Source organism: Sander lucioperca, chromosome 20 (genome assembly GCF_008315115.2).
Source record: "Sander lucioperca isolate FBNREF2018 chromosome 20, SLUC_FBN_1.2, whole genome shotgun sequence".
Lineage (NCBI taxonomy): Eukaryota > Metazoa > Chordata > Actinopteri > Perciformes > Percidae > Sander > Sander lucioperca.
The window spans coordinates 27,033,079-27,321,436 of NC_050192.1; the positions used below are offsets into that span (position 1 = coordinate 27,033,079).

The window sequence follows — 288,358 nt, forward strand, 5'->3', positions numbered from 1 at the left end:
GTTCATTTCAATGATACACATATTTCAAACTAAAACTGCAAAACATAACAGTCAAAGATGTATTCCTCTCAAAGACGTAAGCACGCAGAACTTTAGGTTTGACAAAACTAATCTGCGTTACAAATTAATAGGAAACATATAATATAAAACCACCCGAGCAAAACCAGACCACACTGCAGCAGCTGCTGGTATTTGGGATTCAATGTGTAGACCCTGTTGAGTAAATGGGTTGAGGAATGGGACCCGAGGCTGATGATCCATTTCACTACAATATTAGGCTGAATTCACTGAGCTCAGGCTTCCAACTCTCTCCATTACCCATACATCACACATGTGAACCCTAACAAGCAGCTGGCTGGACGACTCCATGCCAATTTGCACCAGATTGTTTTCTTGCCATATTGTTTGCATGCTGCTTGCCAGGTAATATCAAATCACATCACGCTGTAGAAGGGAATATGAAGCGGTTTCATTCCCTCTCAAACTGAGGGGGCATTTGATAAAGAACACCTCTCAGATATAAACAGGTTTATTTCCCATCCATTCTTTTCATCTGTAATGATTCATATTGTGTAATGTATAATCTTATACAAAGAAAAATGGATTTTAAAATGCATCTACTGCCAAGCTGGTAATAACTGTAACATGTGTGCCCTCTAGCCTACTGTTTGTATTGTGTCTATGTTTATGTAATTCCCAAGATTTTGGAATGCGACACCACTGAATATGAATGCTAACAACGTTTTTATGCATCCACAGGCTATGGGCCAGGACTGTGCCTAAATAAATTAGGATGGACAGTCACATACATCTCTAAATATATAGCTAAACTGAGGTGATTTGAAGAAAACTCAAGTTTCCGTTTGTCAGTCACAGTGTGGTTGGAAGTAATAGCTTTATTATCCACCATATTGGCCTGAATGTAAGACAACCCTGAATAGTAGACCCCCCCCATTTTTCATGACTCATTTTTGACAGCTTTTTAAAGAGCAAATGTTAGTATCTAGTAGCCTAGTATTATTTTATTTTGAAAATATGATTATAGGACATTGAACAAAATAATGTTGGTATAATGTTTTTAGATTTCCAAAGCCATCTATATGTCAGCTCGAAGGAATGCAGCACGTAACGTGAAGATACCTATGAAACCGGATTTTAGGTGACAACACACAGAGACGCCCCTGCTTTGACGGACTACAGTGTGTGTGTGTGTGTGTGTGTGTGTGTGTGTGTGTGTGTGTGTGTGTGTGTGTGTGTGTGTATCATATTGGATAACAAATTAAACTGCTAAATAAAATAATGATAAGAGTAATATCCGCGGCCCCGTGGTTAATCTAATGTTACAGATCCGGCCGGTATGATCATGGAAATTTACATTCTGATTAATAGCGGGTGGGTGAAATTATACACAATTAACGAGGTAAATATAATTAACGTTCTCTAAAATGTGACCATAGAGCTGTTGACGGACAGACAGCTTCATTTGTAAGTGCGTCTGGAGAGACGTTCGAGAAACAGCTGCTTAACTTCATTAGGATTATTTCACAAGCTAAAGGTCTAGTCCTTTTTCTTCTGTCAAGTTTAACTACAGGAGTAAAAACTACAACTAGATAAGGCAGTTTATCCCTGCAAAGTCCATTTGGAAGCAATTTTACATGGCCATGATGAAATGATCCACACTTACTTAATTGACTTTAGTATTGAATGCGTACGAGCACTTTCCATTTCACCTAACCAATTCTCCGACAGACCCCATTACAGCAAACCCCATGGTTGGTAATAGAAACCTATTTTGTATTGGCATTGCCCTTGGGAGGTTTCAATTCATTTTATTGCATTTCAGTTAAAACTTTGTCACGAATTGATTTACTTTAAAGTGCTCATATTATGTTTCTTGGCTTTTTCCCTTTCCTTTATCAGATTATATATCTTTTTGTGCATGTTATAGGTTTACAAAGTGAAAAAGCCCAAAGTCCACCCCAAAGGGACTTACCATCTCCAACAGAAAACACTGTTCACAAACTGCTCCAAACAGCTCTATTGTAGTCCAGCCTTTACTTCAGAGACAAACGTGGCCACTTTGTAACACACGTTGTAATGCTCGCCTAACTGCTAGCATGGCTGGCTGGCACTCCCTCGTGCTCTGCAACTGACAAGCTAGCAGTACTTACTGCGCATGTGCGACTCCCAACAAAGATGGAACAGAAGTGAGATGTCTCACTCTGTAGCTAAAACGCAGAGCTCAACACTCAGGGTGAAAAGAGGAGCTGCAGCAATGTGCAGTACAACATAAATATGGTGTTTTCTGAAAATTAAACCACATAAACCTATTCTGGTACAACCTCTAAATACAAGTATGAACCTGAAAATGAGCATAATATGAGCACTTTAATATTTCACTCAGATTTATGATACAATCCCATAGATAATGTTTCTGCAGATGCACTTTGTACTTTGTTGATACATTGCAGCTGCCACTGCTAATGTTAACTACCTAGTTTTGTTTTTCTTCCATCAAAGCCTGTGTGAAATGGAAATAGATGAACGTCCCATTGATCAATACTTCAGAGACCCGATGACTGAATGAGTTACACCGAAACAGCAGAAGGGAAGGGAGGAGAAGAAATGGGAGGAAAGAGCTGCTCTCCTCATTTATATGACAACGGTGAAATAACATTTCAAGGTGATATTCACCACGTATCCATCTTTGAGTAATCTAAATAAGAAGACATCAAAACACCATCAGACTTCTAAGTGCTATTGATCTTCTGTCTGCTTATGAGAGAATGCTTTGGAGAGGAAGAAACAGCAAAAGGGGTGGAGGGGACAGAAGAGGCATGCTGGTAAGTGTGCTATTAATCAAGAGGAGACTTAGGAGGAGGGTAATCAAAGATTTACTCACTTTGATTCACTCACTTGCCTAACCTGTTGAAAGGAATACAACTTCTGTTAAAAAACTAACAAAGAGGAAATGTAACATAGAAAAGACAATCTTGGAACCTGTAGAATTATTTATTAATTTTTGAGGACTATGGTTAACTGCTCCTCAGATCTCTGCAGTGTAAATCCAGACAGCTAGCTAGACTATCTGTCCAATCTGAGTTTTCTGTTGCACGATTAAAACAACTTTTGAATGTACACATGTTCCACCAAAACAAGTTCCTTCCTGAGGCTATTTTGCAGAAGCGCTGTTGCTCTGTCCGATGCTTTGCACCGCCCATGACAATTGTGATTGGTTTAAAGAAATGCCAATAAACCAGAGCATGTTTTTCTCCCACCCCGGAATGCTGTGGGGACAAGCCAGACCCTCATCCGCAGCGCTGTGGAGGAAGGTCTGGCAAAGCGAGACTAGGGTGATGCAGACGGCGCATGGATGCCGCAAACCGCCTGGTCATTCATATTGATTGTGGTCAAAGCAATCAGAGCAGCGGCCAGGGAGGCTCCAAGAATGGACTTTCTTCTGTAGCCAATTATTGCAACGCAGTGCCCGCGTTGTTACGAAATCTTGGAGGTGCACAGCTCGGCGCTCAGACCCATTGAACCCCTACAGTACATCATCGCCCAGGCCGCAGTTGCATGATATCGCCACACCGCGCTGACCGTGTTGACCGCAAGAAGCATAAAACGGTTTAGTCTCCTGTGGCAGCAACCTTCAACTGCCTGAAGTAGGGGTGGGAAAAACATTATTTCGACGATTTTTTTAAATCTATTATTTTCCCCAGAATCAATTTTTTATTTTATTTTTTTTTTTTTACAAATGATTCACCTAAATGTTTTCTGTTTATACGGTACCGCCGCCGATGACTACATCATATGTTTCCAGCAAAACAGAGTGAAAGCAGAAAATGCAGAAAATCCATGTTATGTACTTCTTCACAAATTAAATAAATGTCAGACTGACTGACTGACATGTGATGTGCATTCTTCTTAGAAAACAATTAGTTTTTAGAAATGTCTCATGATATATTGTCTCTAGAAAGGTATAATTCAACTTTTGATTTTGTTAAAAGGAAAAGAAAATCGCAATACTCGATACTATCGAATCACAATACTTCTAGAATTGCAATAAATGAAAATCGCAATACAAATCAAATCGGCATCCATGTATCATGAAAGAATCAAATCGGGACAAAAGCATATGGTCCCAGCCCTAGCCCGAAGTGTTCTTGAGCAACACACTGAATCCTTAGTAACCCTCAGGGTGCAGAACCATACCTGACCCTGACCTAGGTCGGGCAACAACTAACAAAGATGCACTGGAGCTACATTCATAAACTTACATTATTATGACCTTTGACCTTTAGACCAAATGCAGTTACTGCCGTCCACCTTTGTGTGGCGGTGTTGTGTTAATGTTCATGCCTCGTTTCCCTGACAGGGATAACAAAAGTCAACTATGACCTATCACCTCAAAACAATTCATATAAATGTTTCTGAGAAATTAAGCCTAACGTTGCACTCATAGTAAGCTGCTCTAGATGAATGCATAAAACAAATGTAAATACAGGAATGGATATATAAGGAGCATTTTACAGGGTTGGAAAAGATTCTTAAATCATTTAATATCAATACCACACTGGAAAACTCAACTATTAAAAGTAGATAACTACAGGTCTTAAAAATATTATTTGTTTCAAAATAGACTTACAAGCTCTTGGCAAAAATGTGTTTAGCATCCATGGTTATGCTGTAGCTAAGCTGCAAAAAACCCAGTGTGATTGCTGTTCATTTCTTAAAGTGCAATTCAAGTTTTTGTGCTTTGAATTACTGTAGGACTGTAACTAACAATTGTTTTCATCATTGATTACATTGCGGATTATTACAGTGCTACTTCTGCTACTTGGGTGGAGTGATATGCTTTGCAGCACCTGAGAAGCCCCGAGCAGATCAGCAATATTCTGAGAATATAGTTCCCAGTTTGTTTACGGTTAGAAAATGGCTGTGTCTCATGTGACCTTGTTATTTGTACACCCTGTGACTATACAAATCACAACATGTAAATAGAAAATGTTGGTGTTATTTTATCACTTATTCGGAGCAGTAGGCTAGTTGGAACCGATTACCTCCAGGATCTGAGCTAGGCTAATGGCGCTAATGGCTACAGTTTAGCCAGCTGTGTTTTTTTTTTTGCTGCCTCCAGCTTCTTCTGAAACAAAATGTGTCTTCTGGCAACAACAACACACCTTCGATGTTCTGTGTGTATCGCGTTAGGTCACGGCAGTTTACTGCGGCGCCGCTTGTTTCAGTTCTGCGGAGGCTCCAGGCAGAGCTTTCACCGTATCCTACGTACACACACACATGCTGGCTTGACGCACACACCAGCTGACAAATGTATACATCAGGCCACATATTACATAGGCTACGGTGAAAGCTCTGCGTGGAGCCTCCACAGAACTGTAAAACAAGCTCAAGTGGCCTGAGGTTTATACTTGTGCGCTGGTGTGTGCGTCGAACCGGCAAGACGACCAGCCACGCTGAGGCGGTACTAAAATCTGCAATGGAAAACGGACGCACAGTGTGCTGAGTCGAGTCGTGGCGAGAAGAGTCGAGGCGAGTCGAGCAGGTACCATGTAATGGAAAAACGCCATAAGCTACCGGTGGAACCGTCGGACAGAGTTACAACACGCACGGAGATGAGAAGGGTACGTATGGAGTTATCTAACTCTGGGGGATACGGTGAATAAGCTAAAGTCCCAATAAGTCGGCGTGTTCCTTTAAGGCTTGAGTGTCGTTGGCACCGTTTTCAGATTGGTATCTTAGGACTCACAAAGCCTTCACCGGCCAATCAGAGTTGAGTATTGTCATTCAAATGCTATTAGAGACCAGTGAAGAGTCACAATTTGCTGTTGGCAAACAGCTTCAGCTGACTCCCTGACAACATGATAAGAGCAAGTCACAGCCTGCCCGGCTGAGAGCACACCAGCTGAAATAATCAGTCTCAGTGCATGTTATATTTCAATCAACACATCATGACTTTGTCATTTCATGCTAGACTTTGTTAATTGTCCTTAGTTTGGCACTTCCATTTATTATTTATGGCATTTATTATTAAATGCTGTTTGTCTCATGGGGTTCAATCCCACTCCTTAAATTCAGATTGTGATTTGTTTCTTATTTTCTCATGTATTAGTGCGTTCCATTTACCTTGGAACTCGGAAGCCGGAGCAGGGAATGACGTCACACCAGAGTTGAATGCGTTGCAATTACAACTCAGATTTTACCTTGTGGGGTTAGCTCTAGCCAGGTTAGCCATTGTTAACAATACCAGTTGATAACAACGCATTACGCTGTTTTTTTTGTGCATACAAACAGCGTAGCAACATGTCCACAGATAGAAGTTTGACAGGACCGTGTGTACGACACAGAAGTGCTAATAAACTGTATGTTACTACAGCTCTAACAACTGTTGATGCAAGGGGGCAGCCATGTTGGATTTTGAACTCGGGGTACTGTGAGGTTGTCCAAGTTCCGAGCTCGGAAATCCGAGGTCAGGGGGCGCGTTTCCCACTTTGACCTCAGAAAATCCAACTTCAGAGTACAAATGGAACGCACTATCAATCTGAACCAATTGAGGGCTTCCCATGCTTTTGTTAGCCTGCTCGGTTTAAATAAAGTAGGCCTAAAGCAAAGACGGTGGTCACTATCAAGATTGCCCTTTCTGTGTTCTCACTTTGTATTTTACTGTATTGTTCCACTATATGATGCTATCCAGACTGCAATACTTCAAAACTACTGTTTAATTCAAACATTATGCGAAACACATTTTGGATTTGGATATCGATATTTGTAGGATATGTAATGTTTATAAACTGATATGCTTGATTGTGTCTCTTTTCTCAGTTTTTATTTCCTATTCCTGTTCCTGTCACATCTGGATAAGAACATTACCTAAATGCCTGGAAAGGCACTTTTAGAGTTGCACTAATGCATCATCCTTTTGTTAGAATGATTGTATTTGAAAGGCTGCTGGGCTTTTAGCCAATATGGCCGACATAAATTGACATTTGATGGGCCAGTTCTGCTTTGTTTATCACGAGTCACAGTGGAACAGTCCTCTGCTGCCGTATTACTCAAATAAATCTGATATTGCTACTGAAAATAACAACTTGTGTAGGATGTTTTTCTGCATCAATCTGATCAAATTAAAATGTAAGGATGTATTCACATCCATGTAAAGTATGTTTTAAAAGAATTGGTGGGACAAATTTAGCATTGGGAAGTATTTATACTAAGTACATTTATACTTAGAATAACATTGCTCTTGTATTCAAGTAAAACTTTAATAAAGTAAAGTTCAATATTTACCCATCTTGCAGATATTGGAAGGCATCATGCAAATTTCAATAGCAGCTTTAAGTTCTCCTTTACTATTACAATAATATCCACCCCAATTATTACACACTGATGACAGATGTGCTGCTGCTACATCCTGGTCCTCAGCAGACATGCACACACTTGCTCTACTTTTATGAAGCACCTCATTAAAGGTTTTGGCACCATCTGGTCGGTGGGGGATAAACACACAAGGGCACCATAAGTTGGGGTTATGATGATGGAGGGGATGCTTACCTGCTGTAGCTCAAAGGGACACCAGTGCGGCGGAAAATACAGTGAGGGACCGTCTACAAGTCACTACATTTTCTTTGCATTTTATAGATTCTATAAGATTAATTTGTTAGATCTCTTAATGTATGATGATGCCCCCCCCGTGCATTAATTACCTACCTAATTACTTGCACTTTGATTTTGTTTTGATGTGACCAATGTACTTTTTCTTGGAGTTGCAGGCCTTCCGCTTTCTGCCTGAGACCACCGTGTAAAAGTCAATCAAGAGTCAACCTGAACTGATTTATGTGACTTTTGAAAGATCAGATAAAGCAAACAAAATCGGTCAAATGAGTCATATCAACAAGAATATATGACAGGAAAGTGCAAAGATGCACTGTGATGGAGGGCAGCCCACACCTGGGAAGCTAAGTTCAGATTGTGTCCGAAGCATTTGCTAAATGCCAGTGTCAGATGGTGTAAAATGTCTGCACTGAGCTCATGGTGAATCAGAACACTTCTCCAGGGGAGCAGTTTGACAAAAAGGTCAGTATGCAATACAGAACCGCCAAACAGAGACAAGAAAAACTACATCATCTGTGTTGGAGTCATTAAAGTTCAGAGGGAAGTGAGAAGGGCAGGGAAAGAAAGGCAGGTGGAGAGCAGCAAAGGCAGAATTTAGCAAGATGCAGCTTTGAGCATTCAAGGAAATGTATGCTCTTTATTGAACTGATATATCATTCTGATGATGAATGCATTCCCAAACTTAACTTGTGTCCATTCTATAGACCCAATCACAATGTTTGTTTACGATAACTTCCAGGTAAAAAAAACTCCTGCGTCTGGTACATACAATTTAAAAAAGGCGCTGAGCAAATGGGGCTGAGGAACAACTGGATATACTCTCATCTCATTCATCTAAAATGCATGTTTGATGCTTTCATGTCTTAAAACTTTCATTGACATTAGGTTGGAGACCTAATTTGCCTGTTGGACCACAGACTGAAAAAAAATGACACCGCCCAAAGTCTGACAGGCGGTGAGATGTCGCTGTTCGCAAAGCAACACAGTACAGAAAATAAGCAGCACAGAAACCTCAGATGGGTCGAATTGCCGATTTCCCAGCTCTCATTCTTCCCATCTATTGAAATGAACTGCCATTTGTATACCCAGAAGTGATTTTTGTGTTAGCGCAGAGTCACGGTGATTTAGTCTGGCCTGTTGGCTGTTTTAATCAGTGATATTTAACATTGCCCAGAATGCCTTGCATCAATAAACCCTAGGGAACATGCCTGAACTTGTTGCATTAGGCTGGGGGTAGCCCACTCAAGATAACCATCAACAGTGCTGAGTTAGCACAGAAACAAGTCAAGCAGGGACAGCTAAAACTTTCAGGTATAAATCAAAATCTTGGCTGGACAATATTTTACATTTGCTTAGGCTTCATTTTCACTGTTCTGATTTTAAACTTTGTCCTAATTCTGGCTCAGAAATCAGCTGTTTCAAATGAGGATATGCATGACACATAGGCTACCTTTATCAGAGCATCAGTGCCCATTAAAATAGTATTTGTATAGTAGTAGTAGTAGTAGTAGTAGTAGTAGTAGTAGTAATAGTTTGGAGGGTCAATACTTGTACATGCTTTTTGTAAACCAGGTTAACTACAGTAGTGTCTAGAGCAGCACACAGAACATAAAAAAGGGACAATGTGCTAAAAACCAAAGACATTGTCAGACTGAGCTTTGAAGGAGCAAAGAGCTGTCGTAACAGAGCAATAAGAGCATCAACCAGCTCAAAACAAAAGTTTAAATGCAATACTTTTTGAAATGTAAACCAGAAGGAGCATCCATGTCAAGTCCATACTCTGGACAACAAACAAATCTGTAACACTTCATTCAGTTACGAGCTATCTTTTGATTGTGGCTGGTAAACCTCTTGATGTGGTTAGTTTGGGACCCCAGCTTTTTATTACATGCAAACTCAAACAAAGAATGTAATTTGAATGGGGAGCGTAATGACATAAGCCTTGTGGGCTTAAATGCAGAAAATCAATACTCACGCAAAGATGATCAGCAGCTATTAACGTAGCCCTAATCAGTGTTTCACAAGTGTTGACAGCCAGAGCTGCCATCTGCAATTCAATATCCCCTTCCTTAAATTATAACCTCTATACAAAAAGCTCTGTAAACAGAATACCTGTACTGAATCACAACACAGAACATTATTATAACAGTAGGCTATAGTGGCTACTTCTTTCCAAATGAAGCTACTGTAACCAAGTTAGTGGTTCTGTTGGCTGTATTCTGGTACCAAAGGACCAAAAATTATCATTCACTGGTTGGTATAAAGCTGCCAGATGTGGAAAGGTTTTAGGGTGCTGACCTAGGCTGAGAATAAGCTTGTCACAAGTCTAGCCTTGGCATGAGTCTTGGAACCTGGCATGTCGAATTTGGCTTCTGTTAAGTAAATTCTTAGTTACAACTTGGACTTCAGTAAGGAAATCGGATGACTTAAATTTCATAATCTGGTAGTGTCAATTTAAAAAATAACCCAAAAACGTGCCACTCCTGGCTTTAACACATAGCCCAAAGACACTTCCATTTGTTTGACGAATAGAAGCACTATCCAGGAAAATGTTCTATATGGAATCAGTTTTACAGGTGTACTTAGGCTATATCATGAAGTAGTAGCTACTCAGAAGTGCAGTAATGAAAAAGGTATAAATTAGAGTAAATTCAGTGACCCCTTACATTTTTTCGAGACCCCTTGATGGGTCCCAGCCCCCATGCTAGAACTGTCACAAAACCATTTTAAAACTATTTTGTAACACTTGAAGTGAAAAAGAATGGATCCAGTTTAACATTCTTGTAGTCTAATGTGTAATAATAGTTTGGGACTGACCGTGAACTATAGAATCTTTCTAAAAATGTATCACATTTATTGCACTTATAGCCTAAAGGTTTCCCTCCTTCTTCACTGGCCCAGATTTGAATAGCGTTTGGCGGCAGATTGTGTATTGGGGGTATTATGTAGGCACTTGGGGCTGGTCCTCAAACTGCCTATTTGCATGCAGAGCGGGACCCTGTCTGCTAAAAAGTGAGTTTTCTCCACCACAGCTTTTCGCGCGGTGGCCCAGGTAATATTAGCGCCACTCGTTTCGTCCCCCACGCCTCCCTTCCCGGCCTCCCATCTGTCTGTTTCAACCGCAGAGCTAATTACTGTCAGACAAAAGCCTGGGTGATTAGGTTAAAAGGTATTAATAATGGGTTTGTAGGTGCTGGGGGTTCAGTAGACGCCCGGTATCCGTGGGAGAAGCAGGGGGAAGCCAAACCTCTCAGCTGAAAGTCAAAGATCGTCTACAAATACGACGAAACACTTGTTTGCAACAAAATAATCTGTGTACGAAGAACTAAACTCAGACCAGACGTCATATATTACATATATCTATGCCGTTTCAAATAATAGTTTGCTTTTCGCGTTATTCACAAATATACATTTGTTTTCACTCATCTAAAAGTAAACATGAATTGAAATGTCTGCAGTTGTTAAACTATTTAGCACATTACTATGATCTGTCAAATATTGTTCAATTGTCTTTGGCACATTCCTGTCTCCCTTGCTTGCTAATCACCCAGAAAGAAAAAGCACTGGACATTATTTTAGACCTCTGAATTCCCCATTGCACTGGAAAGGGGTTAGGTTAAAAAAAAAAAAAAAAAAAGTAAGTAAGTTTCTCGCGTCCATTCTAACTCCTGATTCTATCAATGAGTGAGAGAGTTGCAGAGTGAGACCTCGCTTCTTTATTTTCAAATCCCCTCAGACTTTGACACAGCGCGCCGGTTGCCCCGCCAACATAACCATGGAGGCGTGGTCGTTGTCCACGCCCACTGGTCGAAGCTGATGCACGTTTCCGAGCACAACAACGCTGACTGGCTGGAGATGAATGACGCACGTATTCACCTGGGCGCTGATTGGCTGAAGTGAGCCAGATGTATGAGAGCGCCAGAAAACAAGCTTAAGCGGGTGATGCTGGAGTCTCCCCGGGACAGTGCACAGTTTCCGCTAATAGGACAGGAGTTAGAGGACAGTAGGAACAAGCTGAGGAAGATTGCCCGCTAATTTTGAAGAGGGAAATTAGCGGATATGTTAGTCTGAAGAAACTACGCACTGACAAGTCTGTAAAACTGGACACAGAGCCACATTGGATTATTTCATTCATTCAGCAGCTGAGAAAGGTGAGAATGATGTTTTCCCTCCAGCGGTTTCCTTCTTGCTATAACACTAGCTACGTTATGGTATGCTGGTCAGCTGACCTAGTAATGTTAGCCAAGTAAGTTAACGTCAGCTAATTCAAGTCAAATTGGCCTTTATGACTATAAATAAATCACAGTAATAGTTATTTACAGGCTCTGCCACACCTAAATGTATGGACTAATTTGATTAAATGTACCCTTTACTAATGTTTTACGAATGTTAAGGCTACATCTTATGTTACAACTTAGACTCATCTTTAACGTAATTTATTAATGTCATGTAATAATACATTCAGCTCTCGACTTTATCAGCTATCTACAGACTGGCTTTACGTCATGTTAGCAATAAACCACACTGTTAACGGACGGGGCTGATAGTTATGTTATAGCTGTTAGCTTGCTAAGGGCTAGTTAGCTAATTAGCTGATGTTTGCGCCAAATTCAGCTGACCACTCTTCTGAGTTTTCTGTAACGTTAGTAGTTGGACATTCCTTAACTTTAACCCCGCGACGATATTAGTCGTGTTAACCATTTCTGATTTTCTATATCCATCTGAACTTTTTTTTGGGGGACAGCAGTTTTCCCAGATGGAAGTTGAATGTCTAACACTGAAAGACCTCACAAGTCCCAGGAAAAGTTTCTCTGTGGAGCCGGAGGAGGATGGGGGCCAAAGTGAACAAAAGGTAAGGTGGCCCACTGCTTGATCTTAGGCGTGGTGTAAGCAGTGTAGCAGGTTCGGTGTTGGAACTTAGGGAGAGCTACAGAATCGGGCTAATCAGAGACAGATGTTTGGAGTAATGTGGTGGCATCTAAACAGTGACATAAGGTTATGAGATATGGGCTAGGCTAGGGTGGCTTTTGGATTTAGACAGCTAGGTTTCCATGAGAGAAAGTGGGAAAGCATTTTTTGAATTGGCGGAGAAAAAACAGCAAACAAGGCCTTTAAGTGTTTCAAAATCAGTGGATTGGCCAGGTCACTCTGTCCTTGTGTCAACATTTGACCTAAATAAAATCCCTGGATGAAGATTTGGGTTTATACAGCAGCAGGGGAAATATTTCAAGTGTCGTAATGGTGCTTTAGAATGTCCCGTTTTGCTAAAAAATTATCAATGTTGGAAATTCCTGCAGTATAAGCAACGTTTGAAACCTTAACAAAACATTTATAACAATTGTCTACGTTATAGGAAAACATCTGCACAGAAAGGAGAAGATCCACGCCACTAAAGTCTGCAGAGTCCACCATCCCTGCTTTGCTGATAAACAGAAAGGGTGCCACCCCTGACCTGGCCCACATCACCCCCATCAAACACACCACCCTGGCCGAGCCCTGGACGCCCACGGCCAATCTTAAGATGCTGATCAGTGCCGCGAGCCCAGACATCCGGGACAGAGAGATGAAAAAGGTGCTGTTTAGACCCATAGAGAATGAGAAGGACCAGTCAGCAAGTCCAGACACTGTGGCCGAGGATACAGAGGTGGAAGACTCTTGTCAGGTATGTGAAATGGGAGATTTTAGCACCTGCCAAAGAGGCTAAGAGCTAAACTATATAACTAAAAACAGTCTCTAGTCAATGAGGCATTTAATAAGGTCTCAGTTGAGGTCTTCTAAAAATGTCCTATTCTTTATGGCATTTGGGGAGGAATTGGTTAGACTGCAGTTATTACTTATTAGTTTGATTAGGGAAATGCTCTCAGAGAAACACAGAATTAAACCGTCTAAAAAGTCCAGGGGCTAAACACTTTTTCTCACTCAACTAACTTTAGCAGCTGAACTCTCAAGATAGGGCATTTTCAAAAGCGCAAATACAGTCATTAACTTATGCCTAATAGAAAAAGTCATATTGTATATTAGTGGGCAGTGGGAGCCTAAATCGCTTTGCTTTTTTAATATGATTATTTCTTAAATATGACGTGTGAAGGTTTTGCCAGCTTTATTGGGATTGCAGGATTGAATTGTTTTCTAAAATGTGTCCCCAAAGAAGCAGTTTGACTCTGAACTAGAGCTGGGCAATATATCGCCATAACGATATCGTGATATGAGACTAGATATCGTCTTAGATTTTGGATATCGTAATATGGCATAAGTGTTGTCTTTTCCTGGTTTTAAAGACTGCATTACAGTAACGTTATGTCATTTTCTGAACTTACCAGACTGTTGTAACTGTTCTATTATTTGCCTTTACCCACTTAGTCATTATATCCACATTACTGATTATGTATCAAAAATCTCATTGTGTAAATATTTTGTGAAAGCACCAATAGTCAACACTACAATATCGTTGCGGTATCGATATTGAGGTATTTGGTCAAAAATATCGTGATATTTGATTTTCTCCATATCGCCCAGCCCTACTCTGAACTGACGTGTGTTAATGTGTATGCCACATAACCCAAAAGGATCACACTATAACTCTAGAGGATGATGATGCCAACAGTAGCAGCAAAGTCCTCTTAGCCGGTGTCAAATTCTCTAAATAAGTGGCAAAACACAAGACTGAAAAATATGCGTTATCATTTATCTCTATGTGTTATCTGTCTGTCCAGTTTGAAGCTGTGGAGGAAGAGGAAGATGCCGACAAAAAGCCGAGCAGGAAGCAGAAAAGTCTGGGTCTGCTGTGCCAGAAGTTCCTGGCACTCTATCCTGATTACCCACCACTACACAGCCCTATCTGGATCTCTCTGGATGAGGTGGCGACTAGTCTTGGTAAGGGGGGGGGGGGATGGAGACAATGGAAGCATCTGATGTCTGTTCAATGAGCATTATAAAGTTTTTATGTTATTGGATTTAGAGATGGTTGCTATGGAGACTTTTCCCTACAAAACAGCTGCATTTGGAGAAAGGCTCTTTTTTTTATAACTTTCATTCTTTTTAATCACAACACTGACCTTTTGGTGAGTTTTTATTAAAATGTAAACATATTTTTTCCCCCTCTACTCTCGCACTGAAATTGTCAGGAGTGGAGCGGCGGCGTATCTATGACATCGTCAACGTGCTCGAGTCTCTCATGATTGTGGGTCGGATAGCCAAAAACAGCTACACCTGGTACGGGCGGCGGCGGCTGGAGGCAACGCTGGAGGAGCTGCAGCGGAGGGGGCGGCAGCAAGGCTACCACCTCCAAATGGAGCTGGCCACTGAAGCCAGGGAGGCTGCAGCGGGGCGCAAGGACGATGGAGTGGAAGGAGACGCTAGCAACTGTAATGAACTAAAAGATCATTCTTTGAATTGAAGTTTCTCAAAGTTGAATGCAGCACATGTAGAAATACAAGTGTAGATTTAATCTCAGGAGCAGCTTCCACCAAATTAACACTACCACTTAAAGTCATTCCCTTCAAACCCAATAGGATTGAATGCAAGCCTGGTTTCCATAGTGATCCTCATACAAGCACAGGCGCTTATTAAGAGGGCGTGTATGTGTTGACTTGGCAGTGTGGCAGGATAATAATAGCACTCTTGACAAAGAATAGGCACACAATGTCCATTTATTGGTTAATGTCCGCCAGTTTTGTTGTGACTGCCGAGCAACAAAACACCTACAACTGAAATAGTGTCGTTAAGGCATCAACTGCACATTTAAGCATCTATAATCTCATGGTTTATGATCACATCATTGTTCCTTGCTGCTGCACAATGACCCAATTTAAGCTGTTGATTATAAAAGGTCCTCTTAATTCATATGTAGTGTCCTGTGACTGCAGTAGTCTGACATTCTCAGATGTTTCTATGTTATTTTCAGCTGGTGGCAACAGGAAAGACAAATCCCTGCGCATTATGAGCCAGAAGTTTGTCATGCTGTTCCTGGTGTCCAAAACTCAGACCGTTACCCTGGACGCAGCAGCAAAGATCCTCATCGAGGAGAGTCAGGACTCATCCAGTCACAGCAAGTATAAAAGTAAGAGACAAAGTACAAAAGAGTATGTCCTACCGTAATACAAAATCCTGTTTCTAAACTAAACGCCATCTCTGTATCTTCAGCTAAGGTGCGGCGACTATACGACATCGCAAATGTGCTGACCAGCCTGGGCCTCATAAAGAAGGTCCATGTCCGGGAGGAGAGGGGCAGGAAGCCGGCCTTCAAGTGGCATGGCCCTGTTGAATTCAAAAGCTCTGGAAATGCTGGTAAGAATTAAAGAGAAATCTAAAGTAGTTCTTCTCAAAGAATTGCGAAGAACCCCTTTCAAAAGACATCTGGTGACAGTGATTTTGTTTTAAAAAAACAAATGGAAGATTTATTGCTAACAAACGGCATTTTTCATTATTGCCCTTATGCTAACTCAATCCTTATCCACTTCACTATTATCAGCTGGAGGAAATACTGTGAATGTGTCAGCTGTCACTCTGCCCGAGGACTTTAGAAAAGCCAAGATGGCACGGCACGCCTCATTCAACATTGCACCTAATTCTGTGGCCATACAGCGGCTGGTCAACTCTGCACCCAGCAGTCCACGACGAGACCTTATGGGTAAGACACTTTTTTTGTTGTCTCTGCCACTGTTTAGTCAGTCAACCAATAATTTATTGCAGTAGAATGTTTTTATATTGTCTGATAAATTGTGCCCCCCCCCCCCTTGCAGGTCAGCTTAACCAGCCTGTGGATTTCTCCAAAAAGACTACAAGCAACCATGCAGTGTGCCTGCAGTTTGGAAACAGCACTGAGTGAGTTCTCTCACACACACACACACACACACACACAGCACTGTAATCACCCATGCATTCTCTTGCCGTAGATTTATCTGAAGTCATCCACCACAGATTTACTGCCAAACAATTTACTGCACACAGTGGCTCTTTTTGCTAACCTTTGCCAGGACAGTCTATCAGTATTACTGTGGAGAATCCACATCAGCTGCCTGTGACAAGGACAAAGGGTCCTGTAGCTGTTAGAAGCTGAAGATAAAGTTAATATTATGAACTGTTCCGATCTTTAAATTAAGTCTGCTTTCAGATTGAAGCTACACAATTGCATCTGAATGGATAAACTCAGTGTTTATTGCCACACTAGGCATTTAAACCTATAATAAACCTAGTGCTAAGATGCCAAGGCTCCATTCACTGAAGCGGTCTCTCATACAGAATATTTCACACACTCACTGCCAGTGTTTGCATTGGCTAATGTGGCTGTAGCTTCAGGCTACATGTAACATGCCACTGTGGATATGAATAGTTTTGGTCTCCTATGAATGCATGCGTTGGCTCCATAGATACAGTACACAGTGGTTTATGTTATTTTTTATGCTTTGCCTGCTTGTGGCCAAACCACAGCTGCCTCAGGACTGTGGCTGTTAAGTGCTTTTGGAGGGAGCGAAATAATAGGGAAGAGAAGTGTGTGTGTTGAAAATGAAATATTTTAGACATGAAGTTGGGTAAAAATGCATCAGAGGCATTGGTTACCCACGGGATAAGAGTTGGGGGTTCATAGCTGGGGTTTGCTGGACGAAGCATGCAGGGCCGAACCCCCAACTGCTCGGGGCGCCTGTCCATCAACAGCTGCAGCCCCCTCACTCTGACATCTCTCCATTAGTGCATGTATAGGTACTCAGGGCTGTGTGTAATGTGTGTTCTAACAACAGAGTGAAAACATTGTAATTCCCGACTTTCTGACTATGAATACAAAAAGCCTGTGAAAAGGTTAAGTGCAGGTTTTGATTCTTGCATCGCACAAAGAAGGACAACGATATATTGCCGTATCAATATTTTGTCCCACCCCTAATTCTAATGGCTCATCATTTCTCGCTTCTTTTTCGTTTCCCTGCAGTAACCGTCCCATCTGCCGCAGCAGCACGCTGGCTCCGTCCTCCACCCACCCCACCCTGCTGGCACCTTCTCTCCACCCAGAGCACCCCCACTGCTTGGCCTACCTGCCCAGCCTGTCTCAGCCCTCGGTGGTCATGCTGTACAGGGCGCCAGACAAGCCTGACCAGATACCTGAAGGTCCAAGATCGCCCAGGCTGGAGTCTGAGGAGGGGAGGAAGAGAAGGAGGGAAGAGGAGGTGACGGTGTTGAAGAAGAAGGGAAGGTCTGGGTTAGAGGAGTGTGACCAGGTGTGGTGCTGTTGTTTTAGCATGATGATACAGTATGTATGACATTTTGCACAGAGAAAAATAAATGTAATTAATGTTATTGATGGTGGTTCTCTTCTTGGTTAAGCTTGATGGGGAACAATATAATTATTTTTGGTTCAGTGCAGTTTTGCGCCTACAATCACAAGATCCTGTTAGTAAGTCTGGATAGCAGACCGTTAAATTGAAAATATGAAATAATACACACTTGCTAATGAAGATAACTCATTCCTGGTGTAATTAAAGACTTATATTAGTAATGTATAGGAAATTTGATAATTGGAAAACCTAGTCATGAATCAGGCTGCACAATCCTAGTAATTGGAAAAGCCCCATTTTTCATAGTAAGATGGTTCTTTATGAGAATTACTTGGTTGGTCCAATGGTAGGAGGGGAGAGTGTTAATCAGTGCATTGTTACATGTCATGATGTAAAATGTTCATTCAAGATGGATTGTAGACTTCAACTCGTTTGAGGACTAGTGTCTTGCACTGCATCCGATGCACAGCTAGAAACTTGTGGTTCCTTTATTTAAACCATGTCCATCAGCTGGTCCACGTTCATTTATACCCATTGTTTATTTTCCTGCCAGATGGGAGCTGAAGCTCACAGTGAAGCAGCAGAGTGTTCACAGACGGCTAACGCTAGGACTTCCCCAAATCGCCCAGCAGGCCTCTCCACAGAGCGGACGCTGAATGAGTGTCTACGCAGCAACAGCAGCAGTGAGCCGGCCCAACCATCACACTACCTCTATGTACCCAACAATGCAGGTATATACACTACTAGATCCACTACACAATACTCTCTACAATCAAGAACTGTCACCTCCCTTAGTGGGCATTCACACAGCCTGCATCGGCCATTTAGACTGCGGCACGGTTTGCTCAACTTTTGGTGAAACGCAACCCGACGTCACGCTGCGGTGACCAGTCATGACTTGTCCGTGTGTTTGAGGAGGTGTGAGAGTCCCGTTCAGTAAACGGGAGACATCACTGCCTCTATCGCTGCCACAAGAACGTTTTTAAACACTGCCCAGTACAGTCAATCTGTCTCGCTTGTCTCTTTTCTTTCTCCGTGAAGCTGCCTTCAAGTGCGGCCGTAAACGTCGAGATCTTTAAACGACCTGACGAAAAACAGTAACTGAAATATAAAGTCTACTTGTGCTACATTGGGGGATTCAAGAACACAACAGGACGTCACACATAAATGGGCCGGTTCATTGACCCTCCCCCTGCAGCACAACCCTGTGGAAAACTGCCGGATCGCCTTTCCCTGTCTGAACGCAGCCTTAGGCTGTTCTCTCAAGTGAACTGTATGCACGGTAAACACTTGATTCGGGCGCTCTGTGAAGATTATTTATTCCCATTGATTTATCAGAAATTGGTCACAGGTACGAACACAACCGCCACTCGGTCCGGGCCGTGATCTGCCATTTGGTGATGCCCAGGGCAGTCCAATTTATATAAAAAAAAAAAAAAAAAAAAAAAAAAAACCTCTTACCATTTTCTCGTGATGTTTCTTCTTCTCCAGGTCTAAATAGCCTCAACTTCCTCCTCTCTGGCGGCCAGCCACCAGCCAGCCTAGCACTTCCTCCCAGTAGTGTTCCCGCCCTGGCGCTGCCCTACGTCCTGGTTCCCTCTGCAGCCCTCTCCCACTACCCCCTGGTGGCCAGCGCTCTACGACAGCAAGGCTCCGAGGCCCATAACAACCTGAGCTTTAGCCTGCCTGCTGTGATGTCACCTGCCCACTTTATGGTGGAGGCGGTGCCGTACGGCCTGGCAGCAGCATCAGAGATCAGCACGTCACCCGTTCCATCACCGTCCACTCCGGAACAGAGCCGGCTGTACGGATCAGCAGGCGCTCCACATTCTCCCTCAGCGCCACGTCAGACAGTCAGCATCACCACACCAGAACCACTGGTAAGAACTGTTGTAGACACACACGCACGTTTCACTCTTTGTGGGGACCCGTCATTGACGTAATGCATTCCCTAGCCCCTTACCCTAACCTTAACCATCACAACTAAATGCCTAACCTTAACCCTTACCATAACCTAATTCTAACCCTAACCCTAAAACCAAGTCTTAACCCTCAAACAGCCCTTTAAACTTGTGGGGTCCAGCATTTTGGCCCCACAAAGCTGTCCGGACCCCACAAGTATACTGTAGTCTCGGTTTTTGGACCCCACGAATATAGTTACACACACACACACACACACGTCTCTGCTGTGGCAACGTATTAACTCAGACATCATTTGCCTTCATAATGATACATGACCTTTCTGGTACCAGGCACTTGCAAAATGCCACAACCCAGCTTGACATGAGAGCATATGCGGCATCTGTTTTGTGGAAGGTTTCTCCTCATTTACTCATTTAGACGCTTACTCATTTAGCGGTTCAATTTGATTAATCTCCAAGTTGTTGAATAGGGATTAATGTTCTTGTCTGCAAAGCCTAACACAATCTGCTGGCATTGCTATTCTCAAATAGAGTCGTTTTTAGACAACCTGCTGAGGCGGATTGCTGGAAGGCTAATTAATGCAGCATTAGAAACAATGTGACGAGTCAATGGCCGTGTTATAATGAGGCATAAATCAGGGGTGGCCTGTCTTCCCCCCCCCACACTTTCACTTTTAATATGGGCAGAGTGGTACCTTCATGAAAAGGTCCAGGTGTTAGATACTAGTAGGGCTGGGTTTTAGAAAATCAATTTTTTTTTTTTATTCTAATTGAACACGGGCATCTATTCTAGTATTGTCTAGTCATGTTATGGTGGTCTGGCAACAGTTGTGAGCCGGGATCACATTTGCCCATTTGGAGCATTCAGAGAAGCTCAAAGTTTTGAGATTTGATAGTCAAATGATGAACAACAACCTTTTTAACAAAACAAACCTAATTCACAACTTCTTCACGTCATCTGCAGGTTTGGTCCATAATTGGTTATTTTTTCAAGTCATCCGTAAAAAGAGCTTTTTTTTTTTTAAAGCCCGAGACACACCAAGCCGATAATCAGCCATTGGACAGTCTGGCGAGGTCAGTGACTCGAGTCTGTTCAGTGTGTTGCGTACCGTCGTCCGTCCGAGGGGCCGTCGTCCTTCATTTTGGCCGATTTGACATGTATAATCGGCGGGGCGGGCACTGCCGGCAGTCAGACTCAAATGACCCATCTGATTGGTGGAGAGCTAATCTGAAATGAAGACAAATTCAGCAACTGTATGGTCTATTTCTCGCTTAAAATGTTTTCAGAACCACGTTTCGGTGAACTATTTTAGTACAATATGAGATTGTATTCTGAACTAGCCCCCATGACAGTCTGTCTTTGAATTTCTGGAGAAACAAGACCCACGTGACGCGTTCGTCCAATCAGCTGCCGGTTTTCATTTTTGGGCGACAATACAGATTAGCGCCGCCTGCTGTTATGGAGACGTATTACGTCTCGTCTCTTTGGTGTGTTCCGAGGCACTTTTTTGACCAACTCAGGGAGACTGATCAGTCCAACTGCCTTTTCTGCCGACGGTCGGCCATCTGGTTGGTGTGTCTGCAGCTTAACATCGGAGAGTCTCCTCCAAAAAAACTAATCCCTACAGGGTGTGGCCATGAATTAGTTACTAACTGGAGCAGGATTCTGTGTAAATGTTCTTCAATCTTACATCCCTCTCTACCATCACAGACTCCGCACTCTCCGAAGGAAACCACACCCTCTGCCTCTAAGGCTTTCTTCCAGACCCCGGGTACACTGGGAAGTGTAGTCAGCGCTGCGCCAGCAGGCCGAAGAAGAGGCTCGGCACAGAGGAGACTGGACATCGGCCACCCGCCAACCAGTTAGACATGCAAGGAGATGGAATAGGTGGCTAACGTGCTGTTTGAACACTCATGTGTTGATCCTAAAAGTGAAAAAATGGTTTCAAACCATTGGTGCTTTGTTAGTTTATTTAATTGATGACAGATTTTCCTTCCAAAATGCAGCAATAAAAAGGTTTTTAGCAAAACACTGGCCTAAAGTTACCTATTTCCTAAAATACAAAACATTTGTTTTTGGAATGCAAAGATTATAAGATTTGACATTTTGCTAAATGATAATTATTACCAATTGGTGGGTACCTCATTCTTCAATGAAACGCTTTTGTTATTGGTCATTATGTTCGGTCCAAATGTGCCTCATGGTTCAATTATGGGACACCAGATTTCAGAGTGAATGAGTGAAGCCGTATTGCCAATGCCACAGTGCCCTCCTGTGGTGGGAGTCGGCCACTGCTGTATTTTGTATTTGAGCCTTAATTTCCCCTCCCAGACATGATCACGCTACCTAATTTCCCACACCTTGTGTATTAAAGCCCAATTGCTATTTATATTTTAGCTAATATATGTTGATTACAGGGACTGTAATGGAACATTAACTTTTTTTTTTTAGCACTAAGTATCTGACGGAATGTCTGTCTAATTTTGAAGTGATTGTCGTTAGTTGGCCCCTTCAGGTTTTGTTACATTATCAAGGTGTAAAAGGAAATCTATTAGCACCGATTCACATTAGCACAGTAGCAGACAATCCTCTCGGCTCATTTTGGACAATACTGTAAGGAGAAAATCACTAAAGCCTTAAAATGTTTACAGCCAGCCAAGAATTTCAAGGAACAGTTCTTGGACTTCTTGATGCACAGCAGAGGCATTCATGTACTGGTGCTATGTATGTTTTCACTGTATATCTGCAACCATGGTGCCCTTTAGACAATGCGGTGTGACAATGCTCTCAGGTACTTGAATACTTGGATTTTGGAGAAATGTCAGAGTACTGTAAAGCTTTTTTTTTTTTATCCTTATTATATCAGGGAAAAGTAGACTGAACTATCATTTATACAGTCGGACACATTTGGGAGACTCCCAGTATGACGGTGCAGTTGGGGGTTAAGTAGTCTCGCTTTGCCAGACCCTCCTCCAAAGCGCGCTGAAGGGGGGGTCTGGCTACTCCATATAGCATTCAGGGATGGGAGGAAAACATGCTCTGGTTCAATGGCATTTCTTTAAACCAATCACAGTCGTCATGGACGGTGCTAAACTGCGTGCGACAGAAAACTCAGATTGGACAGATAGTCTAGCTAGCTGTCTGGATTTACCCTGCAGAGATCTGAGGAGCAGTTAACCATGGTCCTCAGAAATCCACCGGATTTGAAATCTAACACAAAGAAAGATGAAGGAAACATAAAAGACATGCATCCAGCGGAATTTCCTGCAGCACCGGAGCAATCCTGGAAGTGGAACACAAAAGGATGTAGACTAGGGGTTAAGCGCCTTACTTAAAAGGCACCTTGCTGAGAGAACATAGTTGTTGCCTCAGTACAGACTTTCTCAGGTTGGCCAGGGATTTGTATCAACAGCCATTGAGTCGTTAGCCCACTAACTTGCCTCCAGACAACCCACCCAAAATATTGGTGCTTTGTACGGAAATCAGTTAAGCTCAGCTATGTCACACCAAAGGGTGCACAAAGATTCCACTTTGACCAGTGGATATGTGTTCATTAATGTACAGTTGTATGTCTAATTATTTTTGTACATTGTATTCATAGGGTCATTCATACTTGCACGTGCAGAATGTAAAGGCTGCTTTAATGCATTTCAAATAATGATTATTGCACTGCTATTTTTAGTAGTTGTGTATGCTGATCTAACTTTTACAAAACATGGAGCTGTTGCTTCACTGTAGCTCTGCTCTCTCTGTAGTTATGGGCCAAACTCTTCTCTTCTGTATGACTTCAAAAAAATTTATAAAAAAAAAAAAAAAGTATGACACTGACCAGCTTCGTCATGTGTGTGAATTTGGGACTGTATTTTCATTTATTTATTTATTTATTTTTTTAAAGGAATATAATCCTAGTTTTTCTTTTAAAGATTTGTGGGGCTTTTTCCCTTCATTTGTACTGACAGTGGATAGACAGGAAAGGTGGGAGAGAGATGGGGGGACGACAAGCAGCAAAGGGCCGCAGGTCAGATAGGAACCCGGGCCTCTGCAAAGGACTCAGTCTACGTAGCGGTCACCCCATTATCCTGTTTGTTTTTTTTTTAATGATAAAATAGCCTCCCTGTTTTAAGTTGAGCCGAAATAAAAAAAAAAAGAAGAAAATAATTGTATTTAGGATTAATTATGCTATTAAGTTTTACTCTACAATGGGGTAGAAAAAAAACACTAAATGGCAACCATAATGTTGACAGATTTACAGATGGCTTCAGTTTACCGATTTACAAATGTACAGATGCCACCAATAATTCAGTCCAATTCAGAATGGCCCAGCAGATGGAAGCAAGCCATGCTAATGTGGTCAGATGACACTCTTTATCTATAACAATTCCTGTCGCTGGGAACTGGGCGATGTTGTACACATTAAAACACTAAAATTGGACCTAATGGTCTGAGTGAAGCCACAGCGTTAAGAGTGAAAAAGCAGAAAGGTGGTTGAAATTCAAATTACACATGCAGCAAATGCATCAGTGCACTGAGGTTAAATTTGTACTTATTACGAATTAAATTCCATTAGGGAGAAACGCATTCAACACGTCAAGTGTGATCTCCGGGTCAGATCAGGCTGATTGAGTCACACTTAAAATACACAAACACCATCTAATCTAAGCTTTTATATCAGCACTAAAACTGAGCTGAGGGAGCTGCCAATAGATGTGTTTGGCATTTCTGACACTAAATCTTAGCAGATGGGACAATTAACTTTTTATAGACAGATAGTTTAGCCAAGTATCAGCGGTGGCCAAACACACTTCAATGAAAACACAATGTTCCTGAGACAAACCAGACCAATTCACTTTCAACTATACACCACTACTACTGGTATTCCCTCCACTGTGATACTGCTACTGTGTCTACTACTATAACAAGTTACAGCTTATTACAACATACTATGTTCCTATACAATGTACAGTGGGCCACATCTGAAAAGCTTGTCATTTTGTGTCCCCACTATACTTTAGCCGTGGTTCTCAACGTGGGGGTCGGGACCACCAAGGGGGTTGTGAGATAATTTCTTGGGGTCGCCAGATGGTTGGGGAGTAAAAAAAAATTAAATTGCATATTCTAGACTGGGGAATGGCTTTTTACATCACTGTGTGAGTTTGGTACATTTCATGTGTTATATGCAGAGCTTGAATTGTAAATCAGGAGGTCCTGGAACACAGAATAGGGTCTGAAGGCAGTTCAGGGGGAGAGACAAAATCACAAACGCATCAAAAATCCACAGAGCCTGGAGCACATTGGACAAGGCTGGGTGCTGGCTGCTAAAACTAAAACTAAACTGTCATTAAAGCAAAGCATTGTTTGTTTACATGTACAGTATTAATCAGAGCATTCACAAAATTTCTTGTTGTTGAGGGGGGCGTGGCTGTCGCGAACACCAACCTCATTCTTCTAGGGGGGTTGCAACTAGAGATATTCCGATACCAGTATTGTTAAAAAGCCTCCAATACTGCCTAAAATGCTGGTATTGGTATCGACAAGTACTCTAGTTTAAGCACCGATCCAATACCACGTAATTTAGACCCGAAGGAAATATACTTTAAAGTACTTTATGTTCTTTTTCAGTTGTGATTGACTGTCAAACTGGATAATAAAATAAAGTTCTACAGCATGTATTGTTTGCGTTTGTTCATGTTTCACAAAAACCAAGCCGACAAAAACAATAGCAGTCATATCACATCCATACAGGGATAGCAGTATATTGCTGTATCGGCCGATACGCAAGTTCAGGTATCGGGAAGCAAAAAATTGTATCGGACCATTTCTAGTCGCGACTCGAAAAGATTAAGAACCACTGCTGAGACGGATTATGGTACTCTCATAATCTGTCCCATTATTATTTTACAAAAGCAACCACTTTTGTTTTCCCTCTAAATGCTCTACATTTTATTTAGCCGTGGCTCTACTTTGGGATTTCCTCACCTCAAGTCGTCGTGTTCATATCAGGGCGAGAGGAGCTGCAGCTCTACCTGCTTATAGCCGTTCTTTTATTATAGTTTCTGCTCTTAGCAGGCCCAAGGTGGATTGCCAGATTTGTAAAATGTTGCCTTTTAGTCAAAAACCAGTTAAAGTTCTTTTGCCTGATTTCTTCTCCAGTATTAATTCACATGTACAATTAACAACAATTTATAAATCTATCATTATGGATTAAATCATTGGGAATTGGCTAAACATTAAATGAAAACATGTTCAAATCAAATTCAAACAATAGCCTAAAACTGCCCCTATTTGGAATCATTCAGATAACATTAATTATAACCAGATATATTGTGTACAATTATTCTAAAGTCTAAAACATCTTATCTCAGAAGGTTTGTGTCGCTTTCTGCAGTGCAGTCATAGGATCTAAGACACCTCTGCATAAGAAACTGGATCAATAGTTTGTATTCTTAAGTTTACAAGTAGGAGTAAAAATTAAAGATGTTTACTTGTATCTTGCACAAGTTAAACTGTCACTTTTAGCAATTTGATAAATAAAGTTCCAGGTCCTTCACCCTAGATATAACCGGACCCTGGTCCATGGTTCATGGTAATGAAAAAGTTTGACAAGTTTGTTCATAGATCATAGTCCATATAGCCTGAGGGAACATTCAGATTCTTTTTTTGGGAAATGTATCACAAGCCAATAGTTCCTTTGGTTACTAGTAGCGCCCAACTTCCTGTTATCCCACAAAACCCATTTTAGCCCAGTCTCTTTCTTATTGTGGTCATGAACACTGACCTTAACTGAAGCTTGAGAGGCCTGCACTTCTTTAAATGTTCTTCTGGGCTGTGCTGAGACTTCCTTGAGTTGTCTCTGCATCCTTGGAGAACTCCCGGGAATATTCCCTACTATTGAGAGATTTCCCCTTTAGCTCATAACAGCTCTCACTGTGATTCCGTGAACTGTCCGACCTTTAGAAATGGCTTTGTAACCATTTCTAGATTGATATAAAACATATTCCTTTCTCATTTCCTTTGGAATTTCTTCTGATGGAGTCATTCTTTGACTGTAGGAACTTTGTGGGGACTGCTTCACTGTGGGAGGGGAAAGGGGAAAATGGTTCAGACTCAACATGGCTGGCTGCAATCAAGCCCTGGCTGTGTTCAATCAGCTGAATGTAATCAGCAATCAAATTAGGTTAATTGGCTGATGGAGAAAGGGGAAAGGCCCTTTTTACATGAGTGATGTAGGTTTTAAACTTAACCCTTGTGTTGTCCTCCCGGGTCAAAATGAACACTTTTTTTAGACACTGTTTTTAAAAACAATTCCACATTTTGTGTGCTTATTTCAACATTTTTGCGCGCTCTATAGTGTTTTAAGCCTCCAACATCGCCTTCCAGGCAGCTGACCCTAACTTTAACCCTAAATATAACCATTGCCGCGCTGCCTGGAAGGCGACGTTGGGGGCTTAAAACACCAAACACCTTTTTGCTCCTTTTTCCACTACCATTAGTACATTCACCACTAGAACCAAGTTATTTACACTAGTTTTACACTTATTTTGGGAATTCATGGTCAATAAACCTCATTTATATGAAATTAAAATAAAATTTGTGTGTTAGAAAACAGCAGAAACTATGAACGATTTTGACTAATAGTTAAGATCAGAGGAATGAAGGTAATGGATAATCCCAGACATGTCAAAGTTTAGTCAGAATAATGCTATAAAATTGAATAAAACACCCACAATTCAATGAAAGTAGAGATCTGATCCTTAATTTCACACAATTTGGTTGAAAGAAACCCAAATTTCTGATATAGAAACTTTGAAAACGGGTCATATTTGTCACGAGGACAACAGAAGGGTTAAAACTTAAATAAAATGAGATAACAAGATTCCCTTCGTCTAATGCACTTTTTGTCAATATAGCTAATACTATTCATTGTGAAAAATATACAGTACAATAGAGAAAACAGTGTGTATTCATATGACTTGATTTCATGGCCAACAATTACCATCTCATATATTTCCCAGCTATTGTAATTAGTAAGTTAAGTCATAACCATTGGCGTTCCTTGTCATCATCCATTTGAAAAAGAATAATGCTGAAATGAACAGTCTGAAGATGAACATGAAGCTGATTTAATAGTCTTCTATCAAGCGCTCTATTGTTTAAAAACAAACAGCATCACTAAAAAAAATAATGAAGCTGAGGTTAGTTGGCAACAGTGCAGATATTCTAACAGTAGGAGACTTGGATCAATGACACATGTTGGTTTCACTGAAAGTTTGATTTACTGCGTCTCTGTGTACATTAATGTCTTTAATTAGGCATAACTCAAGCCAACCCTCCTTAAAGGGGATCATTTTATGGTTTAACCTTTTAATTAAAATTGAATTAATCGTGTTCTCCGTCTGCTCCCAGTGTCGCCATGCAGTTCCAGTGTGGTGAGACTGGCAGGGATGCCATGAGAAAAGGCCATGTAACTAAAGGTCACAGGTTTCATAACCAGCAGAGTTTAGTATATGATATGGGATGTTGTTTGAATTGTGTAAGGACTTGTGGTCTGAATACTATCTAAAGCTGTCAGACAAGTGTAGTGGAGTTAAAAAGTACACTATTTCCCTCTGATATGTAGTGGAGAAGAAGTATGAAGTTGCATAAAATGGAAATACCCAAGTAAAGTACACGTAGTATAGTTATAATGTCAATCCTAACCCCTCTTTTTTGGCTTTTTCTGTACTACAAACATTTCTCCTGCTTGCAAGCAAACTCATAAAGCCCTCATTTATTACATAGTGTGTCCAGCAGGGAGCAGGATAACTGCAGGTTTGGACAGGCTGATACAGCAGTGATGTTTTTTTAAAAAGCATTAAGTATTTCTAATATGCATTTCTATACATATACATATAGATACACACTGCTGCCCAAGAACAGAAAAGTGTAAACACAGGTGGGCTATTTGTATGAGTCTACTGTCTCCACCTCACCTCCTGTAATCCTGACAGGACAGACAAGTCCCCTTTCCCTGGAGAAATCCACAACAGCTTCTTGAGTTGTATACACATTAAGCACAAGAAAGATGCACTCACTCCACGCCACCCAATCAGTGCTCCTGTACTCTCCATCAGCTCGAGCACCATCAGAAGGTGAGTCCTCCATTGTCCTTGAGTTTGGAGCAGAGTCTTTTAGGCTGGCCTGCCAAAACTCTAAAATGCTTTAAGTGCTATAAAGGCAATCTTCTTTCATTACATTTGAAGTCAAAGCCATTGGTCCAAAATCTTCATCCTTTGTATTACAGGAGTAATACACCATATGATCATTATAGGTTTTGTGTTACCTATATCAGGGATTCCCAAACTTTTTACCATCAAAGACCCCTTAACTGAAACAAATTAGACCACGGACCCCCGTTTGATAAGATTTAGTCCCAGGGTTCCCATTTGATAGGATTTTTGCTTTTAGATGACCAAAATAGTCATACATCTGGCATTGTGTTACTTATGAATAGAATTATAGTGAAAATAAATGTTTCTCCTTTTTGCTAGGGACCCCCTGGAACTCCCCCAAGTACACCTGGGTGTCCCCGGACCCCATTTTGGTAACCACTGACCTATTTAATTCCCCAGCACAGTGTAGACAGAAGACTAATTCAACACTCCTCACATGATCTGCCCATATAACTCTTTACAACCATCAAGGCTGCTACTGTACACGTTTCTATGGCAATGTGAATGTATTTGTAAATTTGCAAGTTAAAAATGTAATTCTCAGGTGGAAAAAATGCCATCAAAACAAGGCCATATTTTAATGCGAGTATCAAACTAACTTATAAAACTAAACTTTTTTTTCTGATTTGAGATTCTAACAAAAGCATCATTATTTCCCCTTTGTGTATGATATGAAGCAAGGATTCATGGCCCTTCATTATTCATAATTTCAGACAGTACCTGAAGGCAGCATTGTTGAGTTCATGCCCCTTTAAACCCCTCCTTCTACCGAAACAGTAAATAGGTGGAGTATGTGGCATTGCAGCGTCAGTGTACTAGCTAGTAAAGTCTGCTGAGGAGCTGGAGAGCTGTCTGGATACACAGTGAACACTTTCAGCTGGAGCCGAGTCATTTTAGCATCTAGACCTTACCTGCTTTTTAAAAATCTACGTTAAGGTAATTTTTTTTTCTAACACATTTTGCCAAAACCAACTGCTTTTCAGGTTGGTTTACTGACAAGCACTTTGGTACTTTTAATCAACGTTATATAAAAATATAGCCTATATATAAAATGTGTTCGTTAAAGAGCAAATAATGTATCTTATATATTTTTAATTAACGTGAACATTTAGCTGCAGGTTCTGAGTGAATCTTTTTACGTTTGCATTGTCTCAGTCACGTTAATAATTTGGATAAACTGTTGTTAATGGCATTTATAGCCGAGATAAATAAAGTTGATAAGGGCAGCAGTTAGCTTAACGTTACTTAGCTAATAACGTTACAGAACTCTGCACTTCACATAAAAACTAGTTTTTTCATTAACTGACGTTACTTAAAAACATAGAAAGTCAAAAAGTAAGAAACTAAAGGATAACGTTAGCATAAAACCATGCTTGCCTAAATACATTTATATTTACAATGTTATAACTCATTAGTAATAATAGGTTCATTTACGCTACTTTGGGTTTTTAATCCTGATTTTATATGGGACGTCGCGGCGAAATGTAGGCTACATTAGCTAACGTTAGTTAACTGTTTGAGAACGAAAACTCAACTGTAACGTTACCCTTTGACATGTTGGACACTGAGCGATAGGACAGCAGTATTGAACCCTATCGACATTTAGTCACATTCCTAAACAATTATCATACATTTTGATAACTTCGTCCAGCTTGTCCAGCTGCTACTTTGGTTCAACATGGTTCCAAGGGTCAGAGGTTACACACACATGTGTATTGACAATTATTCTGAAAAGTTACGTAACAAGTGCCAGGAATAAATTAGCTACACTTCAATTAAAAATGTAATGGGCAGTAATGTATTCCAGAGTTTCCACAGGGTTCGGTGAATCACCCTTACGTCAAGAGTTCAACAATATTAAAATTCCGTTAGTCTTGGTTCAGTGGAACATTTAGTGTCCAGCATTGATCTCAAAACTGTTTCAGACTATTTTCCCAGGTGGACTGAATAAAATTTGCCAAGTTTGAAGACACTTAATATTATCACAAATTATTGTCTTTGGCAACTTCAATCTAAAAGTATTCACATAATAATAACTTAACACATCTATCAAAGCACACCTCAGCTGACTTGTTGGCCTGTACACTTCAGCACTGACCTTATCACACCCAACCCCTGAGGGAACTTTGAGGGTAATATTAATGGTCTTTAGATCCGCTGTCATGCTCTGACCTGTTCTACAGTCTGTAATCTAGCTGGGAGGAGGACTTAGCCACCCACAAGATTAATACTTTCTACTGCTCTGGGTTTTCTTTTCAATTAGGAATAACAGCGCTTTTGAATTTTAGTCTCCCATGTGTGATATCACAGCAGGCTTGCTTTGCGTTGATACACAAGGATAGTGTTCAAATGTTAAATTTGTCCCTTCTGGAAGCTCGTCACACATTTTTTAAAGGGGACTGAGTCTGTAATTACAGGCCGATGCACATGTGAGTCAGGGAGTGAATGGGTGCATCATGTGGGCTCCGGAGGTGTGGTAACAACAGTGTTTATTCCATGCTCACACTCCTTTGCTGTTTGTGTTTGTATCCTGCAGTCACGGCCCATCAGACAACAAAAAAAGCCCTAGGGCATGGCTTGACATTAACTTTTTGAGGCACTTGTCCTTTGGACAAGTACATTTATGTTTCACTTGTCCATGCACAAAAGTCACTTGTCCGGGTAAAGATTTATCATTTTATACTTTCTTTTGTGTGGACTTTGCCGTTGTTAGTGTTAACTTTTTTTTTTCTCTCTACAATTTCACTTTCTGCCCGGCAGAGGCAGATTTACCAAGGGATCCTTTAAAAGGTGTAGCTACTTTACAGTTGAATATTAGCTGATTAAAAATGTATGTTTATACTGCGGGCGATTATTACTTGGACCGATTCCTGATTGGTCAATCAAAGCATTCTGAGTTGGACGCTGGTTCGACGGATTGTGGGGAAAAAAATGTATTCGTTTCAAATCGGTAAAATAAAATCGGTAAAATAGACGTAATGAGTGGCACTTAACGTGAAGTAACATGGCATTTTATTTTGTTTGAGTTTTAACTTGTCCAGTGGGGAAAGTAAATTTCTCTTCCACTTGCCCTACAAAAAAATCCACTTGTCCTGGACAAGCTGACAAGCCTTAATGTCGAGCCCTGCCTAGGGCACGGCGGCCCCGGAATATTCCTTTGGATATTAGTCTGCCCTGGTGTTTAGGCCGACCTCTTTTGCATTATTATTTTTTTTTCTCAGGGTGGCAGTGGTGGCCTGGAGCAGTGGTTTCAGTTTAAATTCAATTCAACCATATGCAACATTAGAAATCCAGCAATACAGGTTCTCAAAGGCAGATGTAGTTACTACAATATGGACACGTACCGGAGACCGTGAGGTGCTGGTCGTTTCAGAGGCCGTTGCATTTGAGTTTAGCCAACAAAAGGTGACTCTGAGTCGGGTACAGGGCACCGCGAGGTGACAGTCCTTTCAGGGGCCGTTGCAGTTGAGTTTAGCCGAGACAAAGGTTACCATCATGCTAGTTAAGGGGCACCCTGGTAGCCCACCTTGTAGAGCGTGTGCCCCATGTACTAAGGCTCAGTCCTTACCGCAGCAGCCCAGGGTTAGATTTCAACCTGTGGCCCTTCGCTGCATGTCTTCCACCTCTCTCTCCCTCATTTCCTGTCTACAACTGTCCTATCAATTAAAGGCCAAAATGCCCAAAATATAATCTTTAAAAAAACCAGACTAGTTTAGATTAGAAAAAAAGATCATGGTTTGGATTACAACACCGGTCTCCTTAAGTAGTACTCCTGGGACATGAACACATATTTTCCTGGGTGAAAGTCTTGTGTTTTCCCCAGGACACAAACTTGGCATTTAATGCCTTGTGTTTTATGACCCACCCATCAACACTGACTTCCTCCCTATGGAGACCAGAGTGGTCTTATACAGCAGCAGTCAGTGTGGTGCATACAGCAGTAAATACGTGAAATACATACTAATTTAAGTGCATTATTTTTCAGAGCTATGTTCTCGGTAGAGTGTATCAGGTGCTATGGTTATGGTTACACACATTTCCACTTGGCCCATCCTCCAGGTGAATGTGTGTGAGAGTGAATGAGTGAAGGGCATTGCTGAAAAACATGAATGCTCAATTTCATGGTCATCTTTTCTTTGTTTGGCCTAAAAAAATAGTTTCCATAGTTCAGATGTGGACATAATCGGAGCGTGTGGAAGAGTTACAGACAAAGTTACCCTGCCTCAGATGCTTCAGCCTCTCATATCTCCATCTCTCTTCTTAGGACCACACACAATGCCAAACTGGGGAGGAGGCAACAAGTGTGGAGCATGCCGTGGGACAGTGTACCACGCTGAGGAAGTGCAGTGTGACGGGAAGAGTTTCCACAAATGCTGTTTTCTCTGCAGTAAGTACAGCTGTAACACATATACTTCTGACACTTAAAGGACCATTGCTGTGTTTTGCATGTTTTAACCCATGAAGTAGAGATAGAATATATGTTATGTCACTGCTGACCAAGTGTACAACATATTCTTTCATTGATTTCCCCCCAAGATCAGTTCACTTACTATAGGGAGTACTACTCATACAGTTGGATGATGTCTTATGGAGCTGTCTAACATTTGAAAAAAATACTACACATTTTTAACATGAAGCCTGTGTTACAAACTGGGGACAGGGGGTTTGAAGACATGGGCATTTATGAGGCATGGATGGTCCAAAATAGGCTATTGAGTTGCATTATGGGAAGTGTAGGATGCTGCGATTTTGGCGCTTGCCCCATGTTCGGGACTAAAAGTCAGGATATCTCGTATTTAACATGAGTCCCCCAAACAATGAGAGTGCAATACTAAATCCCCGGAGTTCCCTTTTATTATTGTGTTCTTGTCACATTGAGTGAAACTGTTATGAAGTCTCTTCTTGAAGTAGGCTTTGCAATTTAAGATTTGAGAACTGAAAAGCATCTAATTCACAAGCTATGGCTTCAAAAACTGAAACCTGGCAGACAAACATTGAGATAAACTGTGAGAAGTCTTGTGAAAAGGGTAATGGTGAAATTCTTGAATTAAAAAAGGTCCCTTAAAGTTAATACATGAGCTAACTCTTAGGTCTCAGATGTGTGAGTTTTCCTATTAGCATGTACACAAACACATTTGTGAATTTCAGTTTATTTGCTTTGAAGAAAAAGTCTCAGAAAAGCTCAGGCATTTTTGTAGCTGTTGCCTAACCTTGCCAAAAGTCTTAAATGTAATTAACATAAGACCTGTCAAAAGGGGATATTGCATCAACCTGCACATATTGTTTATATTTATAATACTGTACAGTAGGGCTGGTGGAAAAAAAATCGAAATTTGTATGTATCCTGATTTTTTTTTTTTTTGTGTCAACTCTTAAAATCAGTCAGCAAAACAGAAAATGCAGAAAATCCATGTTATGTACTTCTTTACAAATGAAATGGTCTATATCCACGATGTTCCACTTCCGGGATTACTCCGTTGCCGATGGTTTAAAGAAATGCCAATAAACCAGAGCACGTTTCTCTCCTACCCCAGAATGTTGTGTGGACTAGCCAGACCGTCCTCCGCAGCGCTGTGGAGGAAGGTCTGGCAATGGGAGACTACAAATGAAATAAATTTATCAGACTGACTGACATGAAAGGAGACAGACTGGTAAACTTAGTTTCACCTCTCCACTGCCCATCAAAGGGAGCTCGTCCTGACATTTCTCTCACTGGTCATCGGTTGTTGATTTCACACTGCATTATTGTCAGTTTGTTGGACGGTTCAACGGTTTGTACTGCTCCTGAACCGTACTTCAAATGCCAGTGAAGATGTTCCAGCAAAGACCTCGCACAGAGACCAGGATTAAACTAATGCTTTCATTTAGCTGCTATCAGGAGAAGAGCAAAGCAATCAGTGCCTCAAAAGATGAGTTTATTTTTTCCAGCAGCAGTTCCATACAACAGCAGCTTTGTCAGTGACACTCCTACTGAGGACGATGATGAGCGAGGGGACTTGGTGTCCTTGGCTCTCCTTTGCCCTTTCCTCCAGTTTCTCAGTTTGACATTCCCCACTTTTCATTTCTGTGTATGAAAGGCAGCTACAGTATACACTGACAGAAATGTCACACAGTTGCAAACAGAGCCTCATATGACTCTTTGTACACTTACTGGGGCTTTCTCTTTGATTGGCTCGTACTCATGAATGCATGATCTAACTGTAGCCGAGAAAAACTGAAATACTTGTGACAAAAAGAGAAACCATAACAATTACAACAAAGATGGTTATGGAAATGTGAGGGTTTAAGTGCAGTTTGATCAGACATGTTCTAACAAGCCTGTTGCGAGATCAGAGAGACGTGAGTGGAGACATTTTCCCAGCCAGTTGTGTGAAATGTTAAACCTGTATCAGACAGGCACAAAGTGAGTGTGTGAAGAATCACAACTAAGAACTAATCCCAACAGTCCGTGTGCATGCTTAAGCCACCGCAATGCTTTTGTTTTATTCAAACAATGCATTCATTATTTTGAACACACCTGCCAACTACTGATTTCTCCAACAGCTACGGTAGCGTTTGAATCTAATAAATCCTGTACTGACATCAGAAAAAATAGTTATGTATGAAAATCTGGATATACATTAAACATGAAGCCCCACTTCTGAATGCCTTTTCCCACTCTGTATATTAATACTTTTACTTTATAAGTTGAACTTACTTGTATCACTTAGAGAGAAAAGAGTAGACGACAAATACTTAAAGATTATACTTTGTGTTTTTCCGGTTGTGCTTACCTTAAGTTCATCTTCTTTCAGCTCTTCCATTTTAACTGCTATGTCCAATATTATGCTTATTTTCAGGTTCATACTTGTATTTTGGGTTTCTACTAGAACATGTTTACATGCTTTAATGTTCAAAAAACACATTTTTCTCATACTGTCTGTCTGAATATACCTGTATTCACCCTCTGTCTAAAACGCTCCGTTTTAGCGCCTGTCTCTTTAAGCCCCCCTTCCCAAAAAAAGCCCAGTCTGCTCTGATTGGTCAGCGTTTCTGGGTCTTCTGCATTTGCCGGGGAATGACTGTAACGGCACTGTAGCAGCACATTCTACCTACTGTATATATGGTATAGTTGTGACATCACAACCGTATAGACGGCTCGTTTAAAGGCAAAGTTTCTGAATGCAGGCTGTGTGCATTTCTCTGTGGATTGAGCGTTTTGATACTTTCACAGAATTTATATAGCACCTCAACCTACTTTACAGTATAATAAAAAAAGACATGGAAATCTCACTTCTTACAATATGTTTTCTTTTGACTTCTTTCAGTATTTCAAATGTGTTCCACGTACAGTAAATCTAGCCTTTTCTACAAGTCATTTTTTCCTCTGAGAACATTTCAGATCACAAGAAGATACTGTATTTCTTAGGCGCATAGTGACACCATTCCACTTCCATAACTCCTTCTCTCTGTGTGTGTGTCCTCAGTGGTCTGCAGGAAAGGCTTAGACAGCACCACACTGGCTATCCATGACCAGGAGATCTACTGCAAGTCATGCTACGGGAAGAAGTACGGCCCTAAAGGCTACGGCTACGGTCAGGGGGCGGGGACGCTCAACATGGACCGAGGAGAGCGGCTGGGAATCAAACACGAAGAGTAAGTCAGGCTGCTGATTACTATGATAATAACCATGATCAAGATGATTATTTCAGCCAACATGGAACCAAAGTCATCTTCTAAAGTATGCTGTGTCGTCGTAGTCGTATGTTGTAAATTGTATTACACGGCGTTGTGCAGCATGACGCTGTGTGCAGTGATCTAATCATTGTTGTCATGCGATCCATCCTTACTGTATATTCTGTAGGTCAGAGTTGTGTTGTGCGTCTGTCTTCCTGTTTGTTACTAAAGCGTGATTTAGGGTTCTGCGGAGGCTCCACGCAGAGCTTTTGCCGTAGCCTATGTAAGTTGCCTGAAGTTTATACTTGTGCGTTGGTGTCTGCATATCTTTAAGAGTATAGCAGAGCCGGTATGTGTGTGTGCATGGGGAGTGTGTTGTAAAGCGAGTGAGAGAGTGACGGGTTTAGCGCCGGAGCGATTGGGAGGCATAGTGGGAGAATCGGAGAAAGTGTCTATCTTGTGCTTTCTGACGGCAGTCGGAAACCTGTAGCAGGAGAAGTTAACCCTCTCCTTGATTTCATGTTGTTTAGGGAGGAGAACCAGGAAATGAGTCGGGGGAAATGCAACGCTACAAAGCCATGGCTGAGCGATGTGCGCCGCCGCGACGTGTAGTTAAATATTTTGGAAGGTGCACATCAGGCTACGCCATAGGGTCCAGCGTAGGGTCCAGTGTACCTACGTACGTACCCACGGCGTCGACTTAATGCAGAAGCCTAAATTGGCCTTTACTGTGCTTTGTCAGAGCTGTGTTGACCACTCCAGCTCTGCAATGTTTCCATCTGATGGGATTATAAAACGCATCTTAAGATGTACAAATGTAGATACAATTTGACAGTAAAAGCCTTTCACTGCTGCCAGTAGCGACGGCATTTTTAAATATGACTCTGTTTTGCAAGTTTACAGATTCACTACAAAACAAATGGCATCTTAAAATGTCTACATAAAGGATCATCCATCACACTTTATTGCACAAGTGGTAGCTGTGAGGTTGATAAGGTCAGTGAGTTCAGTGGCGCACTGCGTGTAATGATGTTTAACAGCTGTGGCTGCAGGCTGACGATGCCATTGTCCCCAAACAGCATGCAGTCATTGTGCTGAACTCAAAATAGTTCCGAAATACATAAACTTTAAAAAAACGTACTTCACATAGAATTCATGAAAGCTGATTGCCAAATACAGACATGGGGGAAAATGCCTGTAAAAAAAAAGGATTTTATATTTGCCCTTATTGCTCTTCACTAGTCTAGCAGCTTTCCAAGTTAACCAGTCAGTGGGGATTGCTAGATGAGTGGGTAGATGTCAGTGAGAGCCACTGCTGGGTGGCCTGTTAATTAGAGAGATCATCCAGGAACTCGAAGCTAACATGCTTTGGTTCTTGAACAAGACAGTAAACACCTACCAGATGAAAACAAACTTTTGAGAAAGGGAAAAAAGACTATTGGAATAAAGTCTGCCTCTTTCTCAAATCCACCTTGGCTGCAGCAGTTCCCAGCTGGGTTGGGGAAGGGTGTAGATCCAAGAAGAGAAAAGTCAAAGCTGAAGTCTGAAATTCAGAGTAATGATCTATCTAAAAGGTTAATACTGTACATTTTCTAATAGGTGTGCAGCTGAGGCACCGGAATGGGACGGGTATACTATCTGGGTACTCATACTGCAAAATGTACAACTACTTCTGAGAGAAGAGTGTTAGACTTAGGGCTGCTCGATTATTTTGGTCAATACTGAAATCACGATTATTTAACATGATTACTCTTTGTTTTTAGGTAAGATGTTGCAATTGTTGAACTTAAAAAAAGAAATGTGAAATGGTTACACAAATCAACAGTGAAAACACCTTGAACTATGACATATTTTTCCATTTAGAACACAACACGATTACTATGTTTTTGTGATCATTAGGAGCCAAAATCGTAATTGCAATTAAAATGTTGATTTAATTGCACAGCCCTAGTTCGACTGTGTATTCTTATGTACACATGATGTGAAAGCACTAAAACAAACAGGAAAACTCAGAGCCACACACTCCCACCCTGAGTGTTTACTCCTGCCTCGGGCATCAGGTGATGACTGTTATGAAAGAGTTTATTATGTAACCAGAAGGATCCCGCTTTCCCTCCTCTCCGTCCTCTGCCACAAAGGGCTTCATTCAGGGGCCGCTGGGCCTGGCAGTCACCCTCCGATAAGCACCGCTACAGGGGCCCATGGGCCCAGGGTGCCCTGCTCACTTTCCCACCACTGGCCCAGGACAGAGCAGAGTCCGACAGCTTTATTTCTGCTCTTTTTGTCTTCTAAATGTTATTGCAATCATTTAGAAAGTTGTCTTAAACAGATGTTAATCCATTTAAGAATGAATGTTTAACTGATACATCACTTCATAAGGTTAGTTACCAAGGTATTAATGCAGTCAATGTTTTGAGTCATACTTGGTTCACTATTAGTAAATGAGTAAATGTTTTCACAAGAAAAGAGGAGGTTCTGGTACAGGACATGTTTTACAGAATGATCTGTAAAAAAAAAAAAAAAACATTTTCTTGTTTCTTCTTTCTACATGAATTACTTTTTAAAGGATCAACTTCAGCTTCTAGCTGACACAATAACGATATATTTTCGATGTACTGAATGATGGTGATTTTGGGATTCATGTGTTTTTTAAACAATTTGTCATAGCTTCATGTGTTTTTTCCCCCCAGGACACAGACTCACAGACCAACCACCAACCCCAACCCATCCAAATTTGCCCAGAAGTTTGGAGGTTCAGACAAATGTGCCCGGTGTGGAGACTCTGTCTATGCAGCGGAGAAGATCATGGGGGCAGGCAAGGTGAGAGCTTTATCTAAAGCGTCTTCTACTCTCTGTTTACACCACAGACCTAAGGTGGTGCCTTCATATTGCTTGTTTTGTCTGACTACTTCAATAATCCAAAGCCTGAACATGTTATTTTTGTACAAACATTCATGGAATAGCTTTGGTGATCCCCTGAGGTCGACATTTGTAGTTTTCTATAAATTGTCTCAACATTTATTAATTACATGGATTGCCTTGACATTTGGTACAGACATTCATGTTCCCCTCAGGATGAAGTGTAATCACTTGAGGGAACCACTGACTTGTCATCTAGCTGATGTTCATCATGCTAAAATGCTAACCTAAGATGTGTAACGGGTAAACATTGTCTGTTAAACATCAGCATGATTATAAGCTCGATGGTGTTTTAAGCCCCTAATGTTGACTTCAAGGCAGTGCTGTGACCGTCGACTTCAAGGCACCTAACCCTAACCATTGCCTAATCCTAGTGCCTTCCAGGCAGCGCTGCCTGGAAGACGACGTTGGGGGCTTAAAACACCAAACACCTGATTATAATGTCCTTTTGATCGTGTTAGTATGCTGACTTCAGCATGTAGCTCAAGTCACCAATGTGCCGAGGTACAGCCACACAGAGCTGCTAGCATGGCTGTTTTCCAGGTCCCCAGGAAGTGCGCCAGTCTTTGAAGCCAATCGAACATAGTGGCCAAACGGTGGAATTGCAACGCCTATAAATTAGTGGATACATTTTTCCGAGCGTCACAACCCCCACGAAATTCTCGTTTTACTGTCAGAATTTGATCGATTTGGTCCGATAACTTTTGGAAAGTCTAGAAGAGCCGCACAATTATACCATTTAATCCCCATTCAAGTTAGCAAGGCCTTAAACCGGAATTAGCTGTCTCGGCCGGCAGAAGTTTCTAGTGTGCCTGCTCTATGGGCCGCACAGTGCTGAAGCAGTGCCGATCATCCGGGTCATTTTTGCCTCCATGATGGCTTCATGCGCCTCACAGGAATGAACGGGGCTTTGCCTTGAATGCTGTATCCAGTTCTTATAATACATCCATGCTGTAAAGTCATGTAGACACTATTTTGGATCAATGTTCATCTCTATATCTAAGATATAAGAACGATGTGTTTGCAGAATAAGAAACACCCTTTGGATACAATATGCACTGTCAGGCTTTATTTGTCGTCATGACAACACTGACTGAGAGTGTACAACCGATACCACAGACTTTAGGGATGTGCAACTCTGTTCTGGTATTTCTTGTTCACGCTAATGACTAGAGGTACAACGATGAATCGATTAATCGATTAGTTGTCAACTATTAAATTAATCGCCAACTATTTTGATAATCGATTAATCATTTGAGTCATTTTTTTAATTAAAAAACAGCTTGTTAAATGTGAATATCTTCTAGTTTCTTCTCTCCTCTGTGACGGTAAACTGAATATCTTTGAGTTGTGGACAAAACAAGACATTTGAGGACGTCATCTTAGGCTTTGGGAAACACTGATCGACATTTTTCCACCATGTTTTGACATTTTTATAGATCAAACAACTAATCGATTAATCGAGAAAATAATCGATAGATTAATCGACTATGAAAATAACCGTTAGTTGCAGCCCTACTAATGACAAAACTTCGCAGAAATGAATCTGCGGTGTGAACTTCAAAGGCTTATAATGACTATTCAAATGTTTTGTGTGTATTAAAGCTTTAGGTCGTAACTTTTTGATATTAATGAACGTCCGTTAATTCAAGCCATTGCCAAATGAGTTGCTATAAAGCTAATTAAGACTATCAGCTCCACACAACTCTCTCTGTATTTCTCAGTATGACTATGTTCAGAAGATTGTGGCGTCCGGTGATTTTCCGGCACAGAAGCTCAAGTGAAGATAATGACCTCTTCTGAAGAGTCCATCATGTTGTGGAGGAGGAGTGGGGGTGGTACGCGGTCACAGAAGGCTTGTATGATGTAGACGCGCCGACAGTGTTGTTGTCATTACTTAGAATTCTTCATGGGGGGCGGCAGAAAATACGCACTATAGCTTTACAAGCTTTATAAGTTTACAGTTAATGATCATTACATACAGTTTTAGCATGAACAGCCCCCAACAGAAATCCAACCTCTAACCCAGAGCAATGGTGTTTCCCTGAACTCCACAGGAACACAAGCTACAGTCACAAACCACAGGGGTGCAACTTGTTGGACTGGATTGAACGCACATGTTTCTTACAGCACTGAACCACACGCAGGAGGTTTGGTGTGGTCTCTCCTAATGAGAGAACACAAATCCTGTTTTTCTGATTAAAGCCATTCCATAAGGTTTGGATGGGAGCTTCCCAACAGCTGGCGTTAACCGTGCGAGGCTGTCCGGACACTGTGGTCCTGGGACATTTACAGCCGATGAAGTCATAAGAGTCTAGAGATGTATTGGCCGCATGTTTAGTTCTGAGGAAGAGAATCAATAAGTCTCAGAGTAGGGAGTAGAGCGTTTCCTGCCGCTAATCGCATGCGGATTCATACTTGAGCTGTTTTATAGCAGGTGATGTCATCGGGCGGAGAGCTGTTAATGTGTTTCCTAATGGGAGGAAATGTACAAGGCTCCACTCATTGGCTAAAGCATAACCTGTAATTTTCTGGGTAATGAAGACATTCAGAAAGGCCCCCCAGGCTGGGAGAGCTGCTTTGATGGGATTTGACGAAAGGAAATGATGACATACGCTCCAAGGAACATCTGCTAACATTACCTTTTTTTCTTTTTGGTCTGACAGTTTGAGGTAGATTTAGCATAAAAAGCATGAAGACAGACTTGAACAGCTGCCATCGTACAATTAAAATGATGTCTTTCTCTTTGTAGCCGTGGCATAAGAACTGCTTCCGCTGTGCAAAATGTGGCAAAAGCCTGGAGTCGACCACGCAGACTGAGAAAGACGGAGAAATCTACTGCAAAGGTGAGCTAAAACATCTGACATGGAACAAAATGTGTGTAGGATTTCATTAGAGCACTATGACAGATTGTTTCTGTTGAGTTTTAACAGAGCCAGGAATAATAGAAGGTGATCTACACATTTGCATTGGCCAACACATGGCATGAAAAGTTCACTTTGAGGTTTTTTAACATTAATATGAGTTCCCCCAGCCTGCCTATGGTCCCCCAGTGATTAGAAATGGAGATAGGTGTAAACCGAGCCCTGGGTATCCTACTCTGACTTTGAGAAAATGAAAGCTCAGATGGGCCAATCTGGAATCTTCCCTTTATGACGTCATAAGGGGAAAGGTTACCTCCCCTTTCTCTGCTTTGCCCGCCCAGAGAATTTGGCCTGCCCATGAGGAAATAGAGCTACAACCGTGGCCGCAAGCTGGTCAAGGCCACACCCCCACCCTCCACCTTGCCCCCCCCCCTCTCCTCCTCAATAGCATTTAAAGCTACAGACACAGAAATGGCACATACTAAGGAAAGCTCATTGTGGGACTGGCTCTAGTGGCTGTAATTCTGCACCAAGGCTGAATTTAGGGAAAGAGACTTCAGATACAGTATTGGGGGACCACTAAGGTCTATATAAAAGAGACTTCAGATACAGTATTAGGGGACCACTAAGGTCTATATAAAAGAGACTTCAGATACAGTATTAGGGGACCACTAAGGTCTATATAAAAGAGACTTCAGATACAGTATTAGGGGACCACTAAGGCCTATATAAAAGAGACTTCAGATACAGTATTAGGGGACCACTAAGGCCTATATAAAAGAGACTTCAGATACAGTATTAGGGGACCACTAAGGTCTATATAAAAGAGACTTCAGATACAGTATTAGGGGACCACTAAGGTCTATATAAAAGAGACTTCAGATACAGTATTAGGGGACCACTAAGGTCTATATAAAAGAGACTTCAGATACAGTATTAGGGGACCACTAAGGTCTATATAAAAGAGACTTCAGATACAGTATTAGGGGACCACTAAGGTCTATATAAAAGAGACTTCAGATACAGTATTAGGGGACCACTAAGGTCTATATAAAAGCATCCAAAACGCAGCATGTCATAGGACCTTTAATCTACAGCGTCATACAGAGCACCCTGAGTCACTACTGTCAGCTGATGTGATCGTATCAGCAAAAACAGAGCTGGACAGACTGGCTCTTATGTAACCCAAAACACACACACACACACACACACACACACACACACACACACACACACACACACACACACACACACACACACACACACACACACACACACACACACACACACACACACACACAGCCGCTTGTATTCACTCGTCCGTCGTCCCAGATGAGTGTTTTCACATTTGGAGTGTTGGTTTGGCCGGATCCTGCTGGCCTCGTCATGCTAACAGAGCTGCTCACTGTCCACTATACTTTAGTGGGCAGAAACATCTGCAGTCTGACCTCCACAGAGAGTTCTCCCTACTCATCAGCTCAGCGAGATGGGATGGTTTGGTTAAACAGAAGACATAGATTTAGACAGAAACACGCACACAGATGTCAGCAGATGGATGTTTGCTGAATGTCATAATGAAACCTTGTACTGATGAGGAGGAATGTTGCATCTCCGCTCTGAACCCAAACAGGCCAGACGCTGCTGCTGCTGCTGCTGCTATCAGCCAGTGGTGTGGAGACATCCTGACTGCTGGATAGTGTTGCTCTAATCACAAACAATTTCAAGACATGTAGACAGCAGACCTGATATGTCACATTTGCAAAAAAAGAAAACAAAAGAAAGAAAAGTAATTTCCAAACACTTTGTTGACATTTTGTTGAAGACAATCGGGGAGTGGTTTCAGTAAATGTTTAAAAAGTCAGAAATTCTGCACCTCAGTGTTTGGCCACAACCTGAATGGTGAGCTTATTTTAAACCTCATCACGTTGATGTGAGGTAAACAAGCTCTGAGTGTGAGAGCTGGGAAACAGCAATGTCAAAACACACACACACACACACACACACACACACAAACACAGTGTGATTTTAGTATGGAAACCACCAGCTGTGGCTCATCTCCAATACACTGGAACCCAGCGGTAACCGGTTTGTGGTGCTCCAAGATCAAATCAAAATTCGAGTGAAATCTCAACAGCAACGTCTTTTTCCAAATAGCGTGACACAATCATTCCTAATAATGTAAGATATGTGTAGCTCAGTGATAGTTCAGCAACTTGATATGGAAGAAAGCAGGCTGACTTGAACGATTTTTATTTGGGATTTTTTTTTTTTTTTTTAAAGGATCATGTTCAAAAAAACGTGTGCACTTTTCTTTTTAAGTTAACAGATTAACATTTGTTTGTCAAGAGAAACTGTTAATGACATAAACCCAAACTGTGTACATTTAGGATGCTGAGATTATATTGTTGGTCTGTAATTTATCTAAGAAGCAACGTCTGTGTTTAAGCTGGACTGTATGGAAGAAGAGAAGCAGATTTTTGAGATGATATATAGCGATGACTTGTAATCCCATGAGGGATAGGCCACCCGTTTGACAACTAAACAACATAGTTCACACACTGGGGAGGTTCATTCCCTTGCTGTGGAAGCTTGACTCAGCAACATGAACTCATTTTCTTCCTCTTTTAGCATGATAAAGCAGCCTGATAGCAACGCACTTACACATCACCTTACAAAGTTTTTAAATGATGTTTTTTTAGGTCAGTAATGTAAGGATGGAGTTTTGGAACAATACAATCTGCAGCTTATTAATGTTTCTTCTTTCCTCTCTTTCCCTCGGCAGCGTGTTACGCTAAGAACTTTGGGCCCAAAGGGTTTGGTTACGGCCAAGGAGCCGGCGCTCTGGTTCACGCTCAGTGATGGCTCAACTGGATCCATCACACCTTTTTATACTTCTATTATATTCCTCTGTCCAGCATCAACCAGCCCTTCTCTTGTGTTTTCTCCCTCATGTGCTTTCATGTTGAAGTAGGTGCTCTCGATTCAAATAAAAACATTAACAAAACCACTTGTTCACATTTGACTATTTTATTATTAAAGCCATTAAAACTGAACCATGCCCATATGTTTACATCTTAAGCGGAGTTACAGTGATGTCTGAAGGTGGGCAGAGAGGCACTGGAGATGATTATGTGCTTTATTTTTATTTTTTTTAACTTTAATTTTATGATCCCACATGGCGAGGTGAGAGGGGGAGACAGAACAGAAACGTTTCAGGCTGCTGGAAGAACTAGTGAGGACTGAAATGGCTTTGAATTCATGTCCTGGATGAGCAGAACTCTGCCCTAGAAAAACAAAAAACACCAGCCTGCATTGACCTCCTGTCACCTAAAAGGCATGATTAGAACACAAGTGGTTAGTTACTGGTACTGATATGAAATCAACCTTTGGCCTTTAAAGCACACCAAAAGTAGCTGCTGTGTGTTGTCTTCGTAGGGCAGAAATGACATCAGTGGTTGGTTTTGCAGGATGGGGGGTGGGGGGGGAGTGAAACATGGACTATGTTGACATAACCGCCCCCTTCTGATGATGCAAACATGAGGCCCAAACGTTCCAGAGGCCTTAATGTAATATAACCTCCCTCTTTGCTTAAAACTATTGCATGATCACATTTCAGCTTTTAGAAAAAAAAAAAAAAATTGGCGTCTGCCTTAGTTCTCTAGTGTCTTTGCTTTACAATTTGTACATCCAGTGGTATAACAAACCCAGCGATATATGACATAGAAGTAAAAAATAAAAACCGTTAGGATGACTACAGAGTCCACAAGCATGGAACATTCAAATATATTACACACTTGCACAGGAGGGCCTGATTGGTAATCTGGCGACCTGAAAGAAAACTTCCACTAAACACACTGGATTTGTGAGAAAGAAAATAAAAGAAAAGACTGACAAATGAACAGCAATGCAGAAAAGTACTGGCAAATACTTAACATTCACTATATACAGACACGTGGCTTGCCTGGCTGTCACCATGGTGATGACTATGGGGTTGGGGGCGACGGCGAGAGCCCAGTTGTCCCAAGCATTGTACATGCAGTGGAGTTTCTTGGCGGGGGGGAAATTTAAGGTATTTAGGGGTTAAAATGCCTATAGACAGCAGTGTCGGACATCACTAAAAGCTACAGTCATACACTTTGGAGTATAGTCACTTGATTTTCTTCTTTCCGTTTGGTTGGAAGAAATCCCCCAAACTTAAAAAATAAAATAAAATAAATCCAGGAGCACCTTCAACTAACACAGACAAGAAAAGAAAATAGTTACAGAGAAAGATATTGTATATGTACAGGTGCACATTCTTTACACTTCAGTCCATCCTGCTGCTGCTGCCTGCGGGGGGAGGGGGGGGGGGCCAGACAGGAAGTGATGGGAGTTGGCCCCTCCTCCTCCTCCTCCTCTCTGTAAACAATGGAAGCGTCGGTGTGAAGCGGCGCTGCCCGTGTGTTCAGTAACGGCCAAAAACAAATGACTCAAAACAAATGATCAGTGCAATGTTGTAGGCAGACACAAACAAAAAAAAATAAGACTTTACAGCTTTTTGAGAAAAAAAAACAAAACATGGAATGAACCTTTCTTGTAAACTCATCTGTCCTCCTGCTGCATTCTTTTTCTTATACTCAACTCTGCTGTTCATAAATACGCTCGCTGTACCTGTCTACATAGAGTTTTATGGTAAAGTTCCCGGGCTTCCATGTCAAACTGCTACAGGTACTTGTTAAATCACTTTTATTTCCTCATAAAAACCTACTCAGCTAAAAATGATGTGAAATGTTAAAATGATGGCGCTAGAACATAGTAACTTTGTCTATAAATAGTTTTTAAATAAATATACCTGTATCACATTGTCTGTAGGATATTTTCTGTCACGTCTAAAGTGGTCGCCGCTGAAGGAGTGCACTTAATCCTGCGTTCCTACTGCACAACAACGGTTTCCAGGTTATTACTTTGAGTAAAAAAAACACTTGGGATATCCTCTTAAAATTCCGCCTTGCAGCTTTATTTCAGCAGGTGAGAAGTTGGGACTCCTACAGCGGCTCCACCTGTAACACACTTCCCCCTCTGATGAGTTCAACTATGTTGGCAAATCCTCATCAGCTTCGACTCCAAAAAATAATCACGGTGCAAAATCGAGACCTTAAAAAGACATTCCCTTATCTCTATTCATGGTTAAAAAAAAAAAAATTATAAAAAACAACAACTTTCCTTCAGCTTTCCTGGCCACCACAGTTCATTATCACAGGAACAGCAGAGTTCCTGAACCATTCAAAAACAAAAAAAAAGATACACACAGGGCACATCAACAGGGACACCATAAATAAGGATATAAAGTGGGAAGGGTAGAGAGCTATACTGCCACTTTATGGCGCTGCCGTCTCTGCAGCGTCACATCTCCGGTACAAACAGAAGAGCTTTTATCTTGGAATTCCTCTGGTCCGTCGGCCTCTCTCCTCTCCGTTGGTGCCTGGCAGCAACGCAACCGTCCAAAGGGCTCAGGAGAAGAGACGAGGTGGAGGGGGGGGGTTAGGGTAGGGAATGTGGAGGTACAGTCTGATGTTGTAGAATAGTAGTAGTAGTAGTAATAGTAATAAAGGGTGGTGGTGAGGGCGGAGGGAGAGGCCTTGCCCCGTTACAGCATGCTGGTCCTGGCTGATTTTTTTCTAAGTCTTTTTGATCGGTGAGGGAGAGATGGTCCAAAAAAAAAAAAAAAGCAAGCACTCCCGAGAACAGCATCGCTCCGACTTGAGCGCCGGGAGGGGGGGTGGTGAGGGGACGGGACAGTAATCATTCTGAAACTTACTTCCACTCCCCCCCTTTCTTCCTCCTCTACACCAGCTGGTAGCCCGAGCCAGACGTCTGGTCGTATTCTATTGTGTACTGCGTGGTCCAGTCCACGGCCACGGGCCGGATCAGACCGCAGCAGCGGATCTCAAAGAAATCTATCAGGTTTCTGAAGCAGCCGTGGCTGCAGAGAGAGAGAGAGAGAGAGAGAGAGAGAGAGAGAGAGAGAGAGAGAGAGAGAGAGAGAGAGAGAGAGAGACACACACAGAGGAACATGAGTGGCATCAGTGTGAGGAAAGCACCATTCCAATTGTGCTGGAAGAGTAATAACTACCTATTATATTGATACAGGGTACAGTCACACATTTCTTCACCAATTTAGCATTACACTCTTCAAAACCTAGCACCTGTTGTAACCCCTAGATTCCACCATGCGCGTGTGCGCAAATGCACTTGCTATTTTATCTCATCACTGGCCCCCTCTCATGTGCAATTCTTATTTATTTATTTATTTAAATATTACACGCCTGAATGTATGTGATGTCTCGTTTTGTTTTTATTTTCTTTCTCTTTCATTGAACAGAAGAGCTCTTCAAATTCTGTTGTATGTTACCATGTACAATAACAATAAAGGCCATCTAAAACTGACAGTTGAAAACCAGAAATAGTCCCCACCCCTTACTTTAGATAATGTACAGAAAACACTGTAAACTGTTTTCCTAGGGTCTATTTCTTTGTTAGAGAGTAGGTCTTGGGTAGTGAGGCTTGTGGGTTGTCCTGAGTAACGGGGACATTGTTACTGGATGCTACGAGCATCACAAATGAAAATCCATTCTCTTCAGTTGCATTAGAGAGGAAGCTGGTACAAAACCCAAACTATCTGCATGGTTAGAGAAGTAAGTGAGATTTGGGTGAACCAACCCTTAAATGCTTTTACTGAAACGATGACATTCAGCTCTCTGTATAAGCAAATAAGTAAGAGATCACTTACTTGAAGGGGCTTTCGATGGACGTGGCTGTGACTTTAAAGTGCTTGTATCTCCGAGCGTTCATCCTCTCATTGGTGGTGATTCCCAGAGCAGCGATCTAAGAGAGGTAAACGCTAAGAGGTCAGCCAACCTTTCACAGAGTAACAGACATAAATAACATCTACTGGAATTCAAGCGCAATTGCAAATCCTAGTTTTCAATGTGTCAAGGTGTCCAAACGGGTGTACAAAACGTAAATCCAGACCTGGTAGAGCTGACACATGATGAGCACGGCCACCCACATGAAGTGGAAGATGCTGTTGAGGAACATCCAGAACATCCAGGGAGAGCAGGAGGCGATCTGGGTTAGATAAAGCCAGAAACCATCCTTGGCGTAACTGGTGGCACAGTGGAGCCTCCAGTCTGAGGGAGAAGACGCACAAGTCAAGGAGTTAGCAGAGAGATACAACCAGGGAAAGAAACGTAAAAGTGGGTTTCCTACTCACAGGAAATGCAGCCGTATATCATCCAGCAGATCATGCAGAGCAGGAAGAACAGATAACCCATGAAGTAGCGGTGATTCCCACTTCCTATAGAGGAGAAACCAGCACATCATGTTCCATTCTCATCACCTTAGTTAGTTGCTTTGGTTGCCAATGGAAGGAAGGTCAAGGGAAAGAAAAAGCCTGGACAGGCCCAGAAGTGATTAAGGGAGCTTTCACACCTATAGTTGGGTGGACTCGAAGCGTTTCGGGGGGTGAAGTCGCAACTTTGTGGCATTTTTCATTTGGTTCAGTTTGCTTTCACACTGCACACTTTGTCAAACGCACCAAACACTGTAAACACACGTCACGCGATCCAAACGGTTGCTTGTTTATTGGACAGAACATCCGAAACTCGCTGACACTTCTGCTCTCAGAAATAATGGATAACACCAAATGTATTGAACGTCTTGGGTTTTCTGGTTCTGCTTCAGTGTTTCTAGTATTTCCGAAGGCGGCGAACAATGAGCAGCTGACAGACAGCGAGTGAAGGAGAGAGAGATGATGATGTCACATAGACGACCAGTGACGTGTGCTCAGAACAGCTTATGGATCTGAAAGTTATTGTCCCTTAAATCATATACAAGTCCGTAAATTGTTTACAATGTTGAAATTGCAGGCTAGTAAGTGCTCCGTCTTTGGTTCACTTCCTGTATTTGGGTCGGATCACGTTCATTCAGACCAAACGAGGCAGGTGTGAAAGCAACCTGAGATACGCAGAGCAATTTACACACACACAGACAGACACAGACACAGACACAGACACACACACACACACAAACACTTTTATTTTTAAAGGTCAGTTATTTCATGGATCCAGAATAGCTGGTTTGATTTGCATTGATATGGATCTTATCTCAGTTAGCTATTAGGCTAACTGAAATAAAACCATGCCAATCTCTAGGTATGGTGAAGGGTGTGTGATGATGTGGGGCTACTTTAATTCCAAAGGCCAAGGGAACTTTATCAGGATGCATAGTATCCTGGATCCATGAAGTAACTGGCCTTTAAAAATAAAAATCTGCCTTCCTCTATGGGAATTTAACATAGGGGTATGTATAATGTATTTTAAGGAAGAACATTTATTTATTTACAATACATTATTCATTCACAAAACAAATTGGTGTCCTTAAAAGGTCGGATTTTTCCTCATTCTTTTAATTAAGGCATTAAGATCAATTTCCAAACGATGATTTTTTAATTCCTTTTTTTAGTCAACTTTAGCATGGGTATGAATACTTATGAGCAGCACTGTATATATATATATACACACACACACACACACACACACACACACATATACATACATATATACAGTGAGGAAAATAAGTATTTGAACACCCTGCTATTTTGCAAGTTCTTAGAAATCATGGAGGGGTCTGAAATTGTCATCGTAGGAGCATGTCCACTGTGAGAGACGTAATCTAAAAAAAAAAATCCAGAAATCACAATGTATGATTTTTTAACTATTTATTTGTATGATACAGCTGCAAATAAGTATTTGAACACCTGAGAAAATCAATGTTAATATTTGGTACAGTAGCCTTTGTTTGCAATTACAGAGGTCAAACGTTTCCTGTAGTTTTTCACCAGGTTTGCACACACTGCAGGAGGGATTTTGGCCCACTCCTCCACACAGATCTTCTCTAGATCAGTCAGGTTTCTGGGCTGTCACTGAGAAACACGGAGTTTGAGCTCCCTCCAAAGATTCTCTATTGGGTTTAGGTCTGGAGACTGGCTAGGCCACGCCAGAACCTTGATATGCTTCTTACAGAGCCACTCCTTGGTTATCCTGGCTGTGTGCTTCGGGTCATTGTCATGTTGGAAGACCCAGCCTCGACCCATCTTCAATGCTCTAACTGAGGGAAGGAGGTCGTTCCCCAAAATCTCGCAATACATGGCCCCGGTCATCCTCTCCTTAATACAGTGCAGTCGCCCTGTCCCATGTGCAGAAAAACACCCCCAAAGCATGATGCTACCACCCCCATGCTTCACAGTAAGGATGGTGTTCTTGGGATGGTACTCATCATTCTTCTTCCTCCAAACACGGTTAGTGGAATTATGACCAAAAAGTTCTATTTTGGTCTCATCTGACCACATGACTTTCTCCCATGACTCCTCTGGATCATCCAAATGGTCATTGGCGAACTTAAGACGGGCCTTGACATGTGCTGGTTTAAGCAGGGGAACCTTCCGTGCCATGCATGATTTCAAACCATGACGTCTTAGTGTATTACCAACAGTAACCTTGGAAACGGTGGTCCCAGCTCTTTTCAGGTCATTGACCAGCTCCTCCCGTGTAGTTCTGGGCTGATTTCTCACCTTTCTTAGGATCATTGAGACCCCACGAGGTGAGATCTTGCATGGAGCCCCAGTCCGAGGGAGACTGACAGTCATGTTTAGCCGTAAATTTCCCCGTAGCCCTTTCCAGCCTTGTGGAGGTGTACAATTTTGTCTCTAGTGTCTTTGGACAGCTCTTTGGTCTTGGCCATGTTAGTAGTTGGATTCTTACTGATTGTATGGGGTGGACAGGTGTCTTTATGCAGATAACGACCTCAAACAGGTGCATCTAATTTAGGATAATAAATGGAGTGGAGGTGGACATTTTAAAGGCAGACTAACAGGTCTTTGAGGGTCAGAATTCTAGCTGATAGACAGGTGTTCAAATACTTATTTGCAGCTGTATCATACAAATAAATAGTTAAAAAATCATATATTGTGATTTCTGGATTTTATATATATATAAAATCCAGAAATCACAATATATGATTTTATATATATATATATATATATATATATATATATATATATATATAGATAGATAGATAGATAGATAGATAGATAGATAGATAGATAGATAGATAGATAGATAGATAGATAGATAGATAGATAGAGAGAGAGAGAGAGAGAGAGAGAGAGAGAGAGAGAGAGAGAAAATGGACAGCAAGAGGAGTAGGTTTGTGAGGCTGCACTTACACAGTGCTGCTTTGAGACAAATGCTAACGTCAGCATGCAGCATTTAATACATGTTCTCATGTGTTGTTCTTAACTAAGACTATAGATGTGTAAGAAATAGGCTACGGCAAATTAATCCAGGGGACATCCATGAGGGGGTCCTCGGTATATTCTCAATCTTGTAAGGGGTCGTTGACAAAAAAAAACAACAACATTGCTGTAAAAGATGACAGATAATTAGCCTGGAACTCCAGTCACAAATCTGAAAGATTAAGGGTCTGGCACTGAGTAATGAAAATGGCCCAACTCGAGGGGCGGCACCAAGCATGCATTTGAAAATCTCACTGCACGCAATTGGATAACACTACGACCAATCACAACAATACACAGGGTGACGTATCCAGAGCCCCATATGCTTAGCTACCAGCAGAGCTAACTGGTAGATTAAACTGTCGTCATCTGTTTAGCTCGCCTCTGGCCCGCCTATATCAGATACACAGATGTGATTGGTGCAGCTCGGCTACAAGGGCATAGTTAATGAGCATCATTACTGAATGCCAGAGTGACTCGCTGAGCAAATTAAAACGGTGCTCTCGTGAGAACTCTGGACTTCCAGGGTAACAGATAATACAAAGAAACCCATAACTACATAAAGAACTATTGTGTTTGATATTTCAAAACTTCTTAAGAGCTTTTAAAATCCTTTTCCAGGCCCCTGATCCCAGTAGTCGTGTAGCCGGGCGTGTTGTTTGTTCAGGCGGTTTCCACACGTTTAAAGCTTCTTCCTGACCACCTGCTTTTCAAACCAGAAATGCTACAAGCCCCCGGCACTCCTTCCTTCCCTAACTGTCTCCGGTCTGCTCCACGGACGCCATCTGACACAATCCTTACAACTTACAACTTTATTTTGCCTGCTTCATTTCCTGCATCTTGTCATTAAAGCCTTCTGCACTGTGTTGTGTTTTGTTGTGTTTCGATTATGTTTTATTGTCGATTATTTTCCTCGATCAGTTGATTAGCTGTTTGGTCTATAAAATGTCCGAAAATTGTGAAAAATGTGGATCAGTGTTTCCCAAAGCCCAAGAGGACGTCCTCAAATGTCTTATTAGATAGATTAGTTATATAAGATATTCAGTTTACTGTCACAGAGGAGAGAAGAAACTACAACAATGTTCACATTCAAGAAGCTGGAATCGAAGAATTTTGACTTTTTTCATAAACTTAAACCGGGGCGGCCTCTAGCTCACCCAATAAGAGCATTCGCCCCATGTAGGCTGAGTCCTTTGCTGCGGCACGGGTTCGAATCCGACCTGCTGCCCTTTGCTTCGTGTCATCCCCCATCTCTCTCCCCCTTTCCTGTCTATCCACTGTCATTGTCTAATAAAGGGAAAAGCCCCCAAAAAATTCTAAAAAAATAAATAAAAAGTTAAACCGATTAATGAAAATAGTTGGCGATTAATTTAATAGGTGACAACTAATCGATTCATCTTTGCGGCTCTAGTTGAGTTTTATGAAATGAATGTTTTATCACTGAACACATGAATTGAAACTAACCTAAACAGGTCTACTCTGTCTAGACAGCAGCAGAGAAGACAGGCAGCTTGGCCAACAGATGATAAAATGAGTTAAATCATTTGAAATGCAGTAAAAAAAAATTTTTTCAGACTAAATCTGACGTTATTTGGAAAGACGATATCCCAGCATTTCCTTCAACATGTTTTTCTGTTGTGTACCAGACCCAGAATAACTTGAGAGCAGAGGGCTCAGTCAGGACACATGTTGCTTCTTAAAGTGGAATAAGGAGCTGATATCACACAATAAAGTGCCACAACGCTTGAGTCTAGGGAAGAAAATGACGAGTAGCTGATTGTTTGGAAGTGTGTGTGTGTGTGTGTGTGTGTGTGTGTCTGCGGTGTTGTTGACATACCGACACAGTTCCCTACCCAGGGACAGTGGTGGTCGAACTTGGCGATGCAGCGGTTGCACACGGCGCAGTGTTTGGACCTGATGGGCTTTCGTATCTATAGGAAACGGTCATAAAAGAAGTAAAAGGTTGTTGCTATTTTCCTCTGGATGTGTCATCTTGCAAGAGAGGAGGCAGAATTTACCAAGCAGGTGCTGCAGAATATGCTCAGATCCAGGCTGCCTGTCTCTGCCAGCTCCACAATTGTCTGGAGGAAGGAAACAAGAAACAAAAGCAGGATTTAAAAAAAATATGGACAGAGACACAGCAACAAAAGGACCTAATGACAGCGTACAAGCCGAGGCTGGGATTTCCAGCTCAACGATCACACTGGAAGCTTGGCTCATTCACGGTAAACTGGGACAAAAGCCATTCAGTCCGTGTGTTTCATGTTTTTTTTAAGACAAACTGCGTGGATTGTTTTTTATCTAATCTGCACATATAGGTTTCTTTCCTCTTCTGTGTTTTTATCAGTTTGCTTTTACTGAGCAAATAAACTAAAGATAGGAAGACAAGAGGTGGAAGGGGGGTCCTCTGCAGGGAAAGAAAAGCTTTGAAGCCTTTGACCCAGTGGAGTCCTGCCCTGTTTATTTAGCTCTTCATCAATCACAGGGCCTGGTACAAAGCAGAGCCCCTGTTGTCCCCCATTAGAGAGCGATAATGAGGGACAGAGAGGCCAGAGGATGAGCCGCAAAAAGCAGCCGGGATCTCTCGCTCGCGTTAAAACAAATGATGAAATGATTATTTACAACATTAACACTTAGTAGGGTAAACCAAACCATTCAAAAACATACAAGGAAACATCTTGAAGTAGGGATTCAAACATTTCTTTCAAAGACTGCTTGCTTGATTCTTTCCTGTATCTTTACCTTTTTCTTCTGCTCCTCTGATGCTTTGATAATTCCTGGGTCAGACTTCCAGGATTTGCCAAAGTTGTAGAAGAGAGCCAGCGTGTTTATCAGGAAGGGCATATGAACAGTGGCAAAGGGGAGATGTGCAGCGAAGGTTAAGGAAGACGGACCAACAGCTTCTTCTGCATCGTTTTTCTTTGGTATTGGTAAAGACAGATTAGTGTCAACTGCTGGGTTTTCACCACAATCAAACCCCATTCTGTTTAACCACAGTACTACTGCCAGAGGACGGACGACCTCAACCTCAGTTCAATTCCTGCCACCTGAGCTGGACCCAAACAGAACTTAGTGCACAGCATTTAAAGCTGTAGTGTGAACATGTAAACACATTTCACTGTCACAAGTCAGTATATTTAAAAATAAAGACTAAGACACACATTAAAAGAAACGGTTTGAAATTTTGGGAAACATGCTTATTCAATTTCTTGCTGAGAGTTAGATAAAAAGATAGTGTTCTTATGTCTGTATGGTGAATATGCAAGCAGAACCAGGAGACTAACTCATTGAAAAAAGGCACTGGTTATAACTCCAGAACTTGCCTGCCATTTATCACGTTTTAGGTCAATATTTAAATAAAACTATTTCCTTGTATTTTAATGACAATGACGTCAATCTGAGTCAGATTCTCACTTTATAGTAACTCCACTAACCGGCAGACTGCGATGCAAACAGCAGCTGTCTCATCTCGACTCACCCACTGAAGGAGAGATCATGTCAGTCTGTCACCACAGCTCATCATGACTTCCTTCCATGTACGTATACATACGAAGGAGACAAAAGTCTGTTCATTTCTGTAGATTCTTTGTGACACAACAGAACAGCACAGACTGGCTCGGTCTGTGTGTCGGTGTTTCTCACGAAGTGTGTAAATGTAGGAGAAAAAAAAAAGAGCATGCATGCTCACATTACTGGGCTGAGACCTGGACCCAAAGGGCACTGGTGTACAGATTCTGCAGTCTTGTGTATAACCATGGAGAGATAAGGGTGTATTCTGTGACAGCTGTGGACTGATTAGTAGCAGAGTCAGTCACCCAGGTGTGCATGAGTCAGCTGAATCCCACAGGAAACCAGCCAAGTGACACAGAGAGGCCCAGACTGGGAAAGCCTCAACACTATGTGCTAATGTGTGACAGAAGAAAAACAAACTGTGATAGAATCGTCAGTTTGGAATAGACACCGAAACAACACAAACAAAGAATATTCTGTTTGAACTACGGGAAAATTCGGCATCATTACTCTACTGCAAGGTGACACATTCCAATGGGAGGCATCATGCTTAACATACAACTGCACACAAAGCTGTCCTTTTTTGCCCACACAGTCAACATTATGTTACATGTAGCCATTTTAAAATACCCTATTCAAAAGGTTGCTATGCTAACTCTTTTGGGATAAAATATTTATAGTTTCACACAAGCTATAACAAAGCTGTGAGAATTCATCCTGAGGGGAACATAAATGTCTCCTTTCTCCTCCTCTATCCATCAAATAGTCGAGACATTTCACTCAAAACCACAAATATCAACCTCATGGTGGCGATAACGGAAAGTCAGATGGTCACCAAAGTCAGTTCCATGACTGTCAGTTAAAATGTTGTGCCAATCCATCCAATAGTTGATGTTTTAGTCTAGCCCAAAGTGGTGGACCGACTGACCAACACTGCCACCCAGGGTACAGGTTTTTTTGTTCACCAGCCAAATGGCTATTGAATGTTCAAATTTTAACCAACCACTCAATAGGAAATCATTGTGTTTTGGCTGGTGGGTGAAGCAAAACATCCACCAGCATTTGGCTGGTGGATGGTGCTAATTTTGTACCCTGTTGCCACTCCTACGGCCACGCCACTAGAGTGGCTAAAAAAATAGGCCTGTCTCAGCTGTGTGATGGACATCCAAACCTAAGGGACCGCTGCTTTCACTGGTCCATCAAAAACTATTTATTTTATTATCGCCAATCAAACTTGATCATCCTCTAACCATACAGTCGGGTAGGTATAACAAGTAGGGATGTCCAGATCTGATCACGTGATCGGAAATCGGGCCCGATCACGTGGTTTCAGACTCCATCGGAATCGGACGTTACCTCCCGATCAGGACTCGGATATATATGTATTAGGGCTGTCAATCGATTAAAAAATTAATCTAATTAATTACAGACTCTGTGATTAATTAATCAAAATTAATCGCATACATAATTAACAGTGCCTGAACCGATACTTTTTAAGAAGGTAAAAAAAGAAAACAAAACAAAGGGTACTAAACAACAGTTGGTGACATTAAAGAACGGCTTGTTTATTGCTAAGGCCATATGGTCAAAATTAAATTATTTAATAATAATGTATAACAATAACAATAACTTACTTCACTAGTAAATTGCTGTTGAACGACAAAAACAACCACCAAGGACATTTACAATAACTTCAAATGCACCACGAAGCTGTAGTTTACCAGTTTCATTGAACGCACCGTCTGTGTTGTTTTTCTGATGGCAGCTCGCCAGCTGCAGATTGTTACATCCCGCTGTTGAGTCACAGTCCTCTACAGTAAAACACAGTCACACTTTACACCGTTCAGGGTTAGCTGTCAGCATTGTAACCGTGTTTAATCCAGCTACTAGCTAGCGGTAGGCTAACGTTAGCTGCTGTCGAGTATAGTGTTAACTAGCTAGCGGTAGGCTAACGTTAGCTGCTGTCGAGTATAGTGTTAACTAGCGTCACGTGCAGCGGTGTTTGTGTTGCCTGTATCATCTTCAGAGCATCAGAGAGAAGAGCAGACATATCAGTGGCACCAGATTTCGGTAGCCAGGGTTGGCAGGAAGAAGATTTTTACAAGTAAATGTTCCAATTAATGATCCAGGCAGCACATTCTTGTCTCCCTCCTTCATTTTACAGTCCAATGGTGGCTAGAACGGCTCTGGGTCAAACGTCAATATGGAATGGATTAATCTGCGTTATTTTTTTAACGCGTTATTTTTTTAACGCGTTATTTTTTCTCAGATTAATTAATCGAAATGAACGCGTTATTTTGACAGCCCTAATATATATATATTCTCATTATTTTTTAACACATCTATAGTTATGCGGTGGCACAGAGTTAGACCCTTTTGACTCCACACAGAAACAGCAACGCGTGCGGCATGACATCACTTTGTTGCAGAGACGCTATTGGTTAAATGCCGGCCAAGTAGAACACGGAAGCAGCTTGAAGCTTGAAGCGGAAAGCGCGAGTATGTCTGCAGTCTGGAGGTATTATAAAGTTGAATTATTACAGAAGTATCGGATCGGGACTCGGTATCGGTAGATACTCAAAATCAAATGACTCGGACTCAAGGGCAAAAAAACCTGATCGGGACATCCCTAATAACAAGGCCCGTTAGTTCAGTTTGAATGCTTTGATTCAAGCTAAACACTTGGATCTGTATTGTCTAAACACACTTTGTGTGAACACCAGCCACGAAAAGTTAAACCAAATCCACCATAACAGATCATACTAAAACCCTCTGAAGCATTGACAAGGGTTTGTAGCCACAGAGGTCTGTTGAGAAAGTAGCGAGGGACACACACCATAAGCACAGAAATAACATGCCACAACAACTACTTTCGTTTGTAGGTAAGGAAGAGCCAATAGCTCTTGTGGTCATCCCTTTGGCACAGTTATGACTTCACTGATGAGCACTTTGCTAGCACCGACAAAGTTAGAAAGCCCTCTACAAGTCCCTACAGACCACATGAAGCCATTGATCTTCATAAATATCCCTATAAAAGAACTGGGTGTTGACATGATCCGCTACTGAAATGGCCTAATAAGTAAAACACTCTCCAGAGCTCCTCATTGGTCTACTACCTCAGGGAACCAGTGGATGTGTGGAGAAGGTGCCAGTGATCAATGCAACTCTCATAAAATGGGTCCAATGCTTCCTCAGTGAGAGATCACCCATCTGTTAGCACCCATTTATCTTTTAAAAGGCTGAGGGGTGAGGTATATTTTAGAAGGTTTCCCTAACAAACAGCAAGAGGGTTCACAGAAGACTTGCAATGACGTGCAGACAAAGTGAAATGAATGCTACATCAGTACAGTACAAAACTCCAGGGCATCATTAACTCTGTGATTTTTAGTTCACCTGCTGGAAATGCATTTATGAGTAAAGTCTATAGAGGAAAATATGACCCGAGTCTGGGATAGAGAAAAAGGTACTGTCTTTCTGCTCCACTTTTGTCATTTGATCTGATTTCAACCACAGGCCTGAGGAGGATAATGAGCTAACAATGGCTGAAACTGGGTCAGAACTGGTGGATAAAAAGTCTCAACCCAGAAGGTGGAACAACGTGTGTGCAAGATACTGGGCTGCAGAACTACACCGAACTAATAGAGACGTGGTGAGGAATGTGCTACATCAAAATCAAACCTGTAATCTTCCCCCTTCCCGCTTACCTTTTTGTTCATAAGTAGTTGAATAAAAAGGTCACAGTTAGAAGTGAAATGGAAATGTCTTTTATCTGATATGATAATCAGGACACTTTAAACCAGATGTTGGAATCATTTAGCCCATGACACAAACGAAAACTTTATATTCTCATCCTCAAATCCAAGTTCAATAGTAAAACTGCAGGCTCGTATAAAATGCTGGGCCTCAGTCCTTGGTTTATGTAAGCAGACTCTGAAGGGTCAGAGAGAGTAATCTGATGCCTCCCCTGATAGCTCGATGGTGTTTTAAGCCCCCAACGTCTCTATCAAGGCAGTGCTGCGACCGTTGACTTCATGGCACCTAACCCTAATCTTAACCCACCTGCCTTTAATATCTGGCCTTCTTTTAAACAGCTTTTACATAACCGAACTTGGTTTTTTACGGAGGTTTTTAAGTGTTTTATTCACACCAGTGGTCCCCTTGTGCCTGTGCCCCTCGCAGCGCCCATCCCGGGCGTTGCGTTTTAACCCAAACCTAACCATAACCATTGCCTAATCAGCGCTGCCTGGAAGGAGACATTGGGGGCTTAAAACACAGATAAACCCCCTGACACAACACACTAGGTGTGTGCAAAAAAAATCGATTCGAATTTGAATCGAGATTCAAGCTCTACCCGATTCAAAATCGATTCATAGAATTCCAAAAATTGATTCATATTTGTTTTTCTTCTCGTTTTTACACTATTGTCCTGAAATGAAATTGCCCATAGATGGCGCTGCTGCAAATTCACACTGACGCCTGGGCACTCTTGTCATAATCAGAAGAGAGAATCCAGAAAATCAGCAAAAGAAAATGCTAATTAACATGCGTTTCCACAACTTATGCTTATGTTGTGTTTAATATTAGGAGTTGGTGGCAGTTGTTGAACCCCCTCTCTATATAGTAATGGCCGGCTTTTCACCCTGCCTCCAAGTGTGACCGTTTGAAACAGCTATAAACACTTTTGCCTTCAGACCCGTTCTTCGGACGAAATGTTGCACAAACTAATTTATTTCGAGCATAACCCAACCTCAACTATGGTGGCCATCGGGCAATTTTGCTTGTGGGTAGCAGCGTGAACAGTTTCACTCATAAGTTAGCTTTGAATTTAACATTAACTTCTAGATAAAACAAGCAACAAACCATCCAGTCCCATGGTGCTGATTTGCATATCACTTGATTTGCATAAATAAACGTGATTAGAAAAAGTACTTATTTGTATGCAAGTAGGCAACAAGAACCAACTGTCCACCTGAGTGAGAGAGTGGCCACAGTTCACAACAGATGTGTCTGCAACGCTGCAGGAGAAAAGCTAAACTCCCTGAGCTGCTGGAACATGAAACGGCATGTCTTTCAGTTGAAAGTAGTTACCAAGACAGGCAAAAGACACCATTACTGGAAAGAGATTCATGGCAGATAAAGTGCACAGGCTTAATGACAACCTTGATAGCTGGAGGGCAAAAGAGAAGCTTGAAAGAACTGGGTTTTTCACAAAGACACACACACAGGAAAGAACCTGCCTGCAGTCAAAGGGGCAACTTTTGAGCAATGTACGAAGAAACACTTAGCATACTACATAATGGAGTGTAACCTATCCGCTGCTCTTTGAGGATGAATGCAAATATGAAAACCTGGCTTAGGGAGGTCATTGTAGTTGATGCCTTCTTTCAATTTTATGTCCGGTAGACATGCCATACAAAACATGCTCAAAACACAACTCTGGCAGCATTTTATAATTACTGAAAATACCTTAGAACAGTTTTCTTTTTCAATAAGCTCAGGTCAAAGACATCTTACTCTCCCTTCCCATTAGCGGAGCAGCGAGGCATAAAGTGAAATTCCTTCCACAAACGAGAGCTCCCCTCTCACCTTCGGCAATTAGTCGTTTCTGAACAGAAAGGCGATTCTTCCATGGATAAAAATGTGAGAGTAACCGCGCTGATGCCAACAGAAACTCTTTGGAGTCGCTTCGTTGGGTTTCACCCAGCAGCTGTTACACACCAAACTCCCTGTTCACAATTCTAATACAGCAACATACACTGAAAACTAAGCAGCAGGTTCATTGAGACACGTAACACATTTGTACTTAAATATCCATTACAATGGGACCCTGGGGCATTTGTTTAACATAGTTTCCAACAACTCCTTCTGCTGTTTACATAAACCTTTCCCACTTAGAGTCCACTGAAACTGTCCTGTAACTTAATCTCACTGATGTTCCAGCCGGCCAACACGAGTACTTTTCTCCTCTTCAACCAAAATGCATCACAGGCAGCAGAAAGCAATAAAAAAACTATTTTACAAGTCCATATTTTATTAAGATCCTCCCTGCTTGGAGAACATGCCAAATGTACAAACGGTCCTAACAGATTCATAAAAGCTCTTGGCTTCATGTTGAATGACTTGTGCAATTGTTATAAGCCATGAATAAAGAGTCCCATTTCAACCAGCATGCGACACAACTGTAAGGCTTTGAATGGATGTTTCTTTTCCAGACATTGCGTGCAAGGTCTCAAAGCGCTGGCGTGCTTCACACAAATGGGTGAATAAGACTAAATTAGGTGGACAGAAGAGCCCATCTATCACTTATCACATCTATTGAAAAGAGCTACAAAGGACCAAACTATAATTTGACTCATGGCCTAATGTTGCTAATGTAGAGGAGTGGTTCAGGCAACCTGGGTGGTTGTTTAGTGAAATGCTCAGAATATGTGGGACTTACAGACCATTATTAAATATCTGAAAGGTTAGAGCTTGATCCCAGAAACAGTCAAAAGTGTTTCTAGGTGAAGATTATTAACTTCTCTCACACGGCAAGTCCCTCTGGACAACACTCCTCAAGAAGCAGCTAGATGCCAAAACTGTAAATGATTTGGTTCAACATAAGTCACGTGTAGCATTAGCCAACATGGCAATTAGGAACACAAACTGGAAAATGTCTGACTGATCAACTACCAGATTCTGTATAACCATAACAAGTTAATTCTCATATTGCACAGAACTAGGGATGCTAATTTAGATTCCTTCCTTTAAGGAAACAAAGTCAAAAACTGATGCAGTCTAAGACAGAAAAGGATATCGTTCCAGAACCAGTAGAACCAGGTGGCGTACATCCAGAACTTGGTGGCCAGATAGATTCCCAGAGGGAGAGCACTGTGCATGGAGTGGTCGAAGAAAGCCCTGCACAGAGAGGAGAGTTATCAGCAGTGTATTTAAAATGGCCATTGTTAAGTTCTGAGTTTTTGATTTTCATTAAATGTGCCATTGTCTTATTTCTGCACTTCCAGCCAATCAAATAGTGTGCATAGTACTAAAGACAAAACAGATGCAAACATGCATGCAATGACCAGCAGCAAAAAATAAACCAAACCATAACCTTACGACACACAGTCACCATTGTGTTTTTCACCAAGTAAGTATTGCAAGAATGTCAGTAAATATAAAGCTAACACAGTGGGTAATGTGTGTTGTTGCAGTCACAGAGCTAACAGTAGTGAGGGGCACAACCAACCATACCAGCAAGCCCAGATGGCAGTGGTAATGGGGCCTAAGCAGGGGGTACAGAATATGTGTATATGTGTGTGTGTGTGTGTGTGTGTGTGTGTGTGTGTGTGTGTGTGTGTAAGGGAGCATGTTTATGTGCTGGTGTGCCATAGAGACTGTGTGTATAATGTGCCAAGTACATGTATTATAGTATACTGTCTGTGTGTGGTGTCAGGACATCTAAATCTGACTTATAAGCTTAATAAAGAAGTTTTACAAATATGATTTTGAAAGTTTATCATCTCAAAACATTTAAACGCTAAATTCAATTGTTGGCTTAAAACATGTCATAGTTGAAAATACTGTAACTTTAACTCAAGCCAATAGAGAGTCAAGCTAAATCTGACATGTGTGTGTGTGTGTGTGTGTGTGTGTGTGTGTGTGTGTCATATATGTAATTGAGACATACTTGGAGAGGAACTGCACGGTGATCCAGACGCCAGCGTACATGAGGCCCTTGATCAGCCAGGAGTCAATGTCCAGGTCAGCGATGAAACCAACGAGCCAGATGACCAGGAAGGGTGTTCCCAGCATCACCTTCTGCCTGAACTCCTGCAGGAGCAAGAGAGGGAGGAGACCGAGATGGATGAAGATGGCAAATAAAGGGAGTTAGAAATAATCGGGATGGTAAGACATATATGAGGAGAGAAGACATGTAGTAAAAGTGGTGAAAAAGAAGGCATGGAAAGAAGGTGGATTGGTGGAAAAAGTTCAAAGAGAGGACAAAGCATTGATGTGAGACAGAGATATATTTGATAAGAAACAAAAGTAAGTTGGACAAGAGATAAGACAGAAAAGACAAAAATGGAGGAAGGGTTTACAATCTGCTGTAGAAGTAAAATATATGTCTTCAATATAAGTCTTATATTTGTATCAGTCAGTGTAATGAATCATGACTAAAAACAATCAACAGTACAGTACACATTTCCAATACTTTCTATTGGAAGCAAGAGTGCAGAAAGCAATTTGTTTTGAATATCAGAAGAGTTATGAGCTCAAACCACACCCACAGATTTATGACTCAAAGGTTTATGGTTAAAAAATAACAAGTAACTTCAGCATTTGTTCTTTCATTACAATAGATACTGCACAATAAAGCAGGCATGATGTAGATACATATTTGTTGATGCAGTCAAAATGCCTGGGTATAAAGGGTGAAGTGTCCCAACCCTTGCTACATGAAATGTAATATTTAGTTCATACAAATCAAGCATTACATATTTTTTATAGCCTTTTGTATTTTTACACATTTGGCTCTTTCAGCAACCCAAGAAAGTTAGATGTATTCTACAAATGCTCTACTAACTACATTACTGGGCCTGACACTAGGGATCTGGACTAAAGTTGAGACAAACCTCATGCAATATATTTGTATGCAAAGTTACAGTCTAGTTCTTTACCTTTTTTAACTAATAATTTCCCAGCAGACAAGTGGAAAGACAACAACACATTTAAGCAGAGTTACAACAGAGTTTTAAGTAGCATGCATGCATGGTCTTATACATTTTTGAAAACAATATCAGCAGAAACATTGCGATAGAAACAAACACACAGATGAATTTACATATTGTTGTTGTTTTGGCTGTGGTTGATACATTAGTTTGCTGTAACCAAGGTCCCCTACAGAGTGTCCATGTTCAATCGAGTACTAGCTTGAGTCGAAGAGTTTGTTTATCAGGATACATGTAATTTAGCACCCACTATGGTCAGACTGGACGCTATAAAAGTTATTGTATTCCTTTATATTTCCAGTTGTTGTAATGTTAAACATAACCTGTCATTTAAGAGTCGTCTCCTGCCTACTGTCAAAACTGTTGGGGACTTGAAAAGAAGAAAACTTCACAGCTTTGGAATGAAAGGTAATCCCAGCCATGAGACATGCTGTGATACTGCAGCAGTGCAAAAGTCCAGTGTGGACAGGCTGGTCTGAGGAGCTACTGTGTGTGGTGTGTGGTGTGTGGTGTGTGGTGTGTGGTGTGTGTGTGTGTGTCTAATCTTTCAAATTTGAGCAGAAGCCCATAATTCACATTGCCCGCCCTTATCTTTTATTGTATAATGTAATGTATTTTTTGTGTGTGTGTGTGTGTGTGTGTGTGTGTGTGTGTACCTTGTCCATCTTCAGTCTCTTCAGGTATGATGGGCTGTCGTAGCCTTTGGCCTGCCGCGCTTCCTGTAAGTGATTGATCATCCAAACGTTCTTCCGTTGCTTGGCAAGATCTAGCGGTGTTTCACCCTACAGAAAACAACACAAGACCAGTCTGTACACATCTGCCATCACAAAAGCATCTGGCTGCATTTCCACCATTCTCAGTGCCAGTCTCATTTGTCTACATGTTGTACGGGTACAGGTACACAAAGATATTGGATGGAGCCATGAGGAAGGCATTACCTTGATGTTCTGTGCATCGACGTTAGCGTTGGCGTCCAGCAGCAGGCTGATGACTGTGGTGTTGCCGGCCAGCACGGCCCAGTGCAGCGCCGTGTTCTTGTGATATTTGTCGCCCAGGTTGACAGACACGTTAAAGGTCAGTAGCAGCCGGGTGGGATCCACACTGTCACACAGAGGAAGAAATCAAGTCAAGCTGAGTCAAACTAGTTTGAAACCCACCTCACAAAACAGGCTTGTCATGAGGAGGAAGGAGGACAAAGTCAAGACAACAAGAAGGACAGCTGGAAAAGTTAGGGACTTGAATCTGGTTCTTATTTAACACTTTATAACCAAACACCATTGGCTTAAACTACTCTTTTTGTGACACAGGATTAGAGCAGCAAATTATTTTATTATTGATTATCTGAGCTGTCTGTTATTTTCTTAAAAATTACATGTAATCTGGTTATAATTTCCCACAACCCAAGGTGACATCTTCAAATGCCAAAAAATAAATAAATCACACTCAAAAGGCTGGAAACAGACATTATTTTTTTCTTGAAACTGCAACACATTTAACTGCTAGAAAGTCATCAATGTCATGTCACAATCCATTACAATTTTTGTATATCTGATTTAAATTCTTTATTATTAACGGAACGTATTGATCATTGCCCTTCATTGTCATGCTACACCTCTATATTTTGCTCCTAATGATGTAATTCCCCCTCAGGGATCATTAAGTTATATAACTAAATGATTAATGGAAATGATCGCCCAGAAAATTGCTTATCAGGGAATATTCAGATGAAGCTGGGCAGCAATACTAGGACTTGTTTCCCTGTGTTTGCAGTCTGTCTGTTCTGTGTGTGGCTGCAGTCAGCAGAAACATGCTCTAGCTTGTACGTGGCTTTTAGTGCACTTCTGCACCATGCAAGTGCCAGTAATTCAGACTTTATCCAGGCATCAGTTTCTTTATTTGAGGTTGTAATTCACTCAACATCTAGTTTAACCCTGTCATTAAGATTTCTTGTCGAGGCACACTGTGCTGGAACAGCAACTGTGGGGCACGTGTACTCTTAGAGCTGGGCAATATATGGATATTATATCGACATCGATATATGAGGCTAGATATCGTCTTAAATTCTGGATATCGTGTGGCCGGGTTGGATCAGTGGGTAGAGCAGGCGCACATATACTGAGAGGCTTATGCCTCAACGCAGAGGTCCAGGGTTCGAGTCCGACCTGTGATGATTTCCTGCATGTCTTCCCCCCTGTCTCTCCCCTTTCTCACCTAGCTGTCCTGTCAATTAAAGGCGGAAAGGCCCAAAAAAATAATCTTAAAAAAAATAAAAAATATCTGGATATCATAATATGACACACACAAGTGTTTTGAAGGCTATATTGCAGTAAAGTGATGTCATTTTCTGAACTTACCAGTTGTTTTAGTTTTTTTTTTTTTTATTTGCCTTTACCCACTTAAGTTATTGTGTCCACATTATTGGGGATTATTTATCAAAACTCTCATTGTGTAAATATTTTGTGAAAGCACCAATAGGCAACCCTACAACATCTCTGCAATATTGACATCCATGTATTTGGTCATAAATATTGTGATATTTGATTTTCTCCATATCGCCCAGCTCTATGTACCCTTACACAAATTATAAACGTACATACCTATGTGTCCTGTAAGCCGCCCACATCAGAGGAGTCATGCCGTTCTGATCCATCATGTCCACATCCTGATATAGAGGAAAGATACAATCTAATCAACTGAAGGAGAAGTGAGATGTGGATAGAAAAGCAATAGAGCTCCCCCTAACGGAGAATACTGGTACAAAATGCTTTCAAAACACAGACTTGTCCCCAAGTGGCTGACAAAACCCAAATGACACAGACACAAACAGGAAAAAGAGATGATGAATCAATGGAGGTTGTTCAGTTCCTATCTTAGCAATAACCTCCTCTTTTATTTATTTTTATTTTCTTTTAAATATCCTGGTGGTCCATAGTAATCAGTCTAAAGACCTCCTGTCACAAGAGAACATGTTCTGTTCTGTGGAAAAAAACAGTTTATGAATTTTAAGATTTGGTTTTCTTCCTGACAAATAAGCTGCAGTGTTGGCGTTTCCTACCTGTCCTTTGGCGATAAGGTAGGCCACGATGGAGGTGTGGCCGAACTGGGCGGCCAGGTGAACGCAGCTGCAGCCCTCGCCATCGATCAAAGACGGGTCTGCGCCGTATTTCATGAGCTGCACCACCATGGATAGATGGCCTTGTCTGGGAGAAGATGAACACAAAACCAAGATCAATTTGAAAGAGATACAGAAAATGCACATGCTGTCTTATTCCGACATAATATCTTTTAAAAATGAACCGCAGTATGCTCAGTTTCTTTCGAACTTTAGTGAACCTGTTTAATGCTTTTATGCTGCAGAATGGTTTGTAGTTTGGTGAAAACAGCCAGTAAGAAACAAGGAACAAATAACTCCAGTCTTTCAGAGATTTGGGTTTAAGAAGGCCAAAGCCACTCTCACTTGATTACCCAATTATATGCTGTAAGCAACCAGTCCAAAGACCAGGGTCTCATTTAATGTACTCCCGCTGCTATTACTCTGCTATATTTGAAATGCTGTAGCCTCATATGCTGGCACGATATTGAGAGACTGACTCTCTGTCTGCTCTTATTATTTGACATGTGTCTCTGTGATATGTTACATGCGTTTATTGCATACAGTAGATTGTGTTTTTAAACTGTGTTTTTATTACTAACCCTGTCTGCAATGTAAACCTCTCCCTACGGGACAATACAGATTTGAAAGAAACTGGTAAAAATTTTTTTATTGTTTTAGTTTTAAACTGTTTAGTTGAAAAGTGAGAACTGTGTACTATCACTTTCACTGCACACAGACATGACACTTATTAGCTGTGTGAGCAGACAAAGCCTGGAACACCCAGCATGTGTCTAAAAGCCTGAGGACAGAGGAGGCTGGGGGCTTTGAAAGGTCACTGGCAAGTGGAGGCGGGGAGTGACAAAGCACTCCTGAATGTCTGTGTACCGGCGATGGTGAGTATGCCTGTCGTTAAATCTATTAATAATTCAGGAGTGGAGCGCTTCATGCCCCTGTCTGCTTGGGGAAGAGAGAGAAAGAGAGAGAGAGAGAGAGAGAGAGAGAGAGAGAGAGAGAGAGAGAGAGAGTGTGTGTGTGTGTGTGTGTGTGTGTGTGTGGGGGGGGGTCCCTATATGACCTGTCACTTCTCACCAGTTACAGCATGGCTGAGTGATCAGTGAAAGAAATTTGGAGGAACGAAAAGAAACATTTTATTGTTAAGGCATGAATCATACAAATAATAATGATAATATAATAATAATAATAATAAATGTATTAAACTAAATAAAAGACTCCGTGGATTACATGTGTCCACCAAATGGCAGGTATGTTATCTGTGGTGAGTGTGTGTGTTACCTGGTGGCCCAGTGCAGAGGTGTGGAGTTGAGGTCTCCTCCCAGCTGGTCCACTATGGCGCCCTTTGATATGTAGTACCTGCACATACAAACACAATCAGCAGGTCAAACTTCATACTGCATCTACCCATGAATCTGATCTCATTTTGAAAATCTAATCTAGATGTAGGCTGCCCAACTGGTATAAACTACAAAACATAGATTGTTGGCTGCTCTCCTGATAAGAATCCCAAGACCTGACGCCCAAAAAAACTAAACACAGTATGAAATACCAAGCCAAAAACTTTTTCCACAAAACATAGTTGCACTGCAGCTGTCCGTACACGAGTAGAGCTCAAACTGATCTGTAACTGGGGCGCCCTGGTAGCTCACCTGGTTGAGCGTGCGCCCCATGTACTAAGGCTCAGGCTTTACCGCAGCGAGTGCGGGTTCGATTCCGGCCCGCATCCCTTTGTTGCATGTCATTCCCCCTCTGTCTCCCCTTTCCTGTCTTAAGCTGTCCTGTCAAATAAAGGCCTAAAATGCCCCAAAACTAATCTTAAAAAAATATGATAAAACTAATCTGCAACTAATTCGACAATTGTTTAATTACTTCAGTCATTTCTCAAAGAAAAATACCAAACATACTCTGGTTCCAGCTTATCAAATTTGAGGATTCTGGGGGGTCAACCAGTGAGGGTTCACTTACTTTTTCCACTGCCATTATGAATGTTGAATGAGTGTGTACAATAAAGACACAAAAAATCTGAATTTGTTTGTGTTACTATTTGAGACACATTATATTTGTCAATACCCTTGACTTGACTGAAGATCAGATCACATTTTATGACAAATTTATTCAGAAGACTATGAAATTCCAAAAGGTTCACATACTTTTTCTTGCCACTGTATATCATATATACAGAAAGTACAAGAGGTGCTAGAGAGGATCAGTCACTGTCTATAGTATTTACAGAGGAGAACATTTATATCTTCCACGCCTTACTAAATCTGCAACATTGGCCGGTTCATTGCTAAATTTGCTTTAACCCTTTTTTCACTGAGCGACCTGAAGCATCTACGTGTGTGCTAGAAACAGGACAACTTTTGTAAAGAGCTCAGCGGAAAAGGGTTATTAGACAACAACATGGTACACCAGAAAAGCTGTGCAAGCAAAGAACATTTTTGCAAAAATTGGCGAAAAGCAGCGGTCACATTTATTTTTGTCTATTTATTATTTATCATAACCTTTATCTAGGTTAAGCTGGCTGAGCACACTTCTTTTTGCAGTAACCTCAGTAACCTTCTGCTTCATATTTCAAACTTACGCTGGGGAACTGACCAGTACAAGCGTATATTTCCAGCCAGTCCTGGGATTTAGACTCGCAACCATCCAACCACAAGCTCAAGTCTTTAACCTCTTTGGTACACTTTGGGCACACCACCAACTTCATACAAAACATGACTGGACTCACTTGACCAAATCTATCCTGTTGTTGATAGCGGCCCAGTGGAGGAGCGTTACGTTTTCTTTGTCTGGCTGCCGAACATCGAAGCCCGCCTCCACCAACTCCCTGCAGCGCTCAAAGATGCCGTACCTGAGGAAGAGGGGCGGAGAGGGATTTAAGACTACATACACACAAATATATGTGCAACCACAGATAAACAAAAAGTTAAATACATACAAGCTAGACACACTGACAAAATGCACGCATACAGAAAAAACACACACAAAAACTTTAAAAAAAACCCAGATAAACAGATACTCCGACGCAAACAAGACACCCAAACTGTGGCATAATTTGACATGGGCTGTCTTTGGGCGGATATTCCTAACCTCAGAACAAAACAACTTAAACCTGTTTGTCAAATGTAACATCCCAGACAAAGCTTCTGTTGTCTTATCAGAAAGACATTTTCCACATTCCTCCCCTTCCCGCCTACACTCTCTCATCATCTTCGGAGCTTGTAAATTACTTCTTTGGTATATGAAACCACATTTGAAAACATGGTGGCGTTAGTTCCAGATTTAAAACTTGTGGGATCTTGATAACACAAAAACACATACATGAACAAGTAAACACGCTGCCCTCCAGTAATGATGTCGCAGCAAATTCAAACTAACATGCAATTTGTTTTATTCATTTGAACGCAACCCGTATAGCATTATGTGTGACGCTGAGATCCAGTGAGCTGCGACTCTTACATCGGCACGTGTGGCCAACGATGTCCCAAAATACTTCCACACGCTGCTCCTCAGAGGCTTCCTTGTTGGGATTATCCGATCAGCACGTCTCTGCTTGCTAATGTCCTCCATTTTTATTTATTAGCTTAGTTTACTGATAGGTCAATAGGAACAGGGCATGTAATAGGTCAAGCTGATAGGGAATTTTAACAGCGCCCTCAGCCTGACAACAAGGCAAAACTACTTGCCTTGCGGTGTCACGACCTAATAGTTTTCCTGTTAGCTGCCAGGCTGAGGGGGGTGTGGCTTACCTGCGTCACAGAGCTTACAAAGCGGAAGTGATGCAGACTAAGGGGGGGGGGTTAGTAGAGAAGATGATGTGTTATTGATTGCAGCAACGTTTTCCCCATTAAGTTGAGTTCATGTTATGTCTGCGTCTTGTCTACAAATGAACTATCAATAGAGTGTTGACGCGATTTGACACCGCACCGGGGACTGGGCTGGTCCGAAAGACGGAGAAAGAAGTGCAGGGGAGCCAGAGGACAAGGGTAGGCTATATCATCCTTCCTTTCAGCCTGGCGAGCCGAGTCTTTAGCTTCTCTGTAGTTTCAAATGCATGGATAAACTTACCACTGGAAGCCCTAGGCGTAACGATAACACGTTTTCCCCAGAGTTGCAGTTATGCCGTGACAGCGACAATGATATTTTGCATTTAAAGACTGTACATTTTCAATTCAAAACAGGTCATTATAGTTTGAATATTTCATTTTTTCCCACGTTCCAGGTTAAGGTGAATTTTCGAATAAAAAGTGACAGTCCTAATGGCAACCTTTCTGAGACTAAACAGTGCGAATTATGACAATGACAAAACAAATTCACACAACACACATACATATTATTAACTCACTGTGTGGCTTTGACAATGTCCCAGGTGCTGTAGTCATCCACATGGTTTTTGCGGCTGACATTCTCACTGTAGCCGTGGTTGTAATGACTCTGGGGTTTGATTTCCTGAAAAGAAAGAGGGACGACAAGAGGCAGAAGCACAGAGATAAAGATAAGTCGGTAAGGTTGTGCTGCTATATTAGATCATCAGCATTATGTTGGAACACACCAAGATGCACTGGCTGGCACATGGGGTGCGGTTGTGGGGGGGTGGGGGTTGTGGAGGTAACACGGATACAATCTTCTATTGTGGTATATGTAATCGTCTCCACAATATTGACATATTTTCTGGAAATTCAATTGCGAAATTGTGTACATAAAAATCCTGTAAGTCCAATAACGCCATAAAGCAGACCTGCTGAATGACATTCAACATTTCCCACAATGGTTTAATACACCTACAGCTGCAACGAAGAGTCAATTAATTGATTACTTCATCGACGGAAAATTAACAACTATTTTGATAATCAATTGGTTTAGGAAGAACAAAAGCCAAGGCTCTGGTTCCAACTTCTCAAATCTAACAATATCCCATCGTTTTAAAGTGTTAGTCAGAGCAAATAATAGAATATAAGACATTACATTACATTTCATAGACAAAACGATTAGACCTAATCAAAAAAAATATGGGCAAATGAATCGATTATCAAAATAATCATGAGTTGCGGCCCTAAATATACCCAGAGATATTAAAGGGGATAGCTACCAATCCGATCCTTTGCAAAGATAATTATGTGAAATTACAGAAGCAACACACAACACATAAGTACGGTTTGCTTGTGGCTTTAAATAAACACAGCCACATTAGAAGCCTAACCAACATGTTATGACACGTCTGGATATACATACAGCGATGTGATGTAATGTCCGACTTCAAAAACCATCTCTAAATGACACCTCCAAATTTGCAAAGTCACAGTAAATTCAATTTAAAAGACAGCCACATTTATCCATCCTCTTCCAATTTGCTTAACCCAAATTTATGAATTTACTTGAACAGCAAATCAACTTTAATTCCTAGATCCCAAACATTTAAAAATCATTAGAAGAGTATCAATGTTGCAGTGATACTACGGGGGAGAAATAAGAAAAACAAAGCAAATTAGACTGAGGAGGAGGATGGAGGAGGAGGGTGTGACAGAGGGAATATGAAGGTGACCATCTCATATTTGTATTCCTGTATTTTTAAGGTGTCAAAGCCGCCAGGAGGTGTTTGTACTTTGCACAGCCAAGTTTTGGTCATTTACAAATCCATACGATCTGTTTCAACTCCCCCGTGTGCTAGTATTCAGGCTAGTTTAGGTCCCAGAGAAAAGTGAGAGTAATAACTCCAGTATGATCTTGACTGTGCTGAGCTTGTTTCCTACGACAGACAAACACAAGCCCAGGAAACACGAGGAACTCAAAGTCTCTTCATTCATCTGGATATTCAATCGAGGATAACCATTTTCCCCGTTTTTTTCCAGGAACAGGGGGAAGGCGCCCTGGCTCTGAACCCTCAGCAGCTGTTAAAATCACTTTCTCCATCTCAAACGTGCATGGAGATAACCGTTGACTCTTTACCAGTCTCAGCAGCCCGACGGCCTCTGTTCATTCCCTCCTGCCATCTAGAAGGCTGATGTTGGCATTTGGAGCTGTAGTGATAATTGCAGCGTGTGCATTTTTCACCTCTTAATTATATAGCTGCTCACTAGTGATGCATACAACAAATAGGCAGACAGCAGTGATGATATTGTCAACTAAACGTAGGATCCATTTCTCGCTAATCATTGATTTTTTAGGATGGAACCTCATCTGTTCGGTGAGGCAGCAGGCTTGGCTTTTGTCAATGGAGCTGGTCAGTGGGACATATGGCAACCTCTCCTTGGGGAGGGTGGAGGTCACGTGCCTTGAGCTAAAAATGTTACACAGCACCATTTCTCCAAGTGCATGTTTATTGGTTTGAAGTAACAGTAGTAAAAGTCACAAAAACAGTCAAATAAGGGTGACCAGTTCACAGTTTAAGATTAACATTTAGATTTTAATTAGGACAACATAAAGCAAAAAACAAAAAAACAAAAATGATGATAGTTTTTTTCACTGCATCTGCAATGAGTGCATTGCTGAGACTTGACTAGTAATTGTGTTCTTCCTCCTGCTGGCTGAAGCCATAGCTCACTATTAGATTCCATCTGTAATGAGACTCATTTCGAGGGACTAATTCAATATTCGAGGCACAGTTTACATCCATGGATCGGGAGGAAGCAGAGGGGAAACACTATTTTTATGAGGGAAATAATGGGAACGCTCCACAGAGAGAGCGTGCGTTTTTCCACTTTGCACTCGAAGTGCAAAGCATCAAATCAAGTGGCTGAGCATGTGCCTTACCTTTATGTGCCGTTTATGCACAGACACTCATTTGCATTTTCAAATGAGATTGGAAGCCAAGGACATTTATCGCTTACATTCCTCGAGAGGCAAATGTTTGTATTCCACATGTTGAACTGGTTAAAAGAGTAAAGAAGGGGCATGGCTCCTCTGAGTGTGCAACTAAACTTCTGATGCTCCAATTCAGGTGCCTCATATATATATTCAGCCTCACTCTGCTCTTACTACAATCTACCCAATGACCCAGATTCCAAGCAGCAACCCGCTGAAACGGAGAGCAACTTTTAGCCAAGCCTGTATAGGCAGACAGGAAAATAAACTAAATGTATGATGAAGCTACCACTGTCAGATATATTCCTCCAATATGACAGGTAGATTGTGCCGTCAAAAGGTCATTTTGTAAACGCTCCTGTGAATTGATTTAAAGAAGCTGGAGGCTGTGTGAACCTCTAAATTCACAGCAGACCATTCTCTGCTCTTGCAAGATTGGAGAACAATACACTTTAGACAAGGCGCAAAAATATCAAGTACACAAAGTGTCAACAAAATGCCACATGCTGTTTCTCTGATGCACAATTCAAGTTTTGATTGATAATGTATTAACTTCCATTCCTGCACAGCAGAGGCCATTTGCATTAAAAACAATGTGTATATTAAACTTCAGCTAACAATAACAGCCACATTTTCTTACTGTATTATTCGTACTTTATTGCTTTGTATCTGTATGTAGAGCTGTAACAATTCCAAAGACAAACAATCCAGACAATTAGTTGTCTCAGAAATAATTGCGATTAACAATATAATTGTCTCTTTCAGTCAAATTTTAAAACATTTATTTACGTTTTACTTTTTCAAACAAATTAAAGTTTGGAATGAATCCCAGGATACATCTTTTAGTTCATTATCACTGTTATGTGACTCATATAATGTAGTAACACACGTACACTGCCTACCCTATGAAGTAAACTATGCCTCTTTATTATTATAAAACATTGTATTTTCTTCTTAAATGAACATGAAATCGACAAAACCATCAACAGTCATACCCCTTGGTACCTTGGCTAATGTTAGCGATTAAAAAAACGATGATTACCTAAAAAATATTGCGATTAGACAATGATGTTATAATTGTTACAGGCCTATCTGTATGCACTATCAAGCACTGGCTCAGCCTCCAATACTGAATCCAGAGTGACAAGGCTACTTGACAAAGTTGGTGAGAAGTCTCTCCGAATTACCAGTCAGGTAGAGCTCTGACATCCAGACAAACAAAGGAAGGACTCACTAACAATGGACTGTGTCTAGGGAACAAAGAACAGATGGTAATTACATTTTCATTCATTAGGAGAACCCTCTCTCGAGTAAACCTTAACTGAAAGCGTCAAAGTGGAAAGATCTTCATCAGTCAGCAAGCCAAGGACTAACTGCAAGCTGATTGTATCAGTCTGAATGTTATAGTGCCACCGAGAGGACGCATTTTATGTATAATACAGAGGAAAACAATGCTGTCTAAATGCAAATGTGTAGAGGACAAGGTGTGCACGCATTTAAGACCAACTCCCTTGTGTAAAGTGATCCATAACAGTTAGTCAGATCTGCATTTCATCCATTTAGGAAAGGCTGTTATCTATAATGACTTAAATGTGTTAACCGTTTAACCGACAATAAAAATGTTGACCAATTAATTAAAAATTTAAAACAAAAATAAAAAAAAGCTTTTTTCTAGATACAATCTATTTCTTAACTGCTTGTTAAGTATGCTAGAGCAAACTTTGCACTATAGTTGCTATAGCAAGTTGCGTTTAAAGCTGATCTTTTTTTTTTTTCCCTGCTCGTGGCTCTCTGCTTGACAGCATGCTGGACGGCGCTCACAGCTGAGAGCTACGTGACACACGCCACTATATAGATGAGGACTGGCGGGTTAAATCGGCTGTCCTACACACAGAGTGTGCCAGGCAGACACACAGCTGACAACCTCGCAGGTGGGTGCGGTGGAGACAGGCTCAGACTAGTCTCGCATTGCCGGACCTACGTCCACATCGCTGTGGAGTAAGGTCTGGCTCCTTCACACGTACACTTCTGGACAGGAGAAAAAAAAAAACTGGGTTGTTTACATTTCTTTAAACTAATTAGAATCGTCTTGGGGCGGCGCTAAGCACTGGTCGCAAAGACGGTGGCTGTGCAAAATAGCCTCGGGAAGGAACTTGTTTTGGTGGAACATTTTGCATCCTGCAAAAGAAAACGGCACATACAATATTAAATGCAGTTAACTGTTGACACAACAGTAACGTGAGCTATTTAAATTAGCTGGATACATGGTTAAACGTAAATTTGCTCTTACCAGTGTATCTCCGAGTGTACTTTGTCCACAGCAATCCCCCCAATCAGTCCCAAAACGTCCCAGTTAGAGAGGAAATGCAGTAAACTAGTGATGCACCGATGTGAAAATTGTGGCCGATACCGATAACCGATATTAATATTGCTGTTATGGCCGATACCGATATTTACCGATGTCGATATCTCTGTATAGAAAACAATTTTTTATGATAATCAAATAAAGAACGCATTTTTTTTTTTGTTTTTTACTTTTGTGATTTATTTTCCGAAATGACTGATATTGGGCACCTTCACCTGTGTGCAAAATATGACTGTCATCAGATTTTCAGAAGAAAAAATTAATATTTATATAATTATATATAATTTGACATCGAACCGATACCGATGTGTTAAAAAAATGACCATATCGGCCGATATTATATCGGCAGCCAATATAATATCGGCCGATATTATATCCGCGGCCGATATATCGTGCACCACTACAGTAAACATATTCTTTGTAAATCTTTACAATCATTCCCAGAAAGAACCAAGCAGGATCCAAATTGTCGTCAAAACTTGCCATTTTTAGCATGTAGCTTGCTGGCTCGAAGGTTGTTGTTGTTTCCCGACACAAACAGAGTTTTGCAAGGCGAGGGGCATCCGCCGATTATCCAGTAAATAAACGGTCATCGATCAAGACTAGGCTCAGACATACATGCCGTGGAATTTGTTAATTCTTCTTAGCTGCGGGCTGAGACACACCAGCCCCTCATCCCTCTTTCGGCGCAACCTGCACATGTCTAATTATTATGCATGTCAATGTCATCATCGGACCTTGTCGGCGAAAGACAAGACACCCAGGCTGACTGAGAAAATGTATAGCTCATATTTAGACTACAACATTTGTTTATTTACCGCAAGTCATTTTCGTCATTGTAATATTGAACAATGTTATCGCACATCGCAGATTTTCCTCATATCGTGCAGGCCTAACATATAGTATGTGCCTTTACAAATTCAGCCCTTATGGGCCCATTAGGGGTCACGTATGAACTGGGAGGCAATAGAAGCAAATCTATTTGTGGCAATTTGACTGTTCATGATGTAGCAACATTACCACTGAAGTTCAATATTGACATAATGTGTGAACCGAAGTATTACATTCAGTTTTTTTTTTAATTAAACCTTTTGGATCACCAGCCAAAATGGCTACTAGATGTTCAAGACACTCTCACCTTACAAGAGCCAAAACCAGATTATAAATCACTATATCCATCCTCATACGTCAGCATCTTCGGGACTCATTGGACATTAAAGACATGAATCATTTGAACTGCAAACTACCAGGATTAACAGTTACTGACCAAGCCTGTAGGTAAATTAGCCCGCTTTACCTGCTGGCTGCAAACCAACATGCAAAAACGGACTGCTGAGAGAAAAGCAAGCCAACTATCATTGAGGCAAATACTGTATGTAACAGAGCTTTTGTTCATGATGCTTAAATGACCTGCAAAGATAATAACTACTAATAACCAGTCAGTGTTTAATATGAAAAACCTTACTAAAGCTCCCTCTACCCAGAGCCATGGAATGTATTGGTGTAACCAGGTACAGTACTGTATGCATGTGATGTAGAATAATAAAAAGAGGTGAATATAACGTTACACTTTCTGGTTTGTGATGATCATAATGTTAACAACAGCCTCATATATGTTTAATGTGACTGTGGTAGCAATGGCAAATGATGTGAAGTAAAATAATAAAGGTAACTTGGGCTCAAATAGGTTCAACTTTGAGCAAGCTAGGTAAAGAGATGAATATTAAACAAATACGTCGCTGCCAGGTTAGCTAGTGTTTTAGCTAGCTAGGTGTGGAAATTAATCATTTTCAGCTGCTATATTAAGTCGTTATTGGAAAAATATAATTTCGACAGTGTCATTTATTCTTCATTTAAACTCTTTTCTTGATTCACAGTACTTTAAATTTAAAAACAACGGAACAGCGATATTATATGACAGATACGACGAATGCTAAAAGCCAAATAGAAATATAACGTTTCTGACCATCACAACCAAGTGGACCTTCTATAGGTTAGCTAGCTGGGGGTGACTACAGAATGTCATACTAAGGCACGAACATGGTTTTTAAGAATAGAAAAAAGATAGTTTAATATGAACTTATTGTGACCACCGACTAGACACCACAGCTTAATAAACCCATATACACTTGACCCCAATTTACATCACCGTAGCTAGCTATACCAGCCAGCACTACCAGTTTAGCTACAAAGCTAACGTCGTAGGACTGTAAAGATGAACGTTACTTTTCTATTACAGACGTTAAACAGGCAGCTTGCAATCTTGTTTACTTGCTGCACGGCGCCACTACCATGGAAAAGCACCACCTAGCTTAACGTTAACATTAACAGGAACATCTGCCCAGCGTTTACTTGCTATGCAGCAGGAGGATGGGGCTAGCGTTAGCACCTTTAGCATCGTTAGCTGCCTGCCACCCCCCACCGGTGGTTTTGCAGGGGGCATCGGAGTTTCCAAAAAAAGCACGGTAAAATCACACACCCACCCACACACAGACTGGTGTAACATGTTTTGTTTATGTTCATGTGTCCGTGCGAAGGCATGAAGTCCAATGACCATACCTCGGGATGGAGAATAGGGACGCAGCCAGCTTCTTTCTCATATTCCTCCATAGCGTCGGCCATCTTGGTGGTGATGTTCGCAGAGCATTGTGGGAAACAAGAGGCTGTGTAGGGGGAAAACAAACAGAGGAGGAGGAGAGAGGAGCTGTCAAAAACACAGATGAAGGATGGGCCATATATCGCACAGAAGGTCACATAATCATACCATTGCCAGTGGCCAGGGGCTACTAATATAGGCTACAGCAAAAACATTTATTATCAAATACTTTAACAATACTAGTGCAACCCCTAGGCTACTCTAGGTTTATGTAAGAATAGCCTGCTGTAAGTCTCTTGCCACAATGGGATTATAATGGACAGGCAAAAGAGAATATGGAAAAGGTGTACTCAAGGTACTTAGAGGAGACAGGGTATGTGGACGACTGCAGAGAAGCCAAGAAGAAAAGAGGGGCCAATAGTACAGTTTTGCCGCTGGGTTAGTTGGTTAATTTGACAAAAGCAGAGTCACCCATGACTGGCTCTACAGCAGGGGTGTCAAACTCAATTTCCTTAAGGGCCACACTAGAAAATGAGAATCACATCGAGGGCCAGACAGAGTTTATTGCTTTTATGTCATGGGAAAAGTCAAATATCTTTGACTGAATTATTGCGTGTCTCATATAGTCTTCTCACTTACAGTTTGGTCTGCAAAAATGTCGAAGAAAATGCCAAAAGCATCGAAAATGTCGGGAAAAAAATATTGTGAAAAGTGACAAAAAGTAGGTGGGCCAAAATGTATTGTGAACCTAAATGTATATAGGGGCCGGATCAAAATTAGCAAGGGGCCGGATTTGGCCCGCGGGCCTTGAGTTTGATCCGTGTGCTCTACAGTAAACCATACAAGTGTTGTCTAACATCTGGTGTTTTTAGGTGTATTGTGTGTATTGTGATTCTGCTTTAGGATTATTGCAGGGTAATGTGGATGATATTTGTGAGCAAAAGCCCAAATAGTCCAAATAGTATAACTTTGAAATATTTTTGTTTAACTGTTCATCCGTATTTATTTTCAAGTGTTAACACACCCTTTTAAAATGTTGTTCCTCCTACTACATTATTTACAATGCATTCAATATAGTTAATTCACACTTACAGTGGCTACAAGACAAGTTCAGATACATGAAGGTACATTCACTTTTTGCAAAAGAACAAGGACACCATTTCCTTTGCAGACCCAGAAATGTACATAAATGCAATCTAATTCCAGTAATTTGATTTGTAATTTGAGTAATTCCATTTCTGACATTATTCCATCACACTCCCAAGCATCAAGTTATTAATTTAATTATGCAGGCATTTCTGATTTTGTGTTTGTTGGTTCAAAATCTGGAAAGCTTCAGAGCAACTGCATGAGTGGAGTATGCATATTCAAACAGCTACTATACTTGCAAGAGTATCCTATGTTATTAATTAAAAATACATAGCACACATGGTGTACTATGAAGCTCCACACCACAGTGTTAAGACTAGGATGAAGAGGGTCTTTAAATGGGAAATTCATGCACTAAAAACAAACACACAATCAACAATTAAATGAACAATAAATAAATAGGCTATATGCATTTTCTAATTAAAAATACAGAATAGAATACATAAAATAAAATCCTCCATGGTTCTACAGTGTATATGGTCACGAGAAAAATCTCCATGAGTGACATGACTGACATCTGACATCTCGTAAGAAGGCCAGCAGCAGCCAACGGAAAGCATAGACACCCTTGCAGTTACTGATTTGTGCCCCTAGATGTTCTCCATGTCCCATCACACTCGACTAAACCTAAGCATCCATCAGCCACTGGATGTCACTCTTTACCCAAGCAGGCATGCATGCAGCCCCCCCCCCCCCGACCTGACTGAAAACAACCATAGTAATCCTGCACAGTTTATAAACCTACAAACTTTTTCAAATTGTCAAGTTCTTCTATCAAAGATCATACTACCCCCATGAGCATGTTATAGCAAGTTTACAACAATTATTCCCAGAAGCATGCTAAACATATGCCATGTTATATAATTGTTACTTTTTCACCCCACATAGGCCTACACAAATAAGGTTTTAGCTAAATATATTTTGTTACACTGTATTGAATAGCCTATGTGAATGCATACATGAATTTACCGAAGAGGGTCATAATGCCCCTTCCTTGACGTGACACACCTACATCATAACTAAGTATGACGTGACATACGTACATTTGAAGTGTTCAGCTGGACTGCGTTTGAAGCCAAAGTGGACTGGACCACATCACATCCACATCACATGTTTACAGTGGCCTGTCCAGCCAGGCGAATCAGATGATCACCGAGGAGCACAAACAAGGGAGGAGTCTCCTGTTGCTGCGCCAAGTTACCCCGTTATAAATCACACACAGGATATAGAGTGTTTGGCCTACAAAATAAAGTCAGGACTAGCGCATTGGTAGAAAACTGGAACTGTTATAAAAGGAAAATTAATTAATTAATACTAATATCAATTATAATAAGAAAATATGTATTCAACCTTTATTTATACTCGAGGGATCATTGAGGGGCAGCCCTCATTTACAATGACATTGAGTTACAAAGACAAAGAAAATAACACCATCATAATAGGAAAATATAGTATTTATATATCACATTAAGCACAAAAATAATTCAGAATGTGCTTTACATGAAGGATAATATCAATTTAAGAAATAGTGATAAACTACCTCCAACTACACTCAACCACAGTATACCTATAAGCAATATGAAAAGTCAAAAGAAAGCAATATTCAGGTAGCAAAAATAATGAAATAATACACAATCAAAAACAATATATAACCAGTAAAAAAATAATGTTTACTATTATTAAAAAATATGAAAAAGGTATTCACATAAACAGAATCACATTTCACATAGGAGTTTTATGATTTTGTTTTATGTGTGCACATTTAGAGTCTTGATGTGGGGCAAACATTTGGAGTTGACACATAACAAAACTGGTTGGCGGAAAGATTTTTAAAAGCAGCAAGAAAGAAAATATGTAACCTAACTTCTATTTGTATTAGAATGCAAGACTTTCTATACGTAAAAGGCTTATAATAAAAGACAATCAATCTAGTTTTAATTAAATTAAATAACAATGAAAAGCATGAACATACTATGACTAAAAGCCAGTCATTGTATCATATATGATTATGAACAGAAATAGATCATTTTGCTGCCTGTAAAATGTTTTTTTTTTTTTTTGTGTGTATGTGTGCCGCTTTTAGTTTGAAATCTGTGACCGGAAATATTGTGCATTGGGGTCGCTTTGACCTTTGTCCACTCAAACCCATGACAGAATCGTGCAGGCGAGCTAGTTGCTAACAAGTTGACTGAATATCGGTGGTAGAAAACATACCAGTGACTGTGAAGATCATTTTTACCTCTTCAAACTTTAAAATTGGACATACATGACGCCGCTGGACTGAGGAGGACCACCAGCTGAAGCAATGAAAACCTACCGTTAGTTTTACACGTTAAAACGTCGTTAGCTAACGTAAACAGATAGCAGACAGACAAACGTCCCCCTGAGGACTGCCTGATTATTTTACAGCCGGCGTTTTTCTTCTGTGAGCCAGTCAGACAACCTACCGGGAGACCCTCAACGAAACAAAGGTAACGCTAAGGGCCACGCAAACAAAATAACAAAAACACTAAATGTAACGTTATGCTAATGTTGATTTAACGCAGCTAGCTAGCTAAATTGCCAATTCTCTGCTTTGTGAGCCTGTGTCGAGTTGACAGCCGTGACTCTGCAGTCGGGCGGTGCGTACTATTATGTAATAAACCGGGTTAGCGCTAGCTGAATTGTAGTAGCTTCTCCCTCCTATTCCCCCCCCCCCCCCTCCCTTCCCCTCCCCTCCCCTCCCTCGCCGCCCATTTGCGTCTGTCCCAACTCATACCTCAGTGTGAACATTTTGAGGAATAGTCTTCATTTAGTTACAAGTGTGTAACGTTAGGTTCTTTGCAGTGGTGCAGCCAGTACGCGGTGTACTATGCAGCAAAGTGGTGAGTGGCAAACAAAGCTTAATTTCGATTCCCTGCAACCATACTGTATCTAGGAGATTTTTTTGGCAGAAGCAGTGCATTTAAAATCCATTTGTCTTTGGTTTTCTTGTGGTACTGTATGTTTCAAGAACGGTCGGAATCGGCAGTGCTGAAAATGTTGCTGCTTTTCTTACCTGTCTACATATTATTACCCCCCCCCCGCATCATCCTCAAACATATGATCCTGCTGCTGCAGTGTTGCATGTCTGCAGCCTCCTCAGCCCTGGAGCTCTGTTACCACTTTCACCTGACAGTAGCCAGGAGCAGAAATTGGAGACTGGCTGGCAGTAAGAACTGTTTCTAATCGTGTCAGACAACTGATGCATCCCGCAGATCCTGGTCTGTTATCAGATATCTGGTATTATGTATTGTGATCATGTTGTCCACTTGAGTTTTTACAGAGCTTTCTGACTCCCTGTCTCCTGCTTGTATTTTCTGGATATTTATGTCGATCCTAAACGAGCCTTAGCTAATTCTTTATTTGAAGGCCTTAAATAGCCGTTTTCCTACCCTACACAACAACACAAGTCTTTTTTTTTTTTTTTTTTTTATATAGACAACTGGATATAATACTCATACACTACTACTAATAGTAATAAGTAGTAATAATAATACTAATACATCATAGGAATTCAGCTAACTTGTAATTAACCTCAAGTGATTTGAGTCAATGATAAAAACACCAGTCAGTTCATTCTGTGTACCTGTGTCAGCTAAGGTTCCGCCACTCACATTTTGTATTTTCATGTTTTCCATCCTCTGCTTATTGTGTGGAAATGAAGGGTAATCCCAGACTTTCCATGCCAAACTTTTGCTGAGGTGAGGCTAGCAAATCCAGGGTCACAAGAACGCCCGGCTCATTTGCCAGCCAAATGGAGTTTCCATCCTGCCCGTCTCGGACCACAGCTTGTTCCCTGCACACTTCTCTGGTAGACGCACGTAGATCTTAATTTGAATGCCGAATCTACATTGGGAGTACAGAATTGTATTACTGACCTGCAAAGGAAAAACAGTAATAGATCATTTTTGTTTGGGTTGTTTGCACAGTGATGGAAGGAAAACAGTGAACTGAAAAAGGAAACTGTATCCTAAATATGTTATTCTGGGCTTAAGACCAGAGTCTAATGCTTATCTTAAATGACACTACAAAGCACATTCACTTAACAAGGTCAATATTGTATAGCCAATTAGTTCAAGGTAAGTTAAATTTGCAATTTATATTTATTGTTACATATTGGAAAGCCTTAATGGTAAACTATGGTCACAGAAGATAGAGCATTTGTGGAACATTTACTGTAAGATGCACAGTTATGTTAATTAACCTGATTAATTATGCCAAGTTCTGGGCCAGAGGACTATATTCCTGCTTTAGGTAATTAGGTTAATTATTTCCTACAATATGTGTTTAAATGTTGTTGGTAAATTAGGTGCAAGCATAAAGTTGGACAGAATACTGTACATCTACATACATCTAGACCTTACGTTTTTAGGGTGGAGTCTTGTGTCCACAGTAGCTTTCATTTGCGTTTTATTGTTTTATGTGTTTGCGCATGCATGAGAAATCAGATAATGAGGGTAGGACAAAATGTAGGAAGCATGTTTGACTGATTTTGTTTTAGTAATTGTTTGCTGAGCATGGAAGCTCTTTGTCAGCACCACCTTGTTCTCTACAAACTTCCTCTTGTGAAAAAAATAGAGTGAAAAGTGAATCACTCAGTCAGGGTTCAACATTAACTTTTTGTCCACCAGCCAAATGGCTAGTGAATGTTCAAATTTGACTAACCACTCAATATATTACCATTGTTTTTTTTGGCCGGTGAGTGAAGAAAATCTACCTTGTATATTTTACCAGCATGTGGCTGGTAAATGGTGCTAATTTTGAACCCTGCACTCCGTTATCCAGTCCCTCCAGAAAAACGCGATTATGCGATCGCATAATTCAATGCATAATCAGCCAAAGTCCGCATATTTATGCGGGGGCCGCATTTTTTTCAAATACGCCGCACTTTCGCCGCATAAATTGCCGATTTCCGCGCAAAATATGCGGGGCTTGCATGATTTCATAATCCCCGCATTTTCGTTGCAAAAAAGTCACACATATCTTAGCAGAAAGTTGAAAAATGTTGCGTTTACTTCACACAAGAGCAGCCATTTTCCCCTGTTGCCATGGGAACGTTATGAAGTGTCGTAATTACGCGACGTGAACATCATCGGAAAGCCGCAAACCCCGCGATGAAGCCATGATGAAACCGCAGTTTTTGCAAGTTCCCGCAATTTCATCGCATAAAATTGCATAAATATCCCGCATATTCCATCTCATTTTTTAAGAAAACGTGCCGCATAATCAAGGATTTTTGCCCGCAACAATCACAAAAAAACTCTTTTTTTTCATTTTTCTGGAAGGACTGGTTATCTACAGCTACATCTGCTAGCAGGAGCGCACGATTGTGACTCGCTGCAACGTGTCTGTTTGCCACCCTTGCAAAATGTCATGTACTGGAAACTGTGGGGTTGCATCTGTTCTGTAATTAAACCTGTTTCCCTATGCAAGCATTTGGTTGGTGAAAGTGATGAGTTTCATACTGTGTTGAGTGGGAACTTTTTTTTAGTTTATGATGTCTAAGGCCACGTCCACACGTACCAAAACAATCTTTTTTACCCCGTCTTCCCTGGCATCGTTTCAAGAATGTTTGCGTCCATTCGCACGTCCGGATCCATTTGTAAAAGACTCAACACGCTACTTCATATTCCAGGCGCTGTTTCTGCTACAGAAATTCACCAAAACGGAGAAGAAGAGGCGGAGCATGCGCATAAAGGTTGCGCGCTGTATACAAACAAACAGACAGTAGGAGAAGAAACCAAACAGCCCTAGTAACCCTAATAGGCTCAATATCTTCTCCAGCAGGAACACGAGCATGCAGTCCGCCATTGTTGTTGTTATGAGAAGTCGTGGTGATGTATTCACACCCTTTTTATGTACTTTACATTGCTTTTAAAATAGCTGAAACTGTGAAATGGTTAAAAACTTCTGATCTTCTTCATAGACAAGAACACAGTTAGTGCTTACCTCAGCTGATACCAATAGAGGCTATACGCTAAAAGCCTTGTGAAGTAAAGTATGGTTTAATAGTCCTTAAAGGGTAACAACCTTTTTTGAACCTGGACCCTATTTCCCTATGTGCTGTGAAACAAGCTACAAAAATGTCCAGCTTGTATTTACCTTCACAAAAGTGCTTGTTTTGCCGCTGACAGGCTCAGATTAATATTCTAAGTGTCTGACAACATTATGGAAAGGATTTCTAAGGAGGTCGACCTTTCTGTTAAAGAGTAAGATCCTTTTTTCAAACATAAAAACATCTGCAAAATTGCGTTCGCTAAACCCGCTAAAACCCACCAGACTCCATGCAAATAAACAGTCATTTTAGCATCATAAAATAAACGTCATTCAAAGTCGACAGAAACGAATAAAACTATGAAAAGCCGTTACAATAAAACAACCCCGTCAAATTCAGTCCCTCGCTGAGCTAATATTCACCTGTCAGTAAGGCAACAGCCTTATCTCTTTCAGCCTCCAGACTGTCACACTATTAGGAGCCATAACAAATGCTGTGTTGCTCATGAAGTTATTGAAATGCCAAGGCCAGTGCATCAGTGCGGTGTTATCTTCCCAGCTGGGACACTCAGGCCACTGGCTGTGGTTTGGCTGATTTGATGCATTTGCTCTGACAAATGCCAGATGTGCTCAAGTGAGATAGTTGCCTCTCACTTGTTTTCAGTGTGGATGTATCCAACAGCAAGAGGACACAAATCAGGTTACATTTTGGCCCTCTTTTCTTCAACAGCCTTATTACCAATCCGAGAGAGGGTTAGCTGAGGCTGTACTCCAATACAGTTAGATTTTCACAGCCTTCATTATTACATTATTATCCCGTACATCTAACAGAACTGAACAAACATGCCTTTAATATGCACCTGTCTCTGGTGTTGAAAGGGTTTAGTTATGTATGGTTTCTTGTGTCGGCCTTGCACCAGGCTCCTCTGCTGAGCAGGATTTGTTATTTGATAAAGGAGCGTGGGCGCGTCAAGCCCTTTATGAGTGTCCAAGTCCATTAACTTCCGTGTCCACCCTCCTCAGGCGCCCAGAGCATAGCTTAGGGGGAAGGGCAACCGTATTACTGCCCACCTGAACTGCAGCTTCCTCCTGGAACATAGAGAGATCTGCTGCTGCCTAGCATTTATTTTGCATCACAGAATATCTTCACGAGGAGACAAAAAAAAATCAAGCCTGGATAAAACATTTGACAGGTGGGGCAAATGATTTCCAGTGAACCACGTTTTTACAATAGACATAATAGTAATAATAATAGACGTAGAAGTTGAGTGACTACAATCCACTGTTGCAGCTTTTGGAAAGGATACGCGAAATGTGTTCTTGTCTTCTTTGAAGACGATAGAAACAAAGGCCCTGGGAGTATGCCTTTTCTGTTGCTGTGTTAAGCGTGATTTATGCTTCTGCGTACAATCTACGCTGGCTATGAACATAGGTACGTGGAGACACGGACCTACGCCGGACCCTGCTCCGAAGCCTGACGTGCACCTCTCGAAAAATGTAACAACAAGTGGTCAGAAAGAACAGGGGAGACACTTTGTTTCTCTCACTATGACTCTAGAGTCGCTACGCGCTCCGAAGCTAATCACCGTCACTCTCTCACTTTCTCCCTCGCTCTACCACACACTCCCCACACACACACATGCCGGCTTGACGCACACACCAACACACAAGTATAAACTTCAGGCCACTTACAGAGGCTACGGCGAAAGCTCTGAGTGGAGCCTCCGCAGAACCATAAATCCTGCTTAACTCTATTTATGTGCCTTGGGCAACGGTTTTTCAGGTTTTTTTAGTTGGAGCGGCTTGAAAGTTAACAAAAGAAAAATGATCTCAAAGGAGTGTTTGATCAGAAGTGCAGGACCAGGTATTTCAGTGACTGAACAAGTTGCTGGTTCACAGTGCTCTTGATGTTTTAGTTACACTCCCACTGGGTTGTTATATTACCATTTTTCACAGCTTGTCTTCTTGGACTCTCTATTTTCAACTATTTTATTTTAGACAACCCTGAGAGCTCAGTATTTTTCTCAAAATGAAAACATAAAAAAAGGTTTTTCACAGGTTAACAATTGGCAACAGCAAATGTCATGATCATTAATATTCTTTGTATCAAACACTTTTCATTATTATTGTTCATTAAAAGGATCCCTGTTAACTGATGCCGTAGCAGTCAGCTACTCTTCCTGGGGTCCACACTAGACACACAATACATATTACATCACAGACATTCCATTACAAGGAAATGTTTAAAATCAACTCAATATGTAATACACATATCCACTTTTATCAGCTTCTTGCTTAAAACTCTGGGATGAATCAAGGGAAGACGGTGGTGGTGGTGGTGGCTGCTCTTTTAGCTGCATTTTGCATGGGGATACCATGTAAAGGCAACATCAAATACAGACAAGATAAAAAACAAGACAAACATCCACACCTCCAAAATCCACAGTATTTAAAGCCCAGAGCCGTGCCCTTAGCTCTTCTTAAAGGGTGTCCAATTGCAAATTAAGCCTCTTTGTCCATCTCATTAGCCATTGGTCTTAAAAGGGGTGGATACAGCAGAGTGGTGTCTGTGCGCATAATTAACTGAATGTGAACTGAAATGTGTCAATCACTGTAACTGTGATACTGAAACTAATAGTCACCAATACTATTTAAAGTTGAATCAGTCACTTCAGGATCGCATGTTGAGTGAGTGAGTTTAATTTGATTATTGAGGCTCAGTGGATACAGTTGCAGTCTCTTACTGGCTCAAGCTTTGTTGTTAAGCTAGAGGAGTTACAAGTGTTGTACATGCTCTGCTTTCTAGTGTCCTAATTCACTCATTCAGACTCCGGAGTCCTGTGCACAGCTGCAGCTCTTTGAAGGATACACAATGCATTGCTTTTCATGAGCCTGTTTGATACAGGGGGACAGGGGGATGGTGCTGTTTTGTTTTGCTGAACTCATTGCTCAGAGAGAGTGTACGTTGTTCAGCAAGGATACACTTTCATGTCATTGCCAGAAAGTTAGCACCTATGCTAACTTATGGTCACACAAAAACGGCACCAGCTTTGAGCATTTGACAGGAATTTGATTTCAGCCACTGTGTGCCTCCATGCTACTGGCAGAAGTCTCCAAAAATCCCCACAGGTCCGATTGTAATAATCCCCTGAGGCTAAACTGCGACCTGAGGGGAAAGGGACAGTGGCGGTGACGCACACTCACGTACTTGAGTTGCATTATTCATGCAGAATTTGCAATGGGAGGGTGGAGAGGAGAGAAGAGAGAGAAGAGAGAGAGAGAGAGAGAGAGAGATCATATATACATATATACATATATAATAACTAAGGGCTGTTTCAATGCAAACCTGAGCCAGCACCAACTATAAGCTTTACCAAAGAGGAGAGTTCTAAGCTTAATCTTAAAAGTGGAGACGGTGTCTGTTAGAGCTGGGCAATATGGAGAAAATCGAATATCGCAATATTTTTGACCAGATACATCTATGTCGATATTGCAGCGGTATTGTAGGGTTGCCTATTGGTGCTTTCACAAAATATTGACACAATAAGAGTTTTGATAAATAATAACCAATATTGTGTTGTTGTTGTTGTTGTTGTTGTTGTTGTTGTTATTATATATTATTATTGTGTATATTGTGTTAGTATTGTTGTTATTGTGTTAATATAGTAGATACAATGACTAAGTGGGTAAAGGCAAATAATAGAACAGCTAGAACAGTCTGGTAAGTTCAGAAAATTACATCACTGGAATGCAGCCTTTAAAACCAGGAAAAGACACCACTTTGATATTACAATATCCAGAATTTATGCAGATATCTAGCCTCGATGTGTATATAATAGCCATATATTGCCCATCCCTAGTGTCTGCTTCCCAAACCGAAAACCGAAACTGGGAGCTGGTTCCACAGGAGAGGAGCCTGATAGCTGAAGGCTCTGGCTCCCGTTTGACTTTTGGAGATTCTAGGAACCACAAGTAACTCTGCGTTCTGGGAGAGCTAGTGGGGAAATAATAAGAAGTTAATACAATTATGTTTCTGCATCTTTATGTCCATTAAAGACTTTACCTCGATCTCTTGGCTGAACGTGATTCAAAACCAAACATTTCTTTTGAGATGAGATGATTTAAAAGTTCTACTTTTATCTCTTTTATTTACTTTTTGTGCTGTTCTTATCAGCATTTTAGCATTGTCTCAAAGCCTCTGTTCTCCAGCCTCTGTTTGAACAGTTTGTTTAGATAAGTTATCTTTGTGGGCCCATCTCTCCACCCTGTATTCAGGTTGTGCAAGCTTTACTGAGTCGCTGGGCAGGGATTTGGCAGATAATTGCTGGTATTTTTGTTTCTTCAACAAAGAGATTTTTAACTTTGAGGTATTGTTGGAGAATTAAGCCTATGGAGTGCAGTGGTGTAATCTCCTCATGTGGTCAGGACTTGTGCACCATCCAGTAAGGTCAGACGAGCTCCCCAGTCTTTTATTCCAAAGCTCATTTGCAGGCAACATTTTGTAAGATCTGGCAAAGTGCTGAGGGAGAGAGTTTAGGTGGAAATTGATGCTAGCCACGGGGGATTTTGTCCAAAGCTTTTTCCAGGAGTGGTGTGGCTAAATAGATTAAATAGAGAGAAATATTGAGGAAGAGTAATATATTATTATGTTAAAGACTGGTGGTCAAACCAGAAAGGGGTACAATGAAATTAATCTGTGCGTCTTTGTGAAATATTTGGCTCTTGAAGCCTGGTGATATAGTGGCTATACTTGCAGGGTTAGTTGGTGAACTGCTGTAGCCGACCAACAATCGCATAAAGCCGTACCTGATTCTGGCTATTTCATGCAATTCTTCTGTTAAAATCAGAACTACAATCTAGTCTACATTTATTTCAAGAGATGGGTGGTCTGTGTTTCTTATCATGTCTGATCATCCGCTGCTGTCTTAGATAGCCAAGTTGCTGCACCCCGGCTCTACAGCCTCTGCTGCCACAGGCAAGCAGACAGGCCAGTTCCGGCTGATGCTTCACCAGCGGCTTCAAGCTCCATACAGCTGTGTAATCCACTTTAATATGATGCATCTATCTCCGGAGTGATGATGGGAGAGAGTGAGATAGATTGTTGTTTTCTATTGAGGAGATTACATTCAGGAGATGTCTCTCTGTCTCTGTACATTTCAAAAAAGGGCATTTGATAGATTTTCGAGACAAGATGTTGAGTGTTGTGTTTGAGGAATTTTACACAGTAAAGGTTTTTAGGTCGTGAAGGACTTAATAATAAAGGGTGAAGGGCTTTATTTGCTTAAAATACATGATGCACTCAGTATGCTGTAAGGTGCTTTGTTCTGATTTGTCATTTGATCAGCCTACCTGGTGAGCTCACTGACTCACCGAAGTGTTGTCTTTATCCAAACGGCCACGAATATGCAGTGCAATGATACAGTGTATTCTTATTGTCCGTGCATATTTGTGTAAGTGTGTTAGTAGAGTGCTTTCCCAATATTTCTGACAACCTCAGATCTGCCCGTTCTTCCCTCTGGACACACACTCACAGCTGGCTCCTTTTGTCGGCGGCATGTTTCCCCTGCAGCTGGACTAATACATACACACACCACACATAATAGTACAGGAACACATACATCCTGCATGTTGCGCGTACAATCACACACACACACACACACACACACACTTTTTCAATAGCTCTGTATGGGTCGCATGTCCCTGTAGATAAAACGGCTTCAGTTCCTGCTTTCATAGAAGCACATCATCGTGTGTGTGTGTGTGTGTGTGTGTGTGTGTGGTCTATAAAATGTCAGAAAATGGTGAAAAATGTGGATCAGTGTTTCCCAAAGCCCAACATAAGTCCTGAAATGTCTTGTTTTGTCGACAAAGATATTCAGTTTACTGTCATAGCGTCATAGAGTGTAAAAAAAAAGAATCACATTTAAGAAGCTGGAATCAGAATATTAAAAAAATTACTCAAACCGATTAATTGAATATCTCAATAGTTGACGATTAGTTTAATAGTTGACAACTTATTGATTAATCGAATAATCTTGCCGCTGTGTGTGTGTGTGAGAGAGAGAGAGAGAGAGAGAAATAGGGTTGTAGACTATAATACATTGAGGTCACATCCAGCAGGGAATGCTGATATGAAAAGCTTACTCCTCTGTCATTGCACACACACAGAGGGAGCTCTCACTGCTGCTCTGCCGCCGACACCGGCAGCCTTGCAGCACTAGTCTACATTTCAGTGGAGGAGGAAGAAAAATATGGTGATGTCATATGTCTCTCTCTCTCTCTCTCTCTCTCTCTCTCTCTCTCTCTCTCTCTCTCTCTCTCTCTCTCTCTCTCGTCCTCCTGTCAGAGGCTGTGTTGTGAATGTAATGGTGCTTTCTGCTACCCAAGCTACATGAGGTAGGTCCTTCATTCACCTCGCTGCGCTCTCTTGCACATGTGCATGCTGTATCAGCCCCGTTGCCTCCATACGTCTGTGTTTGTGTGGTTAAACTTTGCCTGCACTTGATCACGATAAAAGTCTGTTTATGTTCCTGTGTGAATAATCTCACTCTTGAGGCTTCTTTCGGAGGCTGTTTTCACGCTGTGTATATGCGTGTAGGAAGGCTCCATTAGCAGATGCTAACACATTGAGGTCACATCACACTACAGCCTGATGATGTGTCCTGATACCGGGGTAGCTACTGAGAATTTGTCTGGTGGTGACCGTCGTCAGATTGCTGTCAAAATCCCAACGCTGAGACGAGGACATGATTCATATTTGTCCAGCTACTGCTGGCAGATCACATAGAGATGATGATTTTGATCACAGGAATGTTGTGTGCCGCTGTAACTTCTGTACTTTTTACTTCCTTGTGATGTCCACAGTTCCTTTAAAACGCACAATAATTATAACGATCTTTAGGCGGAATGTGCTAACATCCCATCCTCACATCTTTTCTCTCTTTCCTGTTATGCAAGAGGTATCACACACACAGAAACAGACACATGCTATTGAGCTCGGGCTGTGTGCGTCATACACATTTTCACTGTGCAGCTCTGTAGTGGAGCTGTGGCTCCCTCTGTTCTCTCTGATTTCCCTCTCTGTCTCTGTAGCAGGGATTGTTTTGTGCTGTTCGTTGTGGTCCAACAGTCGGGTAGAAAGCTGAGCAGCCGCAGCGTTTCTCCTATAAAGGGATGGAACACTCCGAGGTCACCACAGTCTCCTTGACACCACAGGAGTTCAGACCTTTTCATCGGGCTCATCAGCATTCCATGCACATGTCGCTATGGTGGATCAGATAAGTGGATGTTAGTGAGCGCTGAGTCACCTTGCATTTAAGCGTAATACAGTTTTGATTTTGCAAGGTGACACACTTACTGCTGGTGCTCCTCATGTCATTCTCCCACAATACAGGATCATATTTTAGGGATATTCCCTATAGAAAGATTCTTTGCATGTGGGAAACTTTGCTGTCAGAGATATTAAAGCATCACAGGAGCACTGTTTTAGTGGCATCAGTTGGTGATCAAACCATGGATGGAAGTGTAGCAGCAGATGCTGTCCTAACAGCTATTATTGAGGATGAGCTGTACAAAGATGAACTAGAAAATTCATTGTAAACATGTTAAAAGACACGTCTAGTGATATTCTATATTTCTCAACATATTTCTCAACACTTTGTCAACATATCCCCCAAAAAGAACAAAACAATGAACAGTTATTGTTTGTGTATCCGAAGCTTGATGTATCTTATTCCTCTGAGCCATAGAGCTTCACTGTTGTCCAAAAAATATTGAAAGCAGTCAACCAATACTGTTGTGACATGTTCCTTTTATTATTGTAAGCACGCACACTGTAGTTTATTTCCGCTCAGTCCCACACACACATCGTGCTGCTGCTGGAAATACTCACTACAGCACCACATGTGTATTAATCTGCGGCTGAAAATAGACACCAGGACATGCGCTTTAACACCTGTTAAAGTAGCATTTTCCAAATACTGCCTTGCCTAGCTGTTTAATGAAATTGTTTGGTCTCTTGGAAAATGATTTTCAACCAATATATCCTTATCAGAACTCTCCCAATATTGATATCAGCATTGGCCTTAAAAATCAGTATTGATTAGGGGTGGGAAAAATAATCGATTCTTAGATGCATCGCGATTCTCTCTAGAACGATTCGATTATCGATTCTGATAAGTTAATAATCGATTATTTATTTTTATTTAACTTTTCTTTTTTTTTTTTTTCTTTTTTTTATGTGTTGATTTGTATTTAAAAGTTACCGTCTCCAGACAAGTACAAATCAGAAAACAGAGTGACTGAAAGAGGATGGGATAATGGACAACAACTTAGAGTTTAGGCAGAAAAAAACACACAAAAATGGCCAAAAGGAAAAACATTTTTTTTGTATATATACACATGATCTAATAAGACATACATAAAATAATTAGGCAAAACACACATAGGCTGTTCATCTACTTTATCTGATTACATCTGACCACCTCATGTTTCATGTTCTAAGAAGCCAATTCTCCACCTTTAGACATGACTGAGCCTCTGACATGGAAGATTACTGAGAGAGAAGGGGACTTTTACAAGCACGTTTAAGGCTTAAGCATGGAACGACTACCAAACAAAAACCTCAGTAGACAAAACCTTTCATTAAAACTTGTGTGTGACAAATACTGTATATGTCAAAATCTAAGCTTTGTCTAGCTGCTTTGTCTAGGAAGTGATTAGCAAACTCTGAGTAGCAAACTCAGATTTATATGTATATTTTTTTAAATCATGCATGGAAATGTACATTAAAAAATTGTTGCATCGATAATCGGTTTAGAATCAAATCGTTGGCCTCTGAATTGGAATCGAATCGTGAGGTGCCAAGAGATTCCCACCCGTAGTATTGATCAGGCTCTACTGACTATTCAGTAAAGCAGAGTACAAAAGATATATGGTTACCAGTGTTGGGAAGGATACTTTCAAAATATATTCTGTTACAGAATACAGAATACATGCCCACAAATGTAATTTGTAACATATTCCGTTACGTTACTCAATCTGAGTAACGTATTCTGAATACTTGGATTACTTCCACATTGAATTGCATTTTATAAGTGTAGGAATGCGGCCATCACATACAGCTTACTAAACAGGCCTATTCTGGTGTGTTCTCTGTTCCAACTGGCTGAATGTGTACCTGAACAAGCAGATAGATTTTTGTATTTGTAGTCCCGAACTGCATACTACAAAAATCTAACCGCAGCCTAAGCTACCATGAGCTAATTTTAGCTAACGTTAGCTAGCATGTCAAACGGGGCTAGTCAGTCTTTCAACGGCTCTGGGGCTTCTAAATCAGCACATAGGAAAATGTAAAGTAGCACGTCAACTAAGCAGGTAGCTACCTGATACAACTATAAAATAGCAAGGTGACCAATAGAACTACAGCAGACGACTACCCCTGGCTAATAAAAAAAAAACATACTTTAAGATGCTTCTTCTGGTTGGAGGTGGAGTAATTTGGATGCTGAAAGGAGGTTGGTTGCTGGCAAGCAGAGGTTGCACTGCACAGTTATATTTGGTTCTCCCTTCTCTTTCTTTAATGTGAAATGCTGTTTGAATTTCCAAGATAGAAACACATTCCTGCCCTGGCTCTGTTGTGCCGGTTCCAGCTCCATCTCTACCTCTATCAGTGATCACACAAATAGCTCATTTTTTCTTCTGGGAAATGGATGGAGTTGCCTTAATTTATTCAGAGAGTGAATCAACTCGTGAAACAGAAGTATCGTCATGTAATCCATTGATTTCAACAATGTAACTGTATTCTAAATACCAACTATTTAAATTGTAACTGTAACGGAGTACAGTTACTCATAATTTGTATTCTGAATACGTAACGCCGGTACATGTATTCCGTTACTCCCCAAAACTGATGGTTACTGACGCATCTGTCATTTTGGGTGCTGAAATGAAATAGATTAGAAATCATGCCCATCCAGCACAAACTGGCATGGTGCAAGTCAGGATTTGAAGGACACCCTTGTCTCTCTTAAAGGTTGGGGCCAACAGTACCTTTATAGAAAGTAGGGAAATAACCCAAAGACTATTTTTCCACATTTCCTTAAATTATTTCTGGTGAGATTTGGCTCAACTGAAGCCAACGCAAGACTTCCGAGTGAGTCAACCATCACCAAAGCATCATAAAAGACTGTTGTCATATTATTTCTGCCTTATGGGTGTACAGTATACACTCTCCAGCCAAACCTTCAGGGTGCTCCCAGATGCTTAATGTGGAGGGGACAGAAATTATGTAAAGGCATCTTTATGAAAATGGGATCTATTCAGGGATGAGATTTAATCTGTGCTACAGGAATGGCTGCCAGATGATATTTTTGCAATGTTGTGAGATCTGCTGGTCTCTATTATGTTTCTAAACCACAGAATTATCTGTAATTGTTTTGTCCTACATTGTGTCTTCATTGAAAGTAATCCTGCTTCTTGCGTGAGTCTCTGAATTCCTACATGACATGTACAGTATCAGATTTCTATAGATTTTTTTCACGGACATTACAATTTCTATGTCGGGGGGGTTAAAAGTGATTTTTATTCTGGTGAAACAGTGCTGGATTCTCTGTGGCCTAGCAAGGCAATCCTTTCCCTCTGCTTACATGGTTGATTAATATTCCTCAGTCCCTGACCTACATGGATTAATTCTGTTTAAAGATGTCTCCCCCTGAGCACAGCACCAAACTGGGACAGGCAGATTCTAATGGACCAAGCGACTTGCGACATTTCCATAGAGAGCATTCTTTTACGTTTTTAAAGTTTGTCCATCAGCCCCTCATTCCTGACAAGCTGACACTTGTAGTATAGTCTCATGTTTGATATGTCTCTACAGGAAATTAAATCCAGCCTGCTTGGGCTATTTTATCTTTAAAAAAACCCAGATGCTAAGTAGATTTCAGAGCTGTTTGTATGTATATGAGCTCAAAGGAGGTGAAGTGGTGGTGGCTGTTTTCCATTGTAATAATTAGCTGTAATTCGTGTTTGTAGAGTGATTTTCACAGAAGATGCACTTTTCTACGTAGGTGTTCAGATTTCCAAAAAAACTTGCCAGGGGCTGTGTTGGTGAGGACATGAAATATGATTCTAGTTTGTGCAATAGATCCATGAGTATGAAGGTTTAGTGAAGTTATCAAATGATAGCCTGCGAACACGCTAAACTAAGACGTTGACCATGGTAAACATCAGCATGTCAGCATTGTCACCGTGAGCTTGTTAGCATGCCGGCATTAGCATTTAGTTCAATGCAATGTTGTGCCAAAGTACAGCCTCACAGAGCCGCTAGTATAGCTTTAGACTTTTGTTAAGCAATAGTATTCAGCCATTCGCCCCCAGGCAGGGCATGTGGTGAGTCCTGCCCTTCCTTCCCATAGTTGGTCCTGTCACGCCCCAGATTGAGCATTGAGTCATCTTGATATTGTAAGTCTTGATAAAACGTAGCCTGAGGCTGAAGTATCTGGCATGTGTGGAGCCAGCACAGGTGTCAAAGAAGCAGACAGTCAGCAATGTATCAGCAAACAGTGGTGATATTTTCGGCTGGTTTGGTGCTATGGGCAACATTCAGAAATAGAATCAAGTCATCTTTTATTATTATATGATATTATTATAGCACATTTCAGCAGGGGATTTCAGCATGTACACAGGATCACAAACTCACGATATATGATATAATATTAAAACACTGCACAGCATCATATCTTTTCCTTTTGAACATCTTGAAAATGAAGCCTTTGCTGTGAGAGATTGCTGTTAGAATCCTAAAAGCTTCGTCATCACTGAGCACAGGTGGAGGCAATAGAGTAGAGACCTTGTTCAGAATGATCAGAGTGGCTGTCAGTCGCTTCAAGGAGTGGTGTTGAAAGAGAGTGTGAATCCTCAGACATTTAAACAGAAATCACCATTGTCTGTTCTTTGGTTTGCTGTTTGAATTGTCTTACTCAAGTGGGGAACATATCAGGGACCAACATGGGACATTGTTTCAGTCTCATGATTTGCTTTTATCAGTCATCTATGAGCATTGTGGCACACACTGTATGTCTCACTTAACCACTAACACATTCCCCAAACACTCAGCAGTGATGGGCCTCTATAGATCTGCCTCTCTGGCTGTCAGAGAGCTGCTTCGCCTTTTGAGAGCCGACAGCAACATCACTACAATCAGCTTAGGCTCCTGAAATGATTGCTGTGCTTGCCCGCCCTTAGGCTGAGCTCTACTGTTAATCCAAAAACAATCAATGCCAAAGTATTTCACTGCTGTAGATCTAAACATACATTTTTCTAGTTCTCATAAGCGTCAAACAGAGCATTTTCTGTTATGTCTTTTTTTTGTAAAACATCCTGATTTAAAAAACAAACTTATATGCATCACATTTTGTTATGTGTAATATTTGTCAAACTACAATTAGTGCAGCCCTAATTGAAAATTGACTCATATTCAAAACTGCTTAAAGTAAAACTTCTAAGATTTATGTACTGTATATATTTATATATTTATATATTATGTATTATATTCCAAGCCAGCATTAAGGCCCAGAGGTACATGACATAAATGACCTTTGAGGGGGTTCAGTTGTACTTAATGCCAGGGATTCTGTGTCGTCACCTGAGCAGAAACATTTTTGCATTGGTTATTGTGGTATTGTCTCATAAATCCACTCAGCCATCATAGCCTTTGTCCCTCAAAATATGCAGCACAAAAAAATGGTGAAAAAGGTTTTGGTTTCTTGTGGCACTGGTTCTGTTCAGCAAGACTGAGATCATGTTCAAGATGTGATGGCTTTTTTTGCTGCCAGAGATGCATATCAACACATCCTATTGTTATTATTATTAGCAGGGTGCGTGGGATTTCCCCCTTTCTTGTCTATATATCCCTGCCTCTGCTGAATTATTTTTATCTCCGGTGGAGACAAAATGTATCCCCCCCTCAAAGTGATCATCACTTCACCAATGGCCCAGACCAGGGGTCTTCAACGTTTTTTAAACCAAGGACACCTTAGCTGAAGAAAAAAAAACAGATCAGGGACCCCCTATTACATATATTGTATATAATCAAGTTGCATATTAAACTGGGCCTATATTAACGTGTAGGGTAACCTAAAGCCTTTATACATACCTTTTTAGTGCATAGAATACGAAGCTATTAAAATAATAATTGTTGACATGATTTTATAAATCATCTTTTTATGTTACACATACATGTAGCACAGTGAATCCTTAGGATAAACCATAGACTGTAAATATTAATATTTACAGTCTATGGGATGAACTGTATCTGTGGATGGCTACCTTAGTGACTACCTTACCTTTAGGCCAGTAAGCCTATCATCAGTGGGGATTATTTCACAAATATGCTGATTTATATTTGCTAATAATATGTTGGAGTCATGTTAAATTGTTTTTAAATTAACAATAATTTGGTGGCCCCCTTTCAGCAACTCTGAGGAACCCTAGGGGGCCCAGACCCCCTGTTGAAGATCTCTGGCCTAGACCATATATTAATTATATACCTAAACTAGAAGTATTTTAAACTAAGTAAAGCGCTGTAACGTGAACAGTCTATAGTGCGATAGAACGATAAAATCAGAGCGGCAGTTGCTAGTTGTATTTGCCGATTATTTTCCATTGAATATTGAAGTTGATAAATAAGTGTTTTGGCATGCCTGGTCGAGTGGCTCTATCTATGGTATTGGAAGGGGGATTTAATTCCTGCATGTTTTGTTTTGTGGTGCATGATCAAACAAAATCTACCCCCCCCCCCACTCTGCTTTCTTCACAAATCGCAACCTGATTATTAGTATTAATGAACTGGAGTATAAATCAGAAAATTTGTGAACTACAAACATCCAAAAGGTTCCCTGCCATCTGTTGGATCTGTGGAGAAACCCCTCAGCCAGTGTTTCCGGCTTTGTTTTGGGGCCACTGCCAAGCCACAAGTTTAGGATTCCCTGTGCGTTTGCCCTCTATCTTTGGCAATGATTCACAGCTCTTAGCTGACAGACTGCTGTGGTCCGGCTGAAACGCATTATGTGCCAGCTTGTGAGTAGGGGCGGAGTGTCAGTAAAGTGTGGGAGAAAGTGAAGACAGTAGAGTCATAGCAGAGACCATTGTTTATTAAGTGAAGCAGAGTCTCCAACATGCCCATGATAAATGATAAAGGATTAATAGATAAAAATTATAGGCAATAATAATAAGACAATAAAATAGCAAGCTAAGAGTCAAGACATTCAATTCAATTCAATTTTATTTATAGTGTCAAATCACAACAGGAGTTCTAGACCACACTCTCACACTATAATTTACAAAGGCCCAACAATTTCCCACGAGCAAGCATTTGGTGTGACGGGCGAAGAAACCTCGGACAGACCCAGGCTCTTGGTGGGCAGCCACCTGCCGCTGCCGGTTTGGGACACAGAGACACTGATACAGATACATGATATGATTCATAACCATTATAGCAGTTGGTATGATGCGCCGTGGCACTTAGAGTAACAATAAAGATAATCTATGACTAGAAATAATAGTAGTTGTAGCAGTGCAGGGCGTCGAGCAGTAACACAGCAGCAGCTGCCAGTGCAGGGCGGGATGACATACTAGCAGCTCCGTGTACTTAGTCACAGCAGTGCTTTGAGCTAAATGCTAACATGCTTACAATGACAATGTTACCATGCTGATAATAACCAGGTATAATGTTTACCATTTAACTAATCTTAGTTTAGGATGTTACCATGCAAACGTTTGCTAATTAGCACCAGACACAAAGTACAGCTGAGGCTCATGGAGAATAGTATTAGTTGTGCACACATTTGGTCATACGCCTAAGTATTAGACAAATAAAACCATTTGTCCTGCTGGTGACATTAGAGGAAAAGTTGAGGGATCCCCAAAGTGATTAGAATTCCTCCCGCGGGGAACTTGAATGTCCGTAACAAAGTTGAATGGCAATTCATCCAGTAGCTTTTGAGACATCTTGAGTCACTCAAAAACAAAAATGTCAGGTCATGTACCCATAAGGGCAGCTGCAAATAAAGGGCAACTTCAGAGCTAATGTGTATTTAGTCATCCAAAAAAATAGACTGCAGCAAAGGCTGAAGCATATGTTGCACTGAGAGAGTCTCTCTGGATAAGACTGTCAACTAACTACAAAAAAATGAACCATCTCTAGACCCAGAGATAAGATATGTAGCTGCCCCAGAGGGACACTCAGTTGTTATTGCTACAACTTCAGAGACCGTATAATATCAGTAAAAGTTGACAAAGAATGAAACGGAACATGTTCTACCTCCCTTTACACTGCTACAAAACATTCCATGTATTCATTTTTGTGTTGTTTTCACACCTCAGCTGTGTGGCTGCTGCTCCAGGCTGCGTCACGGACTGATTGCTGAAGCCAGTTTTGAGAAAGAGTGGAAAGCATCTGTCTCAGCGTGACGGGTCCTTGAGAGTCGGGGCCAGATGAAGTGTGTGTGCTGGCTGGAACCAAGAGGCTGTTGGAGCGCTGGAGCGTTACATTAGTAGAATGACTGGTGGTGGAGGGGGGAGGGGGGGGGGGGGGGGATTTGGTGACCTTCTCTTTGTCAGGATGTCCTTCTGTCCTCTGTCTGATATGGGCCCTTTCACAGCAGCCATTTTGACATGTTGTCATCGCAGGGCAAACACAGGGGATTTAGACAGGTTAATTATGGTCCCAGTCCAGTGAGCAGGGCCTGCATGCTAGCTCATACCAGGGCCCTGGCCCACCTAAATGGAACATGGCCCGAATTAGTGTTATTGATTACACCTGTATTTGCCCTGCAATAACATGTGAAAATGGCTGCTTTAAAAAGGGCCTATTAGGCACTATTTAGCTGTGTTCGAAACCATTCCCTATCACGGAAATAGTGCACTAGGCCTATATATTGCGTTCGCCATTTTGTAGTGTCGTTCGAATTCTCCGCTGTTAATTTCATTCACTATATAGTCCACTATAAAATACCCCCAATGCACAGCTAATTTGAGTGTACATACGGTGTACCCTACATTTTACTCCTGTATACCACAATGCAACGTGTCCGTGTTTTCCCGGAGGAGAAGAAGAAGCAGAAGTCACCGCGAAAACTGAAAAGGAAAAATGGAGCTGACTTTCGTCTCTAACCAGTTGAAATGTAACATATAACATTTATACAACCTTTTACTTTCTTCCTGGGTGCTCGGTTTGTTTCAGGGACGTATTAGAAGTATTTTTGTTTCGGTTTGTCAAATGATGCTGGATGCGCCCGCCTCCGTCACACGAGCAACGGGCGCATCTCCAGACGCACGTCACACAACGATGTGGTTTCAGTGAGTGTCCGAAATCTCGTTTGGTCGTTCCCTATATAGTTCACTATTTAATAAACACTATATAGGGAATAGTGAGTTAATGAATGAGGGACGGTTTCGAACACAGCTTTTGTCTCTCAAGAGTCTCCTAAAGCGGCTTCCTTCCTGGTACCTTCCTTCTCCTACCTTCTTGGCACCTCTCTAAGAGAACTTGTGATACTTATACTGGGAAAAGCTGCCTACCTGTTTCCTAAATGCTACTATAAACAAAACATCACAGACAGAAGCAAATATACCACATAAACATGATGTGTAGAATAGAATTTCATAGAAACACTGTAATGATTTGAACCTCAACAGAATTTTCTTGACTGTCGTAGAATCCTGCTTTCACAGTGCTGGTTCTCAGTACAATACCACCGCAGTGTGCTCTTATTCTCTAGAATCATCTGAATCCCTACACCCCACTTTCTTTTATCACTTGTCTGTGGCTTTCATGATGATTCGAACTTGAAAGAACATTTTCCATGTGCCCATAAGGCATTTATGGCGTGAGATTCTCGTGATCAAATTGCTGGCCTCAGTGCAGTGGATAAAGACAAGCTGGGGCAAACCAAATTATATATTTTTAAAGGTGCAGTAGGTAAGACTTATAAAACTAACTTTCTGTCATATTTGCTGAAACTGACCCTATGTTCCAGTAGAACTACATGAAGCAGATCATTTAATAAAAATCCAGCTCCTCTGGCACTACCTACAGCCTGTAGTGCGATTTGCAAAAATCCACCGCTCCCTGTTCAGATGCACCAATCAGGGCCAGGGGGGTGTCTAACTGCATGTCAGTCATTGCTCATGCACACACATTAATTCTCCATTGTGGGGGGAGGGGCTTAGGAGACCGTTTTGGGCTTTAGCGGAAAGGGGGGAGGGGCTGAGAAGTTGTTGATGGTCACATTTTGGCTAAGTCCTGGATCTTCACAATCCTACCTACAGCACCTTTTAACTTTTATTTATTTAGGAAAGCTTTTTTTCATCACTGCTTTGTTCACAATTTCCCACTAAATCCAAAGTCATCTACTCAAGGCCACTGAGTGCACCTGAAGCATTTTACCGCCATGTTCCAATGGTAAAAGCTATACCAACTCTCACCCTGTGCTAAGTCACCTTCCAAGTAGCTTCTTTATTAATGCATGAGTCACAGTGTTTAAGTTTCTACAGCTCAATTACTAATTGAGCCAACTTAACACATTTTGCTCCCGTTTACAACATATGACAAGGAGAGGACAGAGTTTTGTTTCTTCCTACAATCCTTGTATCTGCAGTGTCAACCCTTAAGTCATAGTATTTTCTCCAGTGGCCTCCTGTGGATACATAGGCCCTGATAAGGTGTAATCTCAGTTGGGACCACAGGGTTCATACCTTTCAAATATCCACACAAAACACAGCAATCAGCATTAGTGGCTGCCTCCTATAATCTTAAAAGCATTTTTAGGACAACCACGTGTTGGCAGGCAGCTGCTCCTCACAAAATAATCTCCCCGAAAGCATAGAGTGTAATTAACAGATGGTCCCACTTGTTCATGAACTCATGTTGAGGGTTTAGTGTAGTGTTAGTTTTAGTGGCGTTACAGTTGTGGACAGTGGGGTTAGGCCACGGATCACAGAAAATGCTTTTAAGCAGTTGTTTGTGTGTGTTTGTTGTTTCTCTGTGCGTTAGAGATTGTGTGTGTTATATGTTCTCGATATCCCTTTGTTATCCCCTCTTGGTTAATGGTTTTGCTACTCGTTATTACTTGAAAAGCTAATCCAGTCAGAACTTTGTTTTAGAACTTGGACCAGGTCTGGGTTATGCTCGCACTACTCAATATTTTTGTCTTTTGATTACTTGTTTGGAGTGTAGTGGAGTGGTTATTGCATATGGAATGGATTGAATCCATGGTATTTAAGAGCATGATAATATAAATGTCTTTCTGTGTGTGCGCAAAGGCTTGTGTCTTTTTCTTGTGTCCCACCGCTGCTTTGATTTGTCATCGTGTTTTATTAGATAAGTGGCTTTTCTTTTGATCTGCAGAGTCTAGTGTTTTCACATCTGAGTGTGCTAACAGCAAATGAGCAGGTAGGGATTACATCTGAGTTAGAGGATATGAACAGCTGAGTCAAAGACATACCTGCTCTGAACTTTTCATGTAGCATCATACCCATCATATACAAGGAGTAGTAGGGTCAAATTACTATAGATTTATTAAATAACCTACAGCAGGTACCCTCACTAATGTAGCCTTGGGTAACTCCCCAGCGGGTCAGTGGAGCGATGACAGAAATGAGGGTGCTTCTGTATTGGAAAACCACTAGTCCAGCCTGTTTGTTCTGTAATGTGAAAGATAAGTATGCGTGATGTTGCAAATAAGTCCAATCTTGCAAACTAGCCATCCCACATGAGGTTAAAGTGCACTTTAAAAAATCTGTGCTTTTCCAAGCCAGAACTGCTTTCAAAACAACTGAGGGGACTGCATTTTGAACATATTGTACTTAGAACCTACACATACAAAGTGAAAGAAATTACACCTACGTTGCAATGTTGTCCTGTTTTGGTAACACATTGCTCCCCCCTCTGAACAGATATGCAGTCGTCAGAGCAGCGCTGACAGGCCAGACTCTGGTTTAACACAACCATGGAGTCCTCCTCGGAGTCCCAGCAGGAGCCTGAGAAAACTTTGGTGAGTCAACGTACCGTACTTGCATATCTACGTAGTCCCACATGCAGAAGATATTCAACAACCTGCTATTCCAAAATGGGAATTGGGAAAGAATTAGCGATAAATAAATAAAAATGTGATGGTGCTTTTAAAGGATTATAGGTTACTTATGTGCTTGTAACTGCTATCTTTTTTCAAGGTTCTGACTGATGAACTCAGGGTAGAAAATATGTATTGAACATTTTGGAATGAAACTCTACTACTCAGACCTCATACCACTCAAAGCAAACACTTTATTCTGTAGTCTTCAAGAAAGTAATCTTAAATCCACCCACCCTGCCTCATTGCCTCTCCTTAGTCGCTGATAATTGTTCCTGATAATTGGTGGTCTTCACTCAACCTCCTAATATAGTCTTAAGTAGGAGAGGGTTCTTGTTTCCTGCCAGCATCAGCGATGGGACATTTGCGTGTGCGTGCGTGCGTGTGCGCCAATAGATAGACAAGACAGCTACAGCCACTTTGGCTGCAGATGATTAAGGTCATGTTTTTTTCGACGCCCTCTTTCATAGCAACAGCAATGGTCATGAAACTGAAAATGATAAGGACATATTCATCCACAGTTCTTGTTCTTTGTTCTGCACTACAATGTACAGTTATCGCAACTTCCTGTTTGGTGTTGCAGGATGACAGTGCTGCTCTGATGACCCACTGTTCTAGATTTAAGAAGAGATGTGATATACTGAGTAGAAGGCATTTATTATGAAACATGCTAAGGGCAAAGCACAATGATAATAAGTTCTGTAACTTGCTAATAGGATTCAAGGTGCTGCTTTTGCTTGATTCTTTGTGGAGAAACCTTTTACAGATCTGTTGATTAAATCAACTAATTGATTAGTCGAAAAAATAGTATCAGTGTTAGTCAAGTCAAGAATTTCTTTAATCAAGGACAGCCCTACTTGCTGAATAGTCTTAAAAACTAACATGAAAAAGAATCGTGATAAGATCGTGGGTCATGATCGTGCCGTGATAGGAAGGTCAGGAAGGTATGAATAAATAGATACCGCCGTAGCCTACTATCCTCAATTATTGTCTTATACATGAAGGTTTGCATATTGTAATGTGACCGAGCAGGGATGGGAACGAGTGGCACCTTCAGTCAGCACGTACACATTCAAACACCCACACATAAAATACCACTTCCCTCCTCTCAGCTCTCAGGATTGTGATTCTGCCCTTTCAGTTCACCTTAATCATAATCCTCCATAGCCATTTTTGCAGTGAGCAGGAGGCCAATTATAATTGCAGATAACTGGGGAGATAACAGTGCTGGCCATCTCTCCCACGGGCCTCCACAGACGATGACACACAATGGGATTGTATGGGAGCAGAGCTAAAAGCCCCTTTCTACTTCTTTAAGTCTTGGTTAGAGTGGGAGTGAATTTTAATAACACTCAATATCTGTTAGTAGTGCAAGCTAATTTCTCACCCCACCTTCTCCGGAGCCTATTTTAGTGTCTGCAAAATTAAACTGCCAATGCATAAATTGGTTTGAAAGCCATGTCGTTGTATTTACTGTTTCTTTTCAATGCTTTCTTTTTGATTGGATTGAATTTGATGAATGGATACCTCTCTACGATTTAGCAGTAAACCTTCTTTGTGGGGGCTCGGGGGCATTGTGTAATCACTTGATCACACATTGTAAGGGGACTGCAGTGCCAGGATGGTGTGAGACTTCGGCTATGGGACGTATTGTGTAGCTGGCATATCCTGCTATTTGCTAAAAGGACCTGTTGGTAGAGAGGATGGCTCCCAACACGCTCTGATATCCTCACAGTCAGGGGACGCTTCAGGAAGGTTTAAGGCTGCCAGCCCTCCCTCCTGTGTGAAACACCCACTCCATCCACCATTCAGTCTGTTGTCATTTGCATTGTACATACTGTAATGAAAGAGCTGGTGGCCTGCTGTTCAGAATAGACAGAAGTGAAAAGGCACACAGACCGCCATTATGCACTTGAACAATGGATTTGAAGTAGCTTAGATGTAAGAGAACAGGATCTGTGACACTGACTAAAAGGATTTGAGCAGATGAAATGAATGAGAAAAAACTTTTTATCGTCGGTGGGTGTTGAATTGCCCTTTGGCCTCCACATTTGTTCCAGAGGTGCTTTACAGGTTTCAACAGTACAAGACTAGTTGTGCTGAGAAGCTCCCAGGTGTAAATGCATTGTTGGGAAAAGAGATATGCGTAATTTTTAGTCAAAAATGGGTTTTTAGAAATGTAGTCATTGCAGTCTTGCAGGAGCAACATACCTACCATTCCCATCTGATGCAACTACTGTACAACACGTGCCATCAACCAGTTTGCATCAAACATAATTAGGCCCATAATACGTCCAGAAGGCTCATGATTGAGTCAAGAACTCTTCTTTCAACACTGATCAGTTCTCTATAATAGTACAGTACAATACATCTATAGTGTTCTTACATTCTCACTACAAGATAGTACAGAAGTTGAATTTGAGCCCTTTATGAATTAGAGAAAAAGTAGAGAATTGCAAGTGTGCATCTTTTCTTGTTTTACTGCACATAAAGACCTATATTGACAGTCTGGAGGCCAAGATTACTTTCATAATAAAAATCGACAAATGGTGTAATGGACTCTTTAATGCGGGCCAGGAAGCCCTGCCCTGCTCAATAAATTATCAAGATGAAAATCTTAACCGATATGAAGGATTAATGGGTCTAAGGTTTGACTAGATTCATAGGAGTCAAGTGTATTCAAAGAGCACTTTTAGCCACACAATAGCGTTGTGGTTCTAGGGATGGCATTGACGGTCTGTTGGTCCACCACTTCAGTCCAGACTAAAATATCTCAACAGCTAGCCTATTGGATAGATTGGATTGGATGAAATTTGTTGCACACATTCATGGTGCCCAGACGATGAATCCTATTGACTATGACAAAGCATTATGCTTTTGATAGAAAACTTGATATTTACCATGTCATAGATACAAAGACTAATGGTATCAGACATAATGAAAGCAATGCAGGAAAGCTATGTCTGGTTTTCCCCGGGTATCAACAAAATTAAAAAACAGTGCCCCACAAATGCAAGATGCAATGCCAATAGCTATCCACATGCAAGTTTTAATATCACTGTATTGATTCATTTTGATTCTGCTGTTACAAAAAAATGTCTAACTGACAGAGACAGGGTCTTTGTTCTTCAACATGCAGTACCACATAATGTGACAGGAATAAGCTACAGGAGGCTGCGGGAAGCCAGAGGTGAAGATTGGCTTCAGGCTGCTTCTGCGCATCAGTGGTCGGACTCAGGGTGCTGTTGACAGAACCAAGCTGACAGCCTGGGCTGATGAGACAAATTCTCACCGCTTAAGTAAATGTGTTAAAGTAAGGAAAAGCAAGCTTATTCTCCATGGCTTTAGCTTGGCCTCAGATGCTGAAAAACTGCAAGTTTGATAATATACAGTAACTTTCAAAAGACTTGACAAAGTGAACTTCAGATGATGTGGGGGGAGTTGCAGATATTTAGGATTTAACCAAGTGTGATGGAGAAACTTGAGTGTGTCTTGAGGGCGTCTTCTGCCAAGATTTGTTCAGTGACAGAAAAATCTGTCTTAGTCGAGGTGGTGGGTGGGCTATTGATTTGAGGGCAGTTATCAAGACAGTATGGATTTATTAACACTGAGAATGTAAAAGGCTGGGGCATGCAGCATCACCTAGATTGGATAATTATTATATCCATTAAAGTATTGTACTGTAGGGCCCTGTAGGAACACATTTAGCTCTCTGTTTTTTGCTGGTGTGAATTGATAACTGCACACATGAACTGTCACACACACATGCCTCTTGGAGTATCCAGTTTCTTTGGCTTGAGGAGGGTAATATATTGTGTGTCACATCACTGGCAGCAATTATGATGAAGTATGTCTTCTGCTGGCTTCAATACTGAGAAGAGGGAGGAGTGGCAACCACGCTCGCAATCATGTGTGGCTTCATGTTTACAGTACGTGTCCTCTTTTACAAATGTATCCCGTAGCTGATATGCACGGACCCTGTAAACAATCCTATAGAGTAGTGCCCATTGTTGAGGTCATTCAAACATTCTTAAATATATCCTCTGTTTAGTACAAAGTATACCGAATCATATATACTATAGGAGCTGTAGAATAATGTACTTTTTGTGATGTTTTTCTTCCTAGGGATGGAAGAAAAGTGCAGCAAGTATGCTACAGTCTAAAACTAGCGACCTAAGGTGCTATCAATCTGCATAGAAGATGACTCCATCTAGCTCAGTGAATCAAACTTGCACACTAGGTTACTAATGGTAAAAGCAATGCCTCTTAGATCACAGTCCCCACTGGCGTTTAATCAAATATTAACGTTACTAATGCGCATAAGCACATTAGTTTACGGGGTGTGTCTAATTGCTGGGGAGTGTGTTAGTACTAGCAGTCTGCATGCTTTATTGGATGGTGATGTTGTTTTGTTTGTGGTGTTTCCCATCTTTGCTGGCACATGTTTTTTTGGCTTGTTAACAGTATGTTTAAGTTTAAGTTTATTTCATTTATATAGCACTTTAAAAGCAAACAAGTTTGCACCAAAGTGCTTCACAAAGATGAAAACATATGTATACAAGCATAAAACACACACATAGATATAGAAAACCGATTAATCACAGTTAAAATTAAAAGCCAGAGAATAAAAGTGCGTCTTAAGGTGCGTCCTAAAAACATCAACAGACTCAGCCTGTCTAATGGCTCCTGGCAGGCTATTCAAGAGCCGAGGAGCCACCACAGAAAAGGCCCTATGGCCCTGGTATGGTGCGGAAGTCAGGTTATGTTGATGACTTGATTATGGGAATTGAGAGGTAGGTAGATTGTAGAGTGTATCGTCTGCGTAGCAATGAAAAGAGATGTTATGGGTTTGGATGATTCTTCCCAATGGGAGCATGTAAAGACAGAAGAGAAGTGGACCTAAAACTGAGCCTTGTGGAACCCCATATACAATATTTGCGGGTGAGGAGAATGAGCTGCCAGGGGAAACAGTGAACTGTCTGTTTGAAATGTATGATTTGAACCAATCGATGGTGGACCCAGAAATGCCAACCCATTGTGACATCTTGTTTCAACATCATTCTCCATATACCTAATGTGGGTATGTGACTCTCCAGTTTTGTATAGGCGTTCTAAAGTAGGGGAAGTTTTGAGCCACTAAATCGGTTTATTAAAAAAAAAATCGCCCTTTTAAAAAGATGATGTAAAAGCAAGTTACTGTTAGGGTTTTTTGTGCTGCTGCCACAGCCACTTCCATAAATTAGTGCTTTGTTATAACTTCTTATTTGAGAAGACATTGTCAAAGTCACAGACTGAATCACACTCAGCAGGAGTTTCCTGCCAGCAGCTGAGCTCTTTAGTCTAATTAAAATGGCCAGTGTTCCATTGCAAATGAGGTTTACATTTCTGAATGTGATGGATGCAGTTTGTTTGTTTAACTTAAGTGTCCTTGAAGGGAAGTTTTGGTTACTTCCTTTGCCACCGCAGTACAGTTCAAGGAACAGGCCTTTTTTTTTGTCAAGATGTAATAGTTTCTCAGATTAAACTTCATCATGTAAATCATTGTCATCTATCTCAGTACACATAGATTGCAACTGTTCCTTTGTGGGCCTGTTAAGAAAAAAAACTTGAAACTTGAAAGAGTAGCTACTGCATCTTCAAAATACTTCACACTCTTGTTCACGCTCTTTTTTTAGCTCCACGCTCCTTTAGGTCATAAAACTTGATTAATTCACATCTAGTAACTACATAAGCGGCCTAATTCAACCAATCCTTGACTGTAACCTGAAAATGTTGTAGTTATTGATGGCATTTTAACATTTTGATGAGCAGGTCCGGCTGGTACTTGTACCACTCTCATATCTGTCCATGCAAAGCTACAGCCAGCAGCCGTTCAGCTTAGCTTAGCATAAAGACTGAAAGCAGGGGTAAACTGCTAGCCTGGCTCTGAAATGTTGGAGGTAAATCCACTCACTAGCACCTTTCATTAACACACTATGGGCCCTATCTTGCACCCGGTGCTGGCAGCGCAAAGCTCGACGCAAGTGTCTTTGCTAGTTTAAGACCGACGCAGTTGTCAATTTCCCGTCCAGTGCCCACGTCGTTTAAATAGCAAATGCACCTGCGCCCATCTTTGCGCCCATGGGCGTGCTGGTCTTACAGGGAGGTGTGTTCAGGTGCATTCTTGACATATTGCTATCTTGAGGCAGTGGAAAGTTATCGCGCCATTGACGCTTCACGCACGAGCAGAAAAAAATCTCTCCTTCCTGCTCAGCAAATCCGCCATCATAATAGCAATACGCCAAGGTCCAAACGCACCTGGCTTTTAAAGGGAAAGGGAGATGACACTCTGGTTGGTTTATTGCATGTTAAGCCCACAACACACCTATGAATTATTGAAGACACTAAGTACAACCCTTTTGAACCATGCACCTAGCGTACGGACCCTTTTTCCACCGTTAAACTAGAAAAAGTGGATTTGTACACGCCCTAAACGCACCTGCGCCAGGCGCTTCACGCCGTGCGCTTAGATCGTTAAAATAGGGCCCTATATCTTTTTTGTTTAATCCATACAAAAAAGTATAAAAACAACACATTGGGGTTTCATGGGGGGTTGTGTGCCTATTTCTTGGCCAGGCCTAGTCACTTCCTGGAGTGTAGTCTGGTCGCCAAGAAATAGCTCAGCACATCCTTAAAAGAATTTACCTGGCAACAGAACAGACACATTCACATATCGACTAGAAAACAAAAAATATGCCAAAGTAGACGGTGGCTTTGAAGTGACTTGGCCAGGGACATTAGGGAACAACACCGGTGACAGGTTGAGTTTTCACGCTATCTTAAGTTTTTTTCACAGAACATTTACAGTCACACTGCGAGTTATCGAGTTCTAATCATATTTTTCAAGAGCCTGGGTCTGTCCGAGGTTTCTCCCTAAAAGGAAGTTTTTTTTCACCACTCGAGGTTTCTGCGTAAAAGGGAGTTTTTCCTCGCCACTGCACTAAATGCTTGCTCTTGGGGGAATTACGGGAATTACCCGAATTGTTGGGTCTTTATAAATTATAGTGTGGTCTTGATTGATACTATAAATAAAATAAAATTGAATTGAATTTCAAGCAATCGGGTTACAAATTCGGTGAGAACCGCAGCAGGCTGCTGTCATGTCATTTCTGAGAGCAGCAATGTTTAACTTCTTGTAAAGCTTGTACTGCTTTACCATCACCCACCCTTTTCATCCTAATTGCAGACAAAAATGTTCTGTTGTGAAAGTAAACAAAGCAGAGCTCAGTTTCACCTTGCCTGAGGAGACCACATGTGTTTGTTGATGACCAACCATTTGGCTGAATCTGGTTTTGCAGATAATTTACTCTAATAGAAGAAAAAACTAAAATCAAATGGAATCCAGTGTCTAGTAGCTAGAAACGACCTTTGGTTAATGCATCTGTAAGAAACTCTTCAACATATGTGCATTACATATGGCATTGTATCTTTAAACGCCCCCCCCGCTCTGTAGTGTGTGGCAAACAGTTAAGTCGGTTAATAGAAACAGCAGCACAGGAGAGTGCATTAAAGCTTGCAATATTGGGCCCATAACAAGGTCACAGGGTGTCTGCGTCGTCCTCCGGGGTGATTTTCCATGATGGTCTGGGAGATTGGGTCGGCCGCTTTGGTTTATTGGTGCAGAAGGGCCTCGGCCAACAAGAGCACGAGGAGGAGCCGGGTGGTTACAGTAGCTCTGCTCGAGGGTGTACCCAGAGCTCTGACTTGCACTAATAACGGCTTCAGTACACCAGATTGTGATTGTGGCTTTTAGTTCAGCCCTTTATAAACAGCGACAGCCCACTTCCTTGTTTGTGGTTGTGTGGTGTTTTGCTGGTTTGTGTGTCAGATAATGTTTGTCAGAAAAAAACATGTTTAAGAGTTGCATTGTAGTCAAAATGCATGATGGAAGCAATATATATAGAGAAAGAAGTAGATGAAGGAAAATGAAGGATGGAAAAGCTGAGGAAGAATGAACAAATGATAGTGATGTAACAAATTTACAGATTAGAACAGTTACTAGTAGAAGAGGAAGAAGAGGAAAGTACTAATCAGAGAGAGAGAGAGAGAGAGAGAGAGACTCTTGTATTCTCTCACATGCTCGTTCTCTCTGCCTTGTCTCCTCCCTTTAGTGTGTGTGTGTGTGTGTGTGGGAGAGACAGGGCTGAGCTCAGTGGCTTGTCGTACCAGGTTTAGTCTGACCAAGAAGCTGTAGCAGCGGCAAGCTCTCCTCCCTCGGCTGACTGACATACGGTACGCATTTCCTCTCTTTCTGTAAGTGAACCTTAACACTGTCAAAACGGGAAACAGGAGTGGGCGGATTAGAGTGCATTTCAGACCGAGTGTGAATTTGAAGAATTTTGTTCTGCAATAGGATGTAAACATGTTCAAAAAACTGACAATCAGCCTTAGAAAATAATTTGGCATGTGGTGTTGCCATAAAAGGGAGCTTTTAAAGCTTCAGGCTTGTCTTTGGGATAAGGTTTCACACTTGTACACAGAGGCTACTGTGTTGTTTCCACTCCAGCTTGTTGTTTGCTCAGTATGTTGTCACTGAATGAAGGCCAACACTCACTGCCACACTTTTGCTCAAGAGCTTCATGTACAGTATACCTAATGGAGAGCACACTGCTTCTATTAGCATGGTGGAGATAGTAGCTTGGCAAACTCTTGCTTAAGAGTCCTTTTTCAGAGAGATCCTTGAATGTGTCTGAACGGGTTGGACTGCTGCAGGCTGATAGCCAAACCATGGCTCTAATCAAGGCTAATGGCAGAGAGGGGAGGTCCGTCTCTGGTTGCTTGCAACCGAGGAAGGAGCAAAATCAAGTACATTATAGAAACACGATAGCTGCTTAATGCAGCGCTCTCAAGTCCAGTTTAAAACCCAGTGAAGCTTTTAAGTACAACACTTCTTTTTTTTATCATATACATTAACAGCAAAAATGCTAAACAAGATTCCTAATTGCTACCTAAACGTCTGACCATGTGTGTAGCTCATTGGAATAAAGGCAAATTACCCAATAATCTATTGCTGGGATTTACCAGGAATCATTGTGTTGTTGTTGTTTTTATTTTTTTGCCCATAAAGAGACTCTGCAGGAATGTTGGCTGCAGCACACGGGTGCAGGCAGCTGGTCCGGAGTGAGTGTAATCAGATTGATAAACCTGTGTTCATTCATTCTGAGCAGCTGCTGGTGTCTGGAGATTAGGCTTGATGCTGCTTCCTACAACAGGACAGGAAATCATTTTTTGAACAAGAAACCCAATGATATTACAGTGATCTTTAGTGACCACCAAAACATGTATGTGTAATAAAAAAGAAATTATAGCCTGGTAAACAGATTGCCATTTAGTTTTTATTTCATTATTCAGACTGATTGTATTCAGGTTGGCTGTTTTTCAATGGTGGAACAAGTAGCCTATTCAAAAGTAGCAAAACAGTAATGTCAAAACACATTAAATGTAAATGTCCTGAATTCAAAATATTACTAAGTTATTAGTTAAGTTGTTGTGCCCAACCTGATACCTCCATCACAACCATTGTAGATCTTTAATATTGCCACCATGCTGCTTCCTCTTAAGGACATTTACCCTGTCACCTCCATGCTGACCCTGACCCTGAGCCCCAAACCCCCCCTGCAGTGATGAAACCGAGACTCCACTCTATGTGAGGCCCGTGGACCTACCTAGCTACCCCCCACTTCACCAGTTTTGAAGGCTGACGTGCTGAAATGCTTCAGTCTAATGAAATGCTGTCTGCAGCCTGTTTGAGGTCGAATGTCGAGCCAGAATCCTCCTCCCCACCCCCACGCTCCTTCTTCATGAAAGATAAAACATGGACAGATTTCCTTTTCTGTCTGTGCCTTTTCTGTGCCGAAGCAGCAGAAGTAAAATACTTATTTAATTGTAGTTCAGTACCAACACCAACACATTTTATATTATAACCACTTTTAGAGCCATTAGCTGTAAAGTGTTTCTTAGTATTCTTTTGAATACTAATAAGAAAAGGATACTTTTATTAAGTGGCCATTCATGACCCCTAGTGAGCAAATGATATGATGTAGTGAAAAGAAGTATTGGTGTAGGCCTACATGTTTACACCATGACTTTAGGTTCAAGACAGCTGTTTCTTTCCTGAGACAGATTTCGATACCTAAACTCACGGTATCTGCATAGCAATACCAATCTGCTACCAGTGCTCACTTTCTCTCACGTTTAAAATCTGTATAATGCTTCCTCACTGTATAGAATTCATTGAGGGATCATTCTTATGTAAATCAATAAGAAGCTGTAACTATAGCCCGTAACGTCTTAGGTGGAAATGTTTATACACTATCAATCTTTTTAGATTTGTGCATATTTAAATGATATTGTTCTAGACCAGAGGTTTCCAAACTGTGAGGCTTCCCAGGGAGGCACAGGATAGTTGAAGGGGCGAAACGCAGAGGAAGAGACGTGAGGCAAAGACACAACGTGAGGTGAATTGCTGCAAATTGAGTCAAATAAGAGACTCCGCTCTCTTAGTCATAGCTCAGTCACATCTTAACACACAGACATGATACACATATTTTTATATTGTGACTTCCACTTCCTAAGGATATCATTATCTCTGGTGGCCATCATGACTAAATGGCCATACATCTGCTATCATAGACGAAAAACCACCTTCAGTATCAAAATAATCCAGTGGTAGTTGTCTGTACATGTATGGCTACATTACAAATAGGAGCTGCTAATCGCTAATGGTGCAAATTTGTCAAAATGTAAACAAATATAGTCTAAGAATCAGGGCTCAAAGTGTAGCCCATAGCTAACTAACTCACTCCATAGCATAATTATACTTCCTGTTTACATATCTTAAATGATGGGAACTGTAGTTCCAGAACTTAGGTTTTCAAAGTGTCTGATGTTAAAAACTCATTGAGTCCTCTAGGAGGAGTTTCATGTATGCATGTTATCTATTAGCCCATACATAACTGTATGTATGCGGGTGAGTTTTTGTCTATGTTGTGCATGTATGACGTGTGGACACTGTACATACACACATGAAGGGGTGCGTGTGTATGCATATGTGCTCATGTGTATCCATTGTCATTTTTCTGTGCACTGCAGGGAAGTAGCCAGAGCAGTGAAATTCAATGCTTCTTAATGAAAATAAAGTTGAACTTGAACTTGAAAACCACTGTTGTAGACAGTTTATGAAATGTAGTTTTTTATGCACCAGGGAGGAAATGTAAACTCTGTAATTCCTCATCTGCTCTCCATCTGCCTATTGCCGGTTTATGCAGTCAACACAGACATTTTAATAGACTTAAAGCAGTTACACACCGGGCCGATAATCGGCCGTTGGACAGTCTGGCGAGGTCAGTGACTCGAGTCTGTTCGGTGTGTTCCGTACCGTCGTCTGTTGGAGGAGCTGTCGGCCTTCATTTTCGCCGACCTGACGTGCTCAGTCGGAGACAGGGCAGTCGGGACTCACCCGGAAATGGCAAGCGGGATGACCGTGACTAAGCCTCTCAAAATCTGACGAAAATCAAAATCGACAAACTGACCTTTGTCGATCTGAAATGAAGACAGATTCAGCAACTGCATGGCCTATTTCTCGCTTAAAATGTTTTCAGAAACACGTTTCGGTGAACTATTTTAGTACAATATGAGATCATAATCTGAATCAGTCGCCAGTAATGGCTGTTCGAAAAATCCAAAATCCGGAAGCAGCAGCCAGATCCATGTGATGCGTTTGTCCAATCAGCTGCCGGTTTTCATTTTTTGGGCGACAATACAGATTAGCGCCGCCTGCTGTTATGGAGACATATTACGTCTCGTCACTTTGGTGTGTTCCGAGGCACTTTTTTGACCAACTCGGAGAGACTGATCAGTCCAACTGCCTTTTCTGTCGGCCGTCTGGTTGGTATGTAACTGCCTTTAAAGGCTGCTCATTCTGATAGATTGCACGATTGTAGCTCCTACCTTCCTGTCTACTTTTGAAATGAGTGAGCAATGAATAGTGTTTACTGCCTTGGCTCAGGTCCTCCTTTGGACAGTATCTTGGCCAACAGAGCCGACTCTGGCCACACTCTCTGGGCCCATATGATTAGACATTTTTATTTATGGTCGGGTTGCAGTTCCACTCCAGCTGTAAATCAGCCACTATATGGGCAGCTCCCAAGATCTGCACCTCATATAGTCGCCCCCCTGCTTGCCTGAACTCAGGCTTTGGCCATGGACCCACCTCGTGCTGATGGATGTGTCAGTTGTTTGATGGATGACGCCATTCTGACACCACCGCATGCTGGCCCAGACTCTGAGTGTGTTTTCACACTCAGCTTGTGCTGCAGAGGAAAATTGAGAGTTGGTGAAATGCACTATCATGGCAGTTTGGCACGGCACAAATGCCTGCAAAATTATTTTGCATTGCACAGATGTGGTGTGCAGTATCCTCAGTTTTACCATGAAATTGTGTTACGTTGCTATTTTTTCCTAATGAATACACTTTTTTTATATTCTATGACTTTGAGCAATCTACAATCCAGAAAGTCTTTTTATTGTGAATTATAGAGCAAGATTGTAAAACAACTAAAATACATTGTGTGTTTGTGTAGAAGTCATCAGTCAGTTTGATGTCATATCTTAGAATAATCATCTTCTCACTAATCAGAAACATTGCTTTTTCTATAAAAATGTGACCTGTGAACTTTCAGGTTGTTACCTGAATCCGGGTCAGTTTAATTCTAACGTGTGCTGTAGTTCAATCTCGTGGTTTCCCAGAACCCTAAAGAGGAGTATGAATGCCTCCCTGAAACCAGCCGAAGCTCCTATCTGTCTTTGTTTTGATGTCAGTAGTTTACAGTTTGTGCTTATCTTCATGCAGGAAGTAAGGCTGACATTCTCTCATGATGCTGATGATAATTCTACTTCTCAGAGAATTTGTCCTTTCAGTAATGTTGATCGCCACTTACAAGATCAGCATCTGGGGCAAAAACTCTTGATTCGGACGTCTCTAGAGGACAGCTTGTATCAAGTTGCCTAATTAGGGTAGGCACAGAGAGAACAGAGAGAACAGAGAAAGGCACAGAGAATGAAACAAGATACCATCATGTGCTTTGGTTTTCTTGGAAACTACAAACTTAGTTGTTTTCAGTTTATTTGCAGTGGGGTTTGGTAGAGAATACAAATTCCAGGTATTTGAATTAGATGGATTAGAATTGTCAGGAAGTGTGCGATTGTTTTACAAGGAAAATGTTCAAATTATTAACAAACTTTCAAGCTCTTGGAAATAGGCTAAACACTTTAGATTGATTTTCTTTGGTTACTGCTAATATATGCCACGTATATAAACATTGAAACAGATAAATCCCAGTAATTAGCTTCAGAAATAACAAAGCTCTTGGCTTGGCTTTGTATATACTGCTGATTAATCCAGTGTCACAACAGCTGTTGTGAGTAAGTTCATTATAGTGTGTGTGGTAGGCGGGAGACTTTCTCATTAACCTAAATTGGCTGTTGGTCCTCCCAGGGCACAACCTCAATAACAACACAATAGCTTGTCACCATTTTACATAAACATGTTGAGCAGTTAATCAACATAGATTTCCAACAATTTAACTTTGAGGAGTTCAATGGCATTTTTGTGAGACACTATAAAATGCCTGATCTCTAAGAGAAAAGCCACCAGGGGGCTTTGGATAAAGAGGGCAATCTCATGGATTGGTGCTACTGGGATGCAAGCTGGGACTTGATCAACCCCAGCTGGGGGAGGGGGTAAGATGTTGAAAGTCCCGAAACCCCCTGATGACCCCAGGCACATCACTGATGATGCTTCCCAGCGCATCCTAGAGATGTTTCTTACAACCATGGTGTGGAATTGGTTCATTGGCGGGGGGGGGTTATTTAAAAAAGGGGCTCCATTTTTGATCTGTCTTAAAAGCTGACTTCCCCTTTAATTTAAAAAAAGAAAACTGTACAGTAAAATCACATGAAATTTGACATTAGCTCATCCTGAACAGGAGTCCATTGGAACTTTCCACTAACCTTTTAAGGATTTTTTTTAATGAAAATTCTAATATGAGGAAATTATGTTATTATTATTGTAATATAATTTTAGATGACTTTCCCTTTAAATCTACCAAAAGGCTGTACAGTAAAACCATATGAATCTTTGGAAATGTCAGCTAACCTATGGAGGAAATGTTTTTATGACCGGTCAAAGATGGTTCCTTCTTCGTCCTTTTTGGCTGCGCCAAGCCCACGTACCGTAATGCCCCAAATAGACAAGCATCAAAATCCAAACTGGCGGCTGGGCTCCCTTGACCGCAGGCGAGGGGCACCGCCACGTAGCTGCCGAGCCTCAAAGCCCCGGGAAGATGCTTCCAGACAGGAAATGACACTAACTCAAAGTTTAGTGTATGAAAATGATGTGAGTCATAGGTTATGGCTGTCACAGTCACCAGATCTATGGAATATCTTGTTAGACAGACATCAAAACACCAAATGAGGAAATGTGTGTTGTTCCTCCCTGCAGTAGAGTTCAGAGACTTGGAGAAACTACGACACAAAGCACTGAAGCTATTCTGGAGGATCGTGGAACAGCACCTTACTAAGGCACTTTATGTTGGAATTGTCCAATAATTTGTTACCCATCTTTATTTGCAGCAAGCATACAGTATGACGAGTATACGAGTAAACAAACTGATAAATAATAATGTTTGTAACCATCACTGAAATAGCTGCCAGTGATGACTCAGCTGCTCAGCAGCAGTCTGGCACCTGCAGTAGAAAGATGATGTTCTCTTTGATCTTTTCTTCTCAATATTCAATATTTTTCCATGACAACATGTATTCATAGGCTACTACAACAATTTGTACAGTACACAGACTGGGGTGGAGTATTTGTTACCTTATTTTTTTTAAGCTATCTATATCTAAATATATAGGGACAGTCCATTGAGATATATATATCAACATGTTCTAATTCTTAGCTGAATAAATGGCAAAAGGTGCCCTTCAGATATAAAAAAAGAGGAAAAAGCTGTTGTTGCTATCTCTTCTTTCCCTGCTACTAAGAAGAAACTGGGTCAGAATTGTGCTGCGAGTGATGTTTAAACATTATGTAATATGTCATGGCATTTTATCCTGCAAAAGCACTCTTCATCTTTTCAGACGCAGAGAGAGCTCGCTGTGTTTACGGCAGTGTTTCCTGTAGGAGTTTTTGTGGCTAGTAATTACTTTACTTAGTCTGTCTCTGGGTTGATTCTAATTCATTCTTAACAGACTATACTAAACTGGTATAGGTGGGATGCAATGGAGAGAATGTACTGTATGTGCAAGTGTGGAAATGAATATGGAAATAAGAATCTGGAGCACACAGAAAGGAGCTCAGGGAGCTATTGTGACTGACCAGCACTAGCATGTTCCCGGCTGGCTAGCATGTTGGTGGTTATCTTGTCAGCTACAGTTGTTCACTAATTAGCCTAACGAGCACCAATGTCACCAATGGTTTGCAAGGTGGCAAACTGAAGCAAAGGGGGATCAACATGGTTGTAAATTATGATGATGAAAGCACAGATATTGGAAATAAAATTGCTATTTGTACATGTTAAATAAACCAAATAGTGGGTCGCGAATTTAGCTTCTCTCAAAATGAAAAGAAAACACGACTGGTTGTGCACCTTTACTGCCCTCTCTTTTGCTTTATGTTCCTGCTTCAGACAGAACTTGCAATATTTTTAGTTGAGAGCATCTCCTCCACTGTCCTTGTATGTCAATGTCATTGTCATGACAGCACAGCAGGCTGCTGGCTTTGGTCTGAAAGCCAGAGAAAAGGCAGACAGCTGAATGTGGCCTTTTTCTAAAATAGCAGCTTTTCAGTCTTCCCCCTGAAGCAGAACTGAACAACCACACTACACCGGGAGATTATGATGACACTGTTCTGTTGTCGTCGTTTTTTACCTTTGTTAATTCAGGGATGGTTGTCTGACATACATGCAGTGCTACACAAACTCAACTCATTTTCACCTCAAAGTTGCTCAAACCAAATATGAATATAAATGCTGTGACACTGTTATAAGATAAATAGAGAGATAGCTTTATTATCTGTCCCAAAGCAGTGACAGAAATTTTCCTTCGGCGGGCTCACTAAAAACAGACATTTAAAACAAGCACACATTTGAAAACATGCAAAACAGCAGCTTTGCAGTGTCTATTTTATGTTGTTCAGCGTGGTTATTGCAGAGGGGATGAAAGCTGTTTTGTAATGTGCGAGTGGAACTTTTGTACCGTCTGCCTGATGGAAAGAGTGGTTGAGGGGGTGAAAGAGGGGGTTTGAGGTGAACCAGTGATCCAACTGCAGTGATTAATTCATTTAATTAATTAGGTTTTGTCCTTCATGGTAGAACAGACTCATTGGAAACTAAATGTGTGAGTCTATTTTCTTTAAATCATATCATCAGACTTCATCTAAATCAAACACAGCAGGCTGCTCACCATCCTGTATTGCAGCAATACATGCCATGTGTTTGCTTTATGAATAAAGCTATTATTATTATGTCCAGCCTAATTTTCTGTATTTTCAGTTGTTGACATCACTTCTGAGTCGGACAATCATACATGCACATCTGTGACCTCGTTCACTAACATCCTGGTGCCTCAACTCCTGGTTTTTGGTTTACATGAAAACTGGCTCACACTACCTGCAGGTAGTCTAACTGCTGTCTGACAGAATAATGTGGTTGCACTGGGCAGCTCATAAGAGTACACGTGTGGGACTGGGAATGGAAATTCTTGTCGGTTTTGTTAAAACAAACATCACGATTGTCAGCTGTCATCTTTCCCAGTGCCTGCTGTGTGAGTGCTATTTTACCTGTCACAGCCTTGGAAAAGCCTTTTTAACATGACTGTGGAGTACTGGTGATATTATTTTAACATTTGAATATATTTTTCTCTTACATGTTCACTATACACATTCCAGAAAAGATCATAATCATACATTTATTTATTAATAAAGTAATCTCCCAGGTCCGCTCCTGTGCTTCATATCATAAGTATTGTTACATCTGATCATGTTCTCTGTAGCTGATGCTGTCTCTCTCTGGTATCTCTTGTATAAAGAGATATCAGTGTTTCAATGCAACTCTGCTGTCTGATGAGAGTTATATAACATAAATGGAGGAGCAAAAGGCTTTTTTCTTCAACCCAAACTCTCCTTCATTGTCTTGCCTAACAGTTTGGGATGCCTTAAAAGTGTATTTAACAGGTGGGATTATATTCTCTGTGGCAAATAAAAAAAAAAAAGATAAATAACACTAATGACTTGTATCAAAAGCGACTGGAGCTCAAAACTGCTTCTCCTCATTCGATCAGTTGTCTGGGAGGTTAAGCCTGCTCACTTCTGTTGATATTTACAGACCCGACTGCTGTCTCAAATATCCTGCTGTTCCTGTTCCATGCTGTCGTCAGTTGGAGGAGCCGTCGGCGTTCATTTTGGCCAATTTGACTTATTGAAACCCAGTGGGCAGTCGGACTCCTTGACCAATCTGATTGGTGGAGTGCTAGCCGTTGACTAGCGAATCAGTGCACGAGAGCTGACAACGCCAGCATCTTCTTATTACTAGCCATCGTATTTTCTTCCGTTCAGCGAGTAATGACAACAACGATCCTTCTTGACTACTATCAACACTCTCTGATGAAACAATGACTGACGACAGCGTGCTCTCTGTTTACTAGGTCTAGATAGATGTTCCGTCATTTCCGGTTTTCATATTTTTTGGCGACAATACAGATTAGCGCCGCCTGCTGTTATGGAGACGTATTACGTCTCGCGCACGCGCAGAACGTACGCTCAAGTCGCCGTCGCTTCGGTGTGTTCCGAGGTACTTTTTTGACCAACTCGGGGAGGCAGTCAGTCCGACTGCCTTTTCTGCCGACGTCGGGTGGGTGTGTCAGAGCCTTTAGAGCTCCGGGTGCCCAGAGACGGCGACAATAGGTTTGTCCTCCATTTCTGATTCTCTGTGCCGTCAGGAGAATCTCAACGCCGTTGAATGAGTCAAACTTGAACCAGAAAGAAACCCTTTGATTGGCCTGTCATGCATTTAGATCTGCTGTGCCCCCTCCACCCCTACTGTTGAGTCACCCACCAGCCTCCACAGCTTGATTGATCAATGTATAGTTAAGAGTGCTTTTCAAATGCTAATATAGGCCTGCCACATGCAGTGATCCAACAGTAAAACTCCTCTCAGGCTGCTTGTCATAATTTATATTTTTTATAAGTGACACTTTAAGATTATTCATAGCCCTTCTGACAGTCTCCTCCCCACTCCTACACGCTCATCTGCATAATTAATCAGTACTAATCATCTGGTCAGGCTTTCATAAAGAGCATCCCAGCCGGGTTCACACGTCAGTCTGTCAGTCAAGGAAATTGGCAATAGTTGCCACGAGTTTATCGTTTTCAAATTGAAATTGCGATTTGAAAGAATGCGATTAGTTAATTGTGAAGACAGCGATTAATCAAATGTGAAATATTTAGTTGAATGTTTGGTGTAACTTTTCATTGTTATATTTACTTTTTTTTTTACAAGATAAATGCTGGAATAATGTTACATATCACAGATTGTTTACAGAAATGTCCTTTTTTCAGTGGATTTTTAATTTATTTTTTTATTACTTTATTTAACATGATCGTAGAAGGTGCAATATGTGGCTAAAAAATAATCACAAATCAAATCGTAATCAAAATATCTGGCCGGAAAATTGCAATTAGATTTTTTCCCCCAAATCTTTCAGCCCTAGTTTATCTCTTGTTGAACCAAACAGAGAATGTGATCTGACTTGTTTTGGGATTAGACTCACTGTGATCATGGATGGCAGCATTATCATACAGTTTGGCAAAAGCAGAAGATTGTTGATTTGGATCCCTGGGCTATTTTGGATGAACTATCTAGGAATCCTTCCAGCCACACACGTCTGTAACCGCCATGACCCCGTGACTGTAGGTCAGTGTTTTGCCACCCTTGAGGGAGCGGCCAAACTGTAACTGTGCTTTCCCACTACGGGAGAATGAGCTGAGCCAAGATTAAATTAGAAAACCACTCTGTTGATGCCTCTCCACAAAGCCATGTTGATTGACCTCTGACGTTCAGTGACAATTTCTAAATCCGTTTGCCTTATTGTTGTAAGCAGCTCTTCGTATTGTGTATCCTCTCAGACAGTGGCTCTAAGGTTCCTAGCCAATCAGAACTTAGCTTTTTGTTTCCCCCTTCCCGATTAACCAATCAGCGGCGTTGTCTTTCTCCTACTGATCTGTCTGTGGTTGTGTTTGGTCTGACTGGATTAGTACAATCCGTCGTAGTTCCAGGTATGACTGTGACGTCAGTTTTTCACGCTATCCACTGCAGCCGTATGGATTGCCAGCGCGTGCTAATTAGGATCTTGTTAAATGGACAGTTCCACAGAGCCAAATGTCCTCCTGAGGATGGAGAGATTAGGACTATTCTGCGATGTGTTGTTTGAGTCTGAGGGATGATTGTGAACGCGAGCGTGGTTACTGCTTCACTGCTGCCGATGTGTTGCTTGCAGGACAGAGGATGGCCATGTTGGGCAAACATTATTAGTTTGTGGCCAGCTGTTAAGTGTTTCCGTGGTCTGCTTAGCAGCAACAGGTGGAGGTGTATGTGGGGCCAGAGCTCAACATCTGGCCAATGAGAGCTCCTATTGCTGATCTGTGGGTTGGACTTTTTAGATGGCAATATGCTAACACCTCTTTTAAATGAAAGATATAAAAAACTGTCTCAATTAAATTTGGTACGGGCACTTATGGTGCAGAGAGGATGAATCTTAATGACTTTTGTGATCCCTTGACTTTTCCTTCTACACCACCAGCAGGTCAAAATGTTCCCTTATCCTGTGAGATATCAGATGGATGGACATTAATGGTTCATAGATGATGTATCCTCTGACTTTTCCTCTAGTGTCACCATGAAGTTGACATATGTGGATTTGAGTGAAATAGATTCTAATGAAATTTTGTACACAAAGTTGGGTGCTTCTCAGGAGGAATTGTAATAACTTGTGTGTGTGTGTGTATATATGTATATATGTATATATATATATATATAATTAAAGTAAAGTACACATTAAAGTAAAATGTTGACCATTATACTTGCTGCTGTAAACATCAGCAGCATATGATCATTGTCCTTGTGAGGATGTTGCCATGTTAGTCAGTGTTTAGCTCAAAGAACCACTGTGCCAAAGTCCTGCCTCACAGAGCCGCTTGCTGTGGACTTTTAGCTTGTTTAATAATAATTCAGTAATAATAATGAAAATAGTAATCAGTTGCAGTACTAAATTGAACACTATCGGTTTAGGTCAGCTCCCATCTGAAAAAGAGAGACATGGCTAACCGTTATTATTTTAGTGGTGTTTTAGTTATGGATGAATGCAACAGTAAATGTCAGATCCGATGACACATAAGCATTTGCTCTTGCAAGCTAGTACAGTGTGTGTGTGTGTGTGTGTGTGTGTGTGTGTGTGTGTGTGTGTGTGTGTGTGCGCGCGCGCGCGTGTAGTGTGTTTGTAGTGTGGCAATGTCCGTTCATTCAATCCTCTTGTATTACCCAATCCCCCATCATTATCTCTGCCATTGTCCCGATCTGTTGCCAGTTTTGTGTCAAGTGGTGTCCTCTGTTAACATTTTGGTTAAACTAATGTCTGTTTTTTTCTTTTGTTCTTGTCTCTTGTCTCCTCCTCTTTTTTTTTTATTTTTATTTTTTATTTTTTTGTCCCCCTGTGTGGCTGCGGCTTCTCCTGCTGCTCCTGCTGATGCTGCCCACTATCGTCCATCCTGCTGCACGCAAACCTACCACTGCCAACATCTGGTCAACAACACATGATGGACGCCCCTCTCCCCTTCCTCTCCTTTAATCTTTATCCAAAATCTCTGACACACTTTTTCAATCCATCTCACTCTCTGTTTCCTATGTCTCTGTGTTGCTCTCCTATTACTTTTTTCCCCCTCCTTTTTCTGTCTCTCCACCCTTTCCCCCTGCTAGCACCATGCAGAGTTGAGAGAGCACCATGCCACCTCCGGTAAGCCAGTCCCCTTTCAGAGGAAGGGCTAAGGGTAGTGCACACAGTCAGGTGAAGGGTCAGAGCTGGTATTTTTGGGGTAGATGGAACATAAGGGAGTGTGTGTGTGTGTGTGTGTGTGTGTGTGTTTCAAGTAGGGGCAAAAAGCTAATATTAATGCACCCATTTTCTGCAATCTTCTCTGACAAATGTTCTCTTAAATGTGTTTATTTTCCATGGTATTGTGTACTTAAACTGTTATTAATAGTTCTTTTGATTGCTCCTCCAGCACCTTAGTTTATTCAGCAAAGGTCCAGCCTCATTACTAAACCATTAACTGCAGTTTGTCATGGAGGAGCATTTGCATGCAGTCTCTTTGACATTAATTTAGCTCGGGGCTTTTTTGTACTTAGAGATTTTTCAAGTTGTATAAGCTGTCTGTAGAGCCACTGCCTCCTTAAAGGTGCAATATGTAATACTGACAGCTAGTGTTTAAAATAGTTACTGCAGTACAAATTCAAAATACTGGAGAGAGTCGTTTCCCCCACCCCCTCTTCTCCAGACTCAAAGTTCACGGAGGTTGCTGATACCGGAGCATCCACAACAATGTTGCTAGACGCTTGTCTCACATAGCCAGACATTACTCCACAGCACAGTAGAGTAGCTACCGTTAGATGCTGTCTATATTGACAGTAATAAAAGCCCGTGCTTACACGGAGCTCTGTACCCAACTGACAGGCACACTTTTTCAGCTTAGAATTACAGTAGGAACCGCTAAAAACCCCACAACCTCGCTGTCCTCTCCACACGCCAGACAGACACACTTCCTCAACTTAGAATTACGATGGGAACCGCTTAAAATACCACTACCTTGCCATCCTCTCCATCCAACGGAACACACTTTATTGGCTTAGAATTACAGCAACAATCGCTTCCCGATTTACAGCCCCCCTCTCTTGGCTTCAAATAACTCACCGTTGTCGGCTACGGCCACTGAACAGGCTACATGTTGTTAACAGCCGCGGCCCGCCTGACTAGTCCTCCGGTAACGTTAGCAGGGTTAGCATGGCGGTGTTAGCCAGGACCAGTCGGGATCACTTCACTGGCTGTGTCTCAATTGTTTTTGCGAGTAACCAACTCAGGTACTCTAGCTATATAATTCAATGTGAGTAGCTACACGAATGTTGAAATGACATAAAATGCCCGTCCCTTGTAGCCGTGATAAATTAGCCTGAAGCTAATGCTTACCTGTTCAGGAGGAAATTAGCCAACTCTGCGTCCTTTTGGGCTCTAAGCTGTCTCCATCTTTCAAATACATCTCCAATATTTACCAGGGGTTTGTTCTGTCTCTGGTCACGCAACTGTTAGAAACATGCAGTTTTTTTATGTCAGGTAGAATCTATCTCTATTGATCCTATTAGTTTGTTTGCTGCTTTCATGGCTGTACTAACGTTACAGCTGTAGCGTGCTGGGTTTACGTGTTTACTGATATATCTGGCAACCCTGCCTGGCTGTCAAACTGGGCAGTTGAAAGCAACACACAGGCCAAAACACAAACAGAAATTCCGTCACGGAACGGAAATTTCAAAAGGAGAAAATACCGGCATTAGCATTGTTGTCAGAAAAGATAGAATTTCAACTTAGCATGTTTCCTTAATATCTGATGACAAATTGTGGTAATTTTTGGATTTATTACAGTAAATATATTACATATTGGACCTTTAAATATCACAGAGTACCTACTCTTGAGTGTTTTTGCCACTTGATTTCTCACTGCTGTTGTGGAGATTCAAACCATTAAACTCTACTGTGACATGAGTGAGCTAGCAGTGTAATTTGGGAAAGTGTGTCACCATGCGTGCTTCTCTCTCCATGGTTCTTTCTCGACTTACTGTCCTCTTTTCTACTGTCACCTTTCTGGTGTCGGTTGGGAAAGTGTGTCAGCATGTGTTCAGGGTTTACCCATACCTACGAGACCACACATCCATACACAGCTGCTTTTTCAGCCACTGACGCCCCTGAATTATGATCTGGATGATGTAGTATCTTTGTTACCATATGTGTTTGTGTATATGCATACCAGGGTTTAGAAGCTTACTCATTTGCTACATTGAAAAGAAAATCACATCCCCCTTACGGAATTTTTAATTGAACTCACAATTAAAATGACTTTTCAGTAAGAACTACTTTGATGATGATGTGTGTACTATAATAATCCTTAGTGAAAAGATTGTGGAGTAGCTCAGCTAATGTGGCAAAAATATAAATTATGCAAATGCGAACTCGACCAAACCTGATGAGTAAAAGAGACCAAGCCTAAACATCGAAAAGCCCAGGATCACTATGTCTTGTTCGAAAACATTATTGTACCAATATCTAGTGGTACCTAATGAATAGTGTAAAGAAACAACAACATCCACTTCAGTTTATATCTTGACTGAAAGGAAGTTGTTTGCCAACCCCTCACCTGAAGAGGGACTCCAAACTCATACTGACTAACTGATTCGCTCTAATCAAAATAAATCAATAGGCCTGAAAAACAATAAAAACCAATAGCTCCCGCTATCGTAGCTTACAAGCAAGCTTCAAAATGAAGTGATATTTTGGCTAGAGCAACCTAGTATTAGCCCCACATAATACTGAATCCATCTTCACTTGTGGGAAAATACTCTATTTCTCAACCCAAGAAGTTCCATGTCAAAATAATTCCCAAATTTCCTCTCAGCTCATTGTTGATGTTTTCGTACTCAAGCTGTGTTGAGTTTTACATCAATACTGTTAGGAGCCACCATATAACAAAATCAGGGAGTGTCTCCTTAAACAAAGATAAAACTTGTGTTCTAATTTGATACATACATTTTTGTCCTCTGCCAAACCAAATGAGCTCCCAGGAATAGCATGCCTGCTTGTTTCATTAGCACCAGGTAAACAAGGTGGAGTGATAAGAGACAAGCACACATATTGAGCTTATCATCACTCATGGAACACCTCTTTTTCCAATTATAAGACATGGATGAAAAAAAAAAAAAAAAAAAAAAACGTTATATAAGTTATCAAACTGTGTTATGAAACAGAAAGCTGCATCTAGCAGATGCTCCACAAGAGGGCTGTCTGTAGATGTTTTCTGATCTGAAGTAAGATGGTAACATGTCTGATCTTTCCTCTCATGTCCTTCCTTTTCCTCTCTCACCTCCCTTCCTTGCTGCGTCCGTGGCTCCTACTCTCTGCTTGTAGCTGCCGTAGTGTGCGGGGATGACACCGTCCTTCTGACCCCAGTCAGGATGAGCCAGCGCCAGGCGAAGGAGCGGGACAAGGAGAAGGAGAAAGAGAAGGAGGCAGGCCTCCAAACGCCCAACAGGGAGCACGTTGCTACCCCCTCTACCCTCAGCCCGGGGGTCAGCTACACACACGGTAAGATACACACTTCCTCTGCACTCCACTGTTTACGGCAAGTAGGCAAGGTTTCAAATTTCCGACTTGTCTTGTTTATAGGTCAGCTTTGGTTTGTTCAGTATCAAATTGAGATGAAAATATACTCATATCTTACACCTTTATCTTTTTATGACGTCATATAATACATGATCTTATTAACTCTGCTTGTTGTGATCTGCACTCACACCACATTCTAATTCAGGAAGATGGAAAAAGCATATTTAAGAGAAACAAACAAAGTTGTATTGCAAAAACAGCTACTGGAAATTCAGAAATTGTGGCCCAGGTCTTTATTTACTTCAAGTACAAAGAAAACTAGCCTTGTTCATTTTTCCAGACAGACCTATATTTCTAATTTCCCTGTTTTGTAAGTATATTTTAAAAAGCAAAAGTCCAGTTCCTCTGCAGCGATTGTCCTGATAAAACACATGAATATGAATGGTCAGAGCGGCCGTCTCATAACAGAAAGGTCACAGACTGGATCAGTGCAGCAGCAGCAGCAGCCACGTAGCCCCTGGACACAGCTAAGCCACTAAACTCCCCCCTGCTCACTGAATCTACCATGCTCCAGATAAAAACACTAGCTACATGCCTGAAATGAAGACATACTGTGTCAATGACCCAAACACACACCTGCTGATGCATCCTGACCTTGGTTTATGTTTTCCTAGATTGAAGACAACACTCCCAATTTAAAGCATACGGGTGACTGTGGACGTTTCTAGCCGCAGGACAAGCTGTCTGTGTTATGTTTAGCTTGTACCTTTCCCAGACAATCCTAGTGGAGAAACAGTGACTCATGCTCACTTGAAGAGTGCTTCTTCTCCAGTTTGTTTACTGATGCACAGCCACAAACCTGCAGGGTGATCAGGTTTACATCCTCTCTCTTTGTGCTGCTTTTGTAATTCTGCGATATTGAATGTTTAATATGCAGTAGATCACATAGGATTGGATGGGATTATAAATCAGCAGGTGTACTTGTGGTAAACCCCGGACTAGGTTAGCTGATTGTCAGACTCTTGCTGTTGCTCTTTAAATACTGCTGAAGTACAAAATGACCGCTGTTGTTTCAAGAGGTCACCCGAATCTGGCTGTATGGTCGGACATCGTCTTGTTTTGCTTTATTGACACTCACTGTGGTCTAGTGATAGTCATACTACTGGGGATCCCTAGACCACCGATTAGGAACAAATCAAATAGAGGATGCATAAGCGCAAACAAACTCAAGGGTAGATTTGGCTAGGGTCTTACATCACCCCTCACACTGCTTGGACCTTGTTCTTGTGTTATAGCGCCCTCTTGTGGATTGTGTGCTGTGGTTAATGGACTGCCAGATTTACTTGTACATCCTCTAAGTATCTGTTTTGTTCACATATTCATATAGTCATGTTTTGTTTTATGACCGCATGGCGAAAATGGGGAAATCTTTAAAGTACACACTCGGCCTGCTGTTGCCTGGTGGTTTTGATCCCGATAGGGCATCTCACCAGTCTCCACCAGTTTCATAGTCTGCCAGTATCACAGGTCTCATGTGAAAGCTGTGAGGGCATGTCTTTGTTGCTGGATTTGATAAACCGAGAAGATGTTGCAGATTTGCACTTAACACTATTTCAAATCTAAAACGGCAAACACAGAACATGACATAATAATCAATAAAGTGTGTAATTTCAAACGTGACTCATCAATGCTCGATTTGTTGGCTTTTACCTTTTTGTTTGTTAAACTTTTGGGTCACATTTGGGTAGCTCTAGTATTGTTGAAATAATACATTTGAGGTAACAGCTCGTCTTGTTTTTTTTTCCCCCTCTTTTAAAAGGGCTGTAAGCCTACGTCCAACCACAAGAGGGAGTGAGCATAACATAGAAATAAATACACATTCCTCTTTTTAACCTTCACGCAACATATAACACACTATACTGCCTGACTCCCATAGACACGTAGATGTGGGCATGTGCCTGTGTGTGGTCATTAATGTTTTGGTGCATCTATCAAAAGTTAGACAAGTCTTCATGCACTTTACACAGCCGTAGTAGTTAAAGACCTGCTTCTGTTCTTCACACTGTTATGCCTCATATTAGTATAATAAAATAAAAAAAGAGTCTTTGGCAAATATCCTGAGAGCGTGTGCTGATACAGCAGCAGCAAACCTACAAGCAGATGCGGCTACATGTATACCCACCTTCTAACCAGAATTGCATCTGTGAAGAGTCAGTAAAACCACATCAACGCTTTTTTTTCTTCTTCTGACACTCAACTCCCTGCAGCACGAAAATGACTATCCATGGCAACGGATTTCACTTTGAGCCCCTGGTCTTGCGTCAAAGTGATGACAGTGTATGCCTTGATTTGTTTTTCTTGACAAATGTTTAAAGATCCTGTCACTGTTTTTCTTAGTTTGAAGGCTCATAGATGACTGAGGTTTTTTTTTTAATTTTTTTTTTACTCCAGAGTCACAAGATAATGAGTGTTATACTGACTGAGTTATGACTGAGTTATTTCTGAAGATTGTAGGAGTTGTGTGAAAATTCACAACTATAGTGTGAACATCGATTATGACGATTGACATGTCATTTTCAATAGCTCATTTTGGTAACTTGATGCTGCTGGACAACAAAAAAACCTGGTTTCCCATTTACAGCCAATTTAAAATTGTTGATTTTAGCCATGGTGCCTCTAGCAACTAATGCTAACTCTCCATCCATTAGCTGTACCCACTGATCTTTGGGGAGGCCTGGAGCTAATCCCAGCTAACATTGGGCGAGAGGTACACCCTGACATGTCGCAAGTCACAGGGCTGAGACATAAGGCTGATTTATGGATGTACGTAGGCTCTACACAGAGCCTACGCCGTAGCCTATGTAAGTGGCCTATGCCGTTGTAAGGATTTATACTTGAGCGCGAGTGTTTCTGCATCGTTCTAGCGCATGGGGAGTGTGTGTGGAGAGCACCTGAGAGAGTGACGGGGTTAGCGCCGGAGCGAGTACCGACTCCGGCGGTGGAGCCGGAGAAACAAAATGTCTCCCCTATGCTTTCTGACCACGGTCGGAAAGCTGTAGCAGGAAAAGTTAACCCTCTGCTCTTTTTCATGTTGTTCACGGAGAAGAAGCCCCCGGAAATAAGTAGGAGGAAATAGGACGCTGCCAACCAGACCAATCACAGTTGTTGCGGCGTCGTGGAGTTACATTTCTGTGGAGGTGCACGTCAGGCTACGGCATAGGGTCCTTATCTACGCATACCTACGTGCGTACCTACATACGTACCTATGTGCGTACCTACGGCTTAAATTTACTACAGAACTATAAATCAAGCTTCAGAGACGGACAACCTTTCACACTCACACCTATTGGCAATTTAGAGTCTTTAGATATCGGCTAGGCCAATATTATCGACCGATGTGAGATATTGTTGTACACGTCACCTGATAAGTAACACGACATTTGTCCACAAGAGAACAGAGCAAAGTTTATTTTTCAACTCTTAGAATGACCCGCTACAGTACATATGTAGCTATAGCTATTTTCTGGCTTCTTGTTTGAAAGAAAGAAGGTTTGCCAATATATAATTATCCTATTTATTTTCTAATCATAGTCAAATCTTATTAGTTTATAACTCAGACTGCTTTCACATTGTAGCTGGGATGTGAGTTTTGTTTGCATCACATAGGCACAGACAATCCCTGGTGTCTCTGTGGTCTGGCTGGCAAGTGAGCCTTCTTTTCTTAATGACTCACTGAGAACAAAAATAAAGGTTGTTTGACAAGGCTTCCTCAATCGGCTTTGAAGCTGCTCTTGCTTTAGCCGTCTTTAACTGGCTTGCTGTCGTCTTTCCATGTAAACAGAGACTCTACCTGTGAGAGAGAGAGAGAGAGAGATATATGCAGGGGGAGAGAATGTGTACTGAAGATGAATAGATAGTGAGAGAGTTGAGAAAGAGATTTAAAAAAGAAATGAAAAACATATTTGAAGGGAAGTGAGTTGAACGGAGAAGGGAGGTGGAAAGCAAGGGAGTGCAAGAGCAGAGAGCAGGTGGGGTCAGCATGGATTTAAACTCAGCCTCAGGGATAATGGCACGTCAGATGGGGTTAATTACATGAAGGGGGCTGGTCTTTTCTGCACCCTCGGCCACTGTCAATCTAGCAGTCCTCCTTCCGCCGACGCGTTGATCCATTGGCTGAGCCCTGGGAGGCCTGAGCTCTAAGAGGCACACGGCTTGACAGGGGAGATATGCACCGTAGATAACGAGGAGTCCGTGGAAGTAAAGGAGAACAGGACGAAGTGATGGAGAACATCTCGGCCTTTGGGCCTGGGCTATGCTCGGATGGCCGAATTCTCGCCTGGACTGACAACCTGGATCTGAAGCAATAGGGATTTTAGCATGATTTGGACATTTGGAGTCCTGTTAACACTTGACCTTGGGACACTTCTTTGCTGTGTTCAGCGAAGTCATTTAACAGCTTCAACTGAGTGCTGTTACAAATGTGGAACTGACTGCAGCATTGACGCTTACTGTGAGAAATTGAATTGAAGTTTTAGCCTGAAGGAAAGCAAGGTACAGTGTGAAGTAGTGACAATTGACAAGGTAGTGCTTGTTATTGCTTGGCATCTGTGTTGTCCTAGTTGTACCTGTTTATGTGAAATCCAATATCTGACCTGTGCTGTCTCCTTGCTTATCTGTGTGTGTGTGTGTGTGTGTGTGTGTGTGTGTGTGTGTGTGTGTGTGTGTGTGTGTGTGCGTGCATTGTCTATGTGAGGTGGCTCTCATGAGGATAGAAGTTCACACCAAGGTAACATGTTAATGTCTTTTGCTTAACGTGTCATGTGGACATAGACACAATCCTTGATTCTTTAGTGCCTAAATGTTCTTACTATGAGACTTTGAGGAGATGAGTTCTACAGAAGATGCCTGTAGGCTCGTATTCAAAAGCCTCTTTGTTGCAAAGCTGATCCCAGGCTTACAGGGTCTCCTTGTAGGGTTTATGTAAGACTAGATGTTTGTCTGCATGTGACCTACTGTCTGCAGTGTGTGTTTCACCTTCACGGCATGGTATCAGATGTATTGCAGCTCGTGGGTTACTGTGTCATAGTTTGTCTGCAGTGTGCTTCCTTTGAGCTTTACTCTTCTGTTAGAAAGATTTTATTTACTATACACTTTCTGAATGACTACAAAGCAAGATTATCTGCTGGTTCTGACTTTTGTGTTCCCATCAGTGTTGTCATGATGAAAAATGTTTCTTGCTGGTATCAGCTGAAAAGAATAACAAAACAGATTATAGGCTCCAAAAGTTTTTTTGTTTTCACGGATCACACACCATATCTGATGTAGGGCTGGGTGATATGGCCAAAATCTTCTATCCCGTTATAGGTCATTTCATATCTCCATAACGATATATAACACAAACGATATAGCATGCTTTCTGCTAATTCAATAAATAAATAGTCTATATGAAATAACCATATGGTAAAGCCTATTTTTCTATACATTCACTTTGTGTGAATTAAACAAATAAAAAGTACGGATATTTTCGGATATATGTAAAGTGTCGTCCAAATGACGTAAATATTGCCATAACACAGTTTGTCCGCTAGTTTTTCATCATCATGATAGAAACAATATTGACAAATATATACAATAGTTTTATTGTATATATACAATTGTTTTGACGACATATATCTTCCTTATCTATTGCCTTCTATGAAAGAAGGGATTTATCTTAATATATCCTGATATCTGCTCACATTTGTGAAATCATGGGTTATGTAATCCAGTTGATGTTAATCACATTGGACTGTGTGGTAATGTATTTGATTATGAAACCAAAACTGCAATTTTCAAATGGTATTCCCTCTGGTGTTACATAACATTTTTTAAAGAGTTTGAGTAAATGTGCTTGTTATTGTCAATTTAGACAATTTAATTGCGTATTACGAAATCTCTTTTTGGTAACCCCTCGGTCGAGGTTTCGAACAAGCTGAGCTGATACTAGAAGGTGGAGTTAACACACTCCAGACCACCGATTGGTAGGGCTAGTAAACGTTAAAAAAATGACGATACCAGTACCCTTAAAGTAATACGGATACTAATAGAGTACTCTATTTGGTACCTTTTCTTTCCTACTTGATTCAGTACCCATCATGTGAATGGAAGCATTCAATTGCGTAAAATGCAACCACCACTCATCCCCATCCAAATTTTTACATGAATATGTTTTGAAAGTGTTCAAATTATTAAAATATTCATTAAATAACTGTACAAAACTGTACTTGGGCCAATCACACAACAATGCTTGTGGTGATTGAAAGGAAAACCATACAACTCATTTTTTTCTAGTCGTTTGACTGGAGGTGTTTGGATACTACTTGCTACTGGGTTATTTTAATTGATGCCTTATAGGTATTGAGTACCAACAGATACCCAGCCCTACTGAGTGGTCAGAGAATCGCCACTAGCGCCACACGGGACATCCTGCAGAAACCTGATATTTTGAAATAAACAAGCTACCGTCAATTGAGGCCGCAATCTTTTTATTGATTCAACCCAGATTAAATAAAAAAATGGCAGCCCGCAGTACTACGATATACACTACACCCTACATTACACCATACATTACGCCATACATTTGACGAAGTGCAGATGTTCCTCTGTTTGGTTGCCAATGAAAGGATTTAGCGAATGTCATGTCACGGCAGTTTCATGCAGGGCCGCTATGGCGATCGATCAGCTGAGAATTCAGCCTACACTGACAAGGTACTATCCGTTGTGGAAAACGAAATCGAAAAAAAAAAAAGCATCTGGTACCGAAAGTGAGTTGAGTCGAGCCGATCATGCAGTGGAAATGAGGCATTAGTGAATGTGGTGAGGGTAGGATTTGCCAGAGTCAGTACCCATTAACAAGGGACGGCCCTAACTTCACTGGAAATAAAGTGAAAAATAACCCAGATGATGACTATACTTGGCAAATGTAAAAAAGTGCCTCTCAAATGCCATTGGACCAGCAGAGATTGGCTTTTCATTTGGAAGCAGGTTAATTAGGTCTGGAATCTGAATTATAAACACAGAACATCCTAATTATCTGTGTTAATTAAAGCACAGTTCAGTCAGGCAGGCAGAGCTGCAGATTTATAAGTTTTAAGATTCATCAGGTAGCTCCGGGACAGTTGCTATGGAGGGGAATACACTGTTACACACTTCTTCAAGCTATCTTGGATGTAATGTCTCCATGAACAGTTGGTAGCACGGTTTGGTATGATGCCAGCAGAATGCTATAGGTTTGTCTACATGCTAAAAAGAAGGAGTAAAACAGGACAAGTCAGCTGAAAGGAAGATGAAGCCAGTGAACTGTGGAAGAATCAACAGCAGATTGGGTTTCAAAGATAAGGCCCATGCCAAGCAGAGATACAGTAACCACTGGTGCCCTTGCTGAAATAATTCTCATATATTAGCTTTTCATCTGGTCTGATCCACATTTATTCCCCGAAAAAAATTACAGCTGGATTTATATCTATTGAGATAACATTTCCAGGAACCAGTCATCACAGATATCTGCCAACAAAGCAATTTACAGTCAGTGTCACCTGCTCGGTCACAGACAAAGCATTTGGTACCAGCACTACTATATTTAACCGTATTCAGGAGAAGCACACGCTGTAATGCAGCATTCAGTGACTGGAGCCTTTATGTGAATCTGAATTCGGACTTTCCAGCTGTAAAAGCTGAATATAGTAAATATGGAAATATGAATATGTAGGCTATATATTGGATTGATTTAAATGTTTAATTAATCAACTTTCCTGTAGCTACTGTATGTCTGAATAGTAGCCCTTGGTTGAAAGTAATTAGTGGTGCACTGGTGTGATCAAGTGCTTCCTTCTGTCCTCAATAGAGCGTGTTTTGTGTGTGTGTGTGTGCGTGTGTGTGCGTGTGTGTGTGCGTGTGCGCGTGTGTGTGTGTGCGTGTGCGTGTGCGTGTGCGTGTGTGTGCAGTCTGATGCATAACAGTCTCGGTTTACAAGTGATGGAGGAAAAATAATAGTGTGATTAGAAGGAGGGGGGGACATACAGTGTCTTAAAGGGACATTTCATGGCTAATAATGTCCTATATATGCCCTATATAGGCAGTTAACACAACAACCTTGCCTCGCCTTGCCAAAAGCCTTTCATATTGATGGATAAATCAGTGATGCTCTTTACAGAGCTTTAACCACAGTGCCTACATGTACCAGTATTTGCATGTGACTCTCACAGTTCTAAAGCTACACCACACCAGCCTGGGAAATGACTGTTTGCTAGACTCTTAGCTTGTCCACCTACAGAAAGCAAGTATTTGCTGCCTGTCTGATAAGTTACAAACAAAGTGTCTGACTTTCTTGCTTAGAGATGTGACAATTCTGGATTCTGATTTGATAAGCATGGTTACAAGAACTAGAGTCATCAGTGGCCCTCAACTGTCAGACAAACCAGCCCTTCCTGGGAACTGGCAGCATTAGGCTGAAACAAACACTTGATGGTGAAACGCTCTCCATGTTAGTGACTGGATTTGGTGGGCAACTGGATCTAAATTTTATCTTTCAAATCTTTTTAGACTCTGACAAGTGATATGGTTATGTTCAGGTTATGGCATTTTTTTATGTGTGGAAATTTGCAATTAGTTTTTGTCCAAAATGTGGCTTTCAATTTCCATAGCTGTTGTGAGAGAAGAAAAATACACTTCAATTAACCAAATCCTCCCTGTATTTCTAACATCATCCACTGATGTCATGAAAGTGAATGGTGAAACTAAATTCAGCTTGAGGAATATTTACATGCCATTATTGGCATGTTATAAAGACAAAATACTCGCTTTTTAGCATGTTTATCAACAGGCTTTTGGCCTCCATTGACTAACATTACCTTGTGATTGCGTGTGAATTTATGACGTAGCGAGTAGTTAGAAAGGGCGAAAATCCGCGTAGGGAGGTTGGTCGGGGTGGAGGATGGGTCAAACACAGGACTTTCACCCAGGAGACCGGGGATTGCGTCCCGTGTGTGATGTTTCCTAAACTCAACCGTCGCTTTCTTCTTTTTCTAAAGGCAACCCCGTTTTTCATTTCCTAAACCCAACCCTGTTGTTCTTTTCATAAACTCAGCCATCGCTTTCTTCTTTTCCTAAACCCAACCGGTTCTTCTTTTCCTCAACTCAACCGTAGCTTTCTTCTTGTGATAACACGTTCTTCTCGCGATAACACAGCATAGACATACACGCGGATAGCTGAAAAAACGTACAGATAACACGCCACTTGGCTTAAGAAAGTTGGCGTTTATATTTACGCAAAGTCATGATGCCATGTTGCACAAGATATTAACAAGTATCGTAAACCCCAATTATCAATCCATGGAAATAACTGTCCCTTCAAAAGTCCTGAATTAAAAATGATGAGAGATTGAGCAGAATAGAAAGATGAGATGTGGAACATAAAGGCTCTTTTCAAGCTAAGATGCAGCTCTCCTACCCATCCAGAAGAGAGGGAGTAGGAGGGGCTCAGCTTATTCGTTATTAAGTACTTACAGGCTGCTGCTTTCATGCACACTCACAGAGCAAAGAGAGAGAGAGTGTGTTTGTGTGTATGAGAGAGAGAGAGAGAGAGAGAGCGAGAAAGGGAGCAGTCTGCTGAAGGAAGCGTAGAGAAAGGCAGCATACTGCACTTGTTCAGTGCCTAGTGTCTGAGCTACTCTGTGTGTGTTTCTGTTTGTGTATTGGTTGGTTTATTCGCTTGGCTCTCTAGCTGCGTGGGACGGATCGGACTGTTTCCCAACCTCCCTCGATCTTCTACCCTTGAGTTTCCTTAGCACTCCCCTACCCCTCCCTCCCTTCCTCCCGCACGCCAAGGGAGCTCCCACCGGCCCAATGATGAAGGAGGAGGGCCTGCTGAGTCGTCGCCGTTTCTCCACGTGCGGCGGTACAGCGTCGCTTCGACCACCACACCCGGACGGACGCAAACTCATCCGCAACGCCTCCTTCGGGGGCTATAACGAGCTGTCACCCATCTCGCTGCCAGGTGGGTTTATGATGCCAAGTGTCGCCGGCCCATTAGTAGACATTGTTGTTTTACCTTGTGATTGACTAGTATCTCTGTAGTAGTGGATGTGGATGTCAGTGTTTGGACTGATGAGCTGTGAAGAAGGTGTGTCGAATAGTTCTCCACTGTGGCTACTACATTTTCTTCAGATGTAAGGTTGACTGTCAGTAGCTTGCATTAGATACTAGTTCAAACTAAAAAGAGAGATGAGTTCTCCCGATCAATATACTGCACGCTCGTTTGGACTGATTTTGGTCTGCTCGGTCTTTGGTTTCAGAGAATGGATTCAGACTGGGTTTGGATGAGGTTGAGCTCCAGTTTCTGCAACAAAAAGCACATTGTTCATGTTAGCAGAGAAAAAGGAACCTAGAAAAATGTACATTTGAATGCATTACCACCATGAACACAGTCGATGGGCAACTTTCTCTTACTGTATGTTGTATTCTATATTTAAAAGTAGAATGTAATCATTTCTTACTGCTAAACACAAATATAAGTAACTACAAAAAAATAAGATGTCAAACTTAAATTCGAAATCTCCTCACTTTTTGAGTAAGAAACTATAATGGGGCTGCAGCTATTGTGCACAACTTTCCATTTTTCAAAAGAGGATGAAATCGGTTTGGACATATTTGTGAAAACTGCGTATAGACTTCAAGCCTCTGGGTGGGAGTTTCTCATGACAGCTGGTGAGTGACATCTGAGGGCTGGCGTTGCTAGGAGATTTGTCATCATCTTCTGGGGTGCGCTACTGAAGGGAACACAACTTTGTAGTGATTCTTTAGCAAAACTAAATTTTAATTTCAGTTCGGCTAAAAGGGAAATAGCATCAGTTAGAAGTCATACTAATATAAAAAAGCAACAGCATTTTTTAACAACAGTATGAGTCAACTTTTAAATGCTATGATTTAGGTAACGTACTGCATCAAATAGTACATAAAGGATAGATTAATGAAGAATTTTGCTTGGTCATAGCTGTGCGTTGTTTGTTCATGACTCCTTTCTTCAAGGACTTTCTCTCCTCTCTCCCCACCTTTGGAGAACAACATAGATAATAATTTATGGGCTGTTGCTGTGTAAACTCATGAATGAGGAAGGCCTAGGCCTCAGCTCAGCTGGCTTGTTTTTCTCAGGTTTCAATGATACCTCTATGAGAGTACAGTGATGCTCCTTTTTGCTATTAGAAGTAAACCAAATCCCACAGGACATTTAGGATTAAATCAATTTAGTTTTCATGTGTAAAACCACTTCCCCTGTGATCTTTCCTTTGTTTGTATTGCTGAAAAGGACACGAACCTGGAGGCAGACAGCTGGCATCCCCTGGAGCTTTGAGAGAGTGGATGTTCTGTTCCACCTGACTGTTTTTAACCTTTGTTAATCCAGGAAAGGCTGACTGTGCACAAACACGGCCACACTTTTATGCAGTACTTCAGACTTATGCGACCAAGTACAACCACAGGTCTCTGCTTTTTGCCAATGAGCAGCTCACTCAGATAAGTGCCTTGCCTAAGGGCATCTTAACAGCAGTTATTGAGGCAGGGGAGATTGTTCGTCATTGTCTTTCTCTCCTCCGACCCTTCTGTGTCTGGGGTTTCAAGCTGGTAACCTTTTGACCACCAGCCTACTTCTTACTCCTCTAAATTAGCACATTGTCCAGCAATACAAATAACTTGAGCCGCAAGACATTGTCTGAGTCATGGTGTTTTTCTCATAGTCAACTCCCAGCCTTGGCTCTATTCATCCTTATTTTAAATTATTTAGGCACCAGCTTTGGGAGAGAATGCAGGAGCCAACTGGTGCAGACGGGATGCCCTTAATCCTTTTTTTGCTACCTTACTGAGAAACGTGTTGTTGTTGTTTTTTACAAGACCCACCAGAACTAATACAATTATTAGTCTTTCCACAGAAAATTAATCTGCAACTACTTCCATAATCAATTCATCATTTATCTTATTGATCAAGCAGAAAGGCCAATTGATTTGCTGATTTTGCAGATTGATTTTCTGTCAGACACAAACAAAAGCAATTTGAAGACATCACTCTCAGCTCTGTGTCATGGCACTGTGGGCAGTGTGTTTAGATGAACAGTGTTTGGATTTCCTCTGTGGTGCCCGTGCATGGAACTCCCAGCGGAGCAGCGGAGGTCTGCCGAGACCCGCCGGATGACGCGAAACAACGTGGTGTTTCCGTGCACTGGTGTCATGGAGGAAGGCCAAACACTGTTCTCTATCTAAACCCACTGCAGACACAAAGATGGCACAGAGCTGGTTTAAAAACAGCAAAGAATCCCTTTAAGTCCAAGCACAGTCTCCTTTTGTCTTGAGCCTGGAACGAGGAACAACCCACAAGCCCTGATCAGAGGATCTCAGATTCCTACTGGTGATGTAGGGCTGCAAGCTCTTTAATGTAGGCAGGTGCCTGGCACTGCGATGCTCTTAATCACAAGAACCTTAACCTGGATTCTGATATTGGTAGCAAGCCAATGTAAATAAATCCAAATTAGTGTAACATGAGACCTTTTGGAGGACTTGGTCATAAGCTTAGCAGCAGTTTGGACCACTTGTAGGTGATTCAGGGTAGTCTTGCTAAGGCATGTGAAAAGGCAATTGCAATTGTCAAGACAGGATTAAATAAATGCATGAAAATTCATCTCCTTCTCAGGGACACAATGGGCCTGAGTTTAGGCATGTTCATCAGCTGGTAGAAACAGCGAACCAAGGCTTTAAAATGTAAACAGAGTAAACACAGAACAAAAAGGTGAAGATGGCAGTTACCACCTATGGCTACGATCCCGACTATGTGGACAAGCAAGGCAATCTCTGCACCCATCTCTACTTCAGAGGGGGCACCAGGGCAAGTGTGGAGGAATTGAAAACCGACTGCAACTTCTCTGCTGGGCATCCTGCTAGTCAGTGTGCAGGCGTCGGATGGGGAGCTGTGTGGCCTCCGTTGTATTCCACCGGGATGTCAGGAGCTGTGGTGTCCTCTAGCCGAGACTTGGCTGGATCCTGGCTAACCGGTGGCATTCAACCGGGTGACTCTTTTTTGTGTGCCAATCTGACGACCACAGTCTGCTTTATGATGAATCATGCAGTTGAAGAAGATGATGATTATATTTCACTGGAACTGTACCTCATACGATTTCATTTGACAAATCAAATTGGTATATTGAAATAAGCCAGCCTTTTTTTTTTTTGTAGAATCGAGACAATTATGTAGAACAGGCATTTTGAGGCTTAAACGAGATGTATAATTGAATATCATCTGCATAACAATGGCAGGAGATATCTTTAAAATTACTTATTGTCTGCCCGAGAGGAAGCATGTACAATGTAAACCGATTCGGATCCCAGGACAGAAGCTTGGGGGACACCACAAGGCGAAGAGTTGTTGAGGCATAGTTATGAAAAGCACTGAAATCAGTTAGTACCAACACAGAACATTCTCCTGCATCACAATACATCAAGAGGTCATTTAAGAAGTTTTTAAGAGCAGTTTCTGTTCAGTGCATCTGATGGAAACCACTACTCTGACTCTTTTTGGCTATTACAAAAGACTATCAAAGTTCACTACCAATCCATTTATTGTGCCAGAAATGAGCCTTCACCTCACTATGTTTTGGTGTGTAAAATACCTTCTTTTTTTTTTTTTTTTTTACAGTATTTTAACACAAAAAGTTTAATACATTTGACAGTTTTTTTTCCTGGTATCTTTTTCTTAGCCAAACATTGCAGTTTGACTCTCCTAAGCCTTCTTTTAAATATCAAAAGATGGGACACCAGGTCATTGCTTGTCTTTCTTTACCAAGGCCAAGAAACAGGCCAGCATCTGGCAGTGCACACAAACTCAGCCCTGGTGGACTATATTTAGAAAACCAATACAAAACCACAGTAATACAACCTGCCAAATGCCCCTTCTCTCATCCAGACACATCCTGTTTGAAATATAACCCCTTCCAAGAGATAAATCGCTTTTGTCTCCTCAAGCTTCCTGTGTGCAGACAGAATAAAAGTACAACCCTTTTATGTGGATTGGGCAACTTCATCTCAGTTGTTGTTATGGTTGTTTTTGCAATACTCAGGCCGCATAACAAACAGGTTTGAAGGCTAGGAACGAGGTCTGGAGATTGAAATGATCAAGGACAGGGACTTGGGCAACCCCAAAAAAAACCACTTAATTCCAAAGTAATATCACATTTTATTGTTCATTCTTGCAATGTCTGCCTAATATTGAGTGGATGCATCCTTTCATGTAAACAGGGCACTTTCAGATGTGTTGCTTACTGTTGCTTCCTCTGTAGCCAGGGACTAATTGCAAGGGAAATTGATTTGGAGGTTGAAAATGGAGCCTTTATGAAGCTAATAAGAGCTTGGAAACAGCTGTACCCTTGTTGTTGATAATTAGATGCATGATGCATTAGAAGCATGGCTCGTCTTGAGGTCAGCATGACTTGGCATACTGCATGCTGGAACATTCAGTGGAGTCTTTGACCATGAAGATAATCTGAGATAAGTTAGGGTTTTGATTACCAAGAGGAAGTGGTGCAGTAGCAAATAACAGAAGTGTGCTTTAGGTGGGATAAGAAGGACCTAAGGCAGAGGCAATGGAAGATGACACTGAGTTGCATTATGGGTAGTTTAGGATCCAGTATATATTTTCATTTTATTTATAAGGACAACGCCTCATTAATCAATGTTTCTGTAAATGAGCCAGTGTTAGCCAGATGGCTAATTCCAGCTAACTGTAGTTAAAAGCTTGACCCATGCTAAAAAAACATTCAAGTCAGGATGTCTCGGTCTCTTCCACTTTGATTTTGACCATTCTTTTTGAAATCAGTCTCTCACAAGTCCCCCAACTTTATGGAAGTGCAATGCTAAATCGCTAGAGAACCCCTTTTCCTTTACCCTTGCTGTAAAAAAATATATTACTGTATCCAAAGAAGAAAGAATAAAATATAGTCTCTGTCAGAATCAACCTCCTCTTTACTTGTGACACGACTGCAAGCTGTTCCTTTTCGGAAGATGCTTGAAAGATTGAGTGATGTTAATTCCAGTAAAGACTTCGTATGCCGATTACACAGATATGTGCAGTTTAATGTATGGGTTAACGGCCACAGTTTTCTGGTGCACTTCTATTTTACATTCACCAGTATGGAAGTAATATGCCATAACATAACCTGTGATATGTGGAGTATCAGGGATACCTTGATGCCATGCTGCCCTGTAGAGGTTACAGTCAAATATTTGACATTTGAAACCGATTGTTTTCCTTCATTCTTTCTTTAAGCATGCTGCTTTGGTGCAGTATCCTGTTATCCTACATTTGTCTGAGCAGCAAGATAGTTGACTTGTGCCTGCCAAGCAGGTTATTCCGCAAGAATGAAGGAAGTCTGTTTTTAGGTGTTAACTTGAGTTTGCAGGTTAAAGGTGCAATATGTAATAATGACAGCTAGTGTTTAAAATAGTTACCGCAGTACAAATTCAAAATACTGGAGAGAGTCGTCTCCCCCGCCCCCTCCTCCCCAGATCCGAAGTTCACGGAGGTTGCCAGGCTGAGACCGCAGCATCCTCAACAATGTTGCTAGACGCTTGACTCACATAGCCAGACATTACTCCACAGCACAGCGAAGTAGCTACCGTTAGATGCTGGCCATATTGACATAATATGTCAGTACATTGTCATAAAAGCCTGTGGTCACTCGGAGCTCTGTACCCAACTGGCAGACACACTTTTTTGGCTTAGAATTACACTACTAACCGCTAAAAACCCCACAACCTCGCCTTCCTCTCCACACGCCAGACAGACACACTTCATCGGCTTAGAATTACGGTAGGAACCGCTTAAAATACCACTACCTTGCCGTCCTTTTCCACCTGACTGAACACACTTTATTGGCTTAGAATTACGGCAACAATCGCTAAACACACTGCAAACTCAAGGTCCACCGTTGTCGGCTACGGCCGCTGAACAGGCTACATGTTGTAAACAGCCGTGGCCCGCCTGACTGGTCCTCCGGTAACGTTAGCAGTTAGCAGGGTTAGCAGGGTTAGCATGGCGGCGTTAGCCAGGACCAGTCGGGATCATTTTACTGGCTGTGTCTCAATTGTTTTTGCGAGTAACCAACTCAGGTACTCTAGCTATATAATTCAATGTGAGTAGCTACACAAATGTTGAAATGACATAAAATGCCCGGCCCTTGTAGCCGTGATAAATTAGCCTGAAGCTAATGCTTACCTGTTCAGGAGGAAATTAGCCAACTCTGCGTCCTTTTGGGCTCTAAGCTGTCTCCATCTTTCAAATACATCTCCAATATTTACCAGGGGTTTGTTCTGTCTCTGGTCACGCAACTGTTAGAAACATGCCGTTTTTTTATGTCGGGTAGAATCTATCTCCGTTGATCCTATTAGTTTGTTTGCTGCTTTCATGGCTGTACTAACGTTACAGCTGTAGCGTGCTGGGTTTACGTGTTTACTGATATATCTGGCAACCCTGCCTGGCTGTCAAACTGGGCAGTTGAAAGCAACACACAGTGTGTTTTGGGAATTTCAGCCTTATTGGAAAGGACAGCTCGATATGAAAGGGGAGAGAGAGGGGGAAGACATGCAGGAAAAACGTGCAGGAAATCGTCCAGGTCGGACTCGAACCCTGGACCTTCTGTGTCAAGGCATACACCTCTATATATGTGCGCCTGCTCTACCAACTGATCTAACCCGGCCACACGGAACGGAAATTTCAAAAGGAGAAAATACTGGCATTAGCATTGTTGTCAGAAAAGATAGTTTTTCAACTTAGCATGTTTCCTTAATATCTGATGACGCATTGGGGTCATTTTTGGATTTATTACAGTAAATATATTACATATTGGACCTTTAAGTTAATTGATACATTCCTGTACCAACGTCTCCACAAAAAATATCTGTACTTTGATTATACTCGACTAATATGTACTCATACTGTGTTACATTAAGTAAAGGTCATTTTGGAGTTTGATATAGGCTACTAGGCTACTAATTGAATAGACATCTAAAATAAGAAAATCTGTATCACTGTTTTCCCATTTATATCTTTTTCCTTCGATGGACCAGCCATCTTTTAGATTTCATGATTTTTGAGCCAAAATAGTTGAGCCACTGTTGCCATGGCAAGTTTCCCTCAGGAGCAAACACTTAGGCAATTTGCTCCCTAAAATTGAAGTATTCTGAAGAGTAACTGGACTCGCAGTATTTCTCTCCATTTGTTTTCCTCAGGTTACCTGTTGCCATGGTAGCCTTCGCATTTTCTTTTGGAGTGTTATTGGCTTGAAAAAAAGCTCCTTCTGATGGGAGAGGCAGTGCCAGGGTTGTATTAATCATGATTGGGATGAGATGACATCATTTGATGGTTGAGGTGCTGAATGACTAAAACGTCACTGCTGCAGATGGTGTTTTCAGGTGAAATTGACATTGAGCCATTATTATTTCAGTGTTTACTTGCCTTGTGTTGCTGTGTTTATTCCAGCAGAGGTACTGGCTCAGCCAAACCTGTACCTCCACTGGCAGAAATAGACCGAATCAGAATCAGAGAGGGATTTATTGCCAAGTATGTAACACTTACAAGGAATTTGCCTTGGTGGTTGGTGTATACATAGACCTAAACATATATTTTTTTCTGAGATGAACAATAAATGCAGAAACAAATATAGACAAAATAGCTGTTTAACATAAGAAGAAAGACGATGACCATTCTTACTTGCTTTTACAGCTTAAGTCCTAGCTAAATATTTTATTTTCATAGATAATTAATATACATGTATATCTTTTTTTACCCCTTTCTGTCTTCTCTGTTATTGCGTCTGTAGTCCAAGGCATATTGGTGTAATGCTCATTCATTTTGTGAGGCAGAGCATCAATGTAAAGGACATTAGTTGTCGCAACATACGGCTCTCTCTCTCTCTCTCTCTCTCTCTCTCTCTCTCTCTCTCTCTCTCTCTCTCTCTCTCTCTCTCTCTCTCTCTCTCTCTCTCTCTCTCTCTCTCTCTCTCTCTCTCCTGTCTGTGATCTTTGATGCGGAGTGAAAGCACTGCAGCTAGTTTTTTAAAGCCAGACTAGTCATTCTGCAGTGGGGCGTGAGTCTTCAGCTATACACACAAACACACGTAAGCATTCACATAGATTTAGCTTATTTGTCCTGAAAAGATGTACTATAAATGTGTGCAGTGAGATAAAAAACACGGGTACTGTAAAGACATTTAATCCAAAAGAGAGCGCATTAAAACAGATTCATACAGTACATTACTTATTTTGCTTTGATCCATTGAAATCTCCCAAAGGATGTCTACTGAGTAATATTGCATATACTTGTTTTATGTTGGAATTCTAATTCATCTTCAATCCTTTGCTCTTTTTTTTAATCATGTGGTATCTTTGACTTTTCATATAGTCTTTCTATTTTCAAGCCATTTCCATCTAGTTTGTTGTGAGAGGAATGGAATAGACCGGATACTAACTAGACAGGGTATTTTTTTTTTTCTGCCACACTTTGTGAATTAAGCAGCAAAGATGGGGGCATTTCATTAAAAGTATACATTTAGCAGTTTTTTAACACAGCAGCAGTTGCCAGAATCCTGGGTTTATTTAGGACTGTCTCACATTAAAAAGACAACTCACTTAGGATGGGTAATTGTGGATAGGAGTGGCAGGTCAATGCCAAATATGTAAAACATTACATCAAAGGTTAGTCTTGACTTCCCAGATTACCTAAATTACAAGCAGTTGGCATTCATTACCCTTTTGGGCAAAAAGAGACGTCCATCTCTCGCCTCTACCAGGACACAAAATAAAGCAGATGGGTAAGATGGAGTAGTATCTGTCTGGGAAACTGGGTTTTGACCTGAGTTAGCCCTGGTGGTATCTGTTAGCAGTGGCACCATTATCTTTGTGACATGACATGTTAACAGAAAACTAAAAGAATCTTGCTGATCTTTGCTCCTCCAAGTCATTCATTAATGCCTTCCTTTTCAAAGTAAAATACCTTCAATTTCAATAGCAGTTTAATAGGTAAAATACATTTCCTTTTGTTTGTCTTTTTTTTTTTAACAGTGTTTTGATAAGTGCTCTGTAAATTCTCGGCTAATTCAAAAGCTAACAAAATTAAGAATAACTTTATAGGAAACGGTATGAAGAGAAATCTATCATTTGGAAGAAAAAAATAAAACAAATCATTATATGCTCAACACTTGTGATATTCAAACTCCTTAAACCCGCTCTACCTTAAAACTCCGGGTGGTTTGACACAATGATTGCTTCCCTGCTCTGCCATCGTCATTAGCAGAAGAAATGCTTATCAACATTTTGCTGTAGCCCTCGCTACAAAGCCCCTTTCTAAGTCTGGCCCTTGTCCTTAACATTTAGCACAATCCAAAAATGTAACAAAAAGGTTCTTGTGGGCTTCTTACGATTAAGATTACACATGAAAGATACCTGATATCCTGGTGGATAATTTTGGAAACACATTTCTTCTGGTATTGAAAGAAAGGTTTAGTCGGAGATAGGGCTAGTATCGTTTAAAAAAAATGACGGTAGCAAAAGCAGTACCCTTAGTGATACCAATACCGATGGAGTTCTTTATTTGACATCTTTTTTTCTACTTGATTCGATGCCCGTCATGTGAATGGAAGCATTCCGTTTTGTAAAATGCCTCCACCGCTCCACCACTAGCTGCTGCTGTATTGGGCCAATCACACGTCACATTGAATCGAAGAGTGCTTGCGATGACCTAAAAAGATACCTTAAAGGTAGTGAGTTCCGTAACCCAGCCCTAGTCGGAGATTGTCCTTCCAAAAAGGGGCATCCGTAAGTAGAAGTGACACCTGAAATGACTCATGACACATTTTAACAAATTATAGTTCTAACTTGAGACATTTTTTTGATTGCAATGGCCGGGTTTGCACACACATTTCCTTCCTTATTTTAGACATACTGATAAATGAACTTGTGTTTTTCCACCCAAAATGGAAATTCTCAGGAAGCTAAGTTTTAAGCTTTATAATTAATTTTTTTAATATGTCGCCTACTTATTCTTACCTACCATACTTATTTAACAAGCGGCCTCAAGCCTCATGTCTAGCTCCTCATGCTGTAATAAAATAATTGTCTGCAACAAGAAGTTTTTTGTGCGTGTGCTTGTCGTGCCATGGTAACACATTTGGGTCACTGAACACAAGTTTTAATGGAGTGGAGAAGTGGCACCTTAAAGCGTCTCAAATTGAAATGGGACACTTCATAAGAGTGGACTACATTCACTAAGTCACACTGCTTGATTGCAATTTGGTGGGCTAACAAGCATGCAAATTATTAAATTATAGTTCATAACTCAGTTATTATTCTTTTACATCAAAAGATTTAATTATGTTTCAGGTCTTACTCAGATTATATAGTGAGTATATATATTTGTATCTAACCCAACATTCTCTAACACACATTTTGGACAAAGGCTGTTAAAGTGCTCATATTATGCTTTTTGGCTTTTCCCCTTTCCTTTATTGTGTTATATATCTTTTTGTTCACGTTATAGGTTTACAAAGTGAAAAAGCCCAAAGTCCCCCCCAAAGGGACTTACCATCTCCAACAGAAAACACTGTTCACAAACTGCTCCAAACAGCTCTACTGTAGTCCAGCCTTTACTTCAGAGACAAACGTTATAATGCTCGCCTAGCTGCTAGCGTGGCACACCCTCATACTCTGCTTCTGACTGGCTAGTAGTCCTTACCTAGGTACTGTCAGGGCACGCCCTCATACTCTGCTTCTGACTGGCTAGTAGTCCTTACCTAGGTACTGTCAGGGCACGCCCTCATACTCTGCTTCTGACTGGCTAGTAGTCCTTACCTAGGTCTGTCTGACTGTGGTGTAAGCACTGCTCTTGATATAGGAAGGAGCAGGCCACAGTAACAAATCTGCTTGTCTGTTACTTTAAAAACAACAGAGCAGAGGAAGATGCATTTATTTATACTGACTATACATACATATTAATTAACTTCATTATTTTATTATGATGACCCAGTTTCCTCTATATAGGTTTATAGATTGAGGGGAGAGGACGATGAGTTATGTAGCCTCTTGTGCTTCGCTGTAGTGGGTGAGTTGCCCTTGAGTAGTTTTCCAGCTGAAGTTGGCATGAAGATGTGCCTGTCAAGTGGACACAGATGGTCCGGTGGGACATCTAATGTACCAGTGAAACTAGATCTGCATTAAAACAAAGGCAGCACACGTAAGGCAAAAAAAGACAACTGCATTTCTTTATTTCTTGATGTGTATTGCTGTGGTTGTCCTAATTGGAGCTTTAGCTAATTTAAACATGTTTCCTTTTAATGTCAAGCATAAAGGTTGGCATAGAAAAGCAGAAGGATCTAAAGTGCTTAGTTTCAGGCCTTCATAGCACCAATCATTCAACTGGCTGAAGTGCTCTCGAACAAGACATACCTGCACGTATGTTGACTCTTGCTCTTGCTACTTCTTTAGTTTGTTTACTTTAGTTAGTTTGTCATTGCCAAGAGGTAATATTAGTTGGACTGTGTTGTATCATTGTATGTTGCGTTTCAAGTTAGTTCAACCTACACAAACCCACAAAAAACCACTAAGGAGCACTTGTTTGTAGAGGGTTGAAAGGCATTACTGTAAATTGAAGAAGAATGGTAGAAGAGGCAGATTAATAAAAAATGGACATGACAAAAACTGTTCTGCACAAAATCACTCCTGTAAGGCACTGAACATCATATTGTTTTTTATTGTAGGTCTGGAGTTTGAAACTTGGGTTATCTCTGCGTCGTTTAGGAATTCAACATCCAAGTTGTATTGTGTTGTGCTGCATGACACCATTAAAGTATGTAGGAAGAATACACAATAAGGATGCCTATTTTACCATAACTACAGTCACACAGCTGTTTTATTAAATCAAATGGCTAGTCAAATAAGATGTGACTGTTTTCCAAATGATAAACACCTCATTTGGTATTGCAACTCAGCGGTGCCTCCTTCTTTCTCATGGCTGCATACTGATGGCCTGTGGATAGGAGACGGAAACTATCAAATATTTACAGGCTCTGTGTCCCCTTGAGACCACCAGTGTCACCAGCTGCTAGGATCTCAGTGGGGAATCTGTTGCTGACTCATTGGTTACACGCTAATAAAGATTGAAATGCTAAGGTGGTTCTCAAACAAAGAACAGCAAATCTGCGTATGCTTAGGTTTGTCATGACACACTATATCGACTATGTCAACTACATTCACATACTTATTCATTATCCCCCAGTTTTATATTTATAGAAATAAACATTCACTCCATTAACTTCACTGAGCAGTTGGTTGTTGAGTGTCCAAATGATGTTTCTTTGTTTCCCGCTTTCCACCCCCGCACTGTCCCAGCCAAACTTTGAATTAAAACAGGGAACCTCTTTCAACCAGCTAACTTATGCAACGTTTGAGCTCAGTTCAGATTAGGGACTTGCAGCAGGCGGCAGCTTGTTGCCATCCACATTCTGTGGCCTCACTGACTTGCTTCCAGTTGCTTTTGATGGAGATTCCATTTGGATACTCAGACATTTGGACTTGGAAGCCCCGCAAGTGCTTTCAAACACATTTGATATCCAATGGCCGGTTGATCTCGCTGATGAAAGCTAGAGGGATCATTTTGGTTTTCTTTAAAAGGCATAAAAGCATGATTTTTTTCTGTTTTGTTTCTGTTTGAAAGAGTAACATAAAACCTAGTTAATATAAATATCAGGGGTGTCAATAAAAGTTATCATACTATACATACAGTATATGATATGAGATGTTATTTACCCACAATCGGTTACATTTATATCAACTCACAAAAATCAACTCAAATATAATTTGACAATTCTTTTTACTGAGCTCTTCCAGACATTTAAATGAAAAACAAACTAGTCTCTTAATAATAAAAAGAAAAAATATAAAGTGGGAAGTTCAAAACAAAGGTGCATTTTAAAGATGATAATATGTATCGATATCTTCACTTTGCATCGATGATTTTGGACCATTGATCATTGAAATGATATATCTTTCTAGATTGGTGCATCGTTACACCTCTAGTAAATATTGCAGATGTGATGAAAAGTTCTGCATCAATCTGGTCCACTTTGAGAGCAAAGTTAAGAGGCTAGATCTATGAAGAATCTGTGCTCTTGTAGATATGCCCAGTGCCTGCCCATAGCACTGGGTCTGCCTGAATTTACAGTAATTGGTTGTCTACTGAAAATGTGATACCGTAGGTTACCTGGAGAATGATGGTGGACTAAGCATGCCTTTATGCTGTTGTGTTTTTTGTTACAGGTTTCGAGAGAGGGAAGGAGGACCTCTTGTCTCTGCCTTTGAAAGAGGACTCACATTCCATATCTAAGAGCAAGGTATGAAAAATCACTCCACTGAGTTGATGTTTTATGATGGCAGGGTAGGAGCAATTTGGGTGCTTCGGTTTGCACGTGTTGACCAGAGAATATGGGAATTACTGCATGTCTTTCTTCTTTCCTTTCCCAGTCTTGCCTCAGGCCTAAGATAGCCCACATTGAGATGACTCACACTCATCATATACTGTACACACATCCAACATTTATCAACTACAATTCAGACTGCTTTCAAGTGAGCTCAGTGTGGGGGAGGCTCGTCTGCTCTAGTGTATCTGTCGAGTTCCACAATCAAATATGTTTGTCAGTGCAAGTGTGGGTGTCTGAGTCTCCTTCTGAGGCACAGCAAAGACACTTTCATCACACAGGAATCCTATTAAAAATGTGTTATGACGTTGTGAAGTATGAAGACATGTTAACAGGATCAGCATTTCAGAGAACCAAAAGCTGTCGTCTGTCAGCAAGGCTTCCCAAAACCAAGACGAGATTTTTTTTTTTCAATCTTTAGATTGTGCTATCAAGAACAGCGACACCATCTTAGAAACACTATGGAAAAGCAGAATTGAGTCTAGGTCACATTTCCATCAATCTTCACAGCAATAAAAGCAGTCTCAGCCAAAGGAAACTGTGTGGCAATACAAAGTAGAAGAAGGATTTGAGAGAGAAGATTTTAGCTTTAGCGCTTGTTACCGTGTACTTTTGACCTTTGTCTAACCCTGCCTGTGGCCATTTAAGGCCTTAAGTAGCCCTGCTTTAGGTCACACCCCCAGTGTCTGTCCACTTTAAATCGCTCCAATTGGCTTGTGAAAGGAGCTGGCAGAGACACACGTGTACTGGCATTTATAGGCTTGAGTACTGAGCTAAGTTTGGGCTACCAGCGAAACAAACAAACTCGAGAGGAAAGAGAAAACAATACGTAATGTCATTTCAGTAGACTCTGTTGATTGTTTTATTGGCGGTAATGGATTAGTCATGAAGAGGGAACACTTTGTCGGCAAGATTATATTTAAATTATTTAGTGTATGACTTTATTCTGAGCCCTTTTATACAGAGTAGGCTGCACATGTTTCGAAACACAAATCCTCACAGGAGAGCTGCGGTTATAACCATCAGACAATGATTGAGTAGTGTTTTCTCAGCTCAACATGGCAGATGAACGAATGGGAGATAGATATATATATACATATATATTTAATATTTAAAGATATTAAGTTGAGAAATAATAGAGATATTGATCTCCCCCCCCCCCCATCCCCCACCCCTCCCTGTGTGTTCAGTCTGAAACAAAGCTGTACAATGGCTCAGACAAGGATGTGTCGACATCCGGAGGAAAGCTCACCAAGAAAGAGTCCCTCAAGGTAAGTGAGCTAAATCAGCCTATAGTCAGGTTTTGTGTATCCGGACACGAATTCTGAAGGCAGGCATAATGAGTGTTAAAGATACCTTTATATGGAGTTACATTTAATCGCTGATGCATGCTGTGCACGTCGTTTCACACTGTGTTAACTCGTGTCATTGGAGTCAATAGTCAATATGCATGAAATACTGTATATTATGTAGGCTGAATTTTCATATTGTGCACCAATGTCACCACAATACAGGCTAGGCAAAATGCAGCAGATACCTCACTCTGCAGTCAGAAGGTACCAGCTGTTATGTAACAGGAACACACAGGAGTGTCATTCCACTTTTATTATTTGCTGCCAAATGGGATTCAGCGAGAAAGCAAGTGTGGAATGTTAACATTCACTCTTGTGTGAATTGTATTCTTAGCTATTATCCGTCTCTCTGTGCTCCGTGTAGGTGCAGAAGAAAAACTACAGGGAAGAAAAGAAGAGGGCAACCAAGGAGCTGCTCAGCACCATCACTGATCCCTCTGTCATCGTCATGGCCGACTGGCTAAAGGTGGGAGTGTCTTTGCATTTCTTGATTGCACAATATGCTATGACTATCATATAATGGAATACTATTAAATGCATTCATTTTATTGCCTAATTTGAAGGCCTTAGCTTATCTGACAGTTATCTGTATTTGATCCAGATCCGTGGCACTCTGAAGAGCTGGACCAAGCTGTGGTGTGTGCTGAAACCAGGCGTCCTGCTCATCTATAAAACCCACAAAAATGGCCAGTGGGTGGGAACGGTGCTGCTCAACGCCTGCGAGCTCATCGAGAGGCCCTCTAAGAAGGACGGCTTCTGCTTCAAGCTCTTCCACCCGCTGGAGCAGTCCATCTGGGCCGTCAAGGTGATACAGGATTCACAGCCAGCAGTGACTCTCAGGAGCACTGTGAAGCATTTAGAGAGCACGTTCCAGGCTGGGGAAATTGGGGGATAGGAGAAATCCTCTGGGCAAATTGGGATATATCAGGGAATTTTACAAATGGCAAATATCCCAAGAACATCCAAAAATGTATTCCACAACTTATTCTTTTTATTTAAGAGTGGTGTTCAGTAGTAGAGAAAACCAGACACCTGAAAACATCAACAATCAAGTTAGAACGAATATATACAAGCAATGCAAGCGATCTGACTCATAATTAGAGGCAGAGAAGTCATGGAAACTAATAAAAGTGTCAGCCATTGAACAGAGTCCAAGCTACTTCTGTGACTAAATGAAAAAAACTGTGAAGGATCAAAAAATCAGTTAGTGCAAAAAGGAAGCAAGTGGTGAGTGAAATCTGGCTCGCTGATAGAATGCTCTGCCTGAGTATTAATGGTAACATTAAGCAGAGTTTTCACCACTGGAAAAAGGACACTTCATTAAAACTTCTCTTCCTCTACCATACGCTGTTTGGCCTAATTCCACAGCACTATGTTCAGTTATGTAAAAGTTGCCCCTTATATGCGATTCCAAGTTTATATCATGAAACTACAGTAGCTTTCCTCTCTCCTCCTCTCTTTCCTAATTTAATATCAGCTTTTAGCTCACAGACAGTTTCCTTGAACAAATATGAGGAAGTCCAAGGCAGGTCTCTGAATTCTGACATGTTTTCCAGTTTGAGATAGAGGGATATTTCAACACAGGGAATGCAGAGGGCTGTTTAATGTACTCTCCACATTAGAATGACAGGAATCAAGATGAAAATCTGTGACATTGGCATGTAAAGGAATAGTTCCACATTTTAGGAAATATGTAACGTGTATTGTTTTTCTTGCTGAGAGTTAGATGAGACGTTTGAAACCATTTCCATGTCTGTACTGTAAAAAAAAAAACAGCAGCCGTTCAGCTTACACTGGTAACAGGGAAACAGCCAGCCGGAGTTGGTCCTAAGGTAACAAAATCCACCTACCATCACCAACTTCCACATTATATCTTGTTTTCTTTTATCCGTACAAAAACCAAAGTGTAATTAAAGCTGCAAGCAGCGATGGACGGGCCCTCGCTCCTCTGCGCGCGTCGGGGTCACCGGCGGTCGCCGCTCCTTGCGACCGTGCATTTGCGCGGCACTCAGACACCACAAATCGTCACCAATGAAGAAGCAACTCTCTGCTGAGTTCAATGACACCTCACACAAGACTCTTCCTTAAATGGGTCACCAGTTATAAAAAGGGGCGTGGCTAAATTATAGGGGCCGGGTCAACCATCACCAATTAAAAAGGAAGTCTCTGCTGAGTTCAATGATACCTCACACAAGGGTCTACCTTAATCGGTTCAAATGTTATGAAAGGCGGCGTGGCTTAAGCATAGGGGGCGGGGCAAAACATCACCAATGAAGAAGGAACTCTCTGCTGAGTTCATTGATACCTCACACAATGGTCAACCTTAAATCGTTCAAATGTTATGAAAGGGGGCGTGGCTTAACCATAGGGGGCGGGCCTAACCATCACCAATGAAGAAGCAACTCTCTGCTGAGTTCACTGATACCTCACACAATGGTCAACCTTAAATCGTTCAAATGTTATGAAAGGGGGCGTGGCTTAAGCATAGGGGGCGGGCCAAACCATCACCAATGAAGAAGGAACTCTCTGCTGAGTTCAATGACACCTCACACAAGACTCTACCTTAAACGGTACAAATGTTATGAAAGGGGGCGTGGCCTGAGTAAGTGGGCGTGGTTATATTATAGGGGCCGGCTCATTATCACATGTAGACCACACATTCTAAGTTTCATGTAAATCGGATGATGTTTGTCATATAAGGCGCATTTCCTGTTGCCAGCGGGGGGCGCTATGACCATAAGTCAAATATGGCCTGTAGGTGTCCTCAGGCCTGGACCCTTGTCAATCTTGAGAATTTTCGGGCAGATACGACAACGTACACTCAAGTTACAACAATTTATTTGTTCATCGCTCAACACTCAAAATGGCCGCCACGCCACGCCCACACCGTCAGACGAAAAGTTTTTCTTTTAATAACTTTTCATCTTTAAGGTGTTGGGATGATAGTGACCAAGTTTGAAGTACATCGGATGAAATCTCTAGGAGGAGTTCGTTAAAGTATAGCACCTTGACTTTTAGGCCTACTTCCTGTTGCCACTAGGGGGCGCTATGACTTTAAGTAAATATCGGCCTTTATTTGTCCTCAGGGTTGGACTCTTATGAATCCTGAAAAGTTTCGAGCCAATCGGACAATGTACACTCGAGTTACACCCACTTCCTGTTTCGGCGGCGAAACGCACAAAATGGCCGCCCCGCCACGGCCATGCCCTATGACGAAAAGTTTTTCTTTTAACAACTTTTCATCTTTAATGTCTTAAGATGGCACAGACCGAATTTGAACTTGATCGGATGAAATCTCTAGGAGGAGTTCGTTAAAGTACGACATGTGGAAATGGCCAAAATCGCACTAATTTCGAACTTTGAAATCAAAATGGCGGACTTCCTGTTGGGCTTAGGGTATGGCTTCAATGACGTTTTTTGTACATCTTGACATGATACATATGTGTACCAAGTTTCGTGAGTCTACGTTAAACGCACTGCAGGGGCTCAATTTTTTTAACATTGTAGGGGGCGCTAGCGAGCCATTTTTGCGCGCATATTCACGAAACCCTTAAAATACGTAAATTTTCACCAGACTTGATGCGACCGCCAAATTTGGTGAGTTTTTGAATATGTTAAGCCCCTCAAAAAGCCAATTCATTTGCCGGGAAAATAATAATTCCTTCAGTTTCAATAGGGCCTTCGCCGCTGTCGGCGCTCGGGCCCTAATAATGACAATTTTGAGTTTTATGGGGGTTATGTGCCAGACTATTTCTTGGCCAGGCACTGTTACTTCCTGGAGGAAATATTCCTGTACATAACGTCTTGCTGCAGTGTATGCTAAACTAAGCTAAGCTAAGCTAAGCGGCTGCTGGCTGTAGCTTTATACATGACAAAGTTACATACAAACAGAGAGTGGTATCGATCTTCTGACCTAACTCTCAGCTGATAAGTATATTTCCCAATATGTTGAACTATTCCTTTAAATATGCAACATATTATTGTATATAACCTTATAATAATCCCATTATTTTTATAATTAATAATAGATTGATCAGTGGAAAGGTAGAGAAGGAGAACACTGCCAAAGGCTCGTTACGCAGGGTGAATTTAAATGCAGCCTGTGTTGCTCTCCAGAGATAATAAGGGGGAAAGATCTTTCATTACATAGTCCTTTGTCCACTACACTTTAAATGGTTAAACAGATGTAGATGCTAGCTGTATAATTAGGAGCTCATGTTTGTTTTATTTAGGACAGACACAAAATTATACATGCAGCCAGCAATTTTGATATTTGGCAGCACACATTTTTCACAAGTTCCTGTGTTTTCAGCTGTGTTCGTCATCCACTCCATCTGTGATTTGGTATTCGTCACTGACCTTGCATTGCATGTGTTTCCCCTTTTGTTGGTGCTTTGAAAAGGCTTGAATCACAATTGGTGATGTGTATTTTAGATTAAAGCGTTGTGCTCTCCCCATCGTCCTCTTCACTTCTGAAATAAACACTTCACTCATTCAGCTTATGTCCCCTCTCATAGTTCATTTGCATAATGACATACTCAAGGGGTCGAGATTTCCTCTATTTGCACATATAAATGACGCAGGACTGACAACAGAAACACAAACTCTGCTGGTGAAACGAGGCAACCACAGAGGACCTCATAAAAACCGTCTCAAATGAAAAGAGACAAAGATCAAAATGACTAATGGACTATCAATACACTGACTGATGTGTAACGTGTTTCCTGTTGTCATCAGGGTCCTAAAGGAGAAGCCGTTGGCTCCATCACTCAGCCATTACCCAGCAGCCACCTCATCTGCCGTGCTGCCTCTGAGTCTGATGGTAAGAGACAGGCTGTCACTCACACTTCAGCTATTTGTCTGAGTCTTGTCAGTAGCCGCTTGCATTAAATAATAGAAATAAATCCATAAATTGGCATCACATTGTTATCAGCCACATCATTGAAAGCAAGATCAGTATTGGTTCAAGTCATGTGTGGGAGTGACACTATTCTTAATCCTTGTTATTGTTAACCACTTCATTATCTTAATATAGGCATGTCTGAACTACCTGACCTGTTTTACAGCTTTTTATATGCTGATATTGGTGGGGAAATATCAGGTATTCAAATGGGCATCAGAAAACAATACACATCTACAGAGTAAGCAGGTGTTTTCTAGGTCATTTAGACAGCCGAAATGGAAACCCCTCACACTGTGCACTCTCCTGCCTGCTTGTTTGTCTCCACCGACTGATATACTTAAAACAGTGTTAGCTTTACATGGCAGTGCCTGAGCACAGTTGGAAAAATGTAAATTAAAAGAAAATAATTTTTTACTCTTTTAGTTTTAAATCCCAATTGTGAAAATTGTTTTAAAGAAAGAGTTAGCTAGTTTGGGAAATTGGGCCGATATAAAGTTTGAGTAGAACTAAACCAGAACAGATATGATTCATGTAGGGACAGTCAGCAGAGTGCTTTGATGCTAGCATGGCTGTCTTGCTAGTTGCGCTTTGCCAGACCTTCTTCCACAGCGCCGCGGAGTAAGTCTGCTGTATCATCATTCGGGATGGGATAAAACTCTCTGGTTTATTGCATTTCTTTAATATCATATCGTCTTGGGCATCTAGCACGAGATACCCGGTCCTCTCATAATAGATATCTAGCACTATAATTCATCGATTATAGGGCTATATGCATATAAAACATTACATTTTTTATTTCTATACATTTTATATATATATATATATATATATATCTATATATATATATATCTATATATATATATATATATCTATATATATATATATATATATATATAGATATAGATATATATATATAGATATATATATATACACACACACACACATATACAGGACAGACAAAAGTGATTAAAATGCACCAGACCATGACCAAGAATTGTGGGTTATGCACAGGTAAATGCACATTGCAGTGAGGCTCAACTTACAGACCATATGCTTTAAATCTGTATTCTCTACAACGTACAATGCGGACTCACCTTCTCGTCTTTTTTGTCTGTGTATGCTGACATGAAGGTGCCCGGGGGATCTGCAATCTCAGTTTATCAGCAGCCATCCTGAGAGCTCCGCCTCTAAACAGTGGCAGCTGGTCGGGGGGGTGGGGTTGTGGTTAAAATTTTTGATTATTTACTTTTCTGCATCAGCCATACTCTTTCAAGAGAGAATCATGATGCCTTTAAGAATTTCTCCCACCCCTATTGACTTGTTCTATTAGTATTTTCCCCAATACTGGTAATGGTTAATACAAATCGCAACAGACACATGGAGGTGTGGGACCTTTTTTTTCTTTTGGGCTTCTAAAGGGGGAAGAAACAGAAATGTTTGAGAAGCCCTGTAGAAACCATTACACAGAGTTGTCTGTTGTCTGTGAGTGAATGGTGAACTAGTGAATGCTCATCTTGTCTCTGTCCATGGTGCTGAAACATCCAATCTTGTCTCTCCCTGTCTGAGTCTCTCTCCATGGTTCTGGAATAGTCAAATAGGTACCAAAATCACTTGCTATTTTCTACCATTGTGCACAATATTTACTTTCCTTCATTTTATTAACGTTTATGTTTCATTTAAGTTGTATGCACTGTATATGAAAAAATACCATCATAAACGAGTCCAAGCAAGCTTTCATCCAACAATTTGGCTTACATTTCTGAGTATAATTCAGTCCTTTCTGGTTTTCATTGCAGTTGCAATATAGTTTGCCATCTATAATGATATAAATGTCAAATTGAGAAGGATTTTAAAAATGCTGCATGTCAAATTGAACCAATCCTGGAATGGGACCAGGGGTGATTGTGGGTAAAAGTCACAATTACTTATAAAAACCTTTTGACCAAAACCTTTTTACTCAATATTAATAGAAGGATGATGAACTAACAGCGAAGCCTGAAAATAAATGCTGCATGGCAGTGAGTTTCCTGATCAGTCTGAATGTCCTCCCCAGGTCGATGTTGGATGGATGCCTTGGAGCTGGCCCTGAAGTGCTCCAGCCTGCTGAAGAGGACCATGATCCGCGAGGGGAAAGAGGACATGAGCACAGTAGCCACTGGCGGAGAACACTCCATCAATTTCTACAGCCTCCTCAGAGCCCACAACATCCATGGTTTCCAGTGAGTAGGAAATAAAACCAAAGCTACAACTCCATTACTCCCCTAAACCTTTAAGCTACCAGCCAATTTTCAAATCTGTCTTACCACCCAATCCGCCCATTCTCCAGGTTCAATGACAGTGACCATTTGAAAGACCCAGATCTGTACTCGGACAAGTCAGACCGGGAGGGTGAACAGGACCACGAGGAGTCGGACCCAGAAGGCCTGGAGAAGAGTGAGGAGAGCGACAGCGACACGTCAGAGCGTCAAGACGACTCATACCTCGACATGGACCCTAATGAACACCTGCGGGAAACCCCATACCTGGAGCAGTCCCATGAGGAACTTGGAGAGGTAGGGGACAAAGATGTTTTCATACAGAGCTTTTAATAAGAAATGTAGATCAAGTGAGATTGCAGCATTACACCATATTCTCATAGGATTTCTTACAACTTTTTTTTTATCTTTCATTTGAATTAAAACTTCAGCTAAAAGCTATTTTGTTATAAAGTTTCATGCATAATGAGGAGAAATTAGCATGCTCCTCTGCTGCGGCTATTAAGAAAGCTATAACATGAACAGGCTTTGATCTGTGTGGGTTTGGTGTGTGTGCGTGCGTGCGTGCGTGTGTGTGTGCAAGAGACTGCGAGGATCTTGACAGCTTACTAATTAAAACACCTACTGAAGCAGAGGCAAAATGTTTATACTTAGGCGCTAATTAAATCCTCATTTTGCAAACCAGTTGCACAAACAGTCACATAAAACGTTAAGCATGTGGAGACTCGTGCACCAATGTGAATGTTTCTGAGCATTTTAAGATGTATGCAGTATTATTGCAGGCTACAGTGCCTGACAAAAGTCTTGTCGCTTATCTAAGTTGTAGGAACAACAAATAATAACTTGACTTGTAGTTGATCAATTGGAATCAGAAATGGCTTATATGAAAGGCAAAGGCTTCTGGATTATGCTTATTATACCAAAATAAAGTTTTGTATCATTCATTGAGTTTTATCATTGAATTAGGACAGAAAGGTCAGATTTGGCTTGGACAAAAGTCTTGTCGTGTCTTTATATGATTCAACCAATCACAGATTAGAGTTTCACCTGTGACAAATACTGTAATTAACACATTCCTGGGTGTGTATAAAAAGAACTCCAGCACACCAGACCTTCATGTGAAGTGCAACCTGACCTCTCACAACATGCCAAAGATTCAACCACAGACCAAAGTGCTGATCATCAAGAGCCTGAAGACCAAGTCTGCTGCTGAGGTGGCAGACATCTTCAATGTATCCAAACGTCAAGTGGAAAGGATAAGAAAAAGATTTGAAGAAACTGGTGAAGTTCATGACAAGTCCAGGTCAGGCAGACCCCGTAAGACAACTGTTCGAGGGGACCGTTTGTTGCTTCGACAGTCCAGGGCCAGCCCTTGGCTGGCCACCAGAAACCCCTGTATCTATAACAACAGTTTGTCGAATTCTCTCACGCAGTGGTCTCCATGGCCGAATTAGTGCTCACAAACCAGCATTAAACAGAAGACAACTAAAAAAGTGTGTTGCATTTGCAAAGGCCCACAGCTTGGTGAAAGGATGGACAGTGAAAAAGTGGCAGAAGGTTGATTTTTCTGATGAATCATCCATTGAACTGCATCCCAATTGCTGCAAATACTGCAGAAGACCTGTTGGAACCTGCATGGACCCAAGATTCACCCAGAAAACAGTCAAGTTTGGTGGAGGAAAAATCATGGTTTGGGGTTACATGCAGTATGGGGGTGTGCGAGAGATCTGCAGAGTGGATGGCAACATCAACAGCCTGAAGTATCAACAAATTATTGCTGCCCATTACATTCCAAACCACAAGAGAGGGCAAATTCTTCAGCAGGATGGCGCTCCTTGTCATACTTCAGCCTCCACATCAAAGTTCCTGAAAGCGAAGAAGGTCAAGGTGCTCCAGGATTGGCCAGCCCAGTCACCAGACATGAACATTATTGAGCATGTCTGGGGTAAGATAAAGGAGGAGGCTTGGAAGATGAAACCAACGAATATTGATGAACTCTGGGAGTCCTGCAAGACTGCTTTCTTTGCTATTCCAGATGACTTCATCAATACGTTATTTGAGTCATTGCCGAGACGTATGAATGTAGTCCTCCAAGCTCATTTTCTTTTTCCCAAGGCACCATGACTTTACGTATGCTCTGATGTTATTGTAGCATGTTTGTGTATTCACAATAAAGTATAATTTCTACCGTACATTACTGTATTTTTGTATGCGACAAGACTTTTGTCCAAGCCAAATCTGACCTTTCTGTCCTAATTCAATGATAAAACTCAATGAATGATACAAAACTTTATTTTGGTATAATAAGCATAATCCAGAAGCCTTTGCCTTTCATGTAAGCCATTTCTGATTCCAATTGATCAACTACAAGTCAAGTTATTATTTGTTGTTCCTACAACTTAGATAAGAGACAAGACTTTTGTCAGGCACTGTACATGTAGGAAAAATACATAACTTATTTTCCCTTGCGTGTGTCTCCTTCTCCAGGCTGGCGAGGCTGCCCAGACAGAGACGGTATCAGAGGAGAATAAATCTCTGATCTGGACTCTGCTGAAGCAGGTGCGACCTGGCATGGATCTGTCCAAGGTGGTGCTGCCCACCTTCATCCTGGAGCCAAGGTCCTTTCTGGACAAACTCTCTGACTACTACTACCACGCAGATTTCCTGTCAGAGTAAGCCCTTGCCTCTCACTTTCTGTTTGTCCCAAAGACTTTTTAAAGAAATAGAAATAATAGATAAAATCTGCCTTTCAGCTCTTCTAAATTGTACTTATTAAAGAGTCTGGTTGGTTTAATATGTACACTAAAGTTTACTCTAAAATCTCAAACAGACTTGAATACTTCCTTAACTAAGGTTCTTTTTTTGCCATGTGCAGTACAACAAGGACTTACAATTGGGGGGAAAGTACACTTTTTGCAAAAAGTATCTAATTAAATACACATATCAGATGATTGTTTATGGTCCTTTTTCTTCTCTAGCAATGGAATATTTTGGTATTTTACCAAGTGTCCCCAGTTGTTTTATTTAGCATTTAACATCAGAATACATATCTTGGTTTATTTTCACTAATTTACCAGTGAGTATTTGGTGTTTGTAATGTCAATAGTTGAAGTTGAGTGACCGATTGTTCTATAAAATGTGACATATGGACACTTCCATTGAATGTGTCAGACTGTCAGAAGAAAGCATATTCAGGGTGTCTTCGCTTACTGTGAAGAAGTTCTGTGGGTACTTTAGTGCACGGTGACAAGTAGAGAAAGACTGTGAGATATTCAAGATCATTTTGTAATAGCAGATTGCACAGAGTTCTACCCTCTGAGTTAAACAGCATGTGTTATAGAGGGGCGACTTAGGACTGTTGGTTTCATTCTCAGGGCTGCAATCGAAGAGAACGCTTACAACCGGATGAAGAAGGTGGTGAAGTGGTACATCTCTGGATTTTACAAAAAGCCAAAGGTCAGAAGAATGGACATGTCTAACCCACCATATGTTGATGAGCTACATAGAGAATACATTCTCTCTATATACAATCTTATTCTGAAATCTTATGTCATGTTGATTTTGATCTAGGGGTTGAAGAAGCCTTATAACCCCATTATTGGAGAGACGTACCGCTGCATGTGGCTCCATCAGAAGACCAACAGCAAGACCTTCTACATCGCAGAGCAGGTAACAGCAGCTCTACTACTGTAGAGAGTACTAACTACTAGCAATCTGATTGGTCAAGAGCTCATTCCACCTGTATCAGATAACTCCCATAATACAAGTTGCTTTGGGTCTGGCCGTTGGAATACATCGACTATCTGTGATAAGATAAATCTATGGCCGTCATTGTTTTAACTGATTTCAAATCAAATAAGTCCCCTTATATGTCTTCCTTACTAGTGTTCAAGCTGACTACATCAGTGTGTTTTCTTCAGGTATCCCATCATCCTCCTGTGTCAGCCTTCTATGTCAGCAACAGGAAGGACGGATTCTGCCTCAGTGGCAGCATCCTCGCCAAGTCCAAGTTCTATGGTACACTCACACCACTAAAATCCAATTAATGTCACCCACAGGCACTTTAAATAAATATAAAAAAGTATTCAGCTGCTTAATTCTTCCCTTGCTGTGCTAGCACATCTGTCCACTGACTGCTGTTGTTTACATTTTAGGAAACTCCCTGTCGGCCATATTAGACGGGGAGGCTCGGCTCACTTTTCTCAACCGAGGAGAGGACTATGTGATGAACATGCCCTATGCTCACTGTAAAGGTCAGAGTGCAGCCTGCACAATCTCACTTCAGGAGTGGTTTTTTTTTTAACAGTTTGGGTCCACTTTCTGAGTGTGTGTGGGAGTTTCCCAGTTATCTGTGCTGACCGAAATTTCTTGTGGTGCTTTTTCACCTGGTAGGCATCCTGTACGGCACCATGACCCTGGAGCTGGGTGGTCAGGTCACCATTGCCTGTGAGAAAACGGGCTACAGTGCTCAGCTGGAGTTCAAACTGAAGGTATGGCTGTGTTTAAAATAATAACATTAATAATAATAAAATAATAAGAGCAGTAGATCATTTCAAAGGAAGACCTTTTAAACTGTTAAATATAAAATCAAATAAAGCCTTTTTAGATCCAGTACCCTGAGGGGTCTTCTTTAAAATCTGTTTCTCACATGACTTTTCTGAATGTCTGACCCCACCACTCCAACACCAACTCCACCATGCCACTCCTTCTCCCCCCTGAAAAACATCCAATCCTCCATACCACCATTCACACCATCAACTGCATTATGCCCTTACGACCTAGCAACAGGTACAAGTCAGTGAAAGCAAACAGGGAATCGATACATTTCCATTTAAAGTAGTCGTGAACTTGTTTTTGAGTACTGTCCATGTTTTTGTCTTAAACTTTGACCGTCTCATGGTGTGTTTTTCGTCGCCTAAAAATGTATTGTTCAGCGTTCAAGCGAGCTAGCTACCACTAGCTTTAGCTGGTAACTTTTTGCAGATTTTCTGTACTAGCGTACATGCAGATGAATGGCGGCAGTACTCCTCATTTACCCGCCGATGAATCTCCGCTGATTGATTTGCTTCAGAAGGGTTGAAACTTTCCGTCTTTAGCGTTTAGCTCAGTGCAGCGCCATTGCAACCATAAACACCACTATCTTGGCCGCATCATCCCAGCTCCACCCTCATCACATCCGGTTCCAAAAAAAAAAACAAGATGGTGATGACCAAATGCCAAACTCAAGGCATTAAAATATCAGGCCACAAACCAATGGGCGACGTCACTGCTCCTACATCCACTACGTTTACAGTTTATGCTACAGACACACAAATGTAGATCAAATGACACATAATAAACCACAGTATTTTTTTGGTCCACAGTAACTGCAGCAAATAAACTGTATGTGTATCTCTCCGTCCTTTTCCTCTCCCCCATGTCCTCTTTCCTCTCCCTTTCCCCACCTCTCGCCTTCTACACCCTTTCTTTGTTTTTCTCTTGTTGTCCTGTCTCTCTCTTCCTCTTCCTGCTCTTTTCTTTACTGTCCTTTTGTCCTACCCGTTCCTTTCCTCTTCTTGATTTGGTTTCCCATTCTTTCCTCGCCCCTCTCCGTCTCCTTTTTTCCTGCTCCCCCTTTCTCTCCTCTCTTTCCTCCAGCCATTCCTGGGCAGCAGTGACAATGTCAATCAGGTCTCTGGAAAGATCAAGCTGGGAAAAGAGGTGTTAGCTACGCTAGAAGGACACTGGGTAAGACACAAGACATCTGACGCCTGCTTGTTGTATAATTAACCCTGATGTACACACAATATGCAACATGTAGGGTTCAAGTCATTTCTCTCTCTTTAAAATCAACATTAGTGTATTAGTTGTTTGTAGGCCTTTTGCTAATAGGGCAGCATTGTAAATACACATATAATCAGACGATTGATCAAATCTTTTCTAAATGTATTGGACGTCAAAAGATAAGACAATGATGCCGTTGTGTCGCTGTGACTTGGGGTCTTTCAAAGAAGCTGTGAAATTAGTACCCACCATTATGAAGCAAATACCTACTTAATAATAGCTTTACTGTGCTGTAGTTTGTATCCTGCTTGTATGTTTGTCTTTAGGCAAGTAAGGCGAGCTTTTTGACTTTTCCCCTCACAGGACAGTGAGATCTTCATCAATGACAAGAAGACAGGGACGGTGGACACTTTCTGGAACCCGACGCCAGAGCTGAGGCAGAGTCGGCTGACCCGCTACACCGTCCCTCCAGAGGAGCAGGGAGAGTCTGAATCGGAAAGGTGAACCTCGACGTAACTCTTATCCGAGTATCAGCAGATCCTTAAACATGATATCAATTGTTACATTATTTATTGGCTCTTTGTTTAGTTCCTATGGCCAGATTTACCTCTGTCAGTCTTTGGCATCTTGATAGAGTTTCGGGTTTGAAAGCTGCTTCTGCAGTTTGTATTACTCCCTTACAGCGTCTCGAGGAACTTCATGTCTGTGCTCCCTCTCAATCCTCAGACTGTGGCAGCATGTGACCCGGGCCATCAACAACAAGGACCAGATCGAGGCCACCAATGAGAAGTTCATCCTGGAGGAAGCCCAGCGGAAGTCTGCCCGCGAACGGAAAGCCAAATGTGAGGAGTGGATCTCGGCCCTGTTCGACCAGGACCCCGTCACCGGAGAGTGGCATTACAGATATGCCGAGTGAGTGACTCCTCTAAGGCCTGTGAGCTTGTGGTCTGAAATCAGATTGTGAGAAGTGAGAGAAAATGACCCGGTGGCTCCTTTAGAGCTACTGCCTGAAACAAACTCAATCACGTTTAGCAGTGAAATCATGAGTCACCTGTGAGTGTCATTGCAAGTTTAGCTATGATAATAAAGAATTTACATTATTAGTATTACAGCATCTTATTTATAAATACATTTAGAGGAGCTTAACATTATCAGCAACAAAGGAAAATACCTACAGTACTTCTATAATTTTTGGCCTATTTTTTTTTTTATATTATCTGATAGACAGGGCAGTTCTCAGTGTGGTAGAATGTAATGAATAATAATGTTTTCCACTGGTAAGAAGTGTCAGTATTGTATTGTCATCTCAGGTGAAAGTATGTCTTTCTCTTCTGTCTGTCTGTTGTCTGACTATACTTCTTACTTCCATCTTCTCTTCCATTGTCTTTTTGTTTCTTTATCTGCCTCTCTATTTCTCTTACCATACACTCTCTTTCACTGTTTGTATTTCTTTGTCTCTGTCATCTTGTTCCCGTACCCCGCCCACGTCTGTCTCAATGTTTTTCTTCCTCTATGTCTTCTCATGTCCCCCTCTCGGCCCTCTCCCCAGCACGAGGCCATGGGATCCGCTCAACGACTTGATCCAGTTTGAGAAAGACGGCTGTATCCAGACCAAGGTCCGACACCGCACCCCTATGGTACGTTCTGGCAGTCTTATTAGTCTGAGTAACCAGGGGCCGCGGAGGGACAATTGCAAATGCCAGGTAGGTCGTCCTGTTCGAAAACCGCCATCTAAAAGAAAAAAAAAATAAAGCAGCTCGCCGCCTCAGCCACCTTCCACGCAGCACCTGGTGCACCGTCTTCATTGTGGCTTCTTCTCTTTGTGTCGTCCTCGCTGTGCCGCCATCGCCGTTTTCACCTCTGCTCCTTTTTTTTTTTTTTTTTTGTCATATTTTTTTCTCTTTGTCTCTGTTTTTTTTTTCTTTCCATGCCCTAGCACTTGCTGTTCTCTCTGAATGGGAGGGAATGTTATGTCAAAGTGAATGCTGAAGTGAGTAACCAGGTACTCTCCTTCCTTTTCTTGCCTTGTCAAGAAGAAAAGGATCATTTAACATGAAGGACTACTTTGTGTCACACAGGCCATATTTGAAAATATTGTTTCCTGCAAGCTCCGGACTTGTTTTTTCTTGCATTATGAAAAATTACAGAGTTGAATTGAAACTAAGACAGGTCAGAGTCTGTGTAATTGAGGCTGCAGCAAGTTTGATAACTTCTGCATAATGTTTTCAGGTACTTCTCAAGCACGTGGTAGATTGTGTGTAAAGAATGCTGCACTCAATTCACTGTAATTTACTCATTCACACCTTGTAGACTGTGACACCATCAGATATCAGTACAGAGTGAGCAGCATTAGTTTTCTGCACTTCATTAAGTTTTCTCCCATACAAAGTCTAAAAGAGAGAACATCCATTACATCAACAGACCAACCACCACCATCAACGCCTGGCCACGCCATCGTCACTCTTCACCTATCCTCATCTGCATTGTGTTTGTTTCTATGTTGTGTTTTCTTTTACTGAGCTGCTCCTTGTTCATGCCATGTGGAGAAGCTAGCGGTGCAGTCCAGTGTAACTGCTGCTCCTGTGTTCAAAGTAACCACCTGCCAAGTGCCAAAGCTAGTGAATTCTCTCTTTGGTAACTTGGTCTTTGGTTTAGCTTTTGAAGTACCACCACAAGTTGAGTGGAAAATAATTCTTGGTAGGTGAACAAAAAAATAAATAAAAAAAGCCTCTACCCTGGAAATTCAAAAAACACATCTGAAAAAAGTATCCACATGGGCAGCGCCAGATGTTGGTTTGACATTGGGCTGGGTGAACATAAATGTCACCCAGCACCAGCTTAGCCAAAAGCAAAACTCAATCGCAACAGCTGGGTTTCAACCAATAGAGGGCAGCCACTAAGCATATTTACAACACAATATGTAGAATTCAAATACTTTGCACTAACATATCAAAATTTGGACCTGAATCCATCAACAACACTACTGAATACCCATGTACATGGGTTTTCAGCTAAAAAAAAAAAGTGGTTTGGTGGTTTAGTTACTCTTTCAATAGTTTGTGCGCTTTTGACCTTCTGGTCACTGTCAGGCAAAATCGGAAATGTTTTTGTGCTGCCAACATTAAATCAAACTTCAAACCTGTTCTGCCTGACAAAGACCAGGACTGAAAAAATGCATCACATTAAATAAAGCATTTAGAATTAAGAGCAATAATCCAGTCAGAGTTTAATCCTGTTGGACTGAATTGTTTAAATGTGCCAGCTCTTGGCAGGTTTGGTTTATTTTAGACACTGGTTGAGTGTTTTAAATGGATGTGACTGACTGATGACTGAACAGCATGCCTCGCACATGTCATTGACACGCCAACGCCGACTAGCATGTTTGTGTAGGAGTGTGTCGGAGTGTGCGGGGGGGGGTTGGACTCTTGCATCATAACACCATTTTGTTGTATTGATGAAGATGCTAAGAAATGTTTGTATGTGCTCTTATTTGGTTGTAACGGTTGTGTGTACCCTGTTTGTTTGACCTGTTTCTCTTTGTGTGTTTGTGTGTGCTTATGTGTGTATCTGTGCATGTGTGTGTGTAGGTGACGGTGCCAAAGAGGAAACACAAGAGTGACAAGCCCAAGAGCCCAGAGAGTGGCTGCTCTTCACCTGAACCTGACCGCCAAGACTCGTCTGGCAGCGAACGTGAGTCACACTCATTTACGCTCAGTCACACACATTAACGCTCACTCACACACACAAAGGCTAACATGAGTAAAACTGGCCAATCTTTTATGCTTTTCTATGGTAAAAAAAAAGTTGTTTTAACAGCCTATAAATCACTATATTTAAGTGTGAAGCAGACCCTAAGCGCATGTTGAAAGGTTATATGTTACCTGGACATCTATAAAACGTTCACTTTCCAACTTAATCTGCAAAACACCAAATGACTGGCTGTAGGCTGAGATTGAGTTCATAAATAGCACACTCTGGTGGTGTTACTTATTTCTACTGCGTTTCTTGTGAAGGTGATGCAAGTGTCCAAGCATCAGCTTTAACAGGGTGTCTTAAAAAACATTCCATTTAGTTACTCCCCAAAAAAAAGCCCTTAGAGGGTATTAGAAAGTCTTACATTTCATCTCCTGAGGTCCTGAATATTATATATACATTTATTTAGGATGTAGTTGCGGGCTGTCGGGAGACGTTTTACATTAATGAACTACAAGTGAGAACGGTGTGACAGTGGATTGTGAGCACAGGAGGCTGTTAAATCCTTTTTTGTGGAATTTTCAGTCGGCGCCATCAAACCTTTAGCAAACTACTGCTTACCACAGTAGTAGTAGTAGCCGCAGAATTAGTCCAGGTCAGGTAAATTGATTTATTATATTACTAGAAATTATTGTTATATACAGCCGGGAAGCACTGACAAAAATGTCAATTAATTCAAGTACTTAATAAATAATTGTAAGCCTTATTTACCCTCCTGGTTTGAAAACTTACCTTGCAAGGCTGCTGGATTCTCGCGATATCACAAGATCACACGTAAATCCATCTGGTCGGGCTTCAAATAATGCGATTCGGCCCAATCAGCATCCTGTGAGGAGCTACTGGTAGTGGTTTAGGTGTATGTGACGACACGGAGAGGCGACTGTTCGTTCAAAACTACAATGTTCTAAAGCGTTTTAGCGTAGATGCTGCAATAGCATCAGTTATATCAGAACTGGAGAGTATTTCTTTATTGAAAGAAGAGCAAAGAACGGCACTGAAGGTTTATCTAGATGGAGATGTGTTTTCGCTCTTCTCCCGACTGGCTTCGGCAAGAGTTTGATAGACCTGGCAGGTATTATTTTGAAAGTTCCTGCACTTTTCCAAACAGTTTCCAATGGCGGCTTCTCATATGGTTCTGTGTAACAAACCATCTGACGTGTCAGGTTACCGGAAAACTATATTAAATTGCATTCTATGTGGTATTAGAAAGGTCATTAAATAGTATTAAATGTAATTTGGTGAAACCATGTGTAACACACTCTGTTGCAGGACACAAAAGCAAGCATAACAGTCGGCTGAGGAAAAAGGGAACAGACCTCAGTGAACTTCAAAGTGCCATTGAATCTATAAAGCAGACACAGGAGGACATTAACAGGTGAGAGGGGCATTGGTCACACCATGAGAGTGATATGACGCCTCCCTTTTGAGCATTAACACAGAACTCCTGTGTGTGTGTGTGTGTGTGTGTGTGTGTGTGTGTGTGTGTGTGTGTGTGTGTGTGCGTGTGTTTGCAGGAGCATCAGCGTGCTTCGAAGTCGTGCGGCAGGACGCGTGGAGGGTGGCTCTTTCCTCCAACAGCGCGACTACGTCATCATTGTTTTCCTCATCCTCCTTCAGGTCCTGATCAACTATGTCTTCAAGTAGCAGCCATACCCCACGGAGAGGGTGATGCCCCTTACACACACACACACGCGCACGCACACACGCACATTAGGCGTCACAGTGGAGGACTTAAGGACCTGAACTTTGACCTCTCAAAATAAGTGACTCCAACTCTCTTCTCCTCTGTCTGTATTAAATTCAACTACATATGTCCAGAAAAGTGGAGACTTACACACAAAAAGAGATTTTTTTTAAACTTGTTTCTATTTAACCGGTCCATTCCAAAACTCTGGGGAGATCCACAGATTTCAAAGCGAAGAGGAGCAGCGATAAAGTGAAGTAGTTGGAGGTAAGATTTTGGTGTGATGAAGTCTCAACTGCCACTCTGCAGCTTATTGATTTGCCTTGATGTGAAAGGCAAAGACAGCAGCCATGTTTTAGCTGTTGTTGGTTTTAGTTTTTTTTCCCGATGGAGTTAAACTACTCTGTGATTCACATTTCACCTCAAACGACTGAGGACCTTTTAACCTGGAGACGAGAGTACCACAGCACAGATGGTAACAGATTTAAAAAAAAAAAAAAAAAAAAAAAAAAAACCTTTAATTTTAATGTTTGTTTTTTTTATCATTTTGTTTCTTTGTGTGGTTTGTCCTTTGTGATTAGGGGTCTGCTTGGACCAAAAAAGCGATGAAAAGGGAGAGGAAAAACAAAGTGGTCCAATCTATGTGACTTTTATTTTTTTATTATCAGATACTTTGATAACGGCTGGGGTTTCCACGCGTGGAAATGGACGAGGAAGACGAATAACACGAGTGATATGGTCGAAAGGAACAGAAGCTATCATTTGTGCTGTTTAATAGAACGTCACCTTTTGCATACAAAGTCAATGTTGAAAGAAAAATATTTGACACAGCATCATCGTATACTGTAGGTAGCATGTACAGACAGAAGAGCGTGATTAGGACATTAGCCCTATGTACAGTATTTTGTCTTCAGGCACAAATGCACTGGAAACATCAGATATTTGTGTTAATATAGTTTGTTTTATCAGTTCAACATCAAAATACTTTTACATTTTTGCTCTGAGGAGGTCTGGAGCATCAACAGAGTGTCAAATAAGATGATTTGTATGATTTTTCATGAGCTTCACTGACCACTGCCCTAGTTTCAGGCAAAGGGAGTCGATATGTTTTAATCAAAGTCAGTAAAGCTAAGTGAGTTGGTCTAACATCTGTCTTCTTAGACCTAATGGCAAGTTAAAGGAATAGAATAAGAAAAGAGCCTGTTCGCTTTCTTGCTGAGAGTTTGATGAGAAGATCAGTAACACTCTCATGTTATGTACGTTGAATACAACAAGCAGCCGGTTAGCTTAGTTTAACTTAGCATAAAGACTGGAAACAGGAAAACAGCTAGCTTGGCTCTGTCATAAGGTAACGAAATCGGCCTACCAGCACCTCTAATGCTCACTGACACGTTATATCTCGTCGGTGTAATCTATACAAAAACCAAAGTATAAAGACAACACATATTGGTTTTACAGGAAGTTGCGTGCTGGGCTATTTCGTGTCAACACCGACTTCAAGAAGGCTGATAAAACAACTTGTCGTTTTTGCACTTTGGTTTTTGTATGGCTTAAATAAATGAGATACAAGGTGTTAATTCAAGACTAAGGCTAAGTGGCTGCTATCTTTAGCTTTATATTTACTGGACAGACAGAGTGGTATCAATCTCGCATCTAACGTACGGCAAGAGAGTGAGTTGTGTGAGAGTGTATTTCGCAAAATAAGTTCTTAACTATTCCTTTAAAACGAGTTGTTTAAATGTAAGAGTTAAGTTGTGCAACGATATAGACAAACTCTAAAAGGTGTAAAGACCAGCTGATGGAAAGAATGGTCTCCAAATATAAAAACAGACTCCAGACCAAGCCATGGAAGAGAAACCCCTTAATGCTACCTTTAGATGCTGACAAGTCAAATTCAGAGCATCGGTCATCGTTTTCAGTGCTTTTGCACCTCAGATGTTAACCAGGAAAACTAGAATAGACACTTTAGTAAGCTACTAGTGGGAGGAGGAGATAGACTTTTCTAATGACTACTATCAACACAGTAAACCATTCCAGATGTACGCAAGTACCAGCCAAACTTGGTGTGTAGAATAGGAGTCGACCCCGTTCACTGTGTAAATATCCAACGGGACGACTCGTTCCTTGCGAGTAGCGCATGGCGTTTCAACACAGAGGTTCACAATACAGACACTCCCGCGCTCTGTGCACAAGCCAGTCTTTTCCACCTTGTGTGTCTTTCTGTCCACTGCTCTGTAGATACACATGTACACGGGCATACAAAAAAAAAAAAAAAGATTAGTAGGGGTACACAATTAAATTCCCATCGCAAATGTATCCAAATGCCCTCACAGCGTTGCTGTTATTCAGCAGTTGCAGAATTAAGAAGTTTTTGGATGTTTTGTGAGTATACATTGTGGTTCTTATCTGGTGCCTTCCTCTTTGGAAACATGGATTTTAAAAACTATTTAAAAAAAAAAGTCTCTGTAATAAATGGACATAATACCCTGATAATGTACAGGCTTATAATGACTATGACTCAGTTAAAGGGCTGTGTTTAGCTCTATTACACAGGAAAACAAACTCTGGTCCAAGCAATCTCCAGTAGTTGGTATACTGACAAAAACTACTGCATTTGTTTTCAGTATCAACCAAGGATGAAGGCAGCACATCAGAAGCCATACCTTACCTTTTTACCACGGTCAGGATTGTCTCCTTAGATGGAAGTTAATGACTACTAATTGGGGCAATTCAAAAAGATCCAAACCACTTATGGACCATATCTGAACATAGTTTTTTGTATATCTCTTCGCCTGTCATGATGTTAGCCTTGTGGACGTTTACATAACTGATTGCCTCCGCCGTCAGCAGACTGTTGAGCGATGAAAAATTTGTCATGCTAACACAGATTTAAAGAAAGACTCCTGGCAATCATCAGGATCCAGCGGTACCCCCGTAAGTTACCCGGCTGGCCCGTGTGTATCAGTACGTGTTTTTTTTTGTGTATCCTCATTGCCTTGATCGCTCATCTTTAATAGAGTCCATATGTTAGAATGTGGAGAAATAAGTATATACCAGTGCCTTCTAGAGTTGGACTGGGGAGGGGGTTTAGCGGAGGTGATAGGAGGTCGGCAGGGATGTGGGGGGGTGTAGTGTGGAGCATATAAAGTGACCAAGTCTCAGAGTGAATTAATACTGATGGGGAATGATCTGGAATAAAAGCATTGGTGGGTGGGGGGACTTGGCCTGGGGCCCTGGCGGCGGCTGTAGTCACCGTAGAGTTTTAAAGCAGACGTGCCATACGAAGCCTTAGAAACGAGTCGGACTCCGGCTCCAAAGCTCACCACCCTGCCCAGCTCCTGCCTCCTCTCCTGAAGCGTCGCCATAGTAACTCACCCGTAGGTTTTCCGGATGCTGAGTCCTGCCACAGGAGAGAGAGAGAAAGAGGGAGGGAGAGAGACCACCCCTCTCCAATGTCGTCCTTGTCCCTCTCTCTCTCTCTCTCTCTCTCTCTCTCTCTCTCTCGCTCTCTCTCACACACCAAATTCAGAGGGAAATAAAACATCTCTGCTGTCTGTTGTTGTTGCTGTATCTGTAAAATAATGAGTTTTATTTATTCCTCTTTTGTATGTGTTTATTTTTTTCTGCCCGTAGCATTAAATCACTGTTCGCTTTTCTCGTTCAACCTTTTTTCAATGTTGATTTTAACACACACAGTTGGTTTTATCCCGCTCGTGTCACACATAAGCGACTGTCCTCAACTTGTGCACACTGTCAATGTCAACTGCCCCTCCCTTTTTCCTATCTGAGTACGTGAATATATTTACTGTATCTCCATGGCAACTATAACTTTCTGGAAGTTTATGGTCACATGTAACATAACACAGAATAAAATCAAGTGACATCCTGGGGTCTTCTGTCTGTTTGGTGAAAAGACACAAATCAGCTGTATTTTGCATTTCATTTCATTTTCATTCTGTATTTATTGATATTGTATGAGGGGGTGGGGACTTTCATTACTGTTTAGATTATCTGTCCATTACAATTTTAGGTGTAGTTTTGTAACTGCAAAGAGGTGCAACATGGATACAATCTAGACCAGCGGTGTCAAATTCATTGTGGGCCACATCCCCCTAATTTGATCTTGAGTGGGTCAGACCAGTGAACCACTCCAGAAAGATCAGAAACTTTATCTGCCACAGAGTTTCTTGTCCGCTTGATGTTGGCAAATGCAAGTTGCTTCTGCTACGACAGCGTTCTAAGGCCACCCCTCTACTCAGAATTTAAATTTACAGAAAAAGAACTTGGATATTCTCTGAGATTAAAGTGGTAAATTTGCATTTGGAATTAGTTCTCTGCAATTTTCAGACATTGCAAAGTCATCCAGTTAGCCTGATTGGTCCCTTTGGCGGGCTGGTTCTGGCCCACGGGCCGTATGTTTGACACCCCTGATATAGACCAAAACATGAACAAGCTATCATCATGCAACTTACTAAAAAAAGTGTCTGTGAGGTCAAAGCAACTGCAAATGGAAATATTATACTTGGATGGATTGGAGAAAAGAATCTAAATAACATCACAAAAACCAAATGGTGCAAAATAAATGAACAGCGGTAACATCCATCAAGCAGTGGTGGAATGTAACTAAGTACATTTACTCAAGTGCTGTACTTTAGAACACATTTGAGATACTTGTACTTGAGTCTTTTCATGCCACTTTCTACTTCTACTCCACTCAATTTCAGAAATATTGTACTTTTTACTCCACTACATTACTCCGACAGAACTGTTTAGATTGTTTCCAGTTTCTAAAATGCATTGAGTACTTTAACTTTTAATACTTTTAAGTACATTTGCCATACTTTAACTTAAGTAGCATTTTCAATGCAGGACTTTTACTTGTAACAGTACAGTAAGAGTATTTTTACAGTGTAGTATTAGTACTTGTACTGAGGTAAAGGATCCGAATACTTCTTCCACCGCTGCCATCAAGTGAAAATAGATTGAAACCGCCCTGATACATGGAATAAAATCCGAGTGTGTGAGAGAGAGAAATGGTTCAAAGATAATTGGTTTAGGATTTTATAGATTTAAATCAGACTTATTTAAGTTTGTTTGACATTTTTTAACTTGGCTGCCATCTTATCATCAAATAAACAATGTAATCTCTTTTTTCCAGTTAAAAAGGAACTGAAGATGTTTTTTCTTTCATTTTAATTTCACGTGCATTTTTTTTTCCAGCCGTGACAAACCACATTTCCCCCTTATCTGATAAACTCATGCGTGTGCTTCATCAATGAAAAATAAGTCTTAAATGTCTGTCCCCTGTTCGATGCAAGTGCAGATGGTGGTCAACTCATTTCTGACACTTTCTGATTTTTCATTCATTGTTTCTTCTTATTTTTTTCTCAGATCTACTTTCTGAAATTAAAGATTCAAAGGTTTTGTTTGTCACATACAAATACAATGTGTGAAATACAAGGTGGCATACTCATGCTAAAAGACTAGTGTGCAATGAATAATAGTAATTGGAATAACAGTACAAATAAGAATTTGAATGTGTGTATATACACACACACACATACATATACACACTACACACTAGTCTTTTATATACGCACATATATACATATATATATATATATATATATATATATATATATATATATACATATATATATATATATAGGAGTATACAAATGTGTGTATATTGGCCCCATTAAGTATAGAATGTCTTCTGAAATTTGTTCATTATCTAAAATCATTGGCATTTCAAGTGATAAAACCACCCAAATTGATTGTGAGATTCCGTTTAAAAACATTTTGTTGACTGTAAAGCAGCTCAGCCACCATTAGAGGGCGATATTTAGCACCAGTTGCTTTGAGCTGATTCGACCGGTCGTTGGGATGTCCTGAACCACTCCCATCTACAGCTGTATGTCAGGTTCCCCATTGTTTCTAATAATCTGACTCTTCCTAGGTAGCCTGGAGGTCACAGAGAGTTGAGGCTGGACTGGTTCACTTTCATATTTCATGGATCAGCGCTTCAGCAAGGCACCTGACCCCCAGCTGGTCCAGTAATAAGAGGCAGAAGACTTTGCTGCAGCAAAAAAAGTAAGAAAGGGATTTAGAACGTGTCCTCTCATTAAATATTTCCCATACTTCTTTAATTCAGTACCATTTTTTTAATCCATTATGGGTCAGTACAAAGGACACAAAAGACTATTAAAATACAGAGAATGACATTAGACAGGACACTTGGCCTCTTACATATTGGTGATATTTAAAATGTAAGTGTGGAAACATGAAAACCTAAAAAATGATGATGTTGATTTTCTTTAAGATTTTGTAATTTTCTTGTCTGAGATTGTTATTAATAAGGATTACAATATATATCAAATTCCAGCACAAGAAATATGAATCTGAGTAATAATCTCTTAGATTAGATTAGACACTTCAAAAACAATAGAAAGTGAGCTCCTGAAACACGCTTGCAATTACCGCTCATCACCATAGGGGCCGCCAAAGAGAACAAAACGAAGATCTTCAAGATTGTAACTTTAAACCTTTAGAATTGAGAAAGGAAAAATCTTTACTTGAAATTTTTCCTGAACGAAATCTACTTCCAAAATCCTCACATCTTGAATTAAAGAAAACCAGGAATAACGCCCAACCACTGAGCTTTAATTTCAACAAACCGCACCTCGAGCAGCTCTCGTCTATCCAGCTGTACTGGCACGGCTACCCCAGTGTCATATTCCTGAGCCAAGGACGTTGACGAAGGTTGATGGAGCTGAACAGTCCTTCCTGTCCATCTCAGATAACAACAAAACATCTCATATCAATCCCCACTCTGTCCCTTCCCTACTGTGCTCCCCTGCTTTGCATCAACAACGTGCTGATAATGAGGGAGAAAGAGGAAAGCCTGAAAGGAGAGGGAGAAAGCGAAGGCAGGAGGGGGGAAAAAAAAAAGGAGCATGTGGTAGAAGAAGCAGAGGAAGCTAAGTGACAGAAGGAATCAAGCAAAGGTGGAAAGGGAGGAAAAGAGGGACCAAGGGATGGAGAGGAAAGTTTCTTTATCGGTCAGAACTCTTTCTTTAACTCTTATTTTAATAAATACCACAATGTCAAGGACAGGAAGCTTTGGAGGAGTTGGAGGTGGTCTTTAGTATGTGAGAGCTGCTCCAGCTCTGAGCTTCTCTTCATCAGCTCAGAGATTTCAATTTCTAGCTTTTTGATGAAGCCTTTAAATCGATCCTCTGTTGTTTTTGGCTTCTCTTCAATCGTGTCCAATAGCTGAGCCAGGCCTTCCTCACCAGAATGAAGCTTATTGGCAAATACCTGCACACTGGTTTCGGTCTCTCTTATTTCATCTTCCTTGCTGTAAGTGTTTGATCTGCTGAATCTAAAGTCGTCTCTCCTGGATCATCTGCTGAATTTTAGTCTCTGTCTTCCCACATTTAGCTTTCTTTCCTTCGTATTCATCTTTCAAAGAAACAGTATGATGTCTGTGGTGACTTGACGTGCAGCACAGACACAGACATGACACATCTGGTCAATCTTACAGAACAGCTCCGGAGGTGTATCATGCTTCTAAAGGCCCTGACACACCAATCTGATAATCAGCCGTCAGACAGTCTGGCAGGGTCAGTGACTCGAGTCTGTTCGGTGTGTTCCGTGCCGTCTTCCGTCGGAGGGGCCGTCGGCCTTCATTTTGGCCGACCTGACTTGCTGGGTCGGAGGGCGGGCAGTTGGACTCAATGACCAATCTGATTGGTGGAGTGCTAACCCGGAAATGACGAGCAGGATGAGCGTGACTGACGCCTCTCAAAATCTGACGAAAATCTTTTAAACTGACCTTTGTTGATCTGAAATGAAGACAGATTCAGCAACTGCATGGTCTATTTCTCTCTTAAAATGTTTTCAGAAACACGTTTCGGTGAACTATCTTCGTAAAATACGAGATCATATTCCGAACGAGCCGCCATTATGCTCGGTTATAAAATCCGGGAGCAGCCAGACCCACGTGACGCGTTCGTCCAATCACCTGCCGGTTTCATTTTTTAGGCGACAATACAGATTAGCGCCGCCTGCTGTTATAGAGACGTATTACGTCTCACGCACGCGCAGAACGTACGCTCAAGTCGGCGTGGCTTCGGTGTGTTCCGAGGCACTTTTTTGACCAACTCGGGGAGGCAGTCAGTCCGACTGCCTTTTCTGCCGAAGGTCGGCCGTCGGGTTGGTGTGTCAGAGCCTTTACACATCCTGCTTTCCAGGTTCTCCACAGCATCAATCAGCCTGGATTTTTTCAGGCCAGTGATTGTGTAATGAGACACCAGATGAGTCTCACAGTAGGAGGCCAGGCACGCCAGACAGGACTTTAGGGCCTTCACTTTGGTTTCAGTGCAGACCTCACAGAGATCCTCTCCTGGTTTGGCTCGTTGTTGCTCTGAGCTGCTGCTGGTGATTTCCTTTACACCTGAATGTTAACCGAGCAGCCATCTCAGATCTGTAAGTAGTGACATTGACATTTAGCTCTGGTCTTCTGTCAAAACGCTCATTACACATGGGGCACCGGCGTTGATTGGACATTGATATTCCAGTGTTCTGTGATGAAGGTCTTGCATTAGTTGTGTTCGCATGGTATGGTGGCTGGACATGTGATCACATCCAGACAGATGGAGCACAGAAACTGATCTTCAGAGAGGAGCCTTCTGGCTGTTGCCATGTAGACACGTTGAGAACAAGAGTGTGGAAAAACATTGAAATAATGTGTTTAGTATTTGTTTAAAAACATAATATATCAAAGTCTGACGAATATGGGACAAAATAATTTTGCATCTTTTAAAACTGCACAATGAAAAGAGGGGACTTCAGCTCGATTTCATGTTAATGCTCATAAATGAAACCGAGAAAATATTACTGTACTAACACGTGAGACTATTGTTGAGAAAGTTCTGATGAATATTTTGTTTTCTGAAAGAGGAACAGAAGACTGGCTGCTGCACTGGGTTCACTCTGAATGACCTTCAGTTTCCCTTGAGCAAATTGATGAAAACGATTCTCTCCACCTTGTGTTGCTTCACCTCTTACTAAAATTTGGCTGGTCATGTTTTGAATTTAAATTTTATTGAAAGGATAGCCCATTGAGATGTAGCATCTCATTTTCGAGGGGGTCCTATATTTGTTTTGCGGTCTCCTACTGGTGTGGAGATGATTATAATGATATAGGTACTTTTGGAGTCAATATGTCACACTTAAATTACAATATAGAACTCGGTTTGACCAAAAATGTTAAGTGTGTGGCAGCATTATTAGCAGTGGCAGTAAATATTAATTTTGTTCCCTTATTTATAAGGGCAAAACACAAATCATGCAGAGCAACAGGAAACAGCAAAACATTGATCCAGCGATACAATGACCACATCTACTATTCAGTATGCAGACATGCACAGAAATATAAAGCAGGATACACATGAATAAGATGAGCTTTTCTGCTTCATAAAAGCACTAAGTGGTATGTCATTTAAAATCCTAAATATCAGGCAGGCATCAAACTATTTTATAAGGTTTTCCAAATAAGGATAATTAGGAAGTCATATTTGCGAATATTGCAGTGGTGGCGTGATTAATCGTTTCTAAAAGCCAACATCCACCCTGATGAAGTGTTCTCACCAAGAGACTGAATCCACATCAGATCCAAAGGTTCTGATGCTGACCGCAGAAATCTGGGAGACAAAAATAAACTTTGCTTTTACCATTCTGGTCTTTTTCTGCAGTATTTATGTTACCGTTTGATGTTGTTCAGCCAGCACCAGGCACAAAGAGATAGGGACTAGCACTGTTTTCTTTCAGTCAATATATATCGATCCTATCCATTAAGCTCGTGGAGACTGTTCTTTAGAGCATCTTGAGAATGAGCAATTTTCTTTCCGAAACAGATATTATATACATATACAGATATTTTTGAAAACTGCTATTTTCCTCTACATTTTGTCCTCTCGCCCACACGCAAACTGAGTTTTAGTCAGTACGACAGAGATGAAAACGCCTTCTAAGGTACAGGCTTTTGTTCCAACTCTGGTTACTTTGTATCCGTGTGGACATCTGAAATGGAGCGTTTGAGAAACAATGACATTGTCTCCTCAACTCGCGCAAGCCCATTTTGTCTTTATGTAATAAAACATAAACAAAAATAACCATTTCTTAATACTGCCAAAGGAAAAGGAGCTCACTACGCATGCTCAGAATCTTCTTCTCTGGCATTGGACGTATAGTTGACGTAGCCTTTATTGCCACCTACTGGCCCAGCGAGAGTTTGGAGTTGTTTTTGCGTCCTACAGTGGACTGAGATGTTTTGAAAAACAAAGGTCGTGTGGACAGAATTTCTTTTTTAAACAGAGTGCAGCAACATAAGTATTTGGGCGCTCTCCTAGACGAGAAGCTTAAATTTGATGCAAATACAGATGCTGTGTGCAAAAAAGGCACATCCACAGTTGTTCTTTTAAAGTAAGTTGTTGTGGACATGACAATGATGAAAATGTTTTTTTCTTCTAATATTGAGTCTGTTCTGTATTTTTCTATGATTTGCTGGTCAAGCCGGGTCCATGTGACGTAAATGTCAGAGGGTGTATGTATGCGTAGACTCTGTGCGGATGTTCTCATACAGGCAATTTGTTGGGAGTAGAATTGAGCATTTAGTTTTAAAAATAGGAACAAACTGAAAACAATGGTCAAGCTGTGTCCAAGATTACTGGTGCCTGTGTGAAGTAAGGGGTCATCTCAAAGGCACAGGCTATTGTTTTGGACCCTCAAAATTAGGGCTGCAACTAACGATTATTTTCAATGTTGATTAATCTGTCGATTATATTATAATTAATCAATTAATTGTTTGGTCTATAAAATGGTAAAAGAATGTTGATCAGTGTTTCCCAAAGCCCAAGATGACATTCTCACATGTCTTGTTTTGTCCACAACTCAAAGATATTCAGTTTAATGACACAGAGGAGAGAAGACACTAGAACAATATTCACATTTAACAAGCTGGAATCAGAGAATATTTAACTTTTTTGTAATTGATTATCAAAATAGTTGGCGATTCATTTAATAGTAGACAACTATTCGATTCATCTTTGCAGCTGTACTTAACATCTTTTACATGTTGAGTTCCAGAAGCTTCCATCAAGGCAGACTAGGACTCTGCCATCATTACATGTTTTTGTTTTGAATTAATGAATTGGTGCTTACTGATTGCAAAATGTTTAACCAAGGAAACCAGGACAAGCTCTCCAGAAAGAGTCAAACTGCCGTCCAATCCATGCAGTGAACTTAGTGTTACTAGATTACTTAGATGTTTGAATGAATGTTCTGGGATTGACATTAGGTACAATTTGTACCTAATGTCCGTACAAACCTATACAAATGATGTGCAATTTGTACCGTACAAACCTGTACAATTATTTTAAGAAAGAGTCTGTTATCAGCCGAGGGGTTTTACCCTTCCTCACCCCTCCTCTCCCTTCCACTTCCTCCAATCACAGTCCATCCAAAAATGACATTTGTTTCATCCTAATGCTGAATGGGCGGGATGTGACTGTTGCTAGGATACATCATCCTGATGACTGGCTGGCTCTCCTTCACAGCTAGAGAGGAATGAGGGAGGAGTGAATGAGGAAGGAGACTGGGAGGGGCAGACGGAGGATATAAAGTAACAAGGAGGGGAGCAGAAGGAAGTGAACAAGAATATTTGAGGTGGCAAGGAAGAAAATAGGATTGGAGGAGGGTGTTGAGGAGGAAAGAAGGAGGGAACGTGGAAGGGAAAGTGAAAGGAAGGAAAGGAGGGAGGAGAAAGTGCACAAGGGAGGTAGGAAACAAAAAAGAAAGACGGAAGAGATGGGAGAGGGAGGGAGGAAAGAAGGTGAGAAGCAGAGTAGGAAAGGGAGGATGGAAGGTGGAAGATGGGGAAGGAAAGAAGGTGGAAGGTAGTTAAGTAAAGAGGAGTAAAGGAAGGAAAGGAAAGAAGGGTGTGAGGAAAGGTAAAAAGGAGATATGATGAGAGGGACAGGTGAATAAAAGGAGGAAGGAAGGAACAATAAAAGAGAGAAAGGACATTGAGGCAATAAAAAAGATGAAGAGCAAATAGTATGGTAATTATCTAAGCTGCTTTTCTCTCTGTGTTGTCATGGTCCTTTTCCTCAGGCTCCGCCCCCTTGGCATCGCCCTGGCAACAGGCCGTCAGACTGATGTTGCTGGGCGTGACTCCAGAGTGATGCTTTGCGTTGGTGAGCGCTGTGTTACACAGTATAAAAGAGGTCAGTTTAAAAATACTGCCATGATACATTTACATACACTCTGATCAGTATTTCGACACATTACTTTGGTTTCATGTAAAGAAGCTGTGCATTTCTTCACCCAAGCTCTTTATTTAATAATTATGAGGATATATAGGAGGCTAATTAATATTTACAGCAACTATGCTGTAGTTGCTGGTAGAAGTGCATTAGTTGTTGAGCTGTGATTAACCTAACAGTGAAAAACTAATAGGATGTTTAAAAAAAAAAAAGGCACGTCATAAAATGATCTGCATTCAATGACATTTTACATTCGGAGCCCCAATCATTGTGTTGAAAAGTACAATGTTATTTCATGATGGGGTAGGCTCGACACAAATAATAGACCTGTCATAATATTTGGATTTGTGTTAGTAATTCTACAAAGCTAAGGTTGAAAGGTAAAAATACTTTGCTACAGGAAAACTGCAATTTACCGAGATAATTTTCTATAATTATGCCATCAGGAGGTTGACAGTAAGCGTGTTTTCATGCACCAAAAAAGTTTATGTGTGAAACATTGGTGTATCAATAAAAGCAAGTGCAATGGAAACAGACTTAGTGAAGCTTCCGCTCCACTGAAGAAATGAGAAATAGTGGCATACAAAAACAGCAGAGCCAGGAGGCGACTGTGAGGTTTCTCAAATTAATACATGGAACAAACAGAAATGTCATGTTTTCATCCAGCCTGGTATCACCAAATGGCATATGAATAACACGGCAATTTCTTAAGTCATTTTGCGTGCTATCACTACACATTTTTTTGCAGTTTGCGTGTCATTTCACACCATTTAGTCTCTACTGACTTATATTGTGACGTAGTACAAAGAGCGAGAAAGTCCACATAGAGATGACAATGGGAGGGGGGGCTTTCACACAGGAGACCAAAGTCAAATATTGTATTAAAACAGCTTTGAGCCGATAGAAACATTTTGGGTTACAACTTCACAAAATGATCCACTGACGTAGCTACTATGTTTCTTATATTTTGGTACAATATATTCACAGTTTAACATACCAGTATTACTCAAAGACTGTATTTCAGCTCATCACTGATTATATCAAGCAGTTCCCAGCCAAAGGCATAATTTAAAATGTTTTTTTAAGCTGTAGATGTAGAGTGGAGGACCTCCATTATGGCCGACAGAGGGTTGCGTTACGTCACCCGAAAGCCCTCTGCCCACTCGGGCAGCTGTAGTTGCCGGTAGGCTTAAATGGGTTAACAGACATAAAATGAGGTAATCCGCAGTGCTCGCAGTGCAGCGGGGTTGGTGAGGTTGCGCTGAGTGCTGGCTCAGCGTTGTGTTTATCCCTCTGTGGAATCGACAGAGCATAAAAGAACTGCTGCAGCGAGCCGCTCTCATTCACTGCTGGATTAGGGGAGCATTTAGTCGTCTTTTTATTATGATTTTCTGTTGTTGTTTTTTTCTGGCTTACCTCGACAACACAGACATGAACACACTATCGAGCGACCTAGCTGACTCTGACTCTCAGGGCAGTGCTGTCCATATAATCAGCTCTTTGCACTCCATCCCTGCCTTCTCTTCCTTTTTACTAACATCTGGGTCAGAGATAAGAAAAGTGTGACGTGTTTTTTAGGCAACGCCTGCAAAGTAGAATACAAGAGTGTAAGCCTGTTCATGATCATTTTTTGCGGGGACATTCTTTGGTTTAGGTTATTTCACAGGTAGAGAATTTTATGGCCATCAAACATTGTGTAAGCATTAGTTTCATTAGAAGGATTTGACAACATGCTAACTAGACCTAATTACTGGCAACGAGATAGGTCTTCACCTTCTCTTTCCCTCTCTCTCTCTCTTCATTTGAATGCATGCCTCGGATTCTGATGTTTATTTCCCCCCATGTCCAGGTTGGCAGAGCTGCAGCTATTTTTAGAAAGAGGAATTGCTTTGGGGAACCCCTATGAGTACAGCTGCCTGCCTCTGTCTCTCCCTTTTCTCCGAACACAACATACACTCTCATACACACTTAAAATGCAAATGTGCTGCTGCGCAGAACAATCCATTTTGTCCTGTTTTGGGCTATGGTGCATATACATTTTTGTAATTTGCAGTAGGAAGCCAGACATCTGTGAAAAGTTTGATTTTCTCTTGAAAAACCTGCACAATAGAACAAGGAAGGAGGGCTGCAGATAGTATGGCTAGTACGATAAATGCATTGCCTAACGACTGTCTGTTCACAACAACAGATGATGTTCATCCTTTTAATGTGACATTTTGAGCCGACAGCAGCTGAGACAGCTGAGGAGCTAGTGTGTCGCCCAGACGTTTGCACTTGGCACATGGCTGCTGATGATGGACATACAGAATCTGTTGTCCTCTGACATTCATATCAGCTGCTCACTCGGATAGTATTTGACTGCAAAATAGCCTATGATGGGAAATATTATGTGAACGCACCAGCATTTCATTCACATGTTATAGTTTCTTGGAAAACCAAACACAGATGATGGGTCAATGTGTCTTATATTTTGGTACAATATATCCACAGTTTAACATATCAGTATTACTCAAAGACTGTATTTCAGCTCATCACTGATTATATGAAGCTGTTCCCAGCCAAAGGCATAATTAAAAATCTTAAGCTGTAGATGTAGAGTGGAGGTGCGTTGCGATGACAAAGGATGATGGTGGATTCTGCTGTTTCATCCAATTTATGTATGCAATTGTAACAGTTTTCTTACCACCACTAACTGACAAAACAATCTATATTTAAATAATGTTTTCAGTATGTGGACTCACTAAGAAGAATTTTTGTTTTGCAACGTGTCAGACAGTACAGGACTGCAATGTGTGGAAGGGCTGTCTACTCCAACTTCTGTCACCCTAAATAGTAAAACTACTTTGTAGTAGAGAGATCAGTGTAGTGTGCAGGGTTTTTAAAATGTTTTTTGCTTTATTTGACAGTTACCAGGAAGGAAAGTTGACATAAGCGTCTGAATTAACCAACGGCTCCACCATGATGCCTCATAGCTAAACAAGACTAATGGTGTGTTCACGCCAATGCAAAGCTAATTTTTCGTGCGGCACGAAAACATACAAAGTCAGTGCACAGACGTGCAATAGACAAAAGCTGTTGGTCTAAAAACAATTTTTGGAACTCCGATTTGCACTTTGCAATTTTTTCGCTGAGGCTGGGTTGGGATGGGAATTTATTGGAGAGATTTTGATTTTGACCTGCTGTTGGTGCTGAAAGAAAAGTAAGAGCATCACCAAAATCCTCTTGGGATCATGAATGTCTTTAATAAATTTCATGGCAATCCATCCGATAGTTGTTGAGCTATATAAATGGGCCAAAGTGGGACAGACTGACGCTACCATTCCTAGAGCCGCTAGCATGGCTAAAAGCCCTTCCATATTTAAGAGTTGGAATGAGACTTTGCAGTCAGTGGTTTGTACTGCGTGACCCAGGTCTGGAGGTGTGAACTACATCTGTCATTCTCCTCCTGATCCAGAAACATTACCAAAGACAAATTCTTTGCATACATTGTCCCTCTTGGTTTTATTAATAGACTCCCAGGCCCTGTCTCAGGTTTCTCTCATTCAGCTTTGTATCGCCATAAAAACAAAAGGTGATCTAATGGTGGCGTAACGGGCGAGATCATCAACACAGCAAGATTTGTTCAGATACAGTTTCACCACTGCAGTGCTTTTAACAGTGGCCTCGGACAGTAAGTGCTCCGGGTCTGCACATCCACAACCAGGACACTGTTAGTCTGGTTTGACCACCTTCGACCTATGAAGGATGTTGGAGATGCATGAATTCTGTTCAACGCACCCTCATCAACCGGTTCGTAAGTTATCGGGGAAAAAATGTATGCACAACTATTCATATGACAAAATTAAAGCGACCGCCACGTCACGATCGGTCACATTACAGTAAAGTTAAGCGGTCTTTACAGTTAAATTTAGCTGAGAAAATGTTACTGTAAGCCGGGTACAGAGCACCGTGAGGTCCCCGGCCGTTTCTGCGGCCGTTGCCGTTAAGTTTAGCCGACAAAAGGTGAGCATCATGCAGTGGTGACAGTTACGTTTAGGCACCAAAACCACCATGGTTTGGATTAATACACCGGTAGAGTACAGTAGTACTTCCAGGACACAAACACGTGTTTCCTGGGTGAAAGTCTTGTGTTTCCCCGGGACACGAACTCCACTCCACCTCTTGAAAGCCCTGTGTTTTATGATCCAGCCATCCACCCCAACCTCCCCCCAACGCAGACCACAGCACTCTTAAACAGCAGCAGTCAATGTACTGCTTGCAGCAATAGTTATGTGGAATATATATGAATTGCCGTGCATTACTTTTCGTAGCTGTATGTACGAATGGTTCATTAGAACAGCCTGTTCTGTTAGGAGAGCTGCATCTCTCTTGTACTCTGTCTTTGCTGTGTACAGGCAAGTGACAAACATTTTATCCAATGTATCAAACTAAATTAGTTTTCAGTGTCTCTTCTGTAACGTTGGCCTGTTCTGTCTCTCCCACCTGTCGTCTGTCTCGTTCCTTAAGCCAGTTAACGTCAACAGGTTACAGATTTCATGTGGGTGTCATGTATTTTCCGTGAAAGATGCTCCAGCAATTAGAGCTCCTTAAATCTACCACCATCCCTCTTGGTGGAACAAAGCATTTCAAAGCAAAGCCATTTTTATTGCCAAAGGCTTACACGCATGCTAGCCAATTACTAACGTCAGGTATAATGTCTGTCATGTTCACCATCCTTGTTTAGCTTAAAACCCAAAGTAGCCTACAGCTGAGGCTTGATGGGAATGTTATTAATTTTGCATCCTATAGTTGTCGTGACATTTCACTCAAAACTACAAACGTCAACCTCATAGTGGTGCTAGAGAAAAACGTCACTAAAGAGATATTTCAGTCCGTACCAAAGTCGTGTTGTGACTGACAGCCAGCCCAACGTTGCCATCCCCAAAGCCATGTGCTCGGTCTGTAAAGGGCTTCGAACCCTTTGTAGGTGTATTGTAAGAAATGATGATCCGCAATGATGATCCTTATCCTTATATTAATAGTAATTCCTGTTTGTCACCATGTGTTGTGTTTAAATGTACCCATAAGATGTGCCCACGCTATAGTTTGTTCAAACCAGGTTTCTCACAATTGGAGTGTTAATACTAAAGTTAATTACGTTTACATGCACTCACTTTAAACTTGGCTTAAAGGGGGAAATATTAGTTCAAGTAACCACCCTCTGATTGTCTCTCTCGCGCTTAATCGTCTTTCTTCCTGCTGGCAATCTCAGGCTGCATGCTGCTATAAATAGACAAATCATTTTCACGGCACCGGTGAAAACTGATTCCTTTTGTGTTTGAGCTGTTGACATCTTTTTTGTGATGTTGTTTGTGATCATTATCTGGATTTTTTTTTGTCTCACCTGCACAGATCTCATTTCCTGTATTATCACTTATTGTTCGGCTTTGGGGGCAGCCAGGGGTGTTAGACTGGGGGTGGAAAGGGGACTGAGGAGGGCCCAAAAAGATGCTAGAATGAATAGCTGTGGATGTGAGGAGGGGCCCATAGAGAATGCCTTTCCACAGGGCCCAGAATTTTGTGCTATGCAATAGGTCAGTCCGTAGGGACTTGGCTTTGGAACCAGAGGGTTGCTGGTTCAAGTCCCTGTATGGACCAAGTACGTGGACTTAGAGCTGGGCGATATGGAGAAAATCAAATATCACGATATTTCTGACCAAATACCTCGATATCGATACTGCAACGATATTGTAGTGTTGACTATTGGTGCTTTCACAAAATACTTACACAATGAGATTTTTGATAAATAATCATCAGTAATATGGATATAATGACTAAGTGGGTAAAGGCAAATAATAGAACAGTTTACAACTTACTTACAACAGTCTGGTAAGTTCAGAAAATTACATCACGTTACTGTAATGCAGCCTTTAAAACCAGGAAAAGACAACACTTATGCCATATTACGATATTACGATATCCAAACTCTAAGACAATATCTAGTCTCATATCACAATATCGATATAATATCGATATATTGCCCAGCTCTACGTGGATTGGTAGCTGGAGAGTTTCACCTCCAGTTCACTTGGTGATGCTGATGTAGCCCCCCCCCCCAATTGCTCGGGCACCTTAATGGGCACCCCTTACTCTGACATCTCTCCATTTAGTGCATGTATATGTGCATGTGTGCCTGTGTGTAATGTAACAACAGAGTGTAAAAATCGTCATTAAAAAAGTATGTATATTCTTAAGTATGTCTTCTTGACGACAGAAAGGTCAGAAAGCTCTTTTTTTTACCAATGTCGTGATTCAAATTCAGTTCCAAGCTTACAGTTTCTCTGCCACATATGACCACAGCTATAAAGACCACTACATACTTGCTCCCATCAAATCCCCAGGTTGTCTTTTCTCTCCACCCTCCTGTGCTCAGGGCGGCCGATGTTTCTCCCACTTAGCCTGTGTGTGTGGCTGCTGCCTGACTCTTATCAGCTGCATTTGCATATGCTGTCAGTGAGACTGATGGCTGTAACAACAGGAGAAGCGGTGTTGGTGCTGGTGAAAGGGGGGCAGCAGTCAAAGGAAGCCAGGCGATGACTCAGAGATTTTTGAAGCGCTGCCTCCTCTGGTTGCCAGCCTGCCTGTCTGTGTGGCCGACATTCTGCTGACTCCTCAGAGTCTTATCAGACACCTCTGTTGGTCTCCGCTCGGTCTGGTTACGCTCTGCCCTGATGAGACAAAACCCTGTCTACATGGTTGGCATTTGGGACAGTTTAGGTACTAACTCTATTGCTATAATTAAAGAAACATATTGTTTATATCTTATCATACATTGGAGATACACTGTTTCGTCTGGCCTCAAAAAGAAGGAAACATGAAAAATGAACAGTAAACCCAAACCTCAGGTGTCTCCATGGAAACCTCAGTAGGGAAATGTAACTAAGCAAATTGAAAGTATTGTATTTAAAGGTCCCATGTCATGCTCATTTTCAGGTTCATACTTGTATTTTGGGTTTCTACTATAACATCTTTACATGCTTTAATGTTCAAAACACATTATTTTTCTCATACTGTCTGTCTGAATATACTGTACCTGTATTCACCCTCTGTCTGCAACGCTTTGTTTTAGTGCCTGTCTCTTTAAGCCCCCCTCCCTCTACTCTGATTGGTCAGCGTTTTCGGATCTTCCGCATCTGCACTCTCAGAGTTTCAGTACCATCATTGCAGCCGGGGTATGAATGTAACGGCACTGTAGCGCCATTTTCTACCTATATACTGTATAGTGTAGTTGTGACATCACAACCGTACGGAAGTCCTGACGGCTTGTTTAAAGGCACAGTTTCTGAATATGGGTTGTGTGCATTTCTCTGTGGATTGAGTATTTTAATACTTTCACAGTATTTATATAGCACCTGAACCTGCTTTATAATACAAAAAAACATGGAAATCCTACTTTTTACAATATGGGACCTTTAAGTACAGTTTTGAGGTAGTTGTACTTGACTTGAGTTTTTCCATTTTGTGTTACTTTATACTTCTACTCAACTACATGTTGGAAGCCAATAGTGTACTTTTTACTCCACTACACTTATTTGACAACATACTACTACTACTACTTACTTTGCAGATTAAGATTATTTATACAAAATAAAAATCATCTAATACATTGGTATGTATTAATATGGATTACGCTACCTGGCACTATATTAAGTAGTTGAATTTAGCCTTAACCAGCTGCATCACTAATTGTAATCCATATTGTTCTGAAATATTCTGAATAATGAGTTATTTTACTTTTGGTACTTCAAGTCTAATATGATGCTAATACTTATGTACTTTTACTTAAGTAAGATTTTGAACTTTTACTTGTAACAAAGTATTTAGACTGTGGTATTTCTACTTTTACTTAAGTAAAAGATTTAAGTACTTCTTCCACCGCTGGGAAACGTACCGGTGATGTGACTCTAGGCCTGTGTTTTTGGCTCATTGTAAAATGAAAGACATCTCATATTTACACACACATATTATCTGTGTATCTGTACACGAGGTTATTCTCCAGGTTCCACTGTCACTAACAAAGTTATGTGATCCTTTGTTTTCTAACCAAGTTGACAGCCTGTGAAAGCAGGAAATGGTGTGACTCTCAGCTCTGTACTGGGGATTTCATTCCACCCTGCTGTCTGTGCTATTCAACAACAAAGCATTGCCACTGCCTGGCTCTAAATCATCACTATTTTAGATTCTTCACTGATGGAAGGGGGTGGAGGTTAAAGTGGACTTCATATCGTCAAGAGACAGGGAAAATGCAGTTGGTAGAAATCAGTGGAAAACATCTCTACCAGCTGGACTACTGTTCAGGTGTCCATTAACAAGGCACTGAAAGCTTAGAGCCAGACTGTCTAGGCCTGCAGTATGTCTGTGGTTCTACCAGAGTTCAAGCTCATTTAAAATATGATGCTGCTAAAGAGGAAAGTGTTCAGTTAACTTTTCTTTGATTTAAAATTGTATAACTGTTAGAAGTGGGTTGAAAGAATCCAATTTCTGCTGTCTGGCTCACCATCAGCTGATGTATTATGCACAAACCAGGAAAACAATTGAAAAGTAATAGAAGACAAGACGTGAGTTGTGCAGGCGAGAAATAAAAACCTTCTAAAAACAGTCCATAAATGAAAGCCAGAAGAAAATCTGAATGACAGTGACACTAATGACTCTGAACTCTCAAACAGATGTAATCATTGTTGCACTCACTGATGTGTCACTTGTCTATTTATAGCAGCAGACAACACTAAGGCTTAGAAACTTTTGAACAGAGGGGCCAAACTTGGGAACAGTTTTAAAAAAGGGGGGCACATGGGTAAAATTGTGTTATGCTCACATCTAAAGTGTCTTGGCAATAATTAACTGCACATTATGAGTAGTTACGTAGATTATTCAGTGTAATAAACAAATGCAAAATAAACAACTTTAAATATTCTTATATAAAATAATCAATCAATAAATAAATAGCTGCTATACTCCAAGTAGCCTACAGCCATGGACAGATATGAAACAAAGGGCCCCTGGACTCACATTTAAGAGGGTAATTGTTTTGTGCCGTGTCATTTTGTGCCTCTCTGTGATCGTTTTGCATCTCTTTGTGATCGTTTTTGCCTCTTTGTGGTTGTTTTGTGGCTCTCTTTGGTCATTTTGCATCTCTTTGTGGCAGTTTTGCCACAGTTTTGTGGCAGTTTTGCATATCTTTGGTTAATTGCATCTCTTTGTGGTCGTTTTGTGCCTCTTCATGGTTGATTTGGACCTCTTCATTTTTTTGCTTCTTTGTGGTTGTTTTATGCCTCTCTTTAGTCATTTTGCATCTCTTTGGTCATTTTGCATCTCTTTGTGGCTGTTTTGCCTCTCTTTGGTCGTTTTGCATCTCTTTGGTCATTTTGCATCTCTTTGTGGTCATTTTGCATCTCTTTTTGACTGTTTGTATCTCTTTGTGGTCGTTTTGCATCTCTTTGCGGTCGTTTTGTGCCTCGTCACTTTGTGTGTCTTTGTGGTCATTTTGTGTTTCTTAATAATCGTTTGATTGACTTTCCAATAAGAATGTCAACAGTCACTTCATACAGCAGCTCTGGTCCAGGGGCCCCTAATGTAACCGGTAGGTCGTATCATCTCCTGACTGTATGGGGGCACCAAGGGTGACCAATCAGATTCCAGGCTCTGCCACCCCTGGTCCCACATCTGCCTTTTTACTACCGGACTAGATTATTATAGCGTTGAAGTTTTGTGGCAGGTCATACAGCAGGTTTTGTAGTTTATGTCTGCATAAAAATAATGAATACAATTAAGGACTATGCATTTCTGGATACACTCCAAAACAGCCTCCCTCCTCCACGTGTTATGCCATGGAAAATGGTCGACAACAAATGCAGCAGTAAAAAAGTATGTCAGAGGCAGGGAGTGTCTGTTAATAAAGAAATAAAAAGAAATTGGATGAGGACTGAAATGTGATTTTTTGTCACCAACAGATAAACAGATGTGATGTAAGATGTAGAAATCTCTGTCATTGTCAGTACACTGTAAGCTAACAATCAATGCAGGATGACTCAGTGAGAGTGGAGGAAGTCCATGTGGGAGGAAAGGTTAAGAGAGGACGCTGCTGAGGGCGTTTGGACTGGCAAAGCTTTTCATTACCAAAGCTCCAGACGCTTCTGTGGTCCTCCGGAGCACCAGGGCTAGATACTGCACTACCAATGTCAGGATTAAAGAAACACAAGACTGTTTTGATTGAATTTTGCTTTTGTCAGGCAGCGGAATTGCCAAATTATGGGAAGATAGATTTAATATACAGCTTGCATTAAAATGCAGGAAATTGGCACATCAAGAAAGAAGTGATTGAAGGAAAGGTCAGCTTCCCCTATGAGAGAGCATTGACCCCCAAACCATCCATGTGTCCCCACTGATGTTGGCTCTGCTGATTCACTCAACACTGCACACACAGCATTTATGTTGAAAGTGGGAAAAAAGGCAGCAGAAGCTCTCGGAGGAAGAGATACAAAAATGGCAATTCTTCAGAATAGCAGGGACTTTTTTTAAGTAGTGGGTGATGTGTGCACAGCTAAAACTCCCTGATGATATAGGTGGGTTCTCAGCGGAAAGAGTTCCAGAATGGCTGCTTCTGTTATATTAACTTAATGCTTCTATTCTTAAAGCTTTAGTTCGTAACTTTTTGGTTAGCCTAGAAATCTAGACGCACCCTAGCAGCAGCAAATGTAATTTGCAGTCAGGGTCATTCTAGCAACTCTCACTTGGCTTGTGAGCTGGAAAAACCAAATTCTGATCAGGCCAATCACATCGTGTATAGAGTCGGTGGGCGGGCTTAACATAATGACGGCAGAGTTGCGACGATTCCGCGCCTGGGCCGGACCCTTGATCAAGCAATTTTTTTTTTTTTTTTTTTTTTTATCCATTACCTTATTATCCTATTTGGGTGGGGAGATAGCTATGCCATAATCAGAAATATTATAAATATATATATAGGCTATATAAAAGTAACAAATGTGTACAAAAGTTAGGCTGCAGTTACAAAATGCAGCACTTCATGCGCGGAGTCTCCTCCTCTCGCACGCATCACACCGGGAGCTTGAAGATGTAAAGAAAAAAAGAAAAACAGGAGAATTAACTTTGAGCAAGTGTGGAGGAAAGTCGGAGGTATGGAAGCAGTTTAAACAAGTCGTGGGCAGTGACAACAATATGTTGTTCATCATTGTTTCTTTTTTTTTTTTACGTTTCTTCATTCGGATCCAATTGCGATCCGTTCCATTCTAAACAAACAGCAGTTTACATGCTTCGTCCTTGTTGTATTATTCTAAACAGATTTCTGCAGTTCAAACAACTCTGAATTGTAGTTGAGAACGTCAGTTATAACGGCCCACGTATAAAAAAATTGTCGGGTTTAAATCGGGCTCGGGCTCATAATTACAGTTAATGTTTTGGGCCGGGCCGGGCTCGGACGCAACATGCTCGGGCTCGGGCAGGTTCGGGCTTGATTTTTTGGGCCGATCTAAGCTCTAGCGTGAATTCCCTGCTACTTGAAAACAAAGATGGCTGCTGCTGGTGGCAAACAGCGGCTTTAGCCGCGACTCTGGAAGACTCGGAGTTAAGCACTGAAGTCATTCTTAAAAAAGGAAGATGTGTTCGGAGTTTTGCTGACCGGATACGGCAAAAGTTTAATCTATCAACTAGCATTGCTCTGGTTGGTTGTAACGCTATCCTATTGCGTGCAGAGGGAATTTGAAAGACAACCGTTTATCCCGCCCCTTGGATTGAGCCCTGCCAATGGTGAGTTCCCAGACCCAACATCTTGATGTGGGTCTAGCTTGTCAGGCTAGTGTCCAGTGACTTTCCCGCGCAGAAACTCGAGTGAAGATAATGACCTCTTCTGAAGAGTCCATCATGTTTTTTTAATCCTCTGTGTCCTCCTTGGCTATTTGCAACTGTGTGGAGGAGGAGTGGGGGTGGTGTGCGGTCACAGAAGGCTTGTATCATGTGGACAGTGTTATTCCTTAGAATTCCTGTGGGAGACAGAAACTATGCACTATAGCTTTAACATGTACATAACAAACGTCTGATCTCCTGCTGCTGAAATATCAGTTTTGAAGTCATACTAGGCCTATATACAATATGTTTTGTGTATGCATAGTACATTATCTTTATTTCAGGAAGTTTATCTGACCCCAAAAAAGTGTTTTTATTCCCATCAGTTGTGTTGCATGTAAGAAAATGTTTTCACGTAACATACTAAACTATCAATCAATCAATCAGTTTTTATTTGTCACATGAAATCGTACGAGGTACAATTAAAGTGAAATGGAATCCCATCAGCCCCTTCAACTTGTGCGTGGTAATTACCTGTGAACATGTTAGCATGCAATACCATTTGCATTTACTTCACCACAATCACAAGGATCAGAAACAAACTTTGTACCTCCACTATCATCCATATTATCATTTGGCTTTGGTTTGTCTGACTCGTAGTGCAGTCACTGCACATGTTGCTGGCTGCTTCATTAAACCCTTAGGGCCCCATTTTAACGATCTAAGTGCACGGCGTGGCGCGCGTGGCGCAGGTGCGTTTAGGGCATGTCCAAATCCACTTTTGCTAGTTTGACGGCGGAAAAAAGGGTCCGTGCGCCGGGTGCATGGTTCAAAAGGTTTGTACTTTGTGTCTTCATTAATCATAGGTGTGTTTTGGGCGTAAAATGCAATAAACCAATCAGAGTGTCATCTCCCATTCCCTTTAAAAGCCAGGTGCGTTTGTATCTTGGTGCATTGCTATTATGATGGCGGATTTGCACCGTAATATTTTTATTTGTAATCTTTTGTCTCAAGATAGCAATACGTCAAGAATGCACCTGAACACACCTCCCTGTAAGACCAGCACGCCCAATTTTTTCCACTTTGACACTGGCCTGAGATCTGCATCACTCCCTGTGTTATGTAACTTTCTTTGTCTGTAATTAACTTTATTCACTTTTACTGATAAACCATCCTGCAGTGTTCAGCAGAGACTCTGGATGTAGCGTGAGAGCGCTCTGAAGGCCAGAACCAGCCGAGCGCGTGCCTGCAAACGGCCGCGGACAATGACCTCGCTCTGCCAAACCTGCCGATGAGGCGCTTTTCATTGAACCTGAGGATTAGAAGCCAGTTGTCCCTCGTCTCCTCAGAGGCCCAGCCTGCTCTCCCTGTGGACAACTGCTCACACGCTGACATTCAATGTTGCAATGTTGCAGTTCAATTCACTTCAAAGTACTTGTCCTGTGAAAGGGCCATAAGCTTGATATACAGTTTTAACACGAATAAAAGTCTGCAGCTATGCTAGCTGCTCTATGAGGCTGTAATTGTGACACGTCATAACATTCAAACCTTAATTACAGTTCATGTCAGTTTCAGAGTATTTCCTGTCAGGACAGCGACAATGACACAACAAACTCCTAGCAAAATGGCTGCAAAGCCTCCATCACTGACCGTTAAATCTAAATAAAATCCAATATTAGCACGAATAAAATCGAGACTGTCCTCCCCCCTCCAAAAAAAACACTCCCATAGGTAATTATTTCAAGCAGCAATTATGACTCATATTAACGTTTATAGTGGTGGTGCTCTCTAGTGGCAAAGCAGGAAGTAAGGTGATGAAGTATAAGCGTTTCCACGTATTAAAATGATACGTAAGTAGACAGGTTGGGGTGTTAAATGGGTCAAACAAACAGGACTTTCACCCAGGACACTGGGGTTTGTGACCCGTTTGAAAATACTAAAATATAGTTAATAAGTTATTTTTTTTTTTTTTACAACAAACAAAACTACATCACGTTCTGCGTCACCTGCATAACCGGATAAGTAACTTAATACGATATTTTTCTACACTTACTTGACCGGTTGTCACATCACTAGCCAGCGGTCGCCTAATTTCGTAGGATAGCATACAAAAAACTTTGTATGTGCCCAACTTTCAATATGATGTAGTCTGTAATGCTGCTGTTTGTTTTGCTTTTATGTTTGATCATATTTTTTTATGGACAGAACAATGACATGATCCATGAATTGGCCACAGCCAGGTTAAAAAGGCCCAGCTGCTGTTGTTACTGTCTAAGAGGTTATGAATGGATTCATGTGCATGTGAAGCTGCTTATAGATGAGCCTTGGCACTGCACCGTTCACGGCTAATGGATTCACGAGTGGCTCTGTAAATAGAGCATGGCATAGGAGCAGGCCCACGGCAGCAGCCAGGCCATGAATAATGCATGGAGGTAAATCCAAAAAATGACTTCCGCCTTCAAGGAGGCTGTACAGAAACTCTGCTTTCGGAGGAAGTCAGAAGCAGATCCAGCCTTGTGTCTTAAAAGCAGTTTGTGCAAGATGCCTCGCTGCTTTTTGTCGTCAACACATTATTCTTGGCTTTGTTTTACTCACGCATCACTGTTCTTTATTTACACTGCTGCGTGAGGGCTTTCGTCTGTTCGCCTCCAGAGCTTTTTTTTAATCCTCTCTGAATATTTGTCACTTAACAGTTCTGTCATACCACAGTACTGATACATTTTATGCACCATATTTATTTGACTTATTTTCATTTCCCTTGTCCTTTCAGTGATCTAAAGCACAGTGTTTTCATCGTGTTCTGTTCTTGATGTCCTCCCCCACCCATATGTGACACAGATCAGATGTGTCTTTAATGAGTGTAACAGCTGCATGGAGGCTCAGTTTTTGGATTCCTAACTCTGGTAGGAAATAGTTGACATGAATACACACAGATTTCAATCATTGCTTGACATTTCACATTTCAAATGGTATAGTAATTGTCTGATATTTTTTAGAGTCATCCTCGTCAACTTGTGTCACAGAGTTGTGTCAGGGGAGCAGGGCTTACAGGAGTGATGCTGGCTAACGGGCGAGCAGGCCTGTTATTCCACTGCCCAGCGAGTGTGGCGACACATTGTAGAGACAGTGGGAAATAGGATTACAGAGCAGCTTGACGGCACAAACCAGAGCTCTGGAAGAGAGGCTTTTTCATTTCACTATAGAGCTATTTTTAAGCACAGTCAAACCTGCATGTAGAGAGAGAGAGAGAGAGAGAGAGAGAGAGAGATGAGGGCGGGGGGTGTCTTGTAATGATAATGAAAATGCCATAACTTTGTAGTAATGACAGTGAGGGATTGATCCCTCTCTGCTTTTCTTCTCACATAGTCCTTGTTTCTCTGTCCCCAGTTTGTGGTCTGTGTATATGCAGCATGAGTCTGTTTCTCATTCTCATTAAGTCAGTTGTCATCCTCCAAAGCTTTGCCAATGTAGACAAAACTGTCTGTCTGTGTCAGGGCTCCTATGGCTTCTGTTCCTGAAACAGTTTTTTTTTTTTTAAATCTTATTATAGGGTCTGATGTTCATTTGTACAAATGATCTTAAAACACAAAATAGAATAGCTTGTCAGTAAAAGTGTCACCCAACAACTTACAGAAATATTCTTTAACTGTAATATCCCTGTAGACGGCATATTTTTAAGGTTTCAGTCTACTCTTTCAGTATACTCTGCATGGATTATTTTTTATATTGGTCATATTCACCTAGCTTTTTTTTTTTAAAGATTATTTTTGGGCATTTTTAGGCCTTTATTGACAGGACAGCTGAAGAAATGAAAGGGGAGAATGACATGCAGCAAAGGGCCGCAGGTCGGAGTCGAACCCGGGCCCACTGCATAGAGGGGTAAACCTCTATATATGGGCGCTTATCATCAAAATTATCAAAATAGTTGGGCGATTCATTTAATAGTTGACAACTAATCGATTGATCTTTGCAGCTCTAGGGTGAAGCATCCGTGAACTCTGGCTCCAGCTGACAAGCCTGCAGCTGCCCCAGTGTGCACCGGCGGAGGTGCAGCAGGCAAAGATGCCAAGCAGGAAGAACACCACCTGTACAGCACACTTTATTGACTGTAGTGGTTCTTGATGCTTCCTGATGATGCTTGAAACATTGTGTGATTGAGGGGTTGAAACAAGTAGTTGCAAACTTGTGTGTGTAATACCTGTCTCTGATTACATGGTTATTTGGCATTCTTTTGTGTGTGTGTGTGTGTGTGTGTGTGTGTGTGTGTGTGTGTGTGTGTGTGTGTGTGTGTGGCAGAGTGAATACATATTTGACCAGCAAGGACACAGAAGACTGTCCTTATTCTGTTAAGCCAGTGACCTTTCACCTTCTTTGGCTGAAGTGCCCTTCTGGACCATATATATATATATATATATATACCAGTTTTCAATGCCCAATCAAACTCAATCGCTTCTTCCTAGTCAATTTGTCAAAAAAGAGATTTCAGTAAGTACATGTTCCATCTTTGAAATAAAAAAAAGAAATACAGTATCATTTGGGATCTAAACCAATTAATTCAAGTGCAGTTTTCATTTAGCAGTGGGGTGTAATGTTTTTCTGTGGTAACCAGTTTTAAGTTAACTCACAAAAACTTTAACAGGAATTCATCATTGGTTTTCTTATTTGTGAGGTTTTCATCCAACAGCCATGATGTGTCTGCTGCCAGAGAGAATTGGTGCCACTTCATCCAGGTGCAAACATGAGGCTGTGACGCAACATATCCAGAAGATCACCGCTGGAAGCTTCACACAGACAGAGGATGGGGGTGTCACACGGTCGCTGTAACCCCTAAATACCATTACCCCCTCTTCTTCCCCCATCCCTCCCCTCTGACCTCTCACCGTCAGCCTCCAGAGACCGATTCGCTGCTTGTTACGCAACAGGGTTTTATGCCATGTGCTACAGGCTAGTTAAGTATTTATCAAGCCTCTTGTGTAAGCTGGGGACGGCAAGCGGCTGCCAGTTGCCTCTCCCTCTTTCTATGTGTCCCCTGCCAAGCTTGATCTGATTTCCTTCCCATTAACTGTGTGTGTGCTCACAGGGTACCCAAATGTCACGACCAATCCTTACAATTCAGCCGCCGTGTGTGTACGTGCATGTGTGAGGCTTCCGACATGACATTTCGTAATAATGCTCAATTCCGATGCAGCATCGTAACTAAACTTCCTGTTGTCCCCTGAGTGACGTGCTAGCTCCTCTTTTTTTTTTTTTTTTTTTCAGAAAAAAGAAAGAAAGAATACAAGTGAGGATGCCGTACATCACACCGGGACAAAAAGAGGCTGAGACAGAAAATCAAACGTGCAGTGATTGAGCTCCTCTGCTGCCGCAAGTCACTGCCCCCAAGTTCTACAGTGGAGGTTTGTGACAAACATCCCATCTGGCAGATCAAACTGAAATTCCCATAATGCTCTGTGGTGGCAGACAGAGAGCGTGGGCTGGGATCCAGTCTGTCAGGAGTTCGGTGGATTACACCTACCACAGTATTGTTAGCCATTTGCAGGAGAGCAGAGCAGTGGGGGAAAGGTAAAACACATCGCAGGGACTCTTTTCAGGAACATTGGACAATTTAGGGTTAAACACTCACTATTGTCAATGTTTAATATATCCTATTTCTTTATCAACGAGTAAAGAAATGCATATTATTGCAACTTTAATCAGATGATCCAGAAATGACACAGGATGTTGTCTTTGTCAGTTTTCAGTTTTGTCTCCTATTTGATTTCCCATATTATTTGGCTGCTGCTGAGCTAACATTATGCCAGCAGTTTGTATTGCTCTCCCTCCCCGTCATCTCCTGCTATGTTCACTCAGCCGTCAGAGGTTTGCCATCACCCTTGCAATAATCAAAAAAAAAATTCTGGGTGGAGAGGAGATAGGGGAGAAAACTGAGGAAAGGGTTAAAGGAGCTGCCATTAATATTTAAATTTGGCATCTCAGTCGGCCATCTCTCCTTACAGCTTCCGAGAAGATGTCGAGTCACATCTTTCTTTGCAGTTGATGACAGCGTTGTCATCAGTTCCATCCTGCAGAGCCAGTGAGCAGGAAACCACTGAAACTGAGAATTATGGCCTCAGGCTTTTTTTTTCTTTTTAAAGATTATTTTTTGGGCATTTTAGGTCTTTTTAATATAGGACAGCTGAAGATGTGAACGGGGAGAGAGAGGGCGAATAACATGCAGCAAAGGGCCGCAGGTCAGAGTTGAACCTGTGGCCCCTGCGACAAGGACTTAGCCTTTGTACATGGGGTGCATGCTTTACCAGTGAGCTATCCAGGCGCCCCGAACTCAGACTTTTTGCTCTGTTGGTGCAGAAGTGGTCGGCATGTAATCCTAATACATGACCTTTGACCTTAAAGGCCCTTAAAGTCTATGTGTTTTGGTTATTACAGATGAGAACAATGATTCTTTATTTGTGTACCTATAACAATACATCTTATATATCTCATTTCCAGTAAGGGGTAACTTCACTGATTACAAAAAGAAGTCAGTTTCCATAGAAGTCCATGAGAAAATTACTTTAGTTTAAATAAGCATGATGTTCATTTTTAAATTATGGTCCCATTTATTTTAAAATAGAGGATAAAGCAGGGGATGCTTTAGGGCATGGCTACACGCCGACCTGTGAACTTGTTTTTGGGGTGTTGTCCATGTTTTCATTAGGTTGGAGACCTAATTTACCTGTTGGGCCACAGACTAAAGAAAATGACACCACAGCACAGCAGAAATGTCAGATGGGTTGGGCCACCGTGTTTAACTATATAGCTTTAAACGTTACAGTTACAGCTGGAAATGACCACAGAAATAAACAAGTTTGCTGATTTCACATATCTCCGCTTTTCAAATCAACTGCCATTTGTCTACCGGAAAGTGATTTTTGTGTTAGCGTAGTGTCGCAGTGATTCAGTTCATATGATATCATTGAGAAAGGAGGAGGAATATTATCCCAGGTAAGAGAAATTAGAAGGTGGAATGTGTGAGCAGATTGTGAGCAGATGGTGGATTACTGTGACAAGAATTGGCACTGCTAAATACTACAAATGAGAAACAACGCACACACACACACACACACACACACACACAAAAGTTATTATTTAGTACTTGATACATCTAGCTATTGATCAGCTGGGCTGTGAGTCATCAATTAAGGTAAGTGTGACACAATGCTTGTCAATGTGCAACAACATCAGCCTGTGCTTCCCACAGAGATCACACACAGTGTTGTGTCTACTCTTGAGCGGAAAATTGTCGAGGTGGAATATTCACCCCCACACGCTCTGAAGCCAAATGCTTTGCCTGAGCGCTCAAGAGTCACAACTAAGGTCCCATTTGCATTCGATGGTCTCATTAAACAGCCCATTAGGGAGGCTCGCTGTGTGGATGGGAGGCTCTGTGTGGCAATTTGCAGTTTGATGGCCACGGGATGCGTTCCTGCACTGTTCTGCCAGTTGCCCTTGTGAAGTACGTGGCATTTCTCCACCTAATGGAGGCTGCGCAGTTAGTTTTTGGAAACATTGTTTAGTCTGAGGTGTTATTATTAGACTGCAGTTTTGACACAAAAGCAAATCCTTGCTTTTATAATGATGCCATCCAAAATGCATATATTCTGTGCCTATGATCTATAGCACTTCCTACTGACTTCCTCCAGGCTCTGGATTTTTATTCTTATACAATGTGGATGCTTGCTTACCAATCTCATAGAGAAAGTCTTTTAGGGGCCATCAAACAACAATTTATTGGACTTTCCACTACCATCATCAAAAACCCCAAAAGTGGGAGTTCTGCACACTTGGAGAAGCGATACCAGGAGCATTGCATTTCATTGTGCAGTCCTGTATTGTATAATGACAATGAAACCTTGAACCTTGTTGTAGAGGCTTGTCGTGGCCCAATGCTGAATTCAGACCACACAATATCAGCCTGGTAATGGTACGCCCCGACAAATGTAGCAACAGAAACAAAAATGAGCGTCCGGCTCAGCAACAGCTGGTTTTAACCCTGTAGTGTGTCAAAATGGAAGACAACCAATCTGGCATTGGAAATGTCTCATAGTATCCCTACAAAAAAATACTTGCGTGTCAGATCTCTTCTACACAACTGTAACATGACGAAGTGAAAGAATAATGCGGCTTTCTTTAATTTAGTTATCCTGTAACTGTTTGACTGTCACCCTTGTCAGGAGCATAATACCAAATTAATCACACCAGTTCCTTCCCTGTGACTTGGACCCCAAATCTTGCAAAGGCATGGCAAGGATGTGATGTGATATGATTCCATGATCAGCTAATCTCTATAAACAGATATCTGCATATGAATGCAGAATCTGAAGCCAACGAGGCAGGATGTTGGAATGGGAAGCATTTTGGTTTCCATTTGTAGTTTGTTTGTAGTATTGACCAATCACATTTGAGTTGGCTTTGGTTGTATGCAGTTCAACAGTCCCTGTGGAGAACAGAAGATACGGAACGCACTGGCCAAAATGCAATCTCGCTATCGTCAGACAACTACTTAGCTATGTATTAGCTTTAAAGAAATATCTTCATTCATATACTGTTTATAGACATTGTTTCTCAACTCCAACTCCGTTCTCGCTTCTCAAGTTGCTAATCGGCCTGCAAACAATGGCTCACGGAAGAGGAAGTCATGGCTGGAAATCTGCTGGCTACACCAAAACCCCTGACATATTGGCCGTTGCTCCCAGAGGTGTCGGACCGATAGCCGATGGGTTCTGAGATTGATGATCACCTCATCTGTTACAGTGATATTGAATCTTTTTAGCATGAAACGCTAAGCCCCTGTCTTGAAAGGTGGCTGTATAAGGATTTTTATTACAATGGGATCCAATCGTGCACGGCCAACACACGGCTGCAGAAAAATGTATCAAACCATCCACAGAAACTTCTCAAATTATACCTCCAACATAATGCACCTGTCTTCTGTCTATCCATATGAGTAAGGTCTCAACAGTCATTGTTTCACAAACATTTGGCAAATTGTACTGCTTCCATTTCACATTTTGTCTGCGCCTATGTGCTTTTGTCTGTGCTTTTGTGTTTATGTGCTCTCATATGTTTTCATATGCAGATGAAAATGTGCCTGTATGGTGAAATTGGGAACATTTACATGTGGGCTCAAGTGCACATGTTAATTAATTTGCATTGTCACTTCTTAAATTAATAAACAGAAAACGCATCAAGCAATCCAAGCTTCAGTAAGTGCATGACAGAGAACTTGTATCAAGTATCTACTCTGCCATGCTCCGTTTGTTTGTGCAGCGACAGATTTACTGACTGATTGTGCATTTTGTTACCGAGTGTCCAATGTTTGCATGTTTTTGTAAATCTCTACGAAAGTTTTTTTTCAATAACAAGCTCAGGCATTTAGTCCATAAAACATTAATGTTTGTGCTGAGTTTGACACAAAAGGGTCTTGTTGTGCTTGTGAAACAGCTTTCAGTTTAGTTGTATGCGTGACCTGTGCTGTAGCGGCACAGAGCTACATGAAGTGCTCGTATGAAATTAATGAACTTCATGCAGAGAACACATTATACATTACTTTGAAGTTTGTGCTGCACACCAAAGGGATGGGGGAGGTGTGAGTGGGAACATGTCCTCAAACATTAGGAGCACCTTAGGTGTAGGCTGCTATGTCAGATGCCCTCCATTCAGTAGGGAGATCTCATCCTATAACAAAATATCACTGTTTTCTTCTGGGTCACCGCTTTCCACTGGATTCAGGAGCTGCGGATTCAACCACAGGGGCAAAGTTCACAGCGGAGTCAAGAGTGCACATCACAGGCCGACTTCAAAACTAAATACTCTCTTTCTGTCAACAATTAAATGAACAAAGCTCTCAACACATTATTCTTTATTTGTTGCTTAATTGGCTGCAGAAGCTCGCAGGTGTGTCTCCCCTCAGTTGCTGAGTGTCCTTAGTCTGTTAATAATGCAGAGGGTGTTGGTGATGGTGAAACTTTAATTTTCAACTTGAATGCAGTTGCAGTAACTGTGGTGTGTATTTCCCCTCCCGACACAGACAGGTCACTCACTGTGTGCAAACAAAGCGGAACTATTTATACACCTAAAACTTGATAGCTCTTGTGAATCACCATTAACAATGTGATAGTGGATCCTAGAATGAGAAGCCCAGACTGAAATATATGCTTAGGGAGGACTGTGACATTTCAGATAACATTTAGAGGCCCGCTTAATTAATATGAGCAAGGGCAAACCCAGTCCCCGTTGCAAATTCAAATTTATTTCCCAATTACTTCAAAACAATTGCTCTCTTAATAAGACTGACTTGCTCTTCTGTCCGCTAACTCACTGCTATGCTTCACAGCATGGCTCCTGGCACTATACAAGCCCACACAGTCGCATTAAAGCTAAAATGCTGCTTGGTTACTATGGACTCTGGGTTGATAGTTGTCAGTCTGTCGATCCATCAACAGCTGCTTAGTTCTGTCTTGTAGAATCTCTACTGGTATTGCACTGAAGAGTCTGCTCGTGACATGCATTACATTGCACAGCATGATGCCCAACATATTGTTTATTTGTTACATGTTTTGTTATGCTAGCAGCGTGGCTTTAGGAATTGCAATGTCAGTTGGCCGGTTGGTTAATCCCATGGTTAATCCACAACTTCAAATATCTCCAAAAATGTCAGCAGGATTCCCATGGAATTTGGTTCAAACTCGAATGGTTCCACTAACAATGGATCCGTATGTCTTTTCATCTAGCGCCACCACAGGTCAGAATTTCAATGTCAGATCCTTTTAGACAAACCACCTGCAGTGACCCCTTAACCAGCCTCAAGCATGCTAAAACTACTAACTATGGTGCTGAACAGTAGTCAAATGAATTAGCTTGCTGACATTAGCATTTAGCTCAAAGCCCAGCTGTGATTTGAAACCATTCTAGTCAGAATAGTAAAGCCTACAGGTGTGTGGACATGTATGGTTGTGCACGGGAGCGTATACATGTTCTCAGGGTCCTATGTTCTTCAGCTCAATATCCTCTTAATGTGACTCATTTAGGACACCATTCAGACAGTTTATGTTCTCAGCAAAGGTTTTTTTCACTAGTTCAAATGTCCAGTGTTTGTTTCCCTGGGTCAAATTTGTTAAAATCGCCCACCTACAGCTTATAGCCTACTGATACATCAATATCTCCACAGTGGCTCAACAGATTTTTACCATTCAAACTGCATTTGAAACGTCCATATCCCTTCATTCTTTCGCAATTTCAACCGCAAAGCTAGCCCTTACCAAACTCTTGCAATGTTAGTTTATATCAGATACATAGGACCCTGAGAGCATAGGGATGACCCCAGGATGGGACAATGGATTTTATATTTTTGCCTATGTTTTTGACTGGGGTTGTTTACACGAAAGCCAGACGTCACTAAAATGCCACCCTCTTAAAGAAAAAGAGGCAGTGACAGACAGTTTGTGCTTGTTTATTAACTATGCAATAAGAGCAACTCTGTCATAACATAGTAGAATCCAAAGCGGCATTTTAGATGGCACAAAGTTGACACAGAGAATGTAGTAGATTGATGCTTTCTAGCTTGGATCCAAAATTGGAACTTAAATAAACTACCTTGATATGGACCACCACAGGACTCCAAAACTCCCCACTGCACCTTGTCACTGGTCTTAAAAGACGAACCTCCTGCAAATGACAGCTGATTTCCCAATCTTGTATATATAATTCAATTTTATATATAGTGTCAAATCACAACAGGAGTTATCTCAGGACACTTTACAGATAGAGTATAGTCTAGACCACACTCTATCATTTACAAAGACCCAACAATTCCCCCCCAAGAGCAAGCATTTGGTGCGACAGTGGTGAGGAAAAACTTTTAACAGGCAGAAACCTCAGACAGACCCAGGCTCTTGGTGGGCGGCCATCTGCCGCTGCCGGTTGGGACACAGAGACACTGATACAGATATACAGAAATATGATTTGTAATAATTATAGAAGTTGGTATGATGACTGTTCATCATACCAACAAGCAATTATAGTAACAATACAGATAATAGAACTATGACTAGAAATAATAGTAGTAGCAGTGCAGGGCATCGAGCAGGAACACAGCAGCAGCTGCTACCACGATTTAGGTGCCATCCCAATCCAAGGAAATCTGCAAGGCGAGAAAACCTAAGGAGCCACGTTAGTAACAAGTATTACTGGGACACACAGATGGAAAGAGAGAGGTGCTCAGTGTGTCAAAGGGAGTCCCCCGGCAGTCTAAAACTATAGCAGCATAACTCAGAGCAGGTCCCATGCAAACCTGGGCCAGCTTACAAACGGTTGGTAGATGAATCTGACGACTATGAAGAGAAGCAGAGTTAATGAGGGGGTGGACTTGCGTTTATCATTCTATCATTTTAGAATTTGGAAATCCACTCTCTATATAATTTTAGAATTTGGAAATCCACTCTACTATATCTGTCTGATAGATGTCATGGGAAATCAATCAGTAGGTTTTTACAATATCTTGCTAAAATAAAACCTCTGAAACAAAAGTAAAAATTCAACACATAAATAAAGTTATATAGTTAAATATGGTATAGTAGTAGTACTATATAGTGATAGCACTATAGTATAGTAGTTAAATAGAGTTATTCTCTATCACTGTGGTCTGTCCAACCAAGCTTTCCCAGTGCAACCACAGTCTTCCAATGGCCATGAAATACCTGCGTCAGTCCTGTGTTAACTACCCTGCAGACTGACATCTTTTCAGCCTGAGTAGAAGGGTTCTCATTCACGGCAGCGGTGGAGAAGTTGGTGGCATGCGTTATGACTCCAGACCCAAACTTATGTTGGCATTTTGAGGCTGGCGTGTATTGCCTTTTAGCATGCACCTGGTTCTCATTCCCATGCAGCAGGGCTCTGAGCAGTGTCTGTTGATGTTACTTCTACTATCTTCTAAAACTGCTCTGTCTTGGATTGGTGCACCTAAGTGTAATTTAAATACTGTTGCTCACAGGATCCAGTTGAAGCTCATCAGATATCCTGCTGACAGCCCAGGCTGCCTCCATAACTGCAAACTCATCGGTGAGCATTTTGTTGAGAGAAGGAGCTTCCTTGTTATTTGAAGTCTAAAATTCCCAAATGAACAGTTAAAGTCACTGGGGCCATTGTGAACACTAACTGAATTTATATACAATGCTGTTTTTACTGATACAGTTGGAGATTTTATGTCTCTTCAAAAGAGGAAAACTAATTTAGAAAGAAAGCTAAAAGATGGATATGTTTCTGTCTTCTCCTGCCGCTTCAAGGTGCTCTTAGCCTCCTAGCTGGCCCAGTGAAGCTGCTCACCAACCACCAGTATCACGCTGGTCATACCTGCAGCTCTCAGGGCTAGAGAATCATCCCTGAACACTGCAGTTTTCTGGCCCACTGTCTATTCCTGTGCTATGACTCAGGGATATATTCACTTATGAGTTTTCTGACATGGAAAGCACACGTGGGAAGGCTTCCTCTTGTGTAAAAGCGTTTGATGACAGATCTGACCTTTGGACTGGTTCCAGATAACGCTCAGAGAGAGTTGACGCTGAGCAGCGCGCCTGGTGTTAGTAACACTCAGACTGGTGCTGCCTGATGGATGAATCACACGTTGGCTTTGTTCAGGGTCAAGAGCAAGAGCTTTAGTATGAGTCTATCTGTTTTGACATGCCTCATCACTGAGAATTGTATCTGTAATGTAAGTTAGACGTTTTCTACATTTATTAACAATCCAGGATACATGTACTCTCCTGGAAATCTATGGAATTGTCTCTCATTTAGTGGGATGCTGAACACAAGTGACCACTCTTTATTAGAAGGACCTTGGTATTGGCACTCATTTTTAGAGCAGTTTATTCACAATCTAGAGCATTTTCTCCCTCCGATTTGTTTGTTTGCAATGTTTTTGACAGGTGAGAAAAATGCAATTTGAACCAAATGAAAGCTGTGACATACCTTAAAGTATGAGCCATTTTCATAGAGGATATAATCTTCAACAACTACAAGAAATACTCAGAAATAGACATGTTTATGGGTGCATGCTGGGAAAGCTTGAACAAAATGAGGTGAGTCCGGATTGATGCTCTTATTTCTTTTCTTTGTGTTTCTTAGCTGGCATTAACACAAGGAAAGAAGGCGCATTATTATAAAAATGCAGAGGTCTGCATGCTTGGATAAAATTATAGGACTCCCCCCTGTCATTGATTCACCAAAGATCAGTCCAATAATCAGGCTGCTTCTGATCCTTGTGATTAAAAAGAAACAAAAGTCTTAGTTATGGTTTAATTTAAATAAACACAACAAATCAAAGATGAGAGTGAGCTGTAAGTGTAATCATGCCCAAGTTAATCCTCAGGGAGGCCATCAGGTGGCTCAGTATTAAGGCAGGTGCCAATTCAATCATTGTAGTATCTCATCAGTCTGAGAGGTGTAGCAGCTTCTCTCATACTGGCAGGACAAACACGTATCCTGGGTAACACTTCAATGGCTTCTTTGGCAGGTCCACCACTGCTCCTAATCATAGGCCTGAATACCTGAAATGAAATCACAAAATAATGCGCTAGAGTTTTCAATGTAATGCAATTATACAGATAAAAATGGATCTTGGATTTAAACATTTAATTGTATACCCATCTGCTGATGAAGTCCATGAGATGTGACTGAAAGCTGTGGAAAGTTTCCAGTGGATCTTGAGCAGAAATGTTTTCAAACTGTGTAGAAAAATATTCTGACCGACTTTTACTTTGCTACTTGAGCCCTCATGTTCTCAGTGTCCATGTCCATTTTATTTATATAACCCAATATCACAAATCTGCCTCAGGGGGGCTTTACAATCTGTACAGCAACACCTTCTGTCCCTTTCGACCCTCGCTTCGGATAAGAAAAAAACTCCTCCCAAAAAACCCCCCAGGAAGAGCAACAGAGGAAGGATCCCTCTCCATGGTCAGACATGCAGTAGATGACGTACAAAATAATGAACATAATAAAATTACAATGTAGAAAATGACAAAATTATACATAGAACTAGAAATGTGTTCTCCTTAAATGTCCCCTTAAAGGGAAGGGGGAGTTTAATGCACGATGATGATGATGATGGCTAAAGAGTTGAAGTGATGATTGTGATGTTAATGGAAATAATGCTGCTATTGCTGATGAAAGTAAAGATGAGGATGATGGCTATACCAATGAGGGTGACCGATGATGATGAGGGTTTTGTATCAGCTAGTGATGATGAAGATGAAGATGACTGCGCTACTGCTCTAGCCAGGAGCAGGTGGATGATGAGGCTGATGGAGCTGCTATTTCTGATCAGAATATGGCGATAATGGTGAGATGATCATGATGCTGAACTTGATGACGATGGTTAAGAATGAACTGGTGAGGAAATTGATGATGATGATGATGATGATGATGAAGGGGGGAAGGAAAGATGATTATAATGATAAGATTGAATTAGGTGAGATTTAATAAAAATGATGGGAAGATGAAGATGGTGGTGATGATGATGATCCTTTACACCCTGTTCCCCCCTATAGGGGGACCCTCGCCGCCGCCCCTCCCATGAACAGCGTTGCCTCGGTGACTGCTGGTTTACGTGATGACGTTGGATGTATATGAGCGCAGGCGGCGGGATCTCTCTCCCTTTTACCGCCATCGGAGCGGAGTCTCTTTCTTCCCTGGGACCTCTACACTGCGCAGCGCCGCTTCACCAGTCCAGCCTCCGGCCAGATAGCGAAGGTAAGAGACAGGACTTGCAAATGGCTTCGGCGCCAACGCCCCAAGCTTAGACGTCGTTTCAGTAGTTACATTTCAATTCTGTTGCTTTAATCAACAGCGGGCAGAGAAAGACGGCTCCGCTTTGCTAATGCTAGTCAAGTCAGACAGCGGTAGCAGCCATTGAGACTGGCTCCACCATGATGTGTGTTAACGTTACACGCGATTAAAAAAATAATAAAACAACGATTAACGTGTATGTCCGTTTACCCTGGATTGCTATGGCAATCATTGCATTGATAGAAACGACACGACGTCGGGTAATTATCGGCGTTTTCGACATTTGTTGACACGTGTCTTGTATTATGGGACTTGACCTTATTTTTGGAGGATGATAACGTTATCCAGGGTGGGGAATCGTGGATGGGTGTCTGGACTCTAAAAATGCAGCGCGCGGCTGTTTGTTTAACTTAATAGTCGGTATTATTACATAACGGAAGCTGCAGCATGGTACCGGAGCATTGGCACCACTTCCTAACTGGCCCACATCTAGCTACGGCACCGTGTCTGTCGAAGATGTTCGTCCCACTTGCTCAGCCTAAGTAGTGCGCATCAAGCTAGCAGCACATAAGCTAGCTTAAGTAGCCAGACACATCGAGGCAGTGCAGCAACAAGACGGGCAGGCCGGCTAAAGTTAGCCTGTTAGTAGCCTAGGGGTCGGCTTGTTTGTGGAAGAAGCGAGTGGACGTTTGTTGTTTTGACGTCGGTCAGAAAACGTTCCAACAGGTTGGCTGGCTCGCTTGGCCCAAATAAGTTTTTTTAAAATGCGGCTTCACTTCAGAGGGAGCAGGCAGGCACCCACCCGGGGCTTTTTGTCAGTCATTAATGGTTTGCTAGACCTGAGCATGCAACACGTGGTCGCTGGGTAGGATTAGGAGAAAAGGCTCTCCCAGAAAGTAAAAGGTCGGTTTGGTCAGTCTGCCGGACCAGTATTACACATGTGAAGTTAGTTAATATTGTTCATACACAGTTCTTAGAACATGAGTTGTCTCGTGGCTATTTGGTATTTGTTGGCCTTTTGTGACAGGGGTGATATGATTTTAAAATGTCTACTTGTATAGGCTTGGCAGTTACATTACGAACTGAACACGACTTGTTAAAACTGTAATGTTTGCCAAATATATCAGATGTCTAATATCATGAGACGTCACCTGGGCAGATCAGATGAGTGTTCATGTCTTCAATAAGATAGCTTTTCAGATGATAATTGTTGAAATGACAAAAACGTTACATGAAGAGAACATGTACAGTACAGGTATTACAGGAACTTGAACAGTAACACGTGACATAACGGCAATCATAGCACCTTACATGCATCATTTGCTTTAATTGAAAATGATGGAGCCTGCTCTCCCAGTAGAGCAGGTTGTCTTAATTACATTTACCTGCAATTATTTGTTTCCATTAAAAAATAAGTATTCACCCTGACATCATATTTTGCACAACAGCAGTATATGTGAAATGTGTGCTGCTGCTAAAAGCTTTCTACAGTACTTTCCCATCAATAATTTGGCATAATGGGAGTATACAAGGTGGCTTAGGGGGCGGGTGTCATCTTACCTTAGACATTGTAGTGTGATATGGGGCATATATGGTTTTATTTCATGCTGTGCCTTTGTTCATTTGGTCCATTGTTGACTAAAAAGTGAAAGCTTTAAGGTGTATTCAGCTTTCTGTTGAGAAATGGGACATGATTAAAGCCACAAATCAGAGTCCACACACAGACCGCTCTCTTCATCAGTTATCCCCGTATGGAAGAAGAAACAATTTGATCTGCCACGTGACTTTGTTCTGAGCTCAGTGAACTGTCACATCAGCTCTGTACTTGAATAATCTTACTGTATTAGCTGAATGTAGGCCAGCTAATATATAGAGACATGGTGTTGATATGATGGCTTTGCTCAAAGGATATCTGTCGTGCTCATTTTAAAAAAAGAAAAAAATGAAATGCCCTTTCTTGGTTTTGGTTTAAATTGTTAGCTCTCTATTAAAACTCATTTCAGTGGCTGATTTTCTGATCGTGTGACTCCAGAGGTTCTAAGTTCTGGGCCTTGGGACCCAGAGCTGTGCTGCTGTTAGTTAAAGTTTCCCCATCTAATAAGGGCTGATTTACCCTCGGGATGACAGGTGAATGCAATTAAGGACTTGACAGTATGGCAAGCCAGCAGAAAGGTGACAGTGAAAGATCAGGATTAGGAATCTTGCAATGATCAGTGCCCTATTGGAATGAAAAGTCTTATTTGGTTAATGTGAAATTCTGGTTTGGAACTGGGCGATAAGGTAGAAATAAGTATCATGATATTAATATTTTCCACTTGTAAAAAGGTAAAGGTATGGAAAAATTACAAATATTAAACTGATTTAGGCCCATTAATGTCACAGCATAACCACAACTCTGGGGAAAACTTGGTATCGTTGCGTCTAGGGCTTCCATAGTTTAGTTTATCCATGCATCCATGAAGGTAAGGATAAAATAGCCTACCTTTGTCCTCTGGCTCCGCTGCACTTCACTCAATCTTTCTTGAACCAGCCCAGTCCTCGGTGGCGTCAAACAGTGGCGACACTCCATTGATAGTTCATTTGTAGACATTTAAGACTTGGACATAATATTAACACAGCTTTATGTTCTTTATGTTCATTCATCTTTACGTCATTTATCAGTCTGGTTGTTACCCCTCTCTCAGTGGCAGCTCCTCCACTCCATATCTTTATAATGGAGCTAACCGCTAACTGGAGCTAACAGCTAATCAGAGCTAGTTGCCAACCGAGCCTTCAGTTCTGCGTTCCTGTATCCATTAACTGCATGTATGGACTCGAACCAGAATAAAACCCTTCATTTTATTAAAATGGCTGTAAAAGTTTTAAACTACAACTCAGAGTTGTTTGAATGACAGAAATCAGCTCAAGGTACGAGTAGTGTTAGCGTGCTAGTTGATGCTTTCTCTGCGGAGTGCAGACTGATTGCTCTCGCAAGTCATGTGACCAAATCGCAGCCTTTGCGATTAGGAAATCGCGTTTTAACATATCGCGATATCGCAAATGCAAATAATCGTTCAGCCCTAGTTGTAAGCTAACTTGTGTGTTAACTTATTCCTGGTTCTCTCATTTCTAAGTAACTCCTCAACCCCTGGACAAAGAATTCACTAGGACATTGTTCTTGCCTACCACATGCTTGAGCTCCAGGTTGTATGGTTATAACTCCAGTCCCCACCAATCGTAAAGTCATTTGTCTTTAAAATGTTAGTCCATCCAAAGGTATTTGTGCCAATAATATAAATCAAAAGACAATTTAAGACATTAAGCTTAAATGACTTAAACAATTGATCGATAATTGAATCGATCTATTCTATAGACCAGCCAACGTCAGCTGGCGGCCCACGGGCCGCATCCGGCCTGCCAAAGCGTTTAGACTGGCCCGCAGAATAATCATGAATTCAGACAATGTGAAGAGGAAAAAATGCATTCTGTTCTTTAGCATTTCAAGCATTTACAGCAGGTAACATTACACAGGTAGAGCACAAACTCAGCCCCCTGTATTTGCATCTCTATTCACATGCCGGGATTCTGCACAGAGATGCCTGCGCTCCACACACACAGCTGAACCGAGATGTGTGTGCGTTAAAACACGCAGTACCTGACTGGGAACGATACAAAGAGGATTACCAATGGCCGCTGGGGCAGATGAACTCACGCTAGTCTCGTTACTGTAAGTAGGCTACAATAAAACCTTTGTGAGTAAAAAGTCAATACTTATCAATGCACTCACCTGTATAGACAGGCATAAACATGTAGAAAGAGATATTTCAATCTGCTCGGTCTGCTCAGCCCGCTCTTGTCCACCGCGCTGTTTTAAGTGAACACAGCTCTACTCTGCAAATGGCGAATTTTTACAAACAAGCTAAAACAAAAGCTGTCTGTTTGTAGTCTAACTGTTTATCTTAGTTTGCTGGGAATCTTGAAATTTGGACAAATTCTTATAAATTTAACTGCTGGCTGAACGAGCCATCCTCTCCGCTGGAGCGGTAAACCTATGGATGTATTATAAGACCAAAACAGATGCATGTGGCTACTTAATATGCACGTGAATGACGCCATCGTTATGTTCGCGTTCTTCATTGTTGGTGATGATGCTGGTTGTATTATTTTGCAACAGCATCGTTTCATTGCAAATGGGGCATACATGACGAATGCATAGCCTGCTTATCAGTCCATTCATCATTCACCATTACCTGACAACAGCCATTTCTTTCTGCAAGCATTTTCCACCAATCAGGACGCTGCATACTACAACCATGTTTCCTAATCACAGACTTTAACCATCACTCCTCAGTGAACTGCGGTTCAGTCTGAGATATTTTTTTTTTTATTTATTTATATATAATATTTTTTATAATTTTTTTTCCATGTTTTTTAGGAGTTTGCTCACACTAATACATGTAAAAAAATAAAATAAAAATAAAATATAGCATTAATTCAGTAAGAAAGTGAAAATTTCAAACAAGAATAGGTGCATTAGGTATAAATTAATTTTATTTTCTTTATTTGTAATTGCTCTGAACCCGTCTTTCTCAACGGTCTGTAGTGGGACCGTAGGTGGATTGTTATTGCGTTCGTTATGTTGCTCCGCTGCATGCTTGAGGTGACAGGTCTTAACGTTAGCACGACGAGTACAGTTAGCACAATTTTTTAAAACCAAAAAAAAACCTCCAAACAACAGACACGGCTCCTCTTTTTGGCACAAGTTCTTCTGTGTCATCATGTTCTAGTTCTGCAGCTTCGATTTCGGAACTTTCAATGTCTATCCTATCCATCTTCACTGTAATGTAACACCAGAGTACTACTGTTTACCCTCACCACGCCTTGCGGTCGCACCATGCGTGTTACGTTGAAAAGGGTCCCGTCTGAAACAGTGTCGCGCAGCGTAGCGTTCCGAACGTTGTGTAATCAAATACATTGGTATGGCGGTATATTAAAAATTCATATCACGAAAATATACACCAGTATTTGGTGTGAACCGGTATACCGCCCAGCACAATTGGTCACTGTCCTGTCGCTGGGCCAGTGTGGTGGGAGTGAGGGCCTGGTATCATTTCAATGTCTCTGGAGGAAGAGAGGCAGGTTGGCCGAAGTTGGTCAGTAGTGACCTGATGTTTCAGTGATGGAATCTGTCTTTGTGGCTAACCGAACACACATTTCTGTCAATAACTTTGGATTTGTTCTGGTCCGACACCAATAATGAAAATTTCTACCACCTCAAATGAATTGCACATATAACTGTGAAATTTAAAAGGCAGCTTTTTGCAGCTTTGGTTATGAGTTACAGCCACCTTAGCGATTGTGAGTTTTGACACCAGAGTCCCTTCCAGGTCATGATTTATTGCCTTACTGTCTTATCTGGGCACCTATCACCTCTACAAGTCTCCCCTATCTGTTCCTTTTGAAAAGAGTGCCATGGTAATCCATCTCTCTAAAGGGAAGGGAAAGGGAAGAAGGCTTTATAAGCAAGTGGCCCGACTTATTAAAAGTTAAATAAAAATGCTAATTGTCCACCGAAAGCAGGACATTTGTTTCAAAGCTCGTCATAAACTGAGAAAAGTGAGATTGTCACAATAAAAAGTACATGTAAACAATGTGGAGAGCATCTGGCCGAGCCAACGCACGGGACGGGTGTCGCTCCACATCTTTATGCGCAGGTTCACACGTGCCACACGATTAGTGCACATAGTGGCACGACGTCACAGCCACGCACACAAAACATTATGTGCACACATTGACACAGACAGCAGGGTTTCTACCAGCGTATTGCAAGCTCGTCCTAGACTCCCCGACGGGTCTTAGCATTGAGGATTTTTTTTTTTTTAAATGTGTTAAAATTATCGTACGAGTTATTTAGAAATGCTGTTTGACCCAAATCTAGTGACAGTCAAACGTTGGTCAAAATTAATTAGTTTGTGTCCTTCAGTATTTCGAAACTAACGATGTTCTCTTCTTCTCTTTAGCATCACCTGAGACTCAGCTAAGATGGCAGACATCGACAAGTAAGTACTTGTTTTACCAGAGCTACTCTGTGCTACACTTGGCCTCTCCGCCACCGGTCTCCTCTTTTGGTCTAATGCTTGTGGTACCTGAAGCTGGCCCTTGGGTTCTTTGACAGTTGAAAGGAAAACACTTGCTATAATATCACTGATTTGGAACGTGGTCAGATATACAACATAATTACACCTATAACGGGCAGCGCAGAAGGCTCTCCCCTCGATGTGCCCTAATGCATACAGTGGTTTACGAAGGCTCTGGCTGTCTGTGATCCAACGCCTGGGCTCAAGATTGCATCGTGACAGTTTTAAACACTAAACGCACTAGAGGATGGATACCCGACGGGACCTGATGGTATCTGACGGGCCGGGTTTGGACAGATATTTAGAAATGGTATTTGGGTCAGGCTTGGTCACATCAGCGCGATAAGGCATTGAACATTTAAACTTCAAAACAGCTTATTATGTCGGTAGCCAATGGGCCTGTTACACTTGATGCAAAGGTTTGTTTTTGTGATTAAAATAAATTTAAAATATTACCCTAACATCCGTCTTCCTGTGTGCGGAAATTTGTTTATGTAGCTGTGACAGCGAAACGTGCATATTAGGCTACATGTACATGTGTCATTGGTATGAGGGGGGGAAAAGATTTTAACTGGGTCGGGCTCGGACATAAATGCCTTAATGCCTGTCGGGCTCGGGTCGGGTTCGGTTAATGGTCTGTCGGATGCGGGCCGGGCTCGGACAGAAAAATGCGTCCCGATCCGCACTCTAAAATGCACACATAAGACACCTCACAACATTTAAGTGATGGACCTTAATGTCATTCCATCAGGAACGACGCTCCAGCGGACAATGGATGGACACACGCACACACCGTACTCTCATTCTCCACTGTTGGCCATTGATTTTCATTCTGTGCTGGAGGATGAGAGGGCATGATGGTACGGCGGTGTCGTAACTCAGTTTTGATTACTGTTGGTTTAAACAGCTGAGAATTGTACATTTTCTGGTAAGGCAATATGACTGAATTCCTTCTCAATTACCAACACATAAGCAAGTCGGGCTGCAGCTATTGCTTATTTTCAGGGTCAAGTACTCAACTCAACTACTCAAAGTCATTCTCATGCTTATTCTTTGAAGCTTCAGTTGTGAATTTGTGAATTTATCTGGATAATATAAGTTCCCGGCTTAATTTTTCAGTTTCACCAAGCAATTGTTTTTGGAATTGAAAAGGAGTTCAATATTTGGTTGCCAGTCAAAGCGGCAGGCAGGGTGGCCAGAGTCGCTGCCATCCTCACCCTAAACGTGCCAGAAGTAGTTGGTGACTCAAACAGTCTAAAGTGTTGGTCTCTGTTTTGGCTGACCTTCCCTTCTCTCTTTCACCCCTTTCTGTCTCCCCGAGCAGCAAAGACCAGGCTGAGATTGACCCGGCAGATATGGAGGATGTGGAGGAAGTGGAAGAGGAGGAGACGGGAGAAGATGAAAACAGCAAAGGTAGGTCTCCCTGCAAAACTGCTAGAGTACTGACTTTGAAGGGTGTAATTGCTAGCAATGTCTACGTATAGTCATAGACAGTCTGTCTTAGAATGCAAATCTAAGGTTGTGTGAATTTGTACAGAGGTAAAAACAAATTTTAGATATGTTCTAAATCAAGATTTCTGCCCAAGTTTTTAATCAATCGGTTGTGTAAAAATGTCATTCCAGGAGCAGACTAACTTTTTGCGAGACCTTTTTGTGCCTATGCCTACTACCTAAACTGAGGAGTTATAAGCCTGACATGATTTTGAATTGTAGTTCAGAGCTGGGAGGCACTAATCCGTTTTTATTTTGGGATCTCAATGCTGTTTATGCATCCTTTGATGCTCAATAAATTATGGGTTTCTCATATATTGGCGTACTCCAGACTCCTTGTGGATAGATATAGATGACCGTTTGGCCTTGTCTATTTAAAACAAGTATGAATAGTCTTTTTTAAAAAGCCAGACTTGAAAGAAGGCACATTCTAGCTGTCAGCGACGGATCTGTCACAGCGACCACACTCTCAGCAAAGCTTTACATGAGGTCTAGAAGCTGATGGGAGATTATAACTGCATGAGTATTACAGTTGCTACTTGCTAACGTTAAAACGTGCAGTGCAAACTCTATAGACCTCACATAGCACACATTCACACATCAAGGCTGCTGTGAGACACAAGTATGAAACTCAGAAGGACCCACAAATCTCAGCTCTACCTGTAAATGCACAGGTTCATGTTTTGGAATTTGGAAACAACACTGACAGGGTTTTAATGGTATATTAACCTAGTAAGTGTTTGTACTATGCTAGTCTATGTCCACGACGTTCCACTTCCGTGATTGCTCCGTTGTCAATGGAAATTCCGCCAGATTTCACTCATTTAGGACAGATAGTCATTGCCTTGGGCTTCTTTTGTGTTAGCATTTTAACCTCTGGTGGATTTCTGAGGATTCTGATTAACTGCTCCTCAGATCTCTGCAGGGTAAATCCAGACAGCTAGCTAGACTATCTGTCTAATCTGAGTTTTCTGTTGCACGACTAAAACAACTTTTGAACATACACGTTCCACCAAAACAAGTTCCTTCCCGAGGCTGTTTTGCAGCGGCACCGTTGCTCCGCCTGGCGCTTGGCGCCGCCCAAGACGATTGCGATTGGTTTAAAGAAATGCCAATAAACGGAGCACGTTTTTGTCCCATCCCGGAATGCTGTGTGGACTAGCCAGACCCTCCTCCGCAGTGCTGTGGAGGAAGGTCTGGCAATGCGTGACTAGTACTATGCAAAACTAGAACATAGTAATGTAGGGTCAGACCTGAAACACACCAGCAACAGCAATAAAGGCAAGTGATGATTTACAATGAATTTTAAATGTGACGTCATTGCACGTGTGGAACAGTGGAGACACAACATTTTTTTTTGTTGAGCATCTGTGGTGATATGATCCAAAAATCTATGACCATCCAGAGCGTTTTGCATGTTCAGGAATTGATGAAAGAAAATGGACGTGAGGCAGGGAACAAAATGTTAAAAAGCAACTGGCTTGTGTAGAGCAGCGCATCAGGATCATGCTTAAAGGGATATTCCAGGAAAAAGTTTGATGTTTTCTCGTGGATGGAGAGTCAGCTGGAATTCTGTTGCAGTGGATTCAGATGTTACTGCATGTTACAGCCACCTTATGTTGGCAGTGAGTGTTGTCAAGATAGATTATGGGTGGAGTTCTTTTAAAATGTAGTTTGGTCATAGTCAGAAAGTGCATGGTAGTCAGCAGCAGTCTTGGGGTAGTTACTCAAAAGTAATGCCTTACTTTACTCACTGCTGAAAGTAACTAGTTACACTACTAGTTACATTACTTTTGGGTTACTCCATAACATCACCTGAGATGCACCATAACTTACTTGTCAAGTAACAATATAAAGTTAAACCTCATGTATGCCCAGATCAACAAACCCTTATTACAATGAGATGACATACACATTGTCATACTCTCTTTTGTGCTCTTTAATACCACAGAGCTGACAACAAAGTTGTGAACATCTGCACAAAGTTTGTCAAGAAGTGCTGGCGGTCGTCTGCTCTTTATCTGTATTTTGCACAGTATGTTTCAGAAAGACGGCGATTCCACTGTCGAAACGGGCAACATTTCGTCCACCATCGATGCTGCCACAAGCTTATTTATCTCTGCTTTGTTTACCTGCTGTTGAAAATCAAGTCTTGACTGGTGTCGGCAACATGCCCTTTTCATCCACGTCTCGGGGTCCGGGGGACTTTAGCCACAAGCTTTGATTGGATGTTGTGTTTGTGGCGTTGGAGCGGTGGTTGTGGCCTGGGCACAACTTACACTTTACAATGAAGTTTTTGTCCTTTCGCGCAACTAATTTGAAGTAATGGGCATACCTCCACCCCTCCAAAGACGTCTTAAGCTGTGGCTCTGCCATCTTTGTTGAGTCTACTCGGACAAGTGTTACGCAAACACGCACGAAAACGGACATTTGATTTTGTTATCCTCTCCTCACGTTGCCAGTAACGCGATAATTATTTGATAAGTAACGTGATTACTGAGTTATCAACAGCAATGAGTTACATTACTGCATTACAGACAAATGTAATCTGATTATATTAACACACTACCCCAACACTGGTCAGCAGGGGCAGAGTGAGGCACTCAGTGTTACCTCAAAGCAATTGGCCCTGTGGTAGCTGACCCTCCATTTATGTATCCACCTAAAAAGGCATTTTGTATCAAAGCATCCCGCCAACAGCTTGTGTGAATTCAGACACGCATAGGTGTATTTATTTGACTGGATGCAGAGTCTTGGACAGCTGATCTATGCTGGCTGGTAACACATTACAAGCAAAATGCCCAGGATGTGCCAACAGAGAAGTGACTTCCAATCTCTTTAATCTTCTCACCTGCCAGCAGCGATGTGACTGAGCTTTGATAGGTGCGAGCAATGTGTCGGACACTGGGATTGTACCATCTGTCACATGTCTGCTTGCAGAAAGGAAGATCACCCTTTATTGCTGACTGCCTCCTCTAATGTCAATGCAGCACTGTCAATATGCACGCCATTAACCAAACCTTTCAGTGTTTACCTTATTTATTAGAAATCACATCATTCACAAATATGCAGGAAAATAAAATTTTAAAATGTGTTAGTGATGACTTAATGCTTTGCTCCAGCCTACTTGTTTACTCTGGTAAACACACAGTGCTGAGATGTACAATATATCTCAGGATGGCTCAGATATTGTAGGAAGTGATAATACTGACTAGAACAAACAATTGTGTGTCATGCAGCTGGTGAATCCTGTCCCGAATATGAATTTGCATATTCATTTAATCGAACCTCCCACTCTAGTTAAGTTCTCATTAACATATGAAGTAAAGAACACGTTCATGCTCCTGAATGGGTTTAACTGCCTTCATATTGCACTTTTGACTGTGTTCTCAGCTCGTCAGCTGACTGTGCAGATGATGCAGAATCCACAGATCCTGGCTGCGCTGCAGGAGAGGCTGGATGGTCTAAACGGCTCGCCGTCAGGCTACATGGAGAGGTGAGCCATAATGTTATTTTTGGTGATAACTTGATCTGAGAACACATTTGTGCAGCTTGTCCCCTTCTACAGTTGTCATAGAGCAGAAACGGCTGCAGCATAGATCAATGTCTGTAAGGACTTGAAAAATTAAAAAGGTGCTCTAAAATATTGTACTTTTCGTGCCACTGTTTCGTTCTTTATCAATTTATATTCTTGTATGTTTTCAAACGTGGTGTTTGAATCCTATATTTGTAGGGTGTTTATACAGTTTGATGCATATGTTATAAAAGTAGCTCCTTTGTAGGGTTGGGTATCGTTTGGATTTTTACGATTCCAATGCCGAACCGGTACTTTTAAAACGATTCCGATTCCTAAACCGATTCTTGAAAAACTGAAAAATGACATCAAAGATGTAATGTGGTTACTAGCGATGACGTGCAGTTAATGGTTAATATGCTTTTACGTCCATTTTGGTGAGCCCAGAGGGAAAATATGGCATTTTAAAAGTAGCTTACATTTACGGTAGCTAGCTAACAGTAGACTACAGAGAAAGTGTGATATTTTTATGTCCGTTTCGGAGCTACAGAGGGAAAATATTTCAGTCGACACATTAAGTGGAACCGAAATGAGGAACCGAAATTTGCGTTCTAATCCGGTCCGATTCCTACCGGTAGCGTCGGAACCGGTTCCATAGTGGAACCGGGTTTCGGTACCCAACCCTACTCCTTTGAGAACAAGCTCAGTGTGTACTGAGTCAAGTGAAGGTGGATGCGTTTAGAGCAGACAGGTGTTGGCTAATGGAGCAGAGAAGAAATTGGGAGTAAAGTTGTCAAGTGGTCGTAAATGTACAGTGTGTTTGTAGGGATGCGATTTTGTTGTGAAGTAGGCCTATTTCAGCAACCCGCCAGTGCCTACATTTTATTCGCCAATGTACATTTTTACTCATTTGGCAAGTAGTGGGCGCTAAATTTGGAATCCTGTCAAATTGTGGAATTTTCTAGTTTTGCATCTGACCAAAGAAGTTGTTAGCCCAACATATTTTTTTTTCCACCTAAGGCCACTGGACATAATTGAATACATACACATATGATTTATGCCCAGAACACTTTCAGAAATATGAAGGCATTCATTTTTGGTGAGAGCACTGTTCACAGATTCAGCCTATTGCTGCTGTACTAAATATTTACTTGGGTGGATGAAAACTTTGATCCACTTAAGTACAGTTGTAACTAGGCCTGTCGCGATAGTCAATAAATGGACTTATCGCACGATATATGGAAATGAGCTCGGTAGCTTTTGGTGACGCAATATATTGCAAGTGCTAATTTTTATAATTGAAAATAAAGAATATATTCATTTTTGACATACAAATGAATGTTACCAACATTTTAGTCGATCGCGCCGCCTCTGTCATGTCTGCTTTCTGTGGCAGAGGCGGGGCTCAGGCAGCGTCTCCACGCACACGCACACGCACACACACACACACACACACACACACACACACACACACACACACACAGCAGATAGCGGCAGGTCAAGAGAAGACATGAACCCACTGCTTTATAGGCCCTATAGTGTTTTGTGACATCTACAGCCAGTTAGAAGAATAAGTCCCTATGGACTTGGTTTCAAAGCCACAATCTTCAGTTCCGGTATGGGAACATTTGGGCTTTAAAGTGGCCATCTTATTGCTGCAGCTCCTCTTTTCACCCTGTGTTGAGCTCTCTGTTTTAGCTACAGAGTGAGGCATCGCGCTTCTATCCCATCTTTGTTGGGAGTCGCACATGCGCAGTAGTTAGGTAAGGACTACTAGCTAGAAGCTAGCGCTGCTAGCGTTTAGCCACCTCGTTATCAATGGAAAAACACTGCTTCAACAATATAGAACTATTTACATGTCCATCGTATGCAGGTATTCCACACAAAGTTGGAAGTGCGCCCTCGTTTAGAAGAAGTCTCCCGGCTAATCCTGCCTTGTACTGACGGAAGTTGGAGAAACAGCTAGCTGATGTGGTATTAGCTAAAGTGGTTAGCACACACCAAATGTTTCAGCCGATGACGTAGACGGCCCTGCCGATTTTGAACAGCTCACCCGGAGACTGAAGACAGGATACATTCAGAAACCCCTTTCTCACTCAACACAGCATGGATGTTTTTTTTTTTCCCCAAGTTTGTATGCGTGTGGAAGCACCAGACACAAAATAACACCCCAAATCCCAGAAAAAGTGATTTTTTTTAATTTTTTTTTCTTCATAATGAGAGAGGAGAGCCAATTAACGTGGACGAGCCGGTATGTCGATAATAATGTTTAAAAACAGTGGCCGCGAAAAGAGACAATATAACAAACATAAAATGGTTATGTTTTAGGTGTAAAACATAACCATCCCACCCAGTTTTTTAACCTGGGAACAACAACCACAGGAGGTGGAGAGGGGTCTTCCAGACAGTTATCTCTTACAGATGCTTTTTCCCGGCAGTGCAAATATAAACGTGACCGCATGAAATGGCGCACGCTCACAGATTGCGTAACTCGCTATATAGCCAAAGAGATGCAGCCATTAAACACGGCCGAAAAACCAGCATTTAAAAATATGCTGCTAACTTTTGACGAACGGTACGACTTGCCAAAGAAAACCTACATCTCCCAAACTGCCATTCCATCTTTGTACAACAAAGTAAAAGACGACATTCTGAAGGAGATAAAAGACATCTCCTTTACTTTTTTATTTATTTAGGATATATATTTTTGACATTCCGATTTCAATGTCTAAATATTCTTAAAAATTAAACATTCTTTGGTCTTTGAAAGAGTGTGCTTCCATTATTATGCTATAATATTGTAATTATGTAATCAGTGGCATAAAATGACAATATCGTTTATCGCAATTAAATTTGGGACAATATATCGCACAACAAAAGTTATCGTGACAGCCCTAGTTGTAACACAAAGTTACTGTGTGTGTGTGTGTGTGTGTCAAGTCAATTACACCCACAGTGATTTAAAGTTTTTAATACTTAACATGATAAAGTCTAAAAGGGCAGATGCACTTTTTCTAGACATTGTATGTCCTAATAGATGAAGTGATTGTTCATATGTTATTTTTACATGTTAGTCATCGAGCTGGTGCAGAGGTAGAGTCGGTGATGGTGGTCTCTGAGATGCTGTAGTGAATGTAGTCATGTGTCTTTGCTGCAGGGCTGTGCCACCCACTGCTCCTTTTCTCAGCAAAACCATCAGCAGGCAGCTCTTTGATCAACTTGTCAAGTATTTGGCAGTCACCAACAAACTCACCAGTTACAGCATCCCAGAACTCGGGACCTACCCTACATCCCCTTGCCAGGATAGTGCAGTCATTTTAATTTACCATACCGCAGAGAAACTTGACTCTGTGCAGACTCAATCCTGCTCTCAAAGCCTGGAGACCACGGTCATCTCTAAAGTACTGCTCAAGAATAGGTTGATGTTCAAGGCTTCAACCAGCTTCCCAGCAAGGCTGTCTGAGGCCTCAGACAAAAAATGGATTTAATTTAACAACACAAATGCAAAATGAAAAGTTGTTGAAATTTTTGTAGCACTGTAGCTATTCAATTTTAGAACTGGATGCTAGCCTGCCAACACTACTAATGACCTCTACAAATCATTTTAATTCAACCTGTATTCACACAGAAGAGTCAAATGAGTTCTTAACTTTTATTTTGCCAGGGTTCCCTGTGTAGTACTGATGATGGAGACATTTGCATATTCAAGCACAAGCAAGATAAGAGAAATAACAAAACAGCAACTGAAAGAAAAGATTGGGATTAAAATATAAGAAGCCAGTAAACTAGTTAATTAAATTATATATATATATATATATATATATATATATATATATATATATATAATATAAACACTGTTGAATAAGTCCATTTGCTAACTGTACCTACACTCTAAAATCAGCAACAAACTGTTCAAGATCCTGCTGCAATTCTTAACACCGCTTGTGGAACAAAATATTTAAAGGCCCTTTTTCCCAGGTACAGTTTTGAAACTAATTGTCCTAAACGGCACTATCTTTTGACACATACTGTTGGATGTATACAGGTATTATGTACATGTGTTGTGTACATTTTATGATTTTGAACCCACTGCATCATCCACATTAGGAACCAGGCCATGAATTCCTCAGGCATAAACCAGTATATCTTTTTTACTCTGCTGTTTAATGAAGCAAATCTCAATAAAACCTGTTCTTGGCATAGTTTGGGTTTGTTTATAGTGTGCACCCGATAGGCCACCTTGATTTATTGGAGATCCTCTGGGGAGAGAGCTGCTCTGCAGTGTGTTGCTCTGCTCTAAAGCTCTCAGCAGATTAACTTCGTGGTGTCCTTGCTGGTACCAATTGCTCCTCGTTAAGCACATTTTGTCCTGGGTTTTTTTGAATTTAGGAGCCTGAAAGTAAAGGAAATACATGATCAAAAATAATGTCTTTAGATTGGAGAAAAGGCTGCACAAACTCAACCAAACGTAACTGTTAGAATTTTAGATTGGTCCCAATAGTGTACTTTTTGTACTAATTGTAGGTATTTACAGTGAAAGGGCAGAGTGAAATAAACTGATCTTTGTCAGGCTTGTACTCACATCTGTTAATGTCTGTCGTCCCACAGTTTACCCAAGATTGTAAAGAGACGTGTAAACGCCCTCAAGAACCTGCAGGTCAAATGTGCCCACATTGAGGCAAAGTTCTACGAAGAAGTACATGAACTGGAGAGAAAGTATGCAGCCCTCTACCAGCCCCTGTTCGACAAAGTACGTGATTTAAGCACTTTCTTTATTCTGACCTTCAGTACTCTTACTGTATTTCTGCAGCTATATGGTTGTTGTGCACCTCTGTTATAGAAGCATTTTGGTATTTTGTAAGGCTGAAATAATTTTCTTGTGTGTACTTGGTGGTATGAGTAACCAGAAAAGAAAACAAGAGACGGTTGATATATGCACTGTAAAATACATAACATGGTTGAGGCATTCTCCCTCAGCGTCTGTTACCTTGAGCGGGCTGCCATGTTAATGCTGATCTGTACTGCTGTGCAGCCAGTCAAAACACCCCCACCCCCAACTTTTTATCGCTTACGCTTGTCTTTTAAATGCCGGAAATGTTGAACGTACCAACCAAGGTGACGTCTTCACATTGCTCGTTTTGTCTAACCAACATTGCAAAACCCCAAATTATCGTTTCAGCTGAACTTGAATTGAGGATTTAAAACAGACTATATTCATTATCTCCTAAATTAGCATGCGCTATCAAACTGCATCCCACGTGTTAACGAGCCAGCAAAAACTAGCCGAACGTGTCAACAAATAAATTCAGTATTAAAAAAGTTACGCCTTTTTTATATTGAAATTGTGCAGAATTCCCGAGCTTAACTTCCCTTGGAAATTTTGTAACCCTCGACTTCTCATCAAGTTTGACCCTGCTCGCTTGAATCCTGCTAGATTTGCTGTGAAGAGTCGACGTCATACCTGTGTGGACTATTTATAGACTCATGTTTGTCACATCACTAATGCAGGCTTATTCGTTTTCATGTAAACAAATCGAGGATGTGGACTTTCCCAAGAATAGTCTACGTTCTTACTCGTTACAAAAACCACTCACTTGATTTAACAATTGACCTTGTTTTCCATTTACTTTTTCTATTTTTCTTTTTCAGAAGAATAGGTTAACAAGATATAACTCATATGGAAATGTACATTACTTGGGTGCTACTGGTACAACCTTAAACTTGAATTGTTTTCTCCTGTTCTTTACAGAGAAGTGACATAGTGAAAGCAGCTTATGAGCCCACAGATGAGGAATGTGAATGGAAGGCAGATGAGGAGGAAGAGCTGACCGTAAGTAAGCAGGTACAGGTGACGTATACACCTGCATGCTTCCTGTCTGACTGAACACCTAGTTTTTTCTCTTCATGCATGTAGCTTATAGTCCTGCTGAATGATGAACGTGGGATTAAATCAATCTCTATCACTGATTTCAGATGTCTGTATTGCAGGGCAGCCGTACAGTTGATGAAATCACTGTAGTGATCTATTGCAACTGTTTTTAATCTTTTGTAACATTAAATGGAGCTTGTTTCCTTGCTGTATTTTCTTTTCTTCATCTAATGCGGAGTGCTGTCTTTGTGGGTGTAGGTGGTGAAAAGCTTTTTTGTTTTATTTGGCATGTGAAAAGAATTGGTTGAGCAAGCGTTATTTTTGAAGAGAAAATGTCTCCCTCAACTAGGATGAGATGAAGGAGAAGGCCAAGTTAGAGGAAGAGAAGAAGGATGAGGAGAAGGAAGACCCCAAAGGAATCCCCGAGTTCTGGTTAACGGTTTTCAAAAACGTGGACCTGCTCAGTGACATGCTGCAGGTAGGTTCATCCACGCAGCTGCTGGGCTGCCAGTGAAAATGGGTCACAGACCATCAAGAAAAATCAGGGTCTGCTTCCACCTGCTGGCCAAGTTGTGTAGAACATGGGTTTACAGTGTGGATTATGACTACATATGAGTTTATTTAATTCATGCTCACAGTTAAACAGCTGAATAAAAAGCAGAATTTACAGGGTGTGGGTGGCTGGCCATAAGTTGAAACAAACACATACTGGCTGCTCTTCTGAACGCTGCGGTGCTTTCTCTCCTCAGGAACACGATGAACCCATCCTAAAACATTTACAAGATATCAAAGTAAAGTTTTCGGATCCAGGGGAGCCCATGGTGAGTAAGCACCACTCGCGTTGAATGGCCGGAACCAGTCTGCTACCTTTTGAACTGTCTGTAATCGTGATCTCATTTGGTCTTCCCCAGAGCTTCACGTTAGAGTTCCACTTCGAGCCCAACGACTTCTTCACAAACACAGTGTTGACAAAAACCTACAAGATGAGGTCAGAGCCGGACGAGAGCGACCCCTTCTCCTTCGACGGACCAGAGATCATGTGCTGCACAGGGTGAGTATTGTGTGGTCTTTTCCTGGTAAGACAATTGAGTGCTTTCCTTATTCCGGTTGTTATTCAGTAATGACAGATAATTTCTTATGTTCATACTAATTTGCATTGCAGTGGTCTTATTTTCTATCAAAAAAAAATTAGGGTTTTCAGGAGCATCATTTGATTTCACACTGTTTATAAGGTCAGCCTCATTTAATAAAACACCCCCTCAGCAAGCAACATGATCTGGACCACTGTAACAAGTTCTCTCTGTATGTCTCTACCTCTTTTCTCTCGGCATAATTTAAGTGGACATAAGTTAGATTCCTGTAAAAAGCCCAGGCTGTCATTAAGATTTTAATTTGTAATATTGGATACTGACCGTGCGTTCTGCTGCTGCTGCTGCCGCCTCGTGTTTCCCCACAGTTGCGCGATTGAGTGGACAAAGGGCAAGAACGTCACGTTGAAAACAATCAAGAAGAAACAAAAGCACAAGGGCCGCGGCACAGTGAGGACGGTCACCAAAACAGTCCCCAACGACTCCTTCTTCAACTTCTTCACCCCACCAGAGGGTGAGAAATATTTGGCCCATACCAGGGTTCAGCAATACATGACCAGCTGATGTAACATTTAATAAAGTGATCAGTTAGATCTTTGTGCCTGCGTGGTTTAACTAACTTTGACCATCTCCCCTTGTTTACAGTTCCAGAAAATGGCGAGTTGGTAAGTCAGTGTACTTCCTCTACACTTTCAAATTCCTTGTAATCTAGTTGGCATTCAACAGCTTTAAGCAAGAAACCTCTTTCTAGATTCTAATCTAGTTTCCCCAGGTATAGTACATATTTTCTGTTTAGCTTAATGACCAAATGTTTTTAACATCACTCTTTGTCATAAAAAGAGTATTCAAAAAGTGATGTTATATCATGAGCTTTATAAATCTGCTTATTTGACAAACTTCAGAATCAGGTCCAAAGTGAAACATCCTATTGTAACCTAACCCTCAAGGATGTATAGAAAAGCCTTAACTAGTACTGTTTTTAAATGCATGGCTAAACTGCCTGGCCTGTGTCTTCAGGATGAGGACTCTGAGGCGGTCCTGGCTGCAGACTTTGAAATCGGCCACTTCATCCGTGAGCGTATCGTACCTCGGGCTGTGCTCTACTTCACAGGAGAGGCCATAGAGGACGACGACGACGATGTGAGTGTTGGCATCTAATCTCAAGTTTAACATCTGAACTTGTTGAAGAAACAAAATAAAAAAGGCCATATTGGAATGAACACACGCCATCATGGAAGTCTCACTAGGCATTGCTTGACTACTGATACTACTGGGGGCGCATGATGCCAGGCTAAAGGCCGTTTTATGGTTCTGCGGAGGCTCCACGTAGCCTACGTAAGTGGCCTGATGTTTATACTTGTGCGCTGGTGTGTGCGTCGAGTGTGGTGTGTGGGTGTTAGAGCGAGGGAGAAGTGAGAGAGTGACAGCGATTAGCTTCGGAGTTGCGACGTGTAGTTACATTTTTCAAGAGGTGCACATCAGGCTACGGCGTAGGGTCCGGCGGAGACGCAGAGGGTTCTGCGGGGGTACGCCGTCGATTCTACGCAGAAGCATAAAACGGCCTTAAGCTTGCCTCTTCTCAAATGTTTGTAGCTAATCCTCATGTTTGTGTTTTACAGTACGATGAAGAGGGAGAGGAGGCGGACGATGAGGTAAGACTATTTAGGGCCACAGTTGATGTATAAAAATGACTTCCACACCATGCAAGAGATGTGTTGGGACAGACATGAAGTGTTAACTATGGTTGTGTTGAGAAAGCGCAGTAGTCTGAAGTTCTGTGCCGTGTGTGTTCAGGAAGGAGAAGAGGAGGCTGATGAGGAGAACGACCCTGAATATGATCCCAAGGTGAGATCTCACACACACACACACACACACACACACACACACACACACACACACACACACACCCTGGTGTCCTGAGAAAGACCTTACTCAGCTGTTCTCAACTTTGTTGGCTCAGGATGCTCTTTCCAAAAAGTAAAGCAGCTCTTGCTGTAGGCCATCAATAGCTGCAGCACGAGTGGACTTTAATGTTGCCGTGAGAACCGTCCAGCACCCTTGGGGGTGTTCCTGAGCTGCAAGTAGAGAACGGCTATCCCTAAATTGACTTGTCAAATTTCAACATACAGAATACATACTGTCAAATGCATCTCATTTTTACTCCAGCGTTTGTTTTGCTTCAGCTTTTATTTTGTTGTCATGCTCTTGATTTGGCTTTCAGACCAAAAAACAACTCTCCAGTAGATATTTTCCTCTTCAACATTGTTTTAATCAGATCCTGAACCTATATATTATCGGAATGACTTTTCACCAGTCAGTTAAGTCTGACTGTTGCATGTTGTTACTAAAACCTGAACCATAACCTTATGCAACACAGATCCAGTATGCCTTAAAGAGAAGGATGAGGACACCAGTGAAATTTTACCCACATAGAATATTCATTTTAATCAGAATATCAATATTTTGGCCTTATTCAAATACATTATTTGTTTAGGGAACTTTGGCACAATATATAATACAAGAGCACTTAGTTTGAATAAACACACACACAGTTAAATGCAAACCTGCAGAGGTTTACTGTAATTTCACTGAGACAAATGAAGAAGGGGTGCTCTCCTGTAGGAAGTTTATTCACTGGTATTTTCTGCGTTCCTGATGGAGGTAATGAAGCTGAAACAACTGAATAAACAGTGGACAGAAGAAAAGCTATGCAAGCTCCAAAAGTATTACAAGCAACAATAAGAGGAATAATCTCTTGATACTAGAGGTGTGACGAGATCTCATGAGATTAAAACGTTACAATATTTCTCGTCGAGGTTAAAAGTTGGGGAATTGCGTCTGTACTACCGAGGACCGATTCATAAATCAATCGGTGCCAACGTCGGAGCGCATAAGCGTGAGCTTCTCTGTCCTCTCTGCATCTTTCACAGAGCGGGGCTCAGCGCCCACACACACAGAGCTGTGGACAGCGTGAACGCTACGTCGCCTCTGCGGTTTGTTGAAGTCGCAGTGAGATACATCAATGCCGGTAAAGCGGACACAAGTGTGGTTACACTTCTCAAAACTTGATGCAGACACCGTTTGCTGCAATATTATATGATTGCGAGATCGCCTTGCGATTTATGTTAACTTCTCAGACAGTCAGGTGTTCTATTGCCCTGGTGACTGACTGACGGGCACAAGACAAAAGCGTTCATATGCCCTGATGACAGACTGACAGGCTGAGGTTGTAGGGCAAGCCAAGGGAACTTTATTTCTATAGCACCTTTTAGCAACAAGGCAATTTTAAAGTGCTTCACATAAAACATTAAAGAGCAATGAAAAAAGTCATGAAAATAAAACGGATCAAAAAAGAATAAGATACAAATACAAGAATAAAAGTTAGTGCATAAACATTCGATTAATAGGTTGTAGGGACGGGTTTGGGAGGAGAGAGGGACGCCACTGTTATTAGGTCTGAAGAGGTTAGTAATACAGGAGAGAAGCCATTTGAGTTTGTGGCAAAACTTTTCAGTGCTCATTTTTCATTTTGTGACTTTCGATTGACTAAAAGACTATTTTTCCAGTCATATTTCATCATTTAAGTTTTCTTTAAAATAGTGTATAAATTTCGTCTGGTTCTCGTGAACCCAATCTCGTGTCTTGTCTCGTCACACCCCTACTTGCTACGTAATGTGTTCAAAGCATAGTTTCTTGTAGTCTCAGTTTTGTGTACATGAGATTTTCCCAGTGCACATGCTGCTATAGGGCTTTAGTTAGGTGGTACTTGATTGATTTGGTCTGAGGAGTTTATTTATTTGTATTACCTAGACTGGAGCAGCTTGTAAGTTAAACACAGATCTAAACGAGCATGACCTCTGCTTCTTTGCTAAACAAACGTCTGACACTCTGTATTCTGCTAGTTTTTCTTTTTTTTTAGTTACTCCTATTCATTAATGTTGCTTCATCTCCAGTCACTTTGGCATCTTTTGTCAGCTACTCTTTAAATTTTTCCTCACTAGGTTTAAGTGGTGACAGTAGAAAAATAACCCTATCCTGGTAGGTACAGCTTGTGACTTGTCAGCTTACTACCATCACACCCCCGCCCTTCACCCCAACCCTCTCCGTTTTTTTGCTTTGTGCTTATCTTTTCCTCCTGTTTATTCCATCCTCCATCCATCTCTTTGCACCCCCCACCCCACACATGAGCACCCTCCTCCTCTGCCGCCGTGCTGCACCCTCCCGAGTTACTAACCCACCGGTTTGTTGTTGGTTTTTTGAAGTTTAACCCATAGTGAGTTCTGCATTTGCACCTGTATTATTTCTGTATGTTGAAGCTAGTCCAGCCTCCTGTCCTTTTTTTTCCATTTTCCTCCATGTTGAACTTGTCTGTCCACAAACGCAGGCTAGTTTTGAGATTTTGTCAGGATGAAGATTTGTCTGCCATAGCTGTGCTTTTGTTTTTGTTTTTATAATACCCATTAGTCTGTGGTTTTTATTCTCATTTTACTGTTCCCATTAGTTGTGTTCAGCTCTCTTTTCTCTATAGATTTGCTTTCAATGCTGGGGACGATGGCCTCGGAGGGCTGTATGTTTGAAATAAGGCTTTACCAATAATTGGCAGATTACCAAAATACAAGAAATACCCACAAAGAGTTTTTATCTGAGGGTTCTGTCATTGTTGGCAATAATGGCCCATTTTCTGTCAAAACTGGATAGCTTGCACAACATAAAAACAGGAAAAAGGTTAACCACATCAGTCTGCGTTAGAAGCAGAGCTTTTTGCTTTGGGCATTTTCATGATAACAAAACCTCGTAATGTGTTAAATCTAGTTTTGCACAGAATGCCATTTATTTTGTACGCAACTGTCACCCGATTTCAGCCACGGCCAAGTGTATCGCTCGGTAGCTAAAATGACCTTCCACTGTTGATTCAGTGTGGCATCAGAGCAGCCTGAGCAGCTGCAGCGCACCATCACCTTCACAGGTGTCTAATGTCTGCTGGAAGGACGCCCTCCCCCCAGTATGATGGGCTCCTAATTATCGGTCTGTGCACTTTTCATCCCTATTTACTCGAGTGTTTCATTTGTTTTTGGCAGCTAATTGATTTGAGCGCAATAGCCTGAGGTTCTGTTGAAGTGTTTACATTTATTCTGTAGCAGCAACATCAAAAGAAGCAATTTTGGCAGATGACTCTGTTTTAAAGCTCTTTTTCAAACATGCAGTATCTCCTTACCACGTATAAACTAAACAAAGGGAACGAAAAATCTGTTCATTAAACCAATTTACTTTGTTTTTCATATAAAAACTGAAAGTAATACCAAAACATGTAAATCATTAACTGGTGGAGAGTACCATTGGTACCAGGTCCTGTTCTCCATTTAGTCATCCACTGCAGATAGTACCCGAGGCATTCTCAGCTGATCATCTTGAATGCGACACTCTCTGAATCTTGTCATCGGCAACCAAACAGGAACGCCTGCACTTCGTCAATTGTAAGGCGTGGTGCGGGGTTGCCATTGTTTTTAAATCTGGGGCCAGTGAATATTAAATTGCCGTCGCTATTGACGATAGCTTGGCCATTTAAAATGTCTGGTTTGTGCGGGATGTCCAATGTTGCTCTGGTGACGATTCTCCCTGACCAATCGGTGGTCTGCGGTGTTTTAACTCCACCTTCTAGTATTGGCTCAGCTCGCTTGGAAACTCGTCTGAGGTTGTCCCAAAAAAGGTACCATGCACAACGTTTGCTAATGGAAAAACCAAAAAAGGGCAAGCAGAGCCGTACCGTGCAGTGGAAACACGGCCATTAGCTTCAGCCTGGAAACATTGATTTGACTGGCTAAAGGAATAGTTTGGTTTTTTGGGAAATAGACTTTCTTGCTGAGAGTTGGATAAGATCAATGCCTTCATGTCTGTACACTAAACACGAAGCTGGAGCAAGCACTTGGCTAAGCATGAAGACTGGAAACGGGGAACCAATTAAATGGTTTTACAGGTGTTTTTTGTACAGATAAAACAAACTGGTGTTAACTGAGAGCTTGAGAGGTGCTGGTAAACTGGTTTTGTTACCCTTGGACACAGCTAGCTTAGCGGTTACCGGTCTTTATGCTAAGCTAACGGACTCCAGCGCCATATATATTTAACAGCATAGAGTGGTATCAATCTTATCGAACGCTCTGCTTGGAAGCAAATGCATTTCCCAAAATATCAAACTACTGCTCCAGCATGTTTATACCAAATATTGTCATTCAGCTTGAGAATTTTTAGGTCTTGAAATAGCTTTGCTGTTTGTTAATCTGATATATAGAGTGTGTGTGTGTGTGTTTTTATCTTAAACGCCCCCTCCTGTGATTTGTTACAGAAGGATGCAGCCCCCCCAGCTGAGTGCAAGCAGCAGTGAAGCCTGGCCTGGCTGCCTTGAGGATCAACTGCACTGTAACGGCTTCTCAAATTAAAAGAAGACAAAAAAAAAAAAAATAGTTACTTACCGCCTTATAATGTTTTGTATTTTTCTTGGTAGAGAATTTGAAGAAAAAAAAAAAAAGCTTCAAGATTTTTGTTACAAAACTCATGGTAATATACTGGGAGCTGTGGCTCAATATACATAGTATTTTACTAGACCTGTTAATCCTTCTTCCTCCTCTGTACAATAGCTAGCATACAGGAAAAAAAAAATCTCCCTCAAAAAGCATGAACTGTTTCTTCACTGCTAAAACTAGTTTGGGTTCTTGTGAAGTCTTTTGTTGTATTTGCTCTTAGACAACAGCTGTGGTTTAGACTGCATCGCGGCAACGTCAATTTCTTACCCCCTCTCCTCACCCCCCCCTTTTCCCTTCCTCTTCCCCCTACCAAAGCTCCAGGTTGGTCAGTTGTGGTTGTTCCAGGTGAATCTTTTATTCTCAGCAGGGCCTTTAGTACTGTAGCAGTTCCAGCTCTAGTGACGGAGGACAGATGGGTGACCTGCAGCCGGGTGTCTATTCCAGTTTATATCTAATCTTGCTGAGCATGGGATCCGGAGTTGGTGTTTTTGGCCACTTCCTGCGCCACTTGTGCTCAACTACTTTCCACTCTCGATACATTCCAGTAAGCAGACTGGCTGGCACCGTCGGTGAACCTCTCTTCAAAGGGAGTCTACTTCTCTTTCACTGGACGCACTCATCTAAATTGAACCAAAATGAAGTTTTTTTTCCGACCATTTTGTCACAAAATGGGTCGTTCCCCGGGCTCGGTACAGCCTGGTCGAGTCTCTTTAACATTCCAGAGAATTCCTAAGATGAGGATGAGACCGTTTGGTGCCGGAGCCACCTAACCCCAATAACCCAGTGCTTGCAGTGGCGTGGCTCTCGTCTTTTCTATAGCACTTTGTACTAGTGTGTGGTGTACCAGTGGCGTCCTATCATTGGTTAGCTGTCTGAGTACTCCTTGTAAGCAGCACTTTGTGTTACGCCCCGCGTTTAAATGGTCACGGGGGGCGGTGCTGTAACCCCACTCTGTGGAGAGTTCAACTTCTCTCTGGTTTTTGAGTGCATTGCCTTTCTCACCGGGGGGGCACACGTGGCCTGTTCAGAGAGGCTTTGTAAGAATAGGGTTGGGCAGATGTAGCACAGCGGATGCAAAGGAAAGTCCAAACCAGGTTTTCTAGTCTGTGGAAATGTCAGGTTCTCCAAAAGCCCCTTTTCCTCATCGGTTTATGGCATTTACCTCTTGTGTCACCAATTTTTGACTGGTCAGTTGACTCACATGGACCTCAGCCCAGCCCCTGAGGTTACGTTTTATCACTGTGAAAGAAAAGGGAAGCGTGATAAGGCCATTGTATTGGCCAATGACCCACCACCCTCCCTACCCCAAACTTGTTCCTTTTTTACCCAGAAGGCCACAGGAAAGCATGTCAGAGCAATACAAACCGTAGCCTGCCTCCCTCCCACTCCATTCTTTATGCCTTTAAGTTTCAAGTGTTGGTTGTGTTGGGCAGCATCGGGTCCACTGTGGAGAGCCAGGGTACTACTCATTCTGCAGGGAGTATTCAGATCATGTTTATTGGAAAAGGACATAAGAGTTTCTGTAGGGTCCATCTGAGCAGCTGTTGTCAAGGCAAAATGCTATGCTACAAAAATACTAATGTACTCGATAACTGTACGTGTATGTTCATGAATAAATTGGTTAAACATGTCTATGGTTGACTAATTTTGTTTTATTGACTATAAGGTCTGCATTTGTGGGAAATGTTTTTTAAAAAGTGACAATTGACACAAACCTAGATAATTTTACAAATGTAAACATCTATTCTTCCAAAATATTTATGCAAATTAAATATTTTGCCACTACAAGCTGCTGATCATGGGAGCGGTAGTTGGAACACATTTCATGCACAACCACATGCCAGAAGAGGGCGCCATTGCTGTGAGATTGTATTTGCCAGTTACTGTCCTCCATGGAGAATATGGTTTGTAATGAGTGACATCAAATGCCACACAAAGGGCCATTTGATGGACTCAATCCTAGAGAGTACTGTAACCTTGACAAAAATGTAAAATGGAATAGCTTTAAAGCTGTTACATTGCAAATGGTAATTATCACACCAAAGACTTTACATGTGGAAGGTCTGAAATGGTTTGCCTGATATCAGTTCTCATAGTAATTCTAGTATAAACTCAGCTGTTCATAGATGCAGGACATGGCCCAAATCAAACCCAACACTGAAGTATTCTGACCCAGGTTAACATGTAACAGACGTGCATTCATAATTTTGACCATGTCAAAAGTAATATTTACATCATACTTTAAAGTATCAAAAGTAAGTGAATTGCCCCATTTAGTGTTCTAAGCAGTATATTAAGTAATTACATTACAACACAATGCTTACGCAGCATATTGTAGCTGGTTGAGATCATTTATTTAATGTCGGGTTGTTTAATCTACAACGGTACATGGCGTATTGTTAGATTGACTGCATTTAAATAGCACTTTTCTAGTCTTAAAGACCACTCAAAGTGCTTTTACAGTACAAGTCAGCATTCACACAGTCTACAATGCAAGGTGCCAGCTGCTGGTTTTAGAACCTTGCTCAAGGACACTTGGACATGTAGACTGCAGGGGCCAGTACACAGGCCTTCTGATTGGTGAACGACCGCTCTGCCACATGCGGCCGCTGCACCACATTTCCCTCTACTGCATTGGTTTCCAACCTTTATGGCATGTGACCCCTAGATGTGAGATTTTTGTTTCCTTTCTTACGCCTTTGATCATTTTGGGCCCCACAGATAGATTTTCAGAGATCCTTCTGGGACCCACCAATCTAGTGTAGTAGGTAGCATAAAATGAAAAAACTCATGTGAAGTACAGGTACCTCAAACATTGTACTCGTGTACATATACGCTACTCTCCACAGGTTAACACAACAGACTGCTGCTTTAAAGACAAATGGCTCTCTGACAAAGTCTAATGAAGCGAACACTATAGATTATTATTATATTGTAATGAAGAGCATTCCTGTAAAGTGTTACTTTTTAGATTGTATAGCTTTGTGTATACAGTTCTTTTTAAAAACATGTATAGCCTAATGTTAAAAGGCTAAAATATGAAAGTGTTTATGCATTCATAAACTATACAGTAGCCTACAAACTGCGCTGGCAGTATGCCTTAGCATCTCAACTGCTGTTTTGTGTATTGGCCATATTCGCCTAATATCACAATATTATCAATGTGCTTTTAAAACAAAATCCAAATTTCAAAATAATATAGTGGCTGTCAAAAAAAAAAAAAAAAAACATCGTTATTATGAGTAGGCTGTTCTTGTCGTCAGTGTCTCAGGAGGCTGGGTGTCTCTGAGGGGGGCGGTGCACGCAGACCCCTCCCGCCCCAAACCCCCTCACACACTGACCAGCAGCCAGACAGGCAGCCTTCTCACTACAACCAACACTACTCACACCACCGCAGTCAGAGCCGCATCTCATGCCTTCGCCTGCTCCGGGATAGACATCCGTCCGTCCGCCCACTGAAGCAGCCAGGGAGCTGGAAGCGTCCAGGTGAAGATGCTGGAAAACGGGAGGAAGGTGTTCAAGGAAGGTCTGCTGGAGAAGCGAAGCGACGGGCTGCTGCAGCTCTGGAAGAAGAAGCACTGCGTCCTGACCGAGGACGGCGTGCTGCTGCTGCCGCCTAAGCAGCACGACCAGCCGCAGCACGGCGGCGGTGACACGGGCAAAGTCAAGGAGCTGCACTTCGCCAACATGAAGACGGTGGACTGCGTGGAACGGAAGGGCAAGTACGTCTACTTCACGGTGGTCATGCTGGAAGGGAAGGAGATCGACTTCAGGTGCCCGCAGGACGAGGGCTGGAACGCGGAGATCACCCTGCAGATGGTCCAGTACAAGAACCGGCAGGCGATCCTGGCCGTCAAGTCCACCCGGCAGAAGCAGCAGCTGCTTGTCGTGCAGATGCCCGGTCAGAAGACGGTCCGCAGCTCGCCAAACGTTGCGTGACCTGCGGCGAGTCCCGCGGACATTGGTGCACCATTATTAGCGGTAAGACAGCTTCAGAGAACGCGAGAATGAGGGGGGCTCCCCAGGTCTGGGGATCCCTTGGCAGATTAAGGACCCATGTTTCGGTTTTTGTTTGATTCCCTGGATATTTGTGCTATGAATGAGGACTTCTGTTTTCGTCATAGGTCACAGTGCTCCCTCACAGATCAAATCCTGAGCGAATATGCTGGCAGAAGGGGACGAAATCGTACAAAATGTGGATTTACTTTGGCGTAAAGAAAACTTTGGGAGTCTCTGCTGTAGGCCTCCGCCGGAAAATATGCTGGATATATCCATTACCAGACAGGTTTGATATTTCATACAAGGAGGGCTTCTCCTTATCCTTAACATCTGGCGTTACGCGCGGAGATAAAGAGATTTAAATTGCTCATGTCGCGTAATTACTCAATAAAGGAAAGATGACTAATTGTTTATATAACACATTTCAAATTCGATTTACATGAGTGAATCACTGTTGGAACATGTTAAAATATGACACAGTGACTCTAAGCGTAATTACGCGCAAATTGCGCGGAAAAAGGAAAGGCCACATCAGACCCAAGTGTATGGAGCTTTATAGTCCTACTACACACCACAGCAGCTCATCTCACTCAAACTTGTGTTATCAGTCAGATAAGCTGCTTTGTGTCTGCTTGGACAACACATTTCCATGCACATGGCTCTCTATGGCACATGGTGATTTGGTGTCACACTGAGGTTTCAACCCAGCCAAACATCAATGGACCAAACATCCGGAACCAATGTGGACACGTTATTAGTCATTGTGATACAATGTTGGAAACAGGGGTCCTGCAAAGGCTTTGAGTTGAAGGGAGACAGTGTGGCATGACCAAACAGGGTGGTTACTGGTTTTTTTTTAAGAAGCACAATTCTCCAACGATGTTTTTTTTTTTTTTTAAGATTGACTTTGGTCAAAAACCCCAGTTGCCATGATAGATATTTGAGTATTATTACTCTTTAAGATCAGGGCTTCACTTTCCTGAGCAGCCGGGCCGTAGCTACCATCGATCTCTGAGGTCATGTCTTCTGTATTTCTTCCAAGAATTTGGGAATTTTAGCAATGTTGATACAGTTAATATTTCACTTTTGTAATTATTAACATGTAATGTGTACTTTTAGGCTGAATCCAGTATTTTTTAGACTTCGTTAATTCAAATGTTAATATTTTTAGGCCAACAGAGAAATAATTTAAATGTATAACTATTTCCCCACTAAAACCTTATTACTGGCAGTTTAGGGAAAGCTTTGGAACATAAGCAGTACTTAAAATATGGCAAATTAAAATTTTAAAACATTTTATAGACTCAATTTGTTGGTTTCTGACCAAAATCTTAAGAGGAAGTGTGATTAATGACCTCAGTATTTCTAAAATCCTATCTACGGCCCTGCTGAGCAGTGATCCTCTCTCATGCTTGTTTCTTTTATGTAAGAAATACATGTATACTCAGTTAAAACTTCCACATAAAGTGAGGGAAAACAGTTTTGCCATTATGTTAGTGTGAATTGGCGTTAATGGTTCGAGCAAGACTGTTGAAATGAAATGAGCAGCCTGAGGTCCTGTTACTGTATATTGAGTTCATGTTGCCTCCTGTGTCAGGCCTCACCAGTCTGCAGTCTGTCTAATTGATTGCATCCGCAGGTTAATTGGACACTCAGCTGGAGGATGAATATCTCCCCCTGCCGCTCCACCACAGACCTCCATTCTCCAGCAGAACCCTCTCTTCCACACAGACCAGCTTCCCCTTTTCAATACAGAGACTTATTTAACAAAAGACTGATGGACAAAAAGCATGTGAGAAGACAACTGTACTCTACCGTGCGATGGTTATCCCTTATTTATTAGATGTATATATATTTTCTATAAAAATAATACTATGTTGTTGATGAATGTTCCGTGTGTTTGTTGCTAGAGTGGAACAAGAAATCCTTGCTCCGAGGTTCCTAGACCACATGTTACACACAAAGTCCATAGGGAATAAGCTTACATAATTAGGATGGTTGCTGTAGGTTAGTCAGATCACTTCCTTACCGCTAACATTTGTGTCATTGTCCTTGTTTTTCAACTGAACCAAAGAATCATTACATTTTCTTTCTCGTGCAGTGTTACAGCTCAGAATATACTATAGCCTACTAAAATACTATATGATGAGACACCTGCATGACTATTTTGTTTGCATGTGTTTCACCTAATTTTATTTAGCCCTGCTTTTTCAGAGTTAGTACAACTGCTGCACAAAAGAGGCAATGGCTGTAGACAGTATAAGACATATGGTACACATAGGTCTCTTGAAAAACAGGTTATACTGTTCTAAATTGTTTACTTACTGCAATGTAGCTAATGTGCTAACTAGCTTGCATAAAGTTATTGTAAGTTAGCTACTGTGCTAACGAGCTTGCTTACTGTAAGTTAGCTGCTGTGCTAACTAGCGTAGTTACTTTTTGTTAGCTAGGCTACTTAGCTAATTATCTTACTGTAAATTAGCTACTGTGCTAACTAGCTTACTTACTGTAAATTAGCTACTGTGCTAACTAGCTTACTTACTGTACATTAGCTACTGTGATAGTTTGCTTCATAGATATTGTTCTATATCTATGGTTTGCTTACTGTAAGGTAGCTACCGTGCTAACTAACTTGCTTACTGTAAGTTAGCTACTGTTCTAAAGAGATGGCTTACTGTAAGTTGGATACTTTGCTTACTAGCTTGCGTACTGTAAGTGAGCTACTGTGCTAGCTACAAAGGGTGTGTTCCATTTGTACTCAGAAGTTGGAATTTCCGAGTTCTAAGTCGGAAACAACCCCTCTGAACAGATTTCAGAGTAGTGAAGTCAGAGCACCTCACAGTACCCCAAGCTCGAAATCCAACATGGCTGCTCTGTGGATCAACAGCATAGACTGTAAATATACAACAGCAGTGACAGCTGTAGTAATATACAGTTTATTAGCACATTTGTCTTATTTGTGTATCATTAAATAAGTCTTAAGCACAGTACTGTCCAACTTCTATCTGTGGACATGTTACGCTGTTTGTATGCACACAAAAAAACAGCCAAATGCGTTATCAACTGGTATTGCTAACAATGGCTAACCTGGATAGAGCAAACCCCACTGTGAAATCAGACTTGTTTTAATGGAACGCGGTCGACTTGGGTGTGACGTCATTCCCTGCTCCGGAGTTCCGAGGTAAATGGTTTGCACTATTAGTAACAAGAGATTTATGACTATCTATGTCTAGTACTAGCTTGTTCCAGACAGGCTAACTTGTTAGCGTTTAGTTTGCCAGTTTCAGGAGTTCGCCAACTAGTCCTGTGAGTAGTCTCTTCGTCATCAAGCTTCTTGAACCACATATTTCATGAACTGTGGCATAACTGGGTCAAAACTGTGGATGTATATTGCTGCACCACTCTGGGCCTTTGTTAGAGCAGGATACCACGTTCCAAGATTATGCCCCATTCATTCCAGAAGGTTCACTCACTGGGGACATACAGCAAAAATGTTTAATGCACATTAGAGTCTTTCTTAGAGTCGATTGACTTCTTCCTGACTCCCATACACATGAATAGCACAAAAATAATTCACTACAATACAGCTCTTCCTGTGTTTTTAATGTTTATTGGACCCAAAGGCTGAAATTGTGATAAAACAGAGAGTAGTTTCAGAGTTTTTGTGATGCATTCATCGTTTTAAAGACGTTTCTTTTGTGTATACAAAATAGTATTTCTGGTTCAGTGTGTCCCATGTGGGCCACTAGGCCAGAATCAGCTCCCAGCTAAGAGGCTGTTCCCGGGGGTTTGGTAAAATCACGAGTCAATGTAGCACTGCTAAGGTTCTATTTCATCACTCTCTCTTGGAAAACCATGGTTTGAAAGCGGTCATGTGTAGAATCCTTTCTCTGATAATTTTCCTTGGCTAAAAAAGTGTGACAAGTGCTGGAAAGTTTTGTATACAAAATAAATATGTTTGAAGCTACTTAGCTAATTGCTGACTTTCAACATCACAAACGTTTTTGTATTTTGACTTGTACTTTGAGTTGCTCCTTGGCAATTCAAACTTGGCAAAAAAGATACTCTATAGTGTCTCTGTTGCCAACAGACTCTTAGGCCCCACCCACTGACATTTACCACAACCAATCAGATCATTTTTGTCTCATAGCAGCTCTGCCTTTGAGAAATGTTCAGAAAACTATATCTCTAATCTGCGACTATACTGCAAGGCATGACATGCTTTACAGGAGAAAAAGTAACAGACTAAATAATGTGATTGTTGTGAAAGTGAAGGTGGTGACACACAGGGCAACAGGTAACGGATTCCTCTATAGTTTTTTTCACGATGGAGGGATGTCATTCTGTCATTCTGTCATGAAACTTGTTATTTCACTATGGCTCATGTTGTTTCCTGTTTTCTGGAATTGTTTCCCACTGCTTTCCCCACTTGCCGGTGTATCACAGCCAAACCAACACATGCCTCCGTGTTGTTGTCATCATCCACACAGGGTAATAGCTGTGCCCTTTATCTAATGTGACTGGTGTGATGCTTCTCTGACATGCCTTCCTGTTGCCATCATTACTTACACAGTTATAGCTGTGCCCTTTCTAGCCACTGTCCAATTTCTTATTTCAATGTGAGATCTATTTTCATACCTCGAACAGATGCATTCCATTAAAAAAAACAAAAAACAGCGGGGTCTCTTGTGTGGTTTCTTTCCTTGTTCGGCAGCACGAGTGTCAGAGCCCCACGGTTCAACGGGGTCATCTAAATGACCTGTTTAACTAGCTGCTGCTCTGTCGGTCTTCATGCTTAACAACCGCTGAACCTTTCACCCCCTGTTTCCTGTTCTAAAAGTAGAAGCCGTGTGGAGAATTGGGTTTCACTGCCAGTTGTTGCCGCTCAGATACACTGCCAGCGTGTAATGTCAAAAGCACACATGGCTCCGGGTGCTCTCCTGTCTAAAGCTGAGCTAATTCAATTAAACGCAGTGCACATGACGGCATCCTTTCTGACACATGAAGGGTTCACTGCTGCCGGAGAGGACCATTGCTGTGTAAGGGAGCAGCTTGTCTCTCTAAATATTTAAGTTTGGACCTCAGAGTCACCTGCTACCCCAGCTCTTGAATACTGCTTTTCTTTTCAATAGTCACACTGGTGCAATCAGGAAACATAATGGAAATGTATTTAGCAGATGCTCTAGAGTGAGAGCTAAAGATCACCACCATCACAAGCAAGAAATGTTAATGCTATAGACATGTATGTTTTGGTGATCAACTGCCACTGTGACCATGTGGCAATTTCATGATAATAAAGGTTTAAACCTAGTAGCACAAAGAGAGAAAAGTCATATAATTTGCAAATTGACTGCACAGCGATATCCACAAGCCACCATTAAACTATTTATCACTATTTTATGAGAAGCCATCTAGGCCAAAATTGAATACTTGACTTGCACATATTGGTACTAAGGGGACACGCATGCATGCGGTGAGATGAGTATGAGGGTATATGAGTGTGTGTGTGTATGTATACTGTATGTATGTATATATGTGCATGCTTGAGTATGTATGTATGTGCGTTGGGGTAAGAGGTCAGGGTGGATGGCTGGGTCAAAACAGGTGACTTTCACCCAGGAGACCCATGTTGGTTCAACTTTTTGCGACTTTTTTACGTTGACTACTTAATTTACATTCGTAAGTTAATTTACATAGCAAACATACTTATTTTAACCCAAACAAAACGAAAATAAATGTGAGCACGTTTCAGGATGTAATTTACAGAAAAAACTATTTACATCTCACTCTTTTTACAAGTCAAGTATTCAGTTTTGGCCTGGGCTGCTTCTCGTATTATTTTACATTTCAATTAACGCCATAATCATTTACAAACAATTTTCGAAGATGTTTTGTGGAAAAAAACATGTAGTTCTGCACAACATATAGGTAAAAGTAGAAGTAGATAGATACATTGACATTGGTACACTCCCAGTTAATAAATTCCAATTAAACTAACATAACCTAGAAAATGTGCAATTTGTCTACAGGCAAGTGCACAATTTAACATATATGAAGAAAAAAGTTGATAATAATAGATTAACGGTGAATTCATCTTTACTTGTGTTTAAATAGTTTAAAATTGCTCTGGAAATAAAAAAAAAAAAAATATATATATATATATATATATATATATATATATATACATATATATATATATATTATTTTTTATTTTTATTTTTATTTTTTAATATATTTTCTGTGTTGAAATGAACCTACAAAAGTGAAGAAAGGATAAGTGAGGACATGATGAAGTTGTCTTGTTGTTGACATCCCTGCAACATAGCGGTGTGTCTCTTTGAACTCCCCAGCAGCAGCTGTTCTTCAAACTTTACGTAAGAAGCCTCTGTAGCTCCATCGTGGCATGCTTTCTGACTGCCAACATATTCCTCAACCCCCCCCCCTTCTCTCTCTTTGATCAGGAGAAAGACTTGGGAACTTGTGAGGTGCATATGCAGGTGCATGTGACTGTAAGTGACTTCCAAAGAGCTTTTAATCCAGAGCTCCTGAATCCTCACAACTCCATCCCAATATGACCTGTTGACCTGTGGCAAGATAGTTAAGAACAACTTTTGGTTATTTTTGAACTTCTTTTTAAAGATGATTTATTTTATAGTAAGGAATAATCTTGCACACCGCTCTTAACATTACGTTTTGGTACCTTCATTTGAGTATGAGTTCTTTAAAGAATAAAGCTGGTAACATTCTTATGTTCTTACAGTCAATGAATTCCATGTTAGTCCGACTCTCAGTACTTTTTGACTTCCCTGCTCTGTCTGTGGTACTCAGCCCCAAGCCCTCTGGTTCCTGTTGAGGACACCACCTCACAAATATATATATATATTTTTTTAAACAGCTCAGTAATATGCTAAAACAGCTGGGCACTGTAGGTTTTTACCAAGAAGAAATAATTGGGGACTATTTTTAGCAGCAGATTAACACCCATTTGGAGACTGTCCTTCCCCCCAAAACCCCAACCATTGGTCGTTAGTTCAAGCAGCAATTAGGACGCATATTTACGTTTATAGTGGCGGCAGCTACAAGTGGTCATAGCAATTAGCAGGAAGTGAGGTGACATAGTATAAATTATAAGAGTGCCAAATTCCAGGTAAGGAGGCAGGTTAGGGTGGTAAGTGGGTATAACCAGAGATGGTTTAGTTATAGAGAATCTTCAAACCAAAATGTTGTTGGGGGTGGTGATGGCGCAGTGGATATGACCCATGCCTTTGATTTGGGAGCTCTGGGTTTGATTCCCACTGTGATACATCAACCATTGTGTCCCTGAGCAAGACACTTAATCCCTAGTTGCTCCAGAGGCGTGCGACCTCTGATATATCAACCTGGTCTCACGGCAGTTCGTAAATAGTCAGCTAAATGACATGTAATGTAATATTGTAGGACTTTGGGAAAACGGAACAAACACAACTACGTCATGTTCTGCGTAGTCTGGATCAACAGAAGTACATTTACATGATAACATTCCACTCTCTGTGTGTTCCCCTTCTCAAACTCCGTTCATTTTGGGGAACAACAAACGTCAGTGTTTGCTTCCTGTTTCCCTGTGATTGGTTCTCCGTTTCCTGTTTAGCTGCATTGCTCTCGTTCCTTGTCCATGGTTATATTTTGCCTGTGCTCTTTTGTTCCGTGTTCTCTGTTTAGTTTTCCCAGATTCATCCTTGTGAATGTTCACATGCTTTACTCCCTGTATTATTTTGTGGTGTTCGGTTTCATGTGCCTTTGTTTCCTGCTGAGTCTGATTAGTCCCTAATGTGTTTCACCTGTTCATCATGTCACCTGTGTCTCGTAAGTCTGTGTTCACACTTTGTCTGGTGTTTTGGTGTCTGGAAGTTCAGTCTGTTTTGCAGGTGCTATTTCCTAGTATTCCTTTTTTTTTGCCCTGTTTCCCGTGTTTTGGATTTACTGCCTGCTTTCGTGGACTGTAAGTTTAGTTTGAATCATTAAATAATTTTTACTCTCCCTGCTAACTCCTCGTCTCCTCCTCTGCATTTGGGTCCAAACTTACAACTTCCTCAAAACGTGACCGCCGTGGTGTGTCTAAACATATGCAAACTACGACCACACTACAATGTGTGCCGATTGAAATAGATCCCCTTTTGTTTGTGTGTGTGATGAATAAGGGGAAGTACTTAAAGGTGCTGTACGCAATCCAGAAAAAAAAGTGGTCTGGGATTGCTTCCACACAGCTCTCACAGACGTCACAGAGATACCAATATGCAAGGCACTCATGTGCACTAACATGCATACACGGCCAGACCGGCTATTAAGATCAAGAACAGAGAAACTTTGATTACAACACACACAGAGGGAGTGTGACATCATTCTCTGCTCAGGACGCCATTACTGCACTATATCTTTACATAGCAAATATGTCTGTACTGCTATACAGTACAAGTAGTCTCGCTTTGCCAGACCTTCCTCTGCCGCGGCGCTGCGGAGGAGGGTCTGGCAAATCCACACAGCATTCGGGGATGGGAGGAAAACGTGCTCTGGTTGGCATTTCTTTAAACCAATCACAATCGTCTTGGGCGGTGCTAAGCACCGGGAAAAGCCATGGTGCCGCTGCAAAATAGCCTCGGGAAGGAACTTGTTTTGGTGGAACATGTGTACGTTCAAAAGTAGTTTTAGTCGTGCAACAGAAAACTCAGATTGGACAGATAGTCTAGCTAGCTGTCTGGATTTACCCTGCAGAGATCTGAGGAGCAGTTAACCATAGTCCTCAGAAATCCACCGCTAACACAAAGGAAGCCCAAGGCAACGGATATCCGGCCTAAATGAGTGAAATCCGGCGGAATTTCCGTTGGCGACAGAGCAATCCCGGAAGTGGAACGTCGAGGATATAGACGCAAGAAGCACCCCAAAACGCTAGGAAGTGCTGCCTGCTTCCCTTCGCCGCCCGTATTAACCAATTGGGCTGTTCAGACAGGATGCGCTGCGGAGCTCTGCGGCCGACTAACAATCTGCTGCAATATTTGGGTGTCCGTTCTATTTTGAGGGGTAAAAATAGATTTTTTAAATTGCTACTGCTAATAGCAGTATCTCAGTTTGTAGGGACTTAGCTTCGCTGGTTCAAGTCCCTGTGCAGACCAAAGTATGGAGTGTGGACTGGTAGCTGGAGAGGCCAGTTCACCTCCTGGGCACTGCCAAGGTGCCCTTGAGCAAGGCACTGAACCCCCAACTGCTCGGGGCGCCTGTCATGGGCAGCCCCCTCACTCTGACAGCTGTCCATTGTATAGGTCCTGGGCATGTGTGTGTATTTCAGGCGTGTGTGTAATGGGTGTAAAAACTAACAGAGTTAAAAAATGTAATTTCTTCTTGCGAGATCAATAAATTATGTCTTCATCTTAAATTAATCTAAAACTGTTACAGCATCAAGCTGATCTTTGAGATTGATGGATGCGTGGAAGGCAGACATTGGCCGGTTTACGTCATTTGGTAACGGGCCAGTCTGGGCCGCAGCAGACGATCATGATGGAGTCATGTTGACAGGCAAGTCTCTCTCTCAAAGCCTGTGTGTCCTTCTCTTCTGTGGATACAAACACATAAACTGCTCACTGACTTATTTTCCCTTCCCTGTGGCATCTTGTCAGTGACATAACATAGTAGCTTTGGTTTTCTTGAAAATTAATTCTTCAAACACTCCCCCCCCCCAGAACTGGACTCAAATCTGTTAGGACAGATGAGAGATCAGCTCCGGCATGCCATGCGGATATAGTATGTCCTGGATCTTTGGCTCTGTGGTGAGGAAATAAAGCCAGTCCATCCCATAAAAAGACCATTTGTATGTATGCCACAACGCTGCCTGTCAAACGGTGCATGGAAGTTGTCATGCCTTGTTTATTTTATAGTACTGCATTCATGTTTTCATAAATCCCAGGATAGTAATCAATAACCTTCCCAGAATCCATTGTATCTGATTAGGGCTGAATGACATTATGAGCAATGCAGTATAAGAGTGCCTCGGAGGGTTATTGATCTATAAACGGAATATTTTTGAAAGGCTTGTTGGTAAGATTACTGTGATATAATGATAAACAGTGATTTCCTTTGTCTGCCCAGTAGTCTGTACGTTACCTGTCCACTGCCAAGCGTCATTTCCAAGCTTCCCATTATTGTCTACGTGAGGTCTTTGGTGTTTTAGTGTTTTATGCCCCCAACGTCTCCTCCCAGGCAGCGCGGCAATGGTTATGTTTAGGGTTAAGGTTAGGGTTAGCTGCCTGGAAGTCGCCGTTGGAGGCAAAAAACACCATCGAGCTCTATGTTAGCAGCCGTGCAATGCATTCTGGTAGCATCGCAGCGACTTTCGAGAAGCGGGACTTTTAAATTTCCAGTTTAAAGCTTTATATTTATGATTTTGTCACCGACTTGTTGCTGCACCAGTACATTTCCTAAAACCACTAACATATTGCTAATTAGATATAGAATTAGATATTGTTAATGCTAATAAATAACTTTTCTAACTAATCTAGGTCACTCTATGTGGACAGCAACTAGCGGTTACAACCCTAATACCATATTACAAATCATATGTGAGCAAAACATTGATGCAAAATGCAATCAATTAATTGTTTGTTACCAGCAACCCAACATTTAATTCCGTCCACCTTTCTGTGTAGTATGACGTCAACTCGGCAAGTCCTGTAACAAACAATTTTGATGACTTTCCATTCACATGAATTTTCCCAGTCTGGAACTAATTTTTACGATTATCCCGACACCACATGGACGCAGCATTAGGGCATGTGTAGGAAGATGACGTGGGGGCTGGCCACTGACGCACACACATCTGGGAGAGCCAGGAGAACAGTGGTGGAGATTGAGTTGAGTTGTTTCATGTCAAGGAGTTCCTGAAAAGGTGAATTGATTTGGTATTTTTTACAGTGTAACAATTTCAAACTTTTCGCCATCAGACACCAGCCAGACAGCTGCTATCACCACCAGCTTTGCAAGAAGACGTCATGTGGGTGATACAGAGTCCAGTCCTGCGGCTACAGGTGAGTCAAACCTATATCACCACAGGCCTATTGTTAAAAAATTGAGAAAAAAAATTCTCATACTGTCTCCCTGAATATACCTGTATTCACCCTCTGTCCGAAACGCTCCGTTTTAGCGCCTGTCTCTTTAAGACCCCTTCCCAAAAAAGCCCAGCCTGCTCTGATTGGTCAGCATTTCCGGGTCTTTTGCATCTGCGATCTCTGAGGTTGCATGTCATAACTCTTTGCCTCCTTGACTCCTCCACTTGTGTCCCTTCCTCGCGTCTTAGTCCCTCCCCCAGAGGAGGCACGGGAGAGACGCGAGGAAATCATCAGAGGAGAGAGGCAACGAGCGAATGTGTTTTAGAGAGATGAGACGTTCTTTTCTCAGCATCACATGAATTTGTCAGCTGTTTGGGCGGAGTTAGCAACTCATTCAGCTGCACGGCTTCCGGGAAGGCTGCTCTTGTGTATCCTTGCTCATGGCTCCTCGGTGATCCCTCCTCGACGCTCGTTCCTCGGGGCAGAAATAAGAGCTTTGAGACGGCCTTCACCGAGGAGGGACAGAACAACTTCCGGTTCAGCCGAGGAGTCGAGGAGCTATCAAATAAGGGTTATGAGATGCAGCCAGGGTCTCTGCGCGGTCATTGCAGCAAGGGAATGACTGTAATGGCACTGTAGCGACACATACTACCTATATATAGTTGTGACATCACAACCGTACGGAAGTCCTGATGGCTCGTTTAAAGGCACAGTTTCTGAATACAGGCGGTGTGCATTTCTCTGTGGATTGAGCGCTTTGATACTTTCACAGTATTTATATAGCGCCTCATCTTGCTTCATAATAAAAAAGGAAGTAGGCCATATTTAAAAAATTCTGCCTCTGTTGTGTTTTGTGGCAGTTTACAGTTCTTTCATAAAGTATTTCATGTTGTTCTAAGGCTACATTATAAAACAATTTGGGACTTATGGCAAATTAGTTTGAATACAATGTCTATTTACACAGAGCAACATTAGCATTAATTTTGATTTCAGGACACCTGGTGAATGTGAATAAAATATATTGAGCTCTGTTTTGGTCTTCACCAACTTCTCTGAAAAAAGTGTCTCTCTAGCTACTAAATGCTCCACTAAATCACCAGCTAGTGGCTAACTTCTGTGTTTCTGCCAAACCTATATTCAACATACAGTGAAGCTCAGGTTGTTGCCCACTTTGCTTTGATTAAAGGCAATGCATGATGTACTACACATTGCTAATATGTTAGTATGATGCATGAAACATATGTGGTGTGCTTAGCCTCATTCATTAGACATGCACAGCATCATGCAGCATGTGATCCACTGAATGGACTCAAACAGTAGCATGCTCCATGAAACATACAGGCTTTAGCACATTGAGTTAGCATGCTCCATAACTCCACAATTGTATGACATTTTTTAAAATATTGTTTGTATGATTTCAGCCAAGCAATGTGATGGTCAGATATGCACTAAACCACTGCTGATGCATTGCTTTCCATGTGCTTGATTGGTTGCCATGCCAACCTCTGCAAAAACCAGTTATTGGTGTGATTTGTGCTGGTTTTATTTTTATATTTAGTTCACTCTGTTTTAGAAACATTTTCAGACAGCACAGCACACACCTGTTGTTAACTGCTGTGTAAAAGCCGTAATTATCTTCAGTATGTTCATTACTTAGAATACAGGGACTCTACAGCTGCCACTCTTATCAAGCCACATCAGCGTCGTATCTGTGATCAGGATCACCTGATGAGATGTGGCTGCAGCAGCCCCTCAGATCCCATCGTTATTTAAAGTGGAGCGAGATAACAGGTACACAAAGAGAGGCCCATTATTCTGGGACATCTGGCGTCAGTGGGCTCCGACAGACAGAGAAACAGCTCATCAGCACAGAGAACGGAGAGCAGATTGTTCACACACTCGCTGTTATTGTTTTCTCCCGACTGTGGAGGCGGGAGATAGATAGGTGTAGGATTGCTTTATTGTGCTTTATTCAAGCTGTGTGTCAGAATCAAAGCCAAATTGTTTGTGCATTTGTGTGGATATCTGATGAAGTATGGATACTACTGAGTGTTTTTGTTAAATTGTTTCCTTATTCTGCAGTAAAGGTTTATGGGGCACATGAAATGAATAATCCTATACTTCAGATCTTTATTCTTACCATTCAGCATTATTAAACCATTATATGTGATGTTATTAGCCATTAGCAGGCTGTGCAGTGTAGAATATAAAAATCCAGGAATACTTAGCCATCTGTTCAGTAGTACATGAACTTTGTTTTTTATGTTCTATGTAAATGACCCAAATGGAAAGAAAAAACTGAAGATGATGTCTTTTTGAGAATGTAGTTCAGCTAGTTTTGCCCATTTCTCTCCATGTGTATGTGTGTGGGTACATATTGGACTTTCAGTTATGCAAACATGTCTTGGAGACAAAGCTGCCCCAGCGTACAGGGGCATCATTCGCCATCTCTGTGATTCATAGATGCAGTGAAATTTTTTTCAGGGGAGCTTAAAACGCAACTTGTTAGTGCAGAGTTAGCACTAACAAGTTACCTAGCAGTTAAATATATTGTAAAGCCTTTTTTTTTATTAGCAAAAATGTTTTTAATAACTTAAAAAATATATATATATTGTTTTTAACCGTTTAACTGATAGTATTAATCGGTCAAAATTCTATAATGTCAGTTAACGGTTAATCATTACAATCCCTACTATGTGTAGCACATAAAAGGGGTCACTTGTAGTGATGAACTCACAGAGAAGCATCACCCAACACAGTTCCCCTCGACTCTACGCACTGTTTTAGTCTTTTCAGCTCTTTGTTTTGGTTTTATGGCAGCTTTACTGTTTTGGTTCACTTTCAACACTCTCATGATGTTTGTTTTAAGCTGCAGCAGGCAGCTGTTTTCAGAAGACAGCATGGTCTGCTAGCGGAGCATTGAGCTGCATAAGGGACAGGTATTTTTCTCAGGAGTTGGTGGGGACCAAAACAGAGCTAAAACTAGAGCTAATACTGGACATACATCCTGGTTGCCACTCCAAAAGAAATCCTAATCTTGGACCGTGTCTGCTGGATGTGTCAATAAGCAACTGTTTGCCAACATATTCTCCATTTCAACATGCCCTCCAAAAAGGTGCCTCAAGAGCAGCCCTGGGCTGTGTGTGTGTGTGTGTGTGTGTATAGACTGTAGACTGTAGACTTGGCTCTCTGTGCTTGCTGGCTTTAGTCCTAGACCACCTCCCTCTAACTTTCTCTCTACACACACACCGCAGCACTTGTTGCCAGAGCCGCCGGCAGAGACAGTGCTGGCTCAGCCTCTCTCAGCAATTAGAGCAGGAAGTTGGTGATAAGAGCAGAAGTGTCACCTTGGTCTCTGAAAACTTCATAAAACCCTGACTGAAAGCTCATAAAGCAGTCAGTAATCAACTCACTTATAACTTTTAAGCAACATGCATTTAAGCTGAGTACTCAGAGGCAGAAATCTAATTAAAAAAATGTTTGCAAAAATAAAAATGATGGCTTAATTCCCTAAACAGGTTAAAGAGACAAGCCTGAACCTATCCAGTTAGAGCTTGCATGCATATGTGTTCAGCTGGAAAATACCATAAAAGAGTGAAATAAAATAGCCATGTGAAGCATACAAAGCATCTCATTAAACTAACTAAAGTGGGTGTGGATTTGCATGCATTTCTCCTGCTGTTGGTGAGACTGTAATCACAGCAGGTACGAGAGATACCTTAGAAACCCTTGTTCTCTTTGTTTTTTTCTTAGTTGTCAGCAGTTAGGAAAACATGATGTCAGCAAACCAGGGAACGTATGTATTTATGACACACATATCTTCTCATTCAACCAGGAGAACCCCCCCCCGCGCACACACACACACACACACACACACACACACACACACACACACACACACACACACACACACACACACACACATAGGAAATATATCTCCCCTATCTATCAGCATGAATATGCAGGTGGTGTAAGCTGCAGACTTCTGAATATAAATTTACACAGACAGATGCACTCAGTCTGTACAAATGCATCAGGCACATAGACAGACACACACACACACACACACACACACATGCACACACGCACACACACATGCACAGCACACACACAGCACACATGTGTGTCTGCCAGTGATAACAGCAGTCAGGCAGCGTACACGTCTTTCTCACTCCCCCATGGTCACCAGTAGGCCGACAGCGACAGCTGTGTCTCAGACAAACTCTGACCTCCCTCTGTTTGTTTGAAAAGCTCAGTACCTCTTTTGCATGAGATAACACCATTGTTACACTGGGATTATCTTCTCCCAGGAGCCAAACAGCAGTTAAAATAATGCAAATTGATCTGGAAAATAGAGAGTTAGCTAGGACCGGTTTGGCAACTAACGACACAGCTTTTTTGTTGTTCATTTTTCCTTTCAACAGCTGTAGATTTTATTTCCCTGGAAAGGGCCGGTTGAAAAAGAACAACCTCCATGTTAAGAGGGATTCATGAATTATCGTATTTCTTTAAATTAAGCAATTTTTCACATTTCATCATTTGCTCTGATCCCATTTCTTAAGGCTTAACAGCAACACAAGATGGCCTTCCTTCAGCTAGATGACTCAGGTCCAATCCCCTGTGTCAGTGAACATCCCTGCTGAGTGAACGGACACATTTCTGATTGAATCACTACAGTGTCACGTACAAAAGAAAAGAAAAAAGAAGTCTTGAAGAGGTACCATCTTTACAAAAATCCCTCTCAGTGCATAAGGTGCACTCAAAAGCATTAGACAGCAAGAATCTTATTACACAACAAGGCCATTGTCATGGTTTCCTGAAACTGCTGAGCATGTGGACTGAGAGTAATGCTTGGGTCTGAGGAGAGCACGCAGCAAGCGCTGAGATAATTACTAAACTAATAGTTTACTTTAGTGTGAAACTGAGCTGGTTTCAAAGACTCCAGGATACCACTGCCAGTGTAGAATATGTGGGGGCCTGATTGTGGGAATATAATAAGTATGTTCCATACTTAACATACATGACATACTTAACTTATGTACGTAACTCAAAATTGTTATTACATAACAAACATACTTACTTATTTTTTTCAATGGGAACTGAATGCCGCTACTGTAGTCACCGAGCTGTGCCGGCTCGGTGACTACAGTAGCATGAATACACAACCTTTTGTCTTTGAAAGGCTACATCAAACCTGACATTTTCCACTCAATCCTCTCCAATTCCAGCTAATCTTTATTGCCTTTCCTGGCAGGAGGCTCCCCTCCGCTTTACATATCCTCGGGATAGACGTAAACATTGTTAAGTCTCCTGGAATGTGAATGAGCCAGAGCACATGGTGAGTCACTGTAACAGTAGTAAGGCTGTGGCTTTCAACTGTGTACAGGTAGGCCTATAATATGGGTTGGTTTGGTTTTGTCTGTGCGTATTGAAAGTGAGACGCCTCCATTTGACATTGCCGTGTGCCTGCGATACAATGTGGAGAAAGAAAACAGCCCCATATCTATTGATACAATGGTGACCGTAGGTCATGTAAAAAATGAAAATGCGGTTGATATAGATGTATATGTATGATCTTCCAACATTTAATTGACTAACTAGCGCTAGCATGCTCCTGGCTTGTCCCAGTTTGAGCCTCTCATGTAATAAAAAAAAAAAAGGCTAGCTGGTGATCTTTGAACAACCCAGAAGGGTATCAGTATCAGCTGCTGCTGCTCTAAAGATATTTCCAAAATCCTCAAAGACTCTTCTGATCATCTGGATGACCAAATATTCCATCCTCTTGACAGTAAAAACATTTTAATTTCTGAAATTGCATCACGAGCCGTGTTTTCATTCCCTTATGTATTTGTATGCACATTTTGAAGTATCGCATTAGAAAAGCTGTATTGAAACGGCAAAATTCAATAAAACTTCCACAATTGCGCAAAAACGTTTGGCTCTACATCGCAGAGCCTCAAGTACTGCCAATGCTCAAACTTGCAGATACATTTTTTTCTGTGCCACTTTCTGGCTTTTACTTTACTCTCAAGGGACTGGGAGGCCTTTCCAGATACTAGCTAACCATGCTTTTATGAGTAAACAATGACATAACCTCCCAAGTTAATGATGTTCATGAATCAGTCTACCTCCATATGGAAACAATCCTTTTAGCCAAACTTTCAATTTCATATGGAAATCATATGGAGAAATCGCAAACAGTGCAGGTATATTGTGTAAAATTCTCTGCTGCACTCAAGTAGAAAAAAACCCCCAGTATGATCAGTCTCCACTGGTCCCTATAACAGAAGAAAACATGGGTAGTTAGGAGGAGTAGGAAGATGATGTCACCCACACTGTGATTGACAGGCACTCCAGGAAATGTAGAGAGCACCAATACTTGTAACTTTTTTTTCCCCCTAGTGGGGATCAGTAACATCTCATGAGAGTACAAATGTAATTAAGAGTCATGCGGCTCTTATGTAAAATTTTGCTCAAGGAAGAAGTTGATTTGATTTTGAGGGTGGAGTTTCGAAACACCTAACATTGGCACTGCATCCTTTGTGATCATTTGGAAACAATGAAAGTCTTTCATTGGCAAAGACACACAGAAGGTCAGGGAAGTAGACTCAGCTCTTTATTGTTTGCCCCTACATCTGATATCTGGAGTGTAATGTTGACATTGGTGCTTGTGTTTCTTCAGCTTGGTAGTGTGTTTAGCATTAAGAAAACAGCAGCCTGCTACTGAATATGGCCTTCAAGCACAAAGGCTTTCAAATGTTACCGTCACAGATGACAGCGCACATGGGTTTGTTGGTCGGTAGTTCATCTTTAAATCGGATCTGTCTCTAGCTTGTGTATGTATATGTGTGTGTGTGTGTGTGTGTGTGTGTGTGTGTGTGTGTGTCTGTCTCTCCCTGTCAGTACTTCCCTTCTGATCATGATGTTGTCAGTGAAAAGGAAAGTCAAATTCTAGTTAATTACAACATGGTTCCAATTTTCGCCATCATTCCTGTCAGCAGTACTATCGGCTATGGCAGAAGTTGAGTTTTCATTGAAATATGACCGGTTTCCAAAAAGTATTTTAAAAGGCTTTTTATTTAAACAGAGTCCAGTGCAGTGCTCACTCCACATCAGTGTAGTTTACAGACACTCAACTGTCCTGCTGTAATTACAGACGTTAACTAACCACAGACAGTTAGTTCATGCAAAATGTGTGCAGGGCAAGCACTGGAATAGATATGTAGTGTTATTTTTGGTGGGGGTTCCTGTTGGCCATAGGGGAAACACTGAGCGTGTTTACATGGACATGAATAACACGTTTATGAGGCGTATCCCGGTTAGGATCATATTGGGGATATGGTTTTACATGAGCACAGATAAAGCAGGTTATGATAAATACTAGTAACCCAGTTACTGCATTCTATTTCACAGGTGCTGTAAAGGTCACAAAGGCACATTTTAGCTGTAATTTCCTGATTTTTCAGTCATTAACATCTATCTGTTACATGTTTATCCTTTTTCCCTGCCTTTTCTCCTCATCTTTACACCTCCCCTCCCTTTTATTGCATTTCCCCCCCCATTTCCTTTGTCTTCATTTTTCATCCATTCCACTCCTAACCGTTCACCATCTTCTTCTCTTCTCCTTCATCTTCATCCTCTTTTCTTGTCACACCTGTAATATCCCTTGACTTTCCACTCATTCCTTTTCGCTTTCCTTCTCTCCCTCCTCTCCTCTCTCCTACTTACACATTCCTTTCGTCTTTTATTGTTTCCTTTCCGTACTTCTTTCCTCCTCTCCTTTTATGTCTAATTTCCTCGTTTCCTTAGTTTCTTTTCTCTTTCTTCATTTTCCTCACCCTCTATTCCCACCCTTCATTTCCCTCTTAATTCCATCCCTCTCTACTTCTCCCCTTACTCCTTCCCTGCCCCTTTTATTCCTTCCATCAACCATGTCACTTTTCTCCTCTTACCCTCTTTCTCTCCTCTCCTATTTTCTCATTTCCACCTCTCTCCTTTCATTTCCTCCCGTCTTCTCCTTTCCTCCTCCCCTCCTCCGTCCTACCAGCATGCAGCATAGCGGCGAAGGACAAAGATCTCATTCACGGCCGCCTTGGGAAAATATTTGTGACACTCCTCCGGAGTGCTGACGGGCACTCGTGCAGTGCCACCAGGCGGCAGGGGGACACTCATAGACCGGGGGGGAGTGGGTGGGTAGTTGAGAGGGGGGAGAGTCAGTGGATGATATGTGGGAAGTGAAGAGCACGCTGTGAGTGAAGAGTGGAAGAGAGGGAAGGAGTAAAAAGGGACAAAGAGGCTTCTTTCAATGTCACCCTGTAATCCTACACACTTCATCACTTCCTCTTTCTGTCACCCTGTCCCTCCCTCCGCCCCTTCGGTATTTCCTTTCCTCTCCTCATCTCTCACCTCTACCTCTTAATATTCTGCCTCGCAGACAGCTACATGCATTTTTATTCCAGGAACGATACTGTCACATTTATGAATGTTCAGGAGACTGCAGAGTGTGATATGAGAGTGAAGAAGAGAAGAGACTGCATTTAAATGTTGTGATTGTCACTGTGAGGGCTGCTGCCACAGATTGAGTTATAGCTCCAGAGGCATCAGCTCAGTAAACCCTGAATACTTCTTTTACCTGCTTTCCATGTAACTCTCCACTAAGCTAACTGGTTAGTGCATTATGTAGTATAGGCAGAGACAGGCTGAACTGGAGTGTGTCATGTGTAATTAGACTGAACGGTTGGATGGCAAGCTAAAGCTGTCCAGTGTGACGAAAAGGAAGGGTGACCGTTAAAATGAACGCCACCTGTGTAGAACACTGGCAGTGACTATAAAATAGGGATAGATACGGTGGCCAACTTAAAGCAGCCATAATTTATATTTTCAGATTAACAATGGGTGAAATGAACAACGCGAAAGGGGTTGCTTGTAGTGGGGAACCCACAGAGAATTATCACCAGATATCTCGCTTTTGTGTCTTTTAGCTCATTGTTTTAGTTTTTGTATTCATTCATTTTGTATTCATGCAGGAATAAATCCACAGTAAAATACCAATGCATACCCTGAACCAGGCTGTCATTTGTAGTCATCCCTCCAAAATCCTTCAACAAAAACACTTCATGCTGCTATACATGCACTTACTTAGCAAAATACAGAAGAACTGGGGTTTACATTTACATGCTTGAATAAATCCCAAAGTCTCCAGCCTCTTGCTGATTTTTTCATATCCTGTAAACTTTTGAAACAGTAATGACTCTAAATGGTAACGGCATTTTTCTCACAAAATATGAAACATTTGGGATCCTGAGAGACACTGAGATGTAGTCTGCAGCACAGTCAGCATGCTCATACTGAATGTATAATTTATCATCTCCTCTTGCTCATATTATGCTTTTTGGCTTTTCCCCTTTCATTTATTGTGGTATATATCTTTTTTGTGCATGTAATAGGTTTACAAAGTGAAAAGCCCAAAGTCCACCCCAAAGGGACTTACCATCTCCAACAGAAAACTGTTCACAAACTGCTCCAAACAGCTCTATTGTAGTCCAGCCTTTACTTCAGAGACAAACGTGCGTCACTTTGTAACATGTTATAATGCTCGCCTGGCTGCTAGCATGGCACTCCCTCATGCTCTGCAACTGACTAGCTAGCTGTACTTACTGTGCATGTGTGACTCCCAACAAAGATGTTGTTCGTTGTCCAAGGAGGACAACCCGGAAATGAATAGGAGGAAATGCAACGTTACCAAACCAGTGGACCAATCACAGTTGTTGCTGTCTGCAGGTTTGTCACTTATTGTAATGACAAAACTCACAGAGAAATACCACCGACTCTGCAGTTCCCCTAAGCTCTATGCAGTGTGTTAGCACATTTCAACTATAGTTGTTTTGTTTTTGTGGCCTTCAACTTTCCTGTTTTAGTTCAGTCCCACCTGTCTCATCAATCCATTTTCAGCTGCAAGCAGCAGTTTTCCAGTGAAAAAGCCCAAACCCCAAATACCCACAGCAACAAACAGCAAGTGGACAAAATCAGCGTATAGCTGTTGATCACAGCAAGACTCTAGGTTTGGTCTCAACATTGGTAGAGACAAAAATTGAGGTTATATTGTAGTGGTGTACATAACCCAACAAATTTGTATTTTGTCATTGCCCTGCTTGGAATGAATTAAGTTACTTTTTTTAATCAACATTACCATAAACTAGACTATAAACCCTGGGGCCTCTGTAGCCCCAGAGGTTCTGGACATTGTAGGAAGAACCAATGGGAACTTGTGGGAGCTATAGAAAGTAACCTCTTCTATGATGACTTTTTTTATTGGTACACTAATACACGGTACAACATGTTTTCTGCAAGCTTCAATTACTGCCTCAACTGTTTATTTCTGTGATCATGTAAGAGAGTAGTGTAAAATGAAGACACTCATTATGAAAAATGGGACAGCTGACACATCACACCTAACACTTTGGTAAATACAGCAGCACAGAGGATAGTGGTTTGTGTACGCCCTGGGCACCACTACAGTTTACCGTATGGTACAGTTAGTGTTTGGTAAATTAGCTCTCAGGCTACTGACACACTCCTTACTGTGATCGTGTGATCAAGATGAAACAAGCCCACTCTGGAACAGGGGCAATCCATTCATTATTGATGACCAAATCCTTCTGAAGAATGCCCTAAATAGAGTGATTGCATAACAAATGTGTAGCTTGTGAGCTGCTGATAAGACTTTCCTGTCATCACAAGCTTTAATGAATGAGAGCAACTTCTAACACCTAGCTCCAGTCTGGTGCCTTTCTGTAAATCTCATAACCCTGTGTTTCAAAAAAAGGAGCTGAGAATTACTGGTTTCAGCTTTGTTAGCTTGCTAGCTCGTTATTGGAAAAATGTATTTTCATATGATTTTGAATTGGCTGCCTTTTGCTAGTGCTTAAAAGCAACAAACTAGAATACTAAAACATTCAAATTGCGCAAATTTGAAATTCACTTTTGCCTTCATGCTTGCTGCACTAATGCTGAACTTTCATTCCGTTCCTGTGAAGAAATAGTTATTTGAAAAAACAAACAAACAAACCTTTGCTTTTCCTTCCAGCTAGAAATCAGCTCAGAGAGATCACAGACTAGGTTTATAAGCCTTTCTTTTACTGCATGCCTCCCAAAAATCCAGCTGCCTGCAGTGCAAGGATAAAAGCATGAAAGTGGGACCATGGCTACTGTTGTGTTACAAAGGCTTTCATAGCTAAGCTTAAAACCTTTATGCTGTGAAAGTTGACACTTGTGTGTGTGTGTATTAAATTGCTCCCCATGGTAAACTTATAGTTAAACATTTTGGGAAATACACTCACTCGCTTTCTGGCAGAGAGTTAAATGAGAAGATTGATAATACTCTCTTATCTGTCCGTTAAATATAAGGCTTCAGTCAGCTTGTTAGCTTAGCTTAGCACAAAGACTGGAAACCGGGAAATGGCGAGCCTGGCTTTCACGGAAAGTAATGAAAACCGCTTACCAGCACCTCTAAAGGCTCTGACACGCCAACCCAACGACTGACCTTCGGCAGAAAAGGCAGTCGGATTGACTGCCTCCCCGAGTTGGTCAAAAAAGTGGCTCGGAACACACCGAAGCGACTCCAACTTGAGCGTACGTTCTGCGTGTGCACGAGACGTAATACGTCTCCATAACAGCAGGCGGCGCTAATCTGTATTGTTGCCCAAAAAATTAAAACCGGCAGCTGATTGGACGAACACGTCACGTGGGTCTGGCTGCTCCCGGATTTTATAACCGAGCATAATGGCGGCTTCGTTCGGAATACGATCTCGTATTTTACGAAGATAGTTCACCAAAACGTGTTTCTGAAAACATTTTAAGCAAGAAATAGGCCACGCAGTTGCTGAATCTGTCTTCATTTCAGATCGACAAAGGTCAGTTTAAAAGATTTTCGTCAGATTTTGAGAGGCGTTAGTAAGGCTCTTCCCGCTCGTCATTGGCGCTCCAATCAAATTGGCCATTGAGTCTGACTGCCCGCCTTCCGATTCAACATGTCCAATCGGCCCAAATGAAGGCCAACGGCCCCTGACTGAAGACGGCACAGACACACCGAACAGACTCGAGTCACTGACCTCGCCAGACTGTCTGACGGCTGATTATTGGGTTGGTGTGTTAGAGCCTTAAAGCTCAGTTATTAACACAAAGTCTGGCACATAACCAGACAGGCAGATTTTGTTACCGTTGAAAAGAGCCAGACTAACTGTTTCCATTCTTTATGCTAAGTTACACTAACTAGCTGCTGGCTGTAGCCTTTAACAGACAGATGAGAGTGGCTTCTAACTCTCCTCCAGAAAGCAGATAAGCATATTTCCCAAAATGTCAATGCTTTAACCAGACGTATAGTGAAATGATTTTATGGCACCATTGGGCTTACCAATTCAAGAAATTATAGACATCACTAACCTGTAACTTCACTTCTGTTTCTCCCTGTTTTATATAACAAATGTTATTGCTGTATATGTTTGGTCTTGGATTTGGCTTGGAGCTAACCAAGCATGTGGTCATCTCTACCTGTATGCTGTGCCGTGTTAGTTCAATGGAGTATACTAATGAATTGTGTCTCTGTTTTAACATTTACTAATGAATTATCCTGTTTTTCTTTTCTTTCGTCCTGTTTTACCTAGTTTGATATAGCAAATGTTGCTGCTGTGTATCTTTTGTCCTTTTTATTGTAATATCTACCTGATGAATGGACTACAGATGGAAATTAGCCCTTGGGCTACAATCTGGCACTTTTACGTGTACTTCCGTACATGTTCATCAAATGTGCATTGTCCTGAAATAATAAATAAAAATAAATAAACTTCAACAACTTATTTCCCCAGTTAAATTGTAAAAAGTCATTTGAAAATGAATAAACCATACAAACAGCTATAGCTGTAACAATGCTTACATCTGCTTCTCCAGAGGTGTCAGCATGAAAACACAGCTGCAGCTCATATAATTAATTATGGATAAGATTGGTTTACACAAGTTAATGAGCAAGCATTGGCGAGAGTTATTTTCAGGATTTGGTAATTGGTAGCCTACCCCTGACTCAAAATAACCTATTATTCATTTTATTAGCTGCAGCTGTATCCACTCTGCTGTGACATGTAAAGGGTCTGTTGGAAAGTGTAGTGTCATCATTTTCAGTAGATGAATGTACCAAAGATATCCACTGCTTTAAAAAAAATGCATTATGGGAATATGGAACTGTGGATTAAGCGAGACGGTGCAAATTAAGTAATTTTTGTACCTGTGCCACGCCTCTTTAGTAGACTAGCAGCAGGTCCTGAGTCTATAGATTTCAATGGTAGAAGTAAACGTTAAAAGATTAGGATGGATTTTTTTGATCAAAGTTAATATTGGACCTATTTTTCACAAGCCATATATCTCCCAAACATTTTGACACTAAAATTATGCTTAAAAATTACCCCGGTGCTGGGGTTTGCACTGGCTAAATTTGAGTTGCTACAACCGTGAACTAAAGGTCCATCTGTGGGGCTGGCTGGCATCCGCTCTCTTACCGGCAAAGGAAGTTGTCTCAGCGGTGGGGAGAAACAGAGGAATGCTGGGAGCACAGCGGCGCCTAGCTAGTGGCTTTGGTTGGAATCTGTGAGAAAATGCCCCTTTCATATTTGAACATAGAGCATAAAAGCAAATTAAAAGAGAGTGAAATAAATAAATGTGGCATTATGAAATAAGAAGTCCACTGAAAAAAATAAATGTGGACTTATAATTAAAAGTCAAATGAAATAAATAAATAAAAGTAGTCATTTCAAAAACATCCATTTAAAAAAAATAACAAAAATATATTTATTTACTGAAATATATCGACGTATTCAAACATAAATATAGTAAATAATGTATTAATTAATGTATTTCATAGACATATTTATTTAATAGTGAATAAAATGGCATTCCAGACAACAATCACAAAACATGACAAATGTTTCAGGGGTGGGGTCTAATTTGGTCTACCCTTCTATTATTGGTCAGAAAAACTGCCAGCGAAAAACTGGAGATTGAGCAGAGAGAGAGACATCTTAGATGCTATTGGCACTCAACAATACAAACATTAAAATATTAATACCTAAACGTTTAAATTAAAATTATAACAGTGGTTATCACTCATTCATTACTGAAACCTTACTGCTGAAGATGGACGACTTGAAGTAAGTAAATACTTTACTGTACTTCAAGTTACTGGTATGTGAGTGAGACAATGCTAGTTAAAAAGCTAGCAAGTTAGCTTGTTGAAAAATGCTGTTTTCGTTCATATTTGTTTTTAAAAGGACATAAATCCAGTGGTTTACTAATGAGGAACTCTTAGTAAAGAAGAGGGCAGAAGCTTTAAACAATAATTTAAACTAACGTTATCTTTGAAGTTTCTGGCCACGTAGGCAGGTGGTTGTACCTTACCTAATTAGCTAGACCCCCTGTCACACGGACAGTGGGAAGAGATGTCAATTGACAATATTTACACGGCGGCCATTTTGCTGTTACATAATGCTCAGGGTGGGAACCGATGTGAACCGGGTGGAAAGGAATCTCCCGGAAACGTCAGTCAGTCAGCTAGCTATGGTGAAGTGGTCCAAACATTTTATTTGACTAACGTACGCTAACATTAGCTAATGAATTTAGTATTAACTTGGTTGCACAAAATCAGAGGCACCTATAAGTTACCATGGAGATTTATTCTGTGCAGCTAGCCTGCTCCTGACCAGGCTAACAGCCAGGATTTATTCATCCTGGAGCCTTTTCTGTTCACTCAGCAGTGGTTTTACCTTATTTTTATTAGCCTGCATTAAGATACAACACGTGTATATTGCTGTTCAGTTAAGCACTGTTATTATCTATTTTTTTTATAATTATTCATGTCATTGTTACTGTTATATTGCTGGATGAAAACTGCTGTTCATATTGTTGTTAGAAGTTTGATGACTAAATTATGGCAGTTGTTGAGATAATTAGAAAAGGCTGATACAGTTGCAAATGTGTTTTAAATATAGTCAGTGATGAAGGATAATATATTAGTGGTTCTAACAATGGTCAGAGACCAATTCACCTTGAATTATTTTAGTTGATTTATTTCTTTTTGTGTTCTTTAACAAAGGATCATGTATGTTCCTCTTCCATGTGCATTTAATTTGGCATTCTTAGCACACAATGTCCAGTAAACTGCAATTTGGGAGGATTGTACAATTATAAAAAGCTATCCTAATTGTACAATCCTACTTAATTATAGTCTTAGATCACTGGACTAGTAACTATATAGTTGAGGTTACTGTACATACTGTACATTCATGTAACAACAGGGAGAGGACACCTCAATGGTTTTTGACCTTATATTTTGCTGGGGGGGAATAACTGATGAATACACTGTTACAGTCATTGTTTACAGTGTGCATTATATTTATCACTTAATTATCTTTATAGTTTCTAGATTTCAGATTCTAATTTCGTTAGTGTCTTTTCTATGTCCATATATAGGCCTACGAGGGAGCAACGCATATAATATGTAAAGAAGGAAACTCTGCCTCTGTAAAAAAAAAAAAAACGGTGAGAAAAAGCGTGGCAGATAATAGCGGAACCGACTGAATGATATATATAAAAAATATACATTTACGAACTACTGCTCTTAAATGAAACCATTCAAGGAGTTAGGCAAATTATTTCCACAAACGAACTGTTGTATACTTTGCCTGAAAAGCAAGCAGTGGAAGTTAATGTTACTAAGGTACTTTATGTTTTAGCCCATACAAGAGAGAGGGAGAGACAGAGTGAGAGAGAGATATTTACGCATCATAGGCCTATAGTGGTTGTAATTGATCTTTATGATAAAAGTATTCTGCTCACTTTTAAGGCAAAGAGTACAACTGTTCATTTGTGCAAATGATTAGTAGCCTAATCCTTGAATGGTATGATTATGATGGTTTCAATACGCATTCAGTCGGCCTGCGATCGTCTGCCACGCTTTCTCTCGCTGGTTCATTACAGTGGCTGCGTTTCTTTTTTTTTTTTTTACAAATAATGTGTTTCACGTTATCATACTTCCACAAAGAGTTGCTGCTCACTCTGTGTAAAGTATGAACAATGCGTATTCTCCATTTTAGCATCAGTAAATCTGTAAATCAGGACTTTTGATTTGTCATAGTAGAAAGAGCACAGGTGTAGCTAATAACATTAATGATGTTGTGCTTTCAGTGTCCCACTAAGATGGTGAGCCAGTAAGCAGTCGTCATTAAAATATTATTAATTACACCTGTGATTTCCTGCCACGGCATGTGTAAAAGGCCTTCTATGACATGACTTGTTGCTGTTTTGTTTTATTAGCTCACACAAGCGTTTTGCTGTGGTTCGTAGGTTGGTTTGACTACAGTATGAGAATGAGACATCTGACATAGGAGAGGAGACAAGTCAATTGGTCTCAGCAACCCGGGAAGCAGTGTATTTGTTCTCAAGCTGAAGAAGTAAGACACTCCTTTCAGTCTCTTCTAAGTTCTCGCTGTTTTCCTGAAATTACACATGAAACACTGGGTGGAACTACATTCAGCTGGTACGATTTAAAAAAAAATGGCATTAAAATGCTATACCAAGAGTGTTCAAACTTAAGACGCTGTAAATTAATCATATGAAAAAAAATCCAGAAAATAGCTCAGATAACTATAATATTTCCTCCTGCTTGAGTGCATTTTCTTTTCTCATAAAATGTTTGCATCGCCGATTCTTTTTAATATTTAACTGTGCATTGTTCACATCAAAGTATGTCTTCTTCTTCACTGCCTTTGCAGGGGTGCTCTTTTACTCCTCTTTGCATTACCGCCATCAACTGTTGATGAGTGGAGTGGCGTGAAGCCAGTGACAGGAATGTGTATCCTGTCCGATAATACAGGCTTAACACTAGTCTCGCTTTGCCAGACCTTTTTCCACAGCACTGCGGAGGAGGGTCTGGATATTCCACACAGTATTCCGTGCTGGGAGAAAAACGTGCTATTGACATTTCTTTAAACTAATCACAGTCGCCATGGGTGGCACTAAGCGCTGCACGGTGTCCCACAAAAGTAGTTTTAGTCGTGCAACAGAAAACTCAGATTGGACAGATAGTCTAGCTAGCTGTCTGGATTTACCCTGCAGAGATCTGAGGAGCAGTTAATCAGAGTCCTCATAAATTTCCCGGAAGTGAAAAGGTCGAGGATATAGACTAACTTAACACTTAAAGGGATACTTCACCGGTTTAGCATTAAGCTTTGTATCAGTAGAAACATGGTAGTATTTTCGAATGACCGTGCTTCCCTCCCTCATGTCCCCCTGAGACGAGAGATCTCTGTATTGTGGGCCTGGAAAAAATCTTCCGATGACGTAAAACGACGATTTTTGCGTCATCAGAAGATTTTTTGCCCAGAGGCAATGGACTACAGCCAGTAGTAGGAGCTATTTCCACAGGTTTTCAACCAGCCCATAGAGGGTTGGACTGTCGTCTTTACCTGAAGGTTCCTGAAGCAAAATGAGCGTCAGCCATCTTGAAGCTTCGCTAACAGGGAGCTCTGTCTTTTCAGCAGCAAACTTTTACAACAATTATGTGCATTCAAACTACCACACATGTGTACCACCGGGATACATTGGTGAAGATCGGAGAATATGCAGGAAACTTTATTATAGACGGAATACTCGACACACTACGCAAGCTTCAACTGCTACGGAGACCAGCACCTCAGCCTGTGGTGTCGCCCGATGCCGCTAGCCGGGGAAAGGGACCTCGACAGCGGTGTGCAGGAGTGGAAAGCAGCTGGGTGGAAAGCTCACGCGAGCCGGCCACCTGTTCCATCAATCCTGCTTGCAACTGTCTGCTCATTAGACAATAAACTGGACTACATCCAACTTCAACGAAACTCCCAACGCAAGTTCAGACTGCTGTGTTTTTGTTGTTGTGGAAACAACAGTGTACCGGACTATTCAGCTACCAGGCCTGCTAGCCTTCCGAGCAGATAGAGATGCTGCTCTATCGTTGGGTAAGACTAGTGGAGGTGGGCTGTGTTAACACAGACTGGTGCAGAAATGGGGGTGCTTGTATCCAACTAACTGCTAACTGCTGGTGGAGTTTGTGACTGTTAAATGCCGACCATTCTACATCCCACGCAAATTTACGGCTGTGTTTATACTCGTGTTTACAGCCCACCAAGCGCTAATGCTAGTATGCGTTAGCTGAACTTTACGGAGCCTATGTGAGTGCACTAAATGTAGCCTGTTTCGTAAGTCGTTTTTATATAATGTCGTTTTTATATATTTTAAATGTGTAACCACTTGAGCCACGGTGAAACGTTGTTTCGTGTATATGGTTGAAATGACAATAAAACACACTTGAGTTGAGTTGACTGTCTCACTGTCTGTCTGTCTGTAAATGGCAGGCGTGGCTTGGGAGTGGACTCTAAAGCAGCAAAGCAAGTGCATTCTGGGATTTGGTGTCTTTCATCCACATGAGCCAAAAACACATTTATTGGCTTTTCTTGGCCTAGAAGCCACCAATTTCTAAAAAATTATAACAAACATAAGTGACCCAATTTAAAGATATATTCATCTTTCCAACGGTGAAATATCCCTTTAACACTTGTAAAATGTTGCTCCATAGCACTACTAGTGGTCAAAAGTCTATAGCCCTGTTTGGACCACTGGAACAGAACCTTTTCTTCATTGGACCCAGTTTAGATTTTGTTACCTTTTTTCCTCTAAAAAAACTTACTTACTTTTAATTGTTGATGGGCCATAACTTATTGAGGTGAAGTTTGAGAAGCTGCACATGCAAATCTTCAAGAATCTTACACACCCACATTGTAATAAACTGGCATCATCACTTAATTTGCCTTCTCATCACAGTAAAACAACAAAAACAAGCTTGAATGTGCCTGAAACTTTTTTAAATGAACATGTTTCTGCATTTAGACACTTCAGTTCCTGGATCTTTTGTTGAAAAGGCCTGTAGTCATGGCTGTGTGTTATTGTTGGAAGTAGCTTGACTAATAAATGTACTTTTCATGATTAGTTACTTCCCGCCTCAAAGTGCTAAAACCACCAGAAATATGAGGACCTGACACCATCCCATAAACCTGACCTCAGCACCGTAGAACATCATTTGCTTTGTTCTGTCGGATAACACAAACCATCCTCAAACCCATTTCTTTTTTGTTGTTGTTGTTTTGGCCGCTGTCTTGTAGTGTGGACTGGTCAACTATCACTACCGCTCACTGTCCTTTCTCCAGACGATCTGCTCGCTTGCACTTTTCCATGGCTGGCGGTTTCTATGGCAACAAAAGGCGAGGAAGAGGAGGCTGGGGAATGACAGAGCACTGTTAAGCAGACAACACAGTCACGCCTGGGATCCTCATGAGGTAGGAGAATACCCACAGTGAAGAGAGCAAAAAATCGGGGAGTGAGGTGAGAATGGGAAGTTCTACAGAAACAAAGCTGCACCGGGAAATGACTCAGGCTTATTCTTAGCTCTGTGCTGTGTAACTTTGTCAAGATGATGCAATATCAGTTATATCTGGTTGGTCTTTGAATGTATACTCCATCATACAGTATGAAACATCAGTGGGACATTTTACACTATTACTGGGTGAATATTTAAATAGATTCACCACACAAACCTGCTAACAAATCTGTCAGTCAGCAAATCACTTAATCACTGTGGCTCGAACACTCCCATTGAATTTTAAGTCTCTTTTATTATATTGTGTTTAAATGTCAAAGGGAGGCATACAGACTGAAAACTACAGAGCCCATCAGGTAATAATGGCCCACTTTTGATAATTAGTGTGCACAAAGTAGTAATTTGATCCCTCAAAAGAATCATTTGTGCTGTCAAATTAAATTACTAGGTCCCTTCAAATTACTCATTCCTTTAAGCAAATGGTGTTAAGTTATTGTAGCATTAGGAACTGAAGTTACAGGTTGTTGTAGTCTGGTGGGGTGGAGCGCCCACACTGTTAGCAGCAGGCTAGCAGCTGTATTCTAATGTAGATGACCTAATATTACAGCATTCCTTCAAATTAATAGTGTAAAGACATTGTATTCATTCCTTTTGTTCTTGTGCCTTAGTGTTATCGTTCTCATGCAGTTTTGGTTTAAGCCTTAGTTTTTGCCATGCAAAAGCTTGGCTTATTGGCTTCACAGGGTTTTCATTTGCTATAAGCTACTGCTAGCAGATGCAGCTTTTTTTTTACCGTATACAACGTTTCCCCTAGGAAATTTAGCGGGTTAGCACATAGGGCTAGTGGCCGCTCCTCGCTTTCACACTGCGCTCCGGGGTTAGACCATTTCACTACGTCAAGTCCTCCTGTTCCCTCGGTGAAGATGTCGACGGGTACAGGCAGCTGCCAAGCGATACAGCATAGCATCGCAATATTTTATGGCAATACTGTATCAATACACGGACGCCAAGTATCTGTCTTTCATTATATAAATTGCACATGAGAATTTAACTTTTTGGCTAATTTTTTTAAATTAATTAAAATTATTAAAATTGAAGTGAGATGAACAAAGAAATGTATCTTTTTAGATAAAACTGATGTTGACAAAGTTTGCCTTCGATGACATAATTTGAAGTTGGAAAAAAGGTAATAAATTGCAATTTTGCAGAATATCGCAAAATGTTTAAAATCGCAATAATATCGTATCGTGACATAAGTATCATGATAATATATGGTATCGTGGGGCCTCTGGGGATTCCCACCACGATTAAACTTACCAACAGTAGTGTAATAGTGTGTGTGGGGTACACACACACTTCCAACCCCCCTCTAGGCCTCCAGACCCATGTCAGGCTCTTTACATGAACAGGAAGTGAGGGCAACATGTGGCAGCCAGTGGCAGCTGTACAGAGCAGAGCTGAACACTTTAGAATTAGATCAGAGTGAGCCAACACACACTCCTACTTGTATAGGGACAAGTACACAGAGAAGAAAGGAAGCAGAAGGCCAGTTAGAACCATTTCCTCTCCTGCTGAGTGGGCTAATTGGGAAGTAAAGTCGTTAATCTGCTCCCCAGCTCTGGTTGCACCCTCTATAAACAGTCTGGCGCGTGTGTGTGTGTGTGTGTGTGTGTGTGTGTGTGTTCAAACGTTTTGTATTTCCACTACAGCTGTCTCTGTCCATCAATACCAACCAGGCGTTTGTGTTGGCTGAAGCTTGCAGTGTTTGACAGGTAGAGAGGGGGAGGAGGCGGGAGGAAAAAGGCAGATCTGAGGAACCCATCTGCAGCCTGAACAGTCAGCGAGAATATAACCTCGGGGTGCTGGAATACAGGTTATAGCACTTTGCGAGCAGTCACGAATACAGCTTGATACATCATAGATAAGAGTGAACATCCCAAAGGCCGTTGCCGGCACTTAGTTCTGGCTGTCAGACAGCAGAGATCTGTTTTAAAGGCCCTCTTCAGGGATCCTATTGAAAGATCTATCATTTAGTTACTGTTATCTGTGCAGTGGTCAGCCGAGGCCTTGCTCCGGTCGATATTTCACCACAGTACTCCATGGAGCAAAGCGGGCTGTGTGGAGTCGAGCCGGCTACTGTAATAAAGAAGCAGCTTGTCCACTCTTTCGTCTTAGCTTTTGTCAAACGTGATTGTGATCAGATTCAGGCACATTGAGAGGATGAAGAGCTGGAGATAGGAGGAGAGCACAAGCAGTATAACCTGGGTACTGATAGCAAGACTAGTTTTTGGGACCTACCTGTTTGCTATATTCAGGCATACCTTATTTTAGTTTATTTTGGCTTAATCCCATATACACCGTCCTACTGCTCAAAATACTCACTACAGCTCCGTGTATAGATCCACTGCTGAAAATAGTCCCCAGAAAATGCACTTTGTACTTGGTGTAACTGTTGTGACCAGTTTTTAGTAGGAACCAGTATGAGTACCACAGAGAGATTAGGGAAATCGGAAAGGATCGAGGTGTCTTTTAAAGGAATCCATTGATTACAGGAACTGTCACAAAGCCTAAAACCCATATCACCAGATGTAATACAGTAACTGACTGTGTACTGTGGGAAAGAGCTCATTGGGTACCAGTGTCTTGCGATATCAGTACACAGGTGCAGAGCAGCAGCCTTGAAATTAGCATATAACATCCCCTGCCCGTTGTCCAAAGTTGACTCTGAGTTTACTTTTGCAGAGCGATAGCGGAAGAAAAAAAAAAACGCCTGTAAAACCCAGCGTTAGAATGTTAGAGAGTACCGCTGCTCTCTCTCCCTCTCTCTCTCTTGGCCGAGACACGCACGCATCCGCAGCGTGGCTGTGAGTGTAGTACATGACCTCTTGCAACATTTGTGCAGAGAGTAACCTCAGTGGTTATATAATATCAAATATATAAGTGTATATATATGTATATAGTGTATACTTACCCACACACACTTTTGTTTTACATTAGAAAATAAGTTAAACCATGACCAACACCAGACCTTACAGTAGAATAGAATTATATTGAATGAATATGGTCAGGAGATTATTTGAAATGATACTAAGAACAAGGATGTGTATGTGAGTCCTTTGTTTTCAGTGCTGACTCCTTCATAGCACTGTTTTAATGAGACACATTTCCCCAGAATGGATAGACAGAAACATGGAAACACTGAGTGTGCTGCACGGTGAGGATGAAGGCTCCCTCTGACTCACTAGAGCAGTCAGGCGATGCTCCTTTGATCACTCAGGAAGTACTGAGGCCTACAGTTACTTTATCACCCTCATTAGTTTCTTATCGGACACACAGCAGCAATAAATCCACCATTTCCCCCGCAGCAGAATTACAGGGAAGGCGATGACTTATGAGGATGTGGTGACTATCTGTCTGTGACAAATTCCTCTGAAGTGAGAGACGGTTTCTGATTGACTTTAGTGGACAGGGATGGTCTGGCTATCAGTTTGGCCTCAGTGAGGAGCGGGCGTCTGTGGAAGCCTGCTCAGGGTCAAAGGTCAACTTGAGAGAATAAGGAGGTGACAAGGACAGATGCTAGGGTCATACTAGGGCTGCACAATTAATCAAATTTTAATCACGATTTTGGCTTCCCACGATCAAATTCACGTGATCGAGCGATTTAAAATGTGTCATTCCGTTCATAGAACGCTCCGTATCAAAGTTTTTTTTTTCCAAAGCTCTGTAAACCACTCTCTGATCACGTGCCTCCATGAGCCAATCAGAGTTGTTCCCTGCACCGCGCAGCTTAGTTTAGATGTAGACAGTCACAGAGGACAGAGCATGGATGTATTAAGAGAACGGGACAGAGTAACGTGAGGAAAATTCCACAACAGATAGCAGTCGATCATAAATCGTCACAAGGTTTACCAGTTTACCAGTAAATGCAACATTCAGTCCCGTCTGTGTTGTTTTTCAGACAACAGCAGTGACCAGTGCTAGTTTGAGTCTTTTAGCTCATAGCTTTAGCGGCAGACTGTTGTACGTCCCGCTGTTGGAATCCTCTACAGTGAAATACAGTGACACTACACCGTTTAGCTGTCAGCATTTTAACTGTGTTTAATCCAGTTACTACTGTAGCTAATGGTAGGCTAACGTTAGCTGCTGTGTAACGTGTTATTAGTGTTTACTAGCGTGACATGCAGCGATGTTTCTGGTGCCTCTGACGTCTGTTTTGGAGCATCAGAGTGCAACGCAGAAAAAAAAAAACCCCTGCAGATTGTCCACAATACATGTGCACCCCAGAGTTTCTGTTAAGGAGGGGTTTGGGTCCTAAAAAAAGATGCTAACCTTAAAAGAAATCTATATGTCTGGTATTAATGGTTTCAGACATCACATCCCATCGTCTTCCTTTAGTCTATTTACTCAATGTGTTTCTTCTCTCATTCTCTGCCGGCATTCAATTTTGCTTTCATTTTTGGGTTTGTGTGTTGATGGGGACTTGAGTCCTTTGCTTTCAGCAGAGAGCAGGAAACAAGAGCCGTCATTGTGTGCCTAACCACAGTGCAGCACAGCTTTGAGCCACGGACGCTGGAGTTCAATGCAACAGCTGCTGTTCTCTGTCTTCAATTTTAAGACGGTTAAAGTCTCTCTCTCCTTTATGACCAGTTTCCCAGGCTGGTCATTAAGGTTGGGTATCAGGACTTAGTTTTGCGTTGGGCCAGTTTCAGATTCATAAGTTTACTACATCTCTGTCTACCTTGCTGGGTTGCATGTAACAATGCATTTGTGTTCAGAACTTAGTGAACTGGAGCTACATGTAGCAAGAGTGTGGCTGAACTTTGAAAACAAAACTTAATGTCACAAGTAAAGATCATTGACATACACAGAATGAATAGAAATGGTTTGAGAATTCTAAAGAAGGCATTTCTCTCAGAGATTGCAAAACAATTGAGGTTAAACAATTACATAGCACCTGATGGAATACAAAGTCATTGTTCTGCCAATAACAGTTAAGTCTCAACGCTTTGAGTTTTAAATCCTGAACAGGTCATTATGTGCTCCTCACTAAATGTAATAGCAATTCAAATGTTAACAAGTGAATTATATCCAGACATAAAATATAATCCACTATGTCTCAATAACGTTAGAATTGTGATTCTTTGATGCTCTGAGGATCAGCTATCTGACCTGGTAGTGTTTCATTTTGTACACACAGGTGCGTGTGCGTACAAACATGCTGTATAGTAGAGCAAACCTCTAAAAAAGAAAAGAATTGCCCGTTTTTTTGTTTATGTATTTCTTTTTATGCTCGTTTAACTTTGTGGGCCCTATCTTGCACCCGGTGCTGGCAGCGCAAAGCCCGACGCAAGTGTCTTTGCTATTTTAAAGTGCCCATATTATGAAAAAATCACTTTTTTCTGGGATTTGGGGTGTTATTTTGTGTCTCTGGTGCTTCCACACGCATACAAACTTTGAAAAAAAAACATCCATGTTGTTTTGAGTGAGATACGGTTTCTGAATGTGTCCTGCCTTCAGTCTCTTGGTGAGCTGGTCAAAATCTGCACGGCTTTCTACGTAACTAGCTGAAATGAGGGGCCTAGGGGGCTAACCTATTCTGATACAATGTCAAATTACAATTATGAACCTGAAAATGAGCATAATATGGCCACTTTAAGACCGACGCAGTTGTCAATTTCCCGTCCAGTGCCCACGTCGTCTAAATAGCAAATGCACCTGCGCCCATCTTTGCGCCCATGGGCGTGCTGGTCTTACAGGGAGGTGTGTTCAGTTGCATTCTTGGTGTATTGCTATCTTGAGGCAGTGGGAAGTGGTCGCACCATTGACCAACAAAAACCTGTTCTAAAGTCAATAGAGCAGCATTTCATTGTTATTTTAACAGCGCATTAGTAAAATGCTCATGCACAGCGTGCACACACTATGCTTGTTACACACACAGGGACGCGCAGCAGCACACAAACATGCAGAAGATTAAAAATAAAAATATTACAATGTCAAATAGTATTATGATATGATCTGCTCGAACACTTTCACTTCATGCATGAGCAGATCAATTTCTTCTCCTGAAAATCTCTCCTTCCTGTTTAGCAACTCTGCCATCATAATAGCAATGCACCAAGGTCCAAACGCGCCTGGCTTTTAAAGGGAATGGGAGATGACACTGTTTGGTTTATTGCATGTTAAGCCCACAACACACCTCTGATTAATTAAGACACTAAGTACAACCCTTTTGAACCATGCACCCGGCGCACGGACCCTTTTTTCCGCCGTTTAACTAGCAAAAGTGGATACGCACACGCCCTAAACGCACCTGCGTCAGGCACTTCACGCCGTACGTGTAAATCGTTAAAGTGAGGCCCTGTATGTTGAAGTTGAGAAATACACATTTCAAAATTTTAGTATTTTGTGCATTTTACTTGATAATCAAGCAAGTAGACTAATAGTACCATTATATCGTAATCGCAGTATTGTAAATGGCAGCATGACTTTTTTTCCAAATCGTGTAGCCCTATTCCCCATGGCTAGTAAACTCACCATTATGTCTAAAATCTATGGTGTCCATTTTAATGCAGCGCCTTCATAGCAATCATTTTCAACACCGCAAAAATGTGTATTTCTCCCTTGTTGCAGCCAACGCTCGTTCCCTTAGGCAACCATCTTGCTCGCTGATCTCAAGTGACTTCCTCAACAATTAGTATAATTATTAACTATAATTAGTATAGTTCATATAGTTAGTTAGTACAAGTTAGTATACATATATATAACTATATAGTTAATATATATATAATTACTAATTATTAACTAAGCAGCTGTCTGCAGCCACCAGTCGACATCTAATCTGCATGTTATTTTCTGGAAGAGAAAAAAATAAAAAGTTTTCTGAGTTAATCTCAGTGCAGATGATGAATGGAATCACAGGTTGTTATAGGTAACATGGTTTTAGTCATCAAACAGAGCAGTAGAATTCAAACACTCTCTTATGCTTTTTCCAGGAAATGCTAATACGCTGATAATGTTAATATTGGCTAAGGGCTTCTTTTTTTAATTCTAGTACGGCTGCTCTTCCTTATTGGCAAACTTCTATTTTACCATGTGAGCATTGCCCCAATTCCATAGAAGGCATGATGAGGATGTTTCTAAAACATTTTCTGCTTGTGGGATTAGCCATGCTGTCTCTGGTTGGTATATCATTCCCTCCAAAGTCAGAGCAGGAAGGTGGAAGCACAGAGACATAGAGACATACAGTACCAGCCCTGCAAGTAAGTGTGTGTGTGCGAGAGAGAGAGAGAGAGCAGTGTCAAAATGTTGAATGTGGCTGGCAAGGTAATTAAAATTTCCCAAGCATCAGCGGCTAGCGCTCTGGGCTAAAATGATCCGTGGAGACCTCGCAGAAGCCTAAACACTTCTTCACTGAAAAAGAATATAGAAGAACACGATGAAACTAGGAAACTTAAAGAGGATGAACAGACTTCACTGTTGAAAATCATCTAAAATCCAAAAAACATCATCAGAAAGTTTCCTAAAAACATGTTGAAATGTTACCCTGGAAAAAGACCCAGAGATATCAGACATACTAATATCCACACAAAGTGTAAGTCACACTGAATCTTAAAATAAGTGTATCGTGTGTTTGCGTTCAGATTGAGAATTAAGACTCCAAGAATAAGTGTGATTTATGACACTAATTGCAGCAGTTGAGCACTAAGAGTTGAAAGTATCTTAATTGCCTCATGTCTCTCATTTCACGCCTCCCCATCAACTGTCCTGTGTCTCATAGTTTGCCATCCTCTGAACTAAATTATTTTGGACATGTTTAATTTAATATAGGTTTCAAGTACACGCCGTGTTGAAAGTGGCTTCAAGTCAAACAAAATAACAATTCCTTTCTGTTTCCTCTTATCAGAAAACCAGGTTTTTAAATACACATTTTAGTCTGTTGCAGCCTGGGTATAAAGCAAAGTCAACTTAATCTGTCACACACACGCACGCACACACACACAAGTTGCGGTTACTCATGGTCAGAAACACTGATGAAATAAACCCTGGTTCACAGGAAAAAAACACCAAGAGCAGGCTTTAGGAGACCATTAGGCAAGGTAGGCAATTGCCTGGGGGCCCGAGATTTAAGAGCCCCAAACAGCTATAGATTTATTATGATGTTTAGATATGAAACGTATTGAATATGTTACTATATTAATTCATTGTACCCTGAAATAACTAACAGAAGGCCCCCAAAGCACTGAATAAATAAGCGACTCAACTTACTTCTACTTCAGAACAAAACATTGTACAACAACATTTAGCTGACAGAAAAGTTACTTGTCACATTGCAGATTCAGATTTTACTCATAAAATATCACAATTAAAATGTGATGCATTCATTAAACTATCCAGCATTACATTAGAGGTAAAAGCTCCACCTTGAACAGACGTTTAGTAAATTTAAGCACATTGTGCTGATAATGCCTCTTTTCAGTAATTTGACTGCAGAACTTGTGCGGTATTAATAGTTTTACTAATAGTTAAATGTTTTATTTTTTATTTTTGCATACCCGAGTCACGGCTACTTATGGTCAGAAACACTTTTATTTCGCCGCATTAGTCACTTACTTTGACTTAACCACCGCGGTTATAAAGTCATCCACGTTAAAGCATGGATTTAATTAGCCTAGGTATTTTGCCAACATAATTAGTGTTATAAGTTAGTAAACTTATCTGCTATCTTATCTGATATCTGCTCGTGTTCGTTGACTCCAGGGAAATGAAGAAGTTTGGTTGTAATGTTTGTATGTCATGCATCTGTGGTCAGAAACACACACAGTGAAATACACTTAGTGGAGGTATTCATTTCCAAATTAACTGTGTATTAGTCACAGAGAGCCCACTGCAGACGACATGCTTTCAGTCTGAAAAGCCTTGTTTATTCAAAGTTTATTAATACTTCTCGAGATGTGCGATGGACAGACAGACATTCCTTTCTTTATAGTTAGATAGATAATGAACCACAAATGAATGCCTCAGCAAAAATAATTAAAATCCATGTCACCTCACCCCAGCTTGATCTGTCATCAGACATTTCAGCTTGACTCCAGGCTGTGTTTTTGGTTTTGGCCCGGAGCTCATCTATTTTACCAGTCGTGTCCCATGAGTCCTGATGTCGAGGTCTCACTCTCCCATCTACCATAATCTGTGATGAATGATTCAGCAGAGTTTAGTTTATCCGAAGGTGACCTCGACTATCAGTTTCTGCTATCAGCCTGTCAACTGAGGGGATCATTTATCAGTCTCCATGCTGGCAGCAAAAGAGATTTTTCTTCCAGTGAGGTTTTTGTGCATTATTCCTGTTCAAACAGAATTCTCAAGATGGTGTTTTGATGGTAATATTTCAGCTTTTTGCTCATGTCAAAATAAAACTAAACCGGGCCCTGTGGTTACTGATAGGGCCAGTTTACATTGCTCAAACATGATTGCAGCCTTGAGCAAAGATACGTTGCAATTGTCCTGATAGAATGTACTAAGCTGTTGCTACTTAGTTGTGCAAATGAATGAGGTCATGGTTGTAGCCAGGATTTTAACAGTAGAGGTCATGAGTCAAAGTCGTCCCCGTCTCCTGACACCAAGAAGATAAGTCTCTAAAAGTTGTTAATTGTTTGTATTCCTCATTATTCTTTATTCAGTTTAGCTGTTCAATAATATTAACCTTCGCCATGGAGGTGATGTTTTCTGTTGGGTTTGTCCATGTGTTGGTTTGTCTGTCTGTCAGCAGGACTACGACAAGATAGGGTGTTTGTGCTACATTCATGCGGTGTTGGAATAATTGGAAAGATAATTTCCCGACTGGGAAAATTCACACTGCATTAACATTGTGAGATAGGGCATCCCTTGGCAGAGGTCTGCACTCTCCGAGTTCCCTTTTAGTTAGCAGTGTTTCCGTTGTATCACATTCTGCATTTGCCGGGCCGCCTGCTTCAGAATTTTAGGAAATGTCATGATGTCGCAATGACACGACTCAGTGGAGTTGTCCGCTCCCCTGAACTCAAACGAAAGGTCATCCTTCTTTTCTCCTCCTTTTTGAGGGTGAGCAACTGGAACAGGGACAGGAAGTCAATCACTCGCAAAGTCTTTAGTTAAATTAGCATGGGGATAGGGCTGAACGATTAATTGCATTTGCGATAATATCGCGATATGTTAAGACGCAATTTCCTAATCGCAAAGGCTGCGATTTGGTCACGTGACTCGCAAGAGCAAATCAGTCTGCACCCGCAGAGAAAGCATCAACTAGCACGCTAACGCTACGCCGTACCTTGAGCAGATTTCTGTCATTCAAACAACTCTGAGTTGTAGTTTAAAACTTTTACAGCCATTTTAATAAAATGAAAGGTTATATTCGGCCTCGAGTCCATACATGCAGTTAATGGATACAGGCACGCAGAACTGAAGGCTCGGTTAGCAACGATTAGCTCTGATTAGCGGTTAGCTCCAGTTAGCTAGCTCCGTTATAAAGATATGGAACGGAGGAGACTGCCACGGGGAGGGGTAACAACCAGACTCTGAAAAATGACGTTCGGGGAGCTTTCACAGTAGCGTGGCTGCGTTGTTTCAATGGTTTTATTAGTACAGTTAATCTCACAACAAGACCTGCAGCACCATGCTACTACTAACGTAACGATAGCCTCTCTGTCGAGTGCAATGTTGACGCTGTCATGCACGCGGCACGCAACTTCATGAGGGGAGGGAGGGGCTGGAGGCAGCTTCTCTGTGTGCTCTGTAAAAAAAATACACCATTGTATATACTGTATATACTATATTTTTACTTATTTAACTGTCTAGTAAAGTTCAAAGACAGTGTTTAAAAAGTGCAATCCACGTTTACATGTTTATTACAGTAAATGATAATTAAATGTAAATACTACTAAGTGTGGTAAAGCCACATATTTGTTTTTATATTTCTGCAATCTGCACTTTAGTTTGTGTGATTAGTTTCTAACTTTCATATGAATGTTTACACCAGGCTTGGTCAGTGCTCAATATACTACTGTGACTGAAGTAGTTAAATAAAAGATGTCATTCATATAAATTCATGCATCACCTAATTGCATCATCACATCCAGGCCTGGCCTCCAGGAAAGAACAGTTTGTTTAAACTATCTAATCTTGTGTTGTTCATACTATACAATGATTTATTGCTTGTCTTTGTTGAGTAATACAGAAGACAAAGAGCTTAAAAAATAATCGCATATCGAATCGAAATCGCAATATTTTTGAAAAAAATCGCAATTAGATTATTTTCAAAAATCGTTCAGCCCTAGATGGGGAGCGCAGAGCTGCTGCGCCTAGACATGCCGCCGTCTTGTTGTTCCTGTCATAATTTTTAATGTCACATGAAGCATCAATGATAGATGATGGTGATATTTCATCTGAATCTGGGCAAAGCCAATAACTCAACGGGCCTATGGATATATTTTGGCGCTTTTCCATTACATGGTACCTGCTCGACTCGCCTCGACTCTACTCGCCTTTTTTGGGTTTCCATTACGAAAAAAAAGTACCTGGTACCTGCTAACAGGTGTGGAGCCTCCACAGAACTGTAAAACAAGTTCAAGTGGCCTGATGTTTATACTTGTGCGCTGGTGTGTGCGTCGAGTCGGCATATAAGACGACCAGCCACGCTGATGCGGAACTAAAATCTGCAGTGGAAAACGGACGCACAGTGTGTCGAGTCGAGGCGAGCAGGTACCATGTAATGGAAAAACACCATTTGAGGTATTTAGCAGTAATAGTGATTTCTGATTACGCAGTGTGATTATGGCAACCTTCAATTTCGTGAGGCCACAGTGGATTAAGATAAATTAAAATCAACACTTCCTCCCACCTACTATTTTCCTCCTACTCTCATATGAATACATCAACCAAGCAGCTGACAAAAAGGAAAAAATAAAAAAAAAACCTTGGTGGATGGAAACCCCCAAGATAGGGGTGCAAGATATATCGACTCAATATCGTTATCGCAATATACTGTATCAAAAGTGTCTCAATAAGTATGCAATATTTTGTTTATTTTGTGGAGCGCTGCGTCCTGTCCGTTGGCTGTGTGGCTTAGTTGTGTTTGATTTAGAGCCCACTTGAAACGCTATAATGATCATGTTTCATTGGCCAGTTACCGTGCACATGTTAGTGCACGTCAGTGCACGGGTCCACTACGTGATAAACCCTATGGAGCGTACCACGTGTGTGCATATTTCAACAGAGTGACAGTGTAAGTGAAGAAATGGATAGAGACAACAAAATGGAACAAATCAGAGAAGAGAAAGAAAAGTTGTGTCCTGTTCTCTTTAGCGACTTTGAGTTCGTGAAAAGCTCTACATAAATTCAATTTATTATTATTATTATTTATATATTTTATACTGTCCAACTAGTAAAACATTTCCTGTTCTGTAGACATGGTCCTTATTTATTTATTCATGTTGGACCAGTCCAATATGATATGATTGAAATAAACCTTTTGTTGTCAGAAAACTTGTTTAATTTGTTATGAATCTATTTTGATGCGTTTTCCCATAACTTTTGTAATTTTACATATGTTTAAAAATATCGAAATTAATATTGATATCACAATATTCATAATCGATATCGCAATATCACATTTTGTCAATATCGTGCAACCCTACCCCAAGAGAGGGCGTAGCCCCAGGTGGTTGCTAAGCAGTCCCCATCTGAGAATGAATGATCAAATAGTACTTAAGGTGTGGACACACAGAGCAGACGGCCAAACGTCGGCAGAAAAGGCAGTTGGGCTGATCAGTCGCCCCAAATTGGTTAAAAAAGTGCCTCGGAACACACCAAAGCGACGAGACGTAATACGTCTCCATAACAGCAGGCGGCGCTAATCTGTATTGTCGCCCAAAAATGAAAACTGGCAGCTGATTGGACAAACGCGTCACATGGGTCTTGTTTCTCCGGAAATTCAAAGACAGACTGTCATGGGGGCTAGTTCAGAATACAATCTCATATTGTACTAAAATAGTTCACTGAAACGTGTTTCTGAAAACATTTTAAGAGAGAAATAGGCCATGCAGTTGCTGAATCTGTCTTCATTTCAGATCAACAAAGATCAGTTTAAAAGATTTTCGTCAGATTTTGAGAGACTCTAGTCACATTCATTCCGCTCCCCGTTTCTGGGTTAGCACTCCACCAATCAGATGGGTCATTTGAGTACGACTGCCGGCAGTGCCCGCCCCGCCGATTATACATGTCAAATCGGCCAAAATGAAGGATGACGGCCCCTCGGACGGACGACGGTACGCAACACACTGAACAGACTTGAGTCACTGACCTTATCGGCTCTGTGTCCACACCTTTAAATGCATTCTATCACTGTTTGCACCATTTCTAAATGACAAAAATCAGGTCATACAATATATCAGAAAATGTCAATCAGAGCTGAAATTAGATTTTAACAAAATTATGCATCTAGTGGACATTGTGGTTCTGCATATTCCAGCTTTCAAACATGCACTGGCTGCCCTGATGGAGAAGCACAAAGCAAGGGAAGGTGATCTATTTGTCCCTGACTGGCTCAGAGGGGGAATTCAACATTCTTTTGGGAAAACATGTTTACTGCTGCCTTATTGTCTCTTTATAAAGCAGTGTGCATTGAAAAAATACAAAAGAAATACAATGAACAAATGGTGTAAAACAATATTGCTGAGAATTCAAAAATATTTAAAAACCTGTGTGAGATGGATATCCACACTTACTAATTTCAGTGTACAGCCTGCCCTGCCTACACACTGCATTTCATACACCTCTGAGCTTTTTAATTAACTGCAACACCGCCTCGTCCCGAAATGCAAAACAGCAAGGTGCTCTGCTGCCGGCGTGTTTGACAGCGACTCGGCTGCTGACAGCGGACTCCATCCGTCTCCTCCGGGGGCCTCACAGCCGCGTTATCATGCATCATCGATCTGTTTCACTGCTGCTGCTGTTTACGATCTGTGCAATCCCTCACACGCACAGATGCAAGCGCAAGCACGCATGACAGTGTAAGTACTGTAATTTGATTGGTTCAATATCAATATTGGTTATCTTTACAAAAGTATTATGTGTGTGTATATTATTCACTCAGGCAACAACCATGTGTAAATGTAGCTCCTTTATTTAAAATATATATATGTACATATATATATATATATATATATATATATATATATATATATATATATATATATATATATATATATATATATATATATACATATAGGTTTTTACATGTGTATGTGTGTATACGTGTTTATGTTAGTATGTTTGGAAGTCTTAAGCCCATGTCCATGCTTGTGTATGCATGCATAGGTTTTTGCCATAAGGAGATGTTCAGTGTCTATGTGTGTGTCTGTATATATCCGTGACATGTATTCATATAGATTCAGTGGGTGTGAGTTTGAAGAGTGTGTGTCTCGGAGGACTGACAGGAGAGCTAGGACTGAATTTAAATGCAGGTCATTGTGCAGCTTGAAGATTCAGGATTTGTCTTTCTGCCGCTCTGTGCTCAGGATGGAAATCCCTCCAACACGCCACGCATACCGATAAAATCTTATAACCCCCTCCCTCCCACTGCGATCGAAGCCCGACAGCTCCGAGGGGACCGGCGGTGCGACCGGCGGACGTGGCAGGTGATCCTGCAAAACACCATTTCCCACACTTTGATGGGTTTCAGAGGCTGTGGACTCAAATTGTTTTGTCCATTCGCACAGGGCCAAAACTGACAAGGACACTGGGATAATTGGATTGATGTTGGAATGTGTGTGGCCATCACCTTCTTATTTAATTCCTCTGACTAACTCATTAGACATGGAAGCAGGTCTTTAATTATTTTCAGCGCCGGCTAATTAAGGATGGAAGTATGGTGTGAATGAAAATAAATGAAAGGTGGGCATCAGCTTGCGCTTGTTGATGGCATCATACATTTTCCATTTCAAAAGAAGAACTGGGAGGTAATTTTTTTAATTGCAAAGTTAAAAGAAATATGGTAATATGTTTTTGCTACAGGGTACATACTGTAATACAGGTTGAGACAGACTGAAAGGATAGGCACTGCAATGTTTAAGTATTGCTCTTCTGCACAGTTTGGGGAATCACAAGATAGATGACCAAAACATCTATGCAAAATTGATGCAGCAGAGGGCAAGATATCATTAAATTTGCTCCCTAATATGGATCAAGCTCCAAAAACACATACATTTCCCATCATGCAACCACAAAACATTTTTTGTTGACCCTCTTGTTTTCACCTTTTAAACTCTGTTTCTCCAGTT

At 41.3% G+C, this 288,358-nt stretch overlaps 6 protein-coding genes and 2 long non-coding RNA genes across 31 annotated transcripts; 6 read left to right on the plus strand and 2 right to left on the minus strand.

Moving 5' to 3' along the window:
- Positions 1-11,536: 11,536 nt before the first annotated feature.
- On the plus strand, positions 11,537-22,887 carry e2f7 (E2F transcription factor 7). Of its 2 annotated transcripts, none has more exons than XM_031306440.2 (13): positions 11,537-11,780; positions 12,374-12,481; positions 12,983-13,291; positions 14,343-14,502; positions 14,754-14,993; positions 15,533-15,688; positions 15,772-15,915; positions 16,100-16,258; positions 16,371-16,452; positions 17,552-17,837; positions 18,448-18,625; positions 19,386-19,774; positions 21,528-22,887. In XM_031306440.2, the coding sequence occupies exons 2-13, from the start codon at positions 12,386-12,388 to the stop codon at positions 21,681-21,683; spliced, it is 2,355 nt and encodes a 784-aa protein (XP_031162300.1). In that variant the 5' UTR covers positions 11,537-11,780; positions 12,374-12,385; the 3' UTR covers positions 21,684-22,887. The 2 variants fall into 2 exon arrangements, with proteins under 2 accessions (XP_031162300.1, XP_031162299.1); XM_031306439.2 differs by having other exon boundaries at positions 12,377-12,481.
- Positions 22,888-29,850: 6,963 nt separating this feature from the next.
- csrp2 (cysteine and glycine-rich protein 2) lies at positions 29,851-45,465 on the plus strand. 2 transcript variants are annotated; one of them, XM_031306136.1, is made up of 6 exons: positions 29,851-29,962; positions 33,291-33,413; positions 36,493-36,661; positions 39,373-39,502; positions 42,354-42,447; positions 45,248-45,465. In XM_031306136.1, exons 2-6 carry the CDS (start codon positions 33,302-33,304, stop codon positions 45,322-45,324), a joined length of 582 nt encoding a protein of 193 aa, XP_031161996.1. In that variant the 5' UTR covers positions 29,851-29,962; positions 33,291-33,301; the 3' UTR covers positions 45,325-45,465. The 2 variants fall into 2 exon arrangements, with proteins under 2 accessions (XP_031161996.1, XP_031161997.1); XM_031306137.1 differs by having other exon boundaries at positions 29,863-29,947; positions 33,289-33,413.
- Positions 45,466-45,618: 153 nt separating this feature from the next.
- zdhhc17 (zinc finger DHHC-type palmitoyltransferase 17) lies at positions 45,619-82,104 on the minus strand. 2 transcript variants are annotated; one of them, XM_035996083.1, is made up of 19 exons: positions 82,086-82,104; positions 79,857-79,960; positions 72,477-72,580; positions 70,860-70,982; positions 69,407-69,484; positions 68,075-68,219; positions 67,617-67,681; positions 65,958-66,120; positions 65,676-65,801; positions 64,969-64,977; positions 63,978-64,120; positions 63,105-63,205; positions 55,541-55,665; positions 54,817-54,879; positions 54,636-54,729; positions 49,718-49,801; positions 49,477-49,634; positions 49,235-49,329; positions 45,619-48,427 (listed from the first exon to the last, which is right to left on the minus strand). In XM_035996083.1, the coding sequence occupies exons 2-19, from the start codon at positions 79,917-79,919 to the stop codon at positions 48,289-48,291; spliced, it is 1,878 nt and encodes a 625-aa protein (XP_035851976.1). In that variant the 5' UTR covers positions 79,920-79,960; positions 82,086-82,104; the 3' UTR covers positions 45,619-48,288. The 2 variants fall into 2 exon arrangements, with proteins under 2 accessions (XP_035851976.1, XP_031161995.1); XM_031306135.2 differs by lacking the exons at positions 64,969-64,977; positions 82,086-82,104 and having other exon boundaries at positions 79,857-79,979.
- A 1,069-nt stretch (positions 82,105-83,173) lies between these two features.
- osbpl8 (oxysterol binding protein-like 8) lies at positions 83,174-177,830 on the plus strand. 17 transcript variants are annotated; one of them, XM_035996068.1, is made up of 26 exons: positions 83,174-83,513; positions 93,404-93,453; positions 106,012-106,109; positions 127,253-127,289; positions 130,503-130,679; positions 154,077-154,150; positions 155,425-155,505; positions 155,951-156,052; positions 156,188-156,391; positions 160,324-160,408; positions 162,543-162,708; positions 162,816-163,041; positions 165,232-165,416; positions 166,119-166,200; positions 166,315-166,413; positions 166,665-166,761; positions 166,899-166,997; positions 167,137-167,234; positions 167,527-167,532; positions 168,382-168,471; positions 168,871-169,007; positions 169,234-169,419; positions 170,057-170,210; positions 172,095-172,197; positions 173,530-173,635; positions 173,775-177,830. In XM_035996068.1, exons 3-26 carry the CDS (start codon positions 106,065-106,067, stop codon positions 173,902-173,904), a joined length of 2,769 nt encoding a protein of 922 aa, XP_035851961.1. In that variant the 5' UTR covers positions 83,174-83,513; positions 93,404-93,453; positions 106,012-106,064; the 3' UTR covers positions 173,905-177,830. The 17 variants fall into 17 exon arrangements, with proteins under 17 accessions (XP_035851961.1, XP_035851960.1, XP_035851964.1 ...); XM_035996067.1 differs by lacking the exon at positions 93,404-93,453; XM_035996076.1 differs by lacking the exon at positions 127,253-127,289 and having other exon boundaries at positions 83,175-83,513.
- A 35,917-nt stretch (positions 177,831-213,747) lies between these two features.
- On the plus strand, positions 213,748-240,161 carry nap1l1 (nucleosome assembly protein 1-like 1). 3 transcript variants are annotated; one of them, XM_031306124.2, is made up of 16 exons: positions 213,748-213,897; positions 219,933-219,971; positions 221,374-221,462; positions 224,934-225,036; positions 229,663-229,804; positions 230,804-230,896; positions 231,273-231,401; positions 231,673-231,744; positions 231,835-231,974; positions 232,380-232,525; positions 232,657-232,676; positions 233,029-233,151; positions 233,631-233,663; positions 233,806-233,856; positions 236,013-236,049; positions 238,352-240,161. In XM_031306124.2, the coding sequence occupies exons 2-15, from the start codon at positions 219,955-219,957 to the stop codon at positions 236,016-236,018; spliced, it is 1,164 nt and encodes a 387-aa protein (XP_031161984.1). In that variant the 5' UTR covers positions 213,748-213,897; positions 219,933-219,954; the 3' UTR covers positions 236,019-236,049; positions 238,352-240,161. The 3 variants fall into 3 exon arrangements, with proteins under 3 accessions (XP_031161984.1, XP_031161982.2, XP_031161983.2); XM_031306122.2 differs by lacking the exon at positions 236,013-236,049; XM_031306123.2 differs by lacking the exon at positions 236,013-236,049 and having other exon boundaries at positions 230,804-230,884.
- On the minus strand, positions 216,796-227,007 carry LOC116054540. Its single transcript, XR_004106090.1, has 3 exons — positions 226,894-227,007; positions 224,705-224,711; positions 216,796-216,805 (listed from the first exon to the last, which is right to left on the minus strand). It is a non-coding gene; the product is annotated as an uncharacterized LOC116054540 (long non-coding RNA).
- A 1,718-nt stretch (positions 240,162-241,879) lies between the features above and the next one.
- On the plus strand, positions 241,880-244,395 carry phlda1 (pleckstrin homology-like domain, family A, member 1). Of its 3 annotated transcripts, none has more exons than XR_004106089.2 (2): positions 241,880-242,814; positions 244,168-244,395. XR_004106089.2 is itself a non-coding variant. In XM_035996087.1 (2 exons), exon 1 carries the CDS (start codon positions 242,022-242,024, stop codon positions 242,466-242,468), a length of 447 nt encoding a protein of 148 aa, XP_035851980.1. In that variant the 5' UTR covers positions 241,880-242,021; the 3' UTR covers positions 242,469-242,510; positions 242,654-244,395. The 3 variants fall into 3 exon arrangements, 2 of the variants coding, with proteins under 2 accessions (XP_035851980.1, XP_031161985.1); XM_035996087.1 differs by having other exon boundaries at positions 241,880-242,510; positions 242,654-244,395; XM_031306125.2 differs by having other exon boundaries at positions 241,880-242,510.
- Positions 244,396-267,652: 23,257 nt separating this feature from the next.
- LOC116054687 lies at positions 267,653-273,188 on the plus strand. Its single transcript, XR_004106124.1, has 3 exons — positions 267,653-267,795; positions 269,987-270,093; positions 272,878-273,188. It is a non-coding gene; the product is annotated as an uncharacterized LOC116054687 (long non-coding RNA).
- Positions 273,189-288,358: the final 15,170 nt, after the last annotated feature.

Excerpts from the sequence above, each read along its gene's own strand:
- e2f7 (XM_031306440.2), top strand. The coding sequence starts at position 12,386 with ATGGAAGTTGAATGTCTAACACTGAAAGACCTCACAAGTCCCAGGAAA. Across the intron at positions 13,292-14,342 it reads AGGTGGAAGACTCTTGTCAG|TTTGAAGCTGTGGAGGAAGA; the intron begins GTATGTGAAATG and ends CTGTCTGTCCAG. Across the intron at positions 16,453-17,551 it reads CAGTTTGGAAACAGCACTGA|TAACCGTCCCATCTGCCGCA; the intron begins GTGAGTTCTCTC and ends GTTTCCCTGCAG.
- csrp2 (XM_031306136.1), top strand. The coding sequence starts at position 33,302 with ATGCCAAACTGGGGAGGAGGCAACAAGTGTGGAGCATGCCGTGGGACA. Across the intron at positions 33,414-36,492 it reads CAAATGCTGTTTTCTCTGCA|TGGTCTGCAGGAAAGGCTTA; the intron begins GTAAGTACAGCT and ends GTGTGTCCTCAG. Across the intron at positions 36,662-39,372 it reads CTGGGAATCAAACACGAAGA|GACACAGACTCACAGACCAA; the intron begins GTAAGTCAGGCT and ends TTTTCCCCCCAG.
- zdhhc17 (XM_035996083.1), bottom strand. The coding sequence starts at position 79,919 with ATGGCCGACGCTATGGAGGAATATGAGAAAGAAGCTGGCTGCGTCCCT. Across the intron at positions 55,666-63,104 it reads GTTCTACTGGTTCTGGAACG|ATCTCCCCTTTGCCACTGTT; the intron begins ATATCCTTTTCT and ends CCTTCGCTGCAC. Across the intron at positions 49,635-49,717 it reads GATATACGGCTGCATTTCCT|ACTGGAGGCTCCACTGTGCC; the intron begins GTGAGTAGGAAA and ends CTTCTCCCTCAG.
- osbpl8 (XM_035996068.1), top strand. The coding sequence starts at position 106,065 with ATGGAGTCCTCCTCGGAGTCCCAGCAGGAGCCTGAGAAAACTTTG. Across the intron at positions 163,042-165,231 it reads CCCATGAGGAACTTGGAGAG|GCTGGCGAGGCTGCCCAGAC; the intron begins GTAGGGGACAAA and ends CTCCTTCTCCAG. Across the intron at positions 169,008-169,233 it reads GGAGAGTCTGAATCGGAAAG|ACTGTGGCAGCATGTGACCC; the intron begins GTGAACCTCGAC and ends CTCAATCCTCAG.
- nap1l1 (XM_031306122.2), top strand. Across the intron at positions 232,677-233,028 it reads TTCCAGAAAATGGCGAGTTG|GATGAGGACTCTGAGGCGGT; the intron begins GTAAGTCAGTGT and ends CTGTGTCTTCAG. Across the intron at positions 233,152-233,630 it reads TAGAGGACGACGACGACGAT|TACGATGAAGAGGGAGAGGA; the intron begins GTGAGTGTTGGC and ends TGTGTTTTACAG.
- phlda1 (XM_035996087.1), top strand. The coding sequence starts at position 242,022 with ATGCTGGAAAACGGGAGGAAGGTGTTCAAGGAAGGTCTGCTGGAGAAG.